General features: G+C 35.2%; 1 protein-coding gene across 1 annotated transcript; it reads right to left on the reverse strand.

Moving 5' to 3' along the window:
* Positions 1-119,082: 119,082 nt before the first annotated feature.
* LOC131028748 (uncharacterized) lies at positions 119,083-119,685 on the reverse strand. The gene has a single exon (XM_057959086.1). The coding sequence runs from the start codon at positions 119,683-119,685 to the stop codon at positions 119,083-119,085; it is 603 nt and encodes a 200-aa protein (XP_057815069.1).
* Between the last annotated feature and the right edge of the window lie 168,673 nt (positions 119,686-288,358).

The raw sequence follows: 288,358 nt of genomic DNA on the forward strand, positions 1-288,358 counted from the left end.
TTTAACATCCATTTGATATACTTTGTATTCTTTATAAGATGAGAATTCCAAGAACTTTCTTATATCTTCAAGCCTTGCAACTAGTGTAGATGTCTCCTCAAAGTCTATCCCTTCAACTTGAGCATATCCCTCACACACTAGTCTTGCTTTGTTCTTGATTACTTTGTCTTCTTCATTCATCTTGTTCCTATAGACCCATTTAGTCCCAATGAAATTTTTATCAACAAGTCTAGGAACCAATTCCCATGTTTTGTTCTTTTCAATCTACTGCAGCTCCTCCTCCATGTCCTTAATCCACTTTTCACTCTCGCTGGCCTCATTATATGTCTTGAGTTCCATCTAAGTCATAAGGAAGAAATTTACTTTTTCATGGTTCTTGCTCTCCTTCTTGTTTGCACACCATCATTCTTGTTGCCTATAATCTGATCCTCAGGGTGATTTTTCTGAACATACTTATTTGGAGTCTTGCTTGGTGCCTCTTCCTCTTATTCACTTTCAAATTGTGCTTCCTCTCCCACATATCATTCCTTAATTTGATTTACTGTATTTTTCCTTCCTTTGTGCATATCCTCATCAATTCTAACATTAACACTCTCAACCACTCTCCTTAGTCTTTTGTTCAAACATTTATAAGCCTTTCTATGAGTAGAATACTCCAAGGAGATACCTTCATCACTTATTGACTAAAAGCTACCTAACCCATCCTCATCTCTTTTCATGAAGCACATAATGCCAAAGACCTTTAAGTACTTAACTCAGGGTTTTCTATCATACCATAACTCATAAGGTATCATTTTGTTGTTTACTCTTAACTGGACTCTGTTTAATATGTATATAATAGCATGGACTGCCTCCTTTGATATACATCACCTAGCAGATTTGCTTCATTTAACATTTTTCTTGCTATCTCCTTGACTATCCCATTTTTCCTTTCCACAACACCATTTTAGGTGATCCCATTATATTAGGTGACACTTTTTGGCCAAACTTGACACTGCAATTAGCATTTTTCATTAGATCTTTACTTTCTAAAACCTATATAGAAGCTAAACCATTAAAAATTTGAAGATGAAGTAAACTACTATATTGTGGTCTATTTTTCATGTAGATTCTAAATATATGTTTTTTAAAATAATAAGAAATTAATTATCCATATTGTTTTTTTATTATGGAAAAAATAGGTTTTCAGGGGACCCGAAACCCTTTACATCAGATTACATAAGATAGATCAAATAAAGTCCATTCATAAGAAAGCCAACAGACAAAACCCCACAAGGTTGAGAGACAATAGAAATAAAGCAAAAAAACCACTCAACCCAAAAAAACATCAAAAAGTTAGCAAACTAACAACATAGAACCAACAACAGAAATAGATCAACCCAAATTTTTAAGATTCTCCGCAACATCACCACTAAGTTGATGCATCTTCTTAGCAGCATTCTTCAAATCCAGGATGTCTTGGGGCACTTTAGTGGCTTTCTTCTTCATGCTAGTTCGAGTACGCTTTTCTAGAGGACCCGAATCTTTCGCACCAGCAACCATCTCCTTGTCCACATACACCACAGTCCTATCCATATGAGCTTTCTCCAGCTTGCTAACCATGGTAGACATATTATTAGCAGAGGCCTTGACAATATTCTGATTGGTTTCCATAATATCCTGGAGGGTACCTTCGTATTTAGCAATTCTAGCCTCCATATCCACAAATGTTTTGTCAGATATCTCCTTCACTCTTTGGGTGGCTTCTATGTTCTTAATCAAACAATCAGTCATAACCTATTTTTTTCTTCCTGTCCATAGAACACCTGCCGAAGCCCCACTCAACCACCTCCTTACCAATATCAACAGGGTGAGCACTAGCAGCAGCATGTGGCATATCACCAACATTAGCCTGCATAATTTCCATCTTGGAATATAAAGACTGCTGCTTGAGATTGATGTTCCTAATCTCATAAAACACCCACCTGAAAAGGCAGAAAACCTCGAGAGAGTTGTTCTTGGCAATGTTGAGCACATCAAACGAGATCTGCTATTTAGGATGAAAATCCCGCGGGGTAAAATCCGCCGATTCCTAGGAATTTTGTTTAGAGCCATGGGAGGAAGAGGACGCCTCAACATTATGAGTTTGGTCCAGGGAATTCTGATCATCAGAGTTGTCTGAGACCTTCAAAGTGGCTTTTCGAGTTTTACCCTTAGGATGTTTGTAATTGTCCATATTATTATGTAACTTTTAATAGTTCAATATTACAGTAATTAGTATTTACAAAAGTGACATTTATTTTGTATTGCGTAACATTTTTAATAACAAGAAGGAAATTCTAATTTCTGAAATATAGAATTGTCACACCAATATCTAGTGAATGGATATTTTTTCTTAATTTTTTGTTACATATATCTTTTTTAGTTAATTTTTCGAGATAGAGTAATTGTAATTTGGGTAGAGTTATTTTCCATAATGCATAATTTTTTTTGTATGCATTTGAATTAACTTATTTTTGCGTTGAAATAAGGATATGAATACCTAGGGAAAATATATCGTTTACAATTTTTTTTCTCTATTTTAAAATTTTTTTACATGTGTGAAACACAATCCTTCAATGAAAAACCTACATTCATAAGAAATAAAATTTGAATATATTAATTAAATTTAATATACTAAAAAAATGTACTATTTGGAAATCTTATAATAAAGACTAAATACTTTTAAAAAAAAAACTTCTATGCTAGGGTTTCTAGCAAAGGAGATGTAGAGGTTGGAGATGACGATGATGTTGTGGATGATGGATAGATCCCTCACTTCTCACTTTCTCCTTTTGGGTCGTGGGATCTGTCTGATGTTCTTCATGGTTTGGCCCCTATGGCTTTCGTATGGGAGTTCAGGGTGGAGGTGTCCGGTGCTACAGTAGATGTGGATTTTGCGGTTGCGATGGCAGTATTATGGGATGGTGTCCCTGTGGTGCAGTTTCCTTTCTCCCCTTCTATTAGTGCAAGCAAAGGCAAAGTTTCACTTGATGGCGTCTGAATGTGGCAGGTTGGTTTTTGCATGTGGGGATTGGTGGATTTTACATGTCATGCAAGGTCCCCCTTTCCCATCATTTCCTCAGTTGTCTGCAAGGCTTCGTGCTTTCATAGTTTGTCTCCAAGGGTCTTTGGCGTGTGTGGTGGAGAGTTGTTTGGGTTTGTCGGGGTTGCTTATGCGATGCCCTTTGGATTTGAGCTTGAGGCCCTTGTGGTGGCTACGTTTGACCTTTCTTTGCCCTGCGTCTATGGGTGTGAAGCTAAATCAGAGGATGGCTAGACATTTATGATTGGTTGGTTATGGAAGGGTGTTTTAGGTGAGACTTTTGTTGGAGATTCTGCTAGGTTTGTTATTCCCTCATGCACTTCTGGGTATGTGGCCTTACGCTCGCCTTGGCTTGGATGGGCTACTTGGGATCTAGGTGGCTGTAGATTTATTGACAATATGGTCGTTGGTTGGATTTTGAACCTGTAGGGGACTTTTTTTTTGGAGGTTTGCCTATCTTTGTTTTGTTTTCTCTATGAATTCCTTCTTCTTGTGTTTTAATACGCCTCTCTTTCTATCCGTTGCAAGAGGTTCTAAAGTGTTTCACAAGATGCCTTTTTTCAATTGTCCTCAGCCCGTCCTATTGAGGGGGACCATTCCTTTGTTACGGGGAAGTGTTGGTTGAGCTTGTTGGGATGGTTCCTGTTGGAGGTTTTGATAGCCCTTTTTCTTGATGCTGGTGTGATTTTTTTATCTTTCCTTGTTACTAGGTCTCTTTCCTATTTCTCCTATAGAGGTGGAGAGTTTGGTAGAGGTCTTTCGACAGGGATTCTGATTGGATGATGCCTCTTCTTATTTGTAAGGTTATGGGTGCCTTTTCAAAATCTTGTTGTGTAGGAAAGCTTCATTGTGTCTTCTCGTGGGTTGCTATATTTTGGTTTGTGGCCAGCAGATTGGGTCTCTCAGTGGATGATTTCTCTCTTTTAAGCCCATATGGAGTTGGGTCACTATCATGTGGAGGTAAATGGGTGTTTTGTTGTTAAATGTGTTAATAGATACTATGTGATTACGAGTTGTTTCTTGGTGGTTTTGGGAGCCATTTTAAAACCCAAATCGAAGGTTAGGGGAGCCTTTCAAAACCCCTTTCTTATGTGTGGCTGGATGCTGACTATTTTGAAGGGCCCAACTTAGATCGTGATAGTTTTTGGTTAAGGGTCGGGCTAGCCTTTTGCTGCCTGAATTTTTTGTATATAAGTAGGGGAACCTAGAAAATCCCTGATGTATGAATGAGGGATTCTATCGACTTCATCTAAAGGCTTAGGATGTGTTGCCAGCATGTTCTGTAATGATTTATCTTAGTTTGGTTGGCTTCTTTCTACTTGTGGTTGTGCTGGCTTTTGGCAGGCACTAGCTATATTTGTCGAAGTGGTCTGTTGATGTTATTTGCCTATCTTTTTTGGCAGAAGTTTCATTGTAGGTTCCAAATCCTGGTAAAATCTGAGGGTTTTAGGTCCCTTCAAAACTTGTTGTATGGGGTTTTGGGTCCCCCTCAAAGCTTGTGTTTCCCTTAATCAAAAACAAAACTTCTAAATGAATTCATTTGACCCCTCGAATGTTAATTTAAAAGTGGTATTTTATCAGCATTTTGATAGGTGCGAAGGAGACTCCATTGCAAGTATGATTTAGAAGTAGAGAGGTTCTATCTAAGAAATTTTGATCTAAATCTCCTGAATTAATTACTTCAGATGGGACCTCTTAAAGATTAAATCATTATATTTTCTAAAAAATGTATGATTTCAGCAAAAATCAGGACGTACCAAAAAGTGTAACCTAGTATTGTGGAATCATCCTTTTGTTGTGGTGTCCCAAGGGCTAAATATTGTCTTCTTATTCCATGTCTTTCATAGTAGTCCTCAAACTCACTTCATGTGAACTCTCCTCCATGGTCTGATCTAAGACATTTCAGATTGTAACCACTTTCCTTTTCAACCATCTTCCTAAAGATTTTGAATATTTCAAAATCTTGAGACTTGTCTTGTATGAAGGTGACCCATGTCATTCTTGAGAAGTCATCAATCAACAACATGAATAATTTCTCACCATTTAGTTCTTTTGTTCTGGTTGGCCCACATAAATCAATATGCATAAGCTCAAGAGGCCTTGTAGTTGAATACTCGTTTGTCTTAAAGTTGACCTTTGTTTGCTTACCTCTTTGACACTCCTCACAAATAGTATTAGCAAGTTTGACAATCTAAGGAATGTGTCTAACATATCCTTTCTTACTTACCTTAACAAGGTTATCAAAGTTTATATGACCTAGTCTCCTATGCCACAACTAGCTCTCATCAACTTGCCCCATCATGCATTGAGACTCAAAATGCTCCTTAAGGTTATATACATTATCATTTCTCCTTTTGCCTCCAGCAACAAGTTGTTCATTACTTTCCTTTTTGATCTCACATCCTTTGGAGTCAAAAGTGAATTTGTATCCCTTGTCACACGTTTCACTCACACTCAATAGATTGTGTTTCAATCCTTCCACATAGTATACATCATGAGCTTTTAGTTTGTCATCTATGTTGAGAGTACCGTTGCCTTTTATTTTGATTGATGAGTCTACAAACATCACTGAACCACCATTCCAATCTTCAATTTTAGTGAATTTCTTTTTATCTCTAGTCATGTGATTGAAGCAACCACTGTCTACTACCCATAAGTTCTTTATTTCAGCATCTAGGGTGGTTTGGACAATCAAACTTGATTCTGCCTTATCTTTCCCTTTTTCAATCCAAACTTGTTTTGATTCTTTCTTCTTCTCTGTTGTCCCATTCAGTTTTGGTTTTGCATTTGGTTCAGATGTTGACACAGTCTTCTTTTGCTTAGCTATCCTAAGCTTACAATTTTATGCAATGTGACCACATTTTTGGCAATGATAGCATTTCACATTACAATTGAATGAATAATTTGAAAAACTATTGTAGTACTAAGATACATTTTTCCTACATCCATAACTTTTATGACCATACCCATTGTAATTATAACGACTAACACTCATATCTCTAAGTGCAGAAAATGGATTTCTACTTTCAAAACTTGGTGGAGACCTATGCATTAACCTACAATGAACAATTCTATGACTGCATGTATTATATTTGTAGCAATAGCCATGGAATTGGGGTACATACCAATAATTATTCAATGTGTTTCTTATTGGTCTTATTGGTCTTCTTGAAGCATCATAACTCGATCTTCTTCAATTTTTCTCTGTGTCCTTGACCTTTGTGAATCCTCCATCATCCACCTTGGCTTTTCCTTTTGGATCAACATGTTTGTTCATTGTAGCAGTAGCATGTCTTTTTCTCAATGGGTTTACTGACTGTAAAGGTTTGTTTGTTTCCATTTTCACTTGATGAGCTGAAGTGTATTTCTTCTTTGGGTGAGTCCTCACCTTTAAAGAATTGACCAACATCAAAATCCAAAACCCTCTATGTTTTTGCAATGCTTTTGTTTGTTCAACATTTTATCTAATGCATCAGTGCTGCCCTCATATTTGATTCATACCTTGAGTTCATCTTTGCACTTTTCAAGTTCCTTTTCGAGATTCACAATTTCTTCTTCCCTCTTTAGATATTCCTTCTCCTTATTCTCTAAATATGATTTAGTTACCTCATACATTCTCTTAGCTTCATCCAATTGTAATCTCAAATCTGAAATGTTTTGTTCAGATTCCTTCAATCATTCTTTTTCTTCCTTCAGTCAGCTTTTTCTCAATCAGTTGACTAAATTAATCTATTCAATCTATTGAGTTTCACTCCTACAATCAACAGTTCAACTATCAATTTGCATTTGAGCTCACCCGCGTTCACACCTCCTGATCAATCTGTTCCACCTTTCAATCAATCTTCTCCAATTTTCTATAAATCGGGCATCCAATCTCCATTTTCAATCCTCTTGAATTCTCTGGAATCTTCCTCAATCTTGGACAATTCCTCATAATCACGAACTTTAAATCTTTGTGTCACTTGCAGGTTACCAACACAATATCTGAGAGCCACCATACCACAGAGAAGAGAAGAGCAATGGAAGTTCTACGTAGTCACAGAATAGGGAGCTTTGATTATCTTAATTCCTATTGCTTGATTGTTTCATTCCATTGTCTTGTTTGTTAAATTCTTAATTAGTAGGGATTCGTGATTTCCCTTTTGCTCCTAATTGATTACTTGTTTTGAATAAGATGAATTTTGCATATGACATTTTGGTGAACCCGATGTGAATCTAATAGTAATTTAACCTTCTTTATCTTTCTGTGTGATTTTTACAGGTTGTGCGGATTTTTCATTTTTTTTGGAGGTTGCATGAATTTCGAGAAAAATTCTTTCATCACGCAATCGAGCATTCATCGTCACGCAATCGCATAGATAGAATCACGCATTCACCCTGACATCGTCACACAATTGCCCTGTCAACGTCATGCAATCACTCTTTCTTCCTCACGCATACAAAGGGTTAATTGTTGTTTAAATCTTTCTTCTGTCTATTATCTATTCTATTTAAATCTGTCCTAAAATTGGTTAATCCATGATCAAATTACTTTCTTATTTCATGATTTGATTAACACAGTTTATGGCAAGAAAAGTTCAGTTCAAGATTTCAGGTGCAAGAAGGATGAAGCATCAAAGGAGAGAAGCCAAACGCTATCAAAAGTTTCTCCAGGCAAAAAAATTCATACAGGATTCAGAAGAGCAATTGGCCTTTGATAGCTATAATAGCTTAGTTCTTTCTTATCAAGTCAAATATGATCTAATCAATATTGAGTGGATGCTTAGAGATTTGGCTAGGGCTTCCCAATTGGTTGTGCAGGTTCTTGATCACGTTTAAATATTTTGTTATTCTGTTACTTTTTTTTTGGTTGCCTGCTAACTATCACGCAATCGATCTGTTAGTGCTACGCATTCGCCCTGTCATCATCACGTATTCGCCCTATCATCATCACACATTCGGTTTGTCAGTATTACGCATTCGGTCTGTAAGTATCATGCAATCGCCTCTGTCAGGTTTTGAATTTTTGTTTTCTGTTAGTTTAATTTTACTACTAATCTTTTGTTTACAGCCTGTGGCGGATTCTCAGAGAGGATTAGATTAGTAATTTTGCATGGATAATCTCACACTTCAATTTTTGGTGCTTAAAATCAACAAAAGTTAAAATGGACATGCATGGATAATCTCACACTTCGTTTTTGGTGCTTAAAATAAACATCAGATAAAATTGACATGCATGTATCTCACACTTGGTTTTTGGTGCTTAAAAATTGACAAATGGTTAAAATTGAGATGTATGCCTTCATACTTGGATTTGGTGTTTAAAATTGGCATGCACATGCGGATCTAACACCAAAATTTGGGCTATAAAAAGAACGTGAATCAGGCTGCATTAGATTAAATCATTTTCTTTTTCTTAAGGTAAAGAACTTTTCATTGTGTCTAGGGTGGACCTATAGTTGCACTAACTGACTTTCTACTTGCCATCGGGCTTTTGGGAGAAAGAAAGAAGGTGACAATGACATCCAATTTTTCTTTTATTCTATGTAGTGAGGGGTATCTTTGACTGGGGATTTCATCACCCCACAGAGGTACTTCAAATTGGGATGCATTGGGGATATCATCTCTACCAGCGTACTCTCGAGTGGGTTTTTTCAAGCCGCTATATAAATATACTGGTTAGGCGGCTAGAGTGTTGAGTGAATTCGACATATGTTGGGGCCTTCCCTGCACCGATAAGCTCAATTAAAGTCTTAAGTGTCTTGCTCTGAGAATCCATCGTTGGATCGGGATCCCTTGAAACCTAATACTAAGAACCAATTTAGTTGCCAAAAATCCTACATTTAGTGGTTCCGGGAGTGCGGATCATTGTAAGCCTCTAAATGATTTTTGTAAGCTTGCTTGTGTTCTTGTGCATTGTCAAATTGTCTATGGAGGGATTATAATTCACATTTAATAGAGCATTTATTAATTAATTGAAGATCTGTTCATACAACTATTTATTTATTTTTAATCAATTAAAAAATATGATCAAGGCACATTTTGATCGCTGCATAGATGTCACCATATATTGTTGCCCTTTGATGGACTTGGTTGGGTTAATGCTACATGCCTGGTTAAGATCAAGCTCACACCATCTTAGGTGCAAAACAAGGAAGTGGAAAACACCCAAAAATGAATGGACTGCTAGGGTTTGTCTTCTTTGCACTTCTGAATGAGTGAAAACTGAATGACGTTGCATCATAGATTGCACGGCTTTTGACGACATTCAAAGCAAATATAAAGATATTCTAGAAATTAAATCTCTAAATACCTTGTTAAAAGTAGAATGAATTATTAGAATGATAAATTATTTGGTCAAATCTCATTGTAAAGAAACTTGATCGATGAGGATTACTGATCACTCTAGACCAACTTCCACATAGTGGATTGATTCTTTGATGATCATTATGTTGTTTTCAATTTAGGGTACCACAGACTTCTGATTAAAAAATTCATTTATGATGAAAGGTAGTCAACGTGCAAGATGGGGATGCCGGCAGGGACACGTTAGAGCCTAGTATTTTCTATCTCTCACTTTTCCACGCAATTTCCTTCCTTTGTCTTTTTATCGCCCTTCTCGGCAATTTTCCTAATTTCACTTTCAATGACCCTTCAAGGCAAGTACCTTCCTCTGTCCTCCTATCAAATCGACTCATAATGCCACAAATTAATTGAGAATGGCTGCTTACTCCTCTATTCAACACCAGTAACTCTCAGGACAGACTTTTTGTAGAAAAAATGAAATACGACAAAATAGATTTATGATGGAAATAAAGTGGATGCAAAGGGTAGATTTTTGTGGTCCATGGGTAGATAGACCTTGCCATAATCAGACAGGCAATCGCGTACACTCTGATTCTATCGGTTGACTCACAAGAGATTATTGATTCTATCGATTGATGGGTTAATAGATTATTTATGGAAATGAAGTGGGAACCAAAAAATCGTTTTTCCATGGCCATTCAATGTTTTCACTATTTTCGTACTGTCTCTACGCAATTTGTCCCCACTCTCCTTCCATCGCCTTTCCAGGCAATTTCCCCTTTCTTTCTTATTGTTAGAATTTTCATTTGAAGTCCGGGGGTAGATACAGGTTGCTATCATCAGACAGCTCTTCTCGTCGCTTCTTCAATTAAGAGTTTTGTCCTACTGAATGCTTTTATTCAAACATGCATTCGGACGTTCCCAAAGTATTGATGACGTCAATATTCTCAGTTGTAAATATTTCATTTTTAACTCGCCAAGAAAGAAAAAATTATTGGAACTGAAAATTACAGTGTTTGGTGGCACTGTAAACACTGTATGGTTCTAGCAGCGTGAGTCTTTTATTTGAGTTAGAATTTTAGTAAATTATATGAGGGAGAGGATTAGTATTTGAACATATATATCGATAATTGTTATAGCAATTGTTGATTTAATATTCAATATTTTTGATATCATAACACTAGTATGTATGTCTTTAAAGTTGTTAGTATTGATCAGTGGTGGTCATGATTGAGTGAAATGTAACCCTTAGATCTTGAAAGAAAAATATAATGTGATGCTAATGAAACACAACTTAGTGCACAGATATAGTCTAACCTTTTGGGGGGATCATTTTGCACGCCTCAAGAAAAAACATGTTGATGTGGCATCACAACTGATGATTTTGACTTGAAACCTTAGTTGTAAGTAGGGGGCTTGCCAAGGAAACTATTATAAAAAATTGTTAGTGTTTTGAACTTTCCATATAAGATTTCGAGCAATGTTAACTTAGTGTGCTCGATTATTGCATCCTCTCCCCGAGACCACTTTGTGTCTTTGAATGGAAAATGTTAATGAAATTATTTCAAGGTGATATTTTATAGGTAAGTAATTTTAAACCTTGCTTCTTAATTATTTATTTATTTTTTTCCAATATAAGTAATATAAGTTTATTTTAAACTAGCATACATATACTAAATTTAATCTACATAGAATACTTTGAGAGATATGATTTTTCAAGTGTATATTTAATTTCCCATTGTTCCATTTAAATGATATAATATTATAATTTAAAATGTTAATATATATAATTTTAAAAATAATTAAAGATAGAAATAAATATTTTTTATTTTAAAAATATTTAAAGAAAATGCATAAGTATTATTTAAATATAAATTTTGAAACTTTAATTACATTGAGAGGAATTCTGCACTCATAAGACAAAGTGGATAAGTTACAGAAAAAAATCTTTTTAATATTGATAAAATGTTTGTAATTCAAAAACTAAAATTTTTCATTTAAAAAAAAATGATTAAAATTATTTAAATATATCATGTCAATTTAAATCGTACTCTGTATTTAATAGTTTTATCAAATAGTTGATAGGCATAAATAAATATTTATAGGTTAATTATTAAAATAAATTCATTATGTGAGTATAATACATCTCTCCAACTAATTAGTAATAGTATTTAATTTTTTTATAAAATAGCTAATAGACATAAATATAAACAAGGGGCATGATGCATCATGTTTTGTCACTAGTTAGAGAGGAAAGTAGAGATATGTAGATGGAGATAGAGATAGAGAATGAGAGGGAGATATGGATAGAGAAAGAGAGGGCAATTGGATAAAAATAAATATATGTGACAACCTTGAATTCTAATAGAATTTAACGTGGATGATCATATGTTATTAATCCTTCTTATTATAAATGCATTTTCTATTAAGAGTGATCAAGTTTCCTATAATACTATATCTAAGGTGGATGTAGAAACAAGAATAGTGTACAAAAGGTAAAAGAAATATAGTGAGTTTGTGAGGTAATTAGCAAAAACATAACAATGGACAAATGGATGATACTATAATAATTTTTGGTTAATGATTGAGATGTATAGTTACTATGGACTACATGTTGGGAAGGAAGTGATAAACACAGGTGATCATTGAGGGTGGGGGGGGAGGAGGGTGAATCGGTGATTTCAAAACCTTTTTAAACCAAAAATGTGCAATTGCTAAAGATATTGATGAGATAGAAAGACACACACACACACAAATCAAACCACAAGACACAAGGACACAAGATATACGAGGACAACCCAATGTGGGAAAAACCTCAGTGAGAATAGATGTTGAAGTCTACTACTCCAATCCAACCTCACAATAAAGTCTCTTATTACAATATGTTTAGGGCACCAACCCAAGGAACACCAACTCCTGATGATTTTGAGCACCAACTCAAGGATCACCAACCCCTACTCTGAGCACCAACTAAGAGAATTACATTAATATCATATTAAAATAATAGAATGAACTCCCTTGTTAAAATTTGTTTTGTAACACTTACAAATTCTTTCTACGTTTAGACTTTTGTCCTTCCTCTACTGAAAATCCTATCTTTGCTAAATTTACTATTTTTCCAAACTTTTTATTTTATTCACCAACCACAATTATATCTCACTTACAACTATTTTTTCATAACTCTTTTCTTATTATTCAAATCTTTGAATCGACAAGTTTTCCCTCCAAAAGAAAAAAATCAAAAATAGTTAGTTCCAACAATTACAAATCTTGTCTCATTATTACAGATCTGCAACCGTCTACACTGAATAGCTCTTTCCATCTTTTCTCAACAAATCTCGACAATATGACTTGAGTAAAACTGTTGCCAGAGCTGAAGAGATCAGAGATGCCTTCAACCCAAGGTTCGAGCATGTGGAGAAAGCCTTGGAAGAGATAAAAACCAATGATAATGCTATGAACTAGAGAATGGTAGAAACTGATAGCAAATTCAACAAAATTGAAAACTGCCTCAGAAGCATTACTGACCAAAGCCTTAACATTTTGAAGGCCTCGACAACCAACACCAAAATTCTTATCAGCAAATTGGAGAACGAGAAGGTATGGGAGAGGTGCAAGGACCCAGAACGAGGACCAGAGGAAAGAAGAAGGAGACAAAGACCAATAAGGAAATTGAAGAACTAAAAGCAGCATCTACTTAAGTCCTTGTAGTTTTTTGTTGTTTAGATCTTTTATCTGGTCTTTTCGCTTAGCCGTTCCTTTCTTTTGTTGTCCGTTCGGTTCACTGGCCTTCTTGCCAATCTTTTGTATGTTGTTTCAATGTTGGTCTTGCTGCTCTATGCTGAACTATCTTATGATCCTATGTTAAAGGTTTCAGGTCCTTAAAACCTATTTTTCATATTAATCAGAACAAATCTCAGCATTATTTGTATGCACTAGATTTTTCCCTCTGTTGCCTGATTTATTCTTTGCATACAAATTTTTAATTTTAACAATCTCCAATTAACCGAAAAGATCTGATATCCTTCCTCTCTGTATTCGAGATTTGTTTCTATTTCATCCAAGTGGAATTCATTTGATCTGTGTGTTCCACATCCTCAACGTCCTTCTATGTCATCAAGTCAACCTTGGTTAGTAGTCCATGCAAACCATTCAACAATCACCATATCATTCTGCACCTGCAAGACATCGGATTCGGTCTATTAAGACTATGAGGGCATTTTGCTTAGACAATGAATCCATCACAACAAAATGGAACTCTATCATTATAGTCTTTCAAGGTTTGCAAGGGATTAGTTGTGTCATAGAGAAGTGTCATGTTATGTTGAACTCCGAATGGGTGTCAGTGGGACACAACAAAGGTCACACCGAAGAGAACATATCGCTCCTCATTGCCCCACATGATCTTCAAAAACTGATGGCCAAGATCATTATGTTGTAGCGCAATTAGATAAACTTTCCCTAGGAGATTAACATTGCAACACCACCATGGGCCCCATATAAATGGGACACATCTTTTACCAGATCAACGACTACCATAGGCACATGATTGTGTGATTGAAACAAGGAAATAGTTAAGGCTAACTCCGCTACCACACCTTCCTACTTGGCACTTGGGTCCCACAAGAATATGACACGACCAACATGCACAATTCAACTGCCGCCAAAAAAACTTCAACAGACACACGGATGAGGTGGGGACCACGTGAACCATTCAATCACACAACACAACATCATATGAAAGGATCAAGCTGTCAAAGAAAATAGGAAGTCGGGAACAACACAATCACAACAAGCGCTACTTCTGGTTTGACCCAATAGCACGATAGTCAACTTGAGAGAACAAATCTGCAGCAGTCACATAGCCATAAGGTCCCACACAACATATCACTGCCAAGTGAACCAATTAGAGATAGCCAACAAGACATCTGGAAATGCTCGGATAGTCATGGGCTCGACTATTGGAGACTAGAGGTTGGCCAAGAATCAATACCAAGAATAACTTCCACTTTTCTAGTTGGATGCGATAGGCCTATAAGAGGCTTTTCACTGTGGGGTCCCACCATATCGGTATAACACAAAGAGGTCGATAAGAGGTGAAAACTCTTTCACCGAAACACCAAGTCATGCTAAAAATAAACAACATCGATAAGACTTCAAAGGGCCTCATAAGAATTAAATGAGTCTTAGCGAATGGAATACTCACACTGAACTATACCATGTTGCTCAAAGAGAAAGCCCATCACACCAAACCATAAACCGTGTTGGCTAGACTAGAATGAAGTCATCCTGAAATAGGAAGGATGTCGACATAACATACACAGGATGATGAAAGGCAAACTCAATTATGTTGATAAGTAATGTCTCACTGAAAAACTATAGTGAAGGTATTTTTGACATGTTTCAATCTTGCAACTTGCACACATCAATGGTGATGGATCAAGCATATTGTGGGATACCTATAGAACATTAAACTCCCTTGTGTACACCACTGGAACACATGAAATCACTTCTTTGTGCCTACCAGTTCCTCTCGACCTGCAACACATCTCTTTTGTAACTCCACAACACATGCAATAACCAATGTGTTATGTGCTTCACCAATTTGTAATTGTTGTCTTGTTGTTATCAATGACAATGCAATGCCAACAATCTCCCCCTTTAGCATTGATGTCAACCATAATGCCAATCTTCTCCTCCTTTGACAACAATGGCAAAGGGCCTGACCGAGACAAAAGTAATCTCCCCTATTGAGAAACAAAAAGATTAATATGTTACTGGAAATATGCATTTGACTGTTTATACCGCCTAAAAGGTAGATGAACCATTATTACAAAATCAAATCTCCCCCTAAGAATGGGCATATGGTTCAAGGATGAAAATGATGAAATAGAAGGCTCCCCCTGAACCAATGACTCTCATTAACTTCTTAACTTCAATAAGAAGGAGGAACAACCCCCAATTTCATCCTGAGATATTCATTTGTATCCTTACATAAGGGCTTGGTGAAAATGTTTGCCACTTGTTCATCTGTAGGAACATATTCCAGCTTGACCTCCTTATCAGCTACCTTCTCTGTTAGAAAATGATACTTGATTGCTATGTGTTTTGTCCTTGAGTACATGATTGGATTCTTTGATATGTTGATTGCACTTGAGTTGTCACACATCATGGAAATGGGGTCTGAAAACTCTACCTAAATGTCCTTTAGTGTATGCTTCATCACTAATACTTGTGAGAAACAGGTAGCAACTGCAATGTATTCAACTTTAGTACTTGATAATGAGACTAATTCTTGTTTCTTGCTATGCCATGAGACCAATTTATCACCTAAGAAGAAGGCTCCTCCACTGGTACTCTTTCTATCATCTATGCATCCTACCCAATCAACATCAGTATAGGCATGTAAAGTGAAATCACCTTCCTTTAGATACCATAAGTCATAAGTTATTGTTCCCTCCAGATACTTGAATATCCTCCTTACTGCATTTACATGTGACTGCTTAGGAGTTGATTGAAACCTTGCTACCATGCACACTGCTTGAACTATATCAAGCCTTGAGGCTGCGAGATACAATAGGATTCCAATCATAGATCTATACAAGGTCTGACCAACACTAGGTGACTCATCATCCTTACTCAATTTGCATCCTATCACCATAGGTATACTCACTGGCTTGTTGTCCTCCATTTCAAACTTCATCAATATGTCCCTAGCATACTTGGTTTGAGAAATAAATATGCCCCTATCTAATTAGAAATTTTAACAAGAAGAAAATAAGATAGCTCACCAAGCATGGACATCTCAAACTCAGACTATATTTGATCAACAAACTCTTTGCATAAGGTATCCTCGTTGCCTCCAAATATGATATCATCTACATACACCACTATGATAATCATATGATTACCTTTTGTTTTGATGTATAGGTTTCTATTAGCACTCCCCTTTTTGAATCCTTGTTGTTGTAGGTACTTGTCCAATCTAGCATACCATACTCTTAGAGCATGTTTTAATCCATACAAGGCTTTCTTCAATCTACAGACAAAGTTCTCATCTTTATGCATCTCAAACCCTTTAGGTTGTTCTATCTACACCTGTTCTTCTAGGTTTCCATTAAGAAATGTCTATTTAACATCCATTTGGTATACTTTGTATTCTTTATAAGATGAGAATTCCAAGAACTTTCTTATATCTTCAAGCCTTGCACCTAGTGTAGATGTCTCCTCAAAGTCTATCCCTTCAACTTGAGCATATCCCTCGCACACTAGTCTTGCTTTATTCCTAATTACTTTGTCTTCTTCATTCATGTTGATCCTATAGACCCATTTAGTCCCAATGAAATTTTTATCAACAAGTCTAGGAACCAATTCCCATGTTTTGTTCTTTTCAATCTACTGCAGCTCCTCCTCGATGTCCTTAATCCACTTTTCACTCTTGCTGGCCTCATTATATGTCTTGAGTTCCATCTAAGTCATAAGGAAGAAATTTACTTTTTCATGGTTCCTTGCTCTCCTTCTTGTTTGCACACCATCATTCTTGTTGCCTATAATCTGATCCTCAGGGTGATTTTTCTGAACATACTTATTTGGAGTCTTGCTTGGTGCCTCTTCCTCTTATTCACTTTCAAATTGTGCTTCCTCTTCCACATATCATTCCTCAATTTGATTTAATGTATTTTTCCTTCCTTTGTGCATATCCTCATCAATTCTAACATTAACACTCTCAACCACTCTCCTTAGTCTTTTGTTCAAACATTTATAAGCCTTTCTATAAGTAGAATACTCCAAGAAGATACCTTCATCACTGATTGACTCAAAGCTACCTAACCCATCCTCATCTCTTTTGATGAAGCACATAATGCCAAAGACCTGTAAGTACTTAACTCAGGGTTTTCTATCATACCATAACTCATAATGTATCATTTTGTTGTTTACTCTTAACTGGACTCTATTTAATATGTATATAATAGCATGGACTGCTTCCTTTGATATACATCACTTAGCAGATTTGCTTCATTTAACATTTTTCTTGCTATCTCCTTGACTATCCCATTTTTCCTTTCCACAACTCCATTTTAGGTGATCCCATTATATTGGGTGACACTTTTTGGCCAAACTTGACACTGAAATTAGCATTTTTCATTAGATCTTTACTTTCTAAAACTTATATAGAAGCTAAACCATTAAAAATTTGAAGATGAAGTAAACTACTATATTGTGGTCTATTTTTCATGTAGATTCTAAATATATGTTTTTTAAAATAATAAGAAATTAATTATCCATATTGTTTTTTATTATGGAAAAAATAGGTTTTGAGGGGACCCAAAACCCTTTACATCAGATTACATAAGATAGATCAAATAAAGCCCATTCATAAGAAAGCCAATAGACAAAACCCCACAAGGTTGAGAGACAATAGAAATAAAGCAAAAAAACCACTCAACCCAGAAAAACATCAAAAAACTAGCAAACTAACAACATAGAACCAACAACAGAAATAGATCAACCCAAATTTTTAAGATTCTCCGCAACATCACCACTAAGTTGATGCATCTTCTTAGCAGCATGCTTCAAATCCAGGATGTCCTAGGGCACTTTAGTGGCTTTCTTCTTCATGCTAGTTCGAGTACGCTTTTCTAGAGGACCCGAATCTTTCGCACCAACAACCATCTCCTTGTCCACATACACCACAGTCCTATCCATATGAGCTTTCTCCAGCTTGCTAACCATGGTAGACATAGTATTAGTAGAGGCCTTGACAATATTCTGATTGGTTTCCATAATATCCTGGAGGGTAGCTTCATATTTAGCAATTCTAGCCTCCATATCCACAAATGTTTTGTCAGATATCTCCTTCACTCTTTGGGTGGCTTCTATGTTCTTAATCAAACAATCAGTCATAACCTATTTTTTTCTTCCTGTCCATAGAACACTTGCCAAAGCCCCACTCAACCACCTCCTTACCAATATCAACAGGGTGAGCACTAGCAGCAGCATGTGGCATATCACCAACATTAGCCTGCATAACTTCCATCTTGGAATATAAAGACTGCTGCTTGAGATTGATGTTCCTAATCTCATAAAACACCCACCTGAAAAGGCAGAAAACCTCCAGAGAGTTGTTCTTGGCAATGTTGAGCACATCAAACGAGATCTCCTATTTAGGATGAAAATCCTGTGGGGTAAAATCCGCCGATTCCTAGGAATTTTGTTTAGAGCCATGGGAGGAAGAGGACGCCTCAACATTATGAGTTTGGTCCAGGTAATTCTGATCATCAGAGTTGTCTGAGACCTTCAAAGTGGCTTTTCAAGTTTTACCCTTAGGATGTTTGTAATTGTCCATATTGTTATGTAACTTTTAATAGTTCAATATTACAGTAATTAGTATTTACAAAAGTGACATTTATTTGGTATTGCGTAACATTTTTAATAGCAAGAAGGAAATTCTAATTTCTGAAATATAGAATTGTCACACCAATATCTAGTGAATGGATATTTTTTCTTAATTTTTTGTTACATATATCTTTTTTAGTTAATTTTTCGAGATAGAGTAATTGTAATTTGGGTAGAGTTATTTTCCATAATGCGTAATTTTTTTTGTATGCATTTGAATTAACTTCTTGTTTTTGCGTTGAAATAAGGATATCAATACCTAGGGAAAATATATTGTTTACAATTTTTTTTCTCTATTTTTAAATTTTTTTACATGTGTGAAACACAATCCTTCAATGAAAAACCTACATTCATAAGAAATAAAATATGAATATATTAATTAAATTTAATATACTAAAAAATTGTACTATTTGGAAATCTTATAATAAAGACTAAATACTTTTAAAAAAAAAATTCTACGCTAGGGTTTCTAGCAAAGGAGATGTAGAGGTTGGAGATGATGATGATGTTGCGGATGATGGATAGATCCCTCACTTCTCACTTTCTCCTTTTGGGTCGTGGGATCTGTCTGATGTTCTTCATGGTTTGGCCCCTATGGCTTTTGTACGGGAGTTCAGGGTGGAGGTGTCCGGTGCTACAGTAGATGTGGATTTTGCGGTTGTGATGGCAGTATAATGGGATGGTGTCCCTGTGGTGCAATTTCCTTTCTCCCCTTCTATCAGTGCAAGCAAAGGCGAAGTTTCACTTGATGGCGTCTGAATGTGGCGGGTTGGTTTTTGCATGTGGGGATTGGTGGATTTTACATGTCATGCAAGGTCCCCCTTTCCCATCATTTCCTCAGTTGTCTGCAAGGCTTTGTGGTTTCATAGTTTGTCTCCAAGGGTCTTTGGCGTGTGTGGTGGAGAGTTGTTTGGGTTTGTCGGGGTCGCTTGTGTGATGCCCTTTGGATTTGAGCTCGAGGCCCTTGTGGTGGCTACGTTTGACCTTTATTTGCCCCATGTCTATGGGTGTGAAGCTAAATCAGAGGATGGCTTGATATTTCTGATTGGTTGGTTATGGAAGGGTGTTTCAAGTGAGACTTTTGTTGGAGATTCTGCTAGGTTTGTTATTCCCTCATGCACTTCTGGGTATGTGGCCTTACGCTCACCTTGGCTTGGATGGGCTGCTTGGGACCTAGGTGGCTGTAGATTTATTGACAATACGGTCGTTGGTTGGATTTTGAACCTGTAGGGGACATTTTTTTTGGAGGTTTGCCTATCTTTGTTTTGTTTTCTCTATGAATTCCTTCTTCTTGTGTTTGAATACACCTCTCTATCTATCCATTGTAAGAGGTTCTGAAGTGTTTCACAAGATGCCTTTTTTCAATTGTCCTCAGCCCGTCCTATAAAGGGGGATCATTCCTCTGTTACGAGGAAGTGTTGATTGAGCTTGTTGGGATGGTTCCTGTTGGAGGTTTTGATAGCCCTTTTTCTTGAGTCTGGTGTGATTTTTTTATCTTTCCTTCTTGCTGGGTCTCTTTCCTATTTCTCCTATAGAGGTGGAGAGTTTGGTGGAGTCTTTCGGCAGGTATTCTGATTGGATGATGCCTCTTCTTATTTGTAAGGTTATGGGTGCCTTTTCAAAATCTAGTTGTGCAGGAAAGCTTCATTGTGTCTTCTCGTGGGTCACTATATTTTGGTTTGTGGCCAGCAGATTGGGTCTCTCGGTGGATGATTTCTCTCTTTTAAGCCCATATGGAGGTGGGTCACTATCATGTAGAGTTAAATGGGTGTTTTGCTGTTAAATGTTTTAACAGATACTATGTGATTACGGGTTGTTTCTTGGTGGTTTTGGGAGCTATTTTAAAACCCAAATCGAAGGTTAGGGGAGCCTTTCAAAACCCCTTTCTTATGTGTGGCCGGATGCTGACTATTTTGAAGGGCCCAACTTAGATCGTGATAGTTTTTGGTTAAGGGTCGGGCTAGCCTTTTGCTGCCTGAATTTTCTGTATATAAGTAGGGGAACCCAGAAAATCCCTGATGTATGAATGAGGGATTCTATTGACTTCATCTAAAGGCTTAGGATGTGTTGCCAGCATGTTCTGTAATGATTTATCTTATTTTGGTTGGCTTCTTTCTACTTGTGGTTGTGCTGGCTTTTGGCAGGCACTAGCCATATTTGTCGAAGTGGTCTGTTGATGTTATTTGCCTATCTTTTTTGACAGAAGTTTCATTGTAGGTTCCAAATCCTGGTAAAATCTGAGGGTTTTAGGTCACTTCAAAACTTGTTGTATGGGGTTTTGGGTCCCCCTCAAAGCTTGTTTTTCCCTTAATCAAAAACAAAACTTCTAAATGAATTCATTTGACCCCTCGAATGTTAATTTAAAAGTGGTATTTTATCAGCATTTTGATAGGTGCGAAGGAGACTCCATTGCAAGTATGATTTAGAAGTAGAGAGGTTCTAGCTAAGAAATTTTGATCTAAATCTCCTGAATTAATTACTTCAGATGGGACCTCTTAAAGATTAAATCATTATATTTTCTAAAAAATGTATGATTTTAGCAAAAATCGGGATGTACCAAAAAGTGTAACCTAGTATTGTGGAATCATCCGTTTGTTGTGGTGTCCCAAGGGCTAAATATTGTCTTCTTATTCCATGTCTTTCACAATAGTCCTCAAAATCACTTGATGTGAACTCTCCTCCATGGTCTGATCTAAGACATTTAAGATTGTAACCACTTTCCTTTTCAACCATCTTCCTAAAGATTTTGAATATTTCAAAATCTTGAGACTTGTCTTGTATGAAGGTGACCCATGTCATTCTTGAGAAGTCATCAATCAACAACATGAATAATTTCTCACCATTTAGTTCTTTTGTTCTATTTGGCCCACATAAATCAATATGCAGAAGCTCAAGAGGCCTTGTAGTTGAATACTCGTTTGTCTTAAAGTTGACCTTTGTTTGCTTACCTCTTTGACACTCCTCACAAATAGTATTAGCAAGTTTGACAATCTAAGGAATGTGTCTAACATATCCTTTCTTACTTACCTTAACAAGGTTATCAAAGTTTATATGACCTAGTCTCCTATGCCACAACTAGCTCTCATCAACTTGCCCCATCATGCATTGAGACTCAAAACGCTCCTTAAGGTTATATACATTATCATTTCTCCTTTTGCCTCCAGCAACAAGTTGTCCATTACTTTTCTTTTTGATCTCACATCCTTTGGAGTCAAAAGTGAATTTGTATCCCTTGTCACACGTTTCACTCACACTCAATAGATTGTGTTTCAATCCTTCCACATAGTATACATCATGAGATTTTAGTTTGTCATCTATGTTGAGAGTACCTTTGCCTTTTATTTTGATTGATGAGTCTACAAACATCACTGAACCACCATTCCAATCTTCAATTTTAGTGAATTTCTTTTTATCTCCAGTCATGTGATTGAAGCAACCACTGTCTACTACCCATAAGTTCTTTATTTCAGCATCTAGGGTGGTTTGGACAATCAAACTTGATTCTGCCTTATCTTTCCCTTTTTCAATCCAAACTTGTTTTGATTCTTTCTTCTTCTCTGTTGTCCCATTCAGTTTTGGTTTTGCATTTGGTTCAGATGTTGACACAGTCTTCTTTTGCTTAGCTATCCTAAGCTTACAATTTTATGCAATGTGACCACAGTTTTGGCAATGATAGCATTTCACATTACAATTGAATGAAGAATTTGAAAAACTATTGTAGTACTAAGATACATTTTTCCTACATTCATAACTTTTATGACCATACCCATTGTAATTATAACGACTAACACTCATATCTCTAAGTGCAGAAAATGGATTTCTACTTTCAAAACTTGGTGGAGACCTATGCATTAACCTACAATGAACAATTCTATGACTGCATGTATTATATTTGTAGCAATAGCCATGGAATTGGGGTACATACCAATAATTATTCAATGTGCTTCTTATTGGTCTTCTTGAAGCATCATAACTTGGTCTTCTTGAATTTTTCTCTATGTCCTTGACCTTTGTGAATCCTCCATCATCTACCTTGGCTTTTCCTTTTGGATCAGCATGTTTGTTCATTGTAGCAGTAGCATGTCTTTTTCTCAATGGGTTTACTGACTGTAAAGGTTTGTTTGTTTCCATTTTCACTTGATGAGCTGTAGTGTATTTCTTCTCTGGGTGAGTCCTCACCTTTAAAGAATTGACCAACATCAAAATCCAAAACCCTCTATGTCTTTGCAATGCTTTTGTTTGTTCAACATTTTATCTAATGCATCAGTGCTGCCCTCATATTTGATTCATACCTTGAGTTCATCTTTGCACTTTTCAAGTTCCTTTTTGAGATTCACAATTTCTTCCTCCCTCTTTAGATATTCCTTCTCCTTATTCTCTAAATATGATTTAGTTACCTCACACATTCTCTTAGCTTCATCCAATTGTAATCTCAAATCTGAAATGTTTTGTTCAGGTTCCTCAAGACATTTCTTCAATATGTCTTGTTCTTCAGTAGCAACAGACTTAACCTTTTTGTACTCTTTCCTCACTTTCCAGAGCTCTTCAAGTGAACTCACAATTCACCTTGAAGATCTACCTTGGCTTCAAATTCCTCTTCTTCATCATCAGTAGCATGTTCATCATGCAACTCTCCTTGAGCCATAAAGAGATTGACTTCTTGTTCATCCCCACTGCAACACTCATCAGAGACACTTTTCTTCATCTATGGCATCATCCTCAAATGTGTAAAGACTATTCATGCTTCTAAAATTTCTTGAACTCTTTGGTTTGTAGTTTTTTTCATCTTCTTTTTACCAAAGGCTTTCATATTTTGCTTCTCATCTTCATCCTTCTCTCCATAAGGACAATTAGATGCAAAGTGTCCAATCTTGCCACAATTGAAACATTTGAAAGGAATCTTACCTTTGCATTTTCTGATCCTTTCTTGAGCTTCCTTATAAAATTTTCTACAACAACATCAAAATCATCTTCTTCATCATGAGCAGCTTCTTCTTTTCCTTTCTTGGTTATATTGAATTCCGCCTCTCTCTTTGATGATTAACTACTAATTGTTCTCATCTCATAAGCTGATAGGGAGCCAAATAAATCATCCATAGAGAATGTTGATAGATCCTTGGCTTCTTCAATTGTTGAAACTTTCGTGTCATACTTTGGAGTGATAGATCTAAGAACCTTTTTAACAATGACTTCATCTGCAAGATCTTCTCGAAGTCCTCTTACATGATTAACCATTTCATATACCCTTTGCAGATAATCAAAAATATTCTCTTCTTTCATTTTGAGGCTCTCCAATTGTGCTCTTAAGTTTTGCAGCTTTGCTTCCTTGACTTTGGCATCTCCCTCATATATTCTTTGCAGCTTGTCCCATGTTTCTTTAGAAGACTTGCATTGCATAACCTTCACAAATTTAGTGTTAGATAAACCGCTAAGAGTTGTAGGTTTTTCTTTGACATTATTCTCATATTCTTTCTTAGTATTAAGATTAGTAGGAGTGAATGGAACTGTATATCCATTCTTTATTGACATCCAAACATCATACCCAATGGAAGATAGGTATGTCTCCATTCTCCTACTCCAAAAGGCATAGTTTGTGCCATCAAACACAGGAACCTTGACAGAGGTGGAATCATTTCTGGCCATAGTGATCATAAGATAGGATCTACCCAAGCTAGAGAAAGCTTTTACTCGAAGGGAACCTTGCTCTGATACCAATTGATGAATGCAAGTGATCACTAAGAGGGGGGTGAATCATTGATATTCAAAACCTTTTTAAACCAAAAGCGTGCAAATGCTAAAGATACTGATGAGATAGAAACACACACACAAAGCAAACCACAAGACATAATATATACAAGGAAAACCCAATATGAGAAAAATCTTATTGAGAATAGTTGTTGGAGTCTACTGCTCCAATCGTACCTCACAATAAAGTCTCTAATTACAATATTTTTAGGGTACCAACCCAAGGAGCACCAACCCCTTCTTTGAGCACCCACTCAAAGAATTACAATCTTATTAGATCAAAACAATAGAATGAACTCCCTTGTTACAAATGTGTTTTGTAACACTTACAAATTCTTTCTACCTTCAGACTTTTGTCCTTCCTCTACTGAAAACCCTGTCTCTATTAAATGCTTTGTTTTCTATTTTTTCTCACTTTTACTATTTTTCTAAACTTTTTATTTTGTTTTGTGAGAATTTGCCAAGATCTAGAGGCAATGGAAAGCACAAATAAGAGAGAACAAAATAGATGATAGGAATAAACTGTATTCTATCAAGATGCAAAATATGATCAACTGGATTATTACAAGATGTTCAATAATTGTCCGTTGTCCGTACAAACAATGTAGATGAGTCTACTTATATAGGCAAGGCTAGAGATATGTGAGCACACAAACATGACATGTGGCTCAATAAGAAACAAGGGTAGGTAGGAAATAGGTGTGGGTAGGTAGGAGAAATAATATAATATTCCACATGAGGTGGAATGTAACAACAAGATAAGATCAACACCATAAAAGGTAGAAATTCTCCTACACACACTATCCCAATGTGACACAAACACCCAAGTGTCTCATACCCAAACTACTATTAAATGCATGTACCTAACTAAACTTAAGTAAGATGTAACAATATCCATGATGAATAATTATTTACACCAACACCCCCCCTTAAGTGCAACTTAGGGGAATGCACTAAAGTCTACAATGCAAGATGGAACCCGACTACGAGGCCATGTTAGGTACCCATGTACAAATGCAAATGCAATCTCCCATAAATAGAGAAAGAGAGAAAAACCCTCCCCCAAAAGAGAGATGATGAAAGCACACAATGCTCTCAATGATGAATGAGAAGAACAAAATATGTCCCCCCCATAACAAAGAAGAAGAGACCATGAATCCCCCCCTCAATGTCAAATCTCCGACAAGGATGGTCCAATGATGTTGACAAAAATACCTCCCCAAAAGGAAGAAAGAGAGCCAATGTTGCACCAAAAATGTCAAAGTGTGACAAAACTAGGTAACAAGTCGATGATGATGAATCACTCGCTGCAAAAAAATGAAGATGAGGCATGGAGACAACCTGCTTTGAGCATCATACTCGTAAATGGCATAAATACTAGTACAATCTAAGTCTCATGGGAGCCATGCAAAAATGTGTACAATCTAAGTCTCAATTGGAGCCATGCACCAAGTCTCACAAGATATTCCTAATCTACGTGTACAAGAGGATTACATCAAATAGTCAATAATGACAAGACACTAAGAGGTGTGGCACTTTATGATAATGCAAGTACAACATTTCTCATGCAAGAGCATACATCATGATAAAATATTCAAATGTGGAAACATGAAAATGATGCCATCAACAAAGAAGCCCCGTAGAATACTATAGATGAAGATGCCTCCGAATGGAATTTCACCAAGAGATATAAATGAACAACTAACCCCCCACAAAAAGATCATGTTGGCACTTGCAAATAATGACAAAGTGGACTTCTAATTTCAATGATTACAACTTCTCAAAATGACATAAAAGAGACGTCAACAAATACCGCTAGTGATCTAAACTGAGATCCAAGCAAAATACAAGTACCAAATAGACCAAAAAAGACCAAATACTAAAAGTACAATTTCTACTCAAAATCACTACAAACTAATAGTTGATTATGAAAGTAGATGAAAAATTATGCACTTTCAAAAAAAATGGCACATGAAAAGGAGTCCATATGAGCTCAAATGAAGCCTCCAAAGTTGTAAAAATTGAGATTTCATGATTTCCAAAAAATCTGTATCCAAAAAATAGAAAACTCCTGCACCACTGTACAGATCACAAAATTCTACCTGAAAACAAAAAAAAAAATCTCAAAAAAAGGAGTCCAGATGAGTGAGATATCACTATTTGAAAATTGTTTGCAAAATTATAATTTCTGGAAAATTTCCGCCGTAGCTTCAAACTTCAAATGCCTCTAGATTTGGCCTTCGAAGTCTGATTTGGATGAAAAAAAGGCAAAACTGACTTTCTTGTACCTCTTGAATCCAATGGTAACCTCAGATTTGACCCATCAAGCTTCAATAATAACCTGCAATAGAAAGCTCCAAAATACACAACCCCAAATAGCATCAAATTTCTCTCAATTGACAAACCAATGACAGTCTAATGGCTTTGATACCATGCGAGATTTGGACCAGCTCTGATACCATGTAAAGCACAAATAAGAGAGAACAAAATAGATGATAGAAATAAACTGTATTCTATCAAGATGCAAAATATGATCAACTGGATCATTACAAGATGTTCAATGATTGTCTGTTGTCAGTACAAACAATGTAGATGAGCTTGCTTATATAGGAAAGGCTAGGGATATGTGAGCACATAAACATGACATGTGGCTCAATAAGAAACAAGGGTAGGTAGGAAATAGGAGTGGGTAGGTAGGAGAAATAATATAATATTCCACATGAGGTGGAATGTAACAACAAGATAAGATCAACACCATAAAAGGTGGAAATTCTCCTACACACACTATCCCAATGTGGCACAAACACCCAAGTGTCTCATACCCAAACTACTATTAAATATATGTGCCTAAGTAAACTTAAGTAAGGTGTAATAATATCCATGATGAATAATTATTTACACCAACAGGTTCACCAACCACAATTATATCTCTCACTTACAACTATTTTTCCGTAACTCTTTTCTTATTATTCAAATCTTTGAATCCACAAGTTTTCCCTCCAAAAGAGAATATTAAAAAATAGTTAGTTCTAACAATTACAAATATTGTATCATTATTATAGATCTGCAACCATCCACATTGAATATCTCTTTCCATCTTTTCTCAACATATCTCGGTGTTATTTGTGTGCACTATATTTTTTCCTTTGTCACTTGATTTATTCTTTGCATACAAATTTTTAATTTTATCGATCTCCAATTGATCAAAAAGATCTAATATCCTCCCTCTTTGCATTTGAGCTCTATTTTTATTTCATCCAAGTGGAATTCATTTGATCTGTATGTTCCACATCCTCAACATCCTTCTATGTCATCAAGTCAACCTTGGTCAGCAGCCCACATGGACCATTCAAAAATTGCCATCTCATTCTGCACCCGCAAGACATCAGATTCGGTCTAGCAAGATTGTGAGAGCATTTCACTCAAACAATGAATCTATCACAATAAAATGGAACTCTATCTCTATAGTTTTCCAGGGTCTGCAAGGGCCGATTTGTGTCATGGCGAAGTGTCATGTTACGTCGTACTCCAAACGAGTGTTGGTAAGACATACCATGATTCACACTAAAGAGAACATATTTCTCCTCATTACCCCTCATCATCTTAAAAAATGGACAACCAAGATCATCATGTAGTAGCGCAATTAGATAAACTTGCACAAGGAGATTAATGTTGCAGCACTACCACAGGCCCCACATAATGGGCCACATCTTTGACTAGAGATCGATGGCTACCATAGTCGCACGATTAAAATAAGGAGCTAGTTAAGGCTAACTCCGCTATTGCACCTTTCTACTTGGCAATTGGGTCCCACAAGAATATGACACCACCAACATGGACCATTCAACTGTGACCAACAAGACTTCAACAAACACACAGGTGAGGTGGAGACCACGTGAACCATTCAATCGCACAACACAACACCATATTAGAGGATCGAATAGGAAACAAGGAACAACACAATCGGAATGGGCACTACTTCCGGTTTGACCCGAAAATGTGATAGTCAACTTGAGAGAACAAATCCACAGTAGCAACATAGCCATGAGGTCCCACACAACACATTACTACCAAGTGAACCAATTAGAGATAGCCAATGGGACATCTACAGACATTCGAACAATTGTGGGCCTAAGTATTGGAGATTAAAGGTCGGCCAAGAATCAAAACCAAGAACAACTTCCAGTTTTCCAGTTAGATGCGATAGGTCGATAAGAGGCTTTTCACCGCGGGGTCCCACCATATCGGTATAACACAAAGAGGCTGATAATAGGTGAAAACTCTTTCATCAAAAAACCAAGTCATGCATAAAACAAACAACATCGACAAGACTTCAAAGGGTCATCTGAGCATAAAATGAGTCTTGCCAAAAGGCAAACTCACATCCAAATACACCATGTTGCCCAAACAGAAAGTTCATCACACTGAATAGAAACCATGTCGGCATACTAGAATGAAGTCATCTTGAAATTGGAAGGATGTCGACATAACATACAAGGGCTAATGGAAGGCAAAATCGGTTATGACGGTAATCAATGTCTCATAAAAAACTACAGAACCAAGGGATTTTTGACAAGTTTCAATCCTGCAAGTTGCACACATCAATGGTGATGGATCAGACACATTGTGGGATACCTATAGAACATGAAACCACCTTGTGTACACCACTGCAATAGATGAGATCACTTCTTTGTGCCTACTAGTTCCTCTACGACTTGCAACACATATCTTCTGCAACACAACACATGCGATAGCCTGAGTGTTATGTGCTTAACCTGTCTGCAACTGTTCTCTTGTTGACATCAATGACGATCTAATGCCAATAGGAAGTATGCTATGGGATATATGGGTGGAGCATATGATACTAGTGGCAATGTGAGTGGAAATATGTGAATATAATAGTATAATGAATAAAAGCACTAGATATAGGCATGATGGAGACAATGTACCCTTATAATATTTTATAAATGATATTTACTAGAAAATGAGGAGATTTGGCTTGAGTAAATGTGTGAATTATTACTTTCTTAGTAAGTGAGAGACCTTTCTTAGTGGAGTGTGCCTTATGATCTTAGTCATGTTGACTCTCTAAGTGGTTCTCAAAATGAGCTTTAAATTTTTTTTAGTGTTGTTAGAATTGGTAATAGTATTAGGGTTTAAACAAGCATTCATTCTTAAAGGAAGATTAGGATATCAAGTGGCATGTTGACTAAAAACTAAAATAGGGAAATACACATATGTGGCCAAGGCATAACGCGTTAATTTTCATTTTTTAAATTAGAAAAAGTAGTGATGTATCATATTTGGAAATAAAATCCTAAGTATTTGAGGGTGGGTAGAGTGGGCAAAACTAAAGATCACACAATAAGGTAGAAATCCTTAAAAGGAAGGCATATGAATACAATGTTAATGAATAAGAACACAAACCTTAATTAAATTTTAAAATAATATAGCAATTATAAAGTATAGGTTTGAAACCCTAAAAATAAATGAAGGTATAAACCTAAAGAAAAAATCTTGGGGTGGTGTAAGATTAGACAGGTTCACCAAAATATGTAAAAGGTAAACGTAACATTGGTTAATTAACCTAAATTAATTAAGTACATGCAACAAACTAAACACATTGTAGCCTATGTAAATCATAGTTGGGTATGTGATTGCATAAATATGTAATAAATATTAATTTAAGAAATTAAATTCAAAAGAATGATGTGCATGTCTCTTGATCTAAGGAGAGAATATGAGCATTATAACTTACAGAATTAATTGTCATAGTACGTGAAATGAATATCCTTAAAGTATTGAGTTTCTTGGATTCTATGGGGATTTGGGATTTGACCTAGATTTCCTAATGTAGAATCTTGAGGTATGGATTAAACATACATGGAAATGTAGGCTAAAATCGAGGTGAATTTATAGGAAATGAATATCTCGAAGTATTGAGTTTCTTGGACTCTATGGGGATTTGGGATTTGACCTAGATTTCCTAATGTAGAATCTTGAGGTATGGATTACATACATGGAAATGTGGGGTAAAAACGAGGTGAATTTATAGGAACATTAGTACATAAGATAGGGATACAATCAAGTATATACAAATATGTATTAAAAAAAATATAGACTATAGTATTTTTGTTCAAATTTTTTAATTATTTTTAATGAATAGTTAAACTACTAAAAGAGTAAAATTGATTGAATGCAATAGTAAGGTAAGAACTAAATATAAGATATTGATCTTGTAGTGGAACATTTCCTTCAAGCGTCATATTAGAAAGAAATCTTTTTAGTCTATTGTATACGAAAAAAATTTAAAAGATAAAAATGATTTTTTATCTCACTCAAACTATTTTCAAAACCAAGCTTTGAAAATCAATAGAAAATGAAAATAGATCTAAAAAAAGTGAGGAATCAAAGAGTAAGAACATGATAGAATATAATAAAACACAAAAAATTCTTCTTTATTTTTCTTCTCAAATGTTATTTATTAATCTTATCTTTGAGCTACACATTGGCTAGATTATCATTATGATCATTTCACAAAATATATTTCTAATAAAGAACATATTTTTATCACAAGACGTAACCTTATATGAAATGGACGACCTCATATTTCTAATAAAGAACATATTTTTACCGAAAGACGTTACCTTATATGAAATGGACAACCTCGTAATAAAGAACATATTTTTACCGAAAGACGTTACCTTATATGAAATGGACAACCTCGTAATAAAGAACATATTTTTACCGAAAGACGTTACCTTATATGAAATGGACAACCTCATATTTAAAATCAACGGTTCATAACGTGTAAAATGCGTGCAAAATGATTGTGTCACCATTTTATACTTTTCGCTTTCCCATCTATCAGCTTCCTTGTAATATTTTTCTTCAACTCTGCCCATATCTATCACATGTTCGTAAAATCAATTTATGGCACAAGTTCTCTAAACGAAAAAATGGGGCTCGCTAGCAAAAATATTGGAATCCGTGCTAATTCAGGAATCGTGTTAATTCGTCCACAACACAAAAAATTTAAAATTTTATATTAAGTATTGTTATATTATATTAAAAGACACGATTATTTAGTATACACAGTATAAGTTTTAAATAGCTTTCAACATAAATAATATTATATTAAAAGGCCCTCTAACCCCATGTCCCCATGCGGCTGTTTATAAACATTTTCTACTTAAATTTAAGCAGCTGGAGTGTTCCCATGTAAAATTATAATGAAGGGAAAAGGATAAATTGGAATCTTTCCCTATTTTAGTGGAGTAGCAGTTGCTTCACTAAAAGTGGGAAAAATAGTTTGGTGTCTTCAAAATAAAAGCCTCTTAAATATCTAATACTTATCACAAATAAAAAATGCATAGTCGATAGAGTTGTGGGGCTTGGAGCTCTTCAATCACATGGGTGGTGGGCCCTCTATATAAGAGGAGAAAAATTTAAAACTTAAATATAAATTTTTGGATTAGATATCATATAATCATTACATATCATCTCATTACTAGCTCCTTTCGAGCACCAAACTAGAAATAACAATTGGAAGACCAAGGGTCACAACTTAGAAATCCACTCTAGGAAGACCAAGAGTCAAAACTTAGAATTCTACACAAAGGTGTCCCTTATGGGAGTTGAACTTGGGTCTCCACGTTGAGAACTCAATGCTTTAACCAACTAAGCTCAACCCCTTGGACTCTTAAATATAAATTATTGAAGCAAACAAGTATGCTTTTATCTTTAATTCTTAAATAATTAAGAGTTTTGAAGAAAACAAATATTTTTTTGAGGGATCCACATATAAGTGAGATTTGGCTTAATCTCGAGAGCAAAATGGATATTTGCTTTATTACTTTATATATAATGAAAAACATGGATCGAATTAAAATATTTATATTGGTAAGCCATTTAGCAGTACGATTGCACGATACAATTATTTCGCTTTTTGTTTTTGTTCTAGAATACATTAAAATGTGTATTTTTATTTTTTTTAAATGAATTTTATAGTTATGCTAACCAAAAGATAAAGAGATAAGTTCTTTTTAATGAAAGTATTATATATTAATTGTAGATTATAAATAAATTATTCAAATTTTTAATTTGGTGCATTGATTGGCTAAATTAATTAAAACATTGAATTAAATTGATGCAATAGTATCTTTTCATGGTAGCAACTAAAAAAATATATTATTTTAAAAACCAACTAAAACTATAAATCAAAACTATTAAGAATTGAGTTTAAATAAAGATAAAATGAAGAACTAAAACTAATAACGTTATTTTTAATAATAAATTATTGAATTAACATTTTAAAAGTTTTGCAACCTTTTTAATGATATTTCATATGTTAAAAAGGATTGACTCTAGTTTGATGCACAAGATAGTCAAGGATCACTTTTCACATACATCAATTTCTTAATGAACTTTTCATTCTACAATATGGCATCTTCAACTGGAAAATTCTTTCATTGAATGAGATAGTTCATGAGTATATTCTAATCCTCAACTTGTTTGTGTGTGTGAAGAATTTAAACTCTAGATTTGATATGAATATTCCTTTTTCATCTAGCTTTGGTAATATTTTTTGCATAGGGATATTATGCCCATTACTTCAATCAAATAAGAAACACAAAAAAATGGATATATATTCGGTTCTTGAGGAAACTTAAGCTTGTAGAAAATGTTGTATCTTTTGCATGATTTGGCATGGACCATAATATTTTATGGACAACTTGTTGTTCTTTGTTTGTTTCTTTAGGGAAATTTTCTTATAAGGTTGAAATCAATTTAGAAAATCTAATTCCCAATCTTAAAACTCACTTCACTATGATTCTAGTTAACTATTTTAATTAGTTTCACACCTCCTTTTATTGCTTGTTTTATTATTATAGAATCATTTCTTGTGTTTTTTTTCACTCACGAATTATTTTATGAAAGCGAAGGCAATATAAAAAATTGCAAAAAGTATGACCAAGATGACATGTAATGAACATGATTCCTTTATTAAAAGTGGTGTGGGGTGGGCTATCAAACATGGTGCCTTTGATAGGTACAACGAAAAGATATCTACTTAGTGATTTATGGGTATCTCTAGACCAAACAATTCTTAATGAGTATATGAACTCTAACGTGAACCCCACCTCTCATTTTCCTTCCTTTAGTGTCATTTTAGCCTCTCCTTACACTTGTATTCCTCTCCTCAATTATCTCATTAATTACATATATTCTTCTTTACTCACTAATATCTTACTCATTTTTTTTTACTATGTCTTTTCATCTTTTAGTATTACTTTCACACCTTCTTTATCCCTTATTTTATTGTTACTATTTCAATTTTTCTATCTTTTTTATTAGTCACATTCCTTTCTGAAAGTGAAGGAAAAAATAAAAAATATTGCCAAAATCACATACAATGAAAATTCTATATCCATAAAAAGTGGTGCAAGGTGGGCTATCAAACATGGTGTCCTTGCCATGTTTCCTTGTCAAGTGCAGAGAAAGGATATCTACTCATTGATTTACAGTTATCTCTAGACCTAACAATTAAACCAAACAAGTATTAATGAGAACATTTTATTAGTTATAGTGCAAATCTCACTCCTCATTTTCCTTCTTTTAGAGTCATTATGAGCTCTCCTTTCATTTGTGTTCCTCTTCCCACTTATTAGTTAGGTATATTCTTCTTTTTTCCACTAGTATCTTTTTATTAGTTCTTGTTAAATGCAAGATATTTATGCATCTATTGCATTCAATTTTCCTATTAGCTTGACCAATCATATCACAAAATTAACTTTTTTGAATAAAATTTCTATTGTTTTTAATTTATTTTTATTTTACATGATTATAGAAATCTTTGTTTTATTTACCTCTATTAGTTCATATTGCAAACAGTGGGTGTAAAATTCAAGTTTTTCTTTTTTCATATTACATATTTCAATTCATGATGTCAAATCATTATATATCATACTGTTTGTTTCGTGCATAATTATCTAGTGTGAAGTGTACCTATGTGTAGGGGTTTTACTATCTTTGTACATGTTATTGAAATCTATGAGAATAATGTTTAATATGTCTTTTCAAATCTTTTTGTTCTTAATTTTCTAAGATGTTTCGATAAACTTGAATTCAAAGAATTGATTGCCTAATAAAAAAGAAGATATTTGCCCTTCAAAAGAAAAGTGAATTTTAATCACATGTCCGTTGTTTATTCAAGCTCCTTGTATTGAATTGAAACCAACAAAACAAAACCTTTTTAAAATGGTCAGGTGAAATTAAATGCCAAAAATCGTGGAGCGGAAAGAGACTTTTAAATTGTTTTATGAAAAATATTAATTTGGGGTAATTAGCCTTTGGTAATGGTGTTATAGTTTTATACTTAAAATAGATTTAATCAAATCTACATTGTTCTAAAGTATCCAAGTAACAATGTAATTATATTGAGAGAAATATTGTATTAAATATATGAAATTAAAATTAGAAAGTAGATACATATCGAGGAATAAAGTACAAAAAAAATTTAAATCTTACTTTATTTATTATTAGTCTTTTTTTGAAAGTCATAAATCATTACATTCATGTATAAATATATTTTATGAAATAATAAAATAAGAAAGTTAACAAGTCAATTCTCATTCCTATACAAATGTCTTATTTGATTAACATAATTGCAATGTGTAAAACTACCTTTTGTGCTAATGTTCTTGCAAATTGTATTAGATATTACGTATTGAAATGTTTTTTTTTTGTGAATTATACAGTTTTAAATCTAAATATTATATTTGTGATATGAATTTTATATATCTGTGTGTACATACTTACATGTGTGTGTGTGTGTGTGCACATGCACATGCACGCATGCACGTGCACACACACACATAATATATGCACATGCACATGCACACACACAATATATATATATATATATATATATATATATATATATATATATATATATATATATATATATATATATATATATGCACATGCACATGCACGCACGCACACGCATGCACACGCACACACACAATGTTGTTTAATAAATATATTTGGTGTTAGTGATATTTCTAGTGACGATTTTATTGTTTATTTTGATTAGCTTTGTTTCTTTCTCTAGATTTCTTTCTTGATTATCTACACAAGAATCCAATTTAATTGTTCATGGTCAAAATTATTAATTTTGGTTTTAGTGTATTTTACTATTGTTATATGAATTTACAAAAGAATCAAATTTAATATAATAGAACATTTTTTCTTTGTTATTATTAAATATTTATTTGTTCATCTTTAGCTCTTCTTATGCAAATATCTACAATGGCACAATATATTTCAAATTATTTTAATACTAATATTTTTTCTAGATTTTTGCACATAAGTAAATGGGTTTTCTATCACAACACATCATACCAATTTTTTTTTTTTTTGTACTCTAAACTAACTACACCATTGACAGGAACTTGATGCATTGCATCTCTTGTTTTTTAGTGTATTGTTTCATCTTTTCGTAATAGTTTCACACCTTCATTTATCCCTTATTTTATTGTTACTAGTTCATTTATTGTATCTTTTTCTTACTCACTCTATAGAGGTTCTCATGTTCCCACCACTACCACTCCTACCACTATCTTTTTGCACTACTAGAAGAGATTGATTTATGTGGATAATATGTCTAGTAGCAAATGAGTGTCCAAACAAACCAAACTCGACTACTTTTTTTAAGATTCTCATATATTCTTCACCAATTTTTGGGTATCATGTTCTAAAATATATAATGACAATGGAGATCCTCACATGTAATACTAATATTTTTGCATTTCTTTTAATTTATAAATAAGTTATTTGTTGAATTTTTTTCACTTACATTAAGGGGTTATACTATATACTAGTTTTATTCTCACTCATACAAATTCATCCCTTTCTTTTTTATGTTAGCAAACGTCTTTCTTAGCCAATTTTATCCATATATGGGTTTGAAAATTATATTATCTACTTAAGTGTGCGAAAGGTTTCAATAATATAATTAAATATTATGTGATTATATTTTAGTCGTCATGTGTCAAAATAAAATATAAATTTCTTAATCATGAGTTCCAAAGTATTTTTATTAATAGTTAGATGTCACCTATTAAAGATAATGTGTTCTTGAATACTTTTGGTTCATTGATATTGTAATTGTGTGCTCATGATAAGAATTAATAGCAAAACATTAGCCTTTTAGAACTTCAATGCTAGTTGATCTATCACAATTCATGATCTCTTTTCTTGAAATAATATGATATTTGTGAGATGCTCACATATCACGCTCAATAGTTGAGATATGCATTATTGTTATTACCACATCCTTTTATGAAGTGAGATTTGAAGGTTGTTGTCTAAAGGGGTTAAGAATGACAAATCTTTAGTTTCTACATGGTTTGTATATCTACATAAAAAAGGATTGACATCCTAATTTATGACAAACTACTATATATAGGTGCTTAGTGATAGTAAAAAAATGAGTACTTTATGTGTTGGGTATGGTTTATTTCAAGATCCTTTGTATCATCATTTTTTTTTAGTTATCTCAAAGAAAAATCTTAGGGCACACATCCCTGAGCCTGACAAAATCTAAAGAAATAGAATAAACTACCCATCCTTATAAAACGGCCCATTTTTTCTCTCCCATATCAAAATAAGTTTATTTGTCTTAATCTTGAGACCTCTTGCTTGTATGTATACTTTATCTTTATCCATCTATAAACCTACAACTCTAAGAGCCAACATGTTCATGCATGTAGTACATAATGGGAGTGTTTGCATTTAATCATAATGCTAAAATTATCATGTACCTTATCAATTTTAATTTATTATTTTTGGGCCCATTTTTATGGTCCATGACTTAATATAATTATATATTGAAAAGTGGTATATTGTTGTTTTGATTTTGGTTCCCCCTCTTATCATTATACTTCTATATTTACTTCAACATTAACTTATTCACATGAATTTAATCTTGTACCTTCTATATTGACACAAATTTATATATGTTTAAGTAGAGTGCTTTTGGATTCAATAATATGTATTTTTGCATTGATGTATTAGATTACACTCTAATGCAGTCATGATGAGGGGATCTTATTAGACAACCCAAACATGTAGCCATGTCAAGAAATTTATAAACAAAAATAATTAAATTCAAAATATTTATTCTCGCACTTCATTAAATTTCTCAAGAATACTATAAAATTTAAACCAATTATCTTCAGATTTTGTGGGCAAACTATGTTGTTTAATTTCTTCCGTCAAATTGAATAATGGAAAAACGGATATGTTTCATATTGCTTATTTGATCAATCAATTTTTATATCCACATGCTCATGAGCACTCTTATAAGAACTACTGTAGTCGCTATATTTGACCAAGTAGTATAGACCAAAAAACTATGGCGCTTTCGAATTTCAACACAATACAAAATGTTTTACTTTTTTAAGGTTAACAAAATATGTGTTTAACTTGTGCTTAGCACTAGAGGCATCCCTTTAGGGATAACCAACCAGATTAGGGTTAGAAAGAAGTTCGGTGAAGTCTGTAATTTTTATAGAGACACAGTTCAAAAGGTTTTAATTTTATATATTGGTTTATGGAACATTTTATAAATGTTTATATAACCATCATAATTTTATCACATATTGCGGGTATGGTCTTGCTCATGGGTGTTGTCTTGTTCGTGAGTGCGATCTAGGTTGTGTATGTTTTCTGGATCATGTGTCTCTTCTTCTCTTCGTTGTTCTTGATAGGGATAATTTCTTGACCTTGTTCTTGAACTTCTCTCATCTATATTCCTTAAGTTTTTTGTATCAAAATCTTCAGGAATGTTGACAACTTTGCTAGTTAGCATGAGTATATATTTTTCTTTGTTTGTTTGATAAGTCTTTCCATGAGTTTTTGGAATGCTGCATTTTCTTGACATTCTTGGAGAAGTTCTTCGGTGATCTATGTTTCTCCCATATTAGCATACTCATCAAAAGGATTGGATAATCTACGACCCATACTTGATTCTGGTTGTGATTCCTTTTTTTGTTTCTTTGAGATCGAGTGACAATGGACATTTAATATATTTTTACTGTGAGGAATTCTTCTTCTTCTATTGGAATTCTTGGTGGTGTTGGCGGCTCAGGTCGAGCTTTGTTATACGTGATAAGGAACTTTGGGAACAAAGCCGGGTTAATCCTTCCTCCATTATTTAGGCGTTGGTTGAATGCCACTTTCTGAATGTAAGCCTTACTTCTCAAAGGTTCCTTGTCAAACTCATTTGTTTTCCCTTGGATATACAATCGCATATGATGCAAGAATGCACGATGTGATGCAAAGAGTTGACGATTTATATAGAGAAATTTCTTCCTTTTAGCAAGTGCCTTAGAACTAGGTTATCTCTTCTTCAACTTAGTTTTTTGATGAAGACTTGTTCTTCTCAAAATATGAGGAGTGGTCATACACGAATGATCAAAGGTTAATGTTGGATACTTCGTTTGAAAACTCAAGTTTACTTTATCAAGTAGAGGTTTAGTTAGATTCACCTCCACAACAAAGTGTGTCAAATGATATGGATAAAGTCTCCCAATATGGAAACTTGATTTGACAACTTAAGAATTAAACTAGGTATTTGTTTTGATAGGATCCACTGGATGGTGAAACTTTGATCACTGTTCTTGATACTCCCTAATTTTGTTGGATGAAGTCTGGTCTCAATCTGTTTTAATGATTTGAAAACTCGTTCTAAGATTGCCTTGTTCAATTTGGAAATTTTCTCATTGATGATCGGATTTGAAGTTTTGTTGTTGAGTTTGCTAAAGGACCTAAAAGGGTACTTGAAGCTGTTAATAAAATTTTCCCAAAGTGCAGGATTTGCTCTCTGTTTTTTTCCCAATATTGATCATGCGCTAAGACAGAGACCAGATACACTAAAGATAGTTCTCGAAGCGCTACAGAATGTTCCCTATGCGCTATGTTGCCTTTCCTATGCATTATTTCAGACTGCTTGAAAATGATGTGTTGGATGGGTTATGTGCTATTATGTCCTGATTACGCACTAACGTTTGATATGAAAGTGCTATAGGATGTCTTGAATGCACTAGGCTGATGCTTGAATGCGCTATAATGATGTTGATAAGCGCTACCAAAAATTTCACCAGTATGATACTGATTATACGCTAAGTTGAGTGATGAAAGCGCTATGTTTTGGTGCAAATGCGGTATTGGATGCTGCTGATGCGCTAGGATGTTGCTCCTATGCTCTAATTGTCTTGATTTCTTTGTTTGATGTTTCTATTATGATGCTGGAAAATAACTTTTATGACTTGATGGATACTTCGTTTTGGATACTAAAGCTTACTAAGTCGAATAGAGGGTTTGTTTGATAAGCCCCTATGACAAAGCACATCAAATGATATGGATAAAGTCTCCCGATATGGAAACTTGATTTGACTAACTTGAATACCTAGCTAGGTATTGTTGTCGTTGAGATAGTTGGATGATAAAATCTTGATCACTTGGTTTGATACTCCCCTAATCTTGTTGGATGAAAGTATTTCCTAAAGATAGTTGAAATGTTGATAACCACCTCAAAGATGCTTTGATGGTGTAAAGCTATAAAACAGTTAGTCCCGGGGTTAGTCAAATTAACATAAAACTAAACCATTAAAAAGCATTATCAAGAAAGATTAAGCATAGAAGCATATTAGAGATAAAAACGAATAAACATTAAGACTTGACTCATGATGCTCCCTACACAATTAGCTCTCCCTTGTTCCTCTCCTCTCCAAGTTCCCAAATGAGTGTAGCTCTCAGTAGCTTTTTGCACTATTTTTGGATGTCTTATGGAGATTCAAGAGTATGAAGTAAATGCTCATGAAAATGCAAACATGAAGAAGCTAAGAAATGAGATATTATGTAACTAACTAAGATTAATTTTAGACCAAAGTGAATTATGCTAAATACTCTCTAGATTTTACTATAAGCTAGATGCATGCAAGTTTTCAGGATCTGGATTATGAAGAAATGGGCTCTATTTATAGGAAAAATGGAGCAATGGATGGTTGAGATTGAGTAATCTCAACAAGGGTCAGGAGTGAATGATATTCAATCCATGTGAGGGCTTTCAACCCAATCTCAGGATGACAAGTGCCAACATGAGATAGGTTGAGAGGAGAGGGAAGAAGCATTAAATGCTTGACATGACCTGAGGGTTAACTTGGGAGGTAGGGTTAAGGTTGGGTTAGAGTTATCCATTGGATAAAGCTTTTATCCAAGGGGTAAACTCTTGTGCAAGGGTTAAAGGGATAGCCATAGTCAAAGCAATAAATGTTTGAGGAGATACATGGGTTACATGAGGGTTAAGTTAGGGGTCAAAGTCCTTAACCATGGGTGCAAGTGGAATTAACCATTAATGGTCATGTAAGAGCCATAAGTGGTTTGGAAGACTTTAGAGGTTAATTTGTTGAACACACAAAGCATTAATTGCTTTTCAAAGACTTTGGAGTCTTTGAGAAGTGACTCCAATTTGCTTAGGAATGTGACAATATTTAGGGGATGGATTAGGTTAATTAGGAAGGGTTTAGAAGAATCTAGAAGGGGGTTCGGTTTGCAAGTGGATTTGGTGGGTGAGGGAAAATAGGATTTTAATTAAAATAAAATTAGTTTATTTCAACTTGTGGTTGCAACTTGCATATGTAGGAAAATGCAAGTGGGGGGAAATTATGTTTTTAAATAAATGTTTTATTTAATTTATTTAAAAGAGGAAAGGGGATTAAATTGAATAAATATGATTTATTCATTTAATTGAGTGTGAATTTGGTTTAATGAATTAATTAAAATAAATTAAATAATTTATTTAATTAATAGGAGAATGTTTGAAGATGAATTAATTAAATGTTAATTTAATTAACTGATGGCTAGTGCGTTTTTAATCAAATAAATAGCAAATATTCATTTAATTAAAATAGACAGATTTATGTGACTACATTTGCCCCTCTTTGAGACAGTGTGGTTTATCGCATCGTTTCAAAGAAAGAAAAACAGGTGTGAAGAAATGCCCCATAAAATGTTTATTTAACGGGTGGTATGCCCCCTCGAGAGATGGGCTGAATTTTTTTGAAAAATAGGGAGATCTCTCGAAAAAGAGTGAAAAGTGGAGGGGAGGTAGAATAGAAGAAATTAGAACTAATGATGAAAGAATGGGAGAAAATGGAGTGAATACGAAGAAACAACAAGCCAGCGAGTACCTTGAGGTCATGCAAGAGATACAGAGTAGATGTAGTGTGTGGTTTGGATTGATGCTATACAATTGATCAAAATTTGTTGGACAATCTGGTGCAATCGGTTTAATTACCCCGGTCAAGTTAAAGCGTGACAGTTGATGCCAGTTGGTCGCTTGGACAGGATAAAGTCTGAGTAAGTGAATCAAAGTGACCTGATGTGACTTAGACAATTGATGTAATTGCCCAATGAAGTCAGGGTATATGAAGCAAAATACTCGTTGAGAGGTAGACAATTAATGTAATTGTCCATTAGATTGTGTTTGATTGGTTGATCAATTGATAGTGTGTGTATGATGGATGGTTGTGATGAATCATTGCAGCCCCATTGAGACTAGGTCATTATGATAAATGCCTGATGTAGTCTAGGATTACCATGATCGATTACATGTTGAGACCTAAAGATACTTGATTAGAGTATCTGTTGATAGTCTAGGTGTGTGTGATTCGATGTACCTATACAGACAGAGTAACTGGCTTGATTGTGTGGATGACTAAGGATGGGAAGAGCAACCCCTCCTGTTAGAGATGGATGATGATGAACGTAGCTTGATTGAGTTGATGCAAAATGATGAAGGGATTATGATGATGTTGATGATCAAGATAGGGAGGGTGAGGGGGGATTCAAAGTTAGATAGAAGATATGGAGGACCTAGGACTGAATCCTATGGAAGAAGATAAGAAAAAATAGAGTATGCATCCATTGTCATGACTATGTATGAATGATATGAAGCTATTTATGAATGTATGGATGGAGGAAATGCAACAGAATGTAATATATATAGATGAGATGGAATGACGATCCATAGTGTTTTATTTTTCATCATTGAGCTTTAAAATGTTGTAAGAAAATACAAGCAACCTGACATAATAATTCAAGATGACCAGAGTATTTCTTACATGGATTTGATATAGCAAGTTAATACAAACAACTTGATATAATGGGTCAAGTTGACCTGAGTATTGCTTGTGGAACAGACAAGGATCATCTCCGTTCATGCATGACTTGGATCATCCTCCTTGATCTTAGGCTGATCATATCTTGAGACAAGTTCACACCTTAATAAGAGAAAAAAACCTTTATCCAAATTGGATGAGGAGGAACCAAAGAAGGAGCATTGTTCTTGTAAGCAGGGAGTATATACATAAAGAATATGGATCCTTGGTAATGGTTCATGCTCATATGGTCAAGGTATACGCTATGGCTAGCAAGCCGTAGTGATCTATGACTGCATTTTGCATAAGATCATGTAGCTTAGTGAACTTCCCACGTAGACACCATTAGTACATGCCCCAAAACTTCATCGGAATTGTGCACCGAAGATACACAAACAATGCTGTAAGATCCTGATACATATAAACGAATGAATTACTCATAAATCAACCAAGTATTTGATAGCTTAACACATAATTTTCTTGTCAAAGAAAATTTCATCTTGTCTTTGTTTTGGTAAGGAAGGATGCATCCTTGTTGAAGACAGTTTGATTGTTGATGTTGATTGTTTGGTCGATTTTGAGAAGTGATCATCGTGCGAGTATTTTGCAATGCTTGTTTGGTATCCGCTTTGAAGAATATATGTACAGGGTGTTGCCATGTTTTTGATTGATTTTTTTATGTTTTATCATGTTTTTGGATTTTGTGAGATAGTTTTGAATGAAGGACCAATGAATTACAAGTAATGCAGAATCCACTTCCATCAAATAGGTTAAGGGTATTGCCCCCAGTTTTAGGCATGACTCTAAAAAAGTGGGACACAAGACGCATGGAGTACTATCTCATCATTGCAGATCAATAATAAGCCATGGTTTGGGTGGATGGATGTGTGTATGTAATGAATGTGATCACAACAAGCCTGAAAGACAATGGAGCCATAGCTTTCACAAGTGGCGCCTATTTGCCAGGTTTTCACCATCGCTCAAGGTGCCACTGGAGTGGTTGTTCACCGTTTGGATGCATGATTTTTCTTTACTATTTTGATGTTTTTGTATTTTCTTCAGGATATTTTGCTTGATGCTTTTGGTATTTTACCAGTATATATGGGAGCCTGATGCTCTGTGCAGCTTCTGTATAAAACTGTTTGAGGTGCATGCTGTTGATTGGATCTGCTAGTGGTTCTCCTTCTAAAGTAGCCAACTGATATGCCCCGGACCCAAATACAACAGTGACAACATATGGACCCAGCCAATTTGATTCAAACTTTCCTTGATGTTCTCAGTTGGGTTGGTTATGAGGATTTTCTCGAAGAACAAGATCACCTACCTCGAATGTACGAGATCTAACTCGATGATTATAGCTTCTGCTCATGCGCTGCTGGTAGGCCTTGAGGTGATTGTATGCAGCTTGTCATTTCTCATCAAGTAGCTCTAAGTCTTGGAGACGGGATACTCTGTATGCTTCATCACCGATGAGATTGTGCAAGGAAACCCGTAGTGATGGGATCTCGACCTCAATAGGTAAAATAGCTTTTGCACCATAGACCAATGAGTAGGGAGTTGCGCCTGTAGGGGTTCGAATGCTAGTTCAATATGCCCATACTGCTGGATTCAATTGAATGTGCCAATCACTACCGGTATCATTGACTGTCTTCTTGAGGATTCTCAATATGTTTTTATTCGATGCTTCAGCCTGACCATTGCCTTGTGAGTAATAGGAGGTGGAAAAGTGGTGTTGGACGTGAAACTTCTCATAGAGTTCATGGACATCCTGATTCTTGAAAGGAAGACCGTTATCTGTGATGATAGACATGGGTACACCATACCGGCAGATGATGTAATTGAGGATGAATGAGGCAATCTGCTTGTCGGTAACTTGGGTAAGTGGAACAGCTTCGATCCACTTTGTGAAATATTTGGTGGCAGTAATAATGAATTTGTGGCTGTTGGATGAAGATGGATGGATTTTACCCACAAGGTCAAGGCCCTATTGACAAAAAGGCCATGGTGTCATAATTCTTGTGCTGGTGCATGTATCAGGTATCCATGAACTTGGCATTTCTTGCACTTTCTGACAAAGTAGTAGGAGTCTTTTTCCATGGATGGCCAATAGTATCTAGTGCGCAGGAGTTTCTTGGCTAGTGACGGACCGCTTGCATGAGTTCCACAAATTCCTTCATGTACCTCTTCCAAGGCCTTTGTTATCTCATCCTATTCCAGACATTGAAGGAGAGTACCATCAAGACAGCATCGGTATAGGGTTTTGGCAATAATGGTATATCGAGAAGTTTGGCGAATGAAGGTTTTACGTTGGTTACTCGATTGGTTAGGAGGAAGGGTGTGATCGCAGAGATAGGTGTAGAACTCACTGTACCATGGGGATTCAGAACCGATAAGGCGACATATCATCTTGGATTTAGGGATATCATAAGCAGGAATCCAAAGCTGTTCTACCAAGAACTCGTAGCATGTTGAATTTTGTGGAAGATCTAAGAGAGATGCAATGGTAGCCATAGCGTCAGCAGCTCAATTCTGATCTTTGGGTATATGCTCAAAGGTGATAGTAGTAAATGATGCCTTTAATTTGTCCACCATTTTCTTGTATGGCATGATTTTATCATCCTTGGTCTGATATTCATCTGTTGCTTGTCGAATGACCAGTTGGGAGTCGCCGTAGACTTGTAGTTCTTGTAACTTCCATTGCATGGCTAGCCTGAGTCTTGTGATCAAGGCCTCATACTCTACTATGTTATTGGTGCATGGAAATGTGAGCCTGTAAGACTTTGGGATGATGTCACCTTGAGGTGTGATAAACAGAATGCCTGCCCCCGAGCCATGCCTAGTGTACGAACCATCAAAGTATAGTTTCCATGGTTGGGTTGTTGTGATCATGAATATCTCTTCGTCTGGAAAATTGGAAATGAGAGGATGATCACCTATGAGTGGTGCATCGACTAACTGATCTGCAATAACTTGTCCTTTGATAGCTTTACGATCCACATACTCGATGTCAAATTCTATTAGAATCATCACCCATTTGGCCAAGTGGCCTGTCAATACTGCTTTACTGAGTAAGTATTTGAGTGGATCAATCTTTGCAATGAGTTGTACCTTGTGTGTTAATAGATAGTGCCTCAGTTTAGTTGCTACCAAGATTACTGCTAGGCAAGCTCGCTCAATAGGTGTGTAATTGAGTTCATAGCCAACTAGTGTGCGAGAGATGTAGTAAATAGCACACTCTTTCCCTTTTGCATTATGTTGTGCTAGTAGTACACCCAATGCTGTACTTGTTGCTGAGATATAGAGTAACATAGGTCTGCTTGGATCTGGTGGGATCAACAATGGGGTATTCATGAGATAGTCTTTAAGCATTTGGAATGCTTGCTAACACCTGGCATCCCATTGAAAGTGGATGTTTTTGTGTAGTAGATGTGTAAAGGGGTGACACTTATTTGCCAGTTGTGCAATGAATCTTTGGATGGATTGTAGCCGTCCTTGTAATGTCCTTAGTTGACTGATGTTCTTCAGTGGTGGCATGTCGATGATTGCTTTGACCTTTGCTGGATTGACCTCAATGCCTTTGCTTGAGACAATGTACCCTAGAAGCTTCCCTGAGGTTACTCCAAAGACACATTTCTTTGGGTTGAGTCGAACATGATATTGTTCCAGTCTATCAAAGATTTTATCTAATATGTCAAGATGACCTTCTCTGGTGAGTGATTTTGCTAGTAAGTCATCAACATAATCTTCCATCATAGTATGCATCATGTCATGGAAGATGGTGGTCATTGCTCGTTGATAGGTCGCTCCTGCATTCTTTAGACCGAAAGGCATTACATTCCAGCAGTATGTGCCCCATGGACATGTGAAGGCTGTCTTATGTTGATCCTCTGGTGCGATCTTTATCTGATTGTATCCTGAAAAGCCATCCATGAGTGAAAGCATGGCATGTCTTGCTATTAGGTCCACTATGATGTCGATGTTTGGTAGGGGGAAGTCATCCTTAGGACATGCCTTATTCAGATCTCTGAAGTCAGTGCAAATATAGATGCCCCCATTTGGTTTGCCGATAGGCACAATATTGGATATCCAATCTGCATAATCAATGGGTCTAATGAAACCAACATCTAGGAGTTTCTTGAGTTCTACTTTGACTAGTACTGCAATCTGAGGATGCATCTTATGAAGTTTTTTCTTGACAGGTTTGGCTTCTGCTACTATGAGGTGATGCATGACTAAATCAGGATCATGTCCAAGCATGTACGCATATGACCATGCAAAGTTGATCTGACACTTTTGAAAGAACTTTACAAATTTAGGCTGTTCCTCTGGAGTTAGAAGAGACGCCAGATGTATGTGGTGAGGAGTTTCAGGAGTCCCCATGTTGTATTCATTTGTTTCCTCAATGAGAATCATTGATCATTCTTGTTGTGTGCTACAGGGAAGGATGTCAAACCTTTCATCCTCATGCGCCTCAGAGAGTTTTTCACCATTGGATATGCTCTTTCTTTTTGCTTTTGTTGAATCAAACAATACCACGGTGTGGTTTTCACTGGAAGATCCATGTTTTATTGTTATATTTTTGTAGCTGAAAGGTTTGGCATCTGACCCAAAGTATGCTGCGCTATCAATTTCTATGGCAAATCCAGCTTTGTGATCCCTGCTTGGTATGTTATTCCGTAAGTCCAAGAAGTCAATAATCACCTCATCATTTTGGAAGTGGTCAAGACATGGGGGATTAGGTTGGTTCCATTTGATGAGTTCAAGATGGATAATGGGAATTACTTCATCGATTAGGTTAAGTTCATTAGATGTATCAGTGAGGGTTAAGTCGTTATGGTGAAGGTCATTGATGGTACTCTCCCTATCAGAATCAGGCGTAGGATGAGATGTAGGGTCTGTGGAAGATGTTTCTAGCTCAGGAACCCAAGAATTCTTTATCTGTGCTTCTCTGTAAACAAGGATGTCTTTGCGGGGTGGGGGTAGTGATGTGTCTTCCTCATCTGAAGTCTTAAGTTGTATTGAATCAAATTCCCACTCATGCAAGTCAGTTTCTGAGTCACTTTCTAGTAACCAGTCATTGTACCGTATTGGGATATCCTTTGAGTCAAATACCGCAGGAAGGATTATGGGGATCAATGAATATGATATGGGTAACATTGGTAGTGTTGACTCTGTTGCTTCTACTAGAACTGCTGATGTCATAGATACTATGGTGGGTTCGGGTATAGTTGGTGCTGCTAGGGGTGTCTTTGATGCTGCTATTGATGGTGTTGTTGGTTTGATTGATGGGATGACTGGCATTGCCGACGATTTTGTTGGGATCTTTAGTTTCAATGGGACATTTGTGATGTTCTGGGGTGCTGCTTTTATAATCAAGGGCAGTCTCTTTGTAGTAGGTTGATATAGCGGTTTGCTGGGTTTCCCTTTGAATCTGAGCTTAGGAAAGATCTCTTTTTGAAAGCCTAAGCCTACATTGTCTTTGGGTTGCAATTCCGGCAGTAGTGGCTCATTTCGCCCTTGTTTACAATACCCCAAAGCACTTTGACCATCATATCCCATTGTTTGCATAATGAGAAGACCTTTGCCATATTGATCTGTGGGAAGCTGAGCTTGCAGAATGTCAGTGGTGATAGGATCCTTATAGATCCAGTCTGCTAGGTCTTCATCTTTGGTTTCCTCTTCTTGACTCTTTCCAATGATGAAAGGTGTCAACGCACATGCTGGTTTAACCGGTGCCATTTGAAGTACTTGTTGAGGTTTGCCATGTGTTTTAGGAGAAGCAGGCATTTGTCCAACACAAAAGAGTTGGCTTAGGAAGGTCTGGGAGAATACAATCTAAGACAACTCTTTTGTGTTGGACAAATGCCTGCTTCTCCTAAAACACATGGCAAACCTCAACAAGTACTTCAAATGGCACTGGTTAAACCAGCATGTGCGTTGACACCTTTCATCCTTGGAAAGAGTCAAGAAGAGGAAACCAAAGATGAAGACGTAGCAGATTGGATCTATAAGGATCCTATCACCACTGACATTCCGCAAGCTCAGCTTCCCACATATCAATATGGCAAAGGTCTTCTCATTATGCAAACAATGGGATATGATGGTCAAAGTGCTTTGTGGTATTGTAAACAAGGGCGAAATGAGCCACTACTGCCGGAATTGCAACCCAAAGACAATGTAGGCTTAGGCTTTCAAAAAGAGATCTTTCCTAAGCTCAGATTCAAAGGGAAACTCAGCAAACCTCTATATCAACCTACTACAAAGAGACCGCCCTTGATTATAAAAGCAGCACCCCAGAACATCACAACTGTCCCATTGAAACTAAAGATCCCAACAAAATCGTCGGCAATGCCAGTCATCCCATCAATCAAACCAACAACACCATCAATAGCAGCATCAAAGACACCCCTAGCAGCACCAACTGTACCCGAACCCACCATAGTATCTTTGACATCAGCAGTTCTAGTAGAAGCAACAGAGTCAACACTACCAATGTTACCCATATCATATTCATTGATCCCCATAATCCTTCCTGCAGTATTTGACTCAAAGGATATCCCAATACGGTACAATGACTGGTTACTAGAAAGTGGCTCAGAAACTGACTCGCATGAGTGGGAATTTGATTCAATACAACTTAAGACTTCAGATGAGGAAGACACATCACTACCTCCACCCCGCAAAGACATCCCTGTTTACAGAGAAGCACAGATAAAGAATTCTTGGGTTCCTGAGCTGGAAACATCTTCCACAGACCCTACGTCTCATCCTACGCCTGATTCTGACATGGAGAGTACCATCAATGACCTTCACCATAACGACTTAACCCTCACTGATACATCTAATGAACTTAACCTAATCGATGAAGTAATTCCCATTATCCATCTTGAACTCATCGAATGGAACCAACCTAATCCCCCATGTCTTGACCACTTCCAAAATGATGAGGCGATTATTGACTTCTTGGACTTATGAAATAACATACCAAGCGGGGATCACAAAGCTGGATTCGCCATAGAAATTGATAGCGGAGCATACTTTGGGGCGGATGCCAAACCTTTCAGCTACAAAAATATAACAATAAAACATGGATCTTCCAGTGAAAACCACACCGTGGTATTGTTTGATTCAACAAAAGCAAAAAGAAAGAGCATATCCAATGGTGAAAAACTCTCTGAGGCACATGAGGATGAAAGGTTTGACATCCTTCCCTGTAGCACACAACAAGAATGATCAATGATTCTCATTGAGGAAACAAACGAATACAACATGGGGACTCCTGAAACTCCTCACCACATACATCTGGCATCTCTTCTAACTCCAGAGGAACAGCCTAAATTTGTAAAGTTCTTTCAAAAGCGTCAGATCAACTTTGCATGGTCATATGCGTACATGCTTGGACTTGATCCTGATTTAGTCATGCATCACCTCACAGTAGCAGAAGGAGCCAAACCTGTCAAGCAAAAACTTCATAAGATGCATCCTCAGATTGCAGTACTAGTCAAAGTAGAACTCAAGAAACTCCTAGATGTTGGTTTCATTAGACCCATTGATTATGCAGATTGGATATCCAATATTGTGCCTATCGGCAAACCAAATGGGGGCATCTATATTTGCACTAACTTCAGAGATCTGAATAAGGCATGTCCTAAGGATGACTTCCCCCTACCAAACATCGACATCATAGTGGACCTAACAGGTGTGTGTGTGTGTGTGTGTGTGTGTGTGTGTGTGTGTGTATACATATATATGTATATGTATATGTATATATGTGTGTGTATATATATACATATACATAACAAACTCATAGTAGCGGACTTAGCAGACATATTTGTGTGTGTGTGTGTGTGTGTATACAAAATACATGAAGTAAAGTAATTAAATTTCATGATAATTAGATATATATTATAATTATATACATATATACATGTATATGACCGAATCGATATTCGAACTCACACACACACACACACACACACACACATATGTGTGTGTGTACTATTATAAAAATACAAAAGTGAACACATAAGTACAATATTTCATTGAATTACACATATTTGCACACAAAGAACATATAAATATATGATCAATATTCATATTTAACATAATATTTAAAAACAAGTCTTGCATTGAAATAAGACATATCATTTCACATTCACTTATGCAAATTCAGATTTGATTCAATCACAAAATTAAATCATGCAATAGATATACATATATATTCTAAAGTGGCACGTGTGAGATTCCATCTACTCTAGCGAAGTCCATGAGCTAAAGCAATTATGCCTGAACCATGTTCTCGCCTTCATCTACATTCATTTGTTTCTTCACTCACTTGCACTCGATTGATCATTAGCAATGACGATCCCCAATTCATAATAAAAATAATATTGATCATTCAATTACATTTACATTTCAAAAAGGGTAACAATTTAAGTCATTCCATTGCATTTAAATCTCCATTTCATTATCATCCAATTTTACTTAAAATTCCATTTCGATTTCATTTCAATTTCATAAATGAAAATTAAGCATTATTTTCCTAATTAATTAATTATAGATAAATATGGTTCATGACATCCTTCCCCACTTGGAAGAGACATCGTTCTGATGTTTTATTAAACGTCAAAGTAAATAGTATCTCAAACATCATGAAATAATAACCACACATCATAGTCTCAAATCAAAACATAAACAATAATAGTAGAATCCATGTTGTCCAAGTTCATAACATGTGAATCCAACCAGAGTATCAAAGTATCTCATGCAATAAGCACATACTACTCTACGAAGCAAAAGAGGAAAATGACAATCAATCGTCTCAGCATCCTCCCATGTAGCACTATCCTCATAATATTGGTCCCACTAGACCTTATACTAAGTGAACTATCTGCTACGTAGCTTCACGCTATGTTGATCTAGGATTCAGATGGGCTCCACTAGCGCCATCCCCGAATCTTGTACATTTAAAGATCGCTAATCAAGAATATGTAGTTGCATTTAATATTGTCCAAAATCTAGATGTCATACTGGTATCCCTATCTGAAATAATGGTTTCTTGTACACCATGCAATCAGAATATCTCATGCACAAATTTCTTTGCAAGAGTCTATGATCCGTCCTTAAGATTTCTAGGTACAAAATGTGTAACTTTTGTCAATTTGTCGATAATAACTAAAATGGTATCATGCTTGTTCTTACTCAAAGGCAATCCTTGGATAAAATCCATATTGATTACTTGCCACTTATACCCAGGTATGTGATGTTGATACAAAAGTATTACTGGATGAACATGCTTAGCTTTCACTCGCTGATATTCCAAACACCGTGCCACATTATCAATCACCTCTTTCCCGAGTTTAGGACAAAAATACAAAGTTCTCAATTCAGCTACCATCTTTGTCACTCTCGAATGTTCTGAATAAGGTGTATTGTGTACCTTATGCAATTTTTACTTCCTCAAGTTTCTCCCTTCAAGAATGTACATCCTCCTTTGGTATCTCAAAATACCATTAGTTTCCAACTCATATCCATCAAACCAATGATCTGAAAAATCTAACTCCAAGGCTTACTTAACCCTTAGGTAATGTTTCTCTTCCAAGGGATTCTGCAACAATTGCTATCTCAAGTTTGACTTTAAATTAACTATGGTAGATAAATATTTTCTTGGTCTAAAAAATTCATCATTCGACTTTCTTGTAATTCCAAATATTCCAACCTACTAACTCCACTGCATGCCTTTGACTTTTAACAACCCGTAAAGATTTTGAAACTACTAAGTAAACCTTTAATTAACAAGACAATCATAATAATATAGAATCTTAACACAATAACATGTGTTGAACAACTACTAGTGCGACCTTATACTCAACTACTCAAAGTGTGTCTTCACGCCAAAAATCATATGTACTTTGATATTCAAGACTACACCACCTACGCTTATTTAATTAAAAAAATGACACAAATACAAGATCACATGATCTTGATGGTAAAACCAAGGAAAGTAAGAACACATAAATTTATAATATTATAGTTTGAAATCAGCATAAATAAGATTGTTGATTTTGTAACACAGAATGGCAGTATTGGAAACAGTGATAAATATGCAGAGAATAGAGATGATAGAGAAAAGAATAGAGAATGGAATGGAGAATAGCGAATAGAGAAGGGAGATTAGAGAATAGAGAGGAAAGAACACAAAGGATTTGAAAAGCATAGAGAGAGAAAATCATTGGAAATCTAGGAGTATTGCAGTAAGAATTAGAAGAAGATTAGCATTGATCATATTAGAATTGGCTTAAATTTTAGAGGTAGGCTCTTAAACGAGCAATAGTTTATTATATAATTAGAGTATAAGAACAAAATTATCTTGAGATTTGTTTCTTTTTAGATCATTAGTGAAGAAAAGAGTTAAACTTCTGAATTAGTTTCTTGCAGTAGATGTCATGATGATTATTTGAAATTTTGTTTGAAAAGCCATATAGGTATGTGCATTACAAATTATCATTTTTGTAATACCCATTATGGAATATTACTAAATTTAAATAGTTGAATTCATAAATCATAGAAAACACATGTTAGTATCAAACTAAATATGTTATTCGAGAAATGAATGTGTACTCATTTTCTATTTGATTATATGTAAAGATACATACATGTGTTACACCTTATTTTTAATTCTTGTCCTTGATTTACTTGAAAGGGTAGAAGCGAAAGATTGTTTTCTTATTAGATATAATTGGTTGTAGACGAAGGATTGTCTTATTTAAATATTGCAATTTTATCATGCGAAAAGATAGATATGCTTATGCTTTTAGAAAAGCTAGATATGCTTATATGTTTGGAAAGTTTACCTTTCAGGACGGGTGCCGATGTCATGAACCATATTTATCTATAATTATTTAATTAGGAAAATAATGCTTATTTTTCATTTATGAAATTGAAATGAAATGGAAATGGAATTTTAAGTAAAATTGGATGATAATGAAATGAATATTTAAATGCAATGGAATGACTTAAATTGTTTCCCTTTTTGAAGTGTAAATGTAATTAAATGATCAGTATTATTTTTATTATGAAATTGGGGATCGTCATTGCTAATGAGCAATTGAGTGCAAGTGAATGCAGGAACAGGTGAACACGAATGAAGGCGAGAACATGGTTAAGGTAGAGTTGCTTTAGCTCATGGACTTTGCTAGAATAGATGGAATCTTACACACCACTTTAGAATGCATATTTTCTTTTTTTTAGATCATTAATGAAGAAAATAGTTAAACTTCACAATTAGTTCCTTGAATTAGAAGTCATGATGACTATTTGCAATTTCGTTAGAAAAGCCATATAGGTATGTGCATTATGAGTTATCATTTTATTTAATACATGTTATGGAAAATTACAAAATTTAGTTAGTTGAATTCATAAATCATAGAAAACGCAAGTTAGTAGAAAACTAAATATGCTATTCGAGAAAAGAATTAGATAATAAAAAATATGTAGAAAGATAGAGAACTTATGTATTCTAAACATGGAAATTTGAAACCATAGAAAATAGAATACAAGTTAGTGTATGATTATGCTATTTGGATTTTATGAGAAATAGATAAAAGAATGTGTACTCATTTTTTGTTCTATTATATGTAAAGATACATACATGTGTTACACCTTCTTATTTTTAATTCTCATCCTTGATTTACTTGAAAGGATAGAAGCGAAATATTGTTTTCTTATTATATATAATTGGTTGTAAACGAAAGATTGTTTCTTCTATATCTATTTAACAAAAAATTGTTTCTTCTATATCTATTTAGTGAAAATTTGTCTTATTTTATATTCATTTTTGGAATCATACAAACAATAGGAAAGATAGATATGTTTGTGTTTGTGGGGAAAGTTACCTTTCGGGACGGGTGTCGAATATAGAGAGAATAGTTTGCTTTTCCAAACTATATTTTATTGCTATGCATGGCATTATAATCGGCCGAGTAACTTATTGACCATTGAAATAGATGGATATATTTATTTACACTTCCTACCATATCCTTGATTGATATTGCTTGGTTTTTAATGGAATTAGAAAGTTGAAAATGCATGTATCATTCTAGGCACGCACCAGATTCCATCTTGTCTATCGAATTCTTTTTGCTAAGCAATTCGTGCAAGGTCAGGTATTCTTGATTGACCAAGAATTCTGGGGAAGTGTAAGCTTCAAGGTTGGGTGGAAAAAGCACTTGAATCTTGTTCTCATCTTCATTCTAAGGATTGCATTGAAGATAGCTTTGGATTGCAGATCAATGGACGCATCTCATCCTTTACTTTATATTTTTCCTGTTATTTGAACTTAAGGAATTTAGAAAGCCTAAGTATTGTATGTAGATATGATTGAGATACTATGTACATTTTCTTATTGAATACAAAATCTTTACCTCTTTATAGAAATCTCATGTTTATTGTGATATCATTGGAATGATCATTTAGAGTTAAGGATGGAATAGTGGAATTAAATAGACTTATTAAGGGAATTATGATATTATTTAAGAATAAATAGTATTATGTTTTATTATTGAATTTAGAACATTCTACGTCTTTACATTTTGGTATCAGAGCTCTAGGTTGATAACACTAGGGCCTACGAGCCACTTCGCAAATTAAACCTTGAGCGTAACAACTTTTTGTTGAAACTCACAGAAAAGGTGCAAACAAAGCAAACGGCTTGCAAATCCTTTGTAGGAAATCCATAATACCTATGAGTCAAGAAGGATCTCATAGCTTTTTCAAGACTTGTTGATGGTAACCACCCTGGAGGAGGAGGATGGTTAAGTGAAGAGGAAATTTTCCCTCGCATTGGGGAACAAGATCATGACATTCCAGATGAAGGGAAAAAGAAACCAACTCCTGAACCAAAGAGGAAAGAAATAACTAATCATGCTGAGAAGGGAAAGGGAATCTTACATACCAAATTTCTTGGAAACAAGACTAGTCTGACTATCCCTACCAAGGAGATGAAAGAAAACAAAGAATGTCTATATGAGCATCTTCCTTCTGAGTTGATTGTAATTAGTTCAGATGAGTCAGATGGATATACCCAATTGAATCCATGAGTAGAGATATAAATCTAAGTGATATCATTTATGAACAATTGATAAATAAAGTCGCTATTTTATAAATCAACATGGTGCCATAATAGGTGGAAGAAGAGTATCTCCTAGACTTGGTACTTTTGATAGAATGAACACATACCTTGAATGATAATCTCCTGAGTGGGAGATGAGAACTTCTAAGTATGTTTCTTATAAAGTATAACTATAGTTGAGACCTTCTTGATATAACAATGATAGCTATCATAAGAACCTAGACGCATTCGATGCTTGATTTATTAAAACTATGTTCCTAGACTAGTATTATTCTAACTTGTTCCTTGCGAAAGATATAGATACTATTCTATTATACTCTGTGTTTGTAGCAGGTATTATATGGATAGAAATTGTGGATATTATGGAGGAAACCTTCATAGGACTTCGTCTTCTTTTCTGTGCTCAAGTTTTGTGGTCCTTGTCGACACAATTGCAAAATTGTTGGTGGTATGTTTGATATTCTCTCTAGCACACTTTGGAAAGGATACCCCAAGGTGTTGTGATGCTCCCTCACATGTGACAACTCTGAGTCACATAGTTCATGTGATATGTATCCAGTTTGATGCTTTATCTGGTTTATTGATGAATTCTTTGCTTTTTTGATTTTGGGATTGGCTTTGACTTCTTAAGCCAATCATATTTTTCTTTTGTAAGCAGATGAGTCACCAATTTTCTATCTCTATTATGTGGCCCTTGGTCACACTTGACTTATTGTTTCATTATGCGCAATGTAAAAGTACAAAGTTGCATGTCACACTTTTATAAAGGAAATGGTCAATGCTAGAATTCATTTTTTAAAATTAAATCAATAGAAAGTGAAATATATTCTGTGGCCCTTGGTCACACTTGACTTATTTTTTCATTATGCGCATTTCATAATTTAATGTTGAAATTGATCATTTTTTTCTTAATCCTTATGGTGGCTAACCTAATGTTTAAAATTTTTAGTGTTTTCTGATTTATTGCATTCATTCCTATATATATACGTGTGTGTGTGTGTGTGTGTGTGTGTGTGTGTGTGTGTGTGTGTACACACATATACACACACATATATACATATATATACATGTATGTATGTATATATGTATATATGTATATATATATGTATAGATACACATATATATATATATATACATACATACATATATACATACATGTATATATATTTATATATGTATATATATATGTATATACACGTATATATATACATGTATATACATGTATGTATATACATGTATATATATACATGTATATATATACATGTATATACATGTATATATATATATAGAAGATAGACAAATTTGTTTTAGTTCATAATTTTATGTGTTCCTACTTTTCTTGGTTTTACCATCAAGATCATGTAATCTTGTATTTGTGTTATTTTGTTAATTAAATAAGAGTTGGTGGTGGAGTCTTGAATATCAAAGTACATGTGATTTTTGGCTTGAAGACACACTTTGAGTAGTTGAGTATAAGGTTGCGCTAGTAGATGTTCAACAAATGTTATTGTGTTAAGATTCTATATTATTACGATTTCCTTGTTAATTAAAGGTGTACTTAGTAGTTTCAAAATCTTTACGGGTTGTTAAAAGTCAAAGGGCTGAAGTGGAGTTAGTAGGTTGGAATATTTGGAATTAGAAGAAAGTCGAATGACGGATTCTCTTAGACCAAGAAAATATTTATCTACCATAGTTAATTTAAATTCAAACTTGAGATAGCAATTGTCACAGAATCCCTTCGAAGAGAAACATTACCCAAGGGTTAAGTAAGCCTTGGAGTTAGATTTTTCAGATCATTGGTTTGATGGATATGAGTTGGAGCCTGGTGGTATTTTGAGATACCAAAGGAGGATGTATATTCCTGAAGGCAAAAACTTGAGGAAGTTAAAATTGCATAAGGTACACAATACACCTTATTCATAACATTCGGGAGTGACAAAGATGGTAGCTGAATTGAGAACTTTGTATTTTTTGCCCAAACTTAGGAAAGAGGTAATTGGTTATGTGGCACAATGTTTGGAATATCAACGAGTGAAAGCTAAGCATGTTCATCCAACATGACTTTTTTATCAACATCACATACCAGAGCATAAGTGACAAGTAATCAATATGGATTTTATCCAAGGATTGCCTTTGAGTAAGAACAAGCATGATACCATTTTGGTTATTGTCGACAGATTAACAAAAGTTACACATTTTGTACTTGGAAATCTTAAGGATGGATCATAGACTCTTGCAAGGAAATTTGTGTAGGAGATATTTCGATTGCATGGTGTACCAAAAACCATTTTTTTAGATTGGGATACCAAGATGACATCTATATTTTTGGACAACATTAAATGCAGCTTTGGGAACCAGACTAAACTTTAGTTCGGCATATCATCCTCAGACTAGTAGCCAGACGGAAAGGGTTAATTAGATAGTGGAGGATCTTCTACAGATGTACTGCATGGATCAGTAGTACAAGTGGGAGGAGTATTTTCCTCTGGTTGAGTTTGCATATAACAACTCCTTTCATGCATCTTTAGGGATGACACCTTTTCAGGCACTTTATGGACGAAAGTGTCACACACCCATTAGTTGGGGTAGAATGGAAGATAGGATCATTATTGGTCCTGATTTGCTCAAATAAATGGATGAGAAGATGAAGTTGATCAGGACAAGATTGAAAGAGGTGGCCGATAGACAAAAAAGCTAAGCTGATAGAAACAGGACTTTCAGACAATTTGCTGCAGGAGATAAAAGTTGTTTTGAGGGTCAAGCCTCATAAGAGCTCTATCTCATTTGGGAAATCATCAAAGTTGGAACCAAGATATGTGGGACCCGTTGATGTGCTAGAATTTATTAATCCAATTGCATATAGATTAGCTTTACCACCCGCTCAAGCTCGAATCCATAATGTCTTCCATGTTTCTTTGTTGAACCCTTATCATCCTGAGGCAACACATATTCTTGATTGGCAATCTTTACAGGTACATGATCCGGGGGTGGTGCTAGTGGAGCCCATCCAAATCCTAGATCAACGTAGCATGAAGCTATGTAGCAAAGATTACACTCAGTATAAGGTCTACTGGGACCAATATTTTGAGGATAGTGCTACATGGGAGGATGCTGAGACAATTGACTGTCATTTTCCACATTTGCTTTCTTAGAGTAGTATTTTCTTATTGCATGAGATATTTTAATACTCTAGTTTGATTCACATGTTGTGAACCTGGATAGCATAGGTGCTATTGTTACTGTTTATGTTTGATTTGAGACTATGATTTGTGGTTATTATTTTATGATGTTTAAGATACTATTTGCTTATTGTTAGAATAATAAGACATCGGGATGATGTCTCTTCCAAGTGAGGAAGGATGTCACAAACCATATTTATATATAATTATTTAATTAGAAAAATAATGCTTATTTTTCATTTATGAAATTGAAATGAAATGGAAATGAAATTTTAAGTAAAATTGGATGATAATGAAATGGATATTTAAATGCAATGGAATGACTTAAATTGTTTCCCTAATGTAAATACAATTGAATGATCAATATTATTTTTATTATGAAATTGGGGATCGTCATTGCTAATGAATAATTGAGTGCAAGTGAATGTAGGAACACGTGAACACGGATGAAGGCAAGAACATGGTTCAGGTAGAGTTGCTTTAGCTCATGGACTTTGCTAGAATAGATGGAATCTCACATACCACTTTAGAATGCATATTTGCATCTTACAAAGATTGAAGATTTGTATAACTTTAATTGGGTGTTTCTTCAAATTTGAATGATGAATTTCATACGATTAATATTAAATGATATTTCTTTATTTTAAAAGTAAGATTTATTCTGACATTGTTAAAAGAATATTAACTATAGATATTGATCGTAGATCATGAAATTTAATTACTTTACTTCATATATATATATATATATATATATATATATATATATATATATATATATATAGACACATATTTATATTATTATGGTAGACTTGTTAACAACATTTTATTAAATAACAAACTCATCGTAGTGGACTTAGTGGCGGAGTTATATAATGTTATGTTATAGTTAACAAACACATTGCAAGAGGAGTCAATAAGTATATTGACTATGCAAAGTAACAAAGCCCAATGTTTGGAGTGAATGGGAGTTGATAGTAATATCGACTCCCCATGTAGTAAAAATTCATGTGAATGGAGATGAATACCCCGCGTAACCTGTGCATGTATAAATGCAATGGGATTCGATGTGTAGGATCAACAAAGCATTTTCCTAGCCGGTCGAACTCATGGAGTTTGAAGAAAATTATGATTGTATTGTTAACTAGTCCTACATGGTAGGATTGAATACCGCATGCCATATGAATGGTTTGGGACTGTTAGAAATGTTGTCCTGGTGGCATAACTAACAGTTGGAATAAAAATGAATCAAGGAAATTGAAGTTGGGAGACAAACTTGGTGTGTAACCATCAAACACATAGTATTTGAATATATCATGAACTTTGTCCTACCATTAACCACGCCTACGTGGTGCTTTCAATATTCCATATGTAACTGTAACTTAGACGAGCACAAGAAACAGTCAATAACGGTTAAGATGAGCCTGAAAACAAGAGAAATTATAGTTTGAAATCAGCATAAATAAGATTGTTGATTTTGTAACACACAGAATGACAGTATTGGAAACAGTGAGAAATATGCAAAGAATAGAGAATGGAATGGAGAATAGTGAATAGAGAAGGGAGATTAGAGAATAGAGAGGAAAGAACACAAAGGATTTGAAAAGCATTGGAAATCTAGGAGTATTGCAGTCTAAATTAGAAGAAGATTAGCATTGATCATATCAGAATTAGCTTACATTTAAGAGGTAGGTTCTTTAACGAGCAATAGTTTATTATATAATTAGAGTATAAGAACAGAATTATCTTGAGATTTGTTTGTTTTTATATCATTAGTGAAGAAAAGAGTTAAACTTCTGAATTAGTTCCTTGCATTAGAAGTCATGATGATTATTTGAAATTTTGTTTGGAAAGCCATATAGGTATGTGCATTATGAATTATCATTTTATTTAATACCCGTTATGGAAAATTACTAAATTTAATTAGTTGAATTCATAAATCATAGAAAACACAAGTTAGTATCAAACTAAATATGTTATTCGAGAAAAGAATTAGATAAACAAAAACATGTAGAAAGATAGAGAACTTATGTATTCTAAACTTGGAAATTTGAAACCATAGAAAATAGAATACAAGTTAATGTATGAATATGCTATTTGGATTTTATGAGAAATATATAAAATAATGTGTACTCATTTTCTATTTGATTATAAGTAAAGATACATACATGTGTTACACCTCCTTATTTTTAATTCTTCTCCTTAATTTACTTGAAAGGACAGAAGCAGAAGATTATTTTCTTACTAGATATAATTGGTTGTAAAGAAAGATTGTTTCTTCTATATCTATTTTACAAAAGATTGTTTCTTCTATATCTATTTAGCGAAAGATTTCCTTCTTTTATATTCTTTTTTGGATATCATGCGAACAATAGGAAAGCTAGATATGTTTGTGTTTGTGGGGAAAGTTACCTTCCAGGGCGGGTGCCGAATGTGGAATTATAGAGAGAATAGTTTGCTTTTCCAAACTATATTTTATTGCTATGCATAGCATTATACTCGGTCGAGTAACTTATTGACCATTGAAATAGATGGAAATATTTATTTACACTCTCTACCATATCCTTGATTGATCTTGCTTGCTTCTTAATGGAATTAGAAAATTGAAAATGCATGTATCATTCTAGGCATGCACCAGATTCCATCTTGTCTATCAAATTATTTTTGCTAAGCAATTCGTGCAGGGTCGGGTATTCTTGATTGACCAAGAATTCCGGGGAAGTGTAAGCTTCAAGGTTGGGTGGAAAAAGCACCTAAATCTTGTTCTCATCTTCATTCTTAGGATTGCATTGAAGATAGCTTTGGATTGCAGATCAATGGATGCATCTCATCCTTTACTTTATATTTTTCCTGTTATTTAAGCATAAGGCATTTGAAAAGCCTAAGTATTGTATGTAGATATGATTGAAGTAATACTTACATTTTTTATTGAATAAAGAATCTGTAGTCACACAAATCTGTCCAGCTTAATTTAATAAATATTCGCTATTTATTTGATTAAAAATGCACTAGCCATCAGTTAATTAAATTAATATTTAATTAATTCATTTCCAAACATTCTCCTATTAATTAAATAAATTATTCAATTTATTTTAATTAATTCATTAAACCAAATTCACAATCAATTAAATGAATAAAATCTATTTATTTAATTAAATCCCCCTTTTCCTCTTTTAAATAAATTAAATAAAACATTTATTTAAATCATTATCCCCCCCCACTTGCATTTTCCTACAAAAGCAACTTGCACACATTTATTGAAATAAATGAATTTTTATTTTTAATAAAATCCTATTTTCCCTCACCCACCAAATCCAATTGCATTCTTAAATCCCCTTCTAGATTCTTCTAAACCCCTTCCTAATTAAGCTAATCCATCCCCTAATTCCTAAGCAAAATGAAGTCACTTCTCAAAGACTTCAAAAGTCTTTGAAAAGCATTTAATGCTTTGTGTGTTCAACAAATTAACCTCCAAAGTCTTCCAAAACCACTAATGGCTCTTACATGACCATTTATGGCTTTTACATAACCATTTATGGTTATTTCAAACTTGTCTCCCCAAACATTTATTGCTTTGACCATGTTTATCCCTCTTGCCCTTTGCACAAGAGTTTATCCATTGGATAAAAGCTTTGTTCTTTGAATAAAGAGTTTATTCATTCAACTAACCTTGACCTTAACTCCCAAGGTCATATCAAGCATTTAATGCTTATTCCCTCTCCTCTCAACCTATCTCACATTGACACTTGTCATCCTGGGATTGGGTTGAAAGCCCTCACATGGATTTGAAATCATTCAATCCTGACCCTTGTGGAGATTGCTCAATCTCAACCATCCATTGCTCCATTTTTCCTATAAATAGAGCCCATTTCTTCATAATCCAGATCCTGAAAACTTGTATGCATTTAACCTATAGGCATTTTAGAGAGCATTTAGCATAGCAAACTAAAATCTTGTTATTTTGGTTAAAATCAATCATTTTAATAGCATCTAGTATTTTAGCTTTTCATTTTACATTTGGAGCAAAATACTAAAATCTCAATCCTCCATAAGCATCCATAGTGCAAAAAGCTACTGAGAGCTACACTATTTTGGAACTTGGAGAGGAGAGGAACAAGGGAGAAGGAGCTAAGAGCATGCTAAGAGGCATTTGGAGATGCCTTATTATCTTTGTTTTATTTGTTAGATATATTAGCATGATTTTAGTATCTCTTTTGATATGCCTGTTTAGATTAGTTTTTGATTGACTAACACTAATGATTTCTTGTGTCTTGTGTTGTTTGTCATTTGCTAAACTTGTCCATTTCACAGAGCATCAGAATCTTTACCTCTATTGGCATATGATGAAGTGGTGATAATGTATGTTGTCATTGATGTCAATAAGTGCTCAATCAGGTGAACCGGTATGAAGATTGGAAGCAGTTATGGTCAACCGGGATGGAGTGGACTGGTGTCGGGGTTCACTAAGTATGACTATCGGTTGGTAGTCTCAGTTTAGCTTGAGGGTTACTGATTTGGCTTGTGCGGTGCAACGGATGATGTTTTGTGACTAGTTAGTTAAGGAATAAGGATAAGGATCGAGATTCCATGTCAGCTATGTGCACGTGAAGGATTTCTTTGTGGTCCTTGTGCGTGAAGATTTAATGCATTGAATGCCTACCTCAGGAATGAGCATTTTTCTTAGTGGTGTGTGAAGAGCGCGTGATGGGTTATTGATTTTCAGATGCGGTGAAGATTGGAGGATGCAGAATGTCTTGAGATTTGTTTTAGATCTTTTCATTCTTTGTTGTGTATTTGGACAGTCAGGATTGGACCGCTTGTAAGTGTAAACTTGAAATGTTTAGGGTTTAGGGTTTATGCTACCGACCTAGTTGTTGTCTATAAGGTCGATGAGTTTTGTTATTGCAGTGTTGGCAAAAGTTGTATTTGTGTCCGCATGTTGGAGATTTATACTTCCCGAACCAGAGTGAGGAATCTGCAGAGTGTGATTGCAGAATAGAGAAACCGAAAAGGATCTGCCTTAGTAAGAAGTGTTGTTATCAGATCGGTGTTTTACCTGTTATCTTCTAACCATTTCAACAGAAGGTAAATCCCTTAACCGGGTAGCTTTAACAGGCTTTGTTGTAAATCCTCTAACCAGGTGGCTCAAGGTTATTGAGCTATTTAAATCCTCTAGCGAGGTAACTCTTAATAGGGTTTCAACCTTTAATAGGGTATATAGCCATCCCTTAATCAGGTGATCCCTAACAGGATCGGTTCCTAACAAGACCTTTATTGTAAAGTCTTTAACCAGACTAGGCTCCTAACAGAGTGGAATTTAGAAGAGTTCACAAACAGTTTGTGGGTATTCATTCCCACTGTGGTTTTTCCCATTTGGGTTTCCACATGAAAAATCTGTGTGTTATGGGTTGTGAGATTTTCATGTGATGATTGTGTGGTTTAGATTAAGTTAGATATGCATGCATTGTTAAATGGTTGTGGTATTATTTGTACATCTCATGCATGATTATATCAATGAAGTAGTTATCAAGGTTTGAGATCTATTGGATGTTGTCTGAAGTATTTTTGTTTAACCGGTATAGCTATGGTTAAGTTCAGTGGTGAAGACAACTGGTCAGCTATGTTTTGATGTGAAAAAGTGTTGAAGCAGTTTTTTGTGTGTACTGATTCACCCCCCCCCCCCCCCCTCCTCTCAGTACCGGTTAGGACCTTAGTAGTTCATCATTATTCATCAACCTCTTTATAGAAATCTCGCGTTTATTGTGATATCATTGGAATGATCATTTAGAGTTAAGGATGGAATAGTGGAAGTAAGTAGACTTATTAAAGGAATTATGAGTTTATTTAAGAATAAAGAGTATTATGTTTTGTTATTTAATTTAGAACGTTCTACATCTTTACAGTCTTATATTAAGGATCTAGAATCAGAATTATGAAAAATTCTATTTGTAGGGTGCATTAATGTAAGACATTAATGCGAATAAGCCACTTAAATAAGTTATTAGAAAGAGGCATTTCTATTATCTAGTTTGACTCTATTACCTTAGTAAGGCATTGATCTATATTTGAGTGCACTTAGTACCTAGAAATAAACTTGAATGATAAATTATCTAAATATTATTTTTGTAAGTTATATTTAATTTATATATGTTTTCAAAGCTAGTAATGAATACACCTATGTGAATCTAGTCAATTCTAAGTAGATTTGACACTTTCTTGGTGTATTTCATGAGAACATGTGTATTATGAAAATATCATAAATTTCGTAAATAGAAAAATTCATTGACATTGATAAAAGGGACAACCCTTAGGTCTAATAGGAACCTAAATTACATAGGAGAACAATTTTATTGTCCAGTGTTTGTTTCTCACTAATATAAGAGAATTGAGCATTAGAAGTGGATTATCTATTGGAACAATCAACAAATTAGTTGGAAACACTAATATCTATTGGTGACTCTCTTGGGGAGAGAAAGGCATGCTCATATCATGGTAAAGAGTCAAGTATGTGTTGATTTGCTATGTAAAGATCTTCATACTTTGATGGAATGTATTACAACATATTTAAAAAGATTACGAGGTGACTCTACTGATTGATTGAATCCCAAAATGAAATTAATTTTTAACTTGAGCTTCTAGTTGCTTGAAAATTTTGTTGTCTTTAGAAAGGTGGCAACTTTATTATTGAACATGATTAAAGTTGCAATGTATTTCTATGTATTCCTATGTATTCCATCATTTTTCATCATGAAGAAGGAGAATATTATGATATGAAGGTCATTTGTAAAAAAAATTATTAAAAATATATTTTCTATCTTAATAAGTGTATAAATCACAAAGAGGGGAATCAATGTTGATAATTTAGACCGACATAATTTATTTACAATTAATAAAAAAAGATATAATTTTTTTATATATTAATTAATTTATATATATTAAATTTAATTAATATAATTTAATTACAAATCTATTAAATTAACAATATATTACGTCATATTACTAGTCTTTTTTGTTCCCGTTGTCACAACATATACACTGTTGTAAAGTCTCATGTTGCTAGTCATTTCGATAAAGTATCACTCTAGTTTTTCAGTTTTTAACTGGAATCTCTATTGTAAATTTCCCTTCTTTCAATATAAAAAAATAAATCATAATTAATTAAATTAGATAACAGTCATCTGCAATTTTATTCAAAGACTACAGAAACCAAGGGAAAGTTAGTTAACCCAAAAAATCCTCAGTCGCTTAAGGCTATGTTGGTGTTCAATGGAAATGCCGGAAAAGGGCTCAAGCTGCTCAGAAAGAGTGTAAAAATTGCCGCCCACTGTTACAGGCCAGTGATGCATGAAAACTTGGTCAAGTCACAGCAGAAAAAATCTCTGGCCATGCACCTATAAGATTTCAATGCTTGCCATGAATTTCAAAGCTGCCACACTAAAATTTGCCATGAAAGGGGTGATCAGTGATGAGTCGCAATCAAGCGGACCCACTCGCGTATAAATACAAATGTGTCTAGTTGTCTACAACTGTATTCATTGCAGACGTATCGTTTGAGCTTGTCCATTGGTGTGACTTGATTTGTCCACTTCATCTTCTTCTCAGATTTCTGGCGTGGAGCACACGATAATTAAAGTAAGTAGTACTAACTTGCATGTGAGTCATCTGCCTATTCACTGATGAGTCATCACTCCTCATCCTACACATCGTACTCTATTTCACTATTATATTATTGTCCTTATCGAAACTTGCGCTACACCACGAAAATCATGTACAATTATATTCCAGAAAAGATCAGGCATGAAAAGTTCTTGATGGAAACAAGTCCCCTATACATAGGGGAAGGGTATCATTAGTAGACATAGTTAATTTTGCACACATAGAACTCTTAAACCGTACATTAGATTTCAATTTTTTTTTTTTGCTTGTCTTCGTATACAACTTAACTACTTATAATGAAGGATTTGAATACCTGGATAGTGATGATGCACGTCGTGGAAATCATTATGTGCCGAAACGTCAAAAAGTGGTCATTTCAAAGTGTTTACCCATACATGAACTCCTTTGCGCCAATAGTAGATAACTCATAATTTCTAGTCGTAGTGGACAAATGCCCCAGTAGTTTTGCACAAATGTCCATAATGGTGCACAAATGAGCTAATAAAAGGCAAAAAAGTTGAAAAATTATCCACTATTGGTACATGTGATATTCACTACTGATGCACTATTGGTACATTTTTTGGGCTCCTTTACAATCTACTACCACAGGGTTGGGTTGACAAAAAGGTGTCCACTATTGGAACTATGTCCACTACTGGTACCCTTCCCTTATACATAGATGTCGGCATCTCAGTCTTTACATAGAAGATTACAACATTTTGAGTAAGCATACATCTAAACCTACAAGCCTCCTTCCGCTAAGAAGCCATGTGCAGGGAGATCTGGTTAGACTCTATTTTTTGTGTTGGATTTGGATTTCGAGTCCCTGTAAAACCTGTTTATCTTAATCAAAAATATCCATTTGGTTTTTGTTATCACTTGCTAGGGTTCATGATTGGGAAATTGAGTAAATGAACGTGAAGACAACATTCCTTCATGGTGATTTAGAGGAAGAGATTTATATGTCACAACTACCATGTTTCATAGTGAAAGTTAAAGAGAATCTGGTTTGCAAGTCAAAAAAGTATTTGTATGGTTTGAAACAATATTCTAGGATGTAATACCAAAATTTTGATAGCTATGTGTTGAGTTTAGAATTTTAAAGGTCTAAATCTTATCATTGTGTTTACTTTAAGACTAACAATGGTTGCATTCTTATTATATCATTATATGTGGATGATGTGTTATTTTTTGGGAATGGATATTTGATTTTTGACTTGAAGTGTCAGTTGTCAGCATAGTTTGAAATAAAAGATTTAGGTGTAGCTAGGTACATAATGTGGATGGAGATCAAAAGAGATAAATCTAACATAAATCTTTGGTTAAGCCAAAAAAAGTATGTGAATTCCATGTTGGAGAGATTCAGCATGACAACTTGTAGATCCATGATGGTTCCTATTGCATTGGGAAAAAAATTATCTATGGAGGATTGTCCAAAATCGCCTCTTAAGGTGGATGAAATGTCTACTATACCATGTTCAAGTGCGATTAGTAGTCTTATGTATGCTATGATTTTTACAAGACTAGACATTGCCTAAACAATAGAAATCATGAGTCCATTTATGGCTAATCTTGGATGAGTGCATTGGGATGCAGTTAAGTGAAAGTTCAAATATTTGAGTAATTTTGAGTATTCCTTGTATATCATGATTATCCTACTAGACCTTGGCATTTTGTGATTATTTGTGCATTTAGATTGGGTAAATGACATTGATAATAGAGGTTCCACTAGTTGTTATTTCTTCACCATGAATGGTGGTTCTATTAGTTGGATGAGTAAGCGACAAGCTATAGTTTCTTTGTCCATGATAGAAGTAGAGTATATGGCAGCTACTTATGCTTGTAAGGAAGCCATTTGGCTTAGATAGTTGTGTTTATATATTGGATTTGATGCAGGATTGATTACTATTCATTGTGATTGTCAAAGTGCAATTTGTTTAGCAAAGAATGCAACTTTCCATGCTAGAATAAAGCACATTGATGTTCAGTTTCATTTTGCTTAAGATATGGCAGAAGACGGGAAGGTAATATTGTAGAGGGTTTACACTTTGATGAATGTTACAAATGCAAATTGACCAAATTGGTGAGCACAGAGAAGTTCAGATGGTGTTCCAGTTTTATGGGCCTCTCGACACCCTACAATTGATATATGGGATATTTGAAAGGTCTTCAACAAGTGGAAGAATATTGGGATTAAGGTTTCTCAACCTTTGAAAATCCTAACATTTATTTTGCATTTATTTATTTATTATTTGCCTAAAAATGTCTAGTCATCTAGTGGGATCCACAAGCTTGGTGCACTAGTAAATTCAGGTCAAAATTTCGATGGCAAATCATCGGAATTCTGACACAATTTCGTCGCACTACCGACAAAAAAAGCCGTCAAAAACTTTGTGTCAGAAGTTCTAAGTATCCTTGTGGTCGTCGCAATTCTGACATCACCTCCAACCTTTCTGACGGTCGCCATGGATGCTCATACCCCGAAAGAATACCGTCGTGATCTCGGCCTATCATCAGAATTCTGACTCCAAAGGGTAAAATTTCGACAGAGGAGTGCCGTCGGATGCACAACATCCTCGTTGGAACTATCCTGGAGGCCATCGTGAGTGTCGTCGGATGCACAACATCCTCATCAGAACTCTCCTGGAGGCCATCGTAATTACAACGGCCTCCAGGAGAGTTTCGACGAGGATGCTGTGCATCCGACGACACTCCTTTGTCAGAATTTTACCCTTTGGAGTCAGAATTTCGACGATAGGCCGATTTTTCAGAATTTTTTTTTTTATAGAAAAAGATTGATATTGGTATCTCTCTTCTATCTCTCTTCTCTATCCCTCTCTACTATCTCTCTTCTCTCTCCCCTCTCTAGGTCTCTTTCTCCATCCCTCTCTTCTTCTCTCCCTTTCTACTTCTCTTTCTCTACCCTCTCCAAGTCATTATCTCTTCCTCTCACCCTCGTTCTCTCTCTCTCACCTCTATAGGTCTCACCTTCCATTCCTCCATCATTACCCATGTTATCAAGTTGCAGGATATTTCCCAAAGTACTTGGTTGCTAGGGTTGATTTGCTTAAGTGTTGGAGTCAGAGTTAGATGAGACCTGCATGACTAAGCTGTATTAAGTGATCAAGTCACCAAGATCTCAATTGTAAACATGACTAGGTTCTAGGGTAGCATAGGTCAAGATTGAGGTATGGTGGTCAAGAATTACCTTCCAATGACAAAAGACATCCAAATGATGAAGAATGAAGGCGATGAACTCATAGAAGTTTGGATGAGATAATTTGACTAAGTTAAAATTTTGTTTAAGTCATGGTCATGATACTAGCTTGCTCATCAAGAGCAATTTGTGCGAATGAACCCTAGAAATGTGTCCATGCTAGAGAAGCAAGAATTCCAATAAAACCTAAGGAAATGCTATTAAGGGGTCAAAATTAAAGAATTAGGGTACCAAAAACAAAATTTGGCTAAGTCGAGATGTTGCTCAAGGATGAGCTAAATCATGGAGTGTAAATCAATCATGAAACATGAGAATGGATAGGTCTTGACCCAAGCAACGTAAGTCCCCATTGTGAATCTAGCAGATATCTCATCACAATCATTGAGTCTATCTACAATATAAAGTCAAGACCTAACTATTGGAATCTTGGAGTCATCCCATTTGATCACGTAGTTTAGCACTTGGGAGGATTTTGTTCAAGAGAGGATAGAATACTTAGTATTTTATTGTGTTACATAGTGCATAAAAAGCACATCAACAGAAACCATTGAAAGGTTTGGTTAAAGCCTTCGAATCACAATCTCTATGAGAAGCTATCAAGAGTGCCCAGAATTTGGAAACTTTAGTATCCAAGAACATAATTCATAAGGCACCACTTTTAGAGCAACCAAAGAAGCCTATCAATGTAATATTTTATTTACCTTGGATATGTTTTATCCTAAGTGTGATATTCCACTATTAAAAAGCTTAATTAGGTAATATTTTTACTTAGGTAGAATAAGATAATGAGTTGCACATTCTCCTTCTTTGATTGAGATTCTACCTTTTCCTTGTCACAAATTTGGAAACTTGGATAAGCAATTTCTTTTTTTGGTTTTCTACCTCTTCATGATCCTCATGGATTTGGAATCTTGGAAGCTATATATTGTAGGTTTTTCCTTGATTAACATATCAAATGAAACTATTGTGAGCTTTCATATCTTAACATACCAAGGGCTTAAGTTTGGGGATGACAGGGGGATGACGAAGGGGGCGGGGTGGGATGCAAATATATATACAACTTAAAAAATTAATTATAAAAGGATGTGTATAGAATAAGTATAACAATGTAAATAAAAATTTGCCACACTATGTAAATTTTACAATAAACATTAAAAATATGTCAATGATTGCACTGAAATTTGAACATTAACAATGGTGGTAGAGTTTTGGAACTTTGGGAACAAACTAAGAATAAGTATAAGAATTGCAGATGAAACTTTGGCATACTAAGTGTTTAAACTAGTCAACATAAAAAAAATGGAAACGATTGCATTAACAATAAGAATGGTGGGTAGAGGTTTGGGGTCAATGGGTAGTGCCCCTTGTGGGGGGTTTGGGGCAGAGCCCCCATCAAGGTTAGGGGGCATTGCCAAACCTTTAATACGGATGAAATTTTCACAATAATTTCACCAATTTTGTTTAGAATTGGAGTTTCTAATTGGGGGCCATGGGAGACTCATAGGCATCCTCAAGATGGTCAAGAGACTCCTTGGAGTCCCTAGGACGTCCCTAAGTGGTGCGGCAAGGGGATGTTTCCCCTAAGTATTGCATCCTGAAAAAATAGGGATTTTGGAGGGGGTGGAGGGGTCCCCATGTTTCAATGGTTTCAAAAGATTCTAAGTTTTTTTTTTTATCTTGTCATAAAAAAATATACTCCTCTTGCATCCTTGGATGATTTGAAAATTGAAAACAATTTGACAAGAAAAAACTAACTTCTAAAGTTTAGACTTAGTTTTCTTTTTTTATCCAAGTCACTACAACATTTCAATGATCAAAGTAGCTTTTTTTTGGTGGTTTTGAAGCATCCAAAAGGCTTGAGAAATTCAATATTATCTTTCATTCCACCAAAATTGGAGATCAAGAAGCATGCTCACAAACAAGGATTTGTTTGTAACTTAAGGCAATAGACTAGTTTTTGGGGCATTTTCACGTCTAAAGAACCTACCATTGTGTCAAAAAGGCCCATAAGACCCCATTTTCATCTAAAACTTGTCTCTTTTGGTTGTAGAAGCATTTAAGGAAAAGAAAAATCACACAACCAATGATATGCCTATACCATACATATTTGAGTTAAAATAAAAAAAAAAAATTGACAAGGTTTGGAGACCATTGAACAATTTGGGAGATTGCTAATACATACACTCAATTTATAAAGTCTCAATTTGATGTACTTAATCTTCGAGAGGCCTATACAAAAGCATTTTGTAATTGTGAACTAAGATAAATTTCCGTTTTTGGCAGTTTTCATCATGGATTATTATGGCAGATATATGTAAAAATACAACAAACTAAATAAGAATGGGAAGCATGTGGAGAATGGTTAAGACATGCATAAATAAAAGGAAAACAAAAATCTCTCAATGTGTATCACAAACAAATCAAGGAAAAAAGCTTTTAGGCAGGGGACCGATATGATCATAAAAATTTCAAAACTTCCAAAGTATAGAGCATTTGAGATTTTACAAAGAATGCGCTAATTCAACTTTATTCATGATGAGGCATATTCACAACTTTTGCATTCGCACCATGGTGTTGTTCATGTTCGCTTTGTTGGACCCTGCAATTAAGATTCAATATACGTACATTATTCAATAAGATTAACTGTGCAACATAATGAAATATTGAAAAGTGTGTTATCTTATTGAGCTTCACTTTGTTTTGAGAATAGTTTAATATTCTCTACTTAACAGGGCCAACCACATGAAGGTGGAAGCTCATTTGCCCCCCCCCCCCCCCCCCCCACCAAACATCACTCTAAATTCCCCGTTAACATCTAACATTCATTCATTCTTTCATCCATTATTAAAATATAACATTCATTCATTATCACATAACGTTCATTAACACATAAAATTCATTAACTTTCATTAACACACAACATTCATCAATAATCATCAACACATATCATTCATGAACATTCATTAGCACATAATTACATTCATTAACACATAAAAACCAGTCATTATCAAATAAGGTAGATTACAATCATTTCTTTCTTTTTTTTTTTTTTTGAAGCTATGTAAAGTCTAAGTGGAGCATCATCTTCTTCATCATTTCCCCCATCTTTGGATGTTCTGCCCTCTTCTCGTGCTCTTGATGTATGCCCAGTCCTATACAAAGGACGAGGATGCTGAACCAAAGGGGGGTCCTCTGCAATAACAAAGAATTGGGTTAAATTCAAAACATTTTCTTATTATTATTACAAGTATTTCATTAATTTAAAGAACACAACCATTACACTCTTTACCTGATGGGGCCACATCATCTTCCACATCATTTTGTCTAGCCTCAACCTCGACATGTTGAACACCCTCTAGATCCTCTGGAGTTGAAATACGAAACGTTACATTAATCAGTACACCAATTGCAATTAAATTTGTTTAAAGGAATAACAGTGGTCCTCTTTCCTTGATTGGGGAACATCACATTCCTGATGTTGTCTACCCGGATCATGCTCCACTTGGTCACCACCAACTACATGCTCTAAAATATTAACAATAAAGGTTACATTAATTACTACACTAATTTTCAATTTAAGATGTTTAATTGTATTAATAATTACATAAAAAAATTTGAATAGCAAATGAATACCTCCACTACTAGGATGCACATCCGGACCTTCATGTACAAGTTCTGTTCCATGATTATCATGCTACATTCCAATGTCACGTGCAGTGTTATCATTGCTTGCTTATTTAAAAAAAATATAGTCACTTTATGTTGAAACTTAACATCAAATAGATTATTGGTTAAGTATTCAATTTGAAATAATTTTCATTTAGCTTATTTACCATTGTGATAGATGCATTAGAATCTCGTGTTTGCCCACTCAATTCTCGTAGCCGTTTAGCCACGACTATATAGCCTTGCTGGTAGCCAATTATCTTGTCATCTTCTGTGGGCACTCTATTGAATTCAGAGCCCTGCATTTTTGCTTAGTATTGTGAATTTTGCTTGTATTGTTTGATAAAAAAAAAAATTGTTTACAATTTATAAATATTTTGATGTGATACTTAATTTACTGATTTTTACAATTCGTGTGGCAAGTTTCATATAACCACCAGAGTCGAGTTTGTGTTGCCCATGCTTTTCTTGTCTTGCCTTGGTTGCCTTTGACGTGTCAATCAATCTATGAAAAGTTTGAAATATGTTAGATTATATAAATATAATGAATAATTAGTACACATTCACATTCTTAATAGTATCACATACCTTCTTATGGCATCTGGTGGTGTATTTCCTTTTTTCCTTTCAATTCTCTCCTTTGCATCCAAAATCAGGTCCTTCTACTCCCTCTCTGGAATCATGGGGGGGCGCTAATACTTTACGTTCTTCTCTAAATGTGTCCTGTATTGGTCCCTCACCTACTTTAGATATGTGCCAGCTTTTTCCAGGAGCTTAGTCTTGTCGAATGTGTCATTTCCAAACAACCCTACTCTACATTTTGTGAGTTCATCTTTTAACTTTTTTTCTTGGTCATTCCACCTTTAAAGCAAAAACAAACCTATTAGATTTAGAAAGAAACTGAAGCTACCTTTGATATAGTTCAAGAAATGGATAAAAGGAAAACTATTCTAGCAATGATATGAAATCAAAATAGTGGATAAGGGTTAGTTCACGTATGATGTTCCACCTTTTACGTATGGTGGGCCCAAATATCTACAATGTAATGTCATTAAGATTTTTATAAAAAATATCATTTCCTGCCAAAAAAACATGGGATCATTAGTCCAAAATGAGTGATCAGTAAGTAAATTAAAATTAGACTATATATAATAATAATTTTAAAGTACCTGGAACCTTCTGTATCTTCAAGGGAATCAATTCTTCGTCACTCACCACCAATGTGGCCTACAATGTTCCGGTACTAGCAATACGGGAAGATCCAGGAAATGATGGTATGTTATCACCAGTAGTCGCCTCTGGCGCATCCTCATGTGCATCTCCTGCCACAGTAAATGAATCCACTATGAAATGCCTCCAAGAAAGAACACTTCAAGGGTAATAAACACATAACGAAGGAGAGAGAAAAAGAGGGATCTACCACCAGTGGGCAGGTCAACATGAGCCAGTGCAACAGACGATGTCTACATGCTACGTGTTGCCGACATTGCAGTCGGCAATACAGTTGGGGTCGACCTCGGACCCATGTCAGCACCTGAAGAGTAATACATTAAATATATAAAACATTAAAAAAGCAAGTTCACAAGTCCAAAGGAGTGGTTTTAATATATAGAACATGGTCATCACCTGAACTACCCGCAATACCCTGATCATCACCACCAGGATGATGAGCCCTTATAAATTTTTGTAAAAACAACACATACATATTTTAGTTAATGACATAAAAGAGAAAAAAATATAAACCATTATTGAAATTTTGTTATGATTAAAGCTTTCATTACTGCTTACTTGCAAGTTTTCCACTGTCCGCAATAATAGTTGTACCCTCTCTGTTATCTCATCAGTCTGAGGGCTTATGGTTGCCAAATCAACAATCTCTTGGCTAATTTTTCTAATATTCTTTTGTACCAATTGTATAGGGTTTGCGCTAAGTCAGATGTCATCAGCGCATAACACTGTCGAGCTCCCCACATCCCTATGGAGGTACTAAGGTACTGCAGGTTCCTTTCCCTTATCCTGAACATCCGTCTGTGACAAGAATATAATTAACACTATCAAAATTACTTCAAAACACTCAAGAAAAGATCATAATGTAACAGTTTGCTCCTATCTAATTTGTATAGTTACAATGAGGTTTACCTGCTCCGTAGAAGTGTCGGGACCTACACCCCTATCTGTGCTATGTGGTGGATCCATGTGGCCCTGTGACGAAGAGAAAATATAAAAACGTTAGCGAAATGAAACCAATAGACTTAGCAAAAAAACTTAATAATACAATGGTTTATTGGATTCATTAATTGGAAGTTGGCTTAAATGGTATATATATAGTACGTACCACCCCCATGATAGTAACTTTGTTTGTATCTATACGATTCAAATTGTAATCGATTAGCAGCTCTTCCCCTGCACTTATTGATTTTATCGCACATACAAACACACAATTTCCCTCACGTGCCTCAAATATGCAATTGGGTTGCTTATTAGTTGACCCAGGTCGTGTACTATTTATAAAACCTACAATATTCCATGTTGCTTTTGGCCTTCCATCAATGTATATAGCCACTCGTTTACTTTGATCATTATCTTTTTGTTGTATATAATTGGCTGATAGTGCATACCTATGCATACTTTTTTTATATCGAACAATTTGTATCCAATCATTATAATTATAACAAGGTCCAACAAACTCCATCAATTCAGCAACTTCGTTGTAACAGACCTTTATGCTGTCCATGGAAAATAGGCCCAAACCATGTAACGATGAAGGTGCTATGCAATATATCCTCTCATTAACACAAAAATCAGTGTTTATTGGAGGAAGTCCCTTGGGTACACATTGTTTCAGTAGATGTTTGTACCTCAAGGGCACCTCAATGTCGCCTTTGGTCTCATCATCATAAGAACATGACCCCCCTTGAGCAAGAAAAAATTCCATGCGTTTATTGAATTTTCTTCTAATCTTTTGACCTCTAGTTGATCTTCCTATTTGAGATCTACTACATGTCTCACTTTCCTCTTCTATTCTCGCATTTCCCTCACTTGAGGAAGACACATCTAACAAATACCTATTTGGTGATACCTGTGCACCATCAAATGAGAGAGTTAGTTGGTAATGAGAGAGATATTTTGCAAATGAGGGTAATATTGATGAAGAAGTCGGCCATAACGTTGATGTTGAGATTAAAATTTGAGTAAGTCCAACTAGGGCCTCGAGTGTTGATAACTGTATTAGATTTGCTGCTAATGTTGAGGTTTGAAAAACTGAGGAAGTTTGTTTTTCTTGTAATTTTTTAAAAATATATTATTTCTATAAGGTGTATTGACTTATACCTGTCGATCCATGAGATTGTGCAAGATCCTTGTCAAAGGGGTTTAGGTTCCTGCACCAACAATTGAGCATCATAAGCATTACATTTGTAATTTGATAAACAATAAATACTGTAGTATCATAAGTATCATAAGCATCACATATGTATCATCATATATGTAATTGAGCATCATAAGAATCACATATGTATCATCATAAACATGTAATCTATCACATACGTATCATAAATCACCATCCATCACATAGCTAATAAGTAGTCCACATTCCATAAATAAACACAAAGTTCAAAAAATGTCACATGTATCATCATAAGCATGTAATCCATCACATATGTATTTTAAATCACCATCTATCACATAGCTAGAGGTGCATCATGAATTAATTAAGTAATGGCATTAGAATTCAAAACATATGAATTATTTATGTAACCATATAAGTCAAATCAATTTCTATCAAGATATCAATATTAAATAGATAATATAATAATCGCATCTCATACATTTCATTCATGTCATTGATCTTCTTCTTCATCCAACTCATCATCATGACCATCATCATCATCATCATCATCATCATCATCATCATCCTCCTCCTCCTCGTCCTCCTCATCATCATCATCATCATCATCATCATCATCATCATCATCATCATCATCATCATCGTTGTCGTCGTCGTCATCATTGTCATCGTTGTCATCATCGTCGTCGTCGTCATCGTCATTATGTTCGTCATCGTCATCGTCATCGTCATCACCATCACCGTCACCGTCACCATCACCATCACCATCACCATCACCATCACCATCATCATCAGCAGCAGTAGCATCATCATCATCAGCTTCTTCTTCATGTACATTTCCATCAGGAACATCATCGACTAACTGTCGATCGTGATCATCATGTATATCATCTTCTACTTCTTCGGTATCTTCTTCTTCCATCACATTATACATTATCGGTCTTCCTCTTGGATCATGTCTAACAACAAATGACCAACCCAGTTTATGTGGAACCTCCGAGTAAAATACCTGCTCACATTGACTTGGAAGAACATAGGGCTCATCCCCAACTCGTTCAAACGACCTTGTATTAACCATTGTAAATCCATTATCATGTTCGATAACAGTTCTATCAGGATCATTTTTATTCAGTCGTAGCCTATACCATTTGACGACGAAAATAACTAATTTGAAGGAATTAAAGTCACACTCAAGTATATCATCCAAAATGCCATAGTATCAATTTTTAGACTCTTGAGGATGTATGTCATTTCTAGATGAAATATTGGTCACCTCAAAGACTGCAGTTATCCCAAAATCACAAGTTTTCTTCGTGTCATCCAACTGTTTGATGCAAAATTTATGACCATTGCAGCACATAGCCTTGTGGTGTTTGACCTGCAATATGTCTAACATATTAAAATTATTTCATCATGAGTTGATAAACATACGGGTGATTAATAAAATTATACGTACCTATTGATCTCTTAAACCATATGGTAAATCAATTTCCCTTTGTGTAACATTGGAATCTCCATTAATATGAGCTTCTTTAACCAATGAAGCGACACCATCCCATGTTAATGTGCGACCAGAATGTTGACATCGTTCAATCCACACTGTCATCCAATCAAGATTGTTTGCAATATACAAATGTAGCACATCCCACTCCCGACCAACTGTACAAATAATTAATAGACCACTTACAACTGATTTATTTAGAAGATGAAGAATTAATTTACTACAATAACATCTTATAATTACCTCTCACTTTCTTCAATCTACCTTTCCCCATCAAGTGCTCCCCTTTGAATTTATTAATGGGGTTGGGATCCCAAATGCAATCTACGTGGATTTTTGCTACAAACTTAGGAAGATATTCAGTAATGTACACCATAGTTTGGTATACCATATATCCCTCCACCATAGAACCCTTAGGATGTGCTCTTTATTGAACCAAAGCCTTCAAAAATTTCAAGTGCCTCTCAACCATCCACATTGACCTAGTGTGTACAGGTCCACACAATTCGATCTCCTCAACTTGGCGTATGAGGTAGTGTTCTTGTGCATTGAACAAAGTTGAAGGTAGACACTTTTGCATTTCACACATTAGATGAGGGATTTTTCTCTTCCAATATTTTATATCTTCCTTGTGGATTTCTTTAGATGACAACCACCTAAAAGAGGTTGAAGATGCAAAAATATATAAATGAGACTTTACAAAATAATATACAATATATTGCATAACAAGTAAAACAAATGGCAAATATAATATCTATAGAACAAATTGAACAAACATCACTACTTACCTCATGGATTTTCCAAGATCATATATGACTTGCTTGATATTATTGTCGAAGTAGTCTGGGAGAGATAGAGGTAGAACGTACTGCAACAATTATAAAATGATCTTTTCATTGTTTTCTAACATAATACAATGAAAAGTACATGCGCAGTATACAAATATATAGTAAATACACAAGAATGTGAATTACCTTAATGAAGGTATGCCAATCATGCATTTTCATCCTTGGCCCAAATTCACTCTTGTTTGATATGAGATTGTTTATGTTCGCAGCAAATCCTGTGGGAAATCGAATTTTTCGTATGACTTCTTTTATAGAATTGCTTTGCTGCTTCATTAATAACCAAGGAAGGGCACTTATATTAATCTAATCTCCATTGCTATTTGATTGAATGACATTTTTCATTGCATGATTGGATTCCACAATGTCACTACAAATTTTGACAATTTTTTCTTTGTCACGCCTTCCATCCAATATTTTCCATAATGTCTCTGTTATATTCTTTCCAATATGCATCGTATCAAACAAATGCACAATTTGTAGCTGCTCGTAGTAAGGCAACCTACTGAATTGTTTGGGATAACTTTTTAGTCCCTTTCGAAGGTGGCCATCCATGCCTTGATGACCTTCAGTATCATCAATTACATCATCAGTAAACAAAACACGATAGAAAAATTCAAATTCCAAACATAAACCATTAGATGGAATGACATTACCTTGACGATTAATTCTATTATATTCCAACTTCCATAAGTGAGGAGTCATTCTTCATGGCTTTGATGTAGTCTCTTCTTTCCCATTGAAAAGATGTTTTTCAGTATTCCAGTACTTATGATTTTTGTGAAGGAAGTGCCTATACTCATCAAACACCTGCTTTCCTAAACTTTTTGAATGACAAGATTTCATCTTTGGACCACAAACTAGACATACAAATTTTCCCTTTGTTTGAAGACCTACAAGATAATGTATAATTCTATTAAATCTGTTAATTTTTATAATTATAATTATCATGCACAACTTGAACACTATAACGTACCACAAAAATGTGTTAGCCCTGGGGCATCATGTATTGTCCATACAAGCATTGCATGGAATTGAAATTGTATTTGTCCTATTGGTCTAGAGATGTCATACATGGTCACACCATTCCATAACTCCAGCAACTCATCGATAAGAGGCTCAATATATACATTCATATCTTTAACTTGGTACTTGCCTAGTGGAATGAACAAAAACATTACATAATTATTATGACCATTTTACTGCAATATTTATAATTAAATGTAGATGACTATTAAATGATAAAATACCTGGAACAATCATTGCCAACATTATGTGCTCCCTCTTTATTGACATCCATGGAGGAGTATTATTGTTGATAACAAAAATAGGCCACACCGAGTAAACAGATCTCAACTCTCCAAATGGATTGACACCGTCCGTTGCTAATGAAAGCCTAAGATTATGAGGTTCTTCTTTAAAGTGTGGCCACTTTTCCTCTATGTCCATAAATGTTGAACCATCCACAAGCATTCAAATAATGTCATCTCGACTTCTATTGCATGCATGGTAATCCATAAATTGTGCCAAGCTAGTGCACCTGAATAATCGTTGCATACGTGGAATAATGGGAATATAACGAAGAACCTTGCGAGGCACCTTTTTTGTTATTTGATCTGTTCGATATCTACTGATATGACATTCAGGGCATTCTGTTCCAAATTCATGTTGTTTATGATATATAATATGATCATTGGGACAAGCATCTATTGTTTGATACTCCATTTCAATATATTTCATAATGGCAGATAATTCTCGGTATGAGCAAGGTAGAATATTTGATGGTGGTAAGAAAAACTAACCTATCAATCTACAACAAAAAGAAGAAGTTTGAGGTGTTAATATAAAGAATATTAATGGTACATGATTCACCATTTATTAACTGTAATGACATGTATGACACACCTTAACATACGTGAGATTGTTATATTGGATAAACCATTCATAACCTTCAAGTTCACCAACAACAATACAACAGAGAGAAGAGTTGTTTGGGAGTCTTTGTAAAGGGGCTCATATGCCTTCTCAAGAAGAGGTAAATCATGAGCATCAAGGTCATCTTGATCATCATGATCAGTTGTGCTAGTACTAAATGTGTCATGGATCAATGCATTTGTACCATAATCTTCAATTGTGTTTTTTGGTGCATGATCGTCATCTTCCATGGGATCATTATCTTCAGCTTCGATATTCACACCTCCATGTTCCTCCACTTTGAAAACCATATTCTTCGGGTTGTGTTGGTCCATATCATGTGCCCTTGGGTGCTCAACCTATATAAAAATGATCAACATAAATAAACCATGATCATGATCTCATTATCAAGTGATTTCTTATGTATATAAATTGTTAAAACTATATAATGAGCAACTTACCAGTGGATGATAATCATGTCCCCCTTCAATGTGACCATGCTGCCTACAATGTTTCTTAGCTGTTTTGATTAGATGTCTTCTATTCTTTAAGCCCTTACAAATTTTGTAGGGACAATAACATTTCCCATCACCTTTTCCTTTCAAGTTAGACCATAATCTAGCAATTGTCTCCTTATTTTGTTCTTCGCTGATATTTTCTGACATGGTCTTCCTTCACAGGCAAAAAAATCAGGATATGGAAACTTCAGTGCAAAAGCTTCACAAAAATTGCAAATCGAACCAAAACCATTTCACTCTTCTTTTTCATCTTAAAACATTGGACTTAATAGAGAACGTATTTAATGTAGTTGATTGTGTGAATTTCTGAGCATTGTGTCTGCAAATTCTTACTAAAATTTTGCCTGTTGCAGACTTTCTGAGAGACATTTTTGAGTATTCTAAGCCTTGGTTCTTGTATTTTCACTGGTGATAAGCTGGAAACTTTATGGCAGACCTGTAGCCAATCGATCTAATTTTGACAAGTTATACACCAAGCAAACAGGCATCTAGAACTAGCATTGTTTGCAGGTCACCCCTACCCTATGCCATGGGTATATGACTACCCAGAACTCCAGTTTAAGCATCAATCCTGGATATGATCGGTATATGACTACCCATAACTCTAGTTTAAGCATTAAGTTACATAATTATTGACCTTACTTTGGGATGCTATGTATGAGATTGGAACCTTTTGTAAGGTGTGATCAATGTGCTATCATAAATGCAAAGCCAAAACCATTTTGATGAGATCATGATCCCACTAATACTATTTTGCCTTATTAATTTTTCACCCACAAAAATGATAGAACCAGATATAATATGCCATCAATGCCCATATACCGACAATGCTCAAGATGAGCCACTTAGAGGTAGAGTTTAACCACTTTCCATATAGGTAGATTATCTCTAGCCTCATTTTCCCTATAGGTAACTGATTAGGTTCATTTTAGAGTCTTATTTCCAAATATGTACCTCTATGTTAGCTTTTTGCTTTATTATTTGCCTATTTATGCTTAATCTTGTCAATTTTGCATAATTTTACTTAGTTCTTGCATGTAATAACCCACCAAAATTGATTCAACAAAAAATTGAGTATTCTTTTTTTTTGTTTAATGTAATCATTATGTTTTATTCAATTGCATACTCTGGGCATCCATCCATTTAGGATTAGGCATTCATCCATCCGGGATGAGCATCTAACCATACGGGTTAGGCAGTTGTCCATACGGGACATAAGATCCCATCTATCCAATATGGGATAGGCATCTACCCATACGGGGTAGGCATCTATCCAAATGAGATAGGCATCTACCCATACAGGGTAGGCATCTATCCAAATGGGATAGGAGATGCTCTGGCCAGAGACTTAGACTCATCGGGACCATTCGGGTCCTAAGCCACTCACTAAGTACTACACTCTTCTAACAAGAGTGCACCGAGGTCGCCGTCCTTAGGAGTAATTAAAATAATACAAGCTTGAATTCTGCCTCGGAATTTGGCTTAAAGCCTCGAGAAGTCAAGCGAATCCATACGGGATTCCTTCCGAGTATGCATTGAATTTATTTTTCAATTTAATTATCTTATCTTTCAATTAGGATTCTTACTCAACTAAGCCTAGACCCCACCCACGAATGCCTGAGTACGAGGGACAACTCCGTCCCAAGACTGCCTACATACCTGCTTCGGCACGGGATCAAGGCGTAAAGTATGTAGTTCTATTTTCTATTCTATGGTTTGATGTAAACTGATTTGTGGGTACGCAACCCTTTCTAGGGTCAGTGTCCCAGACAGTTTCTTTGCGGTTGCTACCCACGATGGTAGCGCTTAAGCAAAGGCTCAAGGTGGCCTATTGCTTGTGGCCTAAAAATAACTAGATCCTAATTCTTATCATGAGTGTCACCCAATTGCAAATCACCAATATCCCTTCAAAATAAAAAAAAGAAATCAATTTCATGAGAGCATTTAACTTGACCATCCCTAAAAGGGGTTTACTATGGTTTATCTCAACGGATGTGAAAATCATTTAAAAGTTATCTTATTAAATTATCGATCCAAGGGGGATTACCCGCCTCTTGGATTTTAACTTCCAAGTGTCCCTTATTACTCCCCGACAATTTATAGGGACGATGCCACAGATGTCGTTAATGCAGCTTTGTTAGGCATTAAGTGCAGTAGTTCAACACGACAACATTACCCATAAGCGTGACCCAGAGGCACCGTATATACCGAACGCTGCTAGTTTTGGTTTTCCAACTTCCTTTGTTTAGTTTTCTAACTACGAAACATCATGCTTGAAATAATCACGAAATGAAAGCGTAAAATTTTATTTAATTGAAATAACTACTTGGAGTATAATTTGCATAATAACAACCATCACGAGACTTGCATAATAGTAATTACATGTGTACTTGCATGAAAAATGTAATTAATCCATAAATAATTCACATGCTATGAACCGTCAATGAAAGTAATTAATCTATGAGAAATTTGCATGACATAAGAAGATTTAGCGAATCCAAAATAGCAATTAAATTTAAGCATTTGGTTCAAATCATATTAATGTAAATTAATCTCTAAAGGCCAATCAAGTGTCCCAATGATTCTTAATGGATTGAGTAACTCAATTTAAGAGAATATAGTCTACAATTATAAAGTTTACTAAGGATAATTTAATTACGAACTTGCTACACATTAATCCCAATTTTTCTAAGTCGAAATTCAATATCTTAAAATTTACACTAAGGAAAAAAAAATCATTATTTCCTAAATGTCATCATTAGCAACTTAAAATTTAAACTAAGAATTTAATAGTAATTGACTTAGATTATTATTATTATTTAAAAAAAAAAAAAAAAACCAAATTAAAAACTTCAAATTTCGAAATAGTAAAAAAAACTAATTATAATTAAATGATAAAAAGGGCTTTATTTTTTTTAAGATAGTAAATAGGGGTGCGGGGTGGGGACCATGGGTCCCATCACCCCTGCGGCCCTGCAAGCGCAGGCCCGTAGGGTTGAGGGGACATTGCGGGCCCCTCCATACCCCCCTGTGACGGTTTCATTGAATACCTGCGGCGGTTTTATTAAACATCGCACGTGCATGCCTTCCGCTAGCCGCCTCATGCAATTTTGAATGTCGTGCGTTAAAGTTTGAAATAATTTTTTTTATGTTTTATATATATATATTTGTGTGTGTGTGTGTGTGTGTGTGTGTGCGCGCATTTTTATATGCAAGAGGATTGCATTTCCAGATTATTGAAAATCACACAGAGAAGAGTAGATAACAGGTATGTAAAAAAAAAGAATATTAATGTTAGAAAGAATATAGATTACATTCCAGGAATGAAAATACAATAGAGAAATAACCAGAGAGGGATTATTTATTCCTTTGTTCTTTACACAGGGAGATTTATTCACAGAGAAGAGAGATAAATTTTATTTGTACACACAGAGAAAATTTATTCACAGAGAAGAAATATTAATTATATTTTTTTTTACAGAGAATTTAGATAACCAGAAAATGAGAAAATCACAGAGAGATCTCTTCAAAGATAAGTTTCAGATTTTTAATCAATAAACAGAGAAATGATTCTAGAGAAAGGAGATAAAGATGGTTCTGATTTAGTTCTTCAGCAAGAATCAATCTAAGACTTAATAAGAAATTTTAAACAATTTAATCTAGATCTAACTTCTTAAACAATGAATCTAATTCTTATCAAAATTTGAAACTAATGGATCTAATTCTTATCAAGAATCTGAAAACAAATGAATCTAATTCTCATCAAATTTTGAAACAAATGATTCTAATTTCTTAAACAATTTAATCTACTTCTTATCAAAATTTGAAACTAATGGATCTAATTCTTATCAAGAATTTGAAAACAAATGAATCTAATTCACATCAAAATTTGAAACAAATGATTCTAATTTCTTAAACAATTTAATCAAAATTTGAAACTAATGGATCTAATTTCTTAAACAAATTAATCCAATCTAATTTGTAGCAAGAATAAGATGCATGAAAAACTAAATTTGAAAGAACCTGGGTCCTTGAAAATGGTGTAGAATCCTCTATGAATCTCCCTTGATCCTTCAAACTTGAAGAGAAGCCCTCCAAAGCAAAAATCTTAGCTGAAAAATGAAAATATGACTACAAGAGAAAAAAATTTACTTGAAGAAAATCTTTATGGAATTACCAACTCCTTTTTTTGAAAACTTGTACATCTTTTATAAGAAAAATCTCCAAATTCCACTACCTAATTTTTAATTTAAAAAAAAGAGATTCTCTCCCAATTTGGCCTTCATGCAAATTGATTAGACTTAGTGGGAGGAGTTACATGCAAGGTGGTGGAGAAGCCTCTAGAAGCTTCTTATTCCTCCTACAACATGTGCCATAATTTGGGTATGGAAATTTAAATAAACAATTAAAAAAAAAAAAAGTATATTTTCCATGTGTGTGTGTGATTTATTATTTTTATTCCTTTATAATATTCATTCAATAGTTTATCCAAAATAAATATAATAGAGTTTGTATTTTAATCCAAAGGTGATAAAGGAGGGTTGTGACATTTTCCCTATAGGTAACTGATTAGGTTCATTTTAGAGTCTTATTTCCAATTATGTACCTCTATGTTAGCTTTTTGCTTTATTATTTGCCTATTTATGCTTAATCTTGTCAATTTTGCATAATTTTAGTTAGTTCTTGCATCTTCAATGAAATTATAGCTAATCATATCCAATCACATCAAAATGGAACAATTAATCATATTGTTGGTCTCTCCTAGAGGAATTAAATTGAACCAAATTGACTATTCCCCAATAAAATGTTTTGAAATGGTGAATGTATAAGTTTGTAGTTTACTTTCCTAGACTAGGACCCCATTTCGTCAACATTTCACTATGAAAGCATAAATATTTTTTCTTGAAGAGAACATCTTACAGATTATGCTTCAATGTATAACACATTTTCATAATCAATCATTCGACTTCACATGGATAAAAGAATTCACATATTCTAAATCATGATCTGATGATGTGAACAACTCATATGCAACTATATGGCATGCAAAGCATTTATTTTAACATACACTTATTCATCCACATTGCAAGGATAACAATACAAGGCTCACATATTGGTCTAAGAGGATACCATGGTCTCACAAAGTAACCAAGAACCATATGAAATGATGGTCTTGAATCCACACACAACTAGGGAGGATCCATACGATTATGTATGACTTCCCCCTTGTTTGTTTAATGGGATTAGCCTCCAAGACATAGCCGTCAATAATCACTAAGAATGTACAAGTGGATCGTAGCTACCCATACAACAAACACTTACCTTCTCATTAATCTATTATTTGTTCTAAGAAGGACACAAAAGTGGATAGAAAACAATAGAGGAGATAGTACTCAAACAAGTACTAAGGAATTGCATTAGTGACATGTCACAAATGTGAGTTATACATGTTCCAAATTGATTGATTCTCATGAAGGAACTAAGTTATCTACAATAAATAGCCACCCAAGAAACCCATTTGCTTCAAGCAAACTATCTTCTTAGTAGTAGCTTAATTCTTGAGACATTTGATTTAGATATGATCTTGTAAATGGTGTTAAAAAGAGTAATTAGTCACCAACCAACCACACTCTTCATTTGTATATTTAAGAATTAGTTTGGTCAAACCTTGATTGTAACAAGCATAACCAAATCCTCCATGATAAAGTTAACAACAAATATATTATTGCATAACCAAATCTTTGTGGTGGGTGTGTTCAACAAATATATTATTGTGTGAATTGCTTTTGTCCAAAATGTAGGAACTTGATCTACATATCCATGAAGGCATGATTAGGTCTCTATACAACACTGTTTTGTTGATGCATATATGTAGTGGTTAGTTGTTTTCTTTTAGTTGTGGATAAACCATTTTGAGTGAATTTTTCATTTACTTGAGCATTTTGCATTTAGAGAACAACTGGATGACCATTCAACAAGGGGTTTAAACTCTTTGAACTTCATAAATGCTTGAGCTTTTCTTGTCAAGCAATGTACCCACATCTTAAAGACATCAAATTATGAAAGATGATAGTCCCAAATCTGCAAATGACTGTCACAACATAGTGAATAAGGGAAATCCATAGATACATTAATGAGTAGCCCTAGAGCAATACAAAGAGAGCACATGCATGCTAAGGGAGCATTGAACAAACCTTTTTCAGGATAATATAACTGTAGTAAAAGAAATCAATAAAGAGCATAAGTTCATCAAGAACAATTCTTAGCCACAAAGATCTAAGGTAATCATAGAGGAGCTGATAATAACTGAGTTCAAGAAGACACACTCAAGCCTTCATCACATTCCATAAAAAGAAAATCATTATTCCATATAATTGGAAGGAAATGATATATTGCAAAGATTACTATGAAGGTCTAAAATAGTAAAAGAGATGAGACTAATCTTTTATTTCTACTTACAATAGTGAATTGGTTGAGATATACTCATAGACAAAGTGAATGACATGTATGAGAACAACCTCAATAAAGGTAAAAAGGACAATAAATAGTAGTGATAGATGACAATGCATTGGATGTGCCAAGAAAAAGACAGTGGAAGCCATGGAGAAATCACTATCAAAATAAAGCCATTAAATAAAACTATGTTGGTGCAGCTTGAGAAGCACAGTAGAACAATGAAAAAAGAACACTACTTGGTCCTTGAAAAGCATGTAGTCACAATGATTTAAAACCACAATGACAACATAGAGGGCATGAATGTTTGGAGTATTTCCATTCTTAAGAATCTCATGATAGTCCATTATTAGGATAGGTGAAGTGCACTATGAAAGTGTCTTAAAAAGCTAATATAGCCATAAGTGATAGTGCCAATGCTTTGAGTTCAAATCCTCATGAAATACAATCATGTTTATCTCAATGCAACGTTTGCCAACATCCTCCCTGCGTGTGCCAAAATAGGAGCTTTGGAACAAGGTATGGACATCCATCAAATCATAATCGAAGGGGGTTTTTTGTCAGAAATTAGTTGCAAATGCTCCAATAACAAAAATCACAAAATGGGGTGGCATACACACGACATGTGAACTGTATGACGGAATACCTCAAAGAGATGTCATTTCATGGAATTTTAAGATTGCAGGATATGCACAAAATGGATTAATTCACAAAAAAAAACCAATTGCCCTTGATTGCAAAAAAAAAATAGTTGCCCTTCATTGAAAAACAAAGAGTTCCTTTGATTGCAAAAAAAACCTTACCTTGCTTGTGCAGAGATTGCTTCGGCGGGGGGGGCAGGGAGGAAAGACGTGGGTCGCCGCTTGCTTCGGTTTGCTTTCAAAATGAAAATGCGTTGTGTTTTTTTTTTTTAATAAAATGCCCAAGGTCGTCGGAATTCTGACGAACACGGGCATTTTAAAAAAAAAAAATCAAATTTTCACACAATGTTCCTTGTCCATCGAAATTTGACCCCAAATGTATTAGTGGTGGCATCCTACTTAAGAATGAATATATGATACATATGTTGTACATGTGGAGGTAGTTATCCCACTTTGAACATCTTGACAAGTGTTAGCCTAGACAAGTTATATGACATATTGGACAAGTGGTAGGACATACCTTTTGCAAGGAGAAGGTGGGTGTCCAAGTTGGGTTATGATAAGTTGTAAGAGAATAAGATAATATTAGTCATTTATGATAGATTTTATTATAGTTGTAAATGTTGTAAGTTATGATGGGTGTAAGATGAATACGAGCATCTATCATACCTACCTCCATTTATAGTAAATTTTAGGTGCCCAATTAAGGAGGTTTGAATGGGGAGTCATTTGGAGGTGTACATATGTCATTTGCATGCTTTTTGATAGCAAAAAAAAAGGGCCAAATTATTTGCACGATCCCATCTTCTTGCTTCATATAGAAGCTTTCCTTATTGTTGTATTTCACTATAAAAGGTAGTCTTGGGGAGTATTAGTCATATTGTGTATTGTAGGTGAAGTGTTATGTTGTCGGAATTAATCCATATTGTAGGTTGTTAGTTGTAGACACTTGTTGAAGAAGCTAATTGTTGATAATGTATTGTAAGAATTTGTTTACTGAAATACAAAGTACTATGGTTTTGGAGTGTGGGTTTTTTCACACGAAAGGGTTTTCCCTATGATATATCTTGTGTTCATTATGTTTATTTTTATGCATGTTTATTATCTACTAGTGAATGTGTTTTTCATTCTCTAATAGAATATTTGCATAGAAAATTTGCACCATCTCCCCCACTAGATTAGCGTTAGGAAGCATTTTTTGCACCTTAACTTCCTTTCAATTCCAATACCTAATAACAAATAATAAATTAATAATTGTATTTAACAAGTTTAAATATTTATAGTTTATTTATAATTATGGGTAAAAGTACAAACCTGTGTCACACTTTTACAAAGGAAAAGGCTAACACAACAATAACTGTTCAATTTCGTCGCCATAAAAGTGTCATTTGCATTTTGAATTTGAAGATGATGTAAACTGATGAAATGTGTAAAATTTGTTGAAGTTTAAGTCTACTATTTTTTGAAATTTTTCGTCAATAATTTATACGTTTTTTTTAGCTTTAAAGTCTTTTTTTTTAATTGCTGAAAAACGCTAAAAAACAGGGGGTTTGGTTCCCACCTCAAAAGTAAATGTAAATCAACTTTTTTTTTCTCATTTTGATATCAGTTATAGATCACATATTTATATAGTGTATGAAATTTTTTTTAAAAGAAATTGATGTATATTTTCTTTGTAATAGCATTTGTAAGTCGAATACACCAGAATTTGACAGTTTTTGTCTCCCACCACAATTTGTCTATTCAATTTATGATAATCCAAAAACTAAAAATACCCTTTTGGAGAAGACTCTCTCTTCTAGTGAACCATTTTTTTTTTCAATTTTTTAAAAGTGATTTGATGTTTTTTTTTGTTTTTCAAAGCAGACTCATATCGAACAAAAGAATACCTAGTTGTAGTATTTTTAATTTTTTATATATTAAATATAATCAAAACATTAAAAAAATTATATGAATAGAATCGTGACTTCAATCTCTAAAAAAAGGTATTTTAAATTTTTTTAATAAGTTTAATTTACCTATTGAATTTTGTTGCTGAAGTGACAAGTTTGAGAAAATCATCATTTTTGTTGATGTGGTTGCCACTTGGCATTCCACATAATCCTTTCCGGCTAGAACTATGAGGGCCAACGCCCACATATAAAAAAGAATTGTTTTTTGCATTAAAAAAAACAAATCAATCAAGTGCGAAAATAATAAGAGTTATTTTTGCAAACAATCCTTTTTTTTTTCAAATAAAGTGGCATTTTGGAGTGAGTAGGAAGATTATAAAGGGGTGAATATTTCTAATTTTGTAAAGGGGCGAAGATTTTGATTTTTTTTTCGGAAGGCATCTACCCTTTCCAAGTAGGTTATTTGAAATTATTTTTTCAATCGTGCTTAATTTACAATATTAGATGTTTTTTGGAAATTAAATATTTTTCAGATTAACCATATTCTTTAGTCACTACGATACGACGTTAACCATTTCTTGGCCATATATCCAACACTATTTAGTACTAAAAATTATATTATATTTTATTTCTTAATACTTGACTCAAATTCCCGGATATATTAGCTAAGTGATTTCAAGCAATTATTGTTATTAAATCACATTCATATGTACATTGCACATAGTCAAATGTATCTAATTGAAGTATATACTTAAAATTTCTTACTTTTTATCAATGCTCCTAAATTTCTTGAGCCTTATTTTTTCATTTTCTAAATTATAAAAATTGGACTTTAAGTCAAATGATTTAAATGGATGAAATTTACACATGATAAGTTTAAGAATGCAAAATTATTTATACATTTCACTAATTATATTTTTTTTGTTAAGAACCGATGAAAAATTATTAGATATATAACCTTTTTAGTTCAAAGCACTAAATTTTGAAGATATGCATATTTGGATGTGTTGTTTTTAAGTTCAAAGCACAAAATTTTGAAGATCTAAATATTTCTATCAATGAGGAATAAGAGGACTAGATCAAGGTTGTATGATCATAAAAGGGATGATAAGATGAAAGGTCATACAAAACGTAGTCAACAACAATGTGTTGTTGTTCAAGATCAACCTAATGATGTTCAAGAAACATCTACTCAGGTAGGAGATGAATTTTTTTTTCTGATATGAAAATTTGATGGAAATGGATGAAGATAGTCTTTTCAATGAAATTCCATCTAAAGATATGATACCTGAAAGCACATTAAAATTGCATTGTAAGAATTTGTGGGATGATTATTTTAAAAATAAGTCAACAGTTGAAAGAGTACAATTATTTTCTAAGTTATTTAGGAAAAGGGAAATGAAACTTGTTTTGGACTTGTTGGGTGTTGGTAATAAGAATAGTTCTAGTGATACATTAGTAAAAGAAACTATAATTGAAAATTTACAAGAAGCATTGAATTGTATTGAGAGCACAAGTCGAGGTGTCGATTTAAGTGTTGCACGTAGAGCATTGATGACTATGATTACTAGTAAGGAATTGACTCGTAAAAAACAAGTTAATGCAATTTCTCGATTAATGAATGTATCTAGAAGAACTGTTCAAAGATACATTAGGAAGATAAATATTTTGGATGAAAACATCAAAAAGAATTGGGTAAATGTCTATACGGTTCCTAGAAAAGACAAAATTTCTGAAGATGTAAACAAACAGGTCATTGATTATTGGACCAACCAATCTCGTGTTTCTTCCAATAGAAGGGATACTATACAGATGATAGATGAAGATGGTAAAAAGATTACACATCCAAAACATTTCTTAGATACAACACAAAGTGAATTGTTTGAAGCATTCAAGCAAGAATTTTTCAGATGTAAAGATTTGCCAAAGGATGTTTGAGAGATTTCATCCTTGCTTTGTACACATAAATAAGGTATGTGAAACTTGTTGTTGTCGAAATCATGTTGAATATCATCTACACTTGGAATCATATAAGAAGTTCATGGCAACAATTAATCCAAATCTAGTCATTCCTACAAGTACAACACAATTTGTGAAGTCTATTTTATGTGATAAATTAGAACATTCCGATGAGTTCAAAATACAATGTATAAAAGGTGGATGCAATGATTATGGATTTTTTAGTAAGTTTGTGTTGCAAACTGAGAATATTGATATTCATGCACTAGTTATATGGAAGAGATTTGAATATGAGACATACCAAAGTAAGTCAGGAACTGAATCCAAAAAAATTATGTTGAAAGAGAGTGAATTGTCCTACATTCAGTCTATAGATAGATTTTGTAATATGATATATCCACATATCCAACATTGTCATGGTGCAAGATGGCAAGCTAAACAATTTTGTGATTCAAAGAATTGTTTTCCACCAGGTTGTATTCTTTCCATTGTAGATTTCTTCGAGAACTATACATTTAGTCCTCACACAGAAATTCAAAGTCAATATTATTATTCTGATCAAGTTACAATATCTGTACAAGTTTGCTATAGACATGCACAATTTCATGTGGATGGTATAGAGAGTACTGAAAATGAACGCATTATCATCAATGAGGTCCATTTCTATATCAGTGATGATACGTGTCTTGATAGGAGCTATGTAGCACATTGTTTTGGAATGTTTTTTGAAGATACTAAAGATCGTGGGATAAAATGTACACAACATTGGATTTGGTTAGATGGATGTGCTGGTAAGTACATTAGATTTGAAATTGATTATTTAAGTTGTTTTTTTAATATATATATGATTTGATTGTACATAACAGGTCAAAAGTTTAAATATATATATTTAGTATATATGTTATTCATGTCAGGGCAATTTAAGTTTGCAAAAGCTTTTAGTTGGTTATCCCTACAACATGCTCTACGTAGCATAAAGTTTTTGTGGAACTTCTTTGAGATTGGACATGGAAAAGGAGAGCATGATGGAGCAGGAGCATGTGTGAAGCATGCACTTCACCAACATGAACTTGCAGGTAAATTATCTTCATAGATTTATATATATGTGTGTGTGTGTGTGTGTGAAATGAACTAAAATTGACTAAATAATTTTTGTATGTATTATCAGATATTGATCGATCAAATCCTTATAATTGTCAATCAATTAATGGTATTAGAAGTTTTCATCAAGTCATGACTATGGGATTTAGCAAGCCTCATGTTATTCTTGCAAGAGGAAAATCATGCTTTTGTGTTGATTGCATTGCGAACAACAAAGATACTCATTATCAAAATATTGCTAATGGATATGTTTTGCAATGGGATATGAAATATTTTATCACAATGCCTCCTTACGAAGATAGTGACATTATTGATATTCATGATCCTCTATATTCAGCTGATGATGAACGTGTTTCTGATTTAGTTGTTACAGGTGCATGCATGCATAGTTTTCAAATTACATATATGTACATGTACAAATTTTTAAATTCTTCATTAATTTAAAAATGTGTTAGGAACTAATATTGCTTGTAATATATATACATGCACAGTCTACTTTCACAGGTGATATTTTTGCAGTGATTGTTGATCCTGACACTACTGAAAGTGTAGATTATTATCTACTAAGATGCACACAACCAAAATGCAAGTTATTGGAATCAGTCAGTGATGATGATGGGCAACAATATCCCACTGGTTTAGTTGTTGTTGAAGGCACCTATTATCAACAAATAAAGATAGATACAAATGGTGTAACATTCATTGATTATATGCCTGGCCAAAAATTTCTACACTACAGTCACTTAGTAATAGCGACAAGATTGCAGTTGGAGACATTGCCAAAAAGAGGATGTGGCAACCAAAAGTGGAGGTTGCCTATTGAAGATCATGAAAAAAATTTAGAAATTATAAAAGATAAGGAGGATCCAAATTATATGTACCATGAGCTTTAAGTTCACTTGTCATGTTTGAACAAGTAAAATATATTGGATAGGTCAAGTATTTTGATAAACTCATAGATATATATTTAGATATTTCTAGACATGTGTAGCAATGTGGATAACTTGTGGAAATTTAGTTTTGTTGATGCATTTATTTTACGTTTTATATGTTGATTTTACATGTTTTATGCATCTATGTATTCATTTCATTTATATTTACACATATTTTTTCATTTAATTAGGTTGTTTGGATTCATCTAATTATGTTGACCTAAGGTGTTTTAAGTGGTCTTAAGGGCATTTAAGGGGATATTTGTGTCATTGATCTTCTTTTAAATTTTTACACATGCATGGATTCGTTTTATTAATCTATGTACATTAATTTCATTTATATTTACACACATATTGTTTCATTTAATTATGTTGTTTGGATTCATCTAATTATGTTGTCCTAAGGTGTTTTAAGTGGTCTCAAGGGGATTTAAGGGGGTATTTAAGGGGATTGATTCTTTTATATTTTTACACATGCATGGATTCATTTTATTCATCTATGTACATTCATTTCATTTATATTTACACTTATATTATTTCATTTAATTATGTTGTCCTAAGGTGTTCTAAGTGGTCTTAAGGGGATTTAAGGGGGTATTTAAGGGGATTGATTCTTTTATATTTTTACACATGCATGGATTTGTTTTATTCATCTATGTACATTCATTTCATTTATATTTACACATATATTGTTTCATTTAATTATGTTGTTTGGATTCATCTAATTATGTTGTCCTAAGGTGTTCTAAGTGGTCTGAAGGGGATTTAAGGGGATTGATTCTTTTATATTTTGACACATGCATGGATTTGTTTTATTCATCTATGTACATTCATTTCATTTATATTTAAACACATATATTGTTTCATTTAATTATGTTGTTTGGATTCATCTAATTATGTTGTCTTTAGGTGTTCTAAGTGGTCTTAAGGGGATTTAAGGGGATTGATTCTTTTATATTTTTACACATGCATGAATTCGTTTTATTCATCTATTTACATTCATTTCATTTATATTTACACATATATTGTTTCATTTAATTATGTTGTTTGGATTCATCTAATTATGTTGTCCTAAGGTGTTCTAAGTGGTCTTAAGGGGATTTAAGGGGATATTAAATTTTTGAAGTAAGTTCATTAAACATGTACATAAACACTTAACTAAAATGAACAACTAAATTAAATTTTAACGACTAAATTTGTTTAACAATGAACAAAGTTAAAATAGACATAAACACTTAACTTTCACATACACATGTACAATTAACTAGAACACTTAACTAAATTCAAATGACTTAGAGATTCTATCATTTAAACACTTAACTTTCAAAAATGTAATCTATCTATATATAAACGTACAAAGTAGTATGAAATGCAGATCTATCTGACCCATACACATATATGTCTATGAAGTGCACATCTATCTAACACATACACACACAAATGAAATATGCAAAATAAATATCTAGTACACATACGCATATGAAATGTGTACAATACACATGTATGAAATGTCTAGTACACTTGTACAAATATATATGAAATGTCTATAAAATGTTCACACACACACACACACACACACACAGAGAGAGAGAGAGAGAGAGAGAGAGAGAGAGAGAGAGAGAGAGAGAGAGAGAATGGGTCACTCGGGGCCATGTCCTAAAGCATGTCTCGATCCATGCGCCTGCAATAGAGTATGCACGCATAAAATCATACATTTAACATTTAATTTGAATGTACTAAAGTAAATTTTTTTAAGCAACATAGATTATGAGAATTTGTATGTAGACAAACATACCTATGAAGAGTCTCGAACATCACCACCATGTGCATGCGGGATTCTAGGACGTCTATGTGATGAGGAGCTCAACCTGCATGATAGTGGTGCATCCTGCAATGTTGAAATTTTGTTAGATATACATGTGTACACATATATTCATAACTTGCAAAATAACCCTTTAAAAATGGAACTTAAATATTTAAGATTCAATTAATTTAAAGTTATAATGTATGTACTTGTGTCTCATGATGAACAGGGTCGGTGGCAATGTGCAAATCCTCAAACATCGCCCCCTGCGCCTGCAATATAAATTACACATGAACTTGAACATGTACATTATTTAAACATTCACTATTATTTAAATCTAATCTACTTGAACATGTACATGTACACGAGGTTGTAGATAAACATACCTCAGGGTCTCTAACACCTCCATCGCGCACATGCTGGACTCTAGAATGTTTGCAAGATGAATGACTCATCCTGCGCAATGCTCACACATCCTACACAACATGCACACATTTTGTTGGATATATATATCTATATATATATATAATTTAAATCACTCAAAAAATTATTTAATCAACACCTAGATATCCATTTAAATAGAACTTAAAAACAAAAAAATAATAATTTAAACTTTATATATACCTGTGTCTCTTGATGAACAACTGGGTCAGTGGCAGCATCCAAATCTCCATATATCGGCCCTAACGTGATACCATATATAGTTCAAAAAATACAATCCAATATATATATATAAAATTAATTTAATCTATGCAGTTCATGTGTACAATCAAGTAGCTATATAAAATATCTAAACTAAAATTAGTAAATTATATATTATATAATTCATACCTCTCCTGCAACATGTAAGGCTCGTTCAATCCTGGTGATGTCAGAATAATGCAAGGAGCCCACTGCAACATGATCCCCCTCACTATCTAGCTCCATAAGCATGGTAGTGAACATCCCCAAAAATCTAGTATCAGGTCTTGTGGCTCGATCAATTGATGTATAAATAGGAGGAGGAGGTGTATCCTGACCAACTATTGTATACTGGGATGGGGCAATAGGATGTGCAGTAGCAGTAGGCTGAGAATATGTATGCTCACAACCACAGCTAGATGCACCCAGTCTACCAAGTGCACACCTAACAAATGATGGGGCATCCTGTAGTGGGATCCCATGATCCATAGCAATGACCTGATATGCATCCAAGAGATCACTAGATAAGCATGCGCTCATCTGTTGTAAAGGATCTATGTCATGTATGCGTGCAGCATCCATCGGCAATGGAATGTCTACTCAAACGTATGGATCATCACTCGCTGATGCATCATGAATTCTAGTATGAGAGTGCAACAGATATCTACCCACCCAATCTGATGTCATCTCATCCACCTGTGTGGCTATAGTAGCAATACTGGAAAATATGGACTGTCGAGTGTCATCTGGCACACTATCTGCAGCATGTGCTAGGTCCGCACTCTTGGGAAGAACCACAAGGCTTGGACCAATCAATGCCCATTTATTAATGGGTGGGGGTGCACTTGGTCATCTAAACTTATTTGAAAATCTGCCCTTCCCTTGCTCATCATGTTTCGCAAAATCGGTGTAATCAACATCATCCAACAAATGAAACTCTGCAAACAATTGTTTGCAAAAATAAAGGGGGAACTCATCCTTTTGGGGCCACCTATGATGAGTGGCTAACCATCTAGTATCTATAAATGGTGCTACTAGTGCATCCATGCACCTGGTAGGCATATAGCCTTTCACCCTACCAAAGGCCTAATAATGAGGAAACATGGTTTTCACATTAGCTATGGAAACCCTATCATTCACCATGTCCCATTTAACAGTACCACGTACACTGCGTGAAAGGGATCTATAGAATTCCTTTGCGTTGACCTCGTCATATGAATTATAATTGTCGATGAGGTCAATCATATGAAATAGCTCATGTCTAATAGTCTCACCCCTTTTTTTATTTGTGTGATCACGCATGTTTTCCAAAGTGATATTTAAATGATCTAAGGCATGTTGGACTGCCTTAATAGTCTGATTGTAGAATTGTTGTCTCTCCTGTGGAGTTGTTGCAGACCTATGTGATGTCTTCTTACTCCTGTGAGGATGAACACTAGGCTCAGAAGTACTCGTGTTATGTGATCCAGGCTCGTCAGACATGATGTTCAGTGGATAATGTAGAACTATATATATATATATATATATATATATATATATATATATTTGCACATGTGCATGTATGTAGTACACATTAAATAATTTAATTAAAAACATATACATACATTTAAATCATTTTAAACATATTTAAAAACATGTAAATTAAAGAAATTAGATATATACATTTTAAAGAAATTTAAATGTCATAAATGCATACTTGAGTTAAAAGTTTCTAGATATAAAGACAAATTTAAGATAAATTTGTAGAGATCTATTCATAAAAGAAATTTAAACAACTATAAATTTAATCTTAAATTTCAATATATATGTCTAATTTACAATTACATATATTTGTATATACAATAATTAATTTGAAAATTAGTCAAATTAAGTCAAATTATGACCCCAAGTTAAGTCAAATTAATTTACAATTAAGTAAAATGAAATTACAATTAATTCACAATTTTGCATATATGTACAAATTAATTAATAGGTCCTAATTTGGTCTTATATGTTCCTAATAGGTTGTACTTAGGGTGCAAGTAAATTTCGTAAAAGAAACCAAGCAGGTCTGCATTATCTTGAATGACATGGAAACAAGCTCATTAGCTACCCAGAAGAGAGCAATTGGAGAAAAGTAGAGGAAATTGTTAAAGGGTGATAAATTACATGTATAGAGAGTATGCAATACAAACAAACAATGTCTTGAGTGTGTGATGTGGTCTCTAATTTATGTCCGGAGCCCGACTAACTGGTTTTGGAGTTGGACGGGAAACCTATTGGGCCACGCATGGAGGAAATCAATGTGTTCATGCAAGGGCCGCCTTTTTTCTATTATGAGAATGATGCTTTTGCACAGAAGGATATTTGGAAGAGAATATCAAAAAATTTCTATGGTGTGGAACCAGAGTCGGTCGACTCGTCGAAGTACTTTTCAACTTCTAGAAGACCAGAGAATTATGATTTCAAAATCGCCCTTCTATTGGGAGATTGTGTACATAGCCTCTTGGTCTTCTAAGATGCTGAAAAGTATACTTCGAGTCCCCCAACTCTGGTTCCACACCATAGAAATTTCCAAAAATTGTCTTCCAAATATCCTTCGGTGCAAAATCATCATTCTCATAATAGAAAAAAGGTGCCCTTGCATGAACACAATGATTTCCTCCAAGCATGGCCAATCAGTTTCCCCGTCCAACTCTAAAACCAGTTAGTCCCTCCAGACATAAATTAGAGACCACATCACACACTCCAGACATTGTTTGCTTGTATTGCATACTCTATGTATTTATCACCCTTTAACAATTTCCCCTGCTTTTCTCCAATTGCTCTCTTCTGGGCAGCTGATGAGCTTGTTCTAACCAATGCATGACCCCTTAGGACCACATAGGACCCCTTGCAACAACATTTGGTCTTTTGTTGTCCTAATAGGTCCTAAGGGGTGCACATGTGTCGCAAGGGGCCTTAAGTGGTCCTAAGGGACATGATGCATCAAGTTCTGTCACTAGTTAGAGAGGAAAGTAGAGATATGTAGATGGAGATAGAGATAGAGAATGAGAGGGAGATATGGATAGAGAAAGAGAGGACAAATGGAAAGAAATAAATATATGTGACAACCTCAAATTCTAATAGAATTTAACGTGGATGATTATATTTTATTGAATCTTTCTTATTATAAATAAATTTTCTATTAAGAGTGATCAAGTTTCATATAATACTATATCCAAGGTGGATGTAGAAACAAGTGTAGTGTACAAAAGGTAAAAGAAATATAGTTAGTTTGTGAGGTAATTAGCAAAAACATAACTATGGACAAATGGATGATACTATAAGAATTTTTGGTTAATGGGTGAGATGTATAGTTACTATGGACTACATGTCGGGAAGGAAGTGATGAACATGCGTGATCACTGAGAGGGGGGTGAATCAGTGATATTCAAAACCTTTTTAAACCAAAAGTGTGCAATTGCTAAAGATATTGATGAGATAGAAAGACACACACACACAAATCAAACCACAAGACACAAGATATACGAGAATAACCCAATGTGGGAAAAACCTCGGTGAGAATAGCTGTTCAAGTCTACTACTCCAATCCAACCCCACAATAAAGTCTCTGATTACAATATGTTTAGGGCACAAACCCAAGGAACACCAACTCCTGATGATTTTGAGCACCAACTCAAGGATCACCAACCCCTACTCTGAGTATCAACTAAGAGAATTAAATTAATATCATATTAAAATAATAGAATGAACTCCCTTGTTAAAATTTGTTTTGTAACACTTACAAATTCTTTCTACATTCAAACTTTTATCCTTCCTCTGCTGAAAACCCAGTCTCTGCTAAATGGTTTGTTTTCTATTCTTTCTCACTTTTACCATTTTTCCAAACTTTTTATTTTATTTACCAACCACAATTATATCTCTCACTTATAACTATTTTTTCATAACTCTTTTCTTATTATTCAAATCTTTGAATCCACAAGTTTTCCCTCCAAAAGAGAAAATTAAAAAATAGTTAGTTCCAACAATTACAAATCTTGTCTCATTATTACAGATCTGCAAGTGTCTACACTGAATAACTCTTTCCATCTTTTCTCAAAAAATCTCGACATTATTTGTGTGCACTAGATTTTTCCCTCTGTCACCTGATTTATTCTTTGCATATAGATTTTTAATTTTAACGATCTCCAACTAATTGAAAAGATCTGATATCCTTCCTCTCTGTATTCGAGATCTGTTTCTATTTCATCCAAGTGGAATTCATTTGATCTATGTGTTCCACATCCTCAACATCCTTCTATGTCATCAAGTCAACCTCGGTCAGCAGTCCACGCAGACCATTCAACAATCGCCATATCATTCTGCACCTGCAAGACATCGGATTTGGTCTATTAAGACTATGAGGGAATTTTGCTTAGACAATCAATCCATCACAACGAAATGGAACTCTATCATTATAGTTTTTCAAGGTCTGCAAGGGACAATTTGTGTCATAGCGAAGTGCCATGTTATGTCGAACTCCAAATGGGTGTCATTATATCTCTCTCCCTCCCTATCTCTATCTTTATATATCTCTCACTCTCTCTCACACGCGCTCTTGTTTCTCCCTCCCTATCTCTATATCTATCTCTTAATCTCTTTGATCCTTCTCTCTATCACTTAATTTCATAATATAATGCTCCAAACTTTCTCACAAGATATTAATTGAGCCAACATTAGATGAACAATTTTTTTCATTGTAAGTGACATTCACAGTATGCATTACACAACAATATGCACACAAGGTGTCATGACAAGCACAACGACACATAGGATGCTGTCACCAATGCATCAAGCATGGTACCACAAAGAAAAGGGCTTCACTAATCATGTGAAAGGTCATCGTTAGATTTGTTGCACAAACACCATCATTTTCTGAATGGCCTACCAATTGAACTCATGTGTTGCACAAATGTATGCAATTAATAGACCAAATATTTTCTAATTTCTCTTCCACACCAACATCGCTCCTTCCACAATTCTCTTAAACACAACACATGACACTTTCACTTCTAGTTATTACAATTTTATGTTTAACTTAATCACGTCTAATCACCTTCCACTAGCAGCACTATTCCACTACTCTGTCAATGTGATTCTAACACCTTATAATGCCTTTAGATGTGAAATAGTTAAATGCATATCAAAATAAGTGTCATAGTGTTTTTATGTACATACACAAACCAAAGATAAGAAAACAGGTTTAACCTAAATTTTCTTCACTGCTGCAACTTTTTTAAAAATATTTTACCTGTGGTTTTTTATTCTATGTTTTATTTTTAATTTTTTTGATGGATCTGATTTGTATTAATCAAAATTGTTTATCATTCATGAAAAAGTAATTTAAGGGTACTCTATTTTTTCCTAATAGATTTGATTTTTATGCTATTATATAATAATATTAAAATAATTAAAAAATGTTTGATTTTATTTTTAATTATTTTAATGTATAATTTGATTTTTTTTTTTTTGGTAGGTAATAGGCTGAAGCCGCAAAATTTCAAATTATTATTATTATTATTATTATTATGTTTGATTAGATTGACCCTAGACCTTCCCCATTTTTATGGAAGGCCAAGAGTCACAACTTAGAATTCATTTTAGATGTCCTTATTGGGAGTTGAACTTGGGTCTACATGGTGAGAACCCAGTGTTTTAACCAATTAAGCTCAACCCCTTGGACAACTTTTAGTTTATTATTAACTTAATTATTATTTTTATAAAAATTTGAAATTCTCTCATTTTAACCCTATTTCTATCTCTATCCTTTCCTCTCCCCCCTCTCTCCATCTACATCTTTATTTCTATCTTTCTCTCTAATTCTCCCCTATCTCGACTGCCTTATCTCCCTACATCTCTATCTTCCTCCCCTCCATTCTTTCCACATGTCTCTATCTCTTCCTCTTTCTATCCCTATCTCTATCACTCCCTCTTTTTGTGTTTCTCTATTTCTCTTGTATCATCTTTACTTCTTTCCTTTACTCCCCTTCCCTCCCTCTCTACCTATTTGTATCTCTCTCTCTCTCTCCCTCTCCTTCTCTATCTATCACCCTCTCACACACACATACGAGCCATCTCTCTCTCTCTAGAACTCTATATCTATATCTATTTTCCTCTCTCTATATGTCCGTGTTTACTATTCCATTTCTCACTCTATCTCTATCTTGTTATCTCTCCATCTTTCTCTATCCCTATCTTTCTCCCTCTCTTTCCCTCTATGTATCACTTCCTATCTTTGTCCTTATCTTCATATCTCTCACTCTTTGTATATTTATCTCTTCCACCTCTATCTATCCCTCTCTTCTTTCTCAAGTTCTCTCTCTCTCTCTCTCTCTCTCTCTACCATTTATATTACCATGGAATGAACCTCCCTGCATGTAACCCCAAGCATTACGAATTTTGGTGCTTTCATTTATTTATCTACCATTTCACATTTTTTTAGCAACTTGATTTTATTGTTTCCTTCTCTTGTAAAAAGAAGTGATTTGGCTTGAGGAATCAATCACATGGAGATCCATAGAGGCATGCAAGACAATACATTTAATATTTGATCCCTTATAGAATAGGTTGAGTAATTGATCTTGGTAGTCAACCAATTTGGTCATGTTTGAATTCATGTAAAGATGTAAATTTGATTTGAAGGTATCTTCAAAACACACACATTGATAGGTAAGTAAATATACCATACCATAATGACTTGGGATCAAGAGGACATTGTTGTATGAACTATTATAATTTGCATACACAATTGATGTGTTGGTATGTGATCGATCTTGTTTGTTCACTCTTGTAACAAAACCAAATTGATTTTGATCTTTTATCTACATATCTTTGTCTATCAACCAACATCATGTACAACACAAAACGTACACAATAAATGAACCCAAGAACTCCCCCACTTGAACTTGACCTTCCATAACAATTCGGCGTACCCATTGCACACTAAGGTGTGATTGCTAGTTTAAATTAATATCATATTTCTATTCTAATGAATAGAATAAGTTGGCAAGGTTGAGTTCTTTTAATAATAAGTCAAGTTGAAACTTCTCGAGGATGGCTCTTTTAAAAAATGTTCTAAATGATTTTTTTAAGCTTGCTTGTGTTCTTGTGCATTGTCAAATTGTCTATGGAGGGACTATAATTCACATTTTTTAATTAATTGAAGATCTGCTCATACAACTATTTATTTATTTTTAATCAATTAAAAAATATGGTCAAAGGCACATTTTGATCCCTGCATAGATGTCACCTTATATTGTTGCCCTTTGATGGACTTGGTTGGGTTAATGCTACATGCCTCGTTAAGATCAAGCTCACACCATCTTAGGTGCAAAACACGAAAATGGAAAACACCCAAAAATGAATGGACTGCCAGGGTTTGTCTTCTTTGGACATCTGAATGAGTGAAAACTGAACGAAGTCACATCATAGATTGCATGGCATTCAAATCAAATATAAAGATATTCTAGAAATTGAGTCTCTAAATATCTTATTCAAAGTAGAATGAATTGTTAGAATGACAGATTATTTGGTCAAATCTCATTGTAAAGAAACTTGATCAATGAGGATTAGTGGTCACTCTAGACCAACTTCCACATAGTGGATTGATTCTTTGATGATCATTATGTTGTTTTCAATTTTGGATCCCACAGACTTCTGATTAAAAATATTCATTCATAATGAAAGGTAGTCTCTCTCACTTTTCCACGCAATTTCCTTCGCCCTTCTCGGCAATTTTCCTAATTTCACTTTCAATGACCCTTCAATGCAGTTACCTTCCTCCGTCCTATTAAATCGACTCATAATGTCACAAATTAATTGAGAATGGCTGCTTACTCCTCTATCCAACACCAGTAACTCTCAGGACAGACTTTTGTAGAAAAAATGAAATACGACAAAGTGGATGCAAAGGGTAGGTTTTTGTGGTCCATGGGTAGATAGACCTTGCCATAATCAGACAGGCAATCGCGTTGCTTCTTCAATTTAGGATTTTATCATACCTTACGTGTACGCTCTGATTCTATCGATTGACTCGCAAGAGATTATTGATTCTATCGATTGATGGGTTAATAGATTTTTAAGTGGGAACCAAAAAATCGTTTTTCCATAGCCATTCAATGTTTTCACTATTTTCGTACTGTCCTTCCATCGCCTTTCCAGGCAATTTCCCCTTTCTTTCTTATTGTTAGAATTTTCATTTGAAGTCCGGGGGTAGATACAGGTTGCTATCATCAGACAGCTCTTCTCGTCGCTTATTCAATTAAGAGTTTCATCCTACCCAATGCTTTTATTCAAACATGCATTCAGACATTCCCAAAGTATTGATGACCTCAATATTCTCAGTTGTAAATATTTCGTTTTTAACTCGCCAAGAAAGAAAAAATTATTGCAACTGAAAATTACAGTGTTTGGTGGTACTGTAAACATTGTATGGTTCTAGCAGTGTGAGTCCTTTATTTGAGTTAGAGTTTTAGTAAATTATATGAGGGAGAGGATTAGTATTTGAACATATATATTGATAATTGTTATAGCAATTGTTGATTTAATATTCAATATTTTTGATATCATAACACTAGTATGTATGTCTTTAAAGTTGTTAGTGTTGATCAGTGGTGGTCATGATTGAGTGAAATGTAACCCTTAGATCTTGAAAGCAAAATATAATGTGATGCTAATGAAACATGACTTAGTGCACAGCTATAGTCTAGCCTTTTTGGGGGGTCATTTTGCACGCCTCAACAAAAAACATGTTGACGTGGCATCACAATTGATGATTTCGACTTGAAACCTTAGTTGTAAGTAGCGGACTTGCCAAGTAAACTATTATTAAAAATTGTTAGTGATTTGAACTTGCCATATAAGATTTTGAGCAATGTTAACTTAGTGTGCTCGATTATTGCATCCTCTCCCCGAGACCACTTTGTGTCTTTGAATGGAAAATGTTAATGAAATTATTTCAAGATGATATTTTACAGGTAAGTAATTTTAAACCTTGCTTCTTATTTATTTATTTATTTATTTTTCCAATATAAGTAATATAGGTTTATTTTAAACTAGCATACATATACTAAATTTAATCTACATAGAATACTTTGAGAGATATTCTTTTTCAAGTGTATATTTAATTTCCCATTGTTCCACTTAAATGATATAATATTATAATTTAAAATGTTAATATATATAATTTTAAAAATAATTAAAGATAGAAATAAATATTTTTTATTTTAAAAATATTTAAAGAAAATGCATAAGTATTATTTAAATATAAATTTTGAAACTTACTTTAATTACATTGAGAGGAATTCTGCACTCATAAGACAAAGTGGATAAGTTACAAAAAAAAATCTTTTTAATATTGATAAAATGTTTGTAATTCAAAAACTAAAATTTTTCATTTAAAAAAAAATGATTAAAATTATTTAAATATATCATGTCAATTTAAATCATACTCTGTATTTAATAGTTTTATCAAATAGTTGATAGGCATAAATAAATATTTATAGGTTAGTTATTAAAATAAATTCATTATGTGAGTATAATACATCTCTCCAACTAATTAGTAATAGTATTTAATTTTTTTATAAAATAGCTGATAGACATAAATATAAACAAGGGACATGATGCATCATGTTTTGTCACTAGTTAGAGAGGAAAGTAGAGATATGTAGATGGAGATAGAGATAGAGAATGAGAGGGAGATATGGATAGAGAAAGAGAGGGCAATTGGATAGAAATAAATATATCTGACAACCTCGAATTCTAATAGAATTTAACGTGGATGATTATATGTTATTGAATCCTTCTTATTATAAATGAATTTTCTATTAAGAGTGATCAAGTTTCCTATAATACTATATCTAAGGTGGATGTAGAAACAAGAATAGTGTACAAAAGGTAAAACAAATATAGTGAGTTTGTGAGGTAATTAGCAAAAACATAACAATGGACAAATGGATGATACTATAATAATTTTTGGTTAATGGTTGAGATGTATAGTTACTATGGACTACATGTTGGGAAGGAAGTGATAAACACAGGTGATCATTGAGGGTGGGGGGGGGAGGGTGAATCGGTGATTTCAAAACCTTTTTAAACCAAAAGTGTGCAATTGCTAAAGATATTGATGAGATAGAAAGACACACACACACACACACACACACACACACACACAAATCAAACCACAAGACACAAGGACACAAGATATACGAGGACAACCCAATGTGGGAAAAACCTCAGTGAGAATAGATGTTGAAGTCTACTACTCCAATCCAACCTCACAATAAAGTCTCTGATTACAATATGTTTAGGGCACCAACCCAAGGAACACCAACTCTTGATGATTTTGAGCACCAACTCAAGGATCACCAACCCCTACTCTGAGCACCAACTAAGAGAATTGCATTAATATCATATTAAAATAATAGAATGAACTCCCTTGTTAAAATTTGTTTTGTAACACTTACAAATTCTTTCTACGTTCAAACTTTTGTCCTTCCTCTACTAAAAATCCTATCTTTGCTAAATTTACTATTTTTCCAAACTTTTTATTTTATTCACCAACCACAATTATATCTCACTTACAACTATTTTTTCATAACTCTTTTTTTATTATTCAAATCTTTGAATCCACAAGTTTTTCCTCCAAAAGAGAAAATTCAAAAATAGTTAGTTCCAACAATTACAAATCTTGTCTCATTATTACAGATCTGCGGCCGTCTACACTGAATAGCTCTTTCCATCTTTTCTCAACAAATCTCGACAATATGACTTGAGTAAAACTGTTGCCAGAGCCGAAGAGATCAGAGATGCCTTCAACCCAAGGTTCAAACATGTGGAGAAAGCCTTGGAAGAGATAAAAACCAATGACAATGCTATGAACTAGAGAATGGCAGAAACTGATAGCAAATTCAACAAAATTGAAAACTGCCTCAGAAGCATTACTGACCAAAGCCTTAACATTTTGAAGGCCTCGACAACCAACACCAAAATTCTTATCAGCAAATTGGAGAATGAGAAGGATTCCTTAGAGCTGGAACCTGGTAAAGAAGGTATGGGAGAGGTGCAAGGACCCAGAACGAGGACCAGAGGAAAGAAGAAGGAGACAAAGACCAATAAGGAAATTGAAGAACTAAAAGTAGCATCAACAAACTATGACCTATTGGTTTCTAAGGCGGCTGATCTACTTAAGTCCTTGTAGTTTTTTGTTGTTTAGATCTTTTATCTGGTCTTTTCGCTTAGCTGTTCCTTTCTTTTGTTGTTCGTTTGGTTCACTGGCCTTCTTGCCAGTCTTTTGTATGATGTTTCAATGTTGGTCTTGCTGCTCTATGCTGAACTATCTTATGATCCCATGTTAAAGGTTTCAGGTCCTTAAAACCTATTTTTCATATTAATCAGAAAAAATCTCGACATTATTTGTATGCACTAGATTTTTCCCTCTGTCACTTGATTTATTCTTTGCATATAGATTTTTAATTTTAACGATCTCCAACTAACCGAAAAGATATGATATCCTTCCTCTCTGTATTCGAGATTTGTTTCTATTTCATCCAAGTGGAATTCATTTGATCTGTGTGTTCCATGTCCTCAACGTCCTTCTATGTCATCAAGTCAACCTCGATTAGCAGTCCATGCGAACCATTCAATAATCACCATATCATTCTGCACCTGCAAGACATCGAATTCGGTCTATTAAGACTATGAGGGCATTTTGCTTAGACAATGAATCCATCACAACAAAATGGAACTCTATCATTATAGTTTTTCAAGGTCTGCAAGGGATGATTTGTGTCATAGAGAAGTGTCATGTTATGTTGAACTCTGAATGGGTGTCAGCGGGACACAAGAAAGGTCACACTGAAGAGAACATATCGCTCCTCATTGCCCCACATGATCTTCAAAAACTGATGGCCAAGATCATTGTGCAGTAGCGCAATTAGATAAACTTTCCCTAGGAGATTAACATCGCAACACCACCATGGGCCCCATATAAATGGGCCACATCTTTGACCAGATCAACGGCTACCATAGGCACATGATTGTGTGATTGAAACAAGGAAATAGTTAAGGCTAACTCCGCTACCACACCTTCCTACTTGGCACTTGGGTCCCACAAGAATATGACACGACCAACATGGACAATTCAATTGCCACCAAAAAAACTTCAATAGACACACGGATGAGGTGGGGACCACGTGAACCATTCAATCGCACAACACAACATCATATGAGAGGATCAAGCCATCAAAGAAAATAGGAAGTCGGGAACAACACAATCACAACAAGCGCTACTTTTGGTTTGACCCAATAGCACGATAGTCAACTTGAGAGAACAAATCTACAGCAGCCACATAGCCATAAGGTCCCACACAACATATCACTGCCAAGTGAACCAATTAGAGATAGCCAACAAGACATCTGCAAATGCTCGGATAGTCATGGGCTCGACTATTGGAGACTAGAGGTTGGCCAAGAATCAATACCAAGAATAACTTCGACTTTTCTAGTTGGATGCGATAGGCCTATAAGAGGCTTTTCACTGTGGGGTCCCACCATATCGGTATAACACAAAGAGGTCGATAAGAGGTGAAAACTCTTTCACCGAAACACCAAGTCATGCTAAAAATAAACAACATCGATAAGACTTCAAAGGGCCTCATAAGAATTAAATGAGTCTTAGCAAATGGAATACTCACACTGAACTACACCATGTTGCTCAAAGAGAAAGCCCATCACACCAAACCATAAACCGTGTCAGCCAGACTAGAATGAAGTCATCCTGAAATAGGAAGGATGTCGACATAACATACACAGGATGATGAAAGGCAAAATCAGTTATGTTGATAAGTAATGTCTCATCGAAAAACTATAGTGAAGGTATTTTTGACATGTTTCAATCCTGCAACTTGCACACATCAATGGTGATGGATCAAGCATATTGTGGGATACCTATAGAACATTAAACTCCCTTGTGTACACCACTGCAACACATGAAATCACTTCTTTGTGCCTACCAGTTCCTCTCGACCTGCAACACATCTCTTTTGTAACTCCACAATACATGCAATAACCAATGTGTTATGTGCTTCACCAATTTGTAATTGTTCTCTTGTTGTTATCAATGACAATGTAATGCCAACAATCTCCCCCTTTAGCATTGATGTCAACCATAATGCCAATCTTCGCCTCCTTTGACAACAATGGCAAAGGGCATGACCGAGACAAAAGTAATCTCCCCTATTGAGAAACAAAAAGATTAATATGTTACTGGAAATATGCATTTGACTATCTATATTGCCTAAAAGGTAGATGAACCATTATTACAAAATCAAATCTCCCCCTAAGAATGGGCATGTGGTTCAACGATGAAAATGATGAAATAGAAGGCTCCCCCTGAACCAATGACTCTCATTACCTTCTTAACTTCAATAAGAAGGAGGAACAACCCCCAATTTCATCCTGAGATATTCATTTGTATCCTTACGTAAGGGCTTGGTGAAAATGTTTGCCACTTGTTCATCTGTAGGAACATATTCTAGCTTGACCTCCTTATCAACTACCTTCTCTCCTAGAAAATGATATTTGATTGCTATGTGTTTTGTCCTTAAGTACATGATTGGATTCTTTGATATGTTGATTGCACTTGAGTTGTCACACATCATGGAAATGGGGTCTGAAAACTCTACCTGAATGTCCTTTAGTGTATGCTTCATCACTAATACTTGTGAGAAATAGGTAGCAGCTGCAATGTATTCAACTTTAGTACTTGATAATGAGACTAATTCTTGTTTCTTGCTATGCCATGAGACCAATTTATCACCTAAGAAGAAGGCTCCTCCACTGGTACTCTTTCTATCATCTATGCATCCTACCCAATCAACATCAGTATAGGCATGTAAAGTGAAATCACCTTCCTTTAGATACCATAAGTCATAAGTTATTGTTCCCTGCAAATACTTGAATATCCTCCTTACTGCATTCACATGTGATTGCTTAGGATTTGATTGAAACCTTGCTACCATGCACACTGCTTGAACTATATCAAGCCTTGAGGCTGCGAGATACAGTAGGCTTCCAATCATAGATCTGTACAAGGTCTGATCAAGACTAGGTGACTCATCATCCTTGCTCAATTTGCATTCTATCACCATAGGTGTACTCACTGGCTTGTTGTCTTCCATTTCAAACTTCATCAATATGTCCCTAGCATACTTGGTTTGAGAAATAAATATGCCCCTATCTAATTAGAAATTTTAAAAACAAGAAAATAAGATAGCTCACCAAGCATGGACATCTCAAACTGAGACTATATTTGATCAACAAACTCTTTGCATAAGGTATCCTCGTTGCCTCCAAATATGATATCATCTACATACACCACTATGATAATCATATGATTACCTTTTGTTTTGATGTATAGGTTTCTATTAGCACTCCCCTTTTTGAATCCTTGTTGTTGTAGGTACTTGTCCAATCTAGCATACCATACCCTTAGAGCATGTTTTAATCCATACAAGGCTTTCTTCAATCTACAGACAAAGTTCTCATCTTTATGCATCTAAAACCCTTTAGGTTGTTCTATCTACACCTGTTCTTCTAGGTTTCCATTAAGAAATGTCGATTTAACATCCATTTGGTATACTTTGTATTCTTTATAAGATGAGAATTCCAAGAACTTTCTTATATCTTCAAGCCTTGCAACTAGTGCAGATGTCTCCTCAAAGTCTATCCCTTCAACCTGAGCATATCCCTCGCACACTAGTCTTGCTTTGTTCCTGATTACTTTGTCTTCTTCATTCATCTTGTTCCTATAGACCCATTTAGTCCCAATGAAATTTTTATCAACAAATCTAGGAACCAATTCCCATGTTTTGTTCTTTTCAATCTACTGCAGCTCCTCCTCCATGGCCTTAATCCACTTTTCACTCTTGTTGGCCTCATTATATGTCTTGAGTTCCATCTAAGTCATAAGGAAGAAATTTACTTTTTCATGGTTCCTTGCTCTCCTTGTTTGCACACCATCATTCTTGTTGCCTATAATCTGATCCTCAGGGTGATTTTTCTGAACATATTTATTTGGAGTCTTGCTTGGTGCCTCTTCCTCTTATTCACTTTCAAATTGTGCTTCCTCTTCCACATATCATTCCTCAATTTGATTTACTGTATTTTTCCTTCCTTTGTGCATATCCTCATCAATTCTAACATTAACACTCTCAACCACTCTCCTTAGTCTTTTGTTGAAACATTTATAAGCCTTTCTATGAGTAGAATACTCCAAGAAGATACCTTCATCACTTATTGACTCAAAGCTACCTAACCCATCCTCATCTCTTTTGATGAAGTACGTAATGCCAAAGACCTGTAAGTACTTAACTCAGGGTTTTCTATCATACCATAACTCATAAGGTATCATTTTGTTGTTTACTCTTAGCTGGACTCTATTTAATATGTATATAATAGCATGGACTGCCTCCTTTGATATACATCACCTAGCAGATTTTCTTCATTTAACATTTTTCTTGCTATCTCCTTGACTATGCCATTTTTCCTTTCCACAACACCATTTTAGGTGATCCCATTATATTGGGTGACACTTTTTGGCCAAACTTGACACTGAAATTAGCAATTTTCATTAGATCTTTACTTTCTAAAACCTATATAGAAGCTAAACCATTAATAATTTGAAGATGAAGTAAACTAATATATTGTGGTCTATTTTTCATGTAGATTCTAAATATATGTTTTTTAAAATAATAAGAAATTAATTATCCATATTGTTTTTTATTATGGAAAAAATAGGTTTTGAGGGGACCCGAAACCCTTTACATCAGAATACATAAGATAGATCAAATAAAGTCCATTCATAAGAAAGCCAACAGAAAAAACCCCACAGGGTTGAGAGACAATAGAAATAAAGCAAAAAAACCACTCAACCCACAAAAACATCAAAAAACTAGCAAACTAACAACATAGAACCAACAACAGAAATAGATCAACCCAAATTTTTAAGATTCTCCGCAACATCACTACTAAGTTGATGCATCTTCTTAGCAACATTCTTCAAATCCAGGATGTCCTGGGGCAGTTTAGTGGCTTTCTTCTTCATGCTAGTTCGAGTACGCTTTTCTAGAGGACCTGAATCTTTCGCACCAGCAACCATCTCCTTGTCCACATACACCACAGTTCTATCCATATGAGCTTTCTCCAGCTTGCTAACCATGGTAGACATAGTATTAGCAGAGGCCTTGACAATATTCTGATTGGTTTCCATAATAACCTGGAGGGTAGCTTCGTATTTAGCAATTCTAGCCTCCATATCCACAAATGTTTTGTCAGATATCTCCTTCACTCTTTGGGTGCCTTCTATGTTCTTAATCAAACAATTAGTCATAACCTATTTTTTTCTTCCTGTCCATAGAACACCTGTCGAAGCCCCACTCAACCACCTCCTTACCAATATCAATAGGGTGAGCACTAGCAGCAGCATGTGGCATATCACCAACATTAGCCTGCATAACTTCCATCTTGGAATATAAAGACTGCTGCTTGATATTGATGTTCCTAATCTCATAAAACACCCACCTAAAAAGGCAGAAAACCTCCAGAGAGTTGTTCTTGGCAATGTTGAGCACATCAAACGAGATCTCCTATTTAGGATGAAAATCCTGTGGGGTAAAATCTGCCGATTCCTAGGAATTTTGTTTAGAGCCATGGGAGGAAGAGGACGCCTCAACATTATGAGTTTGGTCCAGGGAATTCTGATCATCAGAGTTGTCTGAGACCTTCAAAGTGGCTTTTCGAGTTTTAAACTTAGGACGTTTGTAATTGTCCATATTGTTATGTAACTTTTAATAACTCAATATTACAGTAATTAGTATTTACAAAAGTGACATTTATTTGATATTGCGTAACATTTTTAATAGCAAGAAGGAAATTCTAATTTCTGAAATATAGAATTGTCACACCAATATCTAGTGAATGGATATTTTTTCTTAATTTTTTGTTACGTATATCTTTTTTAGTTAATTTTTTGAGATAGAGTAATTGTAATTTGGATAGAGTTATTTTCCATAATGCATAATTTTTTTTGTATGCATTTGAATTAACTTCTTATTTTTGCGTTGAAATAAGGATATCAATACCTAGGGAAAATATATTGTTTACAATTTTTTTTCTCTATTTTTTAAATTTTTTACATGTGTGAAACACAATCCTTCAATGAAAAACCTACATTCATAAGAAATAAAATATGAATATATTAATTAAATTTAATATACTAAAAAATTGTACTATTTGGAAATCTTATAATAAAGACTAAATACTTTATAAAAAAAACTTCTACGCTAGGGTTTCTAGCAAAGGAGATGTAGAGGTTGGAGATGAGGATGATGTTGCAGATGATGGATAGATCCCTCACTTCTCACTTTCTCCTTTTGGGTCGTGGGATCTATCTGATGTTCTTCATGGTTTGGCCCCTATGGCTTTCATACGGGAGTTCAAGGTGGAGGTGTCCGGTGCTACGGTAGATGTGGATTTTGCGGTTGCGATGGTAGTATAATGGGATGGTGTCCCTGTGTGCAGTTTCCTTTCTCCCATTCTATCAGTGCAAGCAAAGGTGAAGTTTCACTTGATGGCGTCTGAATGTGGCGGGTTGGTTTTTGCATGTGGGGATTGGTGGATTTTACATGTCATGCAAGGTCTCCCTTTCCCATCATTTCCTTGGTTGTCTACAAGGCTTCGTGGTTTCATAGTTTGTCTCAAAGGGTCTCTGGCGTGTGTGGTGGAGAGTTGTTTGGGTTTGTTGGGGTCGCTTGTGCGATGCCCTTTGGATTTGAGCTCGAGGCCCTTGTGGTGGCTACGTTTGACCTTTCTTACCCCGTGTCTATGGGTGTGAAGCTAAATCGGAGGATGGCTTGATATTTCTGATTGGTTGGTTATGGAAGGGTGTTTCAAGTGAGACTTTTGTTGGAGATTCTGCTAGGTTTGTTATTCCCTCATGCACTTTTGGGTATGTGGCCTTACGCTCACCTTGGCTTGGATGGGCTGTTTGGGACCTAGGTGGCTTTAGATTTATTGACAATATGGTCGTTGGTTGGATTTTGAACTTGTAGGGGACATTTTTTTTGGAGGCTTGCCTATCTTTGTTTTGTTTTCTCTATGAATTCCTTCTTCTTGTGTTTGAATACACCTCTCTTTCTATCCATTGCAAGAGGTTCTGAAGTGTTTCACAAGATTCCTTTTTTCAATTGTCCTCAGCCCATCCTATTGAGGGGGACCATTCCTTTGTTACAGGGAAGTGTTGGTTGAGCTTGTTGGGACGATTCCTGTTGGAGGTTTTGATAGCCCTTTTTCTTGAGGTTGGTGTGATTTTTTTATCTTTCCTTGTTGCTGGGTCTCTTTCCCATTTCTCCTGTAGAGGTGGAGATTTTGGTGGAGGCTTTTGACAGGGATTCTGATTGGATGATGCCTCTTCTTATTTGTAAGGTTATGGGTGCCTTTTCAAAATCTAGTTGTGCAGGAAAGCTTCATTGTGTCTTCTCGTGGGTCACTGTATTTTGGTTTGTGGCCAGCAAATTGGGTCTCTCGGTGGATGATTTCTCTCTTTTAAGCCCATATGGAGGTGGGTCACTATCATGTAGAGGTAAATGGATGTTTTGCTGTTAAATGTGTTAACAAATACTATGTGATTATGGGTTGTTTCTTGGTGGTTTTGGGAGCCATTTTAAAACCCAAATCGAAGGTTAGGGGAGCCTTTCAAAACCCCTTTCTTATGTGTGGCCGAATGCTGACTATTTTGAAGGGCCTAACTTAGATCGTGATAGTTTTTGGTTAAGGGTCGGGCTAGCCTTTCGCTGCCTGAATTTTCTATATATAAGTAGGGGAACCCAGAAAATCCCTGATGTATGAATGAGGGATTCTATCGACTTCATCTAAAGGCTTAGGATATGTTGCCAGCATGTTCTGTAATGATTTATCTTAGTTTGGTTGGCTTCTTTCTACCTGTGGTTGTGCTGGCTTTTGGCAGGCACTAGCCATATTTGTCGAAGTGGTCTGTTGATGTTATTTGCCTATCTTTTTTGGCATAAGTTTCATTGTAGGTTCCAAATCCTGGTAAAATATGAGGGCTTTAGGTCCCTTCAAAACTTGTTGTATGGGGTTTTGGGTCCCCCTCAAAACTTGTTTTTCCCTTAATAAAAAACACAACTTCTAAATGAATTCATTTGACCCCCAAATGTTAATGTAAAGGGGGTATTTTATCAGCATTTTGATAGGTGTGAAGGAGACTCCATTGCAAGTATGATTTAGAAGTAGAGAGGTTCTATCTAAGAAATTTTGATCTAAATCTCCTGAATTAATTACTTCAGATGGGACCTCTTAAAGATTAAATCATTATATTTTCTAAAAAATGTATGATTTCAGCAAAAATTGGGATGTACCAAAAAGTGTAACCTAGTATTGTGGAATCATCCTTTTGTTGTGGTGTCCCAGGGGCTAAATATTGTCTTCTTATTCCATGTCTTTCACAGTAGTCCTCAAACTCACTTGATGTGAACTCTCCTCCATGGTCTGATCTAAGACATTTCAGATTGTAACCACTTTCCTTTTCAACCATCTTCTTAAAGATTTTGAATATTTCAAAATCTTGAGACTTGTCTTGTATGAAGGTGACCCATGTCATTCTTGAGAAGTCATCAATCAACAACATGAATAATTTCTCGCCATTTAGTTCTTTTGTTCTGGTTGGCCCACATAAATCAATATGCATAAGCTCAAGAGGCCTTGTAGTTGAATACTCATTTGTCTTAAAGTTGACCTTTGTTTGCTTACCTCTTTGACACTCCTCACAAATAGTATTAGCAGGTTTGACAATCTAAGGAATATGTCTAACATATCCTTTCTTACTTACCTTAACAAGGCTATCAAAGTTTATGTGACCTAGTCTCCTATGCCACAACTAGCTCTCATCAACTTGCCCCATCATGCATTGAGACTCAAAATGCTCCTTAAGGTTATATACATTATCATTTCTCCTTTTGCCTCCAGCAACAAGTTGTCCATTACTTTCCTTTTTTATCTCACATCCTTTGGAGTCAAAAGTGAATTTGTATCCCTTGTCACACATTTCACTCACACTCAACAAATTGTGTTTCAATCCTTCCACATAGTATACATCATGAGCTTTTAGTTTGTCATCTATGTTGAGTGTACCATTGCCTTTTATTTTGATTGATGAGTCTCCAAACATCACTGAACCACCATTCCAATCTTCAATTTTAGTGAATTTCTTTTTATCTCCAGTCATGTGATTGAAGCAACCACTGTCTACTACCCATAAGTTCTTTCTTTCAGCATCTAGGGTGGTTTGGACAATCAAACTTGATTCTGCCTTATCTTTCCCTTTTTGAATCCAATCTTATTTTGATTCTTTCTTCTTCTCTGTTGTCCCATTCAGTTTTGGTTTTGCATTTGGTTCAGATGTTGACACAGTCTTCTTTTGCTTAGCTATCCTAAGCTTACAATTTTATGCAATGTGACCACAGTTTTGACAATGATAGCTTTTCACATTACAATTGAATGAAGAATTTGAAAAACTATTGTAGTACTAAGATACATTTTTCCTACATTCATAACTTTTATGACCATACCCATTGTAATTATAACTACTAACACTCATATCTCTAAGTGCAGAAAATGGATTTCTACTTTCAAAACTTGGTGGAGACCTATGCATTAACCTACAATGAACAATTCTATGACTGCATGTATTATATTTGTAGCAATAGCCATGGAATTGGGGTACATACCAATAATTATTCAATGTGCTTCTTATTGGTTTTCTTGAAGCATCATAACTCAGTCTTCTTGAAGTTTTCTCTGTGTCCTTGACCTTTGTGAATCCTCCATCATCTACCTTGGCTTTTCCTTTTGGATCAACATGTTTGTTCATTGTAGCAGTAGCATGTCTTTTTCTCAATGGGTTTAGTGACTGTAAAGGTTTGTTTGTTTCATTTTTCACTTGATGAGCTGAAGTGTATTTCTTCTCTGGGTGAGTCCTCGCCTTTAGAGAATTGACCAACATCAAAATCCAAAACCCTCTATGTCTTTGAAATGCTTTTGTTTGTTTAACATTTTATCTAATGCATTAGTGCTGCCCTCAGATTTGATTCATACCTTGAGTTCATCTTTGCACTTTTCAAGTTCCTTTTTGAGATTCACAATTTCTTCCTCCCTCTTTAGATATTCCTTCTCCTTATTCTCCAAATATGATTTAGTTACCTCATACATTCTCTTAGCTTCATCCAATTGTAATCTCAAATCTGAAATGTTTTGTTCAGATTCCTCAAGACATTTCTTCAATATGTCTTGTTCTTCAGTAACAATAGACTTAACCTTTTTATACTCTTTCCTCACTTTCCAGAGCTCTTCAAGTGAACTCACAATTCACCTTGAAGATCTACCTTGGCTTCAAATTCCTCTTCTTCTTCATCAGTAGCATGTTCATCATGCAACTCTCCTTGAGCCATAAAGAGATTGACTTTTTTTGCATCCCCACTGCAACACTCATCAGAGACACTTTTCTTCATCTATGGCATCATCCTCAAATGTGTAAAGACTATTCATGCTTCTAAAATTTCTTGAACTCTTTGGTTTGTAGTTTTTTTCATCTTCTCTTTACCAAAGGCTTTCATATTTTGCTTCTCATCTTCATCCTTCTCTACATAAGGACAATTAGATGCAAAGTGTCCAATCTTGCCACAATTGAAACATTTGAAAGGAATCTTACCTTTGTATTTTCTGATCCTTTCTTGAGCTTCCTTATAAAATTTTCTAGAACAACATCAAAATCATCTTCATCATGAGCAACTTCTTCTTTTCCTTTCTTGGTTATATTGAATGTCGCCTCTCTCTTTGATGATTAACTACTAATTGTTCTCATCTCATAAGCTGATAGAGAGCCAAATAAATCATCCATAGAGAATGTTGATAGATCCTTGGCTTCTTCAATGGTTGAAACTTTCGTGTCATACTTTGGAGTGATAGATCTAAGAACCTTTTTAACAATGACTTCATCTGCAAGATATTCTCGAAGTCCTCTTACATGATTAACCATTTCATCTACCCTTTGCAGATAATCAACAATATTCTTTTCTTTCATTTTGAGGCTCTCCAATTGTGCTCTTAAGTTTTGCAGCTTTGCTTCCTTGACTTTGGCATCTCCCTCATATATTCTTTGCAGCTTGTCCCATGTTTCTTTAGAAGACTTGCATTGCATAACCTTCACAAATTCAGTGTCAGATAAACCGCTAAGAGTTGCAGGTTTTTCTTTGACATTATTCTCATATTCTTTCTTAGTATTAAGATCAGTAGGAGTGGATGGAACTGTATATCCATTCTTTATTGACATCCAAACATCATACCCAATGGAAGATAGGTATGTCTCCATTCTCCTACTCCAAAAGGCATAGTTTGTGCCATCAAACACAGGAACCTTGACAGAGGTGGAATCATTTCTGGCCATAGTGATCATAAGATAGGATCTACCCAAGCTAGAGAAAGATTTTACTCGAAGGGAACCTTGCTCTGATACCAATTGATGAATGCAAGTGATCACTAAGAGGGGGGTGAATCATTGATATTCAAAACCTTTTTAAACCAAAAGTGTGCAAATGCTAAAGATACTGATGAGATAGAAACACACACACAAAGCAAACCACAAGACATAATATATACGAGGAAAACCCAATATGAGACAAATCTTATTGAGAATAGTTGTTGGAGTCTACTACTCCAATCGTACCTCACAATAAAGTCTCTAATTACAATATTTTTAGGGTACCAACCCAAGGAGCACCAACCCCTTCTTTGAGCACCCACTCAGAGAATTACAATCTTATTAGATCAAAACAATAGAATGAACTCCCTTGTTACAAATGTGTTTTGTAACACTTACAGATTCTTTCTACCTTTAGACTTTTGTCCTTCCTCTACTGAAAACCCTGTCTCTATTAAATGCTTTGTTTTCTATTCTTTCTCACTTTTACTATTTTTCTAAACTTTTTATTTTGTTCTGTGAGAATTTGCCAAGATCTAGAGGCAATGGAAAGCACAAATAAGAGAGAACAAAATAGATGATAGGAATAAACTGTATTCTATCAAGATGCAAAATATGATCAACTGGATCATTACAAGATGTTCAATGATTGTTCGTTGTCCGTACAAACAATGTGGATGAGCCTGCTTATATAGGCAAGGCTAGAGATATGTGAGCAGACAAACATGACATGTGGCTCAATAAGAAACAAGGGTAGGTAGGAAATAGGTGTGGGGAGGTAGGAGAAATAATATAATATTCCACATGAGGTGGAATGTAACAACAAGATAAGATCAACACCATAAAAGGTGGAAATTCTCCTACACACACTATCCCAATGTGACACAAACATCCAAGTGTCTCATACCCAAACTACTATTAAATGCATGCACCTAACTAAACTTAAGTAAGATGTAACAATATCCATGATGAATAATTATTTACACCAATACCTCCCCTTAAGTGCAACTTAGGGGAATGCACTAAAGTCTACAATGCAACTAAGCAATGCAAGATGGAACCCGACTACGAGGCCATGTTAGGTACCCTTGTACAAATGCAAATGCAATCTCCCGTAAATAAAGAAAGAGAGAAAAACCCTCCCCCAAAAGAGAGATGATGAAAGCACACAATGCTCTCAATGATGAATGAGAAGAACAAAATATGTCCCCCCCATAAGAAAGAAGAAGAGACCATGAAGCCCCCCCTCAATGTCGAATCTCCTGCAAGGATGGTCCAATGATGTTGACAAAAATACCTCCCCAAAAGGAAGAAAGAGAGCCAATGTTGCACCAAAAATTTCAAAGTGTGACAAAACCAGGTACCAAGTCGATGATGATGAATCACTCGCTGCAAAAAAATGAAGATGAGGCATGGAGACAACCTTCTTTGAGCATCATACTCGTAAATGACATAAATACTGGTACAATCTAAGTCTCACGGGAGCCATGCAAAAATGTGTACAATCTAAGTCTCAACTAGAGCCATGCACCAAGTCTCACAAGATATTCCTAATCTATGTGTACAAGAGGATTACATCAAATAGTCAATAATGACAAGATACTAAGAGGTGTGGCACTTTATGATAGTGCGAGTACAACATTGCTCATGCAAGAGCATACACCATGATAAAATATTCAAATATGGAAACATGAAAATGATGCCATCAACAAAGAAGCCCTGTAGAATACTACAGATGAAGATGCCTCCGAATGGAATTTCACCAAGAGATATAAATGAACAACTGACCCCCCACAAAAAGATCATGTTGGCACTTGCAAATAATGACAAAGTGGACTTCTAATTTCAATGATTACTGATGCCCTCCTAAATGGCACAAGGTTAGCAAATGATAAATAACACAAAAGACACGAAACCGTTAGTGTTAGTCAATAAAAAACTAATCTAAAAAGGCATACCAAGAGAGACACTAAAAACATGCAAGCATATTTAACTATCAAAGCAAACATGATGAGGCATCTCCAAATATCTCCTAACATGCTCTTAGTTTCTTCCTCCCTTGTTCCTCTCCTCTGCAAGTTCCAAAATAGTGTAGCCTCAGCAGCTTTTTGCACTATGGATGCTTATGGAGGATTGAGATTATAGTATAGCTCTAAATGTGAAATGAAAAGCTAAATACTATGCTATTGATGCTAAAAATGATTTATTTTATCCAAAATAACAAGATATTAGATTGCTTATGCTAAAATGTTCTCTTAAAATGCCTATAGCTTAAATGCATACAAGTTTTCAGGATCTGGATTATGAAGAAATGAGCTCTATTTATAGGGAAAATGGAGCAATGGATGGTTGAGATTGAGTAATCTCAACAAGGGTCAGGATTGAATGATTTCAAATCCATGTGAGGGCTTTCAACTCAATCCCAGGATGACAAGTGTCAATGTGAGATAGGTTGAGAGGAGAGGGAATAAGCATTAAATGTCTGATATGACTTTGGGAGTTAAAGTCAAGGTTGGTTGAATGAATAAACTCTTTATTCAAAGAATAAAGCTTTTATCCAATGGATAAACTCTTGTGCAAATGTGAAATGGATGAATATGGTCAAAACAATAAATGTTTGGCGGGACAAGTTTGAAATAACCATAAATGGTTATGTAAGAGCCATAAATGGTCATGTAAGAGCTATTAGTGGTCTTTGGAAGACTTTGGGGGTTAATTTGTTGAGCACACAAAGCATTAAATGCTTTTCAAAGACTTTGGAGTCTTTGAGAAGTGACTCCATTTTGCTTAGGAATGTGACAATAATTAGGGGATGGATTAGGCTAATTAGGAAGGGGTTAGAAGAATCTGAAGGGGGTTAGATTTTGCAAGTGGATTTGGTGGGTGAGGGAATATAGGATTTTATTAAAATAAAAATTCATTTATTTCAATAAATGTGTGCAAGTTGCATTTGTAGGAAAATGCAAGTGGGGGGGATAATGATTTAAATAAATGTTTTATTTAATTTATTTAAAAGAGGAAAAAGGGGATTTAATTAAATAAATAGATTTTATTTATTTAATTGATTTGAATTTGATTTAATAAATTAATTAAAATAAATTGAATAATTTATTTAATTAATAGAAGAATGTTTGGGGATGAATTAATTAAATATTAATTTAATTAACTGATGGCTAGTGGATTTTTGATCAAATAAATAGCGTTTATTTATTTAATTAAGCTGGACAGATTTGTGTGACTACATTTGCCCCTCTTTGAGACAGTGCAGTTTATCGCGTCATTTCAAAGAAAGAAAAACTGGTGTGAAGAAATGCCCCATAAAATGTAAATTTAATGGGTGGTATGCCCCCTCGAGAGATGGGCTGAATTTTTTTGAAAAATCGGGCGATCTCTCGAAAAAGAATGAAAATTGGCAGGGTTTTAGAAGAGAAGAAGTTAGAACTAATGATGAAAGAATGGGTGAAAATGGAGTGAATATGAAGAAACAACAAGCCAGCGAGTACCCTGAGGTCATGCAAGAGATACATAGCAGATGTAGTGTGGGGTTTGGATTGATGCCATACAATTGATCAAAATTGGTTGGACAATCTGGTGCAATCGGTTTAATTGCCCCGGTCAAGTCAAAGCGTGACAGTTGATGTCAGTTGGTCGCTTGGACATGATAAAGTCTGAGTAAGTGAATCAAAGTGACTTGATGTGACTTAGACAATTGATGTAATTGCCCGATGAAGTCAAGGTATATGAAGCAAAATACTCGTTGAGACGTAGACAATTGATGTAATTGTCCGATGTGATTGTGTTTGATTGGTTGATCAATTGATAGTGTGTGTGTGTGTGTGATGGATGGTTGTGGGGAATCATGGCAGCCCCGTTGAGACTAGGTCATTATGATAAATGCCTGATGTAGTCTAGGATTACCATAATCGATTACCTGTTGAGACCCAAAGATTCTTGATCAGAGTATCTGTTGATAGTCTAGGTGTGTGAGAGTCGAGGTACCTGTGCAGAGAGAGTAACTTGCTTGGCTTATTGGATGACTTAGCATAGGAAACACAATCCCTCCTATTTAGCTATTTAGAGATGGATGGTGATGAATGTGGCTTGATTGGGTTGATTGAGAAACGATGTAGGGTATGTGATGCTGATTATCGAGATGGGGAGGGTGAGGGGGGGGGGGGTTCGATGTTAGATAGAAGAAATGGAGAACCTATGACTCATTCCTATGGAAGAAGAGGAAAATAGAGTATGCATTATTATGACTATGTATGCATGATATGCAGCTATTATGAATGTATGGATGGGTGGAATGCAACGAAATGCAATATATACTGATGAGATGAGATGACGATCCATAGTGCTCTATTTTCATCATTGAGCTTTAAAATGTTGGAAGAGAATACAAGCATCTTGACATAATGATTCAAGATGACCTGAGTATTCCTTACATGGATTTTAATATAGCAAGTTAATACAAGCAACTTGATATAATGGATCAAGTTGACCAGAGTATTGCTTGCGGAACAGACAAGGATTATCGCCGTTCATGCATGACTTGGATCGTCCTCCTTGATCTTAGGCTGATCATATCCTGAGACAAGTGCATACCGTACTAAGAGATAAAACCTTTATCCAATTTGGATGAGGAGGAACCAAAGAATGAGCATTGTACCTGCAAACAAACAGTATATACATAAAGAATAAAGAATATGGATCCTTGGTAATGGTTCATGCCCATATGGTCGAGGTATACGCTGTAGTCAGCAAGCCGTAGTGATCTATGACTGTATTTTTGCATATGATCACGTAGCTAAGTGAACTTCCCACGTAGACACCATTAGTACATGCCTCAGTACTTCATCGGAAATAATGCACAAACGATACCAAACAATGCTGAAAGATCCCGATACAGATAAACGAATGATTATACTCACAAACCAACCAAGTATTTGATAGCTTAACCTAATTTTCTTGTCAAAGAAAATGTCACTTTTGTCTTTGTTTTGGTAAGGAAGGATGCATCCTTGTTGAAGACACTTTTTGAGTGTTGATGTGGATTGTGTGGTTGATTGGTAAATGGTCATTGTGTGAGTATTTTGTCAATGTTTGTTTTGGTACCTGCATGGATGGGTATGTACAAGATGTTGTCATGTTTTTGTGTGATTTTTCAATGGTTTTGTCGATGTTTTGGGATTTTGTGATACATTTTTGAATGTTTTGGGTTTTTGTGAGACATTTTTTTGAATGTTTTTGGATTTTGTGAGACATTTTTGAATGTTTTGGATTTTGTGAGACATTTTTGAATGTTTTGGATTTTTGATGATTGCTTGAATGAAGAAATTTAATGAATCATAAGACAATATAGAATCCACTTCCATCAATAGGTTAAGGGCATTGCCCCCGGTTTTAGACATGACTATGAAAAAGCGGGATTGCCAGACACATGGAGTATTTTCTTAATTGCAGATGAATAACAAGCCATGGTTTTTGGACGGATGGATGTATGTATGAAGTAGATGTGATCGCAACAAGTTTGAAAGACAATGGAGCCATAGCCTTTACGAGTGGCTCCTGTTTGCCAGGTTTTCACCATTGTACTTACCCAAGGTGCCACCAGAGTGGTTGTTCACCGTTTGGATGCATGATTCTTCTTTACTCTGTTGAATGTTTTTGTATTTTCTTCAGGACATTTTTCTGAATGTTTTTGGTATTTTCTGGTATGCAGGGGAGCCTGATGCTCTGTACACCTTAGGTATAAAACCGTTTTAGGTTCATGCTGTTGATTGGATTTGCAACTGGTTCTCCTTCTGATGTAGCCAATTGATATGCCCCAGACCCAAAGACAGCAGTGACAACATATGGGCCGAGCCAGTTTGATTCAAACTTGCCTGGATGTTCTCTGTTTGGTTGATTGCGAGGATTCTCTCGTAGAACAAGATCACCTACCTAAAATGTACGAGGTCTAACTCGGTGATTGTAGCTTCTGCTCATGCGCTGCTGATAGGCTTTGAGATGGTTGTATGCAGCTTGTCGCTTCTCATCTAGTGACTCTAAGTCCTGAAGACGGGATACTCTGTATGCTTCATCATCTATCAGATTATGCAAGGAAACCCGTAATGATGGTATCTCAACCTCAATAGGCAAGATGGCTTCTGCACCATAGACCAATGAATAAGGAGTTGCACCTGTAGGGTTTCGAATGCTAGTTCAATATGCCCATAGTGCTGGATTTAGTTGAACATGCCAATCACGGCCGACATCATTGACTGTCTTCTTTAGAATTCTCAATATGTTTTTATTGGATTCTTCGGCCTGACCATTGCCTTGTGGGTAGTAGGGAGTGGAAAAGCGGTGTTGGATGTGAAATTTCTCACAAAGTTCGCGGACATCCTGATTTTTGAAAGGAAGACTGTTATCTGTGATGATGGACATGGGCACACCATACCGGCAGATGATGTAGTTGAGGATGAATGAGGTGATCTGCTTGCCGGTGACTTGGGTAAGTGGAACAACTTCGATCCACTTTGTGAAATATTCGGTGGCGGTGATAATGAATTTATGGCCATTGGATGAAGATGGATGAATCTTACCCACAAGGTCGAGGCCCCATTGACAAAAAGGCCATGGTGTTGTGATTGGTTGTAGTTCCTGAGCTGGTGCATGTATTAGGTCACCATGAACTTGACATTTCTTGCATTTTCTGACAAAGTAGTAGGAATCCTTTTCCATAGATGGCCAATAGTATCCATTGCGCAGGAGTTTCTTAGCTAGTGACGGACCACTTGAGTGAGTCTCGCAAATTTCGTCATGTACCTCTTCCAAAGCCTTTGTTATCTCATCTTGTTCCAGACATCGAAGGAGAGTACCATCAAGACCACATCGGTATAGGGTTTCAGCAATAATGGTATATCGAGCAGTTTGCCGAATGAAGGTTTTACGTTGGTTATTTGATCGGTTGGGAGGAAGGGTGTGATCACGAAGATAGGTGTAGAATTCACCATACCATGGGGATTCAGAACCGACAAGGCGACATATCATCTCGGATTTAGGGATATCATAAGCGGGGATCCAAAGCTGTTCTACCAAGAACTCGTAGCGTGTTGAATTTTGTGGAAGATCTAGGAGAGATGCGATGGTAGCCATGGCGTCAGTAGCTCGATTCTGATCTCTTGGTATCTGCTCAAAAGTGATAGTAGTAAATTATTTTTTTAGAGTGTCCACCATTTGCTTATATGGCATGAGTTTATCATCCTTTGTCTGATATTCATCAGTTGCTTGTCGAATGACTAGTTTTGAGTCGCCATATACTTGCAATTCCTGTAATTTCTATTGTATAGCTAACCCGAGTCTTGTGATCAAGGCCTCATACTCAGCTATGTTGTTGGTGCATGGAAATGTGAGTCTGTAAGACTTTGGGATGCTATCACCCTCAGGTGTGATAAACAGAATGCCTGCCCCCGAGCCGTGCCTAGTGTATGAACCATCAAAATATAGTTTCCATGGTTGTGCTGTTGTGATCATGAATATCTCTTCATCTGGAAAATTGGAAATAAGAGGATGATTGCCTGTGAGGGGTGCATCGGCTAACTGATCTGCAATAACTTGACCTTTGATAGCTTTACGGTCCACGTACTCAATGTCAAATTCACTTAGAATCATCACCCATTTGGCCAAACGGCCTGTCAATGCTGCTTTGTTGAGTGAATACTTGAGTGGATCAATCTTTGCAATGAGTTGTACCTTGTGTGTCAACAGATAGTGCCTCAATTTTGTGGTTGCTAAGATCATTGCTAGGCAAGCTCGCTCAATAGGGGTGTAATTGAGTTCATAGCCAACCAGTGTGCGAGAGATGTAGTATACAACACACTCTTTTCCTTCCGCATTATGTTGTGCCAGTAGTACACCTAATGCTGTACTTGTTGCTGAGATATAGAGTAACAATGGTCTACTTGGAGCTGGTGGCATCAGCAATGGTGGATTCATGAGATAGTCTTTAAGCATCTGAAATGCTTCCTAGCATCGGGCATCCCACTGAAAGCGGATGTTCTTGTGTAGCAGGTGTGTGAATGGGTGACACTTATTAACCAATTGTGCAATGAATCTTCAGATGGATTGAAGTCGCCCTTGTAATGTCCTTAGCTGACTGATATTCTTTGGAGGTGGCATGTCCATGATTGCTTTTCCCTTTGCTGGGTCGACCTCAATACCTTTGCTTGAGACAATGTATCCTAGAATTTTTTCGAAGGTCACTCCAAAGACACATTTCTTTGGGTTGAGTCGAACATGGTATTGCTCCAGTCTATCAAAGATTTTATCTAAGATGTGGAGATGTCCTTCTCTGGTGAGTGATTTTGCTAGTAAGTCATCCACATAATCTTCCATCATGGTATGCATCATGTCATGGAAGATGATGGTCATTGCTCTTTGATAGGTTGCCCCTGCATTCTTGAGACCGAAAGGCATTACATTCCAGCAATATGTGCCCCATGGACAGGTGAAGGCTATCTTATGTTGATCTTCTGGTGCGATCTTTATTTGATTGTATCCTAAAAAGCCATCCATGAGTGAAAGCATGGCATGTCCTGCTGTCAGATCCACTATGATGTCGATATTTGGAAGGGGGAAGTCATCCTTAGGACAGACCTTATTCAGATCTCTAAAGTCAGTACAAATGCGGATGCCCCCTTTTGGCTTGCCAACAGGCATAATATTGGAGATCCACTCTGCATAATCAATGGGTCGAATGAAACCAACATCTAGGAGTTTCTTGAGTTTTGTTTTGACTAGCACTGCAATCTGGGGATGCATCTTACGAAGCTTCTATTCGACAGGTTTGGCCCCTTCTGCTATGGTAAGGTGATGCATGACTAAATCAGGATCAAGCCGAGGCATGTCTGCATATGACCGTGCAAAGTTGATCTGACGCTTCTGGAAGAACTCTATAAACTTAGGCTGTTCCTCTGGAGTGAGAAGAGATGCCAGATGTATGAGATGAGGATTTTCAGGAGTCCCCACATTGTATTCTTTGGTTTCCTCGATGAGAATCATTGATCGTTCCTGTTGTGTATTATTAGGGAGAATGTCAAACCCTTCATCCTCGGGCGCCTCAGAGAGGTTTTCACTGTTGGATACGCTCTTTCTTTTTACTTTTGTTGGATCAAATAGTGCCACAGTGTGGTTTTCACTGGAAGATCCATGTTTTATTGTTATATTTTTGTAGCTGAAAGGTTTGGCATCCGTCCCGAAGTATGCTGCACTATTAAGTTCAATGGCGAACCCAGCTTTGTGATCCCCGCTTGGTAGGTTATCCCTTAATTACAAAAAGTCAATGATGGCCTCATCGTTTTGGAAGAAGTCAAGACATGGGGGATTTGGTTGGTTCCATTCGATGAGTTCAGGGTGGATAATGGGCATTACTTCATCGATTAGGTTAAGTGCATTAGATGTATCAGTGAGGGTTAAGACGTTATGGTGAAGGTCGTTGATGGTACTTTCCTTGTCAGAATCAGGTGTAGGATGAGACGTAGGGTCTGTGGAGGATGTTTCTAGCTCAGGAACCCAAGTGGTCTTTATCTGTGCTTCTCCGTAAATAGGGATGTCTTTGTGTGGTGGAGGTGGTGATGTGTCTTCCTCATCTGAAGTATTGAGCTGCACAGAATCAAATTCCCACTCATGTGAGTCGGTCTCTGAGTCACTTTCCAGCATCCGATTACTATACCATACTAGGATGTCATTTGAGTTAAATACTGCAGGTGTGATTGGTTGATGTACCTTTGTAATGATCGATGCTGCAGGGTGATTGATGGGGATCAAGGAATTTGGTATAGGGAGTATCGGTAATATTGACTCAGTGGTTTCTGCTGGAACTATTGGTGCCATAGATGCTGCTGCGGGTTCTGATACAGTTGCTGCTGCTAATGGTGTTGTTGATGGGATTACTGGTTGGATTGGTGGGATGATTGGCATTGGTGATAGTTGTGTTGGGGTTTTGAGCCTCGATGGGGTAGTTGGGATGGTGCTTGAGGCTGCTTTGATAATGAAAGGTGTCCTTTTTGCCATAAGTGGACAAAATGGTTTGCTGGGTTTTCCTTTGAACTTGAGTTTAGGAAAGATCTCTTTTTCAAAGCCTAGGCCTGTATTACCTTTGGGCTTGAATTCTGGTAGTAGAGGTTCATGTCGTCCTTGTTTACAATATCCCAAAGCACTTTGACCATCATACCCCATTCGTTGCATAATGAGGAGACCTTTGCCATACTGTTCCGTAGGAAGTGTAACTTGCGGTATATCAGTGGTGATGGGATCTTTATAGATCCATTCCGCTAGGTCCTCATCTTGTGTTTCTTCCTCTTGACTCTTTCCAAGAACGAAGGGCGTCAAAGCACATGTTGGTATGCTTAGTGGTTGCTGGAGTACCTGCTGTGGTTTACCATGTGTTCTAGGAGAAGTGGGCATTTGTCCCACACAAAAGAGTTGACTCAAGTTGTATTCCTCGGGACCTTCCTCTACGATCTTCATCTTAATCTTTTCTTGCTTGGGTATAGTGGTGTTTGAACGGGCAAGAGAGGTGGGACTTATATATGATTTGGAGGAAATGGCTTCTCTATTATTAGGAACAATAATCTCTGGTTGATGGCTGATATTATGATAGTATGCAAAGGGATTTGCATCACCCAGGATTGTGATCTCTACACCATTATGTGGGAACTTGATACATTGATGGTAGGTAGATGGAACGGCTTGCATGGCATGTATCCAAGGTCTTCCTAACAATAGATTGTACGACAGAGGGAGGTCCAGAACCTGACAGATGATGTGCTTTACCACGGGGCCCACTCGGATTGGTAGTACCACGGCTCCTTTGGATGAATGCTCTGCATCGTCATAGGCTTTGATTGTGATCTTCTGACGAGGATCCACTGATTCGACCGCATATCCCAATGCTATGACCAACTGTAGTGTACAAATATTTAGGCCTACTCCATTATCGATCAAGACTCGCTTGATCCTATGCTGGTTAATAAATCCTTCTATGTGGAGTGAGGCGTTATGTGGTTGTTGGAAGGAAGAGTTGTCACTGTCAGAAAAAGTGAGACAAGGTGATGACTTGAGACTTCCAACCATGGCTTGAAATTGGTCTGTGTAGTCACACAAATCTGTCCATTTTAATTAAATGAATATTTCGTATTTATTTGATTAAAAATCCACTAGCCATCAATTAATTAAATTAATATTTAATTAATTCATCCCCAAACATTCTTCTATTAATTAAATAAATTATTCAATTTATTTTAATTAATTCATTAAAATCAAATTCCAATCAATTAAATAAATAAAATCAATTTATTTAATTAAATCCCCCTTTTCCTCTTTTAAATAAATTAACATTTATTTAAATCATTTTAAAACCCCCCCACTTGCATTTTCCTACAAATGCAACTTGCACACATTTATTGAAATAAATGAATTTTTATTTTAAATAAAATCCTATTTTCCCTCACCCACCAAATCCACTTGCAAAAATCTAATCCCCTTCTAGATTCTTCTAACCCCTTCCTGATTAGCCTCATCCATCCCCTAATTATTGTCACATTCCTAAGCAAATTGGAGTCACTTCTCAAAGACTCCAAAGTCTTTGAAAAGCAATTAATGCTTTGTGTGTTCAACAAATTAACCCTCAAAGTCTTTGATAACCATTGAAGGCTTTCAACCTTCAACCACTTAATCCCCAAAGTCTCCAATAACCATTAATGGTTAATTCAACCCTCCCACATGGTTAAAACATTTGTTTTGACTCAACCTCTACCCAACCCAAAGGTCTCATCAGGCCATTAATGCTTTGACCATGATTATCTCTTAAACATTTGCACAAAGGTTTATCCTTGGATTAACTCTTAATCCAATGGGTAATCTTAATTTAGACTTGACCCTTACCTTCTAGATAACCATGAGGTCTTCTCAGGCCTTTAATGCCTCCAACCTCTTCTCTCAACCCAATCCTATGTTGACACTTGTCACCATTTTAATTAAATGAATATTTCGTATTTATTTGATTAAAAATCCACTAGCCATCAATTAATTAAATTAATATTTAATTAATTCATCCCCAAACATTCTTCTATTAATTAAATAAATTATTCAATTTATTTTAATTAATTCATTAAAATCAAATTCCAATCAATTAAATAAATAAAATCAATTTATTTAATTAAATCCCCCTTTTCCTCTTTTAAATAAATTAAAATTTATTTAAATCATTTTAAAACCCCCCCACTTGCATTTTCCTACAAATGCAACTTGCACACATTTATTGAAATAAATGAATTTTTATTTTAAATAAAATCCTATTTTCCCTCACCCACCAAATCCACTTGCAAAAATCTAATCCCCTTCTAGATTCTTCTAACCCCTTCCTGATTAGCCTCATCCATCCCCTAATTATTGTCACATTCCTAAGCAAAATGGAGTCACTTCTCAAAGACTCCAAAGTCTTTGAAAAGCATTTAATGCTTTGTGTGTTCAACCAATTAACCCCCAAAGTCTTCCAAGACCACTAATGGCTCTTACATGACCATTTATGGCTCTTACATGACCATTTATGGCTCTTACATAACCATTTATGGTTATTTCAAACTTGTCTCCCCAAACATTTATTGTTTTGACCATATTCATCCATTTCACATTTGCACAAGAGTTTATCCATTGAATAAAAAGCTTTATTCTTTGAATAAAGAGTTTATTCATTCAACCAACCTTGACTCTAAAATCCCAGAGTCATGTCAGGCATTTAATGTTTATTCCCTCTCCTCTCAACCTATCTCACAGTGACACTTGTCATCATGGGATTGGGTTGAAAGCCCTCACATGGATTTGAAATCATTCAATCCTGACCCTTGTTGAGATTGCTCAATCTCAACCATCCATTGCTCCATTTTTCCTATAAATAGAGCCCATTCCTTCATAATCCAGATCCTGAAAACTTGTATGCATCTAAGCTATAGACATTTTAAAGAGCATTTTAGCATAAACAATCTAATCTTTTGTCTTTTGGTTAAAATATATCATTTTAACATTAAAATAGCTTTTCATTTCATGTTTGGAACTATTCTACAATCTCAATCCTCCATAAGCATCCATAGTGCAAAAAGCTGCTGAGAGCTACACTATTTTGGAACTTAGAGAGGAGAGGAACAAGGGAGAAGGAGCTAATCTCATGCTAAGAGACAGTTGGAGATGTCTCATTGTCTTACTTCTTTAGTTAGATTCATTAGCATGTTTTTAGTGTCTCTCTTGGAATGCCTTCATATGTTTTAGTTTTTGATTGACTAACTCTAACGTCTTGTGTGTTTTGTGTTGTTTGATCTTAGACTAACATTTGTGCCATTTAGGAGGGCATCAGTCTGTATTCAGATTTGCAGGAATTGACGCCTCTTGGAGTGCTTGATCCAAGATAGTTTTATGAGAGGGTGATAGGCGCAAAAGCTCTAAAATGGATATAAGCGCAGGGGTTTTGTCTAATTGTTCCACAAGATTGTATTGCTTTGGGATGGAGGTGGTGCCTTGTGGAGCTGCCTTGATGGTAACTTTGCCGCGACGTGTAACAACATTGCAATTTGAGTTGGGATTTTTGAAGGTTATGGTTGCAACTTGTTCATTGGCATCATACAGATGATTTACAATGTAATTATACGCAGCCTGCGTATAATTAGTGGTATCAGTGCCTCGCCTAGAAGTGGAAGGACCCCTTTGATCTTGTGATGGAAGTGGATTTTTGAACATCAGATGACCATTATTTGTTGTTTTTGGGTCATGTCCTTCAATTTCAATTTCTCCTCGATCAATAAGATCTTGAATAAGATCTTTCAAGTGGTGACAATTACTTGTCTTGTGCCCTCTTCCTTGATGGAATTCACAGTGTTCCGTATCTCTCCACCATGCCAGTTTGACCTGAGGCTCATAGTTTGATAGTTTAGGGAGAGTGACCAAATTTTGAGAAATGAGTTGTCGCAATACTGTTTCAATGGGTTCCCCTAAGGGAGTGTATGTGCGTTTCTATTTTTGTTGACGAGGTCTAGCTTCATCATGAGATGTGATGCGACCTTGATTAGAAGGAACATTTGTGTTATTCTGAGGTGGAGGATTTTGTCCTGCAAACCGAACCACAGGTTGTGCATTTTGGATAGTCCGGGCATCAACAACCCCATCATTGACGATATTCTTGTTTTTATTCCAGAAGTTTGGTTTATCGCTATTGAAGCGTGGGTGAGGACCATCTTTTGGTTCATTAAAGATTTTGATGAGTCCTTTCTTGATGAGTGCTCGTTCACATTTTAAACCCTTAGTGATCATATCATTAAAAGAGTCTGTGTCTTTGACATCCAGGTGAAATTCCATTTCTTCGTTTAAGTTGGAAATGAATATTTCCACTAGTTCTCGTTCAGGAAACTGAAGAGAACGTCTGCTAGACATTTGACGCCATCGTTGCAGGAATACTGAGAATTGTTCACCTAGTTTTTGTTTGGTGTTGCACAGATCAGCCATGGTGATGTCGCGTTCAATGTTATGAGAGTAATGAGCTAGGAACTTCTGGATGAGTTCCTCAAATGTTCTAATGCCACCTGGTAGTCGAGAAAACCATGATGTGGTTGTTCCTCCCAAGCTTTGGGGGAAAAGACGCATTAGGTAGGTGTCTTCATATGCTACTTCAAGACAAGCGGAATGAAATTCTCTGACATGATCACGAGGATCTCCCTTTCCCCTATATTTTTTGAATTTGGGTGTTTCAAATCCTCTTGGAAAGGGTGGCATATAAAGATTCCTATCAAAAGGATAGGGACAGATGTCATTGAGTGAGAATTGGTTAGTCTTGACACCACTATGAAGTTGTTGGGCGAGATTCTCGACTTGTTGCCGCAACATCTCCATTTCATTTGGAGGAGGAGGTGGTGGGTTACCTCGAGGAATGTTATATCTGATGGGATCTCTACCTCTTTCCTCTTCAGGGCGACTTTGCCTTTCTCATGCTTGTCTTAATTGGGCAAGATCAAAGTCTGAGGGGAGTTTGGCTCCTTCTTGAGCGAGTTTTAAGAAGTGAGCGTCCGCATTGCTCCTGAGTATTTCGTCAAAAAGTCTGTTAAAGAGAGGGTTATGCTTAGCCCTTTCTATTGTTGTAGGAGTAGTAGTATTGGGGTTTTTGTCATTTGCATTTCTACCAAGTGCTTCTTGGAATTCATTGAGATTTTCCTCTTCTTCTTCTTCTATTTCTATTTCTCGTTGCCGTGACTGTGATCGGGTTTGAGCCATTTTGTTTATGAGTCTTTGTTGAAATTGCATGAAAATGATGATGAGTTTTTGATGAAATGAGAGACTTGATGATTGGTGAATTGTGTTGCATGTGGATCTCTAGCACTTTTAAGGTAGATGTAACCAAAATTCCTTCTTTGAATTGCTTGCTTGTTTGATAAGTTTTTGATGTGATAAGGTGTAGAGAAATCTAAGATGTGTTATAGATTTAACTACCTAGTAATGAGTGGATTCACTCATGAACTAGTTTTAACCTGCGTAGATGTGTCTCTTAGGATGAGCTTATCCTAGACGTAGAAACAATCTAAAAAGTGATGTGAAGTGTTTGATTTCAAGCAATATCTAAAAGAGAACTGGGAACAATAACCTCTTAATGTTTTGAGAGTTGGGACGAATTGATGATGAAATGATGATGTATGAGTGAGATGATGGATGAAAATGTTTTCAACTTCAATAAAAACTTTGTGTTACAAATGGGAAAAACTCTACCTCTTCCCTTTCAGGTGTTGGAGGTATTTCTCGAGCTGTGTTGTAGGTGACGCAGACGTTTGGGAAGAAGTTAGGATTAATCTTTCCTCCTTGATTTTTGTGATAACTCAGAGCTCTATATTGCATAAAAGCTCTGCGGTTCAATGACTCTGAATCAAATTCATTTGTTTTGCCTTGAATGTATAGACGCATGCGATGTAGAAAGACTCTATTGAACACTATATTTGAAATAAAAAAAATCTTCCCAAAGGCGTGAAAACTAAAAGATTATCGGCCAAAATATCATATCGAGCATCTCAAAAGGAGTTTCACCGAAAGAATGCTTTCATCGAAATAGAGCATGACGTGTAAAGCACTACATAAAGATGTCTTCGGCGGAATATCACTTTCAATAAATGAAGAAAGCCGCTCATCGATACTCCAGTTTCATCAAAAAGTGAAAAGCAAAAAGCAAAAAGCAAAAAGTAATTTCGAGGAGATACAACTGCCGAAGAAATTCAAAAAGCATTCATCGAAATGAAAATCTCATCGATAACATTATATCGAACAAAAATAGAGGGGTTTTATCGATAAAGGGGATATCGAAGAAAAAAGACTTTCGAAGAGCTTGCATGAACTTTCACCGAAGAACAGAACTCATCGAAATATGATTTCGATGAAACTTGCGAATGACTTATCGAAAGAAAGTTCATCAAGGAAAAGATGATTTCGAGGAGACTTGAAAATGGTTTTTCGACATAGGCTATTCGCCGATAAAGTGATATCGAGGGAAGTGAGCTTTCGATGAAAGATCAAAGTATTCGGCCGAAGACAAGGGTTTCATCGAAAACTCGATTTATGATCATTTCAGTTGAACAGTACTTCCCACGAAAGAGTTAAAAGCCCAAGTGAAGAATGTCACATCTGCAATTAAGTTTAAACATTTGAATAGCTGTTATAGACGCTGAGACATTAACTGTGCACAAGTTGCCCATGCAATTATAGCTGAACTGATCGAATCTTCATAAGAACCACATTGATGCCGAGAGACTGAAAGTTGTGAGGAATTTGCTGAAATTCATGAACGACAATCAGAAGAGCTAGACAATTCTCCAAGTAAGTGTGATTTCTCGTATTTGCTGAAATTATGGAACCGTCTTCTTCTTCTAAAAAGAGTAGAAAAGGGAAAGAACTAAACCCTGAAGAGAAGCCCAAAAGATAGAAAAAGGAAGGTAGAGCTTTGACTCAGGATTTGCTAGACCAGTGCCCGACATCCAGCGTGAGGTCTAAAAAGATCAAGAGTGAAGAAGAAGGATTGGAGGATAGATTTGAACATCTGGGAGACATATGGACTGAAATCAGGGGACATGAATTGTTCCTGTTTAGTTACAAGAGAAGGGATGCTCCTGAGCCCATAAGTAACCTATGGAAGAAAAACTTAGGGAAATTGGTAGTCCCAAATGTATTTGTGGATGTTGAATTAATGAAAGCTCTGGTAGATTGCTATGATCCAAGAACCAAAACCATATGCGACTACTGAGGGAATCCCTTGGTGGTGATTAACAAACAGACTATTGATATGGTATTTGATCTAGACTGGGAAGTAGAAGAGAAAATTGATATGCAGAAACTGTCGCGAGAATTCTTTATCTTGGAAAACATCTACAGGACGTGGAGATTACCCATTCACCGGCCGAAAGTGGGCGGGTCCTTTGTTTCATTCAGCAAAAATGACAAGGTGCCATTTGATGTCAACCAATTCCATCCGTATTTTAAGTATACATATTATGCTGCAGCCCAAGTATTAGGCTTAGAAGCTCATCCTCTCATGGATATTGGGGTTATGGTTCTATGTGCTGATTTACAATCGAAAGACCCTAGGTCATTTGATTATGCCACTTATGTTGCAGATGCCCTAAATCATGGGTTGGAAAAGTTGAAAGGAGACCTTGTGAATATCCATTTCTCATTGTACTCTTTATTGATGCACATTATTCTTTATTGTGGACAAGAAATCAATTTCTGGTCAGATGATTTCTGCATCAGAGCTTATGATAAGAATGGTTTGAAGAAACCAGTTTAGTTGTGGGTTTCTGCATGGGATCAAAGATTCATGAACAACCAATACTGGCACTTTCAGGAATATTTTGTGAAACCCCTTAGTGCGGCCTTTGGACAACATAGAGATTATACTCTGTCCCCTGAAATTAAGAGATTCCTCAGGCCAAAAGACTTCTCTCCAGAGTCCCAGATTGATCACAATTGGGGTGACTGGTATTGCCACAATAATCATACAGAAATCAGGGTATTTGGGTACGAAGGAAAGCCATACATGCTTCCAATTACAGTACCAAACAGGGTGGCTAGCCTGGAGATCATGAGACAATTATCTACTGTCAGTGCCAAACATCTTACGGATTTTGGTAAACAATCCATTGTTCCAGGGTTATTGGTTTTTTCTGATTTTATTGTTAAAAGTTCAAAAAGCTATCATTTACTTCAAAATAAATTAGATTATTATGGCATGACTCTGGGTGATCCTAGAGAAAACTTTGATCCTGAGGGATATATAAGAGCTGCCAGGGCGTCACAAAAACTAAAAGCCGGAATACATGTGGCTAAAATGCTAGATGACTTAATCAAGAACCTTGAAAGGGAAGAGGCCAGGGTTTTGAGAGAAAGAAGTGAAATGACTTGGGAAGCCTTCAAATGGAAAAGAGCAAGGGGGATGGTGGATGGAGACTTGCTTGGAAACCTCCAAGACCCTTTGGAGATAGCCAAGAGGCTACTTCAACATGAAGTAGAGATTATGCATAGAGTGCCCCCACAGTTCCTTCATTTTATCAATACTGAAAAGGATAGTCAACCACTGGCTCACATGTCACCGAAATCAGCTGCTAGTAGCATCCCTGCTGACTCTCCTAGAGAATATTATCCTCCTGGTTTTGAAGCAGAGGTGGATGTGGACACTGGTGAATTCAACATTAAAGATGTAGTTGACATAAGGATGACAGAGCATGAGGACTTTGTTGCTGATGACGGATTCGCCTCTTCGAGAGAATTTCTTTCATTCTTGTACCAGTATAAAGGGGCCCATGTGAAATGAAGCATGGCTGGAAGACCAGAAGAAGAATAGATGAAAAGACTATAGGATGAAATCGATACCCTCATGAAAGATATGACCCCTGAGAAAGGGAGGAAAATATTAAAAGAGGCTGGTGTTATCATCTTTTCTGGTTGGGACATAAATTCAGCACTTCTGTTTGACGGATTCTTGAAGAAATAGGACTTGAATCAACAAGTGTTGCCTCAAGAGATAGATAAATTGTTCCTAGGCTCCGGGTATGATCCTGATCAAAAGGCTCTCCTACAATGGGCATTATATCCGAAGGGAAAAAGGCCAATTATTGTGGATATCGAAGAAACCTTTGGACACCTCATGATTCATTAGGTTGGAAAGACTGACCCTAGGGTCACTGCAAAGTTGAACCTGGATGTAGCCAAATTAAATATGGATCAGACAGAGTTTTTGGTCAGGGAAAATATTACCTATAAGGGCTTGTATGAAAAGTCTAAAGAGGAGAACCAAAAGTTACAAACGAAAATATTACAACTTGAGACAGGGACTCCCTTGAACGAATATGCCTCATATCCCATAGGACAGAGCTTGGATGATGTTTTTGATGCTCTATATTGGAAGTATCAAGCAGATAAGGCTACCAAATAGGTAAATAATATCTAGCAAAAGATGGATAAATTGGTTAACGACATCATTGAACACCGATTCAACACTATGCTTATACATGTCGAACATTACTGGAGGGTGTACACTGGAACCATAAAAGCATTAAGAGAGCATGAAAGGTTAAAAGCACGATTGCATGAGGTAATAAGCAGTGTTGATGTGATGATGCCAGAGGAGAAGGCTGAAGGGACTTCATATATAGAAGATCATGTTAAATTCGAAGATATGCTAAAGCGAGATCTTAAAGAATTGGATGATGGGAGCCCTATTGGAATGCCCTCGTTCTATAAAGAAGGAGGAGTAATGTCCATGGAAGATTTGCGGAATGAGCTTGTAAACATCAAGGATCGGGCTCTGTCAAGGTTGGACCGAAGCAAAGACATGGCCCCTACCGTCAACCAGATGATCTTCGAATACCTTTCACAAGGAGAAGAATTGAAGAAACAGAGTGTTAAGATCAAGACTTTCAAAGAAGATGATTATATTCATCATTTAGGAATTCTTAATCTCTTTTTACTTAAGTTTGTTAGGAATATTCAAATTAACAATTAGTATTTTGAAAAGACACGTCTTTTCATAAATGACTTTTGCTCTCATATATATGTGAGAGAGGTTTTTGTAATATGGGAACAATAGAGATACATAGGAACAAGATAGCAATGTATGACAGCCTGTAAGTTTTCTGTTATACAAACTTCGATGGAATACATGCTATGATCAGTTGTTTTTCTTTGCGTATGTGTTGTGGATTATTTCATTTTGTTTTGGCAATCGCTTGTGATATTATCTAAAGAGATAAGGTTATTCATATTCTTGGAATGAAATTTATGTTGTATGTTATAAGGTTGAAATAAAAGTTCTGCTTGCGAATTATAATTGTTCTTTGCAGTGCTTACTTGAATGGTCCCTTAAAGGTAGGGTTAAATTCATTCAAGCAACTTATGATATAAGCATTCAATTGATCTCAAAGAAATAATAACCGACAGGTCCATAAAGGGGTGGGTTAAAAAACTGTCTCACAAGTTCGCACAATAAGTCCTAAAGAAAATATAATGACTCTGTAGCCCAAACAGCGAAGAAGGCACTGGTTATTTACAGATTACACTTATCACCATATTCATCATATCATTTTAAAGCAATAGGAGTAACTAAGTAGGAAACATAGATCGAATAGCTTCTACAACAACAATCTTGAACTCATCTGCTATATCTCCATCCTAGGAACTTATGCCATTCTGAGATAGGAGGAAACCAAATCAGGACACTTAATCTGCTATAAAAAGTACCGGTCATTAAAGACAACTGGTGAATAGGTATACCCGCCTAGATCCTGCAGAGCCTGAAGTGAGAGAGTTAGCAACCAAACAGGTTCACTCTATAAGTTGGCCAAGTCAATTGGAGGGTTTGATCATAGGAGTTGGCATTTCCTTAGAAACTATCCAATCTGTTGATTTGAGACCCAACAGACTCTATGGGAGACAAAGATTTGTTGATTGATATAGAAGAATTTCCTCCTTTTGATCAAAGCCTTTGAGCTTAATGGTCTTCTTTTCAAGTTGATATTCTGATGACACTTCTTCTTTCGCAAGATGTGAAGAATGGTCATAAAATTTGACTTTTTGTTGTTTGTACTTTGTTTTTGATGTGTTTGTTTATTTTTGGTAAGATGTTGGATGAATACTTTGTTTTTGGGACTGATTTTCTATTTTGATGTTTCTTTGACAAGAAAACAAAGCAAGCACACAAACACAAGAATGTTGCCTAAAAGGCACAAATGAGTATGGGTCTAGATTAACCCAATCCTTGGACTTGTATATGACCCTACTTTTAGTTGTATTTTAAGGTGCATTTCCAAAGCCTGAAGTCGGCTCAATTTGCACTTGGTCTTTAAAACGAACACACTTCAAACACTTTTTATCCCTAAGGTCAAATGGCCAGTTGTGATAAATTTAGCCCACATCTTGATACTTCTTCGACTTTGGTACTACATACCTTATGAATCCTGCCTTGGCAGGTAAGGATGTGATATACTAAGTCTTGCACGAGCATAACAAATAGATGATTGCTATGATGGGGGAGTCACCACTTTTATCAAGCCACAAGTGACTTTTCAAAAAGCTATGTTTCTACTCAAGGAAATATGTATGGTGAGTATCTTGGGAGCAAAACCATCTATGCTCTTGCACTAAATTATATCGCAAATATTCTCAATCAATAGAATGGGTGGGCTACTAATTAAAGGTGTTTAGTCATGTTCGATGTTTTTGGACATAAGTTCATTCTGCAGTGACTCACTTAAGAGCCTTGTAATTGGTGGTGGGGCCCATTTGTCCTTTCGGCCAGTTACACTGTAGGAACAGCTATACCCAAGGCTACAACTTTTGCTCTCACCTGATTTCTATAGCGGCTCGAAGGATTTACCGCTCGAGGTCATTCCCAAGAGTATCGATCCCTTGGCAGGCCTCTCTTAAAAAGATAAAATTTTGAGTGTTACTAACACTTTTCTCTTGCACCTAGGACCATGAAAGCCAAGGGAGAGGATAGTGTGTGTTAGAGGTAGGACCACTCGACTGACTTTTTGGACAAGCGTGCCAAACACGAAAGACACTTGTTTTTTTTTTAATCCACCATTTCAAATGTGATCTAACTATTTGGAGATGTTGCTCCAATAGCCATGGTGTTCTTTTTAACTTCAAAGGCAATGTGTTTTGTAATCTAGAATTTGAAAATCCTGGTCAACTTAATGAAAAACACGTTTTTGCTTGAAGTAAAATTTGTTTGCAAAAAAATCAAAACAAGTGGATTGTTCTTTTTATTTGCCCAAAATTGAAGTGTGCCTTGTGATTTTTAAGTTTGATGCAATAAAAGCAAATTTGTGTGTTGATTTTAAGCACCAAAAGACAATTTATCCTAATCTAGAAAGCAATACAATTTTGTGTTTTGTCAAGTTTTTAAGCACCAAAAGACAAGTTTGTGATTTTTAAGGTGAGTTTTTAACCTACACAAACAAAAATGTGTTAGTAAAATCGATGTTCAAGGGGGGCTTCCACAAGCCTAACAATTTCCATTTTTGTGGTTACAAGATGATTTGGATGGCACTTTGTTACAATAGCGCTAGTCTGCGTTTAAACAGAAGTGCTATTTCACACAAAAGCGCTGAAATAACAAAAATGACAGAGAGTCAAAAGCGCTAACAGATATTCAATAGCGCCAGAAGAATGACCAAAGCACTAAAATAGTGTCAAAAGCACTGAAACTTTTACAATAGCGCTATTGTAAGAACAATAGCGCTAAAAGAAAAAGTGTTGGTAGCGCTAGAACGTGTTCAATAGCACTAAAGCGCAACTTGTGTGACACTTTCAACAATCAAACATGTTAGTTAAAAAAAAATGATATGTGTTTGGTGCTTAGATTCACGTCAGGTTCACCAAATGATGCCCTCCTAAATGGCACAAGGTTAGCAAATGATAAATAACACAAAAGACATGAAACCGTTAGTGTTAGTCAATAAAAAACTAATCTAAAAAGGCATACCAAGAGAGACACTAAAAACATGCAAGCATATTTAACTATCAAAGCAAACATGATGAGGCATCTCCAAATACCTCCTAACATGCTCTTAGTTTCTTCCTCCCTTGTTCCTCTCCTCTCCAAGTTCCAAAATAGTGTAGCTCTCAGCAACTTTTTGCACTATGGATGCTTATGGAGGATTGAGATTATAGTATAGCTCTAAATGTGAAATGAAAAGCTAAATACTATGCTATTGATGCTAAAAATGATTTATTTTATCCAAAATAACAAGATATTAGATTGCTTATGCTAAAATGCTCTCTTAAAATGCCTATAGCTTAAATGCATACAAGTTTTCAGGATCTGGATTATGAAGAAATGAGCTCTATTTATAGGGAAAATGGAGCAATGGATGGTTGAGATTGAGTAATCTCAACAAGGGTCAGGATTGAATGATTTCAAATCCATGTGAGGGCTTTCAACCCAATCCCAGGATGACAAGTGTCAATGTGAGATAGGTTGAGAGGAGAGGGAATAAGCATTAAATGTCTGATATGACTTTTAGAGTTAAAGTCAAGGTTGGTTGAATGAATAAACTCTTTATTCAAAGAATAAAGCTTTTATCCAATGGATAAACTCTTGTGCAAATGTGAAATGGATGAATATGGTCAAAACAATAAATGTTTGGGGGGACAAGTTTGAAATAACCATAAATGGTTATGTAAGAGCCATAAATGGTTATGTAAGAGCCATTAGTGGTCTTTGGAAGACTTTGGGGGTTAATTTGTTGAACACACAAAGTATTAAATGCTTTTCAAAGACTTTGGAGTCTTTGAGAAGTGACTCCATTTTGCTTAGGAATGTGACAATAATTAGGGGATGGATTAGGCTAATTAGGAAAGGGTTAGAAGAATCTAGAAGGGGATTAGATTTTGCAAGTGGATTTGGTGGGTGAGGGAAAATAGGATTTTATTAAAATAAAAATTCATTTATTTCAATAAATGTGTGCAAGTTGCATTTGTAGGAAAATGCAAGTGGGGGGGGATAATGATTTAAATAAATGTTTTATTTAATTTATTTAAAAGAGGAAAAAGGGGATTTAATTAAATACATAGATTTTATTTCTTTAATTGATTTGAATTTGATTTAATGAATTAATTAAAATAAATTGAATAATTTATTTAATTAATAGAAGAATGTTTGGGGATGAATTAATTAAATATTAATTTAATTAACTGATGGCTAGTGGATTTTTAATCAAATAAATAGCGTTTATTTATTTAATTAAGCTGGACAGATTTGTGTGACTACAATTACAACTTCTCAAAATGAGATAAAAGAGACGTCAACAAATACCGCTAGTGATCTAAATTGAGATCCAAGGAAAATACAAGTACCAAATAGACCAAAAAAGACCAAATACTGAAAGTACAATTTCTACTCAAAATCACTACAAACTAATGGTTGATTATGAAAGTAGATGAAAAATTATGCACTTTCAAAAAAAAATGGCACCTAAAAAGGAGTCCATATGAGCCCAAATAAAAAATGAGATTTCATGATTTCCAAAAAATCTATATCCAAAAAATAGAAAACTCCTGCACCACTGTACAGATCACAAAATTCTACCTGAAAACAAAAAAAAAATCTCAAAAAAAGGAGTCCAGATGAGTGAGATATCACTATTTGAAAATTGTCTGCAAAATTATAATTTCTGGAAAATTTCCGTCGTAGCTTCAAACTTCAAATGCCTCTAGATTTGGCCTTCGAAGTCCGATTTGGATGAAACAAAAGGCAAAACTGACTTTCTTGTACCTCCTGAATCCAATGGTAACCTCAGATTTGACCCATCAAGCTTCAATAATAACTTGCAATAGAAAGCTCCAAAATACACAACCCCAAATAGCATCAAATTTCTCTCAATTGACAAACCAGTGACACTCTAATGGCTTTGATACCATGTGAGATTTGGACTAGCTCTGATACCATGTAAAGCACAAATAAGAGAGAACAAAATAGATGATAGAAATACATTGTATTCTATCAAGATGCAAAATATGATCAACTGGATCATTACAAGATGTTCAATGATTGTCCGTTGTTAGTACAAACAATGTAGATGAGCCTGCTTATATAGGAAAGGCTAGGGATATGTGAGCACACAAATATGACATGTGGCTCAATAAGAAACAAGGGTAGGTAGGAAATAGGAGTGGGTAGGTAGGAGAAATAATATAATATTCCACATGAGGTGGAATGTAACAACAAGATAAGATCAACACCATAAAAGGTGGAAATTCTCCTACACACACTATCGCAATGTGGCACAAACATCCAAGTGTCTCATACCCAAACTACTATTAAATGTATGTGCCTAAGTACACTTAAGTAAGGTGTAATAATATACATGATGAATAATTATTTACACCAACATGTTCACCAACCACAATTATATCTCTCACTTACAACTATTTTTCCATAACTCTTTTCTTATTATTCAAATCTTTGAATCCACAAGTTTTCCCTCCAAAAGAGAATATTCAAAAATAGTTAGTTCTAACAATTACAAATATTGTCTCATTATTATAGATCTGCAACCATCCACACTGAATATCTCTTTCCATCTTTTCTCAACATATCTCAGTGTTATTTGCATGCACTATATTTTTTCCTTTGTCACTTGATTTATTCTTTGCATACAAATTGTAGTCACATAAATCTGTCCAACTTAATTAAATAAATATTCGCTATTTATTTGATTAAAAATCCACTAGTCATCAATTAATTAAATTAATATTTAATTAATTCATCTCCAAACATTCTTCTATTAATTAAATAAATTATTCAATTTATTTTAATTAATTCATTAAACCAAATTCAAATCAATTAAATAAATAAAATCTATTTATTTAATTAAAATCCCTTTTTCCTCTTTTAAATAAATTAAATAAAACATTTATTTAAATCATTATCCCCACCTCACTTGCATTTTCCTACAAATGCAACTTGCACACATTTATTGAAATAAATGAATTTTTATTTTAATAAAATCCTATTTTCCCTCACCCACCAAATCCACTTGCAAAATCTAATCCCCTTCTAGATTCTTCTAACCCCTTCCTAATTAGCCTAAACCATCTTCTAAACTTTGTCACATTCCTAAGCAAAATGGAGTCACTTCTCAAAGTCTAAAAGTCTTTGATAACCATTAAAGGCTTTCAACCTTCAACCACTTAATTCCTTAAAGTCTTTGATAACCATTGAAGGCTTCCAACTTTCAACCACTTAATCCCCAAAGTCTCCAATAACCATTAATGGTTAATTCAACCCTCCCACATGGTTAAAACATTTGTTTTGACTCAACCTCTACCCAACCCAAGGGTCCCATCAAGCCTTTAATGCTTTGACCATGATTATCTCTTAATCATTTGCACAAAGGTTTATTCTTGGATTAATTCCTGATCCAGTGGGTAATCCTAATTTAGACTTGACTCTTAGCCTTTAGATAACCATGAGGTCTTCTCAGGCCTTTAATGCCTCCAACCTCTTCTTTCAACCCAACCCTATGTTGACACTTGTCACCATTTCATTGGTACCAATTGTGCACATGGATCCCCAACTTTCAAGCTTGACCCTTGATTAAACCCTTCAATCCTGACCATCCATCGCTCCATTTTTCCTATAAATAGAGCCCATTCCTTCATAATCCAGATCCTGAAAAACTTGTATGCATCTAAGCTATAGACATTTTAGAGAGCATTTTTAGCATAAGCAATCTAACATCTCATTTTGGTTAAAATCAATCATTTTAGCATCAATAGCATAGTATTAGCTTTTTATTTCACATTTTAAAGCTATACTACAATCTCAATCCTCCATAAGCATCCATAGTGCAAAAACCTGCTGAGAGCTACACTATTTTGGAACTTGGAGAGGAGAGGAACAAGGGAGAAATGAGCTAATATCATGCTAAGAGACAGTTGGAGATGTCTCATTATCTTTACTTCTTTAGTTAGATACATTAGCATGTTTTTAGTGTCTCTCTTGGTATGCCTTTCATAGTTTAGTTTTAGATTGACTAACACTAATGTTTTGTGTGTTTTGTGTTATTTGATCATAGACTAACCTTGTGCCATTTAGGAGGGCATCATTTGGTGAACCTGACGTGAATCGGAACACTTCCACAAACAATTATTTTTTTGACAACTAACATATTTTGCTTGTTGAAAGTGCCACACAGGTCGCGCTTCGGCGCTAATGAACACGTTTTAGCGCTATCGAAACAATTTCTTTTAGCGCTATTGTCCCTAAAATAGCGCTATTGAAAAAGTTTCAGCGCTATTGACAACATTCTGACGCTTTTGTCACAATTCTGGCGCTATTGAAACACTTCTGGCACTTTTGACCTCTCGGATTTTTTTATTCTTTCAGTGCTACTGTGTAAATTAGCGCTTCTATAAGCGCAGACTAGCGCTATTGCGACAGAGTGTTGTCCAAGTCGCTTTGTAATCAAAAAATTGAGTATCTTAGGCTTGTGGAAGCCCCCCTTGAACATCGATTTTTACTAACTTGTTTTTGTTCATGCAGGTTAACAACCCAACATAAAAATCACAAAATTGTCATTTAGTGCTTAAAAAGAAGTTGAAAAACACAAAAAAATATTCATTGTTTTCTAGTTAGGACCCCTTTTCTTTTGGTGCTTAAAATCAACAACACAAATTTGATTTCATTGCATCAATTTGGACCTAAAATTTACAATCCACATTTCAAAATTTTGGTGCAAATAAATTACACAATCCACTTGTTTTGAGTTTTGCAAACAAATTTTACTTCAAGCAAAAAAACGTGTTTTTCATTAAGTTGACCAGGATTTCCAAATTTTTAGATTACAACACATTTTGCCATTGAAGTTAAAACGAACACCATGACTATTGGAACAACATCTCCAAATAGTTAGATAATATTTGCAATGATGGATTAAAAAGAACAAGTGAATTTTGTGTTTGGCACGCTTGTGCACAAAAATCAGTCGAGTGGACCTACCTCTAACACACACTATCCTCTCCCTTGGCTCTCGTGGTCCTAGGTGCAAGAGAAAAGTGTTAGTAACACTCAAAATTTTATCTTTTTAAGAGAGGCCTGCCAAGGGATCGATACTCTTGGGAACGACCTCGAGCGGTAAATCCTTCGAGCCGCTATAGAAATCAGGTGAGAGCGAAAGCTGTAGCCTTGGGTATAGCTGTTCCTACAGTGTAACTGGCTGAAAGGACAAATGGGCCCCACCACCAGTTACAAGGCTCTTAAGTGAGTCACCGCAGAATGAACTTATGTCCAAAGCCATCGAACATGACTAAACACCTTTAAATAGTAGCCCACCCGTTCTATTGATTGAAGATATTTGAGATATAATTTAGTGCAAGAGCATAGATGGTTTTGCTCCCAAGATACTCACCATGCATATTTCCTTGAGTAGAAACATAGCTTTTTGAAAAGTCACTTGTGGCTTGATAAAAGTGGTGACTCCCCCATCATAGGGATCATCTATTTGTTATGCTCGTGCAAGACTTAGTATATCACATCCTTACCTGCCACAGCGGGATTCATAAGGTATGTAGTACCAAAGTCGAAGAAATATCAAGATGTGGGCTAAATTTATCACAACTGGCCATTTGACCTTAGGGATAAAAAGTGTTTGAAGTGTGTTCGTTTTACAGACCTAGTGCAAATTGAGCCGACTTCAGGCTTTGGAAATACACCTTAAAATACATCTAAAGGAAGGGTCAAAAACAAGTCCAAAGATTGGGTTAATCTAGACCCATACTCATTTGTGCCTTTTTGGCAACATTCTTGTGTTTGTGTGCTTGCTTTGTTTTCTTGTCAAAGAAAAATCAGAAAATCACTTCCCAAAACAAAGTATTCATCCAACCAAACATTTGTCAAAAACAACCAAAAATACCAAAAACAAGGTACCAACAACAAAGAGTCAAATTTTATGACCATCCTTCACATCTTGCGAAAGAAGAAGCGTCATCAGAATATCAACTTGAAAAGAAGACCATTGAGCTCAAAGGCTTTGATCAAAAGGAGGAAATTCTTCTATCTCAATAGACAAATTTTTGTCTCACATAGAGTCTTTCTACATCGCATGCGTCTATACCTTCAAGGTAAAACAAACGAATTTGATTCAGAATCATTGAACTGCAGAGCTTTTATGCAATATAGAGCTCTAAGTTATCACAAAAATCAAGGAGGAAAGATTAATCCCAACTTCTTCCCAAACATCTGTATCACCTACAACAGAGCTCGAGAAGTGCCACCAACGCCTGAAAGGGAAGAGGTAGAGTTTGTTCCATTTGTAACACAAAGTTTTTATTGAAGTTAAAAACATCCATCATCTTACTCATTCATCATCATTTCATCATCAATCCATTCCAAACTCTCAAAACATTAAGAGGTTCTTGTCCCAAGATTCCTTTTTAGATATTGCTTGAATCAAACACATCACATCACTTTTTAGATTGTTTCTACATAAGCTCATCCTAAGAGACACATCTACGCAGGTTAAAACTAGTTCATGAGTGAATCCTCTCATTGCTAGGTAGTCAAAATCTGTAACACATCTCATATTTCTCTACACCTTATCACATCCAAACTCCTCAAAAAAGCAAGCAATTTAAAGAAGGAATTTCGGTTACATCTACTTTAGAGTGCTAGAGATCTACATACAACACAAATCACTAATCATCAATCTTTCATCGAAAACTCATCATCATCTTCAATCAACTTCAACACACACTTGCAAACAAAATGGCTCAAACTTGATCGCGATCAAGGCAACGAGAAATAGAAATTGAGGAAGACTAGGACAACCTCAATGAATTTCAAGAAGCACTTGGAGGAAATGTAAATGATGAAAACCCAAGTACTCCCACTCCTTCAACAATCGAAAGGGTTCAGCATAACCCTCACTTTAACAGATTGTTTGATGAAATACTCAGGAGCAATGCGGATGCTCACTTCTTAAAACTCACTCAAGAAGGAGCCAAACTCCCCTCTGACTTTGATCTTGCCCAATTAAGACAAGCATCAGAAAGACAAAGTCTCCATGAGGAGGAAAGAGGTAGAAATCACATCAGATATAACATTCCTCGAGGTAATCCACCACCTCCTCCTCCAAATGAAATGGAGATGTTGTGGCAACAAGTCGAGAATCTCACCCAACAACTTCATAGTGGTGTTAAGACCAATCAATTCTCACTTAACGACATTTGTCCCTATCCTTTTGATAGGAATCTTTATATGCAACCCTTTCCATGCGGGTTCGAAACACCAAAATTCGAAAAATATAGAGGAAAGGGGGATCCCCGTGATCATGTCCGAGAATTTCATTCCGCTTGTCTTGAAGTAACATATGAAGACACATACCTAATGTGCCTTTTTCCCCAAAGCTTGGGAGGAACAACCACATCATGGTTTTCCCGACTACCAGGTGGCATTAGAACATTTGAGGAACTCATCCAGAAATTCCTATCTCATTACTCTTATAACATTGAACGCGACATCACCATGGCTGATCTGTGTAATACCAAACAAAAACCAGGTGAACTATTCTCAGTATTCCTGCAACGATGGCGCCAAATGTCTAGCAGACGTTCTCTTCAGTTACCTGAACGAGAACTAGTGGAAATCTTCATTTCCAACTTAAACGAAGAAATGGAATTTCACCTGGATGTCAAAGACATAGACTCTTTTAACGATATGATCACCAAGGGTTTGAAATGTGAAAGAGCACTCATCAAGAAAGGACTCATCAAAATCTTTAATGAACCAAAAGATGGTCCTCGCCCGTGCTTCAATAGTGATAAACCAAACTTCTGGAACAAGAATAAGAATATCGTCAACGATGGAGTGGTGGATGCCAGGACTGTCCAAAATGCACAACCTGTGGTTCGGTTTGCAGGAAAAAATCCTCCACCTCAGAATAACACAAATGTTCCTCCTAATCAAGGTCGCATCACATCTCAGGATGAACCAAGACCTCATCCACAAAAACAAAAACGTACATACACTCCCTTAGGGGAACCCATTGAAACAGTGTTGCGACAACTCCTTTCTTAGAATTTGGTCACTCTACCTAAGCTCTCAAACTATGAGCCTCAGGTCAAACCAGCATGGTGGAGAGATACTGAACATTGTGAGTTCCATCAAGGAAGAGGACACAAGACAAGTAATTGTCACCGATTGAAAGATCTCATTCAGGATCTTATTGATCGAGGAGAAATTGAGATTGAAGGACATGATCCAAAAACAACAAATAATGATCATCAGATGTTCAAGAATCCACTTCCATCACAAGATCAAAGGGGTCCTTCCACTTCCAGGCGAGGCACTGATACCACTGATTATACACAGGCTGCGTATAACTACACTGTAAATCATCTGTATGATGCCAGTGAACAAATTGCAACTATAACCTTCAAAAATCCCACCTCAAATTGCAATGTTGTTACACGTTGTGGCAAGGTTACCATCAAGGCAGCACCACAAGGCACCACCTCCGTCCCAAAGCAGTACAATCTTGTGGAACAATTAGATAAAACACCTGCGCTCATATCCATTTTAGAGCTATTACGCCTATCGCTATCTCATAAAACAATCTTGGATCAAGCACTCCAAGAGGCGTCAGTCTCTGCAAACCTGAATACAGACCAATTTCAAGCCATGGTTGGAAACCTAAAGTCCTCACCTTGTCTCACTTTTTCTAAAAGTGACAACTCTTCTTTCCAACAACCTCATAATGCTTCGCTACACATTGAAGGCTTTATCAACCAACACAGGATCAAGAGAGTCTTGATAGATAATGGAGCAGGCCTGAATATTGTACATTATAGTTGGTCACAGCATTGGGATATGCAATAGAATTAGTGGATCCTCGCAAGAAGATCACCATCAAGGCCTATGATGATGCAGAGCGTTCATCCAAAGGAGCTGTGGTACTACCAATCCGAGTGGGCCCTATGGTAAAGCACATCATCTGTCAGGTTCTGGACCTTCCTCTGCTATATAATCTATTATTAGGGAGACCTTGGATACATGCCATGCAAGCTGTTCCATCTACCTACCATCAATGTATCAAGTTCCCACATAACGGTACAAAGATCACAATCCTGGGCGATGCAAATCCCTTTGCCTTTTGCCATAATATCAGCCATCAACCAGAGATTACTGTTCCTAATAATAGGGAAGCCATTTCCTCCACATCATATGTAAGTCCCGCCTCTCTTGCCAGTTCGAACACCCCTATACCCAAGCAAGAAAAGCTTAAGATGAAAGTCGCAGAGGAAGGTTCCGGGGAATACAACTTGAGTCAACTCTTTTGTGTGGGACAGATGCCCACTTCCCCTAGAACATATGGTAAACCACAGCAGTTACTCCAGCAACCATTAATCATGCCTGCATGTGCCTTGATGCCTTTCATCCTTGGAAAGAGTCAAGAGGAAGAAACACAAGATGAGGACCTAGCGGAATGGATCTATAAAGATCCCATCACCACTGATAAACCGCAAGTTACACTTCCTACGAAACAGTATGGCAAAGGCCTCCTCATTATGCAAAGAATGGGATATGATGGTCAGAGTGCTTTGGGATACTGCAAACAAGGACGACATGAACCTCTACTACCAGAATTCAAGCCCAAAGGTAATACAGGCTTAGGCTTTGAAAAAGAGATCCTTCCTAAACTCAGATTCAAAGGAAAACCCAGCAAACCATTTTGCCCACCTACTGCAAAGAGGACACCTTTCATAATCAAGGCACCATCAAGCACTATCCCCACTGCCCCATCGAGGCTCACAACTCCACTGCAACCATCACCAGTGCCAAACATCCCACCAATCGAACCAGTCATCTCATCCGCAGCAGTCATCACATCAATAAAACCATTCGTAGCAGCAACTATATCAGAACCCGCAGCAGCATCTATGGCACCAGCCATTCCAACAGCAGCCACCAAGTCGACACTGCCGATACTTTCAGCAACAAAACCTTTAATCCCCATCACAGTTCCTATAGCACTGGTCACTACAAAGGTACATAAACCGATCACGCCTGCAGTATTCAACTCCAATGACATCCCAGTATGGTATAGCAATCGAATGCTGGAAAGTGATTCAGAGACCGACTCACATGAGTGGGAATTTGATTCTGTACAACTTAATACTTCAGATGAGGAAGACACATCACCACCTCCACCACGCAAAGACATCCCTGTTTATGGAGAAGCACAGATAAAGACCATTTGGGTACCTGAGCTGGAAACATCTTCCACAGACCCTACGTCTCATCCTACGCCTGATTCTGATGGGGAGAGTGCCATCAACGACCTTCACCACACTGTCTTAACCCTCACTGATACATCTCCCGCACTTAACCTAATCGATGAAGTAATGCCCATTATCCACCCTGAACTCATCGAATGGAACCAACCAAATCCCCCATGTCTTGACCTCTTCCAAAACGATGAGGCTATCATTGACTTTTTGGAATTAAGGGATAATCTACCAAGCGGGGATCACAAAGCTGGATTCGCCATTGAACTTAATAGCGCAACATACTTTGGGGCAGATGCCAAACCCTTCAGCTGCAAAAATATAACAATAAAACATGGATCTTCCAGTGAAAACCACACTGTGGTACTATTTGATCCAACAAAAGTAAAAAGAAAGTGCGTATCCAACGGTGAAAACCTCTCTGAGGCGCCTGAGGATGAAGGGTTTGACATTCTCCCTGCTAATGCACAACAGGAACGATCAACGATCCTCATTGAGAAGACCAAAGAATACAATGTGGGGACTCTTGAAAATCCTCATATTATACATCTGGCATCTCTTCTCACTCCAGAGGAACAGTCTAAATTTATAGAGTTCTTCCAGCAGTGCCAGATCAACTTTGCATGGTCATATGCAGACATGCCTGGGCTTGATCCTGATTTAGTCATGCATCACCTTACAGTAGCAGAAGGAGCCAAACCTGTCAAGCAGAAGCTTCGTAAGATGCATCCCTAGATTGCAGTGCTAGTCAAAACAGAACTCAAGAAACTCCTGGATGTTGGGTTCATTAGACCAATTTATTATGCAGAATGGATCTCCAACATTGTGCCAGTTGGCAAACCAAAAGGGGGCATCCGCATTTGTACTGACTTCAGAGATTTGAATAAGGCATGTCCTAAGGATGACTTCCCCCTACCAAATATCGACATCATAGTGGATCTGACAGCAGGACATGCCATGCTTTCACTCATGGATGGCTTTTCCAGATACAATCAAATAAAGATCACACTAGAGGATCAACATAAGACGGCCTTCACATGTCCATGGGGCACATATTGCTGGAATGTAATGCCTTTTGGTCTAAAGAATGCAGGAGCAACCTATCAATGAGCAATGACCACCATCTTCCATGACATGATGCATATCATGATGGAAGATTATGTTGATGACTTACTAGCAAAATCACTCACCAAAGAAGGGCATCTCCACATCTTAGATAAAATCTTTGATAGACTGGAGCAATACCATGTTTGACTCAACCCAAAGAAATGTGTCTTCGGAGTGACCTCCAGGAAGCTTCTAGGATACATTGTCTCAAGCAAAGGTATTGAGGTTGACCCAGCAAAGGTTAAGGCAATCATGGACATGCCACCTCCAAAGAATATCAGTCAGCTAAGGACATTACAAGGACGGCTTCAATCCATCCGAAGATTCATTGCACAATTGGCTGATAAGTGTCACCCATTCACACACCTGCTACACAAGAACATCCGCTTTCAGTGGGATGCCAAATGCCAGCAAGCATTTCAAACGCTTAAAGACTATCTCATGAATCCACCATTGTTGATGCCACCAGATTCAAGTAGACCGTTGTTACTCTATATCTCAGCAACAAGTACAGCATTGGGTGTACTACTGGCACAACATAATGCAGAAGGAAAAGAGTGTGCTGTTTACTATATCTCTCGCACACTGGTGGGCTATGAACTCAATTACACACCTATTGAACGAGCTTGCCTAGCAGTAATCTTAGCAGCTACTAAACTAAGGCACTATCTGTTAACACACAAGGTACAACTCATTGCAAAGATTGATCCACTCAAGTATTTACTCAGCAAAGCAGCATTGATAGGCCGCTTGGCCAAATGGGTGATGATTCTAAGTGAATTTGACATTGAGTATGTGGACCGTAAAGCTATCAAAGGTCAGGTTATTGCAGATCAGTTGGTCGATGCACCTCTCATAGGTGATCATCCTCTCATTTCCAATTTTCCAGATGAAGAGATATTCATGATCACAACAACACAACCCTAGAAACTATATTTTGATGGTTCATACACTAGGCACGACTCGGGGGCAGGGATTCTATTTATTACACCTCAAGGTGACAGCATTCCAAAGTCTTACAGGCTCACATTTCCATGCACAAACAACATAGCGGAGTATGAGGCCTTGATCATAGGACTTAGGTTAGCCGTACAATGGAAATTACAAGAACTACAAGTATATGGCGATTCCCAACTAGTCATTCGACAAGCAACTGATGAGTATCAGACTAAGGATGATAAACTCCTGCCATATAAGCAAATGGTGGACACTCTAAAGACATCATTTACTACTATCACTTTTGAGCAGATACCAAGAGATCAGAATCGAGCTGCTGACGCCATGGCCACCATTGCATCTCTCCTAGATCTTCCACAAAATTCAACACGCTACGAGTTCTTGGTAGAACAGCTTTGGATCCCCGCTTATGATATCCCCGAATCCGAAATGATATGTCGCCTTGTCGGTTCTGAATCCCCATGGTATGGTGAATTCTACACCTATCTCCACGATCACACCCTTCCTCCTAACCAATCAAATAACCAACATAAAACCTTCATTCGCCAAACTGCTCGATATACCATTATTGCCGAAACCCTATACCGACACAGTCTTGATGGTACTCTCCTTCGATGTCTGGACCAAGATGAGATAACAAAGGCTTTGGAAGAGGTCCATGAAGGAATTTGCGGGACTCACTCAAGTGGTCCGTCACTAGCCAAGAAACTCATGCGCGCTAGATACTATTGGCCATCTATGGAAAAGGATTCCTACTACTTTGTCAGAAAATGCAAGAAATGTCAAGTTCATGGTGACCTGATACATGCACCAGCCCAGGAACTGCAACCAATCACAACACCATGGCCTTTTTGTCAATGGGGCCTTGACCTTGTGGGTAAGATTCATCCATCTTCATCCAACGGCCATAAATTCATTATTACCGCCACCGAATATTTCACAAAGTGGATCGAAGCTGTTCCACTTACCCAAGTCACCGGCAAGCAGATCGCCTCATTCATCCTCAACTACATCATCTGCCGGTATGGTGTACCCATGTCCATCATCACAGATAACGGTCTTCCTTTCAAAAATTAGGATGTCCGTGAACTTTGTGAGAAATTTCATATCCAACACCACTTTTCCACTCCCTATTACCCACAAGGCAATGGTCAGGCCGAAGCATCGAATAAAAACATATTGCGGATCCTAAAGAAGACAGTCAATGATGCCAGTCATGATTGGCATGTTCAATTGAATCCAGCATTATGGGCATATCAAACTAGCATTCGAACCCCTACAGGCGCAACTCCGTATTCATTGGTCTATGGTGCAGAAGCTATCTTGCCTATTGAGGTCGAGATACCATCATTACGAGTTTCCTTGCATAATCTCATTGATGATGAAGCATACAGAGTATCCTGTCTTCAGGACTTAGAGCTACTTGATGAGAAGCGACAAGCTGCGTACAATCATCTCAAAGCCTATCAGCAGCGCATGAGTAGAAGCTACAATCACCGAGTTAGATCTCGTACATTTGAGGTAGGTGATCTTGTTCTATGAGAGAATCCTCGCAACCAACCCAACAGAGAACATCAAGGCAAGTTTGAATCAAACTGGCTTGGCCCATATGTTGTCACTGCTATATTCGGGTCTGGGGCATATCAGTTGGCTACATCAGAAGGAGAACCGCTCACAAATCCAATCAATAGCATGCACCTCAAATGGTTTTACACATAAGCTGTATAGAGCATCAGGCTCCCCTGCATACCAGAAAATACCAAAAACATTCAGAAAAATGTCCTGAAGAAATACAAAAACATTCAAAAAAAAGTAAAGAAAAATCATGCATCCAAATGGTGAACAACCACTCCGGTGGCACCTTGGGTAAGTACGATGGTGAAAACCTGGCAAACAGGCACCACTCGTAAAAGCTATGGCTCCATTGTCTTTCAAACTTGTTGCGATCACATGCATACACACATCCATCCATCCTAACCATGGCTTGCTATTTAATCTGTAATCAAAGAGATAGTACTTCATGCGTCTTGCATCCCGCTATATCATAGTCATGTCTACACTGGGGGCAATGCCCTTAACCTATTGATGGAAGTGGATTCTACATTGTCTTATGTGTCATTACGCTCTTCATTCAGGCAATCATCAAAAATATCTCGCAAAAATACCAAAAACATTCAAAACAATTCAAAATCCAAAAACATCGACAAAACCATTGAAAATCAAACAAAAACATGTCAAAACCTTGTACATACTCATCCATGCAGGTACCAAAACAAACATTGACAAACTACTCACACAATGACCATTTACCAATCAACCACACAATCAACATCAACAATCCAAACTGTCTTCAACAAGGATGCATCCTTCCTTACCAAAACAAAGACAAGATGACATTTTCTTTGACAAGAAAATTCTGTTAGGCTATCAAATACTTGGTCGATTTGTGAGTACAATCCTTTGTTTCTTTGTATCGAAATCTTTTAGCATTGTTTTGTATCGTTTGCGCATCATTTCCGATGAAGTTCTGGGGCATGTACTAATGGTGTCTACGTGGGAAGTTCACTAAGCTACGTGATCTTATGCCTAATACAGTCATAGATCATTACGGCTTGCTGACTACAGCGTATACCTCGACCATATGAGCATGAACCATTACCAAGGATCCTTATTCTTTTATTCTCTATGTATATACTGTTTGTTTGCAGGAACAATGCTTATTCTTTGCTTCCTCCCCTCCAAATTGGATAAAGGTTTTATTTCTTAGTACGGTATGCACTTGTCTCAGGATCTGATCAGCCTAAGATCAAGGAGGACGATCCAAGTCATGCATGAAAGGAGATAATCCTTGTTTGTTCCGCAAGCAATACTCTGGTCGACTTGACCCTTATATCCAGTCGTTTGTATTAACTTGCTATATTAAAATCCATGAAAGAAATACTCAGGTCATCTTGAATCATTATGTTAAGATGCTTGTATTCTCTTCCAACATTTTAAAGCTCAATGATGAAAATAGAGCACTATGGATCATCATTTCATCTCATCTGTTTATACATTGCATTCCGTTGCATATCACCCACCCATTCATTCATATGTAGGATTTACATGCAACAAATGACCAATAAAAGCTGGTCTTGGATACAATCACGACCGAGTACTCTGATACATTATCAATGCATCACGCAAAGTCTGACAAACCTTGCATTCCTCATAATCATATCATCCTCGCATTTAGTTGCATCTTGCATTAAATATTTAGTTGCCTCTTGCATGGAATGTTTAGTTATATCTTGCATTAAACATTCATGTCATTTTTTAACTTTGCATATCATTCATTTTGGACATTTAGTTTTCATCAAAATTATTTGCATCATTACATTAATCATAAATAATTAGATCCATTTATGGGATTAAATTGTCTTTGATTATATTAAGCCATTTACTATGCATTCCTTTAGTGTCCGTTATCCATTTTACTATCCTTTATCATTTATCATTGCATCCATTCATTCATAAGTAAACGATGCATTCATTCATCCATTTATTAAACATATCTTATTAGGCACATTTTAGGCGTCATTTCACATTACGTATCATTATCAGTTTTTAAATTGCATTAAGGTGCAGTTATTAAAAACATAAGCTATAGTATCATCATATCCTTATTACTTAAACATATTTAAAAACATTTAGAATCATAAAATCCATTTGTTTCCAAAAAACATTGGTTCACATCATATACCCATTTTACATATGCATTCATTTAAACACATTCTCATATAAACATGTGTATTTTACATTTTGTTTATCCATATTACATTCATCTAAACACATCTAGATGCATATTCACACATAAACATCATTCAAGCTATTGCATTAACATTATCTCATCATTACATCGCAATAGGAAACACCAAAAATCCTGTTCATACATCAAGCATAAGCATATATCATCATGGCATTACATACATAAAGCATTACATCAAAAATCAAAAACAAATCATTCATATACACCTGCATTCATATATCAGTATCCCACATCATAAATCATCATAAACACATGCATATAGGAAATATCTCATCAAATGCATACATGCACACACATCCATCTAAGCAATAAATCATCATCATGCATAAACATCCATACATGATCAAATGCATATCATCACAAATATGGGATCTCCTCATATATATCATCTCATATATCAGAGTACAATGAAGTCTACAAAATCGGCTACCAAGAGCCATCCAAGATACAGTCCATGAATAAACAATGATACAATATATGTATGCAAAAATGCTCTCTCAAATGCCGCTCTAGCCAAATGTTGTACCACCACCACCACCCCTACCTGCTCCACCACTGGTACCTGCACCACCTGATCCATCTCTCCGTGGAGGCCTCATCGAACCCCCACTCCCTCCTGCATCTCCTGATCTATCCCACCTCAAAGGACCCATCACTCCCCCACTGCTCTGCATCCTCTGTGATCGCTCTGATCTCGTCTGCCGCATCTGGGTATAACTGAGAGCTTGCTAACTGAGTGGCACCACCTGCTCATATAAACCTCACCAGTACTCTATCTCAGCCTATGCTCGCCCAAACTGCCTCATAACCTCCCCTGTAGGACCCTGTGCTCCTACTCCAGCTCAGACTCTCTCCTGCAGCTCTGCCAATCTCTCCACCGCAGTATCTCTCTCCCGCAGCACTACCGTCAGCCTTGACTCACGTGCAAATAGCTGCACATCCCTAGCTGCTACCTCCTCCTCTAATCTCTCTATCCGGGTTTGCAAATAACCTGTCATATGATCCCGCAGATCGCCAGTAGCTCCCTCTCCCGTGTCCATGGCTGCCCCACCTATATCACCCCCTCCAGTAGGTCCCTCTCCTGCACCACCCTCCCTTGCACCTGTATCCATCGGGATCTCTCTCTCCATCCCCCTCCCACTCAGCTGCACTCCTCCCTGCATCAACGGTCCCTGTGATATCTGAAGAGGTAATCCACCTCTCCCTCTCCGCTGCCTCGGCATCCCCAACCCACCTCCTCCTCCTCCACCACCTCCTCCTCCTCCATCCCCTCCTCCTCCATCTCCTCCTCCTCCTTGGCCTCCTGCTCGCCGTCCTCGTCCCCGTCCTCTCTCATCCTCAAAAGATGGGATCGGCTCTGCCAGGTTTGATATCCGTAGGATCGGGTGCGCCGCCCGATACTGTGTATACTCATCTATCACCCCTGCATCAATGACCCTCGGTCGTAGGTCCCATGGCCTCGCCTGCAGTGTCCGAAACTCTGCCAGTGCCTGATCATACGGTAGCACTGGACCCCATGCATACCGCTCCCGAATCACTCGTGCATACTCCCCTGATCCACTAGGCAGTCCCTGCTGCCGTCCGAACTGCCTCATCACTCGTCCCGGAACCTGTCTCTCTACATGATAAGAGGTCCTCCCAATGAGGAATCGGGTCATGAAGACATAAGGTAGTGCCTTCGCATCATCCTCCCATGGCTCACACTCCAAGTATAGCCGCCAGATCACTGCATCCACGTCATCCACTGCTCGCCGCCACCACTCTAACTTCCCCAAGTGGGGCTAACTCATCATGCCACTGTACATAAACATGTATGGCTGGTCCATGGCTCGGAATCTGAGACTCACTGGTCGAGTCACTGGTAGGTGCTCTCATGCCCAAACATGTAGCAGCGTCATGCCCACTGCTAGAGAACCCCCCCCTCGATATACTACCTTGTGGAGCTCCTGATACATGTGCGCTAACACGCACGACCCCCAGGAAAATCGGGTCCCCTCAGTCATCATCATCTCTATAACCTGTCCCCATCCCACTGCCAATCCATGTGACCGCCTGTCTGGACACAGAAGTCCTCCCACAATCCCTGACAACACTGCTGGAAGGGGCTCATATAGTGCCGCTATATCCTCCCATGTGATCGAGCCATCGTCAATGTATACATCATCATCAAATATCCTCTGACATGACACCATCCCCCAGGATCTATCGTATGTCACCAGCTCCCCCCGAATCGGAATCCGAAGGATACGCCACACGTCCTTCAAAGTCACCGTCATCTCTCCCTGGGCTAGATGAAACGTGCACGTCTCACTGTGCCATCGCTCTGCCAAGGCTATAATCAAGCCGTGATTCATCTGAATCACAGGCATGTGCATCACCTCGTACAACCCATTCACTGCTATACAATCAATCTCTATCTGCGTCAACCGGTCCCGCAACCCCTGTGTTGCAGGATGGCGCTCGCGTAACTGCAACACGCGCAGATCCTCCTGCACATAGACATTCATCAATCACCATCAGTTGTTTTGTTTTCAAACTTTCTTAAGTTTAAACCTAGACTATCATCAGATACTTTGATCAAGTATCTTCGGGTCTCAACAGCTAAGCAATCATGGCCACCTAGACTTCAACAGGCATTTATCCTAACAAATGACCTAAGTCTCATCGGGCTGCTATGGTTCAAAACAACTCCCACTTCACCTCGCCTTCCATCAATCATTGGCATCAGGAGATTTATTTTGTCCAACACTGGGGCATCTCTTTATCCTTAGCAAAAGCGCTATTTTATCTACAAAAGCGCTATTTTCTACAATAGCGCTACAACCCTGGCAAAAGCGCTCAAAAAGCTATACAAAAGCGCTATAAAAATAAAAGCGCTAAACCAGCTATACACTAGCGCTATTTAACATCAATAGCACTCAATTAACCCTACAATAGCGCTACTTAGTCCCAAGCGCTAAAACTTGTATACAATAGCGCTAATACATGGCAAAAGCGCTCAAACAAAAGTCCAATAGCGCCATTGCGGCACAATAGCGCTAGTTTATAGAGCAAAAGTGCCAAAACCAGGGTTTCAGCACTCTTGCTCCGACTTAACTTGGACTCAGCTAAAAACCTATCAAAAATGTCTGAAAAGTAAGTCTTCGAATTTGCGTACCGCTGGTCCGTAGTCGTCTGGCCGCTGGAATCGTTGGACTCGCTCGAATCTGTGCTCGGTGATCGGAATCAGCATAGTAGCTCCTCCTCGCTCCTCCAAATGTCACTGTCAGAGCTCTCGTTTTGAACTGGTCGCGGTCACAAATGACCTTATTTTCACCCATTTCACCCCATTTATACCCCCGCCGTCGCCGTAACTTCGCCCCGCTCATCGCCGTGGTCCCCGTGAACTTCCCGAGCCCCCCATTTCTCCATGTTTCCCCCGATTTCTTTTATTTTTCACCCGTATACCTCACTTCTTCTCTTCTATCACCCTGCCAATTTTCATTCTTTTTCGAAAGATCGCCCGATTTTTTGAAATTTTTCGGCCCATCTCTCGAGGGGGCATACCACCCATTAAATTTACATTTTATGGGGCATTTCTTCACATCAATTTTTCTTTCTTTGAAACAATGCGATAAACCGCACCGTCTCAAAGAGGGGCAAATGTAGTCACATATATCTGTCCAGCTTAATTAAATAAATATTCGCTATTTATTTGATTAAAAATCCACTAGTCATCAATTAATTAAATTAATATTTAATTAATTCATCTCCAAACATTCTTCTATTAATTAAATAAATTATTCAATTTATTTTAATTAATTCATTAAACCAAATTCAAATCAATTAAATAAATAAAATCTATTTATTTAATTAAAATCCCTTTTTCCTCTTTTAAATAAATTAAATAAAACATTTATTTAAATCATTATCCCCACCCCACTTGCATTTTCCTACAAATGCAACTTGCACACATTTATTGAAATAAATGAATTTTTATTTTAATAAAATCCTATTTTCCCTCACCCACCAAATCCACTTGCAAAATCTAATCCCCTTCCAGATTCTTCTAACCCCTTCCTAATTAGGCTAAACCATCTTCTAAACTTTGTCACATTCCTAAGCAAAATGGAGTCACTTCTCAAAGTCTAAAAGTCTTTGATAACCATTAAAGGCTTTCAACCTTCAACCACTTAATTCCTCAAAGTCTTTGATAACCATTGAAGGCTTCCAACTTTCAACCACTTAGTCCTCAAAGTCTCCAATAACCATTAATGGTTAATTTAACCCTCCCACATGGTTAAAACATTTGTTTTGACTCAACCTCTACCCAACCCAAGGGTCTCATCAAGCCTTTAATGCTTTGACCATGATTATCTCTTAATCATTTGCACAAAGGTTTATTCTTGGATTAATTCCTGATCCAGTGGGTAATCCTAATTTAGACTTGACTCTTAGCCTTTAGATAACCATGAGGTCTTCTCAGGCCTTTAATGCCTCCAACCTCTTCTTTCAACCCAACCCTATGTTGACACTTGTCACCATTTTATTGGTACCAATTGTGCACATGGATCCCCAACTTTCAAGCTTGACCCTTGATTAAACCCTTCAATCCTGACCATCCATCGCTCCATTTTTCCTATAAATAGAGCCCATTCCTTCATAATCCAGATCCTGAAAAACTTGTATGCATCTAAGCTATAGACATTTTAGAGAGCATTTTTAGCATAAGCAATCTAACATCTCATTTTGGTTAAAATCAATCATTTTAGCATCAATAGCATAGTATTAGCTTTTTATTTCACATTTTAGAGCTATACTACAATCTCAATCCTCCATAAGCATCCATAGTGCAAAAACCTGCTGAGAGCTACACTATTTTGGAATTTGGAGAGGAGAGGAACAAGGGAGAAAGGAGCTAATATCATGCTAAGAGACAGTTGGAGATGTCTCATTATCTTTACTTCTTTAGTTAGATACATTAGCATGTTTTTAGTGTCTCTCTTGGTATGTCTTTCATAGTTTAGTTTTAGATTGACTAACACTAATGTTTTGTGTGTTTTGTGTTATTTGATCATAGACTAACCTTGTGCCATTTAGGAGGGCATCACAAATTTTTAATTTTATCGATCTCCAATTGATCAAAAAGATCTAATATCCTCCCTCTCTGCATTTGAGCTCTATTTTTATTTCATCCAAGTGGAATTCATTTGATCTGTATGTTCCACATCCTCAACATCCTTCTATTTCATCAAGTCAACCTTGGTCAGCAGCCCACATGGACCATTCAAAAATTGCCATCTCATTCTGCACCCGCAAGACATTGGATTCGGTCTAGCAAGATTGTGAGAGCATTTCACTCAAACAATGAATCTATCACAATAAAATGGAACTCTATCTCTATAGTTTTCCAAGGTCTGCAAGGGCCAATTTGTGTCATGGTGAAGTGTCATGTTACGTCGTACTCCAAACAAGTGTTGGTAAGACATACCATGATTCACACTGAAGAGAACATATTTCTCCTCATTACCCCTCATCATCTTAAAAAATGGACAGCCAAGATCATCATGTAGTAGCGCAATTAGATAAACTTGCACAAGGAGATTAATGTTGCAACACTACCACAGGCCCCACATAAATGGGCCGCATCTTTGACTAAAGATCAATGGCTACCATAGTCGCATGATTAAAATAAGGAGCTAGTTAAGGCTAACTCTGCTATTGCACCTTTCTACTTGGCAATCGGGTCCCACAAGAATATGACACCACCAACATGGACCATTCAACTGTGACCAACAAGACTTCAACAAACACACAGGTGAGGTGGAGACCACGCGAACCATTCAACCGCACAACACAACACCATATCAGAGGATCGAATAGGAAACAAAAAACAACACAATCGGAATGGGTGCTACTTCCGGTTTGACCCAGAAATGTGATAGTCAACTTGAGAGAACAAATCCACAGCAGCAACATAGCCATGAGGTCCCACACAACACATTACTACCAAGTGAACCAATTAGAGATAGCCAACGGGACATCTGCAGACGTTCAAACAATTGTGGGCCTAAGTATTGGAGATTAAAGGTCGGCCAAGAATCAAAACCAAGAACAACTTTCGCTTTTCCAGTTAGATGCGATAGGTCGATAAGAGGCTTTTCACCGTGGGGTCTCACCATATCGGTATAACACAAAGAGGTCGATAATAGGTGAAAACTCTTTCATAAAAAAACCAAGTCATGCATAAAACAAACAACATCGACAAGACTTCAAAGGGTCGTCTGAGCATAAAATGAGTCTTGCCAAAAGGCAAACTCACATCCAAATACACCATGTTGCCCAAATAGAAAGTTTATCACACCGAATAGAAACCATGTCGGCCATACTAGAATGAAGTCATCTTGAAATAGGAAGGATGTCGACATAACATACAAGGGCTAATGAAAGGCAAAATCGGTTATGATGGTAATCAACGTCTCATCAAAAACTGCAGAACCAAGGGATTTTTGACAAGTTTCAATCCTGCAAGTTGCACACATCAATGGTGATGGATTAGACACACTGTGGGATACCTATAGAACATGAAACCACCTTGTGTACACTGCAACAGATGAAATCACTTCTTTGTGCCTACTAGTTCCTCTGCGACTTGCACCACATATCTTTTGCAACACAACACATGCGATAGCCTGAGTGTTATGTGCTTAACCTATCTGCAACTGTTCTCTTGTTGACATCAATGGTGATCTAATGCCAATAGGAAGTATGCTATGGGATATATGGGTGGAGCATATGATACTAGTGGCAATGTGAGTGGAAATATGTGAATATAATAGTATAATGAATAAAAGCACTAGATATAGGCACGATGGAGACAATGTACCCTTATAATATTTTATAAATGATATTTACTAGAAAATGAGGAGATTTGGCTTGAGTAAATGTGTGAATTAGTACTTTCTTAGTAAGTGAGAGACCTTTCTTAGTGGAGTGTGCCTTATGATCTTAGTCATGTTGACTCTCTAAGTGGTTCTCAAAATGAGCTTTAAATTTTTTTTAGTGTTGTTAGAATTGGTAATAGTATTAGGGTTTAAACAAGCATTCATTCTTAAAGGAAGATTAGGATATCAAGTGGCATGTTGACTAAAAACTAAAATAGGGAAATACACATATGTGGCCAAGGCATAATGCGTTAATTTTCATTTTTTAAATTAGAAAAAGTAGTGATGTATCATATTTGAAAATAAAATCCTAAGTATTTGAGGGTGGGTAGAGTGGGCAAAACTAAATATCACACAATAAGGTACAAATCCTTAAAAGGAAGGCATATGAATTAATGAATAAGAACACAAACCTTAATTAAATTTTAAAATAATATAGCAATTATAAAGTATAGGTTTGAAACCCTAAAAATAAATGAAGGTATAAACCTAAAGAAAATATCTTGGGGTGGTGTAAGATTAGACAGGTTCACCAGAAAATATAAAAGGTAAATGTAACATTGGTTAATTAACCTAAATTAATTAAGTACATGCAACAAACTAAACACATTGTAGCCTATGTAAATCATAGTTGGGTATGTGATTGCATAAATATGTAATAAATATTAATTTAAGAAATTAAATTCAAAAGAATGATGTGCATGTCTCTTGATCTAAGGAGAGAATATGAGCATTATAACTTACAGAATTAACTTGTCATAGTACGTGAAATGAATATCCTCGAAGTATTGAATTTCTTGGATTCTATGGGGATTTGGGATTTGACCTAGATTTCCTAATGTAGAATCTTGAGGTATGGATTAAACATACATGGAAATGTGGTCTAAAATCGAGGTGAATTTATAGGAAATGAATATCCTCGAAGTATTGAGTTTCTTGGACTCTATGGGGATTTGGGATTTGACATAGATTTCCTAATGTAGAATCTTGAGCTATGGATTACATACATGGAAATGTGGGGTAAAAATGAGGTGAATTTATAGGTTCATAAGTACATAAGATAGGGATACAATCAAGTATATACAAATATGTATTGAAAAAAATATAGACTATAGTATTTTTGTTCAAATTTTTTAATTATTTTTAATGAATAGTTAAACTACTAAAAGAGTAAAATTGATTGAATGCAATAGTAAGCTAAGAACTAAATATAAGATATTGATCTTGTAGTGGAACATTTCCTTCAAGCATCATATTAGAAAGAAATCTTTTTAGTCTATTGTATACGAAAAAAATTTAAAAGATAAAAATGATTTTTTATCTCACTCAAACTATTTTCAAAACCAAGCTTTGAAAATCAATAGAAAATGAAAATAGATCTAAAAAAAGTGAGGAATCAAAGAGTAAGAACATGATAGAATATAATAAAACACAAAAATTTCTTCTTTATTTTTCTTCTCAAATGTTATTTATTAATCTTATCTTTGAGCTACACATTGGCTAGATTATCATTATGATCATTTCACAAAATATATTTCTAATGAAGAACATATTTTTATCACAAGACATAACCTTATATGAAATGGACGACCTCATATTTCTAATAAAGAACATATTTTTACCGAAAGACGTTACCTTATATGAAATGGACAACCTCGTAATAAAAGAACATATTTTTACTGAAAGACGTTACCTTATATGAAATGGACAACCTCGTATTTAAAATCGACGGTTCATAACGTGTAAAACACATGCAAAACGATTGTGTCACCGTTTTATACTTTTCGCTTTCCCATCTATCGGCTTCCCTGTAATATTTTTCTTCAACTCTGCCCATATCTATCACATGTTCGTAAAATCAATTTATGGCACAAGTTCTCTAAACAAAAAAATGGGGCTCGCTAGCAAAAATATTGGAATCCGTGCTAATTCAGGAATCGTGTTAATTCATCCACAACACAAAAAATTTAAAATTTTATATTAAGTACTGTTATATTATATTAAAAGGCACGATTATTTAGTATACACAATATATGTTTTAAATAGCTTTCAACATAAATAATATTATATTAAAAGGCCCTCTAACCCCATGTCCCCATGCGGCTGTTTATAAGCATTTTCTGCTTAAATTTAAGCAATTGGAGTGTTCCCATGTAAAATTATAATGAAGGGAAAAGGATAAATTGGAATCTTTCCCTATTTTAGTGGAGTAGCAGTTGCTTCACTAAAAGTGGGAAAAATAGTTTGGTGTCTTCAAAATAAAAGCCTCTTAAATATCTAATACTTATCACAAATAAAAATTGCATAGTCGATAGAGTTGTGGGGCTTGGAGCTCTTCAATCACATGGGTGGTGGGCTCTCTATATAAGAGGAGAAAAATTTAAAACTTAAATATAAATTTTTGGATTAGATATCATATAATCAATTCATATCACCTCATTACTAGCTCCTTTCGAGCACCAAACTAGAAATAACAATTGGAAGACCAAGGTTCACAACTTAGAAATCCACTTTAGGAAGACCAAGAGTCAAAACTTAGAATTCTACACAAAGGTGTCCCTTATGGGAGTTGAACTTGGGTCTCCACATTGAGAACTCAATGCTTTAACCAACTAAGCTCAACCCCTTGGACTCTTAAATATAAATTATTGAAGCAAACAAGTATGCTTTTATCTTTAATTCTTAAATAATTAAGAGTTTTGAAGAAAACAAATATTTTTTTGAGGGATACACATATAAGTGAGATTTGGCTTAATCTCGAGCGCAAAATGGATATTTGCTTTATTACTTTATATATAATGAAAAACATGGATCGAATTAAAATATTTATATTGGCAAGCCATTTTAGCAGTACGATTGCACGATACAATTATTTCGCTTTTTGTTTTTGTTCTAGAATACATTAAAATGTGTATTTTTATTTTTTTTAAATGAATTTAATAGTTATGCTAACCAAAAGATAAAGAGATAAGTTCTTTTTAATGAAAGTATTATATATTAATTGTAGATTATAAATAAATTATTCAAATTTTTAATTTGGTGCATTGATTGGCTAAATTAATTAAAACATTAAATTAAATTGATGCAATAGTATCTTTTCATGGTAGCAACTAAAAAAATATATTATTTTAAAAACCAACTAAAACTATAAATCAAAACTATTAAGAAGTGAGTATAAATAAAGATAAAATGAAGAACTAAAACTAATAACGTTATTTTTAATAATAAATTATTGAATTAACATTTTAAAAGTTTTGCAACCTTTTTAATGATATTTCATATGTTAAAAAAAGGATTGACTCTAGTTTGATGCACAAGATAGTCAAGGATCACTTTTCACATACATCAATTTCTTAATGAACTTTTCCTTCTACAAAATGGCATCTTTAACTGGAAAATTCTTTCATTGAATGAGATAGTTCATGAGTATATTCTAATCCTCAACTTGTTTGTGTGTGTATGAAGAATTTAAACTCTAGATTTGATATGAATATTCCTTTTTCATCTATCTTTGGTAATATTTTTTGTATAGGGATATTATGCGCATTACTTCAATCAAATAAGAAACACAAAAAAATGGATATATATTCAGTTCTTGAGGAAACTTAAGCTTGTAGAAAATGTTGTATCTTTTGCATGATTTGGCATGGACCATAATATTTTATGGACAACTTGTTATTCTTTGTTTGTTTCTTTAGGGAAATTTTCTTATAAGGTTGAAATCAATTTGGAAAATCTAATCCCCAATCTTAAAACTCACTTCACTATGATTCTAGTTAACCATTTTAATTAGTTTCACACCTCCTTTTATTGCTTATTTTATTATTATAGAATCATTTCTTGTATTTTTTTTCACTCACGGATTATTTTATGAAAGCGAAGGCAATATAAAAAATTGCAAAAAGTATGACCAAGATGACATGTAATGAACATGATTCCTTTATTAAAAGTGGTGTGGTGTGGGCTATCATACATGGTGCCTTTGATAGGTACAACGAAAAGATATCTCCTTAGTGATTTATGGGTATCTCTAGACCAAACAATTCTTAATGAGTATATGAACTCTAATGTGAACCCCACCTCTCATTTTCCTTCCTTTAGTGTCATTTTAGCATCTCCTTACACTTGTATTCCTCTCCCCAATTATCTCATTAATTACATATATTCTTCTTTACTCACTAATATCTTACTCATTTTTTTTTACTATGTCTTTTCATCTTTTAGTATTACTTTCACACCTTCTTTATCCCTTATTTTATTGTTACTATTTCAATTATTCTATCTTTTTTATCACTCACATTCCTTTCTGAAAGTGAAGGAAAAAATAAAAATTATTGCCAAAATCACATACAATGAAAATTCTATATCCATAAAAAGTGGTGCAAGGTGGGCTATCAAACATGGTGTCCTTGTCAAGTGTAGAGAAAGGATATCTACTCATTGAGTTACAGTTATCTCTAGACCTAACAATTAGACCAAACAAGTATTAATGAGAACATTTTATTAGTTATAGTGCAAATCTCACTCCTCATTTTCCTTCTTTTAGGGTCATTATGAACTCTCCTTTCATTTGTGTTCCTCTTCCCACTTATTAGTTAGGTATATTCTTCTTTTTTCCACTAGTATCTTTTTATTAGTTCTTGTCAAATGCAAGATACTTATGCATCCATTGCATTCAATTTTTCTATTAGCTTGACCAATAATATCACAAAATTAACTTTTTTGAATAAAACTTCTATTGTTTTTTATTTATTTTTATTTTACATGATTATAGAAATCTTTGTTTTATTTACCTCTATTAGTTCATATTGCAAACAATGGGTGTAAAATTCAAGTTTTTCTTTTTTCATATTACATATTTCAATTCATGATGTCAAATCATTATATATCATACTGTTTGTTTCGTGCATAATTATCTAGTGTGAAGTGTACCTATGTGTAGGGGTTTTAATATTTTTGTACATGTTATTGAAATCTATGAGCATAATATTTAATATATCTTTTCAAATCTTTTTGTTCTTAATTTTCTAAGATGTTTCGATAAACTTGAATTCAAAGAATTAATTGCCTAATAAAAAAGAAGATATTTGCCCTTCAAAAGAAAAGTGAATTTTAATCACATGTCCGTTGTTTATTCAAGCTCCTTGTATTGAATTGAAACCAACAAAACAAAACCTTTTTAAAATGGTTAGGTGAAATTAAATGCCAAAAATCGTGGAGTGGAAAGAGACTTTTAAATTGTTTTATGAAAAATATTAATTTGGGGTAATTAGCCTTTGGTAATGGTGTTATAGTTTTATACTTAAAATAGATTTAATCAAATCTACATTGTTCTAAAGTATCCAAGTAACAATGTAATTATATTGAGAGAGATATTGTATTAAATATATGAAATTAAAATTAGAAAGTAGATACATATCGATTAATAAAGTACAAAAAAAATTTAAATCTTACTTTATTTATTATTAGTCTTTTTTTGAAAGTCATAAATCATTACATTCATGTATAAATATATTTTATGAAATAATAAAGTAAGAGAGTAATGTTAATGAAATAAAAAATAAGAAAGTTAACAAGTCAATTCTCATTCCTATACAAATGTCTTATTTGATTAACATAATTGCAATGTGTAAAACTATCTTTTGTGCTAATGTTCTTGCAAATTGTATTAGATATTACGTATTGAAATGTTTTTTTTTGTGAATTATACAGTTTTAAATCTAAATATTATATTTGTGATATGAATTTTATATATCTGTGTGTACATACTTACATGTGTGTGTGTATACATATGTATATGTGTATGTACACACACACACACACACACACACACACACACACACACACATGTATATACACACACATACATATACATATATGTATGTGTGTGCGTGTGTGTGTGTGTGTGTGTGTGTGTGTGCGCATGCACATGCACGCACACACACACACAAACACACACAATGTTGTTTAATAAATATATTTGGTGTTAGTGATATTTCTAGCGACGATTTTATTATTTATTTTGATTAGCTTTGTTTCTTTCTCTAGATTTTTTTCTTGATTATCTACACAAGAATCCAATTTAATTGTACATGGTCAAAATTATTAATTTTGGTTTTAGTGTATTTTACTATTGTTATATAAATTTACAAAAGAATCAAATTTAATATAATAGAACACTTTTTCTTTGTTATTATTAAATATTTATTTGTTCATCTTTAGCTCTTCTTATGCAAATATGTACAATGCCACAATATATTTCAAATTATTTTAATACTAATATTTTTTCTAGATTTTTGCACATAAGTAAATGGGTTTTCTATCACAACACATCATACCAAATGTTTTTTTTGTTTTCTACTCTAAACTAACCACACCATTGACAGGAACTTGATGCATTGCATCTCTTGTTTTTTAGTGTATTGTTTCATCTTTTCGTAATAGTTTCACACCTTCATTTATCCCTTATTTTATTGTTATAGTTCATTTATTGTATCTTTTTCTTACTCACTCTATAGAGGTTCTCATGTTCCCACCACTACCACTCCTACCACTATCTTTTTGCACTACTAGAAGAGATTGATTTATGTGGATAATATGTCTAGTAGCAAATGAATGTCCAAACAAACCAAACTTGACTACTTTTTTTAAGATTCTCATATATTCTTCACCAATTTTTGGGTATCATGTTCTAAAATGTATAATGACAATGGAGATCCTTACACGTAATAGTAATATTTTTGCATTTCTTTTAATTTATAAATAAGTTATTTGTTGAATTTTTTTCACTTACATTAAGGGGTTATACTATATACTAGTTTTATTCTCACTCATACAAATTCATCCCTTTCTTTTTTATGTTAGCAAAGGTCTTTCTTAGCCAATTTTATCCATATATGGGTTTGAAAATTATATTATCTACTTAAGTGTGCGAAAGGTTTCAATAATATAATTAAATATTATGTGATTATATTTTAGTCGTCATGTGTCAAAATAAAATATAAATTTCTTAATCATGAGTTTCAAAGTATTTTTATTAATAGCTAGATGTCACCTATTAAAGATAATGTGTTCTTGAATACTTTTGGTTCATTGATATTGCAATTGTGTGCTCATGATAAGAATTAATAGAAAAACATTAGCCTTTTAGAACTTCAATGCTAGTTGATCTATCACAATTCATGATCTCTTGTCTTGAAATAATATGATATTTGTGAGATGCTCACATATCACGCTCAGTAGCTGAGATATGCATTATTGTTATTACCACATCCTTTTATGAAGTGAGATTTGAAGGTTGTTGTCTAAAGGGGTTAAGAATGACAAATCTTTAGTTTCTACATGGTTTGTGTATCTACAGAAAAAAGGATTGACATCCTAATTTATGACAAACTACTATATATAGGTGCTTAGTGATAATAAAAAAATGAGTACTTTATGTGTTGGGTATGGTTTATTTCAAGATCCTTTGTATCATCATTTTTTCATAGTTATCTCAAAGAAAAATCTTAGGGCACACATCTGGGTATGGTTTATTTCAAGATCCTTTGTATCATCATTTTTTCATAGTTATCTCAAAGAAAAATCTTAGGGCACACATCCCTGAGCTTGACAAAATCTAAAGAAATAGAATAAACTACCCATCCTTATAAAACGACCAATTTTTTCTCTCCCATATCAAAATAAGTTTATTTGTCTTAATCTTGAGACCTCTTGCTCGTATGTATACTTTATCTTTATCCATCTATAAACCTACAACTCTAAGAGCCAACATGTTCATGCATGTAGTACATAATGGGAGTGTTTGCATTGAATTATAATGCTAAAATTATCATGTACCTTATCAATTTTAATTTATTATTTTTGGGCCCATTTTTATGGTCCATGACTTAATATAATTATATATTGAAAAGTGGTATATTGTTGTTTTGATTTTGGTTCCCCCTCTTATCATTATACTTCTATATTTACTCCAACATTAACTTATTCACATGAATTTAATCTTGTACCTTCTATATTGACACAAATTTATGTATGTTTAAGTAGAGTGCTTTTGAATTCAATAATATGTATTTTTGCATTGGTGTATTAGATCACACTCTAATGCAGTCATGATGAGGGGATCTTATTAGACAACCCAAACATGTAGCCATGTCAAGAAATTTATAAACAAAAATAATTAAATTCAAAATATTTATTCACGCACTTCATTAAATTTCTCAAGAATACTATAAAATTTAAACCGATTATCTTCAGATTTTGTGGGCAAACTATGTTGTTTAATTTCTTCCGTCAAATTGAATAATGGAAAAAAGGATATGTTTTATTTGATCAGTCAATTTTTATATCCACATGCTCATGAGCACTCTTATAAGAACTATTGTAGTCGCTATATTTGGCCAAGTAGTATAGACCAAAAAATTATGGTGCTTTCGAATTTCAACACAATACAAAATGTTTTACTTTTTTAAGGTTAACAAAATATGTGTTTAACTTGTGCTTAGCACTAGAGGCATCCCTTTAGGGATAACCAACCAGATTAGGGTTAGAAAGAAGTTCGGTGAAGTCTGTAATTTTTATAGAGACACAGTTCAAAATGTTTTAATTTTATATATTGGACTATGGAACATTTTATAAATTTAATTTGAATGGAATAAAAAATTAATATTATTAGGTTTAATAATTAATTTTATAAAATAGATATTATGTTTTGGTAACATTTTATAAAAGTTTATATAACCATCATAATTTTATCACATATTGCGGGTATGGTCTTGCTCATGGGTGTTGTCTTGTTCGTGAGTGCGATCTAGGTTGTGTATGTTTTTTGGATCATGTGTCTCTTCTTCTATTTGTTGTTCTTGATAGGGATAATTTCTTGACCTTGTTCTTGAACTTCTCTCATCTATATTCCTTAAGTTTTTTGTATCAAAATCTTCAGGAATGTTGACAACTTTTCTAGTTAGCATGAGTATATATTTTTCTTTGTCTGTTTGATAAGTCTTTCCATGAGTTTTTGGAATGCTGCATTTTCTTGACATTCTTGGAGAAGTTCTTCGGTGATCTATGTTTCTCCCATATTGGCATACTCATCAAAAGGATTGGATAATCTACGACCCATACTCGATTCTGGTTGTGATTCCTTTTTTTGTTTCTTTGAGATTGAGTGACAACGGACATTTAATATATTTTTACTGTGAGGAATTCTTCTTCTTCTATTGGAATTCTTGGTGGTGTTGGCGGCTCAGGTCGAGCTTTGTTATATGTGATAAGGAACTTTGGGAACAAAGCTGGGTTAATCCTTCCTCCATTATTTAGGCGTTGGTTGAATGTCACTTTCTGAATGTAAGCCCTACTTCTCAAAGGTTCCTTGCCAAACTCATTTGTTTTCCCTTGGATATACAATCGCATATGATGCAAGAATGCACGATGTGATGCAAAGAGTTGACGATTTATATAGAGAAATTTATTCCTTTTAGCAAGTGCCTTAGAACTAGGTTATCTCTTCTTCAACTTAGTTTTGTGATGAAGACTTGTTCTTCTCAAAATATGAGGAGTGGTCATACACGAATGATCAAAGGTTGATGTTGATGTTGATGTTGGATACTTCGTTTGAAAACTCAAGTTTACTTTATCAAGTAGAGGTTTAGTTAGATTCGCCTTCACAACAAAGTGTGTCAAATGATATGGATAAAGTCTCTCGATATGGAAACTTGATTTGACAACTTAAGAATTAAACTAGGTATTTGTTTTGATAGGATCCACTAGATGGTGAAACTTTGATCACTGTTCTTGATACTCCCTAATTTTGTTGGATGAAGTCTGGTCTCAAGCTATTTTAATGATTTGAAAACTCGTTCTAAGATTGCCTTGTTCAATTTGGAAATTTTCTCACTGATGATCGGATTTGAAGTTTTGTTGTTGAGTTTACTAAAGGACTTGAAAGGGTACTTGAAGTTGTTAATAAAATTTTCCCAAAGTGCAGGATTTGCTCTCTGTTTTTTCCCAATATTGATCATGCGCTAAGACAGAGACCAGATACGCTAAAGATAGTTCTCGAAGCACTATAGAATGTTCCCTATGCGCTATGTTGCCTTTCCTACGCGTTATTTCAGACTGCTTGAAAATGATGTGTTGGATGGGTTATGCGTTATTATGTCCTGATTACGCACTAATGTTTGATATGAAAGTGCTATAGGATGTCTTGAATGCACTAGGCTGATGCTTGAATGTGCTATAATGACGTTTATAAGCGCTACCAAAAATTTCACTAGTATGATACTGATTATATGCTAAGTTGAGTGATGAAAGCGCTATGTTTTGGTGCAAATGCGGTATTGGATGCTGCTGATGCGCTAGGATGTTGCTCCTATGCTCTAATTGTCCTGATTTCTTTGTTTGATGTTTCTGTTATGATGCTGGAAAATAACTTTTATGACTTGATGGATACTTTGTTTTGGATACTAAAGCTTACTAAGTCAAATAGAGGGTTTGTTCGATAAGCCCCTATGACAAAGCACATCAAATGATATGGATAAAGTCTCTCGATATGGAAACTTGATTTGACTAACTTGAATACCTAGCTAGGTATTGTTGTCGTTGAGATAGTTGGATGATAAAATCTTGATCACTTGGTTTGATACTCCCCTAATCTTGTTGGATGAAAGTATTTCCTAAAGATAGTTGAAATATTGATAACCACTTCAAAGATGCTTTGATGGTATAACGCCATAAAACGGTTAGTCCAGGGGTTAGTCAAATCAACATAAAACTAAACCATTAAAAAGCATTATCAAGAAAGATTAAGCATAGAAGCATATTAGAGATAAAAACGAATAAACATTAAGACTTGACTCATGATGCTCCCTACACAATTAGCTCTCCCTTGTTCCTCTCCTCTCCAAGTTCCCAAATGAGTGTAGCTCTCAGTAGCTTTTTGCACTATTTTTGGATGTCTTATGGAGATTCAAGAGTATGAAGTAAATGCTCATGAAAATGCAAACATGAACAAGCTAAGAAATGAGATATTATGTAACTAACTAAGATTAATTTTAGACCAAAGTGAATTATGCTAAATACTCTCTAGATTTTACTATAAGCTAGATGCATGCAAGTTTTCAGGATCTGGATTATGAAGAAATGGGCTCTATTTATAGGAAAAATGGAGCAATGGATGGTTGAGATTGAGTAATCTCAACAAGGGTCAGGATTGAATGATATTCAATCCATGTGAGGGCTTTCAACCCAATCCCAGGATGACAAGTGTCAACATGAGATGGGTTGAGAGGAGAGGGAAGAAGCATTAAATGCTTGACATGACCTGAGGGTTAACTTGGGAGGTAGGGTTAAGGTTGGGTTAGAGTTATCCATTGGAGAAAGCTTTTATCCAAGGGGTAAACTCTTGTGCAAGGGTTAAAGGGATAACCATAGTCAAAGCAATAAATGTTTGAGGAGATACATGGGTTACATGAGGGTTAAGTTAGGGGTCAAAGTCCTTAACCATGGGTGCAAGTGGAATTAACCATTAATGGTCATGTAAGAGCCATAAGTGGTTTGGAAGACTTTAGAGGTTAATTTGTTGAACACACAAAGCATTAATTGCTTTTCAAAGACTTTGGAGTCTTTGAGAAGTGACTCCAATTTGCTTAGGAATGTGACAATATTTAGGGGATGGATTAGGTTAATTAGGCAGGGTTTAGAAGAATCTAGAAGGGGGTTAGGTTTGCAAGTGGATTTGGTGGGTGAGGGAAAATAGGATTTTAATTAAAATAGAATTAGTTTATTTCAACTTGTGGTTGCAACTTGCATTTGTAGGAAAATGTAAGTGGGGGGAAATTATGTTTTTAAATAAATGTTTTATTTAATTTATTTAAAAGAGGAAAGGGGATTAAATTGAATAAATATGATTTATTCATCTAATTGAGTGTGAATTTGGTTTAATGAATGAATTAAAATAAATTAAATAATTTATTTAATTAATAGGAGAATGTTTGAAGATGAATTAATTAAATGTTAATTTAATTAACTGATGGCTAGTGCGTTTTTAATCAAATAAATAGCAAATATTCATTTAATTAAAATGGATAGATTTATGTGACTACATTTGCCCCTCTTTGAGACGGTGTGGTTTATTGCATCGTTTCAAAGAAAGAAAAACAGGTGTGAAGAAATGCCCCATAAAATGTTTATTTAATGGGTGGTATGCCCCCTCGAGAGATGGGCCGAATTTTTTTGAAAAATAGGGAGATCTCTCAAAAAAGAGTGAAAAGTGGAGGGGAGGTAGAATAGAAGAAATTAGAACTAATGATGAAAGAATGGGAGAAAATGGAGTGAATACGAAGAAACAACAAGCCAGCGAGTACCTTGAGGTCATGCAAGAGATACAGAGCAGATGTAGTGTGTGGTTTGGATTGATGCTATACAATTGATCAAAATTGGTTGGACAATCTGGTGCAATCGATTTAATTACCCCGGTCAAGTCAAAGCTTGACAGTTGATGTCAGTTGGTTGCTTGGATAGGATAAAGTCTGAGTAAGTGAATCAAAGTGACCTGATGTGACTTAGACAATTAATGTAATTACCTAATGAAGTCAAGGTATATGAAGCAAAATACTCGTTGAGACGTAGACAATTAATGTAATTGTCCGTTAGATTGTGTTTGATTGGTTGATCAATTGATAGTGTGTGTATGATGGATGGTTGTGATGAATCATCGCAGCCCTGTTGAGACTAGGTCATTATGATAAATGCCTAATGTAGTCTAGGATTACCATGATTGATTACCTGTTGAGACCCGAAGATACTTGATCAGAGTATCTGTTGATAGTCTAGGTGTGTGTGATTCGATGTACCTATGTAGACAGAGTAACTAGCTTGATTGTGTGGATGACTAAGGATGGGAAGAGCAACCCCTCCTATTAGAGATGGATGATGATGAACGTAGCTTGATTGAGTTGATGCGAAATGATGAAGGGATTATGATGATGTTGATGATCAAGATAGGGAGGGTGAGGGGGGATTCAAAGTTAGATAGAAGATATGGAGGACCTAGGACTGAATCCTATGGAAGAAGATGAGAAAAAATAGAGTATGCATCCATTGTCATGACTATGTATGAATGATATGCAACTATTTATGAATGTATGGATGGATGGAATGCAATAGAATGCAATATATACAGATGAGATGGAATGACGATCCATAGTGTTTTATTTTTCATCATTGAGCTTTAAAATGTTGTAAGAAAATACAAGCAACCTGACATAATAATTCAAGATGACCAGAGTATTTCTTACATGGATTTGATACAGCAAGTTAATACAAACAACTTGATATAATGGGTCAAGTTGACCTGAGTATTGCTTGTGGAACAGACAAGGATCACTTCGTTCATGCATGACTTGGATCGTCCTCCTTGATCTTAGGCTGATCATATCCTGAGACAAGTTCACACCTTAATAAGAGACAAAAACCTTTATCCAAATTGGATGAGGAGGAACCAAAGAAGGAGCATTGTTCTTGTAAGCAGGCAGTATATACATAAAGAATATGGATCCTTGGTAATGGTTCATGCTCATATGGTAGAGGTATACGCTATAGTTAGCAAGCCGTAGTGATCTATGACTGCATTTTGCATAAGATCATGTAGCTTAGTGAACTTCCCAAGTAGACACCATTAGTACATGCCCCAAAACTTCATCGGAATGGTGTGCCGAAGATACACAAACAATGTTGTAAGATCCTGATACATATAAACGAATGAATTACTCATAAATCAACCAAGTATTTGATAGCTTAACACATAATTTTCTTGTCAAAGAAAATGTCATCTTATCTTTGTTTTGGTAAGGAAGGATGCATCCTTGTTGAAGACAGTTTGATTGTTGATGTTGATTGTTTGGTCGATTTTGAGAAGTGATCATCGTGCGAGTATTTTGCAATGCTTGTTTGGTATCCGCTTTGAAGAATATATGTATAGGATGTTGCCATGTTTTTGATTGATTTTTTTATGTTTTATCATGTTTTTGGATTTTGTGATTGTTTTGAATGTTTTTGGTATTTTGAGAGACAGTTTTGAATGTTTTTGGATTTTGTGAGATAGTTTTGAATGTTTTTGGATTTTGTGAGATAGTTTTGAATGTTTTTGAATTTTGTGAGATAGTTTTGAATGTTTTTGGATTTTGTGAGATAGTTTTGAATGAAGGACCAATGAATTACAAGTAATGCAGAATCCACTTCCATCAAATAGGTTAAGGGTATTGCCCCCAGTTTTAGGCATGACTTTGAAAAAGCAGGATGCAAGACGCATGGAGTACTATCTCATGATTCCAGATCAATAATAAGCCATGGTTTGGGTGGATGGATGTGTGTATGTAATGAATGTGATCGCAACAAGCCTGAAAGACAATGGAGCAATAGATTTCACGAGTGGCGCTTCTTTGCCATTTTTTCACCATCGCTTTTACCCAAGGTGCCACTGGAGTGGTTGTTCACCGTTTGGATGCATGATTTTTCTTTACTATTTTGATGTTTTTGTATTTTCTTCAGGATATTTTGCTGGATGTTTTTGGTATTTTACCAGTATATATGGGAGCCTGATACTCTGTGCAGCTTATGTATAAAACCGTTTGAGGTGCATGCTATTGATCGGATCTGCTAGTGGTTCTCCTTCTGAAGTAGCCAACTGATATGCCTCGGACCCAAATATAGTAGTGACAACATATGGACCCAGCCAATTTGATTCAAACTTTCCTTGATGTTCTCGGTTGGGTTGGTTACGAGGATTTTCTCGAAGAACAAGATCACCTACCTCGAATGTACGAGGTCTAACTCGATGATTATAGCTTCTGCTCATGCGCTGCTAGTAGGCCTTGCGGTGATTGTATGCAGCTTGTCGTTTCTCATCAAGTATCTCTAAGTCTTGGAGACGGGATACTTTGTATGCTTCATCATCGATGAGATTGTGCAAGGAAACCCGTAGTGATGGGATCTCGACCTCAATAGGTAAAATAGCTTTTGCACCATAGACCAATGAATAGGGAGTTGCGCCTGTAGGGGTTCGAATGCTAGTTCAATATGCCCATACTACTGGATTCAATTGAATGTGCCAATCACGACCGGTATCATTGACTGTCTTCTTGAGGATTCTCAATATGTTTTTATTCGATGCTTCAGCCTGACCATTGCCTTGTGAGTAATAGGAGGTGGAAAAGCGGTGTTGGACGTGAAACTTCTCACAGAGTTCACGGACATACTGATTCTTGAAAGGAAGACCGTTATCTGTGATGATAGACATGGGTACACCATACCGGCAGATGATGTAATTGAGGATGAATGAGGTGATCTGCTTGCTGGTAACTTGGGTAAGTGGAACAACTTCGATCCACTTTGTGAAATAATTGGTGGCGGTAATAATGAATTTGTGGCCGTTGGATGAAGATGGATGGATTTTACCCACAAGGTCAAGGCCCCATTGACAAAAAGGCTATGGTGTCGTGATTGGTTGCAATTCTTGTGCTGGTGCATGTATCAGGTCTCCATGAACTTGGCATTTCTTGCACTTTCTGACAAAGTAGTAGGAGTCTTTTTCCATGGATGGCCAATAGTATCTAGTGCGCAAGAGTTTCTTGGCTAGTGATAGACCGCTTACATGAGTTCCACAAATTTCTTCATATACCTCTTCCAAGGCCTTTGTTATCTCATCCTGTTCTAGACATTGAAGGAGAGTACCATCAAGACTGCGTCGGTATAGGGTTTCGACAATAATGGTATATCGAGCAGTTTGGCGAATGAAGGTTTTACGTTGGTTACTCGATTGGTTAGGAGGAAGGGTGTCATCGCGGAGATAGGTGTAGAACTCACCGTACCATGGAGATTCAGAACCGATAAGGTGACATATCATCTCGGATTCAGGGATATCATAAGCGGGAATCCAAAGCTATTCTACCAAGAACTCGTAGCATGTTGAATTCTGTGGAAGATTTAAGAGAGATGCAATGGTAGCCATAGCGTCAGCAGCTCGATTTTGATCTATGGGTATCTTCTCAAAGGTGATAGTAGTAAATGATGCCTTTAATTTGTCCACCATTTGCTTGTATGGCATGATTTTATCATCCTTGGTCTGATATTCATCTGTTGCTTGTCGAATGACCAATTGGGAGTCGCCATAGACTTGTAGTTCTTGTAACTTCCATTGTATGGCTAGCTTGAGTCCTATGATCAAGGCCTCATACTCTGCTACGTTATTGGTGCATGGAAATGTGAGCCTGTAAGACTTCAGGATGATGTCACCTTGAGGCGTGATAAACAGAATGCCTGCCCTTGAGCCATACCTAGTGTACGAACCATCAAAGTATAGTTTCCATGGTTGGGTTGTTGTGATCATGAATATCTCTTCGTCTGGAAAATTGGAAATGAAAGGATGATCGCCTATGAGTGGTGCATCGGCCAGCTGATCTGCAATAACTTGTCCTTTGATAGCTTTACGATCCACGTACTTGATGTCAAATTCTCTTAGAATCATCACCCATTTGGCCAAGCGGCCTGTCAATACTGCTTTACTGAGTAAGTATTTGAGTGGATCAATCTTTGCAATGAGTTGTACCTTGTGTGTTAACAGATAGTGCCTCACTTTAGTTGCTGCCAAGATTACTGCTAGGCAAGCTTGCTCAATAGGTGTGTAATTGAGTTCATAGCCAACTAGTGTGAGAGAGATGTAGTAAACAACGCACTCTTTCCCTTTTGCATTATATTGTGCTAGTAGTACACCCAATGCTGTACTTGTTGCTGAGATATAGAGTAATAGAGGTCTGCTTGGATTTGGTGGGATCAGCAATGGAGTATTCATGAGATAGTCTTTAAGCATCTAGAATGCTTGCTGACACCTGGCATCCCATTGAAAGCGGATGTTTTTGTGTAGCAGATGTGTAAAGGGGTGACACTTATCTGCCAGTTGTGCAATGAATCTTCAGATGGATTGTAGCCATCCTTGTAATGTCCTTAGTTGACTGACGTTCTTCGGTGGTGGCATGTCCATGATTGCTTTGACCTTTGCTGGATCGACCTCAATGCCTTTGCTTGAGACAATGTACCCTAGAAGCTTCCCTAAGGTTACTCCAAAGACACATTTCTTTGGGTTGAGTCAAACATGATATTGTTCCAATCTATCAAAGATTTTATCTAATATGTCAAGATGACCTTCTCTGGTGAGTGATTTTTCTAGTAAGTCATCAACATAATCTTCCATCATTGTATGCATCATGTCATGGAAGATGGTGGTCATTGCTCGTTGATAGGTTGCTCCTGCATTCTTTAGACCGAAAGGCATTACATTCTAGCAGTATGTGCCCCATGGACATGTGAAGGCTGTCTTATGTTGATCCTCTGGTGCGATCTTTATCTAATTGTATCTTGAAAAGCCATCCATGAGTGAAAGCATGGCATGTCCTGCTGTCAGGTCCACTATGATGTCGATGTTTGGTAGGGGGAAGTCATCCTTAGGACATGCCTTATTCAGATCTTTGAAGTCAGTGCAAATACAGATGCCCCCATTTGGTTTGCCGATAGGCACAATATTGGATATCCAATCTGCATAATCAATGGGTCTAATGAAACCAACATCTAGGAGTTTCTTGAGTTCTGCTTTGACTAGTACTACAATTTGAGGATGCATCTTATGAAGTTTTTGCTTGACAAGTTTGGCTCCTTCTGTTACTATGAGGTGATGCATGACTAAATCAGGATCAAGTCTAGGCATGTATGCATATGACCATGCAAAGTTGATCCGACACTTTTGAAAGAACTTTACAAATTTAGGTTGTTCCTCTGGAGTTAGAATAGATGCCAGATGTATGTGGTGAGGAGTTTCAGGAGTCCCCACATTGTATTCATTTGTTTCCTCGATGAGAATCGTTGATCGTTCCTGTTGTGTGCTATAGGGAAGGATGTCAAACCTTGCATCCTCAGGCGCCTCAGAGAGGTTTTCACCATTGGATACGCTCTTTCTTTTTTTTGTTGAATCAAACAGTACCATGGTGTGGTTTTCACTGGAAGATCCATGTTTTATTGTTATATTTTTGCAGCTGAAAGGTTTGGCATCCGCCCCAAAGTATGCTATGCTATCAATTTCTATGGAAAATCTAGCTTTGTGATCCCCGCTTGGTATGTTATCCCGTAAGTCCAAGAAGTCAATAATCGCCTCATGATTTTGGAAGTGGTCAAGACATGGGGGATTAGGTTGTCCATTCGATGAGTTCAAGATGGATAATGGGCAATACTTCATCGATTAGGTTAAGTTCATTAGATGTATCAGTGAGGGTTAAGACGTTATGGTGAAGGTCATTGATGGTACTCTCCCTGTCAGAATCAGGTGTAGGATGAGACGTAGGGTCTGTGGAAGATGTTTCCAGCTCAGGAACCCAAGAAGTCTTTATCTGTGCTTCTCCGTAAATAGGGATGTCTTTGCGGGGTGGAGGTAGTGATGTGTCTTCCTCATCTGAAGTCTTACTGAATCAAATTCCCACTCATGCGAGTCAGTTTCTGAGTCACTTTCTAGTAACCGGTCACTGTACCGTATTGGGATATCCTTTGAGTCAAATACTGTAGGAAGGATTATGGGGATCAATGAATCTGATACGGGTAACATTGGTAGTGTTGACTCTACTACTTCTACTAGAACTGTTGATGTCATAGATACTGTGGTGGGTTTGGGTACAATTGTTGCTGCTAGGGGTGTCTTTGATGCTACTACTGATGGTGTTGTTGGTTTGATTGATGGGATGATTGGCATTGCCGACGATTTTGTTGGGATCTCTAGTTTCAATGGGATAGTTGTGATGTTCTAGGGTACTGCTTTTATAATCAAGGGCGGTCTCTTTGTAGTAGGTTGATACAGTGGTTTACTGGGTTTCCCTTTGAATCTGAGCTTAGGAAAGATCTCTTTTTGAAAGCCTAAGCCTACATTGTCTTTGGGTTGCAATTCCGGCAGTAGTGGCTCATTTCGCCCTTGTTTACAATACCCCAAAGCACTTTGACCATCATATCCCATTCTTTGCATAATGAGAAGACCTTTGCCATATTGATCTATGGGAAGCTGAGCTTGTGGAATGTCGGTGCTGATAGGATCCTTATAGATCCAATCTACTACGTCTTCATCTTTGGTTTCCTCTTCTTGACTCTTTCCAAGGATGAAAGGTGTCAACGCACATGCTGGTTTAACTAGTGCCATTTGAAGTACTTGTTGAGGTTTGCCATGTGTTTTAGGAGAAGCAGGCATTTGTCCAACACAAAAGAGTTGGCTTAGATTGTATTCTCCCGGACCTTCCTCTACAATTTTCATCTTGAGCTTTTCTTGCTTGGGTATAATAGTGTTTGAATTGGAGAGGGAAGCTAGACTTACGTATGACGTGGAGGAGATGGCTTCTCTATTGTTGGGAACGGTAATCTCTGGTTGATGACTTATGTTATGACAATATGCAAAGGGGTTTGCATCGCCCAGGATTGTGATTTCTACACCATTATGTGGGAACTTGATACACTGATGGTAGGTGGATGGAACGACTTGCATGGCATGTATCCAAGGTCTCCCCAACAACAAATTGTATGGCAGAGGAAGGTCCAGAACCTGACATATGATGTGCTTCACCATAGGGCCTACTTGGATTGGTAATACAACAGCTCCTTTGGATGAACGCTCTGCATCATCATAAGCTTTGATTGTGATCTTCTTACGAGGATCCACTGATTCAATGGCATATCCTAAAGTTGTGACCAATTGCAATGTACAAATATTCAGGCCTGCTCCATTATCGATCAAGACTCGCTTGATCCTATGCTGGTTGATAAATCCTTCAATGTGTAGTGAGGCGTTATGAGTTGCTGGAAGGAAGAGTTGTCACTTTTAGAAAAAAGTGAGACAAGGGGATGATCTTAGACTTCCAACCATGGCTTGGAACTGATCTGTATTCAAGTTAGCAGGGACTGACATCTCTTGGAGAGCTTGATCCAAGATTGTTTTATGAGACAAAGATAGGCGCAATAGCTCTAAAATGGATATCAGCACAGGTGTTTTGTCTAATTGTTCCACAAGATTGTATTGCTTTGGTATGGAGGTGGTGCCTTGTGGAGCTGCTTTTATGGTGATCTTGTCGCAATGTGTAACAACATTGCAAGTGGAGCTGGGATTTTTGATGGTTATAGTTTCAATTTGTTCATTGGCATCGTACAGGTGATTTACAGTGTAATTATACGCAGCTTGTGTATAATCAGTGGTATCAGTGCCTCTCTTGGAAGTGGAAGGACCCCTTTGATCTGGTGATGGAAGTGGATTTTTGAACATAAGATGATCATTGTTTGTTGTCTTTGGGTCATGTCCTTCGATTTTGATTTCACCGCGGCCAATACGATCCTGAATAAGATCTTTTAATTTGTGACAATTGCTTGTCTTGTGTCCTCTCCCTTGATGGAAATCACAATGTTCAGTATCCCTCCACCATGTAGGTTTGACTTGAGGTTCATAGTTTGATGTTTTGGGTAGAGTTACTAGATTTTGAGAAACCAGTTGTCGTAATACTGTTTCGATGGGTTCCCCTAAGGGAGTGTATATTCGCTTTTGTTTTTGTTGACGCGGTCTAGGTTCATCATGAGATGTGATGCGGCCTTGATTTGGAGGACCAGTTGTGTTAGTCTGAGGTGGGGGATTCTGTCCTGCAAATCGAACTACAGGTTGTGCACTTTTGATAGTTCTTGCATCCACAACCCCGTCATTGACAACATTTTTGTTTTTGTTCCAGAAGCTTGGTTTGTCACTATTGAAGCGTGGGCGAGGACCATCCTTTGGTCCTTTGGTTCATTATAGATTTTGATAAGTCCTTTCTTGATGAGAGCTCGTTCACATTTTAATCCTTTGGTGATCATGTCATTGAAAGAGTCTGTGTCTTTGACATCTAGGTGAAATTCCATTTCTTCATTTAAGTTGGAAATAAATATTTCTACTAGTTCTTGTTCAGGTAACTGAAGAGAACGTCTGCTAGACATTTGATGCCATCATTGCAGGAATACTGAGAATAGTTCACTTGGTTTTTGTTTAATGTTATATAGATCAGCCATGGTGATATCACGTTCAATGTTATGAGAGTAATGTGCCAAGAATTTCTGAACTATCTCTTCAAATGTCCTAATGCCACCTGGTAGTCAGGAAAACCATGATGTGGTTGTTCCTCCCAAGCTTTGGGGAAAAAGTTGCATTAGGTATGTGTCCTCGTATGCCACTTCGAGGCAAGCTGAATGGAATTCTCTGACATGATCGCAAGGATCTCCTTTTCCTCTATACTTTTTGAACTTGGGTGTTTCGAACCCTCGTGGAAAAGGTGGCATATAAATATTTCTATCAAAGGGATAGGGACAAATGTCATTGAGTGAAAATTGATTAGTCTTCACACCACTATGAAGTCGTTGGGCGAGATTTTCAACTTGTTGCCCCAACATCTCTATTTCATTTGGAGGAGGAGGTGGTGGGTTACCTTGAGGAATGTTATATCTGATGGGATCTCTACCTCTTTCTTCTTCATGGTGACTTTGTCATTCTGATGCTTGTATTAGTTGTGCAAGATCAAAGTCAGAGGGGAGTTTGGCTATTTCTTGAGCAAGCTTTAAAAAGTGAGCATCTGCATTGCTCCTGAGTATTTTGTCAAAAAGTCTGTTAAAGAGAGGGTTGTGTTGAGCCCTTTCTATTGTTGCAGGAGTAGGAGTACTTGGGTTTTCATCATTCACATTTCCTCCAAGTTCTTCTTGAAATTCATTGATATTTTCCTCCTCTTCTTCTTCAATTTCTATTTCTCGTTGCCTTGACTGTGATCGGGTATGAGCCATTTTGTTTATGAGTTTTTGTTGAAGTTGGGTGAAAATGATGATGAGTTGTTGATGAAATGAAAGATTGATGGTTGGTGAATTGTTTTGCATGTGGATCTCTAGCACTTAAAGGCATATATTACCAAAGTTTTCTTTTTTTGAATTGCTTGTTGTGTCTGATAAGGTTTGATGTGATAAGGTTTAGAGAAATCTAAGATGTGTTACAGACTTATCTACCTAGTAATGAGAGGATTCACTCATAAACTAGTTTTAACCTGCGTAGATATGTCTCTTAGGATGAGCTTATTGTAGATGTAGAAACAATCTAAAAGTGATGTTTTGTTGTTTGATTCAAGCAATATCTAAAAGAGAACTTAGGACAAGAACCTCTTAATGTTTTTGAGAGTTGAAATAGATTAATGATGAAGTGAATGTGGGAATGGATGAGATGTTTTAACTTCAATAGAAGCTTTATGTCACAAATGGAACAAATTCTACATCTTCCCTTTCGGGCGTTGGTGGCATTTCTTGAGCTACGTTGTATGTGATACAAATGTTTGGGAAGAAGTTGGGATTGATCTTGCCTCCTTGGTTTTTGTGATAACTCAAAGCTCTATATTGCATTAAAGCTCTGCGGTTCAATGACTCTAGATCAAATTCGTTTGATTTGCCTTGAAGGTATAGACGCATGTGACGTAGAAAAACTCTATGAGAGACAAAGATTTGTCTATTTAGATAGAAGAATTTCCTCCTTTTGATCAAAGCCTTTGAGCTCAATGGTCTTCTTTTCAAGTTGATGTTTTGATGAAGATTCTTCTTTCTCAAGATGTGAAGAATGGTCATATAGTTTGAAACCTTTCTTTGTTTTTGATCTTTTTGGTTTTTTTTGAAAAATGTTTGGTTGGATGAATACTTGTTTTGATTTTTTGGATTTTATGATGTTTCTTTGACAAGAAAACAAAGAAAGCACACAAACACAAGAATGTTGCCTAAAAAGCACAAATGAGTATGGGTCTAGATCAACCCAATCCTTGGACTTTTTATGACCCTTTTCTTTAAGTGCGTTTTAGGTGTTTTTCTTTCCAAAGCCTGAAGTCGGCTCAATTTGCACTTGGTCTTTGACTAAAATGAAAACACTTCAAACACGTTGTATCCCTAAGGTCAAATTGCCAGTTGTGATAAATTCAGCCCACATCTTAATATTTCTTCAACTTTGGTACTACATACCTTATCAATCCCGTCGTGGCAGGTAAGGATGTGATATACTAAGTCTTGCATGAACATAACAAATAGATGATCCCTATGATGCGGGAGTCACCACTTTTATCAAGCCACAAGTGACTTTTCAAAAAGTTATGTTTCTACTCAAGGAAATATGTATGGTGAGTATCTTGGGAGCAAAACCATCTATGCTCTTGCACTGAATTGTATCACAAATATTCTCAATCAATAGAATAGGTGGGCTTCTACTTAAAGGTGTGTAGTAATTTTTGATGTTTTTGGACATAAGTTCATTCTGCAGTGACTCACTTAAGTGCCTTGTAACTTGTGGTGGGGCCCATTTGTCCTTTCGGCAAGTTACACTGTAGGAACAACTATACCCAAGGCTATAGCTTTCGCTCTCACCTGATTTCTATAGTGGCTTGAAGGATTTACCGCGCGAGGTCATTCCCAAGAGTGATGTGTCTCTTGGCAGGCCTCTCTTAAAAATAGAAACTTTGAGTGTTACTAACATTTTTCTCTTGCACCTAGGACCACGAAAGCCAAGAGAGAGGATAGTGTGTGTTAGAACACTCGACAAACTTTCTACACAAGTGTGCCAAACACAAAAGACACTTGTTCTTTTTCACCCATCATCGCAATGTGATCTATTTGCTACTTGGAGATGTTGCTCCAACAAGCATGGTGTTCTTTTTAGCCAAGATATCAAAATGAAGTGTTTGTTTTATCCAAGATTACAAAATGAAGTGTTCGTTTTATGCAAGATTGCAAAATGATTGTTCTTTTTAAACTAAAAAAAAATAACAAGTTGATCGTTCTTTTTAGCCCATATTGCAAGATGTGAATGCTCATTTTAGCCAAGATTGCAAGAATGATAGTTTGTGTAGCATAGGAAATTAGGAATCATCACAAGCAATATATAAAAATATTAATCTAGCTCAATCACAAAAGCTTAAATGTAATGATCTATCCTAAAACACACTCAATAAAGACATAAAGATAAAACATTCAAAAGTAAATACTATGCAAACCATATGTGGGTATGAATGCTTCCTTCATGCAGCTCCATTGTTCTTCTTTCCTCTTCAAATAGTTTGGTTGTGGATCTCACCTACAAGTGCACATACATGATTGAAAGCAAGTAGGTAAGAAGATTGCTCAAAAGTACTCGAAGCGTGATTGATTAGAAATTCGATAATCTGATTAGGGGATTTGATTGAAGAAATTCATCCAATTTATAGACAAATTGGAGAGATGAACAAATTAGCATGATAGTGATTTGAATGGAAATTCAAATCAAGAATAGCAAAATTATGACATGTTTATGACAAATTGCTATGCAAGGATTTATGACAATTTATGACAATTTATGACAAATTGCTATGCAAGAATTTATGACAAGATTTTGAAATAGAAATAGACATTTAGGAGAAATTAGAAAATTAAGTTGGAAATAATGACTTGGAAACTAGAAAATTGATGAAAATTAGGTTAATTAATTAATAATTTCTCATTCATTAATTAATTTACAAAAATAGGAGGAAATTAATTAGCCAATTAAATAAACATATTGTTGTGACAAGAAGACTTAGGATAAATAAATAAATTATTTAACCTAGAGGGAAAATGCCAAACAAGATTAAATGAACAAATCATAAAACTTTGGAAGATGAATTAGAAATGCAAGGATGACAATTAGGTCTTGACAAAGGATAGTTGATATCGATTCGATCATGATTTTGAATTGATAAATGACCAATGTGATAAATGATTTGATTGAGATTGGTTGACAAAAATCAATGACAAATTGACCAAATTGACATGATTGAAAAGGACAAGGATCGATGACGAAATCGATCACAATATGACAAGATTGACAAGGACAAAGATCGACCAAAATCATGACTGAAGATTGTTGTCAACAAGACCAAATTCAAAAGCGAGACAGATGAAGAATGCAGAAGAAGAACTCAATGCTCACAAATGATAAAAACCAAGTGCGTGACATAGGAGAAATGTTAATGCGACGCAAAAACCTAAAATGAGGCAATGCGCAAATGTTAAAGTATGACTCCGCAAGCGTTGACCATTTTTAGGTGTCTACAGTTTGTTTTAATCCAAGATAGCAATGTGTAATTGTTCGTTTTAGTCTATATGGCAAGATGTGTTTGTTCTTTTTACCCAAGATTGTAGCAAAATGACAATGTGATTGTTTCTTTTAACCGATATTGCAAGATGTGAATGTTCTTTTTAACCAAGATTGCACAATGTGAATGACTATCCTAGGATTGATCCATTTGCACCATTAAAGCGTGTTAACAAAAAACAAGATTGAAAAGTTGAAAGTCTATCCAAAACCTACAAGCAAGGTGTTAGAAAAATGCTCCTTGAAGTCCTGCACAAGACGTAAGACCAAAATTAGTTTCCAAAGTCAAAAGTAGATTGACATAACCAAAACTTTATTCTAGCCAACTAATTTAATCACACAAACAAAAAGTCACACTTAACTAACAAACAAAATCTAAATTTGTAAAACTAATTTAAATCTAATCTAAAAATTAAATTAAAAGCTAAATTAAAATCTAAATTAAAGACTAATTTTAAAAAAAACTAATTTAAAGACCACCTTTTAAAAAAAAACATAATCTAATTCAAAAACTATTTTAAGAAACTAAAAAAAAATTATTACTAAAGGTTAATGCAAAAAAATTTAAAAAAATTAATCTAAAAAAAAAAGTTAATAAAATAAGAAAAGTTAAAAAAAAAACAAAAAAAAAACAACTAATTAAAAATAATCATTTTTTTTTTTTAAATTTAAAAAGTGATTCTAGAAAAGAAACTAATATGAAATATAAGCTTTATTCCCCTTTGTCCCTCCACGTGGGCTTTGAAATAAGCTCCCTTTCCAAAAAATAATGAACTTTCAAAGTAGCATGTGCATAGTGGGAGTTTGGAATGGTATTTGAACATTAGTCAAAGTATACAAGTGATGATCCGATATTGCAAGTGATGATACGATATGCACAGAATGACTTTGGTGAATACGACATAGCAGCTGTATTAGAAGATTTTATGCACCATGATAAAGCCTGCATTTTACAATAGTCACACACATATTATCTTAAGTCAAGATAAAAAAGGAATGCACCACAAGACTCATGTCCAGAAGCGAAATGACCTACCAAAACAAAGAGAGCGTTAAAATCTTTAATGGACTGGTGTAAAGTTAAACTCAACAGAATTTTGCAAGCCTCCTCTCAATCGATTTGAGCTGTAGAGTAGGGTATCTATATTGATTACAACATAAAATAAAGGCGTAATGAACTCGACATGTTCTACGCCAAATTCAATAGATTTATGGAGCAGTCTCTTTGCCTGAGCCATGATGGGAGCTTTTGAGACAGGGTATGGACAATGATCAAATAAAGGCAACGTTAGTGGAACAATTTAAATGCACCTAGAAAGATTTTTAACGGTCTAGAAATCATAAGTCCTGAGTTGCTTGTGCTGTGAGTGAAACTTGGAAACAGAGCATGAACATTCATCAAAACACTAGATTTGTCAGCGTAAAATACTGATCTCATGAAATATCCTGCATGCCAAAATGTCTCACATAAAACACTTAGTATGATTAGCAATAAACATAATCACCACCATTGATTTCACGTCGGGTTCACCAAATGTAACGCCATAAAATGGTTAGTCCAGGGGTTAGTCAAATCAACATAAAACTAAACCATTAAAAAGCATTATCAAGAAAGATTAAGCATAGAAGCATATTAGAGATAAAAATGAATAAACATTAAGACTTGACTCATGATGCTTCCTACGCCATTAGCTCTCCCTTGTTCCTCTCCTCTCCAAGTTCTCAAATGAGTGTAGCTCTCAGTAGCTTTTTGCACTATTTTTGGATGTCTTATGGAGATTCAAGAGTATGAAGTAAATGCTCATGAAAATGCAAACATGAACAAGCTAAGAAATGAGATATTATGTAACTAACTAAGATTAATTTTAGACCAAAGTGAACTATGCTAAATACTCTCTAGATTTTACTATAAGCTAGATGCATGCAATTTTTCAGGATCTGGATTATGAAGAAATGGGCTCTATTTATAGGAAAAATGGAGCGATGGATGGTTGAGATTGAGTAATCTCAACAAGGGTCAGGATTGAATGATATTCAATCCATGTGAGGGCTTTCAACCCAATCCCAGGATGACAAGTGTCAACATGAGATGGGTTGAGAGGAGAGGGAAGAAGCATTAAATGCTTGACATGACCTGAGGGTTAACTTGGGAGGTAGGGTTAAGGTTGGGTTAGAGTTATCCATTGGATAAAGCTTTTATCCAAGGGGTAAACTCTTGTGCAAGGGTTAAAGGGATAACCATGGTCAAAGCAATAAATGCTTGAGGAGATACATGGGTTACATGAGGGTTAAGTTAGGGGTCAAAGTCCTTAACCATGGGTGCAAGTGGAATTAACCATTAATGGTCATGTAAGAGCCATAAGTGGTTTGGAAGACTTTAGAGGTTAATTTGTTGAACACACAAAGCATTAATTGCTTTTCAAAGACTTTGGAGTCTTTGAGAAGTGACTCCAATTTGCTTAGGAATGTGACAATATTTAGGGGATGGATTAGGTTAATTAGGAAGGGTTTAGAAGAATCTAGAAGGGGGTTAGGTTTGCAAGTAGATTTGGTGTGTGAGGGAAAATAGGATTTTAATTAAAATAAAATTAGTTTATTTCAACTTGTGGTTGCAACTTGCATTTGTAGGAAAATGCAAGTGGGGGGGATTTATGTTTTTAAATAAATGTTTTATTTAATTTATTTAAAAGAGGAAAGGGCATTAAATTGAATAAATATGATTTATTCATTTAATTGAGTGTGAATTTGGTTTAATGAATTAATTAAAATAAATTAAATAATTTATTTAATTAATAGGAGAATGTTTAAAGATGAATTAATTATATGTTAATTTAATTAATTGATGGCTAGTGCGTTTTTAATCAAATAAATAGCAAATATTCATTTAATTAAAATGGATAGATTTATGTGACTACAGTTGGATTTGGAAATCTTCTCCACTTTATGATTTTTTCCTTGTTTGAATTGACTTTTGAGTTTGACTGTTGGATACTTTGCAAGATATTTTAACATTTGGGACAAGAATACATAGCACACATGAAGACAATGGTCATCCTAATGCTAAACATTGAGTGTATGTTCTTTTGAGGATGTAAATCCCCAATGTTATCATTGGTTTGATTTACAACAAAAGACACATCAAATAGCCTCTTTATTCAAAGGCCATTGACAATATCATATCCCACTAGTCTCGATACTCGGTCAGCTCAAACAACCTTGTCACCCCCTAAGGGGCGCCCATTTTTTTGCCTTTTGCCAGAAATTAACTCAAAGTGAATTTACTTCACAATTGAGTAGTTATCTTGGGAGATATATGGTCAGTGATCTTGGGGGCGGATTCTTCCCCACCCTTGAACTATGATATTACCAATGTTTGGTGATTGACTCAGTTCAAAGTCCCTAATGCTAAGATTATTAATTAGTCTTTCGTTCAGTCTTCAGTGATAAACTCCCTCGGGAGGCTTCCCAACCTTTAGAACAAAGGATTTACATATCTTAAAGATACTGGGGGAAGACTAATCACTGAGAAAACCTATTGAAGGGGACTTTTGTTAGCCTCCAGATTTGATTATAGTGGGTTGGAACACTTGGTGATAAAGTCATTTCCCACTTAGGTCATTCCCCTCTCACCGGCCATTAATGGCCTCCTAAGGGCAACTCGGGAGGGAACGCTTTCTAAAGGATTTAAGTGCTTGAAGTAAAATAAAGCATAAGATTGGTTTGTCTTTTTGGTCACCCAATTAAGGGGAGAGCATATACCTTCCACTTTCGAGACAAGAAAAACAATGTTCCTTTTAACTTTTACGTCAATGATTAGCTAAAGTCTATTTGGAGATGTTGCTCCAACAAGCATGGTGTTCTTTTTAGCCTTGCATAACAAAATGTGTGTTTCAAAAACTTTGGAAAACAAACATGGTCAACAAAATCTTGGCATATGCACACTCCAATGAGACATTGTATGTGATTGAAGGTTTTGTCATTGATGGCAACCTTGCAATCTTATGGCACCGGCAAAGGCATTATACCGGCATCAACAGATCACACTCTACACCGGCACTCAGGACACCGACACCGACACAGAAGAAAGGAAGTATACCGACACAGAGGCCGACAGGATTTTGTTATATTATATTTTGTTTATTATTGTAAAAATGTGTAAGCCGACTTGGCAAATTGTAAAATGACTCTTATATATAAAATAGATCATTGTAGACATTTTGGATGGTGTATGAAGAAGCAAAAAGAAAAATATTAGGCAGACCTATTGTGTGAAATATAGGTCAAGGGATATATGTAAAGAACAGAGCAGGAATCGGTACTGAATCAAGCATTGAAGATGCTATTGTAAAGTAGTACACGATATTGGATTTGTATAATCCTTATTGTAAGTCAGTGCGACTTCACATCGAGCAGTGAGCTCTAGGCAGTTGGCCTTCCTACATGTGCAGGCCCCTATTGTAAGTAATATTCTATTATTGGCCAGTGAGTGAATATTGTGGGTCACAAATCCCACCGAGGTTTTTCCCACACCGGGTTTCCTCATTAAAATCTTGTGTTATGGTGTGCTTTTCATGTGGATGTTCTTGATTTTGTTTATAGCATTATTTCTTGCATACCGGTACACTGTTATATTATGTTCTGCATGTTTTAAGTTAAGAAATTCTAATTACCTGTTAGATACTGATTCACCCCCCCCTCTCAGTATCTGTGGGATCCCTAACACAAAATAAATCGTGTATTTGGTCAATAAAATGAAAATCATGCAGGCAATCAACAATGAAGTTCTTTTTATTTTGCACCAAGATGAAAGTGAGATCCTTTTTAACTTTGCAAAAGTAAAGGTTTGTTTGTAGTTCTTTTTAACCTTTTGCAAAATAAAAGTGAGATTTGTTTTAAGCACTAAAAGAAATGATGAGGTTCTTTTTAACTTTGCACCAAAAGAAAGTGAGACCCCTTCTAACTTTGCAAAAATAAAGGTTTGGTTGTAGTTCTTTTTAACCTTTTGCAAAATAAAAGAGAGATTTTTTTTAAAGCACTAAAAGAAATGATGAGGTTATTTTTAACCAACAAGAAATGAATTTTCTTAAACCAACTTGAAAAAGCTAGGAATAAAAACAATCAAATGCCTAAATCTACCTCCTCCCTTCTATAAGAAATGATTAGTAACCTGCAACAAATGAAAGTTTGTGAAAAATTAAGGCCCTTGGTGAGCTTACATAAGCCTAATTTCAAATCTTGGTTACAAATTTTTCACTCCTGATCCTGAAATGCCCTAAAATTTGATTGTCTGAAATTTGAAGGATCTTCCAAAAACTAGATTTTGCATTATAACTCCTAGAGTTTTGAAACCCCTCTCAAACATCCTGACAATAAATATAGAATATAACTTAAAGTATAAGAAAGAGAAAAGAGAAGAGGAAATGTCACTTATACTGAAATGTTATATATGAAATATATTGTCCTTCCACAAGCCTAATTTTTTTACCTTTGTTACAAACTATGGAACAAATGCACTAAGAAATGATTCCTAAGATCTAGAAAATCAGGCAGATGCGCTATTCTAAGGCCTGGATGCGCTACTCCCATGCGCAGAAATAATAGAGAGGGATATGCGCTAAAAAGAAGATCAGGTGTGTTGAAAGATGGTTTCTATTTGCTAATATGTGCCATGTAAGCACTAAGATAAGAAATGGATGCGCTAAAAGAACTCTTTGATGCGCTATTCTGATATTTTGACGTGATCTTTGTGTTCAACCTGCAAACAAAAAAATGGTGTTATTTTTGGGGACGTGCCCCATGGTGGGAGCCAATTAATGTATGCCTGGAATGTGGTATCAACCTCCAATAGAGAAGAACACTTCAAACATACACATGAAACATTGCATTAGAGATTATAAATCTAAACAAAACAAATTTAAATGAATCTAAACTCTTTAAAATCGTTCCATGTTCCTCTATCTCCAAGGATCTTCAAGATTCAAGGTGGTTCTCAGCTTGGAAGAGCACTTGATTCTTTAAGATGACAACCTAAAGAATGAGATTTAAATGATTCTAAGATCTAAATGGAATGCAATCAAGATCTTAGTTAATGATAAGATGAGATGATGAAGATAAAATGCAAAACTAGATGATTAAGATTTAGATGAGTTCCAAATTGAAGGCTAAGATGATGCTATATGAGTCAATTAAGCTAAGAAAAGATATGCATATAAGCTAAATAAAACTAAAATTCTATAATATGAATGCTTGATTCTTTGAAGATGACAAAGAGCTCCTTGACCTACAAAATGACTATAAGTTTGATGCACAAAAGACTTCATTATTTTTGAAGAAGGAATGGGCTCTATTTATAGGGAAAATAGGGCAATGGAGGGTTGAGATTGAATAAGCTCAACAAGGGCTGGGATTGAAAGTTAATCAATCTGTGTTTATGATTCTCACCAATGAAATGGTGATAATTGTCAACAAGAGGTTTCTTGAGAGGAGATGTAAGAAGCATTAAATGCTTGAGAAGACATGAAGGTTACCTTAGGAGGTAAGGGTTAAGGTTAGGTTAGGGTTATCCAATGGATAAAGCTTTTACCCAAGGGGTAAACCCTTGTGCAAGGGTTAAAGGGATAACCAAGGTTAAAGCCGTGAATGATTGATGAGACCCTTGAGTTAGCTAAGGGTTAATTTAGAGAGAAAGTCTCTAAGCATGCAAGAAGGTTGAGTTAACCATAAATGGTTATGTAAGAGCCTTTAATGGTTTGGAAGACTTTGAGGATTAACTTGTTGAGGACATAAAGCCTTTAATGCATTTCAAAGACTTTGGAGGTTTTGAGAAGTGACTTCTCTTTGCTTAGGAATGTGACAATAATTAGGAGATGAATTAGGCTTAATTAGAATGGATTAGAAGAATCTAAAGGGGGTTTAGGAGGCTAGTGGGAGATGTAGGAAAATGCAAGTGGAGGGAAAAGGATTTTAATTAAAATAAAATTACTTTATTTCAAATAAAATTACTTTATTTCAACAAAATAGATGCAACTTGCATAAATACAAGTGGGGGATTTAAATAAATAAATTAGATTTATTTATTTGCAAGGATTAATTTAATTAAAAAGGGAGAAAGGGGAATTAATTAAATAAAGCAATTTATTTAATTGAAGGCTAGAAAAGGTTTAGGTGAACTTAATTAAATAAATTGAATAATTCATTTAATCAAATAGATGAATGTAAAGAAATTAATTAAATAGAATTTAATTAATAGGAGGAATGGGGTTAAAATAAATATTAAATATTTATTTAGTAAAGTGGTCAAATTTATATGTCTACAAAAACATATATAAATTTATCTATATAAATCGCTATAACATTAATTTGAGACAGAGAGAGATCATTAAAGATACATACATCATGTACTAAATTAAAACAATTTTTAAAAATTAAAACACATGCCAGCTGAGCAAATTAAGGGAAGAGAGATTTTATAAGGGGCCATATGTGGTTCTAAGGGGTCACACAAGTGTTAGAACACATTCATGACCCCTTAGGACACTAATTTATGTGATTTTAAGGGACCGATATATCGTACACACTAGGATTTTATAAGGGGTCATATGTGGTTCTAAGGGGTCACGCATGTGTTAGAATACACACGTGACCTCTTAGGACCACATATGATCCCTTAGGACACTATGTGATCCTAAGGGGAATGTCGTATGTACACTAGGATGTTATAAGGGGTCATGTGTGGTCCTAAGGGGTCACACATGTGTTAGAACACATGCGTGACCCCTTAGGACCACATATTCAACCCCTTAGGACTTTTTACATGTGATCTTAAGGGATCGTATGTCGTAGACACTAGGATGTTATAAGGGGTCATATGTGGTCCTAAGGGGTCACACATGTACAGTGTTAGAACACACATGTATGACCCCTTCTAGGACACTATGTGATCCTAAGGGGTACATGCTGTATACAATAGGATGTTATAAGGGGTCATATGTGGTCCTAATGGGTCACACATGTGTTAACACATGTGTGACCCCTTAGGACCACATATGACCCCTAAGGGGCATGTCATTCACACTAGGATTTTATAAGGGGTCATATGCGGTTCTAAGAGGTCATGCATGTGTTAGAACACATGCGTGACCCCTTAGGACCACATATGACTCCTTAGGACACTATGTGATCTTAAGGGGTATGTCGTACACACTAGGATGTTATATAGGGTCATATGTGGTCCTAAGGGGTCACGAATTTGTTAACACATGTGTGACCCCTTAGGACCACATATGACCCCTTAGGACACTATGTGATGGACTACGGGGTATGTCATACACACTAGGATTTTATAAGGGGTCCCATGCAGTCTTAAGGGGCCATGCATGTGTTAGAACACATGTGTGACCCCTTAGGAACATATATGACCCCTTAGGGTCCACTATGTGATCCTCTATGATCCTAAGGGGACATATAGTGTCATCAAGGGCATATGTGGTCTTAAGGGGTCCTAAGGGCTCATTTTGTGTGTGTAATAGGATGTGAAAAGGGATCATGTAGAGGATTTATTTTGTCTAATTTGTTTAAATTTGTTAGCTAAGTTTTATAATAATTTTTTAAATTTAAATTTATTAATTTTTCTAACGTTTTAATTTATTATATTTAGATTTGTAATATTTTTTTAGTTTTTAGTTTTGTTAATGTTTTTCTTAACATTTTTCTAAGTTTTAATTTACTACCTTAGTTTTCTAAGTTTTTCATAACATATTATTTAAAAGTTGAGAAAAAAATACGTATACAGTTATTTAATTTTAAAAACAAATTGACGTTAAATCAAAACATTAAATTTTCAAACGTTTTTCTAAAATGCTGAAAAAAAATAAATATACAATTATTTAATTAAAAAAAAAAATTAACAAACATATTTTTTATTAATTTTTAAATAAATTTAATAATTAAACAAAAAAAAGGTAATTTTGTGTGCCTGAAATAATGTAGGTCGAAAGTTGAAAGGTGAGAAGCGATGGTTGTTGTTGACAGGGCACGGTGACGTGGTGCTGACACAGGGTTCACTCTAACCCCCTCTAGACACAAAAAACTCCAAACTTGAAAATGACAATTAAACTATCATTTTTGGTTTTTATAGAAATTAAAAAAAAAAATTAAAATCGGGTTTGATTGAACCCCCAAACCCACCTGGGGTTCAATCAAACCCATGTTCGATGGTGGGTTCGATCGAACCCTATGGGGGGGTTCGCTCGAACACCCCTAGTTCGTTCGAACCCCTCCAGAAAAAATTTCCCTCCCTCCACCAATTTTCTTCGTTGGCAAAAGTGGGAACCATTATTGTGGGATAGCCCATTTGTGTGTGTGTGTGTGTGTGTGTACATATACATAACAAACTCATAGTAGCGGACTTAGCATACATATTTGAGTGTGTGTGTGTGTGTATACAAAATACATGAAGTAAAGTAATTAAATTTCATGATAATTAGATATATATTATAATTATATACATATATACATGTATATGACCAAATCGATATTCGAACTCACACACACACACACACACATGTGTGTGTACTATTATAAAAATACAAAAGTGGACACATAAGTACAATATTTCATCCAATTACACATATTTGCACACAAAGAACATATAAATATACGATCAATATTCATATTTAACCTAATATTTAAAAAGAAGTCTTGCTTTGAAATAAGACATATCATTTCACATTCACTTATGCAAATTCAGATTTGATTCAATCACAAAATTAAGTCATGCAACAGATACACATATATATTCTAAAGTGGCACGTGTGAGATTCCATCTACTCTAGCGAAGTCCATGAGCTAAAGCAATTATGCCTGAACCATGTTCTCGCCTTCATCTACGTTCATTTGTTTCTGCATTCACTTGCACTCGATCGATCATTAGCAATGACGATCCCTAATTCATAATAAAAATAATACTGATCATCCAATTACATTTACATTTCAAAAAGGGTAACAATTTAAGTCATTCCATTGCATTTAAATCTCCATTTCATTATCATCCAATTTTACTTAAAATTCCATTTCCATTTCATTTCAATTTCATAAATGAAAATTAAGCATTATTTTCCTAATTAAATAATTATAGATAAATATGGTTCATGACATCCTTCCCCACTTGGAAGAGACAAAGTTCTGATGTTTTATTAAATGTCAAAGTAAATAGTATCTCAAACATCATGAAATAATAACCACACATCATAGTCTCAAATCAAAACATAAACAATAACAGTAGAATCCATATTGTCCAAGTTCATAACATGTGAATCCAACCAGAGTATCAAAGTATCTCATGCAATAAGCACATACTACTTTAAGAAGCAAAAGAGGAAAATGACAGTCAATTGTCTCAACATCCTTCCATGTAGCACTATCCTCATAATATTGGTCCCACTGGACCTTATACTAAGTGAACTATCTGCTATGTAGCTTCACGCTATGTTGATCTAGGATTCAGATGGGCTCCACTAGCACCACCCCTGAATCTTGTACCTATAAAGATCGCCAATCAAGAATATGTAGTTGCATTTTATATTGTCCAAAATCTAGATGTCATACTGGTATCCCTATCTAAAATAATGGTTTCTTGTACACCATGCAATCGGAATATCTCATGCACAAATTTCTTTGCAAGAGTCTATGATCCGTCCTTGAGATTTCTCAGTACAAAATGTGTAACTTTTGTCAATCTGTCGATAATAACCAAAATGGTATCATGCTTGTTCTTACTCAAAGGCAATCCTTGGATAAAATCCATACTAATTACTTGCCACTTATGCCCAGGTATGTGATGTTGATACAAAAGTCTTGCTGGATGAACATGCTCAGCTTTCACTTGCTGATATTCCAAACACCGTGCCACATTATCAATCACCTCTTTCCCAAGTTTAGGACAAAAATACAAAGTTCTCAATTCAGCTACCATCTTTGTCACTCTCAAATGTTCTGAATAAGGTGTATTGTGTACCTTATGCAATTTTTACTTCCTCAAGTTTCTCCCTTCAGGAATGTACATCCTCCTTTGGTATCTCAAAATACCATTAGTTTCCAACTCATATCCATCAAACCAATGATCTGAAAAATCTAACTCCAAGACTTACTTAACCCTTAGGTAATGTTTCTCTTCCAAGGGATTCTGCAACAATTGCTATCTCAAGTTTGACTTTAAATTAACTATGGTAGATAAATATTTTCTTGGTCTAAAAAATTCGCCATTCGACTTTCTTGTACTTCCAAATATTCCAACCTACTAACTCCACTGCATGCCTTTGACTTTTAACAACCCGTAAAGATTTTGAAACTACTAAGTACACCTTTAATTAACAAGACAATCATAATAATATAGAATCTTAACACAATAACATGTGTTTAACAACTACTAGCACGACCTTATACTCAACTACTCAAAGTGTGGCTTCACACCAAAAATCATATGTACTTTGATATTCAAGACTACACCACCTACGCTTATTTAATTAAAAAAATGACACAAATACAAGATCACATGATCTTGATGGTAAAACCAAGGAAAGTAAGAACACATAAATTTATGATATTATAGTTTGAAATCAGCATAAATAAGATTGTTGATTTTGTAACACAAAATGGCGATATTGGAAACAGTGATAAATATGCAGAGAATAGAGATGATAGAACAAAGAATAGAGAATGGAATGGAGAATAGCGAATAGAGAAGAGAGATTAGAGAATAGAGAGGAAAGAACACAAAGGATTTGAAAAGCATAGAGAGAGAAAATCATTGGAAATCTAGGAGTATTGTAGTAAGAATTAGAAGAAGATTAGCATTGATCATATCAAAATTGGCTTAAATTTTAGAGGTAGGCTCTTAAACGAGCAATAGTTTATTATATAATTAGAGTATAAGAACAAAATTATCTTGAGATTTGTTTCTTTTTAGATCATTAGTGAAGAAAAGAGTTAAACTTCTGAATTAGTTTCTTGCAGTAGATGTCATGATGATTATTTGAAATTTTGTTTGAAAAGCCATATAGGTATGTGCATTACGAATTATCATTTTTGTAATACCCGTTATGGAATATTACTAAATTTAAATAGTTGAATTCATAAATCATAGAAAACACGTGTTAGTATCAAACTAAATATGTTATTTGAGAAAAGAATGTGTACTCATTTTCTATTTGATTATATGTAAAGATACATACATGTGTTACACCTTATTTTTAATTCTTGTCCTTGATTTACTTGAAAGGGTAGAAGCGAAAGATTGTTTTCTTATTAGATATAATTGGTTGTAGACGAAGGATTGTCTTATTTAAATATTGCAATTTTATCATGCGAAAAGATAGATATGCTTATGTGTTTGGAAAGTTTACCTTTCGGGATGGGTGCTGATGTCATGAACCATATTTATCTATAATTATTTAATTGGGAAAATAATGCTTATTTTTCATTTATGAAATTGAAATGAAATGGAAATGGAATTTTAAGTAAAATTGGATGATAATGAAATGAATATTTAAATGCAATGGAATGACTTAAATTGTTTCCCTTTTTGAAATGTATATGTAATTAAATGATTAGTATTATTTTTATTATGAAATTGGGGATCGTCATTGCTAATGAGCAATTGAGTGCAAGTGAATGCAGGAACAGGTGAACACGAATGAAGGCGAGAACATGGTTCAGGTAGAGTTGCTTTAGCTCATGGACTTTGCTAGAATAGATGGAATCTCACACACCACTTTAGAATGCATATTTGCATCTTGAAAAGATTGAAGATTTATATAACTTGGGTGTTTTTTCAAATTCGAATGATGAATTTCGTATGACTAATATTAAATGATATTTCTTTATTTTAAAGTAAGATTTATTCTGAAATTGTTAAAAAAGATTAACTATAGATATTGATCGTAGATATGTACATTCTTTGTGTACATATATGTGTAAATGGATGAAATATCGTATTTATGCGTTTATTTTTGTATTTTGATAATATATATATATATATATATATATATATATAGATAGTTTGAATATATTGATTCGATTATATACATGTATATATCTATTTAATTATGATATATATACACATCTAATTATCATGAAATTTAATTACTTTACTTCATGTATTTTGTATATATATATATACATATATGTATATATATATATGTATATACATATACATATACATATATATATATATGTGTATATATATATATATACATATACATATATACATATATGTATATATATATACACGTGCATGCACATGTATACATGTACATACATATATACATGTATATGAATAAATATGCATGTATACTTATTCATATACATGTATATATGTATGTACATGTATACATGTGCATGCACGTGTATATATATATATACATATATGTATATATGTATATGTATATATATATGTATATATATATATATATATGTATTATATATATGTATATACTATATATATTATTATGGAGGACTTGTTAACATGTTATTAAATAACAAACTCATAGTAGTGGACTTAGTGGTGGACTTATTTAATGTTATGTTATAGTTAACAAACACATTGCAAGAGGAGTCAATAAGTATATCGACTATGCATAGTAACAAATCCCACTGTTTGGAGCGAATGGGAGTCGATAGTAATATCGACTACCCATGTACCAAAAAGCCATGTGAATGGAGGCGAATACCCCACATAACCTATGCATGTATAAATGCAGTGGAATTCGATGTGTAGGATCGACTAAGCATTTGCCTAGCCTACCGAACTCATAGAGTTCGAAGCAAATTATGATTGTATTGTTAACTGGTCCTACATGGTAGGATTGAATACCGCATGCCATGCAAATGCTTTGGGACTGTTAGACGTGTTGCCCTGGTGGCATAACTAACAGTTGGAATAAGCATGAATCGGGGAAATTGTAGTTGGGAGACAAACTCGATGTGTAACCATCAAACGCATAGTGCCTGAATATATCACGAACTCTGTCCTGCCATTAACCACACCTACGTGGTGCTTTCAATTTTCCATATGTCACTGTAACTTAGACATGCTATGTAGTTAAAATAGGAAACAATCGATAATAGTTAAGATGAGCTCGAAAATAGGAGAAATTATAGTTTAAAATCAGCATAAATAAGACTGTGTGTTTTGTAACACACAAAACGACGGTATTGGAAACAGTGAGAAATATGCAGAGAATAGAGATGATAGAACAAATAATTGAAAATGGAATGGAGAATAGCGAATAGAAAAGGGATATTAGAGAATAGAGAGGAAAGAACACAAAGGATTTGAAAAGCATGGAGGGAAAAAAGCATTGGAAATCTAGGAGTACTACAGTCAGAATTAGAAGAAGATTAGCATTGATCATATCAGAATTGGCTTAAATTTCAGAGGTGGGATCTTTAACAAGCAATAGTTTATTATATAATTAGAGTATAAGAACAAAATTATCTTGAGATTTTCTTTTTTTTAGATCATTAATGAAGAAAATAGTTAAACTTCAAAATTAGTTCCTTGAATTAGAAGTCATGATGACTATTTGAAATTTTGTTAGAAAAGCCATATAGGTATGTGCATTATGAATTATCATTTTATTTAATACATGTTATAGAAAATTACAAAATTTAGTTAGTTGAATTCATAAATCATAGAAAACACAAGTTAGTAGCGAACTAAATATGTTATTTGAGAAAAGAATTAGATAATAAAAAATATGTAGAAAGATAGAGAACTTATGTATTCTAAACTTGGAAGTTTGAAACCATAGAAAATAGAATACAAGTTAGTGTATGATTATGCTATTTGGATTTTATGAGAAATAGATAAAAGAATGTGTACTCATTTTTTGTTCTATTATATGTAAAGATACATACATGTGTTACACCTTCTTATTTTTAATTCTTATCCTTGATTTACTTGAAAGGATAGAAGCGAAATATTGTTTTCTTATTATATATAATTGGTTGTAAACGAAAGATTGTTTCTTCTATATCTATTTAACAAAAAATTGTTCCTTCTATATCTATTTAGTGAAAATTTGTCTTATTTTATATTCGTTTTTGGATATCATACAAACAATAGGAAAGATAGATATGTTTGTGTTTGTGGGGAAAGTTACCTTCCGGGACGGGTGTCGAATATAGAGAGAATAGTTTGCTTTTCCAAACTATATTTTATTGCTATGCATGGCATTATAATCGGCCGAGTAACCTATTGACCATTGAAATAGATGGATATATTTATTTACACTCCCTACCATATCCTTGATTGATATTGCTTTGTTTTTAATGAAATTAGAAAGTTGAAAATGCATGTATCATTCTAGGCACGCACCAAATTCCATCTTGTCTATCGAATTCTTTTTGCTAAGCAATTCGTGCAGGGTTGGGTATTCTTGATTGACCAAGAATTCCGGGGAAGTTTAAGCTTCAAGGTTGGGTGGAAAAAGCACTTGAATCTTGTTCTTGTCTTCATTCTAAGGATTGCATTGAAGATAGCTTTGGATTGCAGATCAATGGACACATCTCATCCTTTACTTTATATTTTTCCTGTTATTTGAACTTAAGGAATTTGGAAAACCTAAGTATTGTATGTAGATATGATTGAGATACTACATACATTTTCTTATTGAATACAAAATCTTTAACCCTTTATAGAAATCTCATGTTTATTGTGATATCATTGGAATGATCATTTAGAGTTAAGGATGGAATAGTGGAATTAAATAGACTTATTAAGGGAATTATGATATTATTTAAGAATAAATAGTATTATGTTTTATTATTGAATTTAGAACATTCTATGTCTTTACATTTTGGTATCAAAGCTCTAGGTTGATAACACTAGGGCCTACGAGCCACTTCGCAAATTAAACCTTGAGCGTAACAACTTTTTGTTGAAACTCACAGAAAAGGTGCAAACAAAGCAAACGGCTCACAAATCCTTTGCAGGAAATCCACAATACCTATGAGTCAAGAAGGATCTCATAGCTTTTTCAAGACTTGTTGATGGTAACCACCCTGGAGGAGGGGGATGGTTAAGTGAAGAGGAAATTTTCCCTCTTGTTGGGGAACAAGATCATGACATTCCAGATGAAGGAAAAAAGAAACCAACTCCTGAACCAAAGATGAAATAAATAACTAATCATGCTGAGAAGGGAAAGGGAATCTTACCTACCAAATTTCTTGGAAACAAGACTAGTCTGACTATCCCTATCAAGGAGATGAAAGAAAACAAAGAATGTCTATATGAGCATCTTCCTTCTGAGTTGATTGTAATTAGTTCAGATGAGTCAGACGGATATACCCCATTGAATCCATGAGTAGAGATATAAATCTATGTGATATCATTTATGAACAATTGATAAATAAAGTCGCTATTTTATAAATCAAAATGGTGCCATAATAGGTGGAAGAAGAGTATCTCCTAGACTTAGTACTTTTGATAGAATGAACACATACCTTGAATGATAATCTCCTAAGTGGGAGATGAGAACTTCTAAGTATGTTTCTTATAAAGTATAACTATAGTTGAGACCTTCTTGATATAACAATGATAGCTATCATAAGAACCTAGACGCATTTGATGCTTGATTTATTAAAACTATGTTCCTAGACTAGTATTATTCTAACTTGTTCCTTGTGAAAGATATAGATACTATTCTATTATACTCTATGTTTGTAGTAGGTATTATATGGATAGAAATTATGGATATTATGGAGGAAACCTTCATAGGACTTCGTCTTCTTTTCTGTGCTCAAGTTTTGTGGTCCTTGTCGACACAATTGCAAAATTGTTGGTGGTATGTTTGATATTCTCTCTAGCACACTTTGGAAAGGATACCCCAAGGTGTTGTGATGCTCCCTCACATGTGACAACTCTTAGTCACACAGTTCATGTGATATGTATCTAGTTTGATGCTTTATCTGGTTTATTGATGAATTCTTTGATTTTTTGATTTTGGGATTGGCTTTGACTTCTTAAGCCAATCATATTTTTCTTTTGTAAGCAGACGAGTCACCAATTTTCTATCTCTATTCTATGGCCCTTGGTCACACTTGACTTATTGTTTCATTATGCGCAATGTAAAAGTACAAAGTTGCATGTCACACTTTTATAAAGGAAATGGTCAATGCTAATTCATTTTTTAAAATTAAATCAATAGAAAGTGAAATATATTCTGTGGCCCTTGGTCACACTTGACTTATTGTTTCATTATGCACATTTCATAATTTAATGTTGAAATTGATCATTTTTTTCTTAATCCTTATGGTGGCTAACCTAATGTTTAAAATTTTTAGTGTTTTCCGATTTATTGCATTCATTCCTATATATATATATATATATGTATATATACATATACATATATATATAAATATATATATTTATACATATATGTATATATACATATACATATATATACATATACATATATGTATATATACATATACATATACATATATATACATATACATATACATATGTATATGTATATATAAATATATATACATATGTATGTATATGTATATGTATATATATATACATATACATATATATTTATATATATATATATACATATACATATATATATATATATACATATACATATATATAGGAATGAATGTATATTATATATATATATATATATATATATATATATATATATATATATATATATATATATATATATATATATATATATATATATATATATATATATTCATTATATATATACATTCCTATATATATGTATATATACATATACATATATATACGTATATATGTATATATATGTATATGTATATATACATATACATATATATACGTATATATGTATATATATGTATATGTATATATATACATACATACATATATAGATATATATACATAGATACATATATACATATATACACATATATAGACACACACACACACACACACACACACACACACACACACACACATATATAGAAGATAGACAAATTTGTTTTAGTTCATAATTTTATGTGTTCTTACTTTTCTTGGTTTTACCATCAAGATCATGTGATCTTGTATTTGTGTTATTTTGTTAATTAAATAAGAGTTGGTGGTGGAGTCTTGAATATCAAAGTACATGTGATTTTTGGCTTGAAGACACACTTTGAGTAGTTGAGTATAAGGTTGCGCTAGTAGATGTTCAACACATGTTATTATGTTAAGATTCTATATTATTATGATTTCCTTGTTAATTAAAGGTGTACTTAGTAGTTTCAAAATCTTTACGGGTTGTTAGAAGTCAAAGGGCTGAAGTGGAGTTAGTAGGTTGGAATATTTGGAATTAGAAGAAAGTCAAATGACGGATTCTCTTAGACCAAGAAAATATTTATCTACCATAGTTAATTTAAATTCAAACTTGAGATAGCAATTGTCACGGAATCCCTTGGAAGAGAAACATTACCTAAGGGTTAAGTAAGCCTTGGAGTTAGATTTTTCAGATCATTGGTTTGATGGATATGAGTTGGAGCCTTGTGGTATTTTGAGATACCAAAGGAGGATGTATATTCCTGAAGGCAAAAACTTGAGGAAGTTAAAATTGCATAAGGTACACAATACACCTTATTCATAACATTCGGGAGTGACAAAGATGGTAGCTGAATTGAGAACTTTGTATTTTTTGCCCAAACTTAGGAAAGAGGTAATTGGTTATGTGGCAAAATGTTTGGAATATCAACGAGTGAAAGCTAAGCATGTTCATCCAACGGGACTTTTTTATCAACATCACATACCAGAGCATAAGTGGCAAGTATTCAGTATGGATTTTATCCAAGGATTGCCTTTGAGTAAGAACAAGCATGATACCATTTTGGTTATTGTCGACAGATTAACAAAAGTTACACATTTTGTACCTGGAAATCTTAAGGATGGATCATGGACTCTTGCAAGGAAATTTGTGTAGGAGATATTTTGATTGCATGGTGTACCAAAAACCATTTTTTTAGATTGGGATACTAGGATGACATCTATATTTTTGGACAACATTAAATGTAGCTTTGGGAACCAGACTAAACTTTAGTTCGACATATCATCCTCAGACTAGTAGCCAAATGGAAAGGGTTAATTAGATAGTGGAGGATCTTCTACAGATGTTCTGCATGGATCAGTAGTACAAGTGGGAGGAGTATTTGCCTCTGGTTGAGTTTGCATATAACAACTCCTTTCATGTATCTTTAGAGATGACACCTTTTCAGGCACTTTACGGACGAAAGTGTCACACACCCATTAGTTGGGGTAGAATGGAAGATAGGATCATTATTGGTCCTGATTTGCTCAAATAAATGGATGAGTAGATGAAGTTGATCAGGACAAGATTGAAAGAGGTGGCCGATAGACAAAAAAGCTAAGCTGATAGAAATAGGACTTTCAGACAATTTGTTGCAGGAGATAAAAGTCGTTTTGAGGGTCAAGCCTCATAAGAGCTCTATCTCATTTGGGAAATCATCAAAGTTGGAACCAAGATATGTGGGACCCTTTGATGTGCTAGAAGTTATTAATCTAGTTGCATATAGATTAGCTTTACCACCTGCTCAAGCTTGAATCCATAATGTCTTCCATGTTTCTTTGTTGAACCCTTATCATCCTGAGGCAACACATATTCTTGATTGGCAATCTTTACAGGTACATGATCCGGGGGTGGTGCTAGTGGAGCCCATCCAAATCCTAGATCAACGTAGCATGAAGCTACGTAGCAAAGATTACACTCAGTATAAGGTCTACTGGGACCAATATTCCGAGGATAGTGCTACATGGGAGGATGCTGAGACAATTGACTATCATTTTCCACATTTGCTTTCTTAGAGTAGTATTTTCTTATTGCATGAGATATTTTAATGCTTTGGTTTGATTCACATGTTGTGAACCTGGATAGCATAGGTGCTATCGTTACTATTTATGTTTGATTTGAGACTATGATTTGTGGTTATTATTTTATGGTGTTTAAGATACTATGTGCTTATTGTTAGAATAATAAGACATCGGGATGATGTCTCTTCCAAGTGAGGAAGGATGTCACGAACCATATTTATGTATAATTATTTAATTAGAAAAATAATGTTTATTTTTCATTTATGAAATTGAAATGAAATTTTAAGTAAAATTGGATGATAATGAAATGGATATTTAAATGCAATGGAATGACTTAAATTGTTTCCCTAATGTAAATACAATTGAATGATCAATATTATTTTTATTATGAAATTGGGGATCGTCATTGCTAATGAACAATTGAGTACAAGTGAATGTAGGAACACATGAACACAGATGAAGGCAAGAACATGGTTCAGGTAGAGTTGCTTTAGCTCATGGACTTCGCTAGAATAGATGGAATCTCACATACCACTTTAGAATGCATATTTGCATCTTGCAAAGATTGAAGATTTATATAACTTTAATTGGGTGTTTCTTCAAATTCGAATGATGAATTTCATACGATTAATATTAAATGATATTTCTTTAATTTAAAAGTAAGATTTATTCTGACATTGTTAAAAGAATATTAACTATAGATATTGATCGTAGATCATGAAATTTAATTACTTTACTTCATGTATTTTGTATATATATATATAGATACATATTTATATTATTATGGCAGACTTGTTAACAACATTTTATTAAATAACAAACTTATCGTAGCGGACTTAGTGGCGGAGTTATATAATGTTATGTTATAGTTAACAAACACATTGCAAGAGGAGTCAATAAGTATATTGACTATGCAAAGTAACAAAGCCCAATGTTTGAGCGAATGGGAGTTGATAGTAATATCGACTCCCCATGTAGCAAAAAGTCATGTGAATGGAGACGAATACCCCGCGTAACCTGTGCATGTATAAATGCAATGGGATTCGATGTGTAGGATCAACAAAGCATTTTCCTAGCCTGTCGAACTCATGGAGTTCGAAGAAAATTATGATTGTATTGTTAACTAGTCCTACATGGTAGGATTTAATACTGCATGCCATATGAATGCTTTGGGACTGTTAGAAATGTTGTCCTGGTGGCATAACTAACAGTTGGAATAAAAATGAATCAAGGAAATTGTAGTTGGGAGACAAACTTAGTGTGTAACCATCAAACACATAGTATTTGAATATATCATGAACTTTGTCCTACCATTAACCACGCCTACGTGGTGCTTTCAATATTCCATATGTCACTGTAACTTAGACGAGCACAAGAAACAGTAAATAACGGTTAAGATGAGCCCGAAAATAAGAGAAATTATAGTTTGAAATCAGCATAAATAAGATTGTTGATTTTGTAACACACAGAACGATGGTATTGGAAACAGTGAGAAATATGAAAAGAATAGAGATGATAGAACAAAGAAAAGAGAATGGAATGGAGAATAGTGAATAGAGAAGGGAGATTAGAGAATAGAGAGGAAAGAACACAAAGGATTTGAAAACCATAGAGGGAGAAAAGCATTGGAAATCTAGGAGTATTGTAGTCTAAATTAGAAGAAGATTAGCATTGATCATATCGAAATTAGCTTAAATTTAAGAGGTAGGTTCTTTAACAAGCAATAGTTTATTATATAATTAGAGTATAAGAACAAAATTATCTTGAGATTTGTTTGTTTTTATATCATTAGCGAAGAAAAGAGTTAAACTTCTGAATTAGTTTCTTGCATTAGAAGTCATGATGATTATTTGAAATTTTGTTTGGAAAGTCATATAGGTATGTGCATTATGAATTATCATTTTATTTAATACCCGTTATGGAAAATTACTAAATTTAATTAGTTGAATTCATAAATCATAGAAAACACAAGTTAGTATCAAACTAAATATGTTATTCGAGAAAAGAATTAGATAATCAAAAACATGTAGAAAGATAGAGAACTTATGTATTCTAAACTTGGAAATTTGAAACCATAGAAAATAGAATACAAGTTAATGTATGATTATGCTATTTGGATTTTATGAGAAATATATAAAATAATGTGTACTCATTTTCTATTTGATTATAAGTAAAGATACATACATGTGTTACACCTCCTTATTTTTAATTCTTCTCCTTAATTTACTTGAAAGGACAGAAGCAGAAGATTATTTTCTTACTAGATATAATTGGTTGTAAAGAAAGATTGTTTCTTCTATATTTAACAAAAGATTGTTTCTTCTATATCTATTTAGCAAAAGATTTCCTTCTTTTATATTCTTTATTGGATATCATGCGAACAATAGGAAAGCTAGATATGTTTGTGTTTGTGGGGAAAGTTACCTTCCAGGGCGGGTGCCGAATGTGGAATTATAGAGAGAATAGTTTGCTTTTCCAAACTATATTTTATTGCTATGCATAGCATTATACTCGGTCGAGTAACTTATTGACCATTGAAATAGATGGAAATATTTATTTACACTCTCTACCATATCCTTGATTGATCTTGCTTGCTTCTTAATGGAATTAGAAAATTGAAAATGCATGTATCATTCTAGGCATGCACCAGATTCCATCTTGTCTATCGAATTATTTTTGCTAAGCAATTCGTGCAGGGTCGGGTATTCTTGATTGACCAAGAATTCCGGGGAAGTGTAAGCTTCAAGGTTGGGTGGAAAAAACACCTAAATCTTGTTCTCATCTTCATTCTTAGGATTGCATTGAAGATAGATTTGGATTGCAGATCAATGGACGCATCTCATCCTTTACTTTATATTTTTCCTGTTATTTGAACATAAGGCATTTGAAAAGCCTAAGTATTGTGTGTAGATATGATTGAAGTAATACTTACATTTTTTATTGAATAAAGAATCTTTACCTCTATTGGCATATGATGAAGCAGTGATAATGTATGTTGTCATTGATGTCAATAAGTGCTCAATTAGGTGAACCGGTATGAAGATTGGAAGCGGTTATGGTCAATCAGGATGGAGTGGACTGGTGGTGGGGCTCACTAAGTATGACTATCAGTTGGTAGTCTTAGTTTAGCTCGAGGGTTGCTGATTTGGCTTGTGCGGTGCAACAGATGATGTTTTGTGACCAATTAGTTAAGGAATAAGGATAAGGATCGAGATTCCATGTCAGCTATGTGCACGTGAAGGATTTCTTTGTGGTCCTTGTGCGTGAAGATTTAATGCATTGAATGCCTACCTCAGGAATGAGCATTTTTCTTAGTGGTGTGTGAAGAGCGCATGATGGGTTATTGATTTTCAGATGCGGTGAAGATTGGATGATGCAGAATGTCTTGAGATTTGTTTTAGATCGTTTCATTCTTTGTTGTGTGTTTGGACAGTCAGGATTGGACCGCTTGTAAGTGTAAACTTGAAATGTTTAGGGTTTAGGGTTTATGCTACCGACCTAGTTGTTGTCTATAAGGTCGATGAGTTTTGTTATTGCAGTGTTGCCAAAAGTTGTATTTGTGTCCGCATGTTGGAGATTTATACTTCCCAAACCAGAGTGAGGAATCTGTAGAGTGTGATTGCAAAATAGAGGAACTGAAAAGGATCTACCTTAGTAAGAAGTGTTGTTATCATATCGGTGTTTTACCTGTTATCTTCTAACCATTTCAACATAAGGTAAATCCCTTGACCGGGTAGCTTTAACAGGCTTTGTTGTAAATCCTCTAACCAGGTGGCTCAAGGTTATTGAGTTATTTAAATCCTCTAGCGAGGTAACTCTTAACAGGGTTTCAACCTTTAATAGGGTATATAGCCATCCCTTAATCGAGTGATCCCTAACAGGATCAGTTCCTAACAGGACCTTTATTGTAAAGTCTTTAACCGGACTAGGCTCCTAACAGAGCGAAATTCAAAAGAGTTCACAAACAGCTTGTGGGTATTCATTCCCACTGTGGTTTTTCCCATTTGGGTTTCCAAATGAAAAATCTGTGTGTTATGGGTTGTGAGATTTTCATGTGATGATTGTGTGGTTTTGATTAAGTTAGATATGCATGCATTGTTAAATGGTTGTGGTATTATTTGTACATCTCATGCATGATTATATCAGTGAAGTAGTTATCAAGGTTTGAGATCTATTGGATGTTGTCTGAAGTATTTTTGTTTAACTGGTATAGCTATGGTTAAGTTCAGTGGTGAAGACAACTAGTCAGCTGTGTTTTGATATGAAAAAGTGTTGAAGCAGTTTTTTGTGTGTACTGATTCACCCCCCCCCCCCCCTCTCAGTACCGGTTAGGACCTTAGTAGTTCATCATTATTCATTAACCTCTTTATAAAAATCTCGTGTTTATTGTGATATCATTGGAATGATCATTTAGAGTTAAGGATGGAATAGTGGAATTAAATAGACTTATTAAGGGAATTATGATATTATTTAAGAATAAATAGTATTATGTTTTATTATTGAATTTAGAACATTCTATGTCTTTACATTTTGGTATCAAAGCTCTAGGTTGATTGTGATATCATTGGAATGATCATTTAGAGTTAAGGATGGAATAGTGGAAGTAAGTAGACTTATTAAAGGAATTATGAGTTTATTTAAGAATAAAGAGTATTATGTTTTGTTATTGAATTTAGAACGTTCTACGTCTTTACAATCTTATATTAAGGATCTAGAATCAGAATTATGAAATATTCTATTTGTAGGGTGCATTAATGTAAGACATTAATGCGAATAACCCACTTAAATAAGTTATTAGAAAGAGGCATTTCTATTATCTAGTTTGACTCTATTACCTTAGTAAGGCATTGATCTATATTTGAGTGCACTTAGTACCTAGAAATAAACTTGAATGATAAATTATCTAAATATTATTTTTGTAAGTTATATTTAATTTATATATGTTTTCAAAGCTAGTAATGAATACACCTATGTGAATCTAGTCAATTCTAATTAGATTTGATACTTTCTTGGTGTATTTCATGAGAAAATGTGTATTATGAAAATATCATAAATTTCGTAAATAGAAAAATTCATTGACATTGATTAAAGGGACAACCCCTAGGTCTAACAGGAACCTAAATTACATAGGAGAACAATTTCATTGTCCAATGTTTGTTTCTCAATAATCTAAGAGAATTGAGCGTTAGAAGTGGATTATCTATTGGAACAATCAACAAATTAGTTGGAAACACTAATATCTATTGGTGACTCTCTTGGGGAGAGAAAGGCATGCTCATATCATGGGAAAGAGTCAAGTATGTGTTGATTTGCTATGTAAAGATCTTCATACTTTGATGGAATGTATTACAACATATTTAAAGAGATTACGAGGTGACTCTACTGATTGATTGAACCCCAAAATGAAATTAATTTTTAACTTGAGCTTCTAGTTGCTTGAAAATTTTGTTGTCTTTAGAAAGGTGGCAACTTTATTATTGAACATGATTAAAGTTGCAATGTATTTCTATGTATTCCATCATTTTTCATCATGAAGAAGGAGAATATTATGATATGAAGGTCATTTGTAAAAAAAATTATTAAAAATATATTTTCTATCTTAATAAGTGTATAAATCACAAAGAAGGGAATCAATGTTGATAATTTAGACCGACATAATTTATTTACAATTAATAAAAAAAGATATAATTTTTTTATATATATTAAATTTAATTACTATAATTTAATTACAAATCTATTAAATTAACAATATATTACGTCATATTACTAGTCTTTTTTGTTCTCGTTGTCACAGCATATACACTGTTGTAAAGTCTCATGTTGCTGGTCATTTCGATAAAGTATCACTCTAGTTTTTCAGTTTTTAACTGGAATCTCTATTGTAAATTTCCCTTCTTTCAATATAAAAAAATAAATCATAATTAATTAAATTAGATAACAGTCATCTGCAATTTTATTCAAACACTACAGAAACCAAGGGAAAGTCAGTTAACCCAAAAAATCCTCAGTCGCTTAAGGCCGTGTTGGTGTTCAATGGAAATGTCGGAAAAGGGCTCAAGCTGCTCGGAAAGAGTGTAAAAATCGTCGCCCGCTGTTACAGGCCAGCGATGCATGAAAACTTGGTCAAGTCGCAGCAAAACAAATCTCTGGCCATGTACCTATAAGATTTCAATGCTCGCCATGAATTTCAAAGCTGCCACACTAAAATCTGCCATGAAAGGGGTGATCAGTGACGAGTCGCAATCAAGCGGGCCCACTTGCATATAAATACAAATGCGTCTAGCTGTCTACAACTGTATTCATTGCAGACGTATCGTTTGAGCTTGTCCATTGGTGTGACTTGATTTGTCCACTTCATCTTCTTCTCAGATTTCTGGCGTGGAGCACACGATAATTAAAGTAAGTAGTACTAACTTGCATGTGAGTCATCTGTCTATTCACTAACGAGTCGTCACTCCTCATCCTACACATCGTACTCTATTTCACTATTACATTATTGTCCTTATCGAAACTTGCGCTACACCACGAAAATCGTGTGCAATAAAATTCCAGAAAAGATCAGGCACGAAAAGTTCTTGATGGAAACAAGTCCCCTATACATAGGGGAAGGGTATCAGTAGTAGACATAGTTAATTTCATGCACATAGAACTCTTAAACCGTACATCAGATTTCAAATTTATTTTTTTGCTTGTCTTCGTATACAACTTAACTACTTATAATGAAGGATCCGAATACCTGGGTAGTGATGATGCACTCTGTGGAAATTATTATGTGCCGAAAGGTCAAAAAGTGGTCATTTCAAAGTGTTTACCAATACATGAACTCCTTTGCACCAATAGTAGATAAATTATAATTTCTAGTCGTAGTGGAAAAATGCCCCAGTAGTTTTGCACAAATGTCCATAGTGGTGCACAAATGGGCCAATAGTGGTGCACAAATGAGCTAATAAAAGGTAGAAAAGTTGAAAAATTATCCACTATTGGTACATGTGATATTCACTACTGATGCACTATTGGTACATTTTTTGGGCTCCTTTACAATCTACTACCACGGGGTTGGGTTGACAAAAAGGTGTCCACTATTGGAACTATGTCCACTACTGGTACCCTTCCCTTATACATAAATGTCGGCATCTCAGTCTTTACATAGAAGATTACAACATTTCGAGTAAGCATACATCTAAACCTACAAGCTTCCTTCCGCTAAGAAGCCATGCGTAGGGAGATCTGGTTAGACTCTATTTTTTGTGTTGGATTTGGATTTTGAGTCCCTGTAAAACCTGTTTATCTTAATCAAAAATATCCATTTGGTTTTTGTTATCACTTGCTAGGGTTCATGATTGGGAAATTGAGTAAATGAACGTGAAGACAACATTCCTTCATGGTGATTTAGAGGAAGAGATTTATATGTCACAACTCCAATGTTTCATAGTGAAAGTTAAAGAGAATCTGGTTTGCAAGTCAAAAAAGTATTTGTATGGTTTGAAACAATATTCTAGGATGTAATACCAAAAGTTTGATAGCTATGTGTTGAGTTTAGAATTTTAAAGGTCTAAATCTTATCATTGTGTTTACTTTAAGACTAATAATGGTTGCATTCTTATTATATCATTATATGTGGATGATGTGTTATTTTTTGGGAATGGATATTTGATTTTTGACTTGAAGTGTCAGTTGTCAGCATAGTTTGAAATGAAAGATTTAGGTGTAGCTAGGTACATAATGTGGATGGAGATCAAAAGAGATAAATCTAACATAAATCTTTGGTTAAGCCAAAAAAAGTATGTGAATTCTATGTTGGAGAGATTCAGCATGACAATTTGTAGATCCGTGATGGTTCCTATTGCATTGGGAAAAAAATTATCTATGGAGGATTGTCCAAAATCTCCTCTTAAGGTGGAGGAAATGTCTACTATACCATGTTCAAGTGCGATTAGTAGTCTTATGTATGCTATGATTTTTACAAGACTAGACATTGCCTAAACAGTAGAAATCATGAGTCCATTTATGGCTAATCTTGGATGAGTGCATTGGGATGCAGTTAAGTGAAATTTCAAATATTTGAGTAATTTTGAGTATTCCTTGTATATCATGATTATCATACTAGACCTTGGCATTTTGTGATTATTTGTGCATTTAGATTGGGTAGATGACATTGATAATAGAGGTTCCACTAGTTGTTATGTCTTCACCATGAATGGTGGTTCTATTAGTTGGATGAGTAAGCGACAAGCTATAGTTTCTTTGTCCATGATAGAAGTAGAGTATATGGCAGCTACATATACTTGTAAGGAAGCCATTTGGCTTAGATAGTTGTGTTTATATATTGGATTTGATGCAGGATTGATTACTATTCATTGTGATTGTCAAAGTGCAATTTGTTTAGCAAAGAATGCAACTTTCCATTCTAGAATAAAGCACATTGATGTTCAATTTCATTTTGCTTAAGATATGGCAGAAGATGGGAAGGTAATATTGTAGAAGGTTTACACTTTGATGAATGTTACAAATGCAAATTGACCAAATTGGTGAGCACAAAGAAGTTCAGATGGTGTTCTAGTTTTATGGGCCTCTTGACACCCTACAATTGATATATGGGATATTTGAAAGGTCTTCAACAAGTGGAAGAATATTGGGATTAAGGTTTCTCAACCTTTGAAAATCCTAACATTTATTTTGCATTTATTTATTTATTATTTACCTAAAAATGTCTAGTCATCTAGTGGGATCCACAGGCTTGGTGCACTAGTACATTCAGGTCAAAATTTCGACGGCAAATCATCGGAATTCCAACACAATTTCATCGCACTACCGACAAAAAAAGTCGTCGAAAAATTTGTGTCGGAAGTTCTAACTATCCTTGTGGTCGTCGCAATTCTGACATCAACTCCAACCTTTCCGACGGCCGCCATGGATGCTCATACCCCGAAAGAATATTGTCGTGATCTCGGCCTATCGTCGGAATTCCGACTCCAAAGGGTAAAATTTTGACAGAGGAGTGTCGTCGGATGCACAACATCCTCGTCAGAACTATCCTGGAGGCCGTCGTGAGTGTCGTCGGATGCACAACATCCTCATCGGAACTCTCCTGGAGGCCGTCATAATTCCAGGAGAGTTCCGACGAGGATGTTGTGCATCCGACGACAGTCCTTTGTCATAATTTTACCCTTTGGAGTCGGAATTTCGACGTTAGGCCGACTTTTTGGAAAAAAAAAAATTATAGATAAAGATTGACATTGGTATCTCTCTTCTATCTCTCTTCTCTATGCCTCTCTACTATCTCTCTTCTCTCTCCCCTCTCTAGGTCTCTTTCTCCATCCCTCTCTTCTTCTCTCCCTCTCTACTTCTCTTTCTCTACACTCTCCAGGTCATTATCTCTTCCTCTCACCCTCTCTCTCTCACACCTCTATAGGTCTCACCTTCCATTCCTCCATCATTACCCATGTTGTCAAGTTGCAAGATATTTCCCAAAGTACTTGGTTGCTAGGGTTGATTTGCTTAAGTGTTGGAGTCAGAGTTAGATGAGACCTGCATGATTAAGCTGTATTAAGTGATCAAGTCACCAAGATCTCAATTGTAAACATTACTAGGTTCTAGGGTTTTAGGGTAGCATAGGTCAAGATTGAGGTATGGTGGTCAAGAATTACCTTCCAATGACAAAAGACATCCAAATGATGAAGAATGAAGGCGATGAACTCATAGAAGTTTGGAGGAGATAATTTGACTAAGTTAAAATTTTGTTTAAGTCATGGTCATGATACTAGCTTGCTCATCAAGAGCAATTTGTGCGAATGAACCCTAGAAATGTGCCCATGCTAGAGAAGCAAGAATTCCAATAAAACCTAAGGCAATGCTAGTAAGGGGTCAAAATTAAAGAATTAGGGTACAAAAAACAAAATTTGGCTAAGTCGAGATGTTTCTCAAGGATGACCTAAATCATGGAGTGTAAATCAATCATGAAACATCAGAATGGATAGGTCTTGACCCAAGCAATGTAAGTCCCCATTGTGAATCCAATAGATATCACATCACAATCATTGAGTCTATCTGCAATATAAAGTCAAGACCTGACTATTGGAATCTTGGAGTCATCCCATTTGATCACGTAGTTTAGCACTTGGGAGGATTTTGTTCAAGAGAGGATAGAATACTTAGTATTTTATTTTGTGTTGCATAGTGCATAAAAAACACATCAACAGAAACCATTGAAAGGTTTGGTTAAAGCCTTCGAATCACAATCTCTACGAGAAGCTATCAAGAGTGCCTAGAATTTGGAAACTTTAGTATCCAAGAACATAATTCATAAGGCACCACTTTTAGAGCAACCAAAGAAGCCTATCAATGTAATATTTTATTTACCTTGGATATGTTTTATCCTAAGTGTGATATTCCACTATTAAAAAGCTTAATTAGGTAATATTTTTACTTAGGTAGTGTAGTCACATAAATCTGTCCACTTAATTAAATGAATATTTAATATTTATTTGATTATTTAACCATCAATTAATAATTAATTAAATTAATATATTTAATTAATTCATCTTAACCCTCTTCTCCTATTAATTAAATAAATTATTCAATTTATTTGATTTAATTCACTTAACCAAATTTAGACCATTAATTAAATAAATAAATCATATTTATTTAATTAAAATATTCTCTCACATTTAAATAAATTAATATTTATTTAAATCCCCCAAAATCCCACCTCTCACATTTAAATAAATAAATCATTTATTTAAAATCACCTTTATCCTCCACCCACTTGCATTTTCCTACAAATACAAGTTGCACAATTATTTTAAATAAATAATTTATTTAAATCACCTTTATCCTCCACCCACTTGTATTTTCCTACAAAAGCAAGTTGCACAACTATTTTAAATAAATTATTTATTTAAAATCCTATTTATCCTCACCCACTTGAAACTTTTAATGGTTTCCCTTAAAGTATTCAAACTTGATGGCTTTAAAGTCTTCAAACTTGATGGCTTCCTTCTATAGTCTTCTTAAGACTTTAATGGTTTTCCTTAAAGTCTTCAAGCCTTTAATGGTTCCCCTCAAAGTCTTCAAGCATTTTAATGCTTTATCTTCCTTTTTCTCATTTAAATAAATTAATATTTATTTGAATATTTATCCAAATACAACTTGCACACATTTATTGAAATAAATGAATTTTTATTTTAATAAAATCCTATTTTCCCTCACCCACCAAATCCACTTGCAAAATCTAATCCCCTTCTAGATTCTTCTAACCCCTTCCTAATTAACTTAATCCATCCCCTAATTATTGTCACATTCCTAAGCAAAATGGAGTCACTTCTCAAAGCCTAAAAGTCTTTGATAACCATTAAAGGCTTTCAACCTTCAACCACTAAATGTCTCAAAGTCTTGGATAACCTTTGAAAGCTTCCAACCTTCAACCACTAAATGGCTCAAAGTCTTTGATAACCATTGAAGGCTTTCAACCTTCAACCACTTAATCCCCAAAGTCTCCAATAACCATTAATGGTTAATTCAACCCCCCCACATGGTTAAAACATTTGTTTTGACTCAACCTCTACCCAACCCAAAGGTCTCATCAGGCCATTAATGCTTTGACCATGATTATCTCTTAAACATTTGCACAAAGGTTTATCCTTGGATTAACTCTTAATCCAATGGGTAATCTTAATTTAGACTTGACCCTTACCTTCTAGATAACCATGAGGTCTTCTCAGGCCTTTAATGCCTCCAACCTCTTCTCTCAACCCAATCCTATGTTGACACTTGTCACCATTTTATTGGTGCCAATTGTGCACATGGATCCCCAACTTTCAAACTTGGCCCTTGATTAAACCATTCAATCTTAACCCTTCATTTCCCCATTTCTTCTATAAATAGAACCCTTCTCCTCAAGCAAAAGGAAGCATTTTAGAGTATTGTTGTTATACTGGCATTAGCATAGAGCTTTTTCATAGCATCACTATCTACTCTTGCATAGTATTTGCTTATCATATTCAACCATCTTGAATCTCCATATGGCATCCATGGCTAGTGCTAAAAGCTGAGAGCTACACTCATTTGGGACTTGGAGAGGAGAGGAACAAGGGAGGAGCAACTATGAGCATCTTGATTAGCTATTTCATTCTATGTTTATATGCTTTCTATTTCATGCTTAATATCTCTCTTGATATGCCTGTTTAGGATAATCTTTTGTTGCTAACACTAACGTTTGTTTCTTGTGCTCTTGTGTGTGTTGCCATCAAACAGATTTTCTAATCCTTTTTGCAGAGCATCAGGTAGAATAAAATAATGAGTTGCACATTCTCCTTCTTTGATTGAGATTCTACCTTTTCCTTGTCACAAATTTGGAAACTTGGATAAGCAATTTCTTTTTTTGGTTTTCTACCTCTTCATGATCCTCATGGATTTGGAATCTTGGAAGCTATTTATTGTAGGTTTTTCCTCGATTAACATATCAAATGAAACTATTGTGAGCTTTCATATCTTAACATACCAAGGGCTTAAGTTTGGGGATGACAGGGGGATGACGAAGGGGGCGGGGTGGGATGCAAATATATATACAACTTAAAAAATTAATTATAAAAGGATGTGTATAGAATAAGTATAACAACTATAAATAAAACTTTGCCACACTATGTAAATTTTACAATAAACATTAAAAATATGTCAATGATTGCACTGAAATTTGAACATTAACAATGGTGGTAGAGTTTTGGAACTTTGGGAACAAACTAAGAATAAGTATAAGAATTGCAGATGAAACTGTGGCATACTAAGTGTTTAAACTAGTCAACATAAAAAAAATGGAAACGATCGCATTAATAATAAGAATGGTGGGTAGAGGTTTGGGGTCAATGGGTAGTGCCCCTTGTGGGGGGTTTGGGGCAGAGCCCCCATCAAGGTTAGGGGGCATTGCCAAACCTTTAATATGGATGACATTTTCACAATAATTTCACCATTTTTGTTTAGAATTGGAGTTTCTAATTGGGGGCCATGGGAGACTCATAGGCATCCTCAAGATGGTCAAGAGACTCCTTGGAGTCCCTAGGACGTCCCTAAGTGGTGCGGCAAGGGGATGTTTCCCCTAAGTATTGCATCCTGAAAAAATAGGGATTTTGGAGGGGGGGAAGGGGTCCCCATGTTTCAATGGTTTCAAAAGATTCTAAGTTTTTTTTTTTATCTTGTCATAACAAAATATAATCCTCTTGCATCCTTGGATGATTTGAAAATTGAAAACAATTTGACAAGAAAAAACTAACTTCTAAAGTTTAGACTTAGTTTTCTTTTTTTATCCAAGTCACTACAACATTTCAATGGTCAAAGTAGCTTTTTTTTGGTGGTTTCGAAGCATCCAAAAGGCTTGAGAAATTCAATATTATCTTTCATTCCACCAAAATTGGAGATCAAGAAGCATGCTCACAAACAAGGATTTGTTTGTAACTTAAGGCAATAGACTAGTTTTTGGGGCATTTTCAGGTCTAAAGAACCTACCATTGTGTCAAAAAGGCCCATAAGACCCCATTTTCATCTAAAACTTGTCTCTTTTGGTAGTAGAAGCATTTAAGGAAAAAAAAAATTCACACAACCAATGATATGCCTATACCATACATATTTGAGTTAAAATAAAAATAAAACATTGACAAGGTTTGGAGACCATTGAACAATTTGGGAGATTGCTAATACATACACTCAATTTATAAAGTCTCAATTTGATGTACTTAATCTTCGAGAGGCCTATAATGCGAACTAAGATAAATTTCCATTTTTGGCAGTTTTCATCATGGATTATTATGGCAGATATATGTAAAAATACAACAATCTAAATAAGAATGGGAAGCATGTGGAGAATGGTTAAGACATGCATAAATAAAAGGAAAACAAAAATCTCTCAATGTGTATCACAAACAAATCAAGGAAAAAAGCTTTTAGGTAGGGGACCGATATAATCATAAAAATTTCAAAACTTCCAAAGTATAGAGCATTTGAGATTTTACAGAGAATGCGCTAATTCAGCTTTATTCATGATGAGGCATATTCACAACTTTTGCAGTCGCACCATGGTGTTATTCATGTTCACTCTGTTGGACCCTGCAATTAAGATTCAATATACGTACATTATTCAATAAGATTAACTATGCAACATAATGAAATATTGAAAAGTGTGTTATCTTATTGAGCTTCGCTTTGTTTCGAGAATAGTTTAATATTCTCTACTTAACAGGGCCAACCACGTGAAGGTGGAAGCTCATTTGGCCCCTCCCCCCCCCCCACCCCCCCAAAACATCACTCTAAATTCCCCGTTAACATCTAACATTCATTCATTCTTTCATCCATTATTAAAATATAACATTCATTCATTATCACATAACGTTCATTAACACATAAAATTCATTAACTTTCATTAACACGCAACATTCATCAATAATCATCAACACATATCATTCATGAACATTCATTAGCACATAATTACATTCATTAAAAAATAAAAATCAGTCATTATCAAATAAGGTAGATTACAATCATTTCTTTATTTTTATTTTTTTTTGAAGCTATGTAAAGTCTAAGTGGAGCATCGTCTTCTTCATCATTTCCCCCATCTTTGGATGTTCTACCCTCTTCTCGTGCTCTTGATGTATGCCCAGTCCTATACAAAGGACGAGGATGCTGAACCAAAGGGGGGTCCTCTGCAATAACAAAGAATTGGGTTAAATTCAAAACTTTTTTTATTATTATTACAAGTATTTCATTAATTTAAAGAACACAACCGTTACACTCTTTACCTAATGGGGCCACATCATCTTCCACATCATTTTGTTTAGCCTCAACCTCGACATGCTAAACACCCTCTAGATCCTCTAGAGTTGAAATACGAAACGTTACATTAATCAATACACCAATTGCAATTAAATTTGTTTAAAGGAATAACAGTGGTCCTCTTTACCTGATTGGGGAACATCACATTCCTGATGTTGTCTACCCGGATCATGCTCCACTTGGTCATCACCGACTACATGCTCTAAAATATTAACAATAAAGGTTACTTTAATTACTACACTAATTTTCAATTTAAGATGTTTAATTGTATTAATAATTACATAAAAAAATTTGAATAGCAAATGAATACCTCCACTACTAGGATGCACATATGGACCTTCATGTACAGGTTCTATTCCATGATTATCATGCTGCATTCCAATGTCATGCGCAGTGTTATCATTGCTTGCTTATTTAAAAAAAATATAGTCACTTTATGTTGAAACTTAACATCAAATAGATTATTGGTTAAGTATTCAATTTGAAATAATTTTCATTTAACTTATTTACCATTGTGACAGATGCATCAGAATCTCGTGTTTGCCCACTCAATTCTTGTAGCCGTTTAGCCATGGCTATATAGCCTTGCTAGTAGCCAATTATCTTGTCATCTTCTGTGGGCGCTCTATTGAATTCAGAGCCCTACATTTTTGCTTAGTATTGTGAATTTTGCTTGTATTGTTTGATTAAAAAAAAATTGTTTACAATTTATAAATATTTTGATGTGATACTTAATTTACTGATTTTTACAATTCGTGCGGCAAGTTTCATATAACCACCAGAGCTGAGTTTGTGTTGCCCACGCTTTTCTTGTCTTGCCTTGGTTGCCTTTGACGTGTCAATCAATCTATGAAAAGTTTGAAATATGTTAGATTATATAAATATAATGAATAATTAGTACATATTCATATTCTTAATAGTATATGATGCCCTCCTAAATGACACAATGTTAGCTTAAGATCAAACAACACAAAAACATACAAGACGTTAGAGTTAATCAATCAAAAACTAAACACAAATGAAGGCATTCCAAAGGAGACACTAAAAACATGCTAATGAATCTAACTAAAGAAGTAAGACAATGAGATATCTCCAACTATCTCTCAACATGATATTAGTTCTTTCTCCCTTGTTCCTCTCCTCTCCAAGTTCCAAAATAGTGTAGCTCTCAGCAGCTTTTTGCACTATGGATGCTTATGGAGGATTGAGATTGTAGTATAGCTCCAAACATGAAATGAAAAAGCTATTTTATGCTAAAATGATATATTTTAACCAAAAAGACAAGATTTAGATTGTTTATGCTAAAATGCTCTCTAAAATGGCTATAGTCTAAATGCTTACAAGTTTTCAGGATCTGGATTATGAAGGAATGGGCTCTATTTATAGGAAAAATGGAGCAATGGATGGCCAGGATTGAAAGGTTTAATCAAGGGTCAATCTTGAAAGTTGGGGATCCATGTGCACAATTGGCACCAATGAAATGGTGACAAGTGTCAACATAAGATTGGGTTGAGAGAAGAGGTTGGAGGCATTAAAGGCCTGAGAAGACCTCATGGTTATCTAAAGGCTAAGAGTCAAGCCTAAATTAGGATTACCCACTGGATTAGGAGTTAATGCAAGGATAAACCTTTGTGCAAATGATTAAGAGATAATCATGGTCAAAGCATTAATGACCTTATGAGACCCTTGGGTTGGATAGAGGTTGAGTCAAAACAAATGTTTTAACCATGTGGGAGAGTTGAATTAACCATTAATGGTTATTGGAGACTTTGTGGATTAAGTGGTTGAAAGTTGGAAGCCTTTAATGGTTTTCAAAGACTTTGGGGTTTTTGGTGGTTGAAGGTTGAAAACCTTCAATGGTTATCCAAGACTTTGGGCCATTTGAGAAGTGACTCCATTTTGCTTAGGAATGTGACAATAATTAGGGGATGGATTAGGCTAATTAGGAAGGGGTTAGAAGAATCTAGAAGGGGATTAGATTTTGCAAGTGGATTTGGTGGGTGAGGGAAAATAGGATTTTATTTAAAATAAAAATTCATTTATTTCAATAAATGTGTGCAAGTTGCATTTGTAGGAAAAATGCAAGTGGGGGGGTTTTAAAATGATTTAAATAAATGTTAATTTATTTAAAAGAGGAAAAGGGGGATTTAATTAAATAAATTGATTTTATTTATTTAATTGATTTGAATTGGATTTAATGAATTAATTAAAATAAATTGAATAATTTATTTAATTAATAGAAGAATGTTTGGAGATGAATTAATTAAATATTAATTTAATTAACTGATGGCTAGTGGATTTTTAATCAAATAAATACGAAATATTCATTTAATTAAAATGGACAGATTTGTGTGAATACAGTATCACATACCTTCTTCTGGCATTTGGTGGTGTATTTCCTTTTTTCCTTTCAATTCTCTCCTTTGCATCCAAAATCAGGTCATTCTACTCCCTCTCTGGAATCATGGGGGGGCGCTCATACTTTACGTTCTTCTCTAAATGTGTCCTGTATTGGTCCCTCACATACTTTAGATATGTGCCAGCTTTTTCCAGGAGCTTAGTCTTGTCGAATGTGTCATTTCCAAACAAACCTACTCTATGGTTTGTGAGTTCATCTTTTAACTTTTTTTCTTGGTCATTCCACCTTTAAAGCAAAAACAAACCTGTTAGATTTAGAAAGAAACTGAAGCTACCTTTGATATAGTTCAAGAAATGGATAAAAGGAAAACTATTCTAGCAATGATATGAAATCAAAATAGTGGATAAGGGTTAGTTCATGTATGATGTTCCACCTTTTACGTATGGTGGGCCCAAATATCTGCAATGTAATGTCATTAAGATTTTTATAAAAAATATCATTTCCTGCCAAAAAAACATGGGATCATTAGTCCAAAATGAGTGATCAGTAAGTAAATTACAATTAGAATATATATAATAATAATTTTAAAGTACCTGGAACCTTCTGTATCTTCAAGGGAATCAATTCTTTGTTGCTCACCACCAATGTGGCCTACAGCGTTCCCGTACTAGCAATACAGGAAGATCCAGGAAATGATGGTATGTTATCACTAGTAGTCACCTCTGGTGCATCCTCATGTGCATCTCCTGCCACAGTAAATGAATCCACTATGAAATGCCTCCAAGAAAGAACACTTCAAGGGTAATAAACACATAACAAAAGAGAGAGAAAAAGAGGGATCTACCACCAGTGGGCAGGTCAACACGAGCCGGTGCAACAGACGATGTCTGCATGCTACGTGTTGCCGACATTGTAGTCGGCAATACAGTTGGGGTCGACCTCGGACCCATGTCAGCACCTGAAGAGTAATACATTAAATATATAAAACACTAAAAAAGCAAGTTCACAAGTCCAAAGGAGTGGTTTTAATATATAGAACATGGTCATCACCTGAACTACTCGCAATACCCTGATCATCGCCACTAGGATGATGAGCCCTTATAAATTTTTGTAAAAACAACACATACATATTTTAGTTAATGACATAAAAAAGAAAAAAATATAAACCATTATTGAACTTTTGTTATGATTAAAGCTTTCATTACTGCTTACTTGCAAGTTTTCCACTGTCCGCAACAATAGTTGCACCCTCTCTGTTATCTCATCAGTCTGAGGGCTTATGGTTGCCAAATCAACAATCTCTTGGCTAATTTTTCTAATATTCATTTGTACCAATTGTATAGGGTTTGCGCTAAGTGCGATGTCATCATCGCATAACGCTGTCGAGCGCCCCACATCCCTATGGAGGTGCTAAGGTACTGCAGGTTCCTTTCCCTTATCTTGAACATCTGTCTGTGACAAGAATATAATTAACACTATCAAAATTACTTCAAAACACTCAAGAAAAGATCATAATGTAACAATTTGCTTCTATCTAATTTGTACAATTACAATGAGGTTTACCTGCTCCGTAGAAGTGTCAGGACCTACACCCCTATTTGTGCTATGTGGTGGATCCATGTGGCCCTGTGACAAAGAAAAAATATAAAAACATTAGCAAAATGAAACCAATAGACTTAGCAAAAAAACTTAATAATACAATGGTTTATTGGATTCATTAATTGGAAGTTGGCTTAAATGGTATATATATAGCACGTACCACCCCCATGATAGTAACTTTGTTTGTATCTATACGATTCAAATTGTAATCGATTAGCAGCTCTTCCCCTGCACTTATTGATTTTATCGCACATACAAACACACAATTTCCCTCACGTGCCTCAAATATGCAATTGGGTTGCTTATTAGTTGACCCAGGTCGTGTACTATTTATAAAACCTGCAATATTCCTTGTTGCTTTTGGCCTTCCATCAATGTATACAGCCACTCGTTTACTTTGATCATTATCTTTTTGTTGTATATAATTGGCTGACAGTGCATACCTACGCATACTTTTTTTATATCGAACAATCTGCATCCAATCATTATAATTATAACAAGGTCCAACAAACTCCATCAATTCAGCAACTTTGTTGTAACAAACCTTTATGTTGTCCATGGAAAATAGGCCCAAACCATGTAACGACGAAGGTGCTATGCGATATATCCTCTCATTAACACAAAATCAGTGTTTATTGGAGGAAGTTCCTTGGGTACACATTGTTTCAGTAGATGTTTGTACCTCAAGGGCACCTCAATGTGGCCTTTGGTCTCATCATCATAAGAACATGACCCCCCTTGAGCAAGAAAAAATTCCATGCGTTTATTGAATTTTCTTCTAATATTTTGACCTCGAGTTGATCTCCCTATTTGAGATCTACTACATGTCTCACTTTCCTCTTCTATTCCTGCATTTCCCTCACTTGAGGAAGACACATCTAACAAATACCTATTTGGTGATACCTGTGCACCATCAAATGAGAGAGTTAGTTGGTAATGAGAGAGATATTTTGCAAATGAGTGTAATATTGATAAAGAAGTCAGCCATAAAGTTGATGTTGAGATTAAAATTTGAGTAAGTCCAACTGGGGCCTCAAGTGTTGATAACTGTATTAGATTTGTTGCTAATGTTGAGGTTTGAAAAACTGAGGAAGATTGTTTTTCTTGTAATTTTTTAAAAATATATTATTTCTATAAGGTGTATTGACTTATACCTGTCGATCCATGAGACTGTGCAGGATCCTTGTCAAAGGGGTTCAGGTTCCTGCACCAACAATTGAGCATCATAAGCATTACATTTGTAATTTGATAAACAATAAATACTGCAGTATCATAAGCATCATAAGCATCACATATGTATCATCATAAATGTAATTAAGCATCATAAGAATTGCATATGTATCATCATAAACATGTAATCTATCACATACGTATCATAAATCACCATCCATCACATAGCTAATAAGTAGTCCACATTCCATAAATAAACACAAAGTTCAAAAAATGTCACATGTATCATCATAAGCATGTAATCCATCACATATGTATTTTAAATCACCATCTATCACATAGCTAGAGGTGCATCATGAATTAATTAAGTAATGGCATTAGAATTCAAAACATGAGTTATTTATGTAACCATATAAGTCAAATCAATTTCTATCAAGATATCAATATTAAATAGATAATATAATAATTGCATCTCATACATTTCATTCATGTCATTGATCTTCTTCTTCATCCAACTCATCATCATGACCATCATCATCATCATCATCATCATCATCATCATCATCGTCGTCGTCGTCGTCGTCATCGTCCTCATCCTCGTCATCGTTGTAGTCGTCGTTGTCGTTGTTGTCATCGTCATTGTGTTCGTCATCGTCATCGTCATCACCATCACCATCACCGTCACCATCACCATCACCATCACCATTATCATCAGAAGCAGTAGCATCATCATCATCAGCTTCTTCTTTGTGTACATTTCCGTTAGGAACATCATCGACTAACTGTCATTCGTGATCATCATGTATATCATCTTCTACTTCTTCGGTATCTTCTTCTTCCATCACATTATACATTATCGTCCTTCCTCTTGGATCATGTCTAACAACAAATGACCAACCCGGTTTATGTGGAACCTCCGAGTAAAATACCTGCTCACATTGACTTGGAAGAACATAGGGCTCATCCCCAACTCGTTCAAACGACCTTGTATTAACCATTGTAAATCCATTATCATGTTCGATAACAGTTCTATCAAGATCATTTTTATTCAGTCGTAGCCTATACCATTTGATGACAAACAGAACTAATTTGAAGGAATTAAAGTCACACTCAAGTATATCATCCAAAATGCCTTAGTATCGATTTTTAGACTCTTGAGGATGTATGTCATTTCTAGATGAAATATTGGTCACCTCAAAGACTGCAGTTATCCCAAAATCACAAGTTTTCTTCATGTCATCCAATTGTTTGATGTGAAATTTATGACCATTGCAGCACATAGCCTTGTGGTGTTTGACCTACAATATGTCTAACATATTAAAATTATTTCGTCATGAGTTGATAAACATACGGGTGATTAATAAAATTATACATACCTGTTGATCTCTTAAACCATATGCTAAATCAATTTCCCTTTGTGTAACATTAGAATCTCCATTACGATGAGCTTCTTTAACCAATGAAGTGACACCATCCCATGTTAATGTGCGACCAGAATGTTGACATCGTTCAATCCACACTGTCATCCAATCAAGATTGTTTGCAATATACAAATGTAGCGCATCCCACTCCCGACCAACTGTACAAATAATTAATAGACCACTTACAACTGATTTATTTAGAAGATGAAGAATTAATTTACTACAATAACATCTTATAATTACCTCTCACTTTCTTCAATCTACCTTTCCCCATCAAGTGCTCCCCTTCGAATTTATTAATGGGGTTGGGATCCCAAATGTGATCTACGTGGATTTTTGCTGCAAACTTAGGAAGATATTCAGTAATGTACACCATAGTTTGGTATACCATATATCCCTCCACCATAGAACCCTTAGGATGTGCTCTTTGTCGAACCAAAGCCTTCAAAAATTTCAAGTGCCTCTCAACCATCCACATTGACCTAGTGTGTACAGGTCCACACAATTCGATCTCCTCAACTGGGTGTATAAGGTAGTGTTCTTGTGCATTGAAAAAAGTTGAAGGTAGACACTTTTGCATTTCACACATTAGATGAGGGATTTTTCTCTTCCAATATTTTATATCTTCCTTGTGGATTTCTTTAGATGACAACCACCTAAAGAGATTAAAGACACAAAAATATATAAACGAGACTTTACAACATAATATACAATATATTGCATAACAAGTAAAACAAATGGCAAATATAATATCTATACAACAAATTGAACAAACATCACTACTTACCTCATGTATTTTCCAAGATCATATATGACTTGCTTGATATTATTGTCGAAGTGGTCTAGGAGAGATAGAGGTAGAATGTACTGCAACAATTATAAAATGATCTTTTCATTGTTTTCTAACATAATACAATGAAAAGTACATGCGCAGTATACAAATATATAGTAAATACACAAGAACATGAATTACCTTAATGAAGGTATGCCAATCATGCGTTTTCATCCCTGGCCCAAATTCACTCTTCTTTGATATGAGATTGTTTATGTTCGTAGCAAATCCTGTGGGAAATCAAATTTTTCATATGACTTCTTTTATAGAATTGCTTTGCTGCTTCGTTAATAACCAAGGAAGGGCACTTATATTAATCTGATCTCCATTGCTATTTGATTGAATGACATTTTTCATTGCATGATTGGATTCCACAATGTCACTACAAATTTTGACAATTTTTTCTTTGTCACGCCTTCCATCCAATATTTTCCATAATGTCTCTGTTATATTCTTTCCAATATGCATTGTATCAAACAAATGCACAATTTGTAGCTTCTCGTAGTAAGGCAACCTACTGAATTGTCTGGGATAACTTTTTAGTCCCTTTCGAAGGTGGCCATCCATGCCTTGATGACCTTCAATATCATCAATTACATCATCAGTAAACAAAACACGATAGAAAAATTCAAATTCCAAACATAAACCATTAGATGGAATGACATTACCTTGACAATTAATTCTATTATATTCCAACTTCCATAAGTGAGGAATCATTCTTTGTGGCTTTGATGTAGTCTCTTCTTTCCCATTGAAAAGATGTTTTTCAGTATTCCAGTACTTATGATTTTTGTGAAGGAAGTGCCTATACTCATCAAACACCTACTTTCCTAAACTTTTTGAATGACGGGATTTCATCTTTGGACCACAAACTAGACATGGAAATTTTCCCTTTGTTTGAAGACCTACAAGATAATGTATAATTCTATTAAATTTGTTAATTTTTATAATTATAATTATCATGCACAACTTGAACACTATAACGTACCACAAAAATGTGTTAGCCTTGGGGCATCATGTATTGTCCATACAAGCATTGCATGGAATTGAAATTGTATTTGTCCTATTGGTCTAGAGATGTCATACATGGTCACACCATTCCATAACTCCAGCAACTCATCGATAAGAGGCTCAATATATACATTCATATCTTTAACTTGGTACTTGCCTAGTGGAATGAACAAAAACATTACATAATTATTATGACCATTTTGCTGCAATATTTATAATTAAATGTAGATGACTATTAAATGATAAAATACCTGGAACAATCATTGCCAACATTATGTGCTCCCTCTTTATTGGCATCCATGGAGGAGTATTATTGTTGATAACAAAAATAGGCCACACCGAGTAAACAGATCTCAACTCTCCAAATGGAGTGACACCGTCCGCTGCCAATGAAAACCTAAGATTACGAGGTTCTTCTTTAAAGTGTGGCCACTTTTCCTCTATGTCCATAAATGTTGAACCATCCGCAGGCATTCGAATAATGTCATCTCGACTTCTATTGTGTGCATGGTAATCCATAAATTGTGCCAAGCTAGTGCACCTGAATAATCGTTGCATACGTGGAATAATGGGAATATAACAAAGAACCTTGCGAGGCACCTTTTTTGTTATTTGATCTATTTGATATCTACTGATATGACATTCAGGGCATTCTGTTCCAAATTCATGTTGTTTATGATATATAATATGATCATTGGGACAAGCATCTATTGTTTGATACTCCATTCCAATATCTTTCATAATGGCAAATAATTATCGGTATGAGCGAGGTAGAATATTTGATGGTGGTAAGAAAAACTCACCTATCAATCTACAACAAAAAAAAAAAGTTTGAGGTGTTAATATAAAGAATATTAATGGTACATGATTCACCATTTATTAACTGTAATGACATGTATGACACACCTTAACATACGTGAGATTGTTATATTGGATAAACCATTCATAACCTTCGAGTTCACCAACAACAATAAAACAGAGAGAAGAGTTGTTTGGGAGCCTTTGTAAAGGGGCTCATATGCCTTCTCAAGAAGAGGTAAATCATGAGCATCAAGGTCATCCTGACCATCATGATCAGTTGTGCCAATACTAAATGTTTCATGGATCAATGTATTTGTACCATCATCTTCAATTGTGTTTTCTGGTGCATGATCATCATCTTCCATGGGATCATTATCTTCAGCTTCGATATTCACAACTCCATGTTCCTCCACTTTGAAAACCATATTCTTCAGGTTGTGTTGGTCCATATCATGTGCCCTTGGGTGCTCGACCTATATAAAAATGATCAACATAAATAAACCATGATCATGATCTCATTATCAAGTGATTTCTTATGTATATAAATTGTTAAAACGATATAATGAACAACTTACCAGTGGATGATAATCATGTCCCCCTTCAATGTGACCATGCTGCCTACAATGTTTCTTAGCTGTTTTGATTAGAAGTCTTCTATTCTTTAAGCCCTTACAAATTTTGTAGGGACAATAACATTTCCCATCACCTTTTCTTTTCAAGTTAGACCATAATCTAGCAATTGTCTCCTTATTTTGTTCTTCGCTGATATTATCTAACATGGTCTTCCTTCACAAGAAAAAAAATCAGGCTATGGAAACTTCAGTGCAAAAGCTTCACAAAAGTTGCAAATCAAACCAAAACCATTTAACTCTTCTTTTTCATCTTAAAACATTGAACTTAATAGAGAACGTATTTAATGTAGCTGATTGTGTGAATTTCTGAGCATTGTGTCTGCAAATTCTTACTAAAAGTTTGCCTGTTGCAGACTTTCTGAGAGACATTTTTGAGTATTCTAAGCCTTGGTTCTTGTATTTTCACTGGTGATAAGTTGGAAACTTTATGGCAGACCTGTAGCCAATCGATCTAATTTTGACAAGTTATACACCAAGCAAATAGGCATCTAGAACTAGCATTGTTTGTAGGTCACCCCTACCCTATGCCATGGGTATATGACTACCTAGAACTCCAGTTTAAGCATCAATCCTGGAAATGATCGGTATATGACTACCCATAACTCCAGTTTAAGCATTAAGTTACATAATTATTGACCTTACTTTGGGATGCTATGTATGTGATTGGAACCTTTTGTAAGGTGCGATCAATGTGCTATCATAAATGCAAAGCCAAAACCATTTTGATGAGATCATGATCCCACTAATACTATTTTGCCTTGTTAATTTTGCACCCACAAAAATGATAAAACCAGATATAATATGCCATCAATGCCCATATACCAACAATGCTCAAGATGAGCCACTTAGAGGTAGAGTTTAACCACTTTCCATATAGGTAGATTATCTCTAGCCTCATTTTCCCTATAGGTAACTGATTAGGTTCATTTTAGAGTCTTATTTCCAAATATGTACCTCTATGTTAGCTTTTTGCTTTATTATTTGCCTGTTTATGCTTAATCTTGTCAATTTTGCATAATTTTACTTAGTTGTTGCATCTTCAATGAAATTATATCTAATCATATCCAATCACATCAAAATGGAACAATTAATCATATTGTTGGTCTCTCCTAGAGGAATTAAATTGAACCAAATTGACTATTCCCCAATAAAATGTTTTGAAATGGTGAATGTATAAGTTTGTAGTTTACTTTCCTAGACTAGGACCCCATTTCGTCAACATTTCACTATGAAAGCATAAATATTTTTTCTTGAAGAGAACATCTTACAGATTATGCTTCAATGTATAACACATTTTCATAATCAATCATTCGACTTCACATGGATAAAAGAATTCACAGATTCTAAATCATGATCTGATGATGTGAACAACTCATATGCAACTATATGGCATGCAAAGCATTTATTTTAACATACACTTATTCATCCACATTGCAGGGATAACAATACAAGGCTCACATATTGGTCTAAGAGGATGCCATGGTCTCACAAAGTAACCAAGAACCATATGAAATGATGGTCTTGAATCCACACACAACTAGGGAGGATCCATACGATTATGTATGACTTCCCCCTTGTTTGTTTAATGGGATTAGCCTCCAAGACATAGCCGTCAATAATCACTAAGAATGTACAAGTGGATCGTAGCTACCCATACAACAAACACTTACCTTCTCATTAATCTATTATTTGTTCTAAGAAGGACACAAAAGTGGATAGAAAACAATAGAGGAGATAGTACTCAAACAAGTACTAAGGAATTGCATTAGTGACATGTCACAAATGTGAGTTATACATGTTCCAAATTGATTGATTCTCATGAAGGAACTAAGTTATCTACAATAATAGCCACCCAAGAAACCCATTTGCTTTAGGCAAACTATCTTCTTAGCAGTAGCTTAATTCTTGAGACACTTGATTTAGATATGATCTTGTAAATGGTGTTAAAAAGAGTAATTAGTCACCAACCAACCACACTCTTCATTTGTATATTTAAGAATTAGTTTGGTCAAACCTTGATTGTAACAAGCATAACCAAATCCTCCATGATAAAGTTAACATCAAATATATTATTGCATAACCAAATCTTTGTGGTGGGTGTGTTCAACAAATATATTATTGTGTGAATTGCTTTTGTCCAAAATGTAGGAACTTGATCTACATATCCATGAAGGCATGATTAGGTCTCTATACAACACTGTTTTGTTGATGCATATATGTAGTGGTTAGTTGTTTTCTTTTAGTTGTGGGTAAACCATTTTGAGTGAATTTCTCATTTACTTGAGCATTTTGCATTTAGAGAACAACTAGATGACCATTCAACAAGGGGTTTAAACTCTTTGAACTTCACAAATGCTCTAGCTTTTCTTGTCAAGCAATGTACCCACATCTTAAAGACATCAAATTATGAAAGATGATAGTCCCAAATCTGCAAATGACTGTCACAAGATAGTGAATAAGGGAAATCCATAGATACATTAATGAGTAGCCCTAGAGAAATACAAAGAGAGCACATGCATGCTAAGGGAGCATTGAACAAGCCTTTTTCAGGATAATATAACGGTAGTAAAAGAAATCAATAAAGAGCATAAGTTCATCAAGAACAATTCTTAGTCACAAAGATCTAAGGTAATCATAGAGGAGCTGGTAATAACTGAGTTCAAGAAGACACACTCAAGCCTTCATCACATTCCATAAAAAGAAAATCATTATTCCATATAATTGGAAGGAAATGATATATTGCAAAGATTACTATGAAGGTCTAAAATAGTAAAAGAGATGAGACTAATCTTTTATTTCTACTTACAACAGTGAATTGGTTGAGATATACTCATAGACAAAGTGAATGACATGTATGAGAACAACCTCAATAAAGGTAAAAAGGACAATAAATAGTAGTGATAGATGACAATGCATTGAATGTGCCAAGAAAAAGACAGTGGAAGCCATGGAGAAATCACTATCAAAATAAAGCCATTAAATAAAACTATTTTGGTGCAACTTGAGAAGCACAGTAGAACAATGAAAAAAGAAAACTACTTGGTCCTTGAAAAGCATGTAGTCACAATGATTGAAACCACAATGACAACATAGAGGGCATGGATGTTTGGAGTATTTCCATTCTTAAGAATCTCATGATAGTCCATTATTAGGACAGGTGAAGTGCACTATGTAAGTGTCTTAAAAAGCTAAATAGCCATAAGTGATAGTGCCAATGCTTTGAGTTCAAATCCTCATGAAATACAATCATGTTTATCTCAATGCAACGTTTGCCAGCATCCTCCCTGCGTGTGCCAAAATAGGAGCTTTGGAACAAGGTATGGACATCCATCAAAGCATAATTGAAGGGGGTTTTTTGTCAGAAACTAGTTGCAAATGCTCCAATAACAAAAATCACAAAATGGGGTAGCATACACACGGCATGTGAACTGTATGACGGAATACCTCAAAGAGATGTCATTTCATGGAATTTTAAGATCGCGGGATATGCACAAAATGGATTAATTCGCAAAAAAAAACCAGTTGCCCTTGATTGCAAAAAAAAATTAGTTGCCCTTCATTGAAAAACAAAGAGTTCCTTTGATTGCAAAAAAAACCTTACCTTGCTTGTGCAGAGATTGCTCCGGCGGGGGGGCAGGGAGGCAAGACGTGGGTCGCTGCTTGCTTCGGTTTGCTTTCAAAATGAAAATGTGTTGTGTTTTTTTTTTTTTAATAAAATGCCCGAGGTCATTGGAATTCCGACGAACACGGGCATTTTAAAAAAAAAAAATCAAATTTTCACACAATGTTCCTTGTCCGTCGGAAACCTTCGTCGGAATTTGACCCCAAATGTATTAGTGGTGGCATCCTACTTAAGAATGAATATATGATACATATGTTGTACATGTGGAGGTAGTTATCCCACTTTGAACATCTTGACAAGTGTTAGCCTAGACAGGTTATATGACATATTGGACAAGTGGTAGGACATACCTTTTGCAAGGAGAAGGTGGGTGTCCAAGTTGGGTTATGATAAGTTGTAAGAGAATAAGATAATATTAGTCATTTATGATAGATTTTATTATAGTTGTAAATGTTGTAAGTTATGATGGGTGTAAGATGAATACGAGCATCTATCATACCTACCTCCATTTATAGTAAATTTTAGGTGCCCAATTAAGGAGGTTTGAATGGGGAGTCATTTGGAGGTGTACATATGTCATTTGCATGCTTTTTGATAGCAAAAAAAAAGGGCCAAATTATTTGCACGATCCCATCTTCTTGCTTCATATAGAAGCTTTCCTTATTGTTGTATTTCACTATAAAAGGTAGTCTTGGGGAGTATTAGTCATATTGTGTATTGTAGGTGAAGTGTTATGTTGTCGGAATTAATCCATATTGTAGGTTGTTAGTTGTAGACACTTGTTGAAGAAGCTAATTGTTGATAATGTATTGTAAGAATTTGTTTACTGAAATACAAAGTACTATGGTTTTGGAGTGTGGGTTTTTTCACATGAAAGGGTTTTCCCTATGATATATCTTGTGTTCATTATGTTTATTTTTATGCATGCTTATTATCTACTAGTGAATGTGTTTTTCATTCTCTAATAGAATATTTGTATAGAAAATTTGCACCATCTCCCCCACTAGATTAGCGTTAGGAAGCATTTTTTGCACCTTAACTTCCTTTCAATTCCAATACCTAATAACAACTAATAAATTAATAATCGTATTTAACAAGTTTAAATATTTATAGTTTATTTATAATTATGGATAAAAGTACAAACCTGTGTCACACTTTTACAAAGGAAAAGGCTAACACAACAATAACTGTTCAATTTCGTCGCCATAAAAGTGTCATTTGCATTTTGAATTTGAAGATGATGTAAACTGATGAAATGTGTAAAATTTGTTGAAGTTTAAGTCTACTATTTTTTGAAATTTTTTGTCAATAATTTATATGTTTTTTTTAGCTTTAAAGTCTATTTTTTTTATTGCTGAAAAACGTTGAAAAACAGGGGGTTTGGTTCCCACATCAAAAGTAAATGTAAATCAACTTTTTTTTTCTCATTTGGATATTAGTTATAGATCACATATTTATATAGTGTATGAAAAAAAAAAAAAAATTAAAATTGATGTATATTTTCTTTGTAATAGCATTTGGAAGTCATATACACCAGAATTTGACAGTTTTTGTCTCCCACCACAATTTGTCTATTCAATTTATGATAATCCAAAAACTAAAAATACCCTTTTGGAGAAGACTCTCTCTTCTAGTGAACCATATTTTTTTTCAATTTTTTTAAAGTGATTTGATGTTTTTTTTTTTTTTTCAAAGCAGACTCATATCAAACAAAAGAATACCTAGTTGTAGTATTTTTAATTTTTTATATATTAAATATAATCAAATCATTAAAAAAATTATGAGTAGAATCGTGACTTCGATCTCTAAAAAAAGGTATTTTTAATTTTTTTAATAAGTTTAATTTACCTATTGAATTTTGTTGTTGAAGTGACAAGTTTGAGAAAATCATCATTTTTGTTGATGTGGCTGGCACTTGGCATTCCACATAATCCTTTATGGCCGGAACTATGAGGGCCAACTCCCACATATAAAAAAGAATTATTTTTTGCATTAAAAAAAACAAATCAATCAATTGCGAAAATAATAAGAGTTATTTTTGCAAACAATCCTTTTTTTTTTCAAATAAAGTGGCATTTTGGAGCGAGTAGGAAGATTATAAAGGGGTGAATATTTCTAATTTTGTAAAGGGGCGAAGATTTTGATTTTTTTTCGGAAGGCATCTACCCTTTCCAAGTAGGTTATTTGAAATTATTTTTTCAATCATGCTTAATTTACAATATTAGATGTTTTTTGGAAATTAAATATTTTTCAGATTAACCATATTCTTTAGTCACTGCGATACGACGTTAACCATTTCTTGGCCATATATCCAACACTATTTAGTACTGAAAATTATATTATATTTTATTTCTTAATACTTGACTCAAATTCTCTATGTATATTAGCTAAGTGATTTCAAGCAATTATTGTTATTAAATCACATTCATATGTACATTGCACATAGTCAAATGTATCTAATTGAAGTATATACTTAAAATTTCTTACTTTTTATCAATGCTCCTAAATTTCTTGAGCCTTATTTTTTCATTTTCTAAATTATAAAAATTGGACTTTAAGTCAAATGATTTAAATGGATGAAATTTACACATGATAAGTTTAAGAATGCAAAATTATTTATACATTTCACTAATTATATTTTTTTTGTTAAGAACCGACGAAAAATTATTAGATATATAACCTTTTTAGTTCAAAGCACTAAATTTTGAAGATATGCATATTTGGATGTGTTGTTTTTAAGTTCAAAGCATAAAATTTTGAAGATCTAAATATTTCTTGCAATGAAAAATAAGAGGACTAGATCAAGGTTGTATGATCGTAAAAGGGATGATAAGATGAAAGGTCATACAAAACGTAGTCAACAACAATGTGTTGTTGTTCAAGATCAACCCGATGATGTTCAAGAAACATCTACTCATGTAGGAGATGAATTTATTTTTGATATGAAAAATTTGATGGAAATGGATGAAGATAGTCTTTTCAATGAAATTCCATCTAAAGATATGATACCTGAAAGCACATTAAAATTGCATTGTAAGAATTTGTGGGATGATTATTTTAAAAATAAGTCAATAGTTGAAAGAGCACAATTATTTTCTAAGTTATTTAGGAAAAGGGAAATGAAACTTGTTTTGGACTTGTTGGGTGTTGGTAATAAGAAAAGTTCTAGTGATACATTAGTAAAAGAAACTATAATTGAAAATTTACAAGAAGCATTGAATTGTATTGAGAGCATAAGTCGAGGTGTCGATTTAAGTGTTGCACATAGAGCATTGATGACTATGATTACTAGTAAGGAATTGACTTGTAAAAAACAAGTTAATGCAATTTCTCAATTAATGAATGTATCTAGAAGAATTGTTCAAAGATACATTAGGAAGAGAAATATTTTGGATGAAAACATCGAAAAGAATTGGGTAAATGTTTGTACGGTTCCTAGAAAAGACAAAATTTCTGAAGATGTAAAAAGACAGGTCATTGATTATTGGACCAACCAATCTCGTGTTTCTTCCAATAGAAGGGATACTATACAGATGATAGATGAAGATGGTAAAAAGATTACACATCCAAAACATTTCTTAGATACAACACAAAGTGAATTGTTTGAAGCATTCAAGCAAGAATTTTTCAGATGTAAAGATTTGCCAAAGGATGTTTGAGAGATTTCGTCCTTGCTTTGTACACATAAATAAGGTACGTGAAACTTGTTGTTGTCGAAATCATGTTGAATTTCATCTACACTTGAAATCATATAAGAAGTTCATGGCAACAATTAATCCAAATCTAGTCATTCCTACAAGTACAACACAATTTGTGAAGTCTATTTTATGTGATAAATTAGAAGATTCCGATGAGTTCAAAATATAATGTATAAAAGGTGAATGCAATGATTGTGGATTTTTTAGTAAGTTTGTGTTGCAAACTGAGAATATTGATATTCATGCACTAGTTATATGGAAGAGATTTGAATATGAGACATACCAAAGTCAGTCAGGAACTGAATCCAAAAAAATTATGTTGAAAGAGAGTGAATTGTCCTACATTCAGTCTATAGATAGATTTTGTAATATGATATATCCACATATCCAACATTGTCATGGTGCAAGATGGCAGGCTAAACAATTTCGTGATTCAAAGAATTGTTTTCCACCAGGTTGTATTCTTTCAATTGTAAATTTCTTCGAGAACTATATATTTAGTCCTCACACAGAAATTCAAAGTCAATATTATCATTCTGATCAAGTTACAATATCTGTACAAGTTTTCTATAGACATGCACAATTTCATGTGGATGGTATAGAGAGTACTAAAAATGAATGCATTATCATCAATGAGGTCCATTTCTATATCAGTGATGATACGTGTCATGATAGGAGCTATGTAGCACATTGTTTTGGAATGTTTTTTGAAGATATTAAAGATCATGGGATAAAATGTACACAACATTGGATTTGGTTAGATGGATGTGCTGGTAAGTACATTAGATTTGAAATTGATTATTTAAGTTGTTTTTTTTAATATATATATGATTTGATTGTACATAACAGGTCAAAAGTTTAAATATATATATTTAGTATATATGTTATTCATGTCAGGGCAATTTAAGTTTGCAAAAGCTTTTAGCTGGTTATCCCTACAACATGCTCTACGTAGTATAAAGTTTTTGTGGAACTTCTTTGAGATTGGACATGGAAAAGGAGAGCATGATGGAGCAGGAGCATGTGTGAAGCATGCACTTCACCAACATGAACTTGCAGGTAAATTATCTTCATAGATATATAAATATGGGTGTGTGTGTGTGTGTGGGTTGTCCAATTTTCTAAAGAAAGAGATTTTGTACAGGTAACACCATACGTAATTCTAATGATATTATTGAATGGTGCAAAAATCATTTTGATGGTCGTGATACAACTTACAACAAGTGTTATTTTTGGGAAGTTAAAAGTGTATATATATATATATATATATATATATATATATATATATATATATATATATATATAATTTCTTAAGTTCTTGGTGTTCTTGAATTATTTTTAAAATTCAAGTGTGTGTGTGTGTGTGTGTGTGAAATGAACTAAAATTGACTAAATAATTTTTGTATGTATTATCAGATATTGATCGATCAAATCCTTATAATTGTCAATCAATTAATGGTATTAGAAGTTTTCATCAAGTCACGACTACGAGATTTAGCAAGCCTCGTGTTATTCTTGCAAGAGGAAAATCATGCTTTTGTGTTGATTGCATTGAGAACAACAGAGATACTCATTGTCAAAATATTGCTAATGGATATGTTTTGCAATGGGATATGAAATATTTTATCACAATGCCTCCTTACGAAGATAGTGACATTATTAATATTCATGATCCTCTATATTCAGCTGATTATGAACGTGTTTCTGATTTAGTTGTTATAGGTGCATGCATGCATAGTTTTTAAATTACATATATGTACATGTACAAATTTTTAAATTCTTCATTAATTTAAAAATGTGTTAGGAACTAATATTGATTGTAATATATATACATGCACAGTCTATTTTCACAGGTGATATTTTTGCAGTGATTGTTGATCCTGACAATATTGAAAGTGTAGATTATTATCTACTGAGATGCACACAACCAAAATGCAAGTTATTGGAATCAGTCAGTGATGATGATGGGCAACAATATCCCACTGGTTCAGTTGTTGTTGAAGGCACCTATTATCAACAAATAAAGATAGATACAAATGGTGTAACATTCATTGATTATATGCCTGGCCAAAAATTTCTACACTACAGTCACTTAGTAATAGCGACAAGATTGCAGTTGGAGACATTGCCAAAAAGAGGACGTGGCAACCAAAAGTGGAGGTTGCCTATTGAAGATCATGAAAAAAATTTAGAAATTATAAAAGATAAGGAGGATCCAAATTATATGTACCACGAGCTTTAAGTTCACTTGTCATGTTTGAACAAGTAAAATATATTAGATAGGTCAAGTATTTTGATAAACTCGTATATATATTTAGATATTTCTAGACATGTGTAGCAATGTGGATAACTTGTGGAAATTTAGTTTTGTTGATGCATTTATTTTACGTTTTATACATTGATTTTACATGTTTTATGCATCTATGTATTCATTTCATTTATATTTACACATATTTTTTCATTTAATTAGGTTGTTTGGATTCATCTAATTATGTTGACCTAAGGTGTTTTAAGTGGTCTTAAGGGCATTTAAGGGGATATTTGCATCATTGATCTTCTTTTAAATTTTTACACATGCATGGATTTGTCTTATTAATCTATGTACATTCATTTCATTTATATTTACACATATATTGTTTCATTTAATTATGTTGTTTGGATTCATCTAATTATGTTGTCCTAAGGTGTTTTAAGTGGTCTCAAGGGGATTTAAGGGGGTATTTAAGGGGATTGATTCTTTTATATTTTTACACATGCATGGATTCGTTTTATTCATCTATGTACATTCATTTCATTTATATTTACACATATATTATTTCATTTAATTATGTTGTTTGGATTCATCTAATTATGTTGTCCTAAGGTGTTCTAAGTGGTCTTAAGGGGATTTAAGGGGGTATTTAAGGGGATTGATTCTTTTATATTTTTACACATGCATGGATTTGTTTTATTCATCTATGTACATTCATTTCATTTATATTTACACATTTATTGTTTCATTTAATTATGTTGTTTGGATTCATCTAATTATGTTGTCCTAAGGTGTTCTAAGTGGTCTAAAGGGGATTTAAGGGGATTGATTCTTTTATATTTTTACATATGCATGGATTCATTTTATTCATCTATGTACATTCATTTCATTTATATTTAAACACATATATTGTTTCATTTAATTATGTTGTTTGGATTCATCTAATTATGTTGTCTTAAGGTGTTCTAAGTGGTCTTAAGGGGATTTAAGGGGATATTTAAGGGGATTGATTCTTTTATATTTTTACACATGCATGAATTCGTTTTATTCATCTATGTACATTCATTTCATTTATATTTACACATATATTGTTTCATTTAATTATGTTGTTTGGATTCATCTAATTATGTTGTCCTAAGGTGTTCTAAGTGGTCTTAAGGGGATTTAAGGGGATATTAAATTTTTGAAGTAAGTTCATAAAACATGTACATAAACACTTAACTAAAATGAACAACTAAATTAAATTTTAACGACTAAATTTGTTTAACAATGAACAAAGTTAAAATAGACATAAACACTTAACTTTCACATACACATGTACAATTAACTAGAACACTTAACTAAATTCAAATGACTTAGAGATTCTATCATTTAAACACTTAACTTTCAAAAACGTAATCTATCTATATATAAATGTACAAAGTAGTATGAAATGTAGATCTATCTAACCCATACACATATATGTCTATGAAGTGTACATCTATCTAACACATACACACACAAATGAAATATGCAAAATAAATAGCTAGTACACATACGCATATGAAATGTGTACAATACACATGTATGAAATGTCTAGTACACTTGTACAAATATATATGAAATGTCTATAAAATGTGTGCACATGCATACACACACACACACACACACACACACATATAAAGAATGGGTCACTCAGGGCCATGTCCTGAAGCACGTCCCGATCCATGCGCCTACAATAGAGTATGCATGCATAAAATCATACATTTAACATTTAATTTGAATGTACTAAAGTAAATTTTTTTAAGCAACATAGATTATGAGCATTTGTATGTAGACAAACATACCTGTGAAGAGTCTCGAACATCACCACCATGTGCATGCAGGATTCTAGGACGTCTATGTGATGAGGAGCTCAAACTGCGTGATAGTGGTGCATCCTGCAATGTTGAAATTTTGTTAGATATACATGTGTACACATATATTCATAACTTGCAAACTAACCCTTTAAAAATAGAACTTAAATATTTAAGATTCAATTAATTTAAAGTTATAATGTATGTACTTGTGTCTCATGATGAACAAGGTTGGTGGCAATGTGCAAATCCTCAAACATCGCCCCCTGCGCCTACAATATAAATTACACATGAACTTGAACATGTACATTATTTAAACATTCACTATTATTTAAATCTAATCTACTTGAACATGTACATGTACACGAGGTTGTAGATAAACATACCTCGGGGTCTCTAACACCTCCATCGCGCGCATGCTGGACTCTAGAATGTTTGCAAGAGGAATGACTCATCCTGCGCAATGCTCACACATCCTACACAACATGCACACATTTTGTTGGATATATATATAATTTAAATCGCTCAAAAAATTATTTAATCAACACCTAGATATCCATTTAAATAGAACGTAAAAACAAAAAAATAATAATTTAAACTTTATATATACCTGTGTCTCCTGATGAACAACTGGGTCAGTGGCAGCATCCAAATCTCCATATATCGGCCCTAACGTGATACCATATATAGTTCAAAAAATACAATCCAATATATATATATATATATATATAATTAATTTAATCTATGCAGTTCATGTGTACAATCAAGTAGCTATATAAAATATCTAAACTAAAATTAGTAAATTATATATTATATAATTCATACCTCTCCTACAGCATGTAAGGCTCGTTCAATCCTGGTGATGTCAGAATAATGCAAGGAGCCCACTGCAACATGATCCCCCTCATTGTCTGGCTCCATAAGCATGGTAGTGAACATCCCCAAAAATCTAGTATCAGGTCTTGTGGCTCGATCAATTGATGTATAAATAGGAGGAGGAGGTGTATCCTGACCAACTGTTGTATACTGGGACGGGGCAGTAGGATGTGCAGTAGCAATAAGCTGAGAATATGTATGCTCACAACCACGGCTAGATGCACCCGGTCTACCAAGTGCACGCCTAACAAATGATGGGGCATCCTGTAGTGGGATCCCATGATCCATAGCAATGACTTGATATGCATCCAAGAGATCACTAGATAAGCATGTGCTCATCTATTGTAAAGGATCTATGTCATGTATGCGTGCAACATCCATCGGCAATGGTATGTCTACTCAAACGTATGGATCATCACTCGCTGATGCATCATGAATTCTAGTATGAGAGCGCAACAGATATCTACCCACCCGATCTGATGTCATCTCATCCACCTGTGTGGCTATAGTAGCAATACTGGAAAATATGGACTGTCGAGTGTCATTTCGCACACTATCTGCAGCATGTGCTAGGTCCGCACTCTTGGGAAGAACCACAAGGCTTGGACCAATCAATGCCCATTTATTAATGGGTGGGGGTGCACTTGGTCATCTAAACTTATTTGAAATTTTGTCCTTCCCTTGCTCATCATGTTTCGCAAAATCGGTGTAATCAACATCATCCAACAAATGAAACTCTGCAAACAATTGTTTGCAGAAATAAAGGGGCAACTCATCCTTTTGGGGCCACCTATGATGAGTGGCTAACCATCTAGGATATATAAATGGTGCTACTAGTGCATCCGTGCACCTAGTAGGCATATAGCTTTTCACCCTACCAAAGGCCTGATAATGAGGAAACATGGTTTTCACATCAGCTATAGAAACCCTATCATTCACCATGTCCCATTTAACAGTACCACGTACACTGCGTGAAAGGGATCTATAGAATTCCTTTGCGTTGACCTCGTCATATGAATTATAATTGTCGATGAGGTCAATCATATGAACTAGCTCATGTCTAATAGTCTCACCCCTTTTTTTATTTGTGTGATCATGCATGTTTTCCAAAGTGATATTTAAATGATCTAAGGCATGTTGGAGTGCCTCAACAGTCTGATTGTAGAGTTGTTGTCTCTCCTGTGGAGTTGTTGCAGACCTATGTGACGTCTGCTTACTCCCGTGAGGATGAACACTAGGCTCAGAAGTACTCGTGTTATGTGATCCAGGCTCATCAAACATGATGTTCAGTGGATAATGTAGAACTATATATATATATATATATATATATATATATATATATATATATATATATATATATATATATATATTTGCACATGTGCATGTATGTAGTACACATTAAACAATTTAATTAAAAACGTATACATACATTTAAATCATTTTAAACATATTTAAAAACATGTAAATTAAAGAAATTAGATATATACATTTTAAAGAAATTTAAACGTCATAAATGCATACTTGAGTTAAAAGTTTCTAGATATAAAGACAAATTTAAGATAAATTTCTAGAGATCTATGCATAAAAGAAATTTAAACAACTATAAATTTAATCTTAAATTTCAATATATATGTCTAATTTACAATTACATATATTTGCATATACAATAATTAATTTGAAAATTAGTCAAATTAAGTCAAATTATGACCCCAAGTTAAGTCAAATTAATTTACAATTAAGTAAAATGAAATTACAATTAATACACAATTTTGCATATATGTACAAATTAATTAATAGGTCCTAATTTGGTCTTATATGTTCCTAATAGGTCATACTTAGGGTGCAAGTAAATTTTGTAAAAGAAACCAAGCAAGTCTGCATTATCTTGAATGACGTGGAAACAAGCTCGTTAGCTACCCATAAGAGAGCAATTGGAGAAAAGCAGAGGAAATTGTTAAAGGGTGATAAATTATATGTATAGAGAGTATGCAATACAAACAAACAATGTCTTGAGTGTGTGATGTGGTCTCTAATTTATGTCCGGAGCCCGACTAACTGGTTTTGGAGTTGGACGGGGAAACCTATTGGGCCACGCATGGAGGAAATCAATGTGTTCATGCAAGGGCCACCTTTTTTCTATTATGAGAATGATGCTTTTGCACAGAAGGATATTTGGAAGACAATGTCAAAAAATTTCTATGGTGTGGAACCAAAGTCGGTCGACTCGTCGAAGTACTTTTCAACTTCTAGAAGACCAGAGAATTATGATTTCAAAATCGCCCTTCTATTGGGAGATTGTGTACATAGCCTCTTGGTCTTCTAAGAGGTTGAAAAGTATACTTCGAGTCCCCCAACTCTGGTTCCACACCATAGAAATATCTAAAAATTGTCTTCCAAATATCCTTCGGTGCAAAATCATCATTCTCATAATAGAAAAAAGGTGCCCTTGCATGAACACAATGATTTCCTCCAAGCGTGGCCAATCGGTTTCCCCATCCAACTCTAAAACCAATTAGTCCCTCCGGACATAAATTAGAGACCACATCACACACTCTAGACATTGTTTGCTTGTATTGCATACTCTCTATGTATTTATCACCCTTTAACAATTTCCTCTACTTTTCTCTAATTGCTCTCTTCTGGGCAGCTGATGAGCTTGTTCTAACCCATGCGTGACCCCTTAGGACCACATAGGACCCCTTGCGACAACATTTGGTCTTTTGTTGTCCTAATAGGTCCTAAGGGGTACACATGTGTCACAAGGGGTCTTAAGTGGTCCTAAGGGGTCACACATGTATTCTAACACGTGTGACCCCTTAGGACCACATATGACCCTTGCAACAACATTTGGTCTTTTGTGGTCCTAATAGGTCCTAAGGGGTGGACATGTGTTGCAAGGGGCCTTAAGTGGTCCTAAGGGGTCACACATGTGTTAGAACACATGCGTGACCCCTTAGGACCACATATGACCCCTTGCGACAATATTTGGTCCTATGTGGTCCTAATAGGTCCTAAGGGGTGCACATGTGTCACAAGGGGCCTTAAGTGGTCCTAAGGTGTCAGGCATGTGTTCCATCACATGCATGACCCCTTAGGACCACATATGACCCCTTGCGACAACATTTGGTCTTTTGTGGTCCTAATAGGTCCTAAGGGGTGGACATGTGTCGCAAGGGGCCTTAAGTGGTCCTAAGGGGTCATGCATGTGTTAGAACACATGCGTGACCCCTTAGGACCACATATGACCCCTTGCAACAACATTTGGTCCTATGTGGTCCTACTAGGTCCTAAGGGGTGCACATGTGTCGCAAGGGGCCTTAAGTGGTCCTAAGGGGTCACACGTGTTCTAACACATGTGTGACCCCTTAGACCACATATGACCGCTTGTGACAACATTTGGTCTTTTGTGGTCCTAATAGGTCCTAAGGGGTGGACATGTGTCGCAAAGGGCCCTAAGTGGTCCTAAGGGGTCACGCATGTGTTATAGCACATGCGTGACCCCTTAGGACCACTTAAGGCCCCTTGTGACAATATTTGGTCCTATGTGGTCCTAATAGGTCCTAAGGGGTGCACATGTGTCGCAAGTGGCCTTAAGTGGTCCTAAGGGGTCACGCATGTGTTAGAACACATGCGTGACCCCTTAGGACCACATATGGCCCCTTGCGACACCATTTGGTCTTATGTGGCCTTAATAGGTCCTAAGGAGTGCACATGTGTAGCAAGGGGCCTTTAGTGGTCCTAAGGGGCCATGCATGTGTTCTAACACATGCGTGACCATTTAGAACCACTTAAGGCCCCTTGCGACAACATTTGGTCATATGTGGTCCTAATAGGTCCTAAGGGGTGCACATGTGTCACAAGGGGCCTTAAGTGGTCCTAAGGGGTCACACATGTGTTAGAACACATGTGTGACCCCTTAGGACCACATATGACCCCTAACATATGCATGACCCCTTAGGACCACTTAAGACCCCTTGCGACAACATTTGGTCCTATGTGGTCCTAAGGGATGCACATGTGTCGCAAGGGGCCTTAAGTGGTCCTAAGGGGTCACGCATGTGTTAGAACACATGCATGGCCCCTTGTGACACCATTTGGTCTTATGTGGTCATAATAGGTCCTAAGGGGTGCACATGTGTAGCAAGGGGTCTTTAGTGGTCCTAAGGGGTCATATAAAATAATTATATACTCCTTAGGATGTATACATACACATACATACATACATACACCTCAAGACATGCTATGAGGGGTCGTGTGTGGTCCTGAGGGGTCACACATGTGTGTGACCCCTCAAGACCACACACGACCCCTCATAGCATGTTCTAAGGTGTATGTATGTCCTAAGGTGTATATAATTATTTTATGTGTATTTATGTATGTATGCACGTATGTATTTATGTATGTGTGTATGTATGTATGTAGACATAGGTATGTATGTGTATGTATTTTTATGTACATGTGTATGTCGTAAGGTGTACATATAACTATTTTATATCTATGTATGTACATGTATGTAGGTAGGTATGTATGTTTGTGTATGTTTGTATGTAGGTTTGTATGAAGGTTTGTATGTATGTGTATGTATGTATGTGTACGTATGTATGTAGGTTTGTATGTATGTATGTGTATGTATTTACATACGTATGTGTGTATTTATTTTCTAATATTCTAAACTAATATGATAGAATATATACAAAATATATATATTTTTTAAAAACTTTAAAAAAATATTTTCTATTAAAAACGATTTAAAAAAAACAATATAAATCAATATGTTAAAATAAATACATTTAAAAAAAAAAAATTTAAAAAGGTACTTACCGCCGAAACCCTTCCGGCCGGATCTCTGAGACTTTTTGCGCCCTCCTGCTTAACTCCAAGCCGCTCAATGCAAAATGAGCAGCTTGGGCGGATTTCGGCACCTATATAGGGCAAGGGCTTTCCGGCTAGAACCGTTTCGGCCGGAAACCCCTTACCACGATAGCACAACGTGGCTGCCGAATGGTGCCAAATCGGTCCGGCCGGAAGGGACCCTTCCGACCTTAATAGGCACTGTTAGCCTAAAGTGCGCCACAAATCGGTATGATCACCGTTATATCTTACATATTTATATTATTGTATTTATTATTGTAGTTCTTTCTACATGTCAAAATAAAAATATTGTGAGTGGACGACAGTGCAAATGTAATATCAGATGCATGCTATTTTATGTTAATAATGTAATGATTTATTAGGATGAATGACACCAAATGGTTGGTGGTCTCATATGATTTGTATATTTATTCCTTGTGTACTTTCTAGGTGCTTTAGTAGTCATTTTGCAAATTTTTTAGAAGATTTGGTAGACATCATGTAATTAAATGATATTTTAATGATGTGGTGTAAAAATGGTCCATCTTTGATGAGTTGTTGCATGTCCATGTGCATAGAAGAGAAATGAACTTATAAAAACATTGATATTTTCTTTACATACTCAACTCCTTTGGAGTTTCAATTCATTATTTTACTGTTAAGAAGATGGTTGGGAGGATATGGTTCCTTCAATGTGCTCCTCCAATGCCTTGCATATCAACAATTGGATATTAGAGAGATTAACACACAAAGTCAAGTTAAAGATGTATGTATGTATGTAATGCATGTATCTATGTATATATGCGTATACGATGAAAATGGGATGATAAACTATTATAAAATCAACAAAGATCTAAACACATAAAAACTCTAGTTCTACAATTAAGAATCCACCATACATCAATGAAGAACCTAAAACATGCAAAATATCAAAATAATGAAAAATTATACCATTCACGTGCTTAGTAGGGTTTGATCTCCATTATGTAGATTCTTGATTGTGTGATCGCATGGAGGCTGATTTGATGCCATAGTTAGCTAGGTAGGGTTATGAAAGGATGAAGGAATTCTCTTATAAAGAGAAAACCTTACAAAATGGAGGGATAGAATTAAGAAGTGAAATGATAAATGGTTGGCTAGGATTAAAGGATAGCTAGAGGAATAATAAAATATTATAGACGGACAGTTAGAATAAAATGAAGGGATAACTAACAAGTGTCATGGAGGGAAAAAGCTAAAGAATTAATTAAATAAAAAAGATTTATTTAATTAATAGAAGAAGTGGGACCAATTAAATAAATAAAATATTTGTTTAATTTTGAGAAAGGATAATTTAAATAACTAAAAAACTATTTAATTAATAGAAGGCTTAGGATAAAATAATTAAATAAATTAAATATTTATTTAGGCTAGGACAATTTTAGGTGTCTATAGTATGTATGTATGTTCTACTTTGAGAACACTATTTTGTTTATTTGGTGGTTTGGCAATAATTTTATTTATAATTAATATAATTATTATTAAGGTTTGTCATACTTGATCCATTATATTATGAATTATTAGATTATGTATTTTTCGTAGTTGTACTATTTATGTACTTGGTAGACTTCTAAATTAATACAACATTAGTGACAACAATCAAACATGCAAGTGTTCAAGATCTACAGTAATTTAATTATTCTCTTGAATGCACATGATTTATGGATATGAATCAAATAATAATGAAATAAGGAATTAAATGATTTTATATACTAAGAAATAACAACTAGTTATACGTGAAAATTATATCAAATGAATTCGTAAGAGATATAAAATATTGACAAATTTTGAACTTAACTTTTTTGAATTTTACAAATAAATTCTAGATTGTGAGATTGACCTTAGGCAAGAGAGTGCTAATACTAAACTGAATATATGGAAGTAAGTACATGAATATGTGCAATAAATGATAAGTATACATACATAATTAAATATAAGAATAAATAAAATACAATAATAAAAATAAGTTTAAAAAAAGAAACTCAAAGTTTATAAATATATATCAATATGTAATTATATTAAGATATTTAATTTAAATTAATATCGTTTTTACGTCGAAGGCGTCTCCTATCTGAGAATGGACGACCTGACGTTGGCGATCAACGGCTTGCAATGCACGAGAATGGATGCAAGATGATTCAAATATTACTGGCCGTTAGATTTTTTTTCACTTTTTCTGCCGGTTTTGCTATTTCCCGTCGTCACCGTTCATTACTCTCGCCGTTTGTTTTTGTCCTCGCTACTATTTACGTGATGTGACAGTTCTACGCTGTGGTTTGGTGCAGCATTAGACAGACAGAAAAAGCCAAAAACTTAGCTCTAAGGTTTAGAAAGGGCCCCACCCAAATCTCCATAAAATTTAAGGGGGGGATATAATTTAATATGAACTTAGCCCTTCTTTCTATAAATATGAGACAATATCATCCCTTCCTCACGGCCCTAAATTAAACAATAGATTAAACATTAATTTGTTGCATCATAGGCATTTTTAGAATAAAATAAATTAGTTTGTTTAGATATAGTCAATTTAAAATTTAATAGTTTTTTTAAATGTGGTCTTAATTAATGTGTAAAAGTAATTTTAGTTTTAGTTACTTATTCTTATTTTATATGGATTATGATTGAACAAGATTAAATTTGGTCAATGAGAATTTATAAATTAGATAATGGTTTAGGAAGGGGCATATAGTGTGTGTATGTGTATGGTTATATTAATGTAGATGTATATATAGTGGAGGAAACACTATCTTGTTAGAACCGAATCAAATGAACAATTGAGTAAAGGAACCTTGTTGGTCTCCTATTCATTAAAACATTCAGACCTTCATGGACAATTATGTAAACGTCCTTGGTGATAAAATGTCCTCGAAAGAATTACCAACCATAGGCTACTATCCACCACTAATGTGTTGATTTAATCATTTTATAAGATTATATCTAGTGATACTAAATTAAAGGTGTTTTTGGTAAATTTTTGCAAGAGACAAGTTATTGATCCAAACAAGTATGGTTAGTGGGGTTTGACTTGTTATTATTTTAATTTTTGTGATTTCAATAAAAAAAATTATAAATTTGAATTTTTTAATCTTATATTATAAAACAAGTCAACAATTCTAGGATCATTCTATGAATAACACGTTTTCAGTTATAATCTTGATCATCAAATAAATATTTAAATGTGAGTATTCCTCATAAGCATTCCAATACATTGATTATAAATATATCAAAGATCGTCTTTTGAATCATTCCACATTATTAAAATTACAAAATAAAATGCATGGAAGATTCTATCATATTCAAAACAATGGTTTCTCATATGAATTATGATTTCTAAGATGGAATTTTATAATTTTGTACCCTTCAATCCTAGAGGATAAAAAAGGTATTATATTTTGATGAAATTTTAAAAGAATGTGAGCTTAGGATGAGATCCTAACCAATATAGTTAGGTAATGTGTTTAGGAATGGCAAGCCATCAAAATGTTGGCCATACACCTCATCAAAATCTAGCTTACTTGTATCTCATAAAAGACATGTTGAGTGATGATACATAATTCCTTACCTATTAGTTTGTATATTTCTCTCCAACTACCACTATACCATCTTTGTAATATTACTACATAGACTTCAAATCATAGAATTTTTTCATTCAACTAATTTTCTTAAAGGTGAATAAATAAATTAAGGATATATGTATATAATCATATAATTGCAAGATTTCAATGCCATGCGTCTATATCCTTATCACTCCCCTTGTATCTCTCTATCTCTCACCGTCTCCCTCCCTATCCCATATCTATCTCGCTATCTCTATCTCTATCTCTAACTCTATCATTCTATGTCACAATCTCTCTCTTTCTCTATCTCTATCTCTTATCGATTTATATTTATTCGCCTCTCTAGCCCTAGCTCTCCATTTTTTCCTTCCATCTTTCCTTCTATATCTATCTCATTATCTATCCATCTCTCCCTCTCTTCCTCTCTCTCTATATCATCTCCTCTCTCTCTCTCTCTCTCTCTCTCTCTCTCTCTTCTCTCTCTCTCACACACACACACACACACACACACACACATTCTCTTCCTCTCTCCCTCTATATATTTACCTCTTCCATCTATATCTCTCCCACCTCTCTCTCTCTCTCTCTCTCTCTCTCTCTCTCTCTCTCTCTCTCTCTCCTTATTGCAACTATTATATAAGCCTACTAGTAATGGAGCTTATAATGTTCCTAATTCAAAGGTATTAGTTCAATCATTTTTGGATCCATGAAAGTGGATGCATAGTTGAGTTATCATTTCTCTATTGAGACTTTTGATAAATGGCCTACCAATTTCCCTCATGGATTGTATAAATGTATAAAAAATATAAAGCAATTTTTTTTGAATTGACCTTCCACAACTATTCGGCGTACCTATTGCACACCAAGGTGCAATTGCTAGTTCTATTCTAATGGATAGAATAAGTTGGCAAGGTTGAGTTCTTTTAATAATAACTCAAGTTGAAACTTCTGGAGGATGGCTCTTTTAAAAAATGTTCTAAATAATTTTTTTAAGCTTGCTTGTGTTCTTGTGCATTGTCAAATTGTCTATGGAGGGATTATATTACGCATTTAATAGAGAATTTATTAATTAATTGAAGATCGGTTCATACAACTATTTATTTATTTTTAATCAATTAAAAAATAGGCTCAAGACACATTTTGATCGCTGCATAGATGTCACCTTATATTGTCGCCCTTTGATGGACTTGGTTGGGTTAATGCTACATGCCTGGTTAAGATCAAGCTCACACTATCTTAGGTGCAAAATAGGGAAGTGGAAAACACCCAAAAATGAATGGACTGTCGGGGTTTGTCTTCTTTGCACATCTGAATGAGTGAAAACTGAATGGTATCGCATCATAGATTGCACTACTTTTGACTACATTCAAAGCAAATATAAAGATATTCTAGAAATTAAGTCTCTAAATACCTTGTTCAAAGTAGAATGAATTGTTAGAATGACAGATTATTTGGTCAAATCTCATTGTAAAGAACTTGATCAATGAAGATTAGTGGTCACTCTAGACCAACTTCCACATAGTGGATTGATTCTTTGATGATCATTATGTTGTTTTCAATTTAGGGTCCCACAGACTTCGATGCCGGCAGGGACACGTTGGAGCCTAGTATTTTCTATCTCTCACTTTTCCACGCAATTTCCTTCCTCTGTCTTTTTATCGCCCTCCTCGACAATTTTCCTAATTTCACTTTAATGACTACCTTCAATGCAGTTACCTTCCTCCGTCCTCCTATTAAATCGACTCATAATGTCACAAATTAATTGAGAATGGCTCTTTACTCCTCTATCCAACACCAGTAACTCTCAGGACAGACTTTTTGTAGAAAAAATGAAATACGACAAAATAGATTTATGATGGAAATAAAGTGGATGCAAAGGGTGGATAGACCTTGCCATAATCAGACAGGCAATCGCGTTGCTTCTTCAATTTAGGATTTTATCATACCTTACGTGTACGCTCAGATTCTATCGATTGACTCACAAGAGATTATTGATTCTATCGATTGATGGGTTAATAGATTTTTAAGTGGGAACCAAAAAATCGTTTTTCCATGGCCATTCATTGTTTTCACTATTGTCGTACTGTCTCTACGCAATTTGTCCCCACTGTCCTTCCATCGCCTTTCCAGGCAATTTCCCCTTTCTTTCTTATTGTTAGAATTTTCATTTGAAGTCCCCTGGGGTGGATACAGGTTGCTATCATCAGACAGCTCTCTTCTCATCGCTTCTTCAATTAAGAGTTTCATCGTACCCAATGCTTTTATTCAAACATGCATTCAGACGTTCCCAAAGTATTGATGACCTCAATATTCTCAGTTGTAAATATTTCGTTTTTAACTCGCCAAGAAAGAAAAAATTATTGGCACTGAAAATTACAATGTTTGGTGGGTACTGTAAACACTGTATGGTTCCAGCAGTGTGAGTCTTTTATTTGAGTTAGAATTTTAGCAAATTATATGAAAGAAAAATATAATGTGATGCTAATGAAACATGACTTAGTGCACAGATATAGTCTAATCATTTGGGGGATCATTTTGCACGCTTCAACAAAAAACATGTTGATGTGGCATCACAATTGATGATTTTGACTTGAAACCTTAGTTGTAAGTAGGGGGCTTGCCAAGTAAACTATTATAAAAAAATTGTTAGTGATTTGAACTTGCCATATAAGATTTCGAGCAATGTTAACTTAGCGTGCTCGATTATTGCATCCTCTCCCCAAGACCACTTTGTGTCTTTGAGTGGAAAATGTTAATGAAATTATTTCAAGATGATATTTTATAGGTAAGTAATTTTAAACCTTGCTTCTTATTTATTTATTTATTTACTTATTTTTCCAATATAAGTAATATAGGTTTATTTTAAACTAGCATACATATACTAAATTTAATCTACATAGAATACTTTGACAGATATTATTTTTCAAGTGTATATTTAATTTCCCATTGTTCCACTTAAATGATATAATATTATAATTTAAAATGTTAATATATATTATTTTAAAAACAATTAAAGATAGAAATAAATATTTTATCATTTTAAAAATATTTAAACAAAATCCATAAGTATTATTTATATATGAATTTTGAAACTTACTTTAATCACATTGAGAGGAATTATGCACTCATAAGACAAAGTGGATAAGTTCCAGAAAAAATTCTTTTTAATATTGATAAAATGTTTGTAATTCAAAAACTAAAATTTTTCATTTAAAAACAAAAATGATTAAAATTATTTAAATATATCATGTCAATTTAAATCGTACTCTTTATTTAATAGTTTTATCAAATAGTCGATAGGCATAAATAAATATTTATAGGATTAGTTATTAAAATAAATTCATTATGTGAGTATAATACATCTCTCCAACTAATTAGTAGTAGTATTTAAATTCTTTATAAAATAGCTGATAGACATAAATATAAACAAGGGACATGATGCATCAAGTTCTATCACTAGTTAGAGAGGAAAGTAGAGATATGTAGATGGAGATAGAGATAGAGAATGAGAGGGAGATATGGATAGAGAAAGAGAGGACAAATGGATAGAAATAAATATATGTGACAACCTCGAATTCTAATAGAATTTAACGTGGATGATTATATGTTATTGAATCTTTCTTATTATAAATCAATTTTCTATTAAGAGTGATCAAGTTTCTTATAATACTTATATCTAAGGTGGATGTAGAAACAAGTGTAGTGTACAAAAGGTAAAAGAAATATAGTGAGTTTGTGAGGTAATTAGCAAAAACATAACTATGGACAAATGGAAGATACTGTAAGATTTTTTGGTTAATGGGTGAGATCTATAGTTACTATGGACTACATGTCGGTAAGGAAGTGATGAACACGGGTGATCACTGAGAGGTGGGGTGAATCAGTGATATTCAAAACCTTTTTAAACCAAAAGTGTGCAATTGCTAAAGATATTGATGAGATAGAAAGACACACACACACAAATCAAACCACAAGACACAAGATATACGAGAATAACCCAATGTGGGAAAAACCTCGATGAGAATAGTTGTTCGAGTCTACTACTGCAATCCAACCTCACAATAAAGTCTCTTATTACAATATGTTTAGGGCACCAACCCAAGGAAAACCAACTCCTGATGATTTTGAGCACCAACTCAAGGATCACCAACCCTTGCTTTGAGCACCAACTAAGAGAATTACATTAATATCATATTAAAATAATAGAATGAACTCCCTTGTTAAAATTTGTTTTGTAACACTTACAAATTCTTTCTACCTTCAGACTTTTGTCCTTCCTCTGCTGAAAACCCAGTCTCTGCTAAATGGTTTGTTTTCTATTCTTTCTCACTTTTACTATTTTTCCAAACTTTTTATTTTATTCACCAACCACAATTATATCTCTCACTTACAACTATTTTTTCATAACTCTATTCTTATTATTCAAATCTTTGAATCCACAAGTTTTCCCTCCAAAAGAGAAAATTCAAAAATAGTTAGCTCCAACCATTACAAATATTGTCTCATTATTACAGATCTACAGCCGTCTACACTTAATAGCTCTTTCCATATTTTCTCAGCAAATCTCGACATTATTTGTGTGCACTAGATTTTTCCCTCTGTCACCTGATTTATTCTTTGCATACAGATTTTTAATTTTAACGATCTCCAACTAACTGAAAAGATTTGATATCCTTCCTCTCTGTATTCGAGATTTGTTTCTATTTCATCCAGGTGGAATTCATTTGATCTGTGTGTTCTACATCCTCAACATCCTTCTATGTCATCAAGTCAATCTCAGTCAGCAGTCCACGCAGACCATTCAACAATTGCCATATCATTCTGCACCTGCAAGACATCGGATTTGGTCTATTAAGACTATGAGGGCATTTTGCTTAGACAATGAATCCATCACAACAAAATGGAACTCTATCATTATAGTTTTTCAAGGTCTGCAAGGGATAATTTGTGTCATAGTGAAGTGCCATGTTATGTCGAACTCCAAATGGGTGTCAGCGAGACACAACAAAGGTCACACCGAAGAGAACATATTGCTCCTCATTGCCCCGCATGATCTTCAAAAACTGATGGCCAAGATCATTGTGCAGTAGCGCAATTAGATAAACTTGCCCTAAGAGATTAACGTCGCAACACCACCATGGGCCCCACATAAATGGGCCACATATTTGACCAGATCAATGACTAGCATTGGCGCATGATTGTGTGATTAAAACAAGGAGATAGTTAAGGCTAGCTCTGCTACCACACCTTCCTACTTGGCACTTGGGTCCCACAAGAATATGACACCGCCAACATGGACCATTCCAGTGCCGCTAAAAAAACTTCAACAGACACACAAATGAGGTGGGGACCATGCGAACCATTTAATCACACAACACAACATTGTATGTGAGGATCGAGTCATCAAAGAAAATAGGAAGTCAGGAACAACACAATAAGAACGGGCGCTACTTCTGGTTTGACCTAATAACACGATAGTGAACTTGAGAGAACAAATCCGCAGCAGTCACATAGCCATAAGGTCCCACACAACATATCACTACCAAGTGAACCAATTAGAGATAGCCAACAAGACATCTGCAAATGCTCAGATAGTCGTGGGCTCAACTATTGGAGACTAGAGGTTGGCCAAGAATCAATACCAAGAACAACTTCCACTTTTCCAGTTGGATGCGATAGGCCTATAAGAGGCTTTTTACTGCAGGGTCCCACCATATTGGTATAACACAAAGAGGACGATAAGAGGTGAAAACTCTTTCACTAAAACACCAAGTCATGCTAAAAACAAACAACATCGACAAGACTTCAAAGGGCCTCATAAGAATCAAATGAGTCTTAGCGAATGGAAAACTCACACCGAAATACACCATGTTGCTCAAAGAGAAAGCCCATCACACCAAACCATAAACCGTGTCAGCCAGACTAGAATGAAGTCATCTCGAAACAAGAAGGATGTCGACATAACATATACATGATGATGAAAGGAAAAATTAGTTATGTTGATAAGTAATGTCTCACCGAAAACTATAGAATGAAGGTATTTTTGACATGTTTCAATCTTGCAACTTGCACACATCAATGGTGATGGATCAAGTACACTGTGGGATACCTATAGAACATTAAACTTCCTTGTGTACACCACTGCAATACATGAAATCACTTCTTTGTGCCTACCAATTCCTCTCGACCTGCAACACATCTCTTTTGCAACTCCACAACACATGCAATAACCAGTGTGTTATGTGCTTCACCAATCTATAACTATTCTCTTGTTGTCATCAATGACAATGTAATGCCAACAATCTCCCCCTTTAGCATTTATGTCTACCATAATTCTAATCTTCTCCTCCTTTGACCACAATGGCAAAGGGCCTGACTGAGATAAAAGTAATATCCCCTATTGAGAAACAAAAAGATTAATATGCTACTGGAAATATGCATTTGACTGTTTGTACTGTCTAAAAGGTAGATGAACCATTATTACAAAATCAAATCTTCCCTTGAGAATGGGCATGTGGTTCAAGGATGAAAATGATGAAATAGAAGGCTCCCCCTGAACCAATGACTCTCATTAACTTCTTAACTTCAACAAGAAGGAGGAACAACCCCCAATTTCATCCTGAGATATTCATATGTAGCCTTAGGTGAGGGCTTGGTGAAAGTGTTTGCCACTTATTCATCTGTACATATTCCAACTTGACCTCCTTATCAGCTACCTTCTCTCTTAGAAAATGATATTTGATTGCTATGTGTTTTGTCCTTGAGTACATGACTCGATTCTTTGATATGTTGATTGCACTTGAGTTGTCACACATCATGGAAATGGGGTCTGAAAACTCTACCTGGATGTCCTTTAGTGTCTGCTTCATCAATAATACTTGTGAGAAACAGGTAGCAACTGCAATGTATTCAGCTTTAGTACTTAATAATGAGACTGATTCTTATTTCTTGCTATGCCATGAGACCAATTTATCACCTAAGAAGAAGGCTCCTCCACTGGTATTCTTTATATCATCTATGCATCCTACCCAATCAACATCAGTATGGGCATGTAAAGTGAAATCACCTTCCTTTAGATACCATAAGTCATAAGTTATTGTTCCCTACAGATACTTGAATATCCTCCTTACTGCATTTACATGTGACTGCTTAGGAGCTGATTGAAACCTTGCTACCATGCACACTGCTTGAACTATATCGGGCCTTGAGGCTGTGAGATACAATAGGCTTCCAATCATAGATCTATATAAGGTCTGATCAACACCAGGTGACTCATCATCCTTGCTCAATTTGCATCCTGTCACCATAGGTGTACTCACTGGCTTGTTGTCCTCCATTTGAAACTTCATCAACATGTCCCTAGCATACTTGGTTTTAGAAATAAATATGCCCCTATCTAATTAGAAATTTGAAAATCAAGAAAATAAGATAGCTCACCAAGCATGGACATCTCAAACTCAGACTATATTTGATCAACAAACTCTTTGCATAAGGTATCCTCATTGCCTCCAAATATGATATCATCTACATACACCACAATGATAATCATATGATTGCCTTATGTTTTGATGTATAGGTTTCTATTAGCACTCCCCTTTTTGAATCCTTGTTGTTGTAGGTACTTGTCCAATCTAGCATACCATGACCTTAGAGCATGTTTTAATCCATACAAGGCTTTCTTCAATCTACAGACAAAGTTCTCATCTTTATGCATCTGAAACCCTTTAGGTTGTTCTATGTACACCTATTCTTCTAGGTTTCTATTAAGAAATGTCGATTTAACATCCATTTGGTATACTTTGTATTCTTTATAAGATGAGAATTCCAGGAACTTTCTTATATCTTCAAGCCTTGCAACTAGTGCAAATGTCTCCTCAAAGTCTATCCCTTCAACTTGAGCATATCCCTTGCACACTAGTCTTGCTTTGTTCCTGATTACTTTGTCTTCTTCATTCATCTTGTTCCTATAGACCCATTTAGTCCCAATGAAATTCTTATCAACAAGTTTAGGAACCAATTCCCATGTTTTGTTCTTTTCAATCTGCTGCAGCTCCTCCTCCATGGCCTTCATCCACTTTTCACTCTTGCTGGCCTCATCATATGTCTTGAGTGCCATCTAAGTCACAAGGAAGAAATTTACTTTTTCATTGTTCCTTGCTCTCCTTCTTGTTTGCACACCATCATTCTTGTTGCCTATAATCTGATCCTCAAGGTGATTTTTCTGAACATACTTATTTGGAGTCTTGCTTGGTGCCTCTTCCTCTTATTCACTTTCAGATTGTGCTTCCTCTTCCACATATCATTCCTCAATTTGATTTACTGTATTTTGCCTTTCTTTGTGCATATCCTCATCAATTCTAACATTAACACTCTCAACCACTCTCCTTAGTCTTTTGTTGAAATATTTATAAGCCTTTCTATGAGTAGAGTACCCCAAGAAGATACCTTCATCACTTATTGACTTAAAGCTACCTAACCCATCCTCATCTCTTTTGATGAAGCACTTAATGCCAAAGACCTTGAGGTACTTAACTGAGGGTTTTCTATCATACCATAACTCATAAGGTATCATTCTATTGTTTACTCTTAATTGAACTCTATTTAATGTGTATACAATAGCATGGATTGCCTCCTTTCATATACATCACCTAGCATATTTGCTTCATTTAACATTTTTCTTGCCATCTCCTTGACTGTCCCATTTTTCCTTTCCACAACACCATTTTAGGTGATCCCATTATATTGGGTTACACTTTTTGGCCAAGCTTGACACTGAAATTAGCATTTTTCATTAGATCTTTACTTTCTAAAACCTATATAGAAGCTAAACCATTAATAATTTGAAGATGAAGTAAACTACTATATTGTGATACTTTTCATATAGATTCTAAATATTTTTTTTTTTAAATAATAAGAAATTGATTGTCCAAATTGTTTTTGATTACGGAAAAAATAGGTTTTGAGGGGACCCAAAACCCTTTACATCAGATTACATAAGATAGACCAAATAAATTCCATTCATAACAAAACCAACAGATAAAACCCAACAGGGCTGAGAGACAACAAGAATAAAGCAAAAAAACTACTCAACCCACAAAAACAACAAAAAACTAGCAAACTAATAGCATAGAACCAACAACAGAAATAGCTCAACCCAAATTTTTAAGATTCTCCGCAACATCACCACTAAGTTGATGCATCTTCTTGGCAGCATTCTTCAAATCCAGGATGTCTTGGGGCACTTTAGTGGCTTTCTTCTTCATGCTAGTTTGAGTACGCTTTCCTAGAGGACTCAAATCTTTCGCACTAGCAACCATCTCCTTGTCCACATACACCACAATCCTATCCATATGAGCTTTCTCCAACTTTCTAACCATGGTAGACATAGTATTAGCAGAGGCTTGACAATATTTTGACTAGTTTCCATAATATCCTGGAGGGTAGCTTCGTATTTAGCAATTCTAGCCTCCATATCCACAAATTTTTTGTCATATATTTCCTTCACTCTTTGGGTGGCTTCTATGTTCTTAGCCAAACAATCAGTCATAACTTGTGTTTTGCTTCATGTCCATAGAACACCCATCGAAGCCTCCCTCAACCACCTCCTTATCAATATCAACTGGGTGAGCACTAGCAGCAGCATGTGGCATATCTCCAACATTAGCCTGCATAACTTCCATCTTGGAAGATAAAGACTGTTGCTTGAGATTGATGTTCTTAATCTCATAAAACACCCACCTTAAAAGACAGAAAACCTCCAGAGAGCTGTTCTTGGAAATGTTGAGAACATCAAACGAGATCTCCTATTTAGGATGAAAATCCCATGGGGTAAAATCCGCCGATTCCTAGGAATTCTTTTCAGAGCCATGGGAGGAAGAGGACGCCTCGACATTATGAGTTTGGTCCAGGGAATCCTGATCATCAGAGTTTGAGACCTTCAAAGTGGCTTTTCGAGTTTTACCCTTAGGACGTTTGTAATTATCCATATTGTTATGTAACTTTTCATAATTCAATATTTACAGTAATTAGTATTTTCAAAAGTGACATTTATTTGGTAATGCATAACATTTTTAATAGCAAGAAGGAAATTATAACTTTTGAAATATAGAATTGTCGCACTAATATCTAGTGAATGGATATTTTTTCTTAATTTTTTGTTACATATATCTTTTTTAGTTAATTTTTTGAGATAAAGTAATTGTAATTTGGACGGAGTTGTTTTCCATTCTGCATACTATTTTTTGTATGCATTTGAATTAACTTCTTATTTTTGTGTTGAAATAAGGATATCAATACGTAGGGAAAATATATTTTTTACAATTTTTTTTCTCTATTTTTAAAATTTTCTACATGTGTGAAACACAATCCTTCAATGAAAAACCTACATTCATAAGAAATAAAATATGAATATTAATTAAATTTAATATATTAAAAATTTTACTATTTGGAAAGCTTATAATAAAGACTAATTACTTTTTAAAAAAAACTTCTAGGCTAGGGTTTCTAGCAAAGGAGATGTAGACGTTAGAGATGATGATGATGCTACAGATGATGGAGAGATCCCTCACTTCTCACTTTCTCCTTCTGGGTCGTGGGCTTTGTCTAATGTTCTTCATGGTCTGGCCCCTATGGCTTTCATGCGGGAGTTGAGGGTGGAGGTGTCCGGTGTTGCGATAGATGTGGATTTTGCGGTTGTGATGGCAGTGTAGTGGTATGATGTCTCTGTGGTGCAGTTTCCTTTCTCCCCTTCTATTAGTGCAGGCGAAGGCGAAGTTGCACTTGATGGCGTCCGAATGTGGCGGGTTGGTTTTTGTGTGTGGGGATTGGTGGATTTTACATGCCCTGTGTGGTCCCCCTTTCCCATCGTTTCCTCAGTTGTCTGCAAGGCTTTGTGGTTTCATAGTTTGTCTCTAAGGGTCTTTGGCGTGTGTGATGGAGAGTTGTTTGGGTTTGTCGGGGTCGCTTTTGCGATGCCCTTTGGATTTGAGCTCAAGGCCCTTGTGGTGGCTACGTTTGACCTTTCTCTGCCCCACGTCTATGGGTGTGAAGCTAAATCGGAGGATAACTTGATCTTTCAGATTGGTTGGTTATGGGAGGGTATTTTGCGACTTTTGTTGGAGATTCTGCTAGGGTTGTTATTCCCTCATGCACTTCTGGGTATGTGGGCTTATGCTCACCTTGGCTTGGATGGGCTATTTGGGACCTAGGTGGCTATAGATTTATTGACAATATGGTGGTTGGTTGGATTTTGAACCTGCAGGGAACATTTTTTTTGGAGGTCTTCTTATCTTTGTTTTGTTTTCTCTATGGGTTCCTTCTTCTTGTGTTTGAATATGCCTCTCTTTCTATCCTTTGCAAGAGGTTTCGAAGTGTTTCATAGGATGCCTTTTTTCAACTGTCCTCAGCCCGTCCTATTGAGGGGGACCATTCCTTTGTTATGGGGAAGTGTTGGCTGAGCTTGTTGGGATGGTTCTTGTTGGAGGTTTTGATAGCCCTTTTTCTTGAGGTTGGTGTGATTTTTTATCTTTCCTTGTTGGGTCTCTTTCCTATTTCTCCTATAGAGGTGGAGAGTTTGGTGGAGCTTATCTGGAGGGATTCTGATTGGATGAGGCCTCTTCTTATTTGTAAGGTTGTGGGTGACTTTTCAAAACCCAGTTGTCCAGGAAAGCTTCACTGTGCCTTCTCTTGGTCGCTATATTTTGGTTTGTGGCCAACAGATTGGGTCTCTTTGTGGATGATTTCTCTCTTTTAAGCCCCTATGGAGGTGGGTCACTATCCTATAGAGGTGGATGCGTGTTTTGTTGTTAAAGGTGCTATCAGATACTATGGGATTACTGGTTGTTTCTTGGTGGTTTTGAGAGCCATTTTAAAACCCAAATTGAAGGTTACGGGAGCCTTTCAAAACCCCCTTTCTTATGTCTGGCCGGATGCTGACTGTTTTGAAGGGCCCAACTTAGATCGTGATAGTTTTTGGTTAAGGGTCAAGATAGCCTTTTGCTGCCTGAATTTTCTATATATAGGTAGGGGAACCCAGAAAATCCCTGATGTGTGGATGAGGGAGTCTATCGACTTCATCTAAAGGCTTAGGCTGTGTTGCCAGCATGTTCTGTAATGATTTTCTCTTAGCTTGGTTGGCTTATTTCTACTTGTGGTTGTGCTGGCTTTTGGCAGGCACTAGCCATATTTGTTGAAGTGGTGTGTTGATTTTATTTGCCTATATTTTTTGGTAGAATTTTCATTGTAGGTTCCAGATCCTAGTAAAATCTGAAGGTTTCAGGTCCCTTCAAAACTTTTTGTATGGGGTTTCGGGTCCCCCTCAAAACCTGTTTTGCCCTTAATAAAAAACAAAAGTTCTAAATGAATTCATTTGACCCCCCGAAAGTTAATGTAAAAGTGGTATTTTATCAACATTTTGATAGGTGTGAAGGAGACTCCATTGCAAGTATGATTTAGAAGTAGAGAGGTTCTATCTAAGAAATTTTGATCTAAATCCCCTGAATTAATTACTTCAAATGGGACCTCTTAAAGATTAAATCATTATATTTTCTAAAAAATGTATGATTTCAACAAAAATCGGGACATACCAAAAAGTATAACCTAGTATTGTGGGATCACCCTTTTGTTGTGGTGTCCCGGGGGCTTAATATTGTCTTCTTATTCCATGTCTTTCACAGTAGTCCTCAAAATCACTTGATGTGAACTCTCCTCCATGGTTTGATCTAAGACATTTCAGATTGTAACCACTTTCCTTTTCAACCATCTTCCTAAAGATTTTGAATCTTTCAAAATCTTGAGACTTGTCTTGTATGAAGGTTACCCATGTCATTCTTGAGAAATCATCAATCAGCAACATAAAGAATTTCTCACCATTTAGTTCTTTTGTTCTAGTTGGCCCACATAAATCAATATGCATAAGCTCAAGAGGCCTTGTAGTTGAATACTCGTTTGTCTTAAAGTTGACCTTTGTTTGCTTACCTCTTTGACACTCACAAATAGTATTAGCAGGTTTGAAAATCTGAGGAATGTGTCTAACAAATATCCTTTCTTACTTACCTTAACAAGGTTATCAAAGTTTATGTGACCTAGTCTCCTATGCCACAACTATCTCTCATCAACTTCATGCCACATCATGCATTGAGACTCAAAACACTCCTTAAGGTTATATACATTATCATTTCTCCTTTTGCCTCCAGCAACAAGTTGTCCATTACTTTCCTTTATGATCTCACATCCTTTGGAGTCAAAAGTGATTTTGTATCCCTTGTCACATGTTTCACTCACACTCAACAGATTGTGTTTCAATCCTTCCACATAGTATACATCATGAGCTTTTAGTTTGGCATCTATGTTGAGATTACCCTTGCCTTTTATTTTGATTGATGATTCTGCAAACATCATTGAACCACCATTCCAATCTTCAATTTTAGTGAATTTATTTTTATCTCCATTCATGTGATTGAAGCAACCACTATCTACTACCCATAAGTTCTTTCTTTCAGCATGTAGGGCGGTTTGGACAATCAAACTTGATTCTGCCTTATATTTCCCTTTTTCAATCCAAACTTGTTTTGATTCTTTCTTCTTCTTTGTTGTCGCATTCAGTTTTGGTTTTGCATTTGGTTCAGATGTTAACACAGTCTTCTTTTGCTTAGCTATCCTAAGCTTACAATTTTATGCAATGTGACCAGAGTTTTGACAATGATAGCATTTCACATTACAATTGAATGAAGAATTTGAAAAGCTATTGTAGTACGGAGATACATTTTTCCTACATTCATAACTTTTATGACCATACCTATTGCAATTATAACAACTAACACTCATATCTCTAAGTGCAGAAAATGGATTTCTACATTCAAAACTTGGTGGAGACCTATGCATTGACCTACAATCAACAATTCTATGACTATATGTATTATATTTGTAGCAATAGCCATGGAATTGGGGTACATACCAATAATTATTTAATGTGCTTCTTATTGGTCTTCTTGAATTTTTCTTTGTGTCCTCGACCTTTGTGAATCCTCTATCATCTACCTTGGCTTTTCCTTTTGGATCAGCATGTTTGTTCATTGTAGCAGTAGCATGTCTTTTTCTCAATGGGTTTGCTGACTGCAAAGGTTTGTTTGTTTCCATTTTCACTTGATGAGCTGAAGTGTGTTTCTTCTTTGGGTGATTCCTCACCTTTAGAGAATTGAACATCATCAAAATCCCAAACCCTCTATGTCTTTGCAATGCTTTTGTTAGTTCAACATTTTATCTAATGCATCGGTGCTACCCTCATATTTGTTTCATACCTTGAGTTCATCTCTACACTTTTCAAGTTCCTTTTTGAGATTCACAATTTCTTCCTCCCTCTTTAGATACGTCTTCTCCTTATTCTCTAAATATGATTTAGTTACCTCATACATTCTCTTAGCTTCATCAAATTGTAATCTCAAATCCGAAATGTTTTGCTCAGATTCCTCAAGACATTTCTTCAATCTGTCTTGTTATTCAGTAGCAACAGACTTAACCTTTTTGTACTCTTTCCTCACTTTCCAGAGCTCTTCAAATGCACTCACAATTCACCTTGAAGATCTACCTCGGATTCAACTTCCTCTTCTTCATCATCAGTAGCATCGTTTATCATGCAACTCTCCTTGAGCCATAAAGAGATTGACTTCTTTTTCATCCCCATTGCAACACTCATCAGAGACACTTTCTTCATCTGTGGCATCATCCTCAAATGTGTAAAGACTATTCATGCTTCTAAAATTTCTTGAACTCTTTGGTTTGTAGGTTTTTTTCATCTTCTCTTTACCAAAGGCTTTCATATTTGCTTCTCATCTTTATCCTTCTCTCCATAAGGACAATTAGATGCAAAGTGTCCAATCTTGCCACAATTGAAACATTTGAAAGGAATCTTACCTTTGTATTTTCTTGATTCTTTCTTGAGCTTCCTTATAAAATTTTCTACAACAACATCAAAATTATCTTCTTCATTATGAGAAGCTTCTTCTTTTCCTTTCTTGGTTATATTGAATTCCGCCTCTCTTTTTTATGATTCACTACTAATTGTTCTCATCTCATAAGTTGATAGAGAGCCAAATAACTCATCCATAGAGAATGTTGATAGATCCTTGGATTCTTCAATGGTTGAAACTTTCATGTCATACTTTGGAGTGAGAGATCTAAGAACCTTTTTAACAATGACTTCAACTAAAAGATCTTCTCGAAGTCTTCTTACATCATTAACTATTTCATCTACCCTTTGCAGATAATCAACAATATTCTCTTCTTTCATTTTGAGGCTCTCCAATTGTGCTCCTAAGTTTTGCAGCTTTGCTTCCTTGACTTTGGCATCGCCCTCATATATTCTTTGTAGCTTGTCCCATGTTTCTTTAGAAGACTTGCATTGCATAACCTTCACAAATTTAGTGTCAGATAAATTGCTAAGAGTTGCAGGTTTTTCTTTGACATTATTCTCATATTCTTTCTTAGCATTAAGATAAGTAGGAGTGGAAGGAACTGTATATCCATTCTTTATTGACATCCAAACATCATACCCAAGGGAAGATAGGTATGTCTCCATTCTCCTACTCCAAAAGGCATAGTTTGTGCCATCAAACACAGGGACCTTGACAGAGGTGGAATCATTTCTGGCCATAGTGATCATTAGATAGGATTTACCCAAGCTAGATAAAGCTTTTACTCGAAGGGAACCTTGCTCTAATACCAATTGATGAATGTAAGTTATCACTAAGGGGGGGTGAATTATTGATATTCAAAACCTTTTTAAACCAAAAGCGTGCAAATGCTAAAGGTACTGATGATATAGAAACACACACGCAAATCAAACCACAAGACACAATATATACGAGGAAAACCCAATATGAGAAAAAGTTATTGAGAATACTTGTTTGAGTCTATTGCTCCAGTCGTACCTCACAATAAAGTCTCTAATTATAATATTTTTAGGGCACCAACCCAAGGAGCACCAACCTCTGATGATTTTGAGCACCAACCCCTTCTTTGAGCACCCACTTGGAGAATTACAATTTTATCAGATCAAAACAATAGAATGAACTCCCTTGTTACAAATGTGTTTTGTAACACTTACAAATCCTTTTTACCTTCAGACTTTTATCCTTCCTCTATTGAAAACCCTATCTCTACTAAATGCTTTGTTTTCTATTCTTTCTCACTTTTACTATTTTTCTAAACTTTTTATTTTGTTATGTGAGAATTTGCCAAGATCTAGAGGCAATGGAAAACACAAATAAGAGAGAACAAAATAGATGATAGGAATAAACTGTATTCTATCAAGATGCATAATATGATCAACTGGATCATTACAAGACGTTTAATGATTGTCTGTTGTCTGTATAAACAATGTAGATGAGCCTGCTTATATAGGAAAGGCTAGAGATATGTGAGCACACAAACATGACATGTGGCTCAATAAGAAACAAGGGTAGGTAGGAAATAGGTGTGGGTAGGTAGGAGAAATAATATAATATTCCACATGAGGTGGAATGTAACAACAAGATAAGATCAACACCATAAAAGGTGAAAATTCTCCTACACACACTATCCCAATGTGGCACAAACACCCAAGTGTCTCATACCCAAACTACTATTAAATGCATGTACCTGAGTAAATTTAAGTAAGTTGTAATAATATACATGATGAATAATTATTTACTCCAACACCCCCCCTTAAGTGCAACTTAGGGGAATGCACTAAAGTCTACAATGCAACTAAGCAATGCAAGATGGGTCCTGGCTATGAGGCCATGTTAGGTACCTGTATACACCTAAAAATGGTCTGAAGATAATTAATTAAATTAGCAATTATTTAATTAATCCTTCTTCCCAATTTAATTGAATTCTTTAACAATTTGATTAAATTCTCCCACTCATCTACTTATTAATAAATCTAAGGATTTATTTAATAGGTTCATTTCAATAGTCCCCTTTGATTAATTAATTCAAATTAATTGATTCTCCCCCATCAAATTTATTTCTTCTAATCTCCTAATTAATTAAAACAAATCAATTTATGAGTTGTTAAAAGTTAATTAGCCTTTTCTTATTATTTGAATTTTTTGTCGTGGTTGTGAAGTATGATACCTGTAGCTGCAACACAGACACTCAATAGATCATTACAAGCATGGTTAGCAAATTTAAAGCAAAGAAATATAAAACCATGACAAAGCGATCTATCGCCTCCTAAGAGATGTGAGCGTGGATGTACTCTCAGATCTGGATAAGCAAATTCCAGTGGCTTGACTACACCTAGATGGAGGATTTGAAATGATAATGATGCAATTAAGCTAGAAAAGAGAATGATTAAGTTACATGATTCAACAATTATGCTATAAAATAATCAAATTAAGCTAGATCTAAGATACAATTGCCTATAATAACAATGCTTAAATGATATGCTAAGATGAATATGCCTATAGTAACAATGCCTAAGATGCAAATGAGATGGGATGATTTGTGCTCCAACATGGGGGATATTTATAGGATTTCCACGGCTAGGGGTGAGGTGGCAGGATTCAACGGTCAAGATTGAATCTGAAGATATCAAGGGTGAAATTGGAGGTGGTTGGAGAAGAGGTTGGAGGAAGGGACACTTGTCATCTCTGTAGTGACAAGTGTCAAGGAGCCTTTCTCATGAAAGGGCAAGTGTCCAAGAGAGGAGACATGTGGCCCAAAATGTCATTTGCCTCAAGGGGAGAGTATCCACACCATAGGAGGTTAGGATAAGGAGGTTAGGATGTGCAAGCTAAGATAGGGTTAATTAAACCCAGGATTAGATGGAATGGGTTAGGTTTAGGAGTGGTTAGGTTAGGTGGTTAGAAGTTAGGAGGCATGCGGGGAATTTGAATTTAAAAATTCAAATAATAGGAAAAGGCTAATTAACTTTCAACAACTCATTAATTGATTCGTTTTAATTAATTAGGAGATTAGAAGAAATGAATTTGATGGGGAGGATTAATTAATTTGAATTAATTAATCAAAGGGGATTATTGAAATGAACCTATTAAATATATCGTTAGATTTATTAATAAGTAGATGAGTGGGAGAATTTAATCAAATTGTTAATGAATTTAATAGTCCATGTGGCGGTTGTCTATGGTTGACCAGGTGACTTGGATGTTGATTATGAAGATGTTTGAAAATACCTGTGCATGACGATTGACACAAGGGGTTTATGTGGAGGCCAACCAACCTTGACTGATTGATTTGGATGAAGAATATGAAGACATGTGATTTCTTGGTGGACAAAGAATGAATCTGATATATTACAAAAGTTAGTGATGGTGGATTTCAGTATGGTAGTTGTCGATCTTGTCTGGGTAGGTCAACAGAGGATGGAGAATGTATTAATAACCATCGAGTTGCAGATGGTTGATAAGCTTGAGGAAATCGACAGAGGCAAATCTGTTAAATAGATTGGGGTTGCTAAAAATAGCAACTTGGTGCAAAGAACTTTTAGAAAAACAAAAAATAGTCATTTAATGCAAGTGGTCTATCCAAGAAAGAAATACAATCTACTGCAGACCGAATCGCAAAAAGGCAAATGGATTCCTCGATGCAGAGTTGATGGTGTAGGACTGTAAATGTGATTCAACATTAGTAGGTGTGGCTATTGAGATAGAGATAGAGGTGGAAATAAAGATAACTCCACTAGTCGATAGCAAAAAAAAGTGAAGTTCTGAAGAGAGGAATATTGTTGTAGAGAGTTGACAGAGTAATTTTTAGAAACAGAGAGAGGAAAGAAATACATCCATAGAGACAGACAAAAAAGAAGAGAAAGAGGAAGAAAAAGAAACAGAGAAACAACCTCAACAAGCAGAGAAAGTCATTCTCAAGATATGTGAATTTTGTAAGTGTTACAAAACTCATTTGTAACAAGGCTTTATCATTGCATTGTAAACTTGATCAATCACTGTAAATCTTTGAGTGAGTGCTTAGAGTAGGGGTTGGTGCTCCTTTGTGTAGGTGCTCATAAAATCAGGGGTTGGTGTTCTTTGGGTTTGTGCCCTAAAATTCAAGGGTTGGTGGTGCTTGGGTTGGTGCCCTAAACATTGTAAATTGTTATTTACTATGAGGTTGGATTGGAGCAGTAGACTCTAGCAGCTATTCTCACCAAGGTTTTCCTCACATTGAGTTTTCTTCATATATTTTATGTTGTGGTTTGATTTGTGTACATATATATGTTCTTAATTAATTTACAGTTTCAATATTTGCACACATAGTTAAAAGTTTTAAAATACACTGATTCACCCCCCCTCTTAGTGTCCATTTGTGTTCTTCGCTTTAATATCATATAATGCCTATCTCTATCTTACCATTTATTGATACCCTTTTTTCCCTTACTACATTCTTTGTCTTCATGAACCTATCATTTGCTCACTCACCAACTTACCTCATAAATCTTATTTAATAATAATTATTTCTTTTTACTAATTTAATATTTTTTTATAAAATATTAAATATATGATTTTCAATTAGTGATATTACTATAATATCCATCTAATTCAATTTCATAATATTTTAAAATATTAATTAAAATTTTATAATACTATTTATAAAATGTAACTTAAAATTAACATATTATATTTTATTTGTGTGTTCACTATTATAAATCATATTAATATTATAAGAGTTTAAATATTTTATGAATTGAATTTGTAATTAGAAAAATTACCTTGTAAAACTAACTAATAAAGTAAAAAAGATTTCATATTATTTGTTTTTAAAAATGGGAGAGTAAGATATGTTTAAGTATATCATTCTTAGATTATTAAAAATATAAAGTAACAAATCAAATAATAGGGGAAAGGAGTGAGTAGTCACCATAGCTAACTTTGTGCATTTTAAGCTCCTAAACGGTTCATCCGATTTTGATGATTTTTTTTTTGTTCTCTTTGTATGCAACTTAATTGGTTAAAGCTATTGTTTTGGCTTATGGGTAGTAACGATGCATGCTGTGGAATTCGTTATGTGCACAAGGGTAAAAAAGTACACGTTTCAAAGTATGGTCCAATACATGATCACCTTTGCGCCAATAGTAGATAACTCAAAATAGCCAATAGTAATGGACAAATGCCCTAATAATGAGCTAATTATGGTCAAAAAAACTAAAAAATGCACCACTATTGGTACATGTGATATTTATTAGTTGACCTTGCATTACCATTTTTTTTGGCTCCTACTATGTCTAGTAATGAAAAAAGAGGATGACAAAAAGATGACAGTTATTAGTCCTATAACGACTACTGACACCCTTCCCCTAATACATTAAAAAATATATATTGTGAAACATGATTTACAAAATGGAACTCAAGCCAAATGCACAGGCCCCCACCTATTCGTATTCCCCTTTTATTTGGGCCTTGACAGTGTTTAACCTTTCAGAACAAAGGCGAATATAAAAATGACGCTCAAAGATAAAACTCCTTAGCACAAGTGTTTTTCTACAAATCGAGGTCAAGATCAACTCTGAAATAGCAAAATATATGATATTAAATTACCAGAGATTTCAACCGATGCGATAGTTCTTCTACTCCAAAGCGCACTGGTGGAAAGATCGAGTGCAGACCATTACATTTGTGTACATTCTGGGCGGTGATTGAGGGCAGCGACAAGCAATGTTTGACCTTCATCAACAACCATGCATTAATGCAAACTTCTCCTCACATGACAGAATACGGATGAAAACATAAATGCACAGCGCCTAAAAGATATTCAGAGATCTTTTTACCTGACGTATATTAGATCGGAGCAGTTAATGCTTTAAAATCCACTACCTACTACGAACTGAAAATTGTAATTCTGATCTTTTTTGTCTGACCACGTAACAAGTACACTGTAATTTTAATTCTCCCAGTTGGAAGTTTTTGGAATATAGGGGAAAGGACCCAGTAGTTGAGCATGTTCCAATTGTTGTGAGGGTTGTTGATATCTTTTGTTCCAAAAATTGAACAAATAAAACCTATTGTTTGAAACAAAAAATATCAATTTTTGTTAGGAAATGTACCAACAGTTGTTAGGAAATGTACCAATAGTTGTTAAGAAATGTACTAATATTGTAAAAAGTAACCAATCAGGTGATGCCACATCAGCTGCACAACTATTGGGGTCTCTTTTGCACGCCTATTGGTCTCACTTTTTTTTGGGGCTGTTTTGGACACCTTGGCAAAAAGCATGCTGATGTGGCATCATATTTGATGATGTGGCCTTGAAACCTTAGTTATAAGCAGGGGACTTGCCAAGTAAGCTGCTGTAAAAAAATCGGAGTGATTCGAAATTTCCAAGTAGGATTTTGAGAAGCGTGAAGTTAGGGTGCACGACTACTGGGTCCTTTCCCCTATATAACACTGAAATAATATGACCGGAACAATTTGGAGGAAATGAGATGGTAATGACACATCAACACATCGTTATAAACACCCCTGGGAAAAAGCCAGCTGTAAAATATTCCGGCGTGACAGATTAGGTGAAACCAATGAAATAGAAATGAATTTTGTATTAGGTTCTGCCGGCCATTAAAGGCTGTACATTAAAGCGAACAGAGTTAAATTTATTTCACACCTGCATAAATGTACGATGTTCAGAGCATTCTGTTGGAGGGTCAGTCTAGCAGAGATCGATGGGGTCAATCAGCGATACAACAATACCTAAATTGAAGATTACACTGACGGGTAGAAATTGGAAATATTATCGTGTCCGAGTTTCGTTCATCTTTACGGCAACGACGACTAAAACCGTCGGGATAAAAAGTAGGTGTCAGAAATGTCGAAAATCCGGTGGGATTCTCCCACCTATATAGCCTATTGGCTAAATAATACTAAACAATGTAATAGCATAGTTAATTAAATTAGATGACAGTCGCCTCCAAATTTATTCAAACAACTGCAGTCACCAACGCAAAGTCAGTCAACCTCAAAAAATCTTCGGTCGCTTAAGGCCTATTGGTATTAAATGGAAACCCCAGAAAAGGACTCAAGCTTCTGGGAAAGAGTGTAAAAAACGCCGCTGGATGTTGCAGGCCACCGATGCACGAAAATTAGGTCAAGTCCAAACATAAGATTTCAAATGCCAGCCGTCAATTTTAGAGACTGCCAGACTGAAACCTACTTATATCGCTGGTGCAAAGTGATGGCCACTGGAAGGCGGAACGTGCTTTTCCCTGCAAATAAATGGCAAAAGGGGTGAGCAGTGACGAGTCACATTCGCCTATAAATACAGTTACCTCCAGCTGTCTGTTTTCCTTACCCTATGCCTTTTTTATGTATTCATTGTAGACATCGTTTGTTGAGCTTGTGCGTTGACGTGGACTTGATTTGAACTCTTTCTTTTATATGCTCCATCAACGTCAAGTTTCTGGCGTGGAGTCCACGATAAAACAAAGTAAATTAAATTAAGTTGTACCCGTACGTACAACTTGCATGTGAGCTGTCTGTTTATACACTGACTTAAAATATTGGGAGAGTCATCATCAGTCTCAGCCTTCACATCGTACTCTATTCTCTTAAAACTTTTCTTTTAAAATAATGTCCTAACCGCAAATTGCGCTACACCATGGAAATTGCGTGAAACTAAAATATAGAAAAGGATGGGTACGAAAAGTAAAATGAAATATGACAACTTAAATTTAAGTGACTTGGTGTAGTGGTGGATAATTTGTGTTCTCGAAAGAGAGGTTACAAGTTCAAAATTCACTAGGAGGGTAAGGTATCTATGTCTCATTTGTAGTGCAGTTAGGTATCTGTGTCTCATTTGTAGTGCAGTTAGGTACCTCCCGCAAGGTGTATGAGGTAGTCCCATAAAGCTCTAACCCATCTGTAGACCCATACATAGATGATTGACATTGTGGACTATAACAGACATTTTACCTTTTTTTACTTGAAATACAACTCGTATGTGAGTACTCTGTTTGTTTATTCACTGACAAGTCAGCGATCCTTTTCACATGGTACTTTATTCTCTTTAAAGCTCTTTAATGCTTTTCATTATTAAATTATTGTCCTTAACACTAATTGCATGGGAGTTCGGAAAAAAATGAAATGGCATAAACTTTCACAAAAAAGGTGAAATTTTGATGCTTTGCTTGTAATCTTAATAAAATTATTGTCTTTAAAAACACGGTGTATTTTCTTAGGATCATATTAGGTTAGCTCGTTCTTAGAGATAGAGTATCATAATTGTTCATTCTCTCATTCTTTCAATTATTAATTTTAAAAAAAATTAAAAAATAAATAATTAAAAGTTTATTGATAAATTTTATATATATTAAGAGTCATTTATTTTTAAGCATTTTTAGATCATAATTGATCCATTTGTACATCTTTATTGGTACCTATAGCTCACTATTATTGAAACATTTGTACATAGGTATTGACAATTTAAAGTGTACGATTATCGAAATATCTTTACACAAATAACACATAACGAATCTCATAGAGTATATCGATACTACCAAAAAACCAAAATAATAGTTATTAACAGTTAAATCAAAATTAACTATAAGACAATTGATACGCTTTCCCTACCTCCTAAATGTTCAATAAGCTACAAACCAATTGCCTACCATATCCCATGCGTCATTTTAAAGATTGGGGCCCTAAAATTCTTAAACTAGAGAATAACACTCCACTAAAACTATGAAGACAACGTGGTGAAAATTCAAAACTACCTAATTAGTGGGGTAGTGAAAAGATAAATAGGAAGCATATTTTAACCAATCTAGGTTGAATAAACGGATGAAGTGATAATCAGATCTAGTTGAGAATTTATGAACCTTGATAATAAATTAAAATAGATTATGTTTATTTAAAATGTTAGTAGTGGTAATCTGATGTGTCGTTGAATGGTGTTTTATTGCAAATTAAAGCTACTTTAGATTTGATTTTGTTTCAAGTGTAATTGATTTGTATTATGGAAAATTAAATTAATATTTTATGTGATTAAGAAATTAGTTGGTCTATTTTTATTATAATTAGATTAATAATGTTAGCAAACATTTTTTAAAGAGTTTGTTATGTAAAGGTCATTTTTTATGAATTAGATCTCTAAATAGATTTATTTAACAACTTGTAAACAATGATTATAGATAGTCAAAAAAAGTGCAAACAATATCTCGATAACGATAAGAAAGAAATGCTAGAAGGGATAAGGATAAGATGACAGAGTCAAGCGGGTGAAAATTGGACTGACAAGGGATCAACAAGCAAGAAAATAGCAAGTTAGGAGGCGAGAAAAGCCAATTAGGGTTCCATACCCTATATATAGAAGTCACAAGGAAAAACATCATCATTTTCATCTAGAGCATTTGAGAGATTAGAGCACAGAGCATCTAAAGAGCTTAGGAGAGTAGTCAACAATTGGAGATCTATGACAGTCAAATTACACTGCTTTGACCAAGTTCGACGCTTCAAGCGACCAACAAACATGGGTGAGTCAATACGTACCTCAAGCTTGCTTATACATTTTGCATTTATGACATAGTTATTAGGCTAGAATGTAGGATAGAACACAAATGCAGAAGTAAAATTTTAGGTTTTAGACACCTATAGGTAGCATTTGAGCGTGTATGCGAAGTGATGGCATATATAGATCTAGCGATTTTGCATATATGCATGTAATTGTGTTTATGTCTGCAATTTTTACATGTGTGATTTAGGGCATGTATAGGTTGTAAGGCTGCGTTTGCATCTAACAGTGGCATGTATACATGTGAAAACGTGTGTGTGTCAAATAAAAGTGTGTATGTGCAATCTTTGCACGTATGTGTCAGGATGGGCAAAAATCAATAGTTTTGTGATAAACATATGCTACGAATTAGGTAAATTATCAAGATGATAAATTCAGACAGGTGCCTCAACAAAATAGGATTAAGGCAGGAATTAGTGATAATGTGATAGACATGTGCAGCCAATTAGATAAACTATCGAGATGATAAACTACGACAAGTGCCCCTAGCCAAGATATGATGCTAAGCAGATCTTAGATGAGTTGTTGGATTGATAAAATCCGGTGAGTGTTCTATCTAGATAGGATTAAGTACAATGTGATAAACATATACACTAATAGGAGTAGCATCATGTGATAAACAAAGGCACTATAAGGATAGAGCCTGATGAGCAACACCATTTGATAAGCATAAGTATTGCAAGGATAGGATAGGATAAGAAGCACCATGTGATAAACATAAGTACTACCTAGGACTGATGCGATTGGTTTGGTATGATTGCATGAGTATCTACCTCTCTTGGAGTCCTGAGAGAGATATTTGATGACACAAAGATTGTGGCCATAGTTGGCTGATGATGATCATAGTGTTGGCAATTGACACTCATCTGGTGGCTTCTAATGCTTGATTAATGGTTTATGGTTGTCATTGATGGCAACTCTTCATGAGATTCCCATCCAATAATCACAGATCTTGATACCCATAAGCAGATGTCAACCAATAGCTAGTTAACCAGTATTTCAGGTTGATCAGAGTTGTTTGGTCCGAAAGCTTGCTGGTGATTGTGATGTCATGAATCATGTATAGGATGATTGGGCCGACATAGAGACAACATTTTATCATCAATTTGGTGATCCAGTCAAGCCGACATAAGACTACACGTAACATTAGCAGGTCGACCTGGTGAATGATCTATTTTGTGATTGCAGATATATAAGACCAGTGTAGATGGTCAACCTTTTTTATGTAAGGTATGATTGTATGCGAGCGAGTGGTGATTGATAATCCTTTGTAGCATAGTTTCATGTGCGCATTCTCGATCTGGTAGCTGACTGAGGTAGAGAACATGGCAAAACAAAGTAGAAGAACAGAGGTGATACAATCAATGTATTTGGCACTTAACCGGAACTCACCCAGGCATTGTAGATGTTATTTTGGAGTTCATTTGCAGTAATTCATCATTGTAATTAACCAGTAAGACAATGAGCCTTTCAAGGTTGTAGCCCCTATTGTAAATGAGTTGTAAACTCTAGGCAGTCCGCTCGAATGCAAGTGCATTCCTTATTTTGTAATATTGTTTTGCTACTGGCCATAGTAGAATAATATTGTGGGTTCAAATCCCACTGTTGTTTTTCCCATTTGGGTTTCCACGTAAAAATCCTAGTGCTATGATTTTATGGTTGGTTATTTTGTGTTTCTGCATTTCAGTTTCATGTTTATGTTTCTGGTGGTTTAAAGATAAGTCAAAAAACTCATTAATCAGTAGATCACTGATTCTCCCCCCACCTCCTCTCAATGATCCATGATTCCAACAATTGGTATCAAAGCCTAGTTCCTCTGAGGAAGCCTAACCACTTGAGGAAGGTCTGGGAGATTGAATCAATGGATTCCGGTTTTAAGAGACAGCTCAGTGTGGCACTTGAGGATCTTGATGCAATGAGAAATGAGACCAGTTTCTTGAAGAGAAACCTGAATGTTGACGATGACTTCATTAATGAATTGAAGGAACAACTAAAACTTCAAAAGACAAGAGGAAAGAATTGATGTACAAGGTGAAGGCGAAAGAAGATAAAATCATGGAAATCGGGGTAAAGTTGATGAAGTTAACAAGCTTGAGAGAGAATGTTGCATTGAAGAATGAGATGCAATCCATTTTGATGAGGCTGACTAAGGAGATTGATGATCAGAAGAAGAATGAAAAGAGTTTGGCACAATCATTGAAGGACAGAGCAGATGAATGCTTCAAGATTACCTATGAGAATGATCAATTGAAGCTTGAGCTGACACAATCAAAGAATAATGGTCAAGAACTTGAAAGACAAATTGTTGCCCCAAGAGATGAACTTGCTACTACAAATGAATACAAAGACAAATTCAATGCGAGCTCAACAAGGCTTGAGAGATGCTAGAAAGTTAGAGACATGGAAAGGACATGTGAGGACTTGGATTTGAGAAAGGAGAATCCTCCAGATTTGGACAAAGTAATGCAAAACCTAATCAGAAGAAGAGCAAGAATCCTCCGGTAAGATAGCCTAATGCTCATAAATTCAATGGTAGATACTTTACTTGCAATAAATTTGGTCATATGGCAAATCAATGTAGAAGTAGGATGAATAATGAAATGAATAATGTGAACAATGGTGCTACCTTTTACCGGTCAGTGTTTCATATGCAATAATGAATCTCTTTCAAAAAAAGATGTGCTATGCTTGTGGGATGTTTGGACATATTTCTAACTAGTACAGGATGAAACCAAACCAAATTAACTTCAGACCGATGGAAAATGTTGTTTTCAGTGCATGCAATAGAACCGATCACATTGCAAAATATTGCAGAAGCAAAAAGAGTGCTCCGATAGACAAGAACAAATCAGATGAGAAAGGAAAGGTAAAGGTAGAGGAGATCAGAGACAAGCATGAGAAGATGTGGGTCAGCTAAAATAGACAATGGATTTGCACCCAAATCCAATGCAAGATCTTCATCTGGTAACTAGGGCTTTTTGCCTTAGGGGGAACTTTTCATGCAAATTCTAAGAACCCACTCTTCGATGATTTGCAATCAATTTGAGAAGGCTATAGAAGGCTTAAACCATATATGCATATGTTATCTGAAAGATTTAGTGAAGATCTGATGCTCTGGTAAGTGACTCCATGAAAATCAAGGTAATCGATTGCAACATTTATTATAATGGAGAATTAGGTTTTTGAAGGATAAAAAGACATTTGAAAGCTTTATTTTTACAATGCGATCAAGGAATAAGTGCATAGAAGAAGAGAAAAGTAATTTGATGACCTAGATAGCGATTTCAGTGATCCTAAAGTGAATATATGTTCCCAGTTGTGAATTGAGGTATTTATTTGTTTCAAGATATCAATTTTTAAAAATCCTAAGTTCGAAATGGCTTGTACATCTGGAATTGCTACCTTGCTAGTAGTGGAAATCAAGGATAGGGCTCAACCCATTTTCAAGAAACATCCTTTCAAATCTATTGAGGATGATCCTGAACGAGTGTTTTCCTCTATATCCTATGGTGTTCTTCACAATAAGGACATAAGGGCATATATCCACTGTGATCTTGATGAACTCGGGAGTGCTGATATTTTGTCCCTATACAACAAGCATCTGGCAAACAGCTTGGGAAATCTCAAGCTGGAATATCAGCACTTGTAGACCAAGGGTTTCTCTCAGTTTGTACATTTTATAACATTTGATGAGAAAGAATGGATCTAGTTCATACTTAGTAGAATTCATGATTAATTTATGTGGTTAGATAAGCCTCATAAGATTACTAAGCAAGCAATCTAGGTTGTGACTTGTTTTAGTGCATTCAGTGAAGTTCTTAGCCTGAGGAAAATATCAAACAACACTGTGATTTCCGCCATTGGTTCTTAATTTGATAGTAGAGCTATGACAATCAATGACATTCTAGAGCATGATGTCAAGTTTGCATTGATGGTGGTTTGATATAAAGTATACTAGTTAAGTAGACAAAACTCTGTCTCCGGTACAACTATATACTTTGCCTATCTAATGTTGAAGGAAGACAAGAGGTATGATTTGTGTACGGTTCTCTTGAATGAGTTGCTAAGCAATTTGAAGAAAATCAAACAAGACAAGAAGCACACCTTTAATTTTGGCACTCTTATCATCTATTTGGCACTATATTTCATGAATGAAATCCCTGGTGTTCAAGGAAAGGTCCAATGGGCCTATGACAAGTCAGTTGCTATGCAAATCTAGGAAGGGATTATGGGGATTGGTGATGCTACAATGAGGATATATACTCTATGGGGTTATTTCAAAACTTTTCAATCCACAATGACGAGCAGAGAAAGAATCCCAAAAGAGATAGTGGAGAAGTATGAGGAAACAATTTGCTTCATGGTTGATAAGGACCAATGCTTAATGGAAGTAGTTGAGCCAAGGACTATGTGGATTCTTCCTATGGGCAATGAAGTTGATGTTGCTACCCTAGATGCCTATGCTCAACATATATTGAGTTAGCCGGTTGATGAAAAAGAAGGAAGGTTTGCCACATTTAAGGAGGACCTAGAGTTGCACAAACAGTTCACAACCCCTACAAGGAAGAGGAAAGTTTCCAAGATCATTGAGGAAGCTAACAAAAAAGAATTCAAAAGAAAAAACAGGGTGAACAGGTTGATGATTGGCAAGGTGGAAGAGGTGAGGAAGGAGACTGAGAACATTTGGAAAAGAATCATGAAAAATAATCCTCTATACAATGATACAGTTCAGACTTCCCATTTGGAAGTAAAGGAAGGTGTCTCTGGTGACCAAAAGATGAAACTCAAACCAAGGTGCATCTGGATGACCAAGGAAATGCAACCATTGATGCTGAGACCAGTGTAAATCCTCCGGTGGTTGAGAGTACTAAAGCAGTCCCTAAGATTCAAAAGGATGACACTGCACCAAGTGGCAACACCGATGCACTGGATATAGGGAATGGTGTTGAGGTGAAGGAACCTGAGAAGACAAAGGTGACAGATGCAAAGGTAGATAAAGGGAAGGGAGTTGCTAATCCGATAATTGACACTCCTCCAGTCACAAGGACCCCACCTTAAATCTTTATCAATCTTGATGGTCCTCTAAATCTTGGACAAATGTCTCTGATAGAGAAGTTTTTGTACAAGCACAGGCCAATCAGGATCTGATCAAATCAGAGTCCGAAGACAAAAATCTCATTTTGATGTCTGTTGATGTGTTACAGAATGTGGCTCTGGGTGTACAGTTAGATCCTAATTCGAGCCCCTCCAGTAAACTACAACAATTGATTAATAGTGTAAATACCAATTTTGATTCTTTGGAGAAGTCTACTAATAAGTGACTATTAGATAGATTTAAGGAGGGAAGAATGATAGAAAATGATAGAGTCAAATTGAATTAAAGTCTGCAAACTATTTTAGATACATTATCAGAAGGTGGTAAAATATATAAGTCTTGTCTAATTTTGCCAAAGTTTACAATAGACATAGACAAGTAAATAAGTGTTTTCTAGGGTAAACTTGTTGGTATTTCATAGTCCTTTGATCCTAATGTAGCTCTGAACAACAATGTAGAAGGGCAGATAATGGCTCTCAATGATCAAATCTCGAGCCTCAATGTGGATAAGGACATAATTTTGAGGAAAGTTGGCGAACTCCGAAATTTGATTGCCCCCTGGTTGGACACCATGTTGAGTAATAAGGTTGATTGTATGAAGGTTATGGGACAACCTGTTCCATCATAACATAAGGAGGTGGAGATTCATACATATACTTTTAGTGCATTCATCATAGTTTTGGATAACTTGAAGAGGGGGTTGGACACTCACCTAGGATTTTGGAAGACCATTTTTTCTGATGTCTTTAAGTACTTGTAAAGTCTCTGGCAGATATCTTTGTATATACGTTATGGAAAACACCCCATATTTGGCATTGCTATTGAAGGGGGAGAATAAAGGTGAAAAATGTACAGTAGAAGAGTGTAATGTATAGAGCTTATTAAAGGTTTCAGAATTATTTGTCTAAGGGGGAGCCTTAGCAATTTTGATCTGGTGTACAAGTTTCAACACTTAGCCATTTTTCATGAGTGTTGTCATCAATTCCAAAGGGGGATATTGTTGGAAATTGACACTCATCTAGTGGCTTTTGATGCTTGATTAATGGTTTAGAGTTGTCATTGATGGCAACTCTTCATGATATTCTCATCCAGTAATTGTGGATCTTGATATCCGGAAGCATACATCAATCAGTAGCCAATTAACCAGTATTTTAGGTTAAATAGAACAATTTGGTCTGGAAGATTTCCGGTGATTGTAGTGTAATGAATCATGTATAAGATGATTGGGTCTACATAGAGACAACATTTTATCATCAATTTGGTGATTCGATCAAGCCGACATAAGACTACACATTACATTAGCAGGTCGACCTAGTGAATGATCCATTTTGTGATTTCAGATATATAAGGCCGGTGTAGATGACCTTTTTTATGTAAGGTATGATTGTATGTGAGCATGTGGTGATTGAGAATCCTTTGTAGTGTAGTTTCACATGCACATTCTTGATCCAGTAGCTGACCGAGGAAAAGAACAAGGTAGAACAGAGCAAAACAACAGAGGTGATATAGTTAGTGTATTTGGTACTTAACTGGAACTCATCCAGGCATTGTAGATGCTATTTTGGAGTTCATTTGCAGTAATTAATTATTGTAATTAATCAGTAAGGTAGTGAGCCTTCCAGAGTTGTAGCCCCTATTGTAAATGAGCAGTAAGCTCTACGCAGTGTGCCTGAATGCAAGTGCATTCCCCATTTTGTAATATTATTTTGATACTGACCATTGTAGAAAAATATTGTGAGTTCAAATCCCACCATGGCTTTTCCCATTTGGGTTTCCATGTAAAAATCCCTGTGTTATAATTTTATGGTTGGTTATTTTGTGTTTTTGCATTTCAATTTCATGTTTATGCTTCCAATGGTTTAAAGATAAGTCAGAAAACTCATTAACCAGTAGATCACTGATTCACCCCCACCCCTCCTAGTGGTCCCTGATTCCAACAAATAGGGCTATTGAAACCATGTGATTGTGAAATATCATATTCATGCCTGAGATTCGAGTGAACATGAGGCTACTGATTGCTCTTGAGGAGAGATGGCACTTTGAGACTTGCTCTTTCCATATATCGACCAGTGAGATGTCGGTCACTCTAGAGGATGTGTATATGATATTGAGGATACCCATCAATAGAGAGCTAGTTGTTTATGATTGAGATGGGGCTCTACAATGAGTGTATTATGATCGGGATTTAGAGATCCAAGGAGAGCATGTCAACTGGGAGTTTATGTTTGCTAGTGGATAGGTGTGGGCTACAGTGGTGGGTGGGGTCATTAGTGGACTCCTATGCCCTGATAGGATGATACATGCATTGGCTACTAAATGGGGGTGAGTCATGAAAATACTCATGACATAGAGTATGAGGTTTGTGTGGGGTCCGTACGTATTGACCCACCTATATCATGAGTTACATCAATTTGTGTACCATGAGATGGCATTTTCAAGAA

This window comes from Cryptomeria japonica, chromosome 7, assembly GCF_030272615.1.
Source record: "Cryptomeria japonica chromosome 7, Sugi_1.0, whole genome shotgun sequence".
NCBI classification, from domain to species: domain Eukaryota; kingdom Viridiplantae; phylum Streptophyta; class Pinopsida; order Cupressales; family Cupressaceae; genus Cryptomeria; species Cryptomeria japonica.

What these genes read in the sequence shown, in the direction of transcription:
- LOC131028748 (XM_057959086.1), bottom strand. Translation starts at nt 119,685, where the DNA reads ATGGCCAGAAATGATTCCACCTCTGTCAAGGTTCCTGTGTTTGATGGC.